Source organism: Aquarana catesbeiana, linkage group LG08 (genome assembly GCF_042186555.1).
Source record: "Aquarana catesbeiana isolate 2022-GZ linkage group LG08, ASM4218655v1, whole genome shotgun sequence".
Lineage (NCBI taxonomy): Eukaryota > Metazoa > Chordata > Amphibia > Anura > Ranidae > Aquarana > Aquarana catesbeiana.
The window spans coordinates 181,833,623-182,121,980 of NC_133331.1; the positions used below are offsets into that span (position 1 = coordinate 181,833,623).

Consider the following 288,358-nt stretch of genomic DNA (forward strand, 5'->3'; position numbering starts at 1 on the left):
TAACAAACCCCAACTTACATACAAGGGGGCAAAACTCCAGATTTTCAGTGACCTTTCCCCTATTACCCTTGCTAAACGTAAGAATTTGCATCCAATCACCTTGCATTTACAACACCACAAGATTCCGTATTACTGGGGTTTTCCATTTCACCTCACTGTTTCCAAAGATGGAGTACAACACACTCTGCGCAAACTATTGGAGGGTGAAGCATTCTTGAAAAGTCTCGGTCTACCTCCCCTCCTGGAAGAGGATTTGATTCCTCCAAACAATCAGGCCCGTCCACCTCCTAACACGCCCAGCCGTATCTGGACCCCCGTGAGAGACAGGTCCAAGAAATGTTTCTCCTCACCTCAATGCCTACGCACCTGCAAGCAACCTCCTTGATTGTCTTGCTCCTGTTTTTCTGGATCCATCCATAGAGTATTGATCAAATTATTTCCGACTTTTCCCGTTTTAAGAGTATTGCCCCGTACACACGGTCGGACTTTGTTCGGACATTCCGACAACAAAATCCTAGGATTTTTTTCGACGGATGTTGGCTCAAACTTGTCTTGCATACACACAGTCACACAAAGTTGTCGGAAAATCCGATCATTCTGAACGCGGTGACGTAAAACACGTACGTTGGGACTATAAACGGGGCAGTGGCCAATAGCTTTCATCTCTTTATTTATTCTGAGCATGCGTGGCACTTTGTCGGTCGGATTTGTGTACACACGATCGGAATTTCCGACAACGGATTTTGTTGTCGGAAAATTTTATATCCTGCTCTTAAACTTTGTGTGTCGGAAAATCCGATGGAAAATGTGTGATGGAGCCTAGACACGGTCGGAATTTCCGACAACAAGGTCCTATCACACATTTTCCGTCGGAAAATCCGACCGTGTGTACGGGACATAAAGGAAATTGCTGTTCTGACCTAATATAATTTTTGTATCTACCCTGTTCTTTTTGTTTTGTTTAGGGTAGAGACAATTTTTCCTCATCCCATGAGGTTTTGTTACTAATGGTCTGTTCCTCCCTCCCTGGCCATTGTGCCTCAGTTGACAGATTCTCTTGTTCATCCACTGATTATTTTCTCTGTACTGCTAACTGTTCTACTGGCAGATTTACCCCAATTGCTACCAAGCTCATAAGGCGAGTGGCCGGTGATTCCCAGCTCTCTACCTAGAGTTTCCTGATGGAAGTCCGTACACACCCCTACCTGGCCTTGACATTTGTTCAGGGCCTCCTGAGACGCAGCTGCCTCTCAGGTCTTCAAAAATTCTTTTTTGTTTTTTGTTTTTATTTTTTTCCCCAGTTGGTTTTTGTTTTCTACTATGTATCATGGATATCAATCAGCTCCTTAGGTTGAAAATATTTTACCCATACTTTTCTAACCAATTGCAGTTTTATTACAGGATATGCCTGCTAACATTTGGGTACCAAGGGAACACTGCTACAGGCAATGTTTATGATCATATTTGTATCTTTTTTGTCTCTTATGTTCTAGTACTCTTTGATGTCTCTGCCTTTACAAAAGCTTATCTGACGGGTCCACACACATGGCTTTAAAGATTATGTTGTACAATGTGAAGGGTCTTGGTTCCATCCGCAAGCGCTGGATGGCCCTGAAGGATTTCAGGGCCTCAGACGCAGATGTGGTGATGATCCAGGAGACCCACTTTAAGTCAGCGGGCTCACTTAAATTTGCCTCAAGGCATTTCTCCACCTCCTTCCTTGCCTCGTACCCTTCAGGAAGGGCGGGAGTGGCGATTCTGAATAGAAAATTGCGCCCTATTAAGGTTAATTATGCCGATCCTCTTGGTAGATTTCTTATATTGGATTGCGAATATATGACTACCTCTTTTACACTCATCAATCTCTATGCCCCTAATACAGGCCAAGTTGATTTTCTCAATAAACTGTTTGACTCCCCTCGCTACCCCTCACAACCTTTTATGATCATTGGCGGGGACTTCAATCTGGTTATGTCACCCAATAGAGGTAGGCAAACCCTCTTTAATTCTATGCCTTCAAAAAAAATTATATCCCAAGCTAATTCCTTTCGCAAGTGTATAAGGTCTCATCAACTATTTGACTCATGGAGTATTAGACACCCCTCCTCTAAACAGTTCACTTTTTATTCCTCAGCTCATAAAATGTACTCACATCTTGACCATTTCTTTATATCAGCCCCACTCATATCCTATGTGGCTGAGGCTGACATATCACCTATTACATGGTGCGACCATGCTCCTATTACAATAAATATTGTGCTCTCCCAGGCCTACACTAAGTCCTGTCACTGGCGCCTAAATGATCACCTCCTACAATCTGAGGTCTCACGTAACATCTTAGCAAAAAATCTAGAAGAATATTTAACATAGGGTCAGTCTCAGACTTTTCCACGCTTTGGGAGGCACACAAGATGTTTTTTTCGAGGTGCTTGCATAGCTGAAAGCTCTTGGTTAAAGAAAGATAGAAATAGTCCCTCACTTCCGCTTTGGTCACCGCGGAGCAGAGACTATTGGGTGCCCCCACAGTGTCGAAACTACGTAAGGTCACCTCTCTCAGAGAGCAAATCAAACTAATACAACTTGGTAGGGCAGCCAAGTCTTTATTATGGACAAAAAAAATTATGAATATTCAAATAAACCCCATAGAATGCTAGTCAACAAACTACATCCACGCCCATTTAACTCATTTCCTGATTTCCTTCACCAGGCGGATGGCTCTAGAGTATATTGCCCTCATGCAATGTCAAACACCTTTGGCAAATTCTGTCATAAATTATACAACTGTTTGACTCCAGAGAACCATTTTAATTTCACTCAGGAGAAGTTTAACACTTTCCTTTCCAACATAAAACTCCCGAAACTGTCTTCAGAGGACCTAGCCAGTTTGAATATAGACATTATGACCGAGGAACTCCTGACCATAGTTAAGAAACTCCCACTACATAAATCACCTGGCCCCAATGGGCTGCCCTACTTTTACTATAAATCCTTCTTTGATATCCTGTCCCCACACATGCTGACTCTCTATGAATCCCTGCTTAAGGGTAAGTCTCCTCTTCCACAATTTTCTCACTCATATATATCCGTCATCCCAAAACCAGGCAAAGATCCCTCTATTCCAAATAATTACAGGCCTATAGCCCTTTTAAATTCAGATTATAAAATTCTTGCATCAAGATTATCTAGACTTATCTCCAAATTGATTCATAGGGATCAGGTGGGCTTTGTCCCTGGTAGACATGAGGGGGACAATACCCGTCGTACGATAGATCTGATAAATCTTTTGGATAGAACTTCACGACAGGTATTGAGCTTAAGTTTAGATGCACAAAAAGCCTTTGATAGACTGAGTTGGCCTTATATGATTAGTGTTTTAAAGACATATGGTTTTAGGGGCCCTTTTCTAAAAGCTTTAGAAGCTCTTTATTTGACAGTTACAGCTCAAGTACAGATGTCATCCTTCTTGTCGCCTGGCTTCCCCATGACTAACGGTACTCGGCAGGGTTGTCCTTTATCACCATTAGGGATGAGCTTTGAGTTCGAGCCAAACTCATGTTCTACTCGAACATCGGCTGTTCGCCAGTTCGCCGAACAGTGAACAATTTGGGGTGTTCACGGCAAATTTGAAAGCCGCGGAACGCCCTTTAAAAGTCTATGGGAGAAATCAAAAGTGCTAATTTTAAAGGCTTATATGCAAGTTATTGTCATAAAAAGTGTTTGGGGACCTGGGTCCTGCCCCAGGGGACATGGATCAATGCAAAAAAAAAGTTTTAAAAATGGCCAATTTTCAGGAGCAGTGATTTTAATAATGCTTAAAGTGAAACAATAAAAGTGTAATATTCCTTTAAATTTCGTACCTGGGGGGTGTCTATAGTATGCCTGTAAAGGGGCGCATGTTTCCCGTGTTTAGAACAGTCTGACAGCAAAATTACATTTCTAAGGAAAAAAAGTCATTTAAAACTTGCGGCTATTAATGAATTGCCGGTCCGACAATACACATAAAAGTTCATTGATAAAAATGGCATGGAAATTCCCCACAGGGGAACCCTGAACAAAAGTTTAAAAAAAAATTACGTGGGGGTCCCCCTAAATTCTATACCAGGCCCTTCAGGTCTGGTATGGATATTAAGGGGAACCCCGGACAAAATTAAAAAAAAAATGGCGTGGGGTCCCCCTCAAAACCTATACCAGACTCTTCAGGTCTGGTATGGATTTTAAGGGGAACCCCGCGCCAAAATTAAAAAAAAAAGGCGTGGGGTCCCCCCAAAAATCCACACCAGACCCTTATCTGAGCACGCAACCTGGCAGGCCACAGGAAAAGAGGGGGGGTGAGAGAGCACCCCCCCTCCTAAACCGTACCAGGCCACATGCCCTCAACATTAGGAGGGTGCTTTGGGGTAGCCCCCAAAACACCTTGTCCCCATGTTGATGGGGACAAGGGCCTCATCCCCACAACCCTTGCCCGGTGGTTGTGGGGGTCTGCGGGCGGGGGGCTTATCGGAATCTGGAAGCCCCCTTTAACAAGGGGACCCCCAGATCCCGGCCCTCCCCCTGTGTGAAATGGTAAGGGGGTACTAAAGTACCCCTACCATTTCACAAAAAAGTGTCAAAAATGTTAAAAATGACAAGAGACAGTTTTTGACAATTCCTTTATTTGAATGCTTCTTCTTTCTTCTATCTTCTGTCTTCTATCTTCCTTTGGTTTCTTCCTCCATCTTCTTCTTCTGGTTCTTCTGGTTCTTCCTCCGGTGTTCTCGTCCGGCATCTTCCTCCACGGCGCTGGTGTCTTCTTCCCTTTTTCTCGGGCCGCTCCGCATCCACCATGATGGGAGGCTCCCATTGTGTGATGCTTCTTCTCTTCTGACGGTTCTTAAATAATGGAGGGCGGGGCCACCCGGTGACCCCGCCCCCCTCTGACGCACGGTGACTTGACGGGACTTCCCAGTGGCATTCCCTGTGACGTCAGAGGGGGCGGACAGGGAAGTCACTGTGCGTCAGAGGGGGGCGGGGTCACCGGGTGGCCCCGCCCTCCATTATTTAAGAACCGTCAGAAGATGAGAAGCATCACACAGCGGGAGCCTCCCTCCATGGTGGATGTGGAGTGGCCCGAGATGAAGAAGAGAAGAAGATGCCAGCGCTGCGGAGGAAGATGCCGGACGAGAACACCGGAGGAAGAACCAGAAGAACCAGAAGAACCAGAAGAAGAAGAAGATGGAGGAAGAAACTGAAGGAAGAGAGAAGATAGAAGAGAGAAGATAGAAGAGAGAAGAAAGAAGAAGCATTTAAATAAAGGAATTGTCAAAAACTGTCTCTTGTCATTTTTAACATTTTTGACACTTTTTTTGTGAAATGGTAGGGGTACTTTTGTACCCCCTTACCATTTCACACAGGGGGGAGGGTCGGGATCTGGGGGTTTCCTTGTTAAAGGGGACTTCCAGGTTCCAATAAGCCCCCCGCCCGCAGACCCCCACAACCACCAGGCAAGGGTTGTGGGGATGAGGCCCTTGTCCCCATCAACATGGGGACAAGGTGTTTTGGGGGGCTACCCCAAAGCACCCTCCCAATGTTGAGGGCATGTGGCCTGGTACGGTTCAGGAGGGGGGGCGCTCTGGTGCGAACCGAACAGGGGGGTGTTCGGCTCATCCCTAATCACCATTGCTTTTTATTCTATGTCTAGAGCCCCTGGCTGAGTCCATCCGCTCTCATCCGGATGTTCGTGGAGTGGTAATGCGACAGGGAGAATATAAGCTATCAAACGTCAATGCACTGCTCCAATGATTTTCACTTTAACCATATGGCGTAAATGACTCAAAGACTATAGCCTTGCCTCACCTTTCTCCCCTCTTGTAAATGTATTGTTTAACCCACTTATACCAGATAGTATGTCCTTGAGCAGGATCTTCTCATGGCTCAATGCCCCCCTTTTTCAACTGCAATATCTAGTACATCCTATCACATGAAGACTACATACATTTGACACTTTATGTGAGAAATTTGATATCCCTCCCCAACTCTTTCACTTTTACCTGCAGGTTAGACATTTTTTTCACTCTAAATCCCCAACCTTAACTTTTGACAATCCAACTACCTTTGAATACATATGCGCTCAAGGACCCCATCAATCACATTTAATATCCTCCATTCATCGTATCCTCCATGAGTCAACACCTCTTACTGAGACCACACATCATTATATGGGAAAATGGTCCCAATTAATAGGCAGACCTATTTCACTCCAGGTGTGGGATAAGATTTGGTCTTCCGTTTCCAAGTCTTCCAAATGTGTGACCCAGAGAGAGACGTCCATGAAAATTCTCATGTTTTGGTATAAAACACCTGACATAATTCATAAATATGACCCCTCAGTCTCGCCGCGCTGTTGGCGTTGTGGGACTGACACGGATTCCCTACTCCATATATTTTGGCAATGTTCAATGATCCAATCCTTTTGGTGTGAGGTGGGGCTCCTGATACAGAAAGTGATGAATAAACTCTTCCCACTTGATCCCTTGAATTATTTGTTGGGCCTCCCTTTCCCTGGCATAACCAGAAGAGCTAACCGGCTTCTTTCTTATATTATGTTGGCTGTCCAACGCACCTCCTCCTTGGTTTAAATTTTTACAACTAGTGGCTGAAATTAGGAGGATGGAATATCTAACGGCCTCAGTACATGACACTATCCCCCAATTTGATAAAGTGTTGGAACTTTGGGATCAGTCAGAATATTGGCATTGTATTACTTGTGATCATGGTGCCTCCCCTCACTTTCTTTTTTTTTTTTTTTTTGTATGTCATTTGGAATCTCTTATCCTATACCATATACACTTTACAAACTCTTTGTCCTTCCTTTTATATGATTGACCTTTGGTTTTGAACCTATAATAACTAATTTTGGACAGCTTACTTTATATATCCTGGACATGCTGTGCAGAGCACTCCTGTGCTCTATACTTGTGGACTCTGTTCACCTGCATCTTATATTCCATTGTTTTTCTGTTTTGATGTCATTATGTTTTCAATATCTTTGTATTCTACATTATGCAACAATTCTGTATATGTTTGCTTTAAAACATAAAAGTCTAATAAAAATACAATTTTGAAAAAAAAAAAGGTTGCGACCAGGGCCTCATTGTTCCAGCTCAATTCAGCTGTGAGGATACGGAACTGAAACGCATATTGTCTTACTGAACAAGATTCTTCATGAAGGAGTAAAAGGGCACTAGCCACTGAAGAAACCCGAGCTGGCTCCTCGAAGATATTACGAAAGAGGTTCAAGAAGTTGGACAGGCTGGAAACCACCGGGTCATTCTTCTCCCACAGGGGAGCAGCCCAGGCTAAAGCTTCACTGGAGAGGAGAGAAATGATATAGGCTACCTTAGCCTGATCAGACAGAAAGTTTTGAGGCTGGAGCTCAAAATGAATGGTGCATTGGCTGAGGAAGCCCATGCAGGCCTTGGAGTCCCCAGAGAAACAACACGGAGCTGGCAGTAATATTAAATGCGTGGCTGCGACTGGTGCGATAGGTGCAGCTGCTGATTGTACTTGAGGCTGCAGGTTCGGATTTCCCAAGGAGGCCTGGACCTGCTCAAAGTGGGAAGCCAACTCTTGAAGGAATCGCATGACCTGAGTCTGATTAGATTCCTGGGTCTTGAGTCTGCAAACTATGCCCTGCAATGGATCGGCTGCAGGAAGCGGCATGTCAGCCGTGTCCATGGCTGATCAAACTGTCAGGTCACCTTGAGGCTAGGTGACAGATGCACACCGTTGGGATCAGGAGTGCACCGCAAGGTAGTGGACCCTACGGCTGACTGCTGCAGATGGGAGTCAGGGTTTTAAGGAAGGCAGGGCTGCTGGAACATCAACACGGATCCCACCGGGGTTAGAGCATAAGATTCCCTAGGGCGCGGAGTCTAAGAGCCAGCAGGTGTTCACCAGAGCCTCTAGTGATGAGGATGGACTGGGCTGCAACTGGCTCCAGGTCGCAACCCCCATGGTCCCCCAGCTCACACCCACAGTAGGCAACAGGAGGATAGGGATAGTAAGGGAATATGCCAAAGGTTCAGGGTCACAGGCAAACAGGGATAGTCGGGGACATGCCAAAGGTCAGGGTCAGGAGCAGACAGGAATAGTTGAGAACACGCCAAGGTTGATAACAGAAACAAATGGAGAGCACACGGCAGGCAGGAAACAGGAAGCCAAACACACAAAGGTTGATCAGCAGGGCTGGCCTGCAGTGCAGAGGTTAATATAGAGTTCTCTGATAGGAGCTGGGGTGGAGCCATGCTAGAGGAGAGATTATAAAAACAGTCAGCTGAGAGTCAGCTGGTCTCTAGAGATGAACACATAGACACAGGTAAGCTGACAGACAAAACTCTATTGCATAACCATGACACAGGTTTCACCTCACTTTCTGTCCCACTGACAATTGGATTTTGAAAATTTGGGGTTATTAGGGAAACAAGGATTGGTGATAAAGCATCAGTGGAGACACCTTTTTCCCATATTAACTCTTACAGGAGAGAATTTTAGTTCCTATGGGTAGATTTCCTCTCACTTCCTGCTGTCTCCCTCCGTATGTAGGAGTCGTTTGTAAGTCAGATGTTTGAAAGTAGGGGACCGCCTGTATATACTATACAGCCTGCCCTATATACTCTGCAGAAAATTGGGCCTTAGGTGTTTGTGGTACCAGAACACTGTAAACCCTCAGTTACTCTTGGTGGGCGCTGGAACGGGCCCTGCTGTGAAATATTATATAAAGAATTGTAATTACATGCCCCTGTTGAACAGGGGCAAAAAAATTGGGCCTTTGGGGGTGGTGTGGTGGTAGTGCCACAACACTGTAAGCCCTCACAGTTACTCTTGGTGGGTGCAGGAATGGGCCCTGCTGTGAAATATTAGATCAAAAATTGTAAGTACACACCCCTGTTAAACAGGGTAAGAAAAATTTGGTCTTAAGCAGTGTTGGTGGTGCCACAACACTGCAACCCCTCACAGATTCTGTTGTTGAGTGCAGGAATGAGCCCTGCTATGAAATATTAGAGCAAATTTTGTAATTACACGCCCCTGTTAAACAGGAGCAGAAAAATTGCGCTATAGGCACTGGTGGTGGTGCCACAACACTGCAACCCCTCACGAATACTCTAGTTGTTCACAGGAACGAGCCCTGCTGCAAAATATTACAGAAAAAATTGTAATTACATGCCCCTGTTAAACAGGGGCAGAAAAATTGGGCCTTAGGCACTGGTGGAGGTGCCCTGAAACTAAAATGTTCTTAGAAGTATCAACATGAACATTGTGGAGGAATAGGATAGTCACTCAGCATAACAGGACAGTCACTCAGCATAGGCAGTCTTCAAGGGATCTCACATAATAATCGGTTATAATAATCGGTTACATCAGCATCAGGTGCTTGGTAGCTGGTAACCCAAGACTGATTCATTTTTATGAAGGTGAGCCGATCAACTGAGTCTGTGGACAGGTGCACTCTGTGATCGGTTACAAAGCCTCCAGCAGCACTGAATGTGCGTTCAGAAAGAACGCTGGATGCAGGACAGGCCAGTAACTCAATTGAATATTGTGCAAGCTCTGGCCAGTTATCCATCCTCAAGACCCAGTAACCCAGTGGATTTTCGGTTGGAAAGGTCTCCAAGTCTGATCTTGCCCTTAGGTATTCCTGCACCATGTAAATCAGACGCTGGCAATGGTTGCTGGAACCGATCAGACCTTGGGGCTACGGACTAAAGAATTGTCTGATTGCATCAGTCAGACGGCCACCTTCTCCACTGCTCCTTCTGTGACTGACTGAAACCTCAGCAACACGTTATCCAGGAGGACCAGGAAATTGTAACCTCCCAGGCTCTGGAAACGCATTGCACAAACCTTTCTGCAAGGCCTCCTGAAAACGTTTCATCCTCTGCTCCCTCTGCAAAGGCTGGATAAATTCTGCAACCTTACTCTTGTAATGTGGATCAAGAAGGGTTGCCAGCCAGTAATGATCTCTCTCCTTGATACCACAAATCCAAGGGTCCTTTGACAGGCTTTGCAGGATCAGGGAGGCCATGCAGCGAAGGTTTGCTGAGGCATTTGATTCGGAGTCCTCTGGGTCACTAAGGATGACATGATCCACAGCCACCTCCTCCCAGCCACGTACAATTCCATGGGTTTCTGGGGTCTGAAAACGATCCCTTGAAGACTGCTGCTGAGTGCCAGGCTCCACCTCCATGCTGACACAATCCTCATCCTCTTCCTCCTCTTCCTCCTCTTCCTCTTCCTGTGTGATCGGCAGGCCTGCAGGAATACTGTCTGGATAAAGGGGGCCTTAAGAGGTAAGGAAATCCTCCTCTTCCTCCCTCTGTTTGCCTCAAGTGCCCTGTCCATTATTCCATGAAGTGTGTGCTCCAACAGGAAGACAAGAGGGATAGTATCACTGATGCATGCACTGTCACTGCTCACCATCCTCATGGCCTCCTCAAATGGTGACAGGACAGTGCATGCATCCTTGATCAGTAGCCACTGGCGTGGTGAAAAAAAGCCAAGGCTCCCCTGACCCTGCCCTGGTGCCATACTCACACAGGTACTCATTGATGGCCCTCTGTGTGTGCAGCCACTGCAGCATTGCCAACGTTGAGTTCCACCTGGTGGGCATGTCACAAATGAGGTGGTTCTTGGGCAGGTGGCATTCCTTTTGAAGGTCAGCCAGCCAAGCACTGGCATTATATGACCGGTGGAAATGCCCACAGACTTTCCTGGCCTGCCTCAGGAGATCCTGTAAGCATGGGTACCTGCACAAGAACCGCTGTACCACCAAATTAAGGACGTGAGCCAAACAGGGAACATGGGTCAAGTGTCCCTGTCGGAGGGTGGAGAGGAGGTTGGTGTCATTGTCGCAAACCACCATTCCTGGCTTAAGCTGGCGTGGTGTCAACCACCTCTGGGTCTGCCCCTGCAGAGCTGAAAGAATCTCTGCCCCAGTATGGCTCCCTGAGTGCTTGTGTAGCCCCTTGAACGCCTACAGAGTACCGCTGGTTCTGAGGAGAAATCTGCAGAGGAAGAGGCCATAGAGAGGAGGGGGTGGAGGAGAGAGGTGTGGCAGAATCACCACTACTAGCATTTTGAAGGCGTGGTGGTGGAACAAGCTCCAAGTCCTGCATCCTTCTCAGCTGCCAGCAGAGTTACCCAGTGCACCGTGAAAGAAAGGTAACATCCCTGTCCATGCCTGCTGGACCATGAGTCAGTGGTAATGTGTACCTTACCACTGACCGTCCTGTCCAATGAGGCCAAGACCTTGCCTTCCACATGCCGGTAGAGAGCCGGAATGGCCTTCCATGAAAATAAATGGCTTTGGGAACCTGCCACTGAGGTACCGCACATTCCACAAATTCATGAAAGGGGGCAGAGTCTACCAGCTGAAAAGGTAGCACTTGGAGTGCTAGCAATTTAGCCAAGCTAGCATTCAGCTGCTGAGCATGTGGATGGCTGGGACTGATTTTTTTTTGACAGTTTAGCAACTGGGGTAGGGAAATTTGCCTGCTACAATCAGATGTTAGTGTAGCGACAGCAGATTGCCCGCAAGTACTTGGCACACCTAATTCTACACCTTCATTCCTCTCAGTGCAGGTTTCTGAGAGGACTGAAGGTATAGTGGGGTTGGAGATCCCAGCTGATGAGGAGCAAGGAGAGGTACGCCTTGTTCTTTGGTGTGGGTCTTTTAAGTACTGTTGCCAATGGGCTGCACGGGAGGTCGATATATGTCTGGTCAAGCATGTGGTGCCCAAGCAGCTGCTGTTTTGGGCACGCTTGATACGCTTCAGACATATGTTGCAAACAGCAACGGTGCGATCTGCTACACACGTATCAAAAAAGGCCCACACCAAAGAACTTTTCAAAATATGCGGGGTATCAGCATTCGGGTGGTTGTCCTTAATCTGGCCCCTGGAGGGCATCCTGCCTCATTGGAGATGTGCCTCCTTCTCCTCCTCTCTTCTATCAGACACCTCAGTAGAGTCTGTGACCTCATCATCCCCTCCCTCCACATCACTGGAGCAAACCTGGCAGTATGCTGCAGCTGGGGGAACATTACTGCCAGTTTCTTGTCCTTCTTGGGCACCCCCTCTCTCTGGGCTCACGTTACTGCCTTCCTCAACCTGGGTACTATTATCGGAGCCTTCAAAACACTGCGCATCCTTCTGCAGCATGTACCCGACACTGTAGTGGAACAGTTTGGAACTCCTCCGTGCATGATGGTGGGGCTAAGGAAGGAGTGACTGATGACATTGAGCCAATGGAATAGGCTGCTTTGGTAGCTGCATTGGCAGGCAAACTACTCTGAGCCTGGTAGACAGAGGATGAGGAGGATGAGGACAGCTTATCCACTCTACCAACTCTTCTGCATGTTGTGGATCAACACAGCCAGCTGCTAAAAAAAAGGACAAGCGTGCCCCACGGCCATGTGCTGAGAATGCACCGTAAATTGTAAAATTTTATTAGCAGAACACCGCCTGAAGTTTACTAGAAAAAGTACACCAGGAACAACCTGCAGTCAGATATAGGCATGGCTAGACTAGAATGCAGTGGATTTATATATGTAGGAGACTGTGTATATATTTTATGCACTGCAGATCACTGAATCACCTGCCTGCCTGAAAGTATATTTGAAAACGTACACCAGGAATGGCCTGCAGTCAGATATAGCTTGGCTAGACTGGAATGCAGTGGATATATATATGTAGGAGACTGTATATATATTTAATGCACTGCAGATCACTGAATCGCCTGCCTGAAAATATATTTGAAAACGTACACCAGGAATGGCCTGCAGTCAGATATAGGCTTGGCTAGACAGAATGCAGTGGATATATATATATGTAGGAGACTGTACATATATTTTATGCACTGCAGCTCACTGAATCACCTGCCTGCCTGAAGTGTATTTAAAAACGTACACAAGGAATGGCCTGAAGTTAGATATAGGCTTGGCTAGACTAGAATGCAGTGGATACATATGTAGGAGACTGTATATATATTTAATGCACTGAAGATCACTGAATCACCTGCCTGCCTGCCTGAAAGTGTATTTAAAAACGTACACCAGGAATAGCCTGCAGTCAGATATAGGCTTGGCTAGACTAGAATGCAGTGAATTTATATGTAGGACACTGTATATATATTTTATGCACTGCAGATCACTGAATCACCTGCCTGCCTGAAAGTGTATTTGAAAACAAACACCAGGAATGGCCTGCAGTCAGATAAAGGCTTTGCTAGACTAGAATGCAGTGGATATATATATATGTAGGGGACTGTATATATATTTTATGCACTGCAGCTCACTGAATCACCTGCCTGCCTGAAAGTATATTTGAAAACGTACACCAGGAATGGCTTGCAGTCAGATATAGGCTTGGCTAGACTGGAATGCAGTGGATATATATATATATGTAGGAGACTGTATATATATTTAATGCAATGCGGATCACTGAATCACCTGCCTGCCTGAAAGTGTATTTAAAAACGTACACAAGGAATGGCCTGAAGTTAGATATAGGCTTGGATAGACTGGAATACAGTGGATACATATGTAGGAGACTGTATATATATTTAATGCACTGAAGATCACTGAATCACCTGCCTGCCTGCCTGAACGTGTATTTGAAAAAAAACGTACACCAGGAATGGCCTGCAGTCATATATATATATATATATATATATGAGACTGACTGTGTGTATGTATATATATATATATATATATATATATATATATATATATACAGTATATATATATATATATATATAATATTAAATACACTGCAGCTAACTGAATCGCCTGCCTGCTCAATCTAAATGAAATGACACTCTCTCTGTCAACGCCAGCAACACACTACACAGGGCCGACGTGCAGGCGGCCTTATATAGTGTGGGGCGTGGACTTAACCCCCTGAACACCCTGCCTTTGGCCAATTATGGCTTTTTTTGCTGACGGTGCTGTGATTGGCCAAAGCATGCAGGTCATAGTGCATGCTCGGCCAATCATCAGACAGCAATGCGCTGTGATGTCACAGTGCAATATGGGGCGTGACAAATTTGGCGCGAACACCCCATAATGTTCATACTTCAACGAACACTTGAACAGCCAATGTTCAAGTCGAACTTATGTTGGACCCGAACATAAAGCTCATCCCTATACAACACATGCTTAACAGCTCAGTACCTGTATATCTGTAGTTATATGCTTTGTATACACTATCTATTCCACAATCAAATATGAACTGACAGTCACTGAAACTTAAAAATATACATGTTCTATAAAATCACATACAGTTTTTTCCTTGTCAAAAGAAGTTTATTGAGTATACAATGTTATAAAGATACATAAAGTAAGTTTACAAGGATCTATAAAGTAAGCTCATTGTTTTACAGTAGGGTTTATATAGGTAAATATCATGAAATTTCAAATATTAAACATTGGGTTCACGTAAACCTAAATTAAAGATATATATCATTTCCTTAGTTACTTTTGTAGGTATTTAAATGATTTATACCTACTATACATATTGTTTACAAGTAGAGTGTATATAGGTCAAATAAATTCTGATAATGAGCTTTAATCGTAAGGTGGAGAAAAGGAAAGAGAAAGAAGAAAAAGGGTTGAAAGGTAGAGGTATGGTCCACAAGGTTGTCCCGCTCGTCAGTTTATTATTCTTTTTAGTTCTCTTTGAAGCCTTAGAATGGGTGTCTCTGTAAGTCATTTAATCTGTTACCATGGCAACAGGACAGAGTCATTGAAGTTTGACAGGAACTGTTGTTTTATCCAAGGATGCCAAAGTTTTTCAAATTTTGGAATTTGATTTTGATCGATGGCTACCATCTTAGCATGGGACATTGTATTATTCATTCTGTGAATTGTTTCTGCTAGTACCAATGTAGGAGATTTCCATGCCTTGGCCACTGTTTGTTTTGCAGCCGTTATTAGTTGGATCATAAGTTTGAATTGAGAGAGTGTTAACCATTCCGGTTTTAGATTAAGTAAAGTTAAATATAGATCTGGTTGTATTATTTTTTTAAATATTTTAGATGCAATCACGAAGACTTCCTTCCAGAAGGTTTGGATTACTGGGCACGTCCACCATATGTGTAAATATGTGCCTATTTCTGGGCATCCTCGAAAACAAAGAGCTGAGGTATTAGGTGAATATTTTGCCACTCTAGCGGGTACAAGGTACCAGTGAGTTAGGACTTTATAATTTGTCTCCAGTGCTAAGATGTTGGGTGAAGATGACTTAGATGTGAGCCATATGTTAGACCAGTCCGTGTCTTCTAAAGTTCGTCCCAGGTCCTCCTCCCACCTCTGAACGTAAGAGGGTCTATTAAGATTTGCTACTCCATATAATTGATTATAAAGTGATGAAATTGTACCTTTAGCAAATGGATCTTTTGTACAGATTGATTCAAAAATGGATAATTGGGATAATGGTGTATCCCCCTTTAGGAATGGTGTATAGAAATTTTTGATTTGGAGATAACTAAATATCTCAGAGTTTGGTAGATCATATTTTTCTCTAAGCGATGGGAATGAAAGGAATGATTTAGATGCTATGAAGTCATTTAGTGTCTGAATGCCTGATGTTGTCCAAGCTTTAAAAGAATTTGGGTAGATCCATGCCGGATAAAAGGCCGGATTTCTGATAAAAGAAAGTAGAGGATTGTGTGGAGATTGTAACTGATATTTGGTTTTCAGTTTATCCCAGAGAGATAAGAAGTGTTTAGTTATGGGATTATGAATTTTAAAGCGGTCTTTAGGATCAAGCCATAATAAATTTGATATTAATATAGGGTCATTTTCTGAAGCCTCTATAAATACCCATAATGGGATTTCCTGTTTTGCATGGTATTTGGACAGACTGGCCAAATGTGCTGCTCTGTAGTAGTTAGTAAAATTAGGGTATCCCAGGCCTCCTTTATTTTTGGGAAGATGTAGTGTGTGTATAGGTATACGTGGTTTAGAAGAGCCCCATATAAACGAAGTTGCTCTTTTTTGTACTATTCTCAAAAAATAGGAAGGAATTGGAATAGGGAGGACTCTGAATAGATAAAGCAATTTGGGTAGAATAGTCATTTTGATTGCATTAATCTTCCCTATCCAGGATAAAGGAAGTTGCGACCATTGTTTTATTAGATTTGTGATCTGTCTTAATACAGGAGGATAATTGGTTGAGAATAAGTCAGAATGAGATGCTGTTAAATGAATTCCAAGATATGGGATTGATTTTTCTGCCCATGTGAATGGGAGTGCAGCCCTAGTCGGGATCAATTCCATGTTTGTGAGTGAAATATTAAGCACTAGGCATTTCTTAGGATTAATCATAAGGCCGGATAGGGCTGCAAATCCATCAAGAGCTGGTATTAAGTTAGGACCAGAGACCCGTGGTGATGATAGAAAAAGTAATATATCGTCTGCAAATATACATAATTTGTGTGTAATACCTCCTACTTCAATGCCAGTTATAGTTTGGTTTGTTCTGATGTATTGGGCCATGGGTTCGATTATAAGGGCAAATAATAAGGGAGATAATGGGCAACCCTGTCTGGTACCTCTTTCGATATTAAAGGCTTCAGATTTGTATCCAGCATATTTTATATAGGCTTTGGGTTTATTATATAATGCTTTGATCCATGTTAAAAAGTGGGGTCCAAAACCCCATTTTTGTAATGAATATTGCATATATTGCCAGGATACTGTGTCAAATGCCCTCTTAATATCGAGAGATAGAAAACATAAAGGGATTTTCCGTTTTTTAGCAATATGTGCCAATAACACTGCCCTGCGTATATTATTGCCTGCCTGTCTATTTGGCATGAAGCCTACTTGATCTCTATGTATTAATTTTCCTATAATGCTATTGAGGTGTTTTGCTATTATTTTTGCTAATAATTTAATATCGAGGTTTAACAGAGAGATAGGCCGATAATTCACACAGGAAGTATCATCAGAAAGGGGTTTTGGGATCATACAAACAATTGCCATTAGTGTTTCTTGCCGAAAAGAATGTCCATCTAGAAGTTTGTTAAAAGTTTCAGTGAGAATGGGAGAGAGTATTTCTGAGAATGTTTTATAGTATAAAGCCGAGTAGCCGTCTGGGCCTGGTCTTTTGTTAAGTTTTAGGTCTTTTATGGCGTTAGCAACTTCATCTATAGTTATAGGCTCATCCAAACTGCTTTTTTGATTCAGAGATAACTCAGGTAAGGTTATTTTTGAGAAGAAGGATTCAGCCTCTGTAGGATTAAATTCATTGTTTGTCTTGTATAAAGTTGCGAGATGTGAGTGAAATTTATGGACTATTTTAACTGGATTACAAGTGTAAACATTTTTTGATAATTTCAAACGTATTGGTTTGAAAGATTTGTTAGTTGAATTTAATGCCCGAGCCAAATATGTACCTGGTTTGTTTGTATTCATGTAGAAATTGTGTTTGGAGCGTTTGAGGGATTTATCAACTGACTCAGTGAGAAATAGATCGTATTCCAATCTAGTTTTTTCCAGATGAGATTTTGTACTCTGAGATGGATTATCTTGAAATGATATGTAGGCTGCATTAAAATTGAGTTCTAGTTTTTTTGCTAGATTTTTGCGTTCCCGTTTAAATAGTGCCATTTGTCTTTGTATTGTACCACGCAAGACAGGCTTAGGAGCTTCCCACAGTGTTATTGGGGAGATGTCTGTTGTATTATTAATTGATATGTATTCCTTTAAAGCTTGTTCAATGGCCATCTGATGTAGTGGGTGTTTGAGCATTATGTCCGGTAAGTACCACGTTGGGTCATGCGCTTTTGGTATGGCTGAGGCTATAGTAGTGTATACTGCATTATGGTCAGACCACGGAATCGGAATTATATCTGATGCAATAATTTCTGGTATCATTCCTATTGTTAGAAAAATATGATCTATTCTGGTGAAGGTTTGATGAGGGTGCGAGAAATAAGTGAATTTCTTTTTCATTGGGTTACTTTCTCTCCACGAATCTACCAGATTGTATTTGGAAAGAAGTTGAGAAAAAGGTAATCTAGAGGTTATTTTGGATGGTGTAAAAGGTGATTTATCTAGAAATGGGAGGAGGACCTGGTTCGAATCCCCACACATTATCACTGTTCCTATTTTGTGTGTATTAATCACTTGTAATATATGTGAGAGGAATGGTGTAGGTTGTTTGTTAGGAGCGTAGTAGGAAATCACCGTGATTGCTGTATCCATTATATAACCCATGAGTATCAGGTATCTACCTTCTGGGTCTTTAATTTCTGATGATAAGGTGAATGGTGTGGATCGGTGAAATGCAATTAGAGTTCCCCTTTGCTTGGTACAGGCAGAAGCCGTGTAAATTTGTTGATAAAAAGGAGAAATATAATTTGGAGTAGAATCTTTGGTGAAGTGTGTTTCTTGGAGGCATACTATGTGAGCCTTCTTGTTATGGAAAGTACGGAAGGCTTTGGTCCTTTTTTGAGGGACATTTATTCCCTGAACATTCAGGGAAAGTATATTCAGTGGTGCCATGGCAATAGATCAAATAGTTTTGACTTACTTTTTGTTATGCAGAGCTGACTGCGCAGATCAACCTGTGTGGACTGAAGAGATGAATAGATAGAAAAGAAACCAGTGAATTCTGGAGTAAAGAGTAAACAAAAAACATATGAGATTAGATGATACATTGTATAAATTATTTTTTGCAAGTAATCACAATTTACCCGTGAAAGAGAATAAATATCTCTCTCAGGGGAATAAGTGCCTTCGTCACACTCCCACATAATATGGTTGGGAGAATGAGGAGGGCTAATGGGGGTACACGGATCTTCCGCTTACAGGAGAGAAGTGCTATGTCAAAAGACATCAAAATGATGTTTCATTAATTGGAGTGCAGAATATAGTTTTTGTTGAAATTATTTATTCCAGGGTGGTTGTATATGGTTAGTCTTGCCCTAGGCTAAATAATTCACTTAGAAAGGTACTGTTAATAACTTTGGTATTGATGAAGATAGTTTGAATTATTTTGGGATTTTAACTCTTTTAGAGTAAACAATTACATATTTTATTCATATGTAACTGTTTAGATATGTTAACTCATAAAATTGAGGTTGTATTGCTTCAGATTAGAATAAACAAAAACATAATTCTAGGAACTAGTTAGGTAATAATATATTTGTTTTAAGAAAAGAAAGAAAAAGCTTCCATTACTTCTGGGTTATTGAACATATTTGTCCTAAAAAGTAATAAATCTATTGTTATTACTTGATAATATATAACTGAACAAGAATTTCCTTATTTCACTTATATATTCTAAGGCTATATGAATCAGAAGTAATAAGAAATATAACTGGAATGTAACATGATCCCACACAGTGTGTGACTATCAGAATGCAGTTACATTCAGTTATAAATATAGGTTTTTTATAGAGAACCATCTCTTAGTATAATAAATGAAGAGATATCAGGAATTAGGATGTCAGTCCATTGAATCTTCTTGGTCCATGGATGATGTGGCATAACGGCCTCTTTTGTGAGAATGATGATTCCCATTTTGTTCAGAAATTTTCTGGGTGCTGCCTGAAGGTGAAGATGATGCCATTCTTCTGCGTGTGGGAGTGTTGCTGCTTGTGGGTTCTGTCAGATTTAATTTTAAAAGGGTTTGTTGTAGTTCATCTGCTGATCTGCTTCTGTAAATTGTACCTTGGTAGTTAAATCTGACTGAAAAGGGGAAGCCCCATTGATACATAATGTTGTGGCGTTGCAGTTCCATTAGTTGGGGTTTCATGGATCGTCTTTTAGTAATAGTAAGTTGGGATAGGTCAGCAAAAATTTGATAATTGTGTCCTTGAAAATTAAGTTCCTTTTTTTCTCTTGCAGCAATTAGTATTTGTTCTTTCGTTCTGTAATAATGAAATTTTGTGATTATATCACGTGGGGGTCCATCTTTCTTTTTGGCTGTGAGGGCTCTGTGTACTCTGTCCAGTTCTAAACGTTCAATAGGGATATCTGGCTTTAGTTCTTGTAATAGAGCAGTAATAGTAGATTGCAGGTCTGTCACAGTTTCAGGTATTCCCCTTATGCACAAGTTTGAATGTCTGGCTCTATTTTCGTAATCTTCTAGCTTAGTTTGAAGTATTACATTCTTTTTTTTTAATTGTTCCAATTCTGTTATATTTTCTTGGGTTGTAATTTCAATTTCATCCATTTTTATTTCTAAGGCTGCGGTGCGGTTTCCCAGCTCTCTTATTTCTTTGGTTAGGCTTTTTGTTATTTGGTCTGAGGTTTGTTTTAAAGCCTTATGAAGCATCTTTTCAAATTGTAATAATAATACTGGGGATGCTGAGGAGTCTTGTGGAGAAGTTTGTGAGAGGATTTGTTCTGTATCTGACTCAAATGGAGAGTCTTGCTGTGACATTTTCTGTCTGTGAGAGCGCCCTGATGCTGTGTATTGTGAGGTGACTGGAGCTGCTTCAGCTGCAGTGAGTGCCTGTGAGCTCTTTGTGAGGTGATTTCCCAGTACCATATTTCCTGCCCAAACTTTCACAGTTTGTTCCCTGGGGCAAAAAGGTTCAAATGGATACCTTTTGAGCCTGCAGGCTCCGCTTTGTCCTTCTCTTCTCTCCTCAGCGGTGTGGAGCTCTAACAATGCATGTCTGCTCCGCTAGGCTCCGCCAAATCACATACAGTTTTAAGGCAACCCCAAGTATGCGATTCAAAAGATGAGCAGCAGTGGTGTAGTGGTTATCACTTTCACCTAGCAGTATAAAGGGTTGTTGGTTCAAATCCCAACCACAACACCATCTGCCTGGATTTTGCATGTTCTCCTTGTGCCTGTGTGGGCTTCCTCCAGGTACTCTGTTTTCCTCCCACGCTCTAAAGACAAGCTGGTAGGTTAATTGGATTCTGTCTAAATTGGCCCTAGTATGTATGAATGTGTGTTAGGGACCTTAGGTTGTAAGCTCTCTTGAGGGTAGGGACTGGTGTGAATGTATAATGTATATGTAAAGTGCTGCAAAAATTTACAGCACTACAGGGGGTCCCCTAGTTACAAACAACCGACTTACAAATGACTCCTACTTACAAACAGAGGCAGACAACAGGAAGTGAGAGGAAATCTACCCCTAGGAAGGGAAATTCACTCCTGTAAATGCTATTATGGGGAAAAGGTACCTCCACTGATGCTTTATCACCAAGGCTTGTTTTCACAACAACCCAAAATTTTCAAAATCCAACTGTCATTGGGACAGAAAGTGAGGTGAAATCTTCTGAACAGGGGCACACACAGCAAAACAAATGTTACAGGGGTGTTAACCCTTCCCTATGCTATCCAAAAAGCTTAAAAATATTTTTTTTGGCTGGAGCTACACTTAAAAAATTTACCTGTTCCGACTTACAAACAGATTCAACTTAAGAACAAACCTACAGTCCCTAACTTGTTTGTAACCCGGGGACCCCCTGTATATAAGTACCTAAAATAAATGTGTATTTCCAAAGTGGCCCTTGATGCCACATTAGAAAAGACCTCCCCCTGTACAGTATATATTTCTTTTACATTAGTACATGTCCCCAGTTTACAGCTTCCCATGCTTTTTTTGCCTAATAGCTATAGAAATAGCCAGAGTTTAATCAAAATGTGCCCCCTCTGTAGACTTCAGTTGGATTTGACAAGTTTAAATTTAAATTTAAATTCAGTGGAACAAGATTATTTGAACCTTTGACGAATTGAACCTGGGCAGATTTTTCCATTCCCTTTGTTCACATTCCAAATATTTATTGATAAGACAGTCTATCTTGAGATCTCCCAATCATGCCTCATTATCTCTCTAGGAAAGCTGCTGATCAAAGAGACATTTGCTGTGCGTTGCTCACTGTGTACCTGAAGCAGCACCCTAAACTGTTGTTTAATTTCTTATACTTCCCAAACTTCATGCACAAATTGAAAGATTCCCCTCCCGAGCAAAGTGTATGGCTGCAGTATGTAATAAGCTCTATGGACTCCTAAAATTCTGTTCTAAATATAAACATGCACGGTCTATGATCCAGTTCAATTCTTACATTTATTACAGTTTAAATTCTGTTTATTCTATTTTTTACAGTATATGTTTCCATGTACAGTATCCACCACAAGATGCTAAAATGGTGTGTTTTAACTGTGGCTGTTCTTTGCTATGTTTAAATCATTTTACTTGTTCAGTTATTTATTGATTATATCATGGAGCAGAAGGGTAGTCAAACAAAGATTCAATTAACTGATAAGTGCTACATTGTCAGTCTACAGCAATATGATCATTGTGTGTTTGTGTTGTGTGTGTGTATACAAACACAAGCCTCTAAAAAGAACCTTATAAATATGGAATTGGTATTAAAAACATGGCTTTATTTATAAATGTCTTTAACATGCCCATTTACAAACATCATTAACCACTTGTATTGCACTTGTATTTTCTGTAGGTTCAGATGACAATGGGAATGAGGTATATTTGATGAAACCAAATGTCCTCTTGACACATAGGCAGCCCACACATTATGCTTTTGCTTTTTCTTTTTCGTTTAATCTGTGGGTTGAATAAAAGAAAATTCCTTGATTCCCATTCAATATGGATGGGTGAATCCCTCCTGCTGTGGCATTGTATTCTGTCAGTGGGGAACTTTCCCTATAGGGATGAGCCGAACACCCTCCTGTTCAGTTCACAGCAGAACATGCGAACAGGCAAAAAATTTGGCAGAACACACGAACACCGTTAAAGGCTATGGGACACAAACATGAATAATCAAAAGTGCTAATTTTAAAGGCTTATATGCAAATTATTGTCATAAAAAGTGTTTGGGGACCCGGGTCCTGCCCCAGGGGACATGTATCAATGCAAACATTTTTTTTTAAAACGGACGTTTTTTCGGGAGCAGTGATTTTTTTTTAATGCTTAAAGTGAAACAATAAAAATGAAATATTCCTTTAAATATTGTGCCTGGGGGGTGTCTATAGTATGCCTGTAAAGTGGCACATTTTTCCTGTGTTTAGAACAGTACCACGGCAAAATTACATTTCTAAAGGAAAAATTGTCATTTAAAACTGATCACGGCTGTAATGAATTGTCGGGTCTCGGCAATATAGATAAAACATCATTGAAAAAAAGAGCATGAGATCACCCCTCAGTCCATTACCAGGCCCTTTGGGTCTGGTATGAATATTAAGGGGAACTCCGAACCAGAATAAAAAAAAAATTGTGTGGGGGTCCCCCTAAAATCCATACCAGGCCCTTCAGGTCTGATATGGAAATTAAGGGGAACCCTGCACCAAATTTAAAAACAAATGGTGTAGGGGTCCCCCCAAAATCCATAACAGACCCTGGTATGGTTTTAAGGTGAACCCTGTGCCATAATTTAAAAAAAAGGCTTCCCCATGGCATCAGAGGGGGACGGGGTCACTCGTTTACATCATCGGGGGCCCCGCCCCTCTCTGACACCACGGGGAAGCCACGGGGAAGCCCCTGTGCATCAGAGGGGGGCGGGGTAACCAGTTAACATCTACAGGTGTCCCCACTCTCAGTTATATAAGAGCTGTCAAAGCGAAGATGCGTCAGACGGCGGGAGCCTCTGATGGAGGCTGGTCGGTTGCGGCCTTTTTTTTACTTTTTCAGTCCATCGGGTGGCGTGAACTTACACCTTACACTTATTTTTTTATTTTTTAATAAAGGACTTGTCCCAAGCTGTCTCTTGTCTTTTTCACCATTTTGACACTTTTTTGTGAAATGGTAGGGGTACACAGGATCTGGGGGTCCCCTTGTCCCCGCCCGCAGACCCCCACAACCACTGGGCAAGGGTTGTGGGAATGAGGCCCTTGTCCCCATCGACATGGGGACAAGGTGCTTTGGGGGCTACCCCAAAGCACCCTCCCCATGTTAAGGGCATGTGGCCTGGTATGGTTCAGGAGAGGGGCGCTCTCTCACACCCCCTCTTTTCCTGTGGCCTGCCAGGTTGCGTGCTCGAATAACGGTCTGGTATGGATTTCGGGGGACCCCTATGCCATTTTTTTTTTAATTTTGGCGCAGGGTTCCCCTTAAAATCCATACCAGACCTGAAGGGTCTGGTATGGATTTTGGGGGGAGCCCTATGGCATTTTTTTTTATTTGGTGAAGGGTTCCCCTTAATTTCCATACCAGACCCGAAGGGCCTGGTATGGATTTTAGTGGGATCCCATGCAATTTTTTTAAAAATTTTGATTCGGGGTACCCCTTAATATTCATACCAGACCCAAGGGGCCTGGTAATGGAGTGGGGGGATCTCATGCTATTTTTTTCAATTATCTGTATCTATATTGCCGAGACCCGACAATTCATTACAGCCGCGATCAGTTTTAGATGACAATTTTTCCTTTAGAAATGTAATTTTGCTATGGAATTGTTCTAAACACTGGAAAAATGCGCCACTTTACAGGCATACTATAGACACCCCCCAGGCACAATATTTAAAGGAATATTTCATATTTATTGTATCACTTTAAGCATTAAATAAATCACTGCTCCCGAAAAAACGTCCCCTGAGACAGGACCCAGGTCCCCAAACACATTTTATGACAATAACTTGCATATAAGCCTTTAAAATTAGCACTTTTGATTTTTCATGTTAGTGTCCCATAGACTTTAACGTTGTTCCGACAGCTTTCGAATTTGCCGCGAACACTGCATATTGTTCGCTGTTCACCGAATAGGCGAACACCCAATGTTCGAGTCAAACTTACATTTGACTTGAACATCGGGCTAATCCCTACTTCCCTGCTATCAAAATGCAATGGTTAGTGTTACCGACTATAGCTGGTGGCACTGATCAATTAGGAAAAACCTGGCAGGCTGGTGTACAACCAGCATGCTAATAAATGGTTTGAAATTTGGTCAGTCCCTTTTGAACCAGACACATTTCAATCCATGTATTGCTTGATTAAAATTGAGGCAACAGTTAGAAATGAGTGAACTGATTTGGCAGGGCAGAATTATTTTTTTGCAGCTAGCACCTTTCCTTCATTTTGGTATGGTCTAATAGGTTTTCCTTGCTGATTTCAAAGCAAAATAATCGAGATTCCATGCGTTCCAGCCAACATGGGAAAACAGAACAAGAAAAGAAGAAAGTAGCAGAATCTTCTGAGAAAAAGGTATCCAAAACAATGAGAAAGGAAAGAAGCACTGCTGTGCAAAGGTTGATTAACCACTTATGGACCAGCCTCGTTTTGGATTTTAGGTGTTTACATGTTTAAAACAGGTTTTTTGCTAGAAAATTACTTAGAACCCCAAACATTATATATTTTTTTTTCTAACACCCTAGAGAATAAAATGGCAGTCAATGCAATACTTTTTTTTGCACTGTATTTGTGCAGCGGTCTTATAAGCGCACTTTTTTTGGAAAAAATTCACTTTTTTTAATAAAAAAATAAGATAACAGTAAAGTTAGCCCAATTTTTTTTATATTGTGCAATATAATGTTACGCCAAGTAAATTGACACCCAACATGTCACGCTTCAAAATTGCGCCCACTCATGCAATGGCGTCAAACTTTTACCCTCAAAAATCTCCATAGGCGACATTTAAAAAAATTCTACAAGTTGCATGTTTTGCGTTACAGAGGAGGTCTAGGGCTAGAATTATTGCTCTCGCTCTACCGGTCACAGTGATACCTCACATCCTCACATGTGTGGTTTGACCACCGTTTTCATATGCGGGTGCTACTCACGTATGCGTTCACTTCTGCGTGCGAGCTCGTTGGGTCGGGGGTTTTTTTTTAAATTTATTTTTATTATTTATTTTACATGATTTTATTTATTTTTAAACTGTTTTGAAAAAAAAATTGTGTCACTTTTATTCCTATTACATCCCTTGTAATAGAGAAAAGCATGACAGGACCTCTTAAATATGAGATCTGGGGTCAAAAAGACCTCAGATCTCATATTTACACTAAAATGCAATAAAAAAAAAGTAATTTAAAAATATTACATTGAAAAAAAGTGCCTTTAAGAGGCGTGGGCGGAAGTGACATTTTGATGTCGCTTCCGCCCAGCAGTGTCATGGAGACGAGTGGGCACCATCTTAGCCTCACTCGTCTCCAGGCACAGAAAGGAGACGGACGCGATCGCCTCCGCCACTACTGATGGCTCCGGTAAGCGGCGGAGGGCATCGTATTGCAGCGGGGGGCCCTCTCCCGCCACCGATAAAAGTGATCTTGCGGCAAATCCGCCGCAGGGACCACTTTTATCCGAAAGCCGACAGCTAGCTTCTGCCATAACAACAATATCCACCGTCAAAGTTTGGACGTACATCGGCGTGCGGCGGTCGGCAAGTAGTTAAATGCATTTGAGTGAAATATATTTTAAGACTTTTTATTCAAATTCATTGGATAAATAATGGTATAACAGAAAAGTCTTTATTACAACAGAGGGTATTCAAAAACCTCAGTCCATCACATATCCCAAAAAGAAAGCCATGCAAATCATTTTTTTTTTGACTCAACAGCAGATTGATATCCGGACCACTGTTGTATAGTAGGGATGTCCCGATGTTCGAGTCGAACGTAAGTTCGACTCGAACATCGGGTGTTCATTTGCTCACAAATGAACCGAACATATGATGCGTTTGCAGCAAATTTGAGCGCCGCAGAGCACCCCATAATGCACTGCGAGATAGCAGTGCATTGACGGCTGCTGATTGGCCAAAACATGCACCTGACCTGCATGTTTTGGCCAATCACAGCATGCTCTGCTGTGAGAGCAATGATTGGCCAAAGGCAGGATGACTTTAGCCAACCATGGCTCAGGGAGCTAAGTCCACGCCCCACACAATATAAGGCTGCTTACACGGTGGCCGTATATGGTGTTATGATTGAGAGAACATTAGCTAGAGGCAGGTTAGTTAGTGGCATGCAGGCAGTTTAGTATATATATATATATATATATATATATATATATATATATATATATATACACAGTGTAGTCAGTGTAATCTAGAATATATATACAGTGCAGGCAGTGTATTAATATATATATATATATATATATATATATATATATATATATATATATATATATAATATATACAGTGCAGTCAGTGTACAGTATATAATACAGTGTATTGAAGTGGTTAAGGGGAACCCTATGACATAATTAAGAAAAAAAATGGAATAGGTCCCCCCCAGTCCATATCAGGCCCCTTGGGTCTGGTATAGATTTTAAGGGGAATTCCAAGCAAATTAAAAAAAAACAGAGTGGGTTCCCCCCCAAAATCCATAGTTACATAGTAGGTGAGGTTGAAAAAAGACACAAGTCCATCAAGTCCAACCTATGTGTGTGTTTATGTGTCAGTATTACATTACATATCCCTGTATATTGCGGTCATTCAGGTGATTATCTAATAGTTTCTTGAAGCTATCAATGCTCCCCGCTGAGACCACCGCCTGTGGAAGGGAATTCCACATCCTTGCCGCTCTTACAGTAAAGAACCCTCTACGTAGTTTAAGGTTAAACCTCTTTTCTTCTAATTGTAATGAGTGGCCACGAGTCTTATTAAACTCTCTTCTGCGAAAAAGTTTTATCCCTATTGTGGGGTCACCAGTACAGTATTTGTAAATTGAAATTATATCCCCTCTCAAGCGTCTCTTCTCCAGAGAGAATAAGTTCAGTGCTCGCAACCTTTCCTCATAACTAAGATCCTCCAGACCCTTTATTAGCTTTGTTGCCCTTCTTTGTACTCGCTCCATTTCCAGTACGTCCCTCCTGAGGACTGGTGCCCAGAACTGGACAGCATACTCCAGGTGCGGCCGGACCAGAGTCTTGTAGAGCGGGAGAATTATCGTTTTATCTCTGCAGTTGATCCCCCTTTTAATGCATGCCAATATTCTGTTTGCTTTATTAGCAGCAGCTTGGCATTGCATGCCATTGCTGAGCCTATCATCCACTAGGACCCCCAAGTCCTTTTCCATCCTAGATTCCCCCAGAGGTTCTGCCCCCAGTGTATAGATTGCATTCATATTTTTGCCACCCAAATGCATTATTTTAAATTTTTCTACATTGAACCTCATTTGCCATGTAGTTGCCCACCCCATTAATTTGTTCAGGTCTTTTTGCAAGATTTCCACATCCTGCGGAGAAGTTATTGCCCTGCTTAGCTTAGTATCGTCTGCAAATACAGAGATGGAACTGTTTATCCCATCCTCCAGGTCGTTTATGAACAAATTAAATAGGATTGGTCCCAGCACAGAACCCTGGGGGACCCCACTACCCACCCCTGACCATTTTGAGTACTCCCCATTTATCACCACCCTCTGAACACGCCCTTGTAGCCAGTTTTCAATCCATGTACTCACCCTATGGTCCATGCCAACGCACCTTATTTTGTACAGTAAACGTTTATGGGGAACTGTGTCAAATGCTTTTGCAAAATCCAGATGTTTTATTTCTAGTTGGTGCGTCTACCATCTGACCCATAAAATTGTCCTGCAAGACATTAAGGAACTGGCGAGCCTTAAATGAATGCGCGGTTCCCTCCGCCCAGTCTATGTCTGGATAATTAAAATCCCCCATTATGATAACACTTCCCATCCTTGCTGCTAATCCAATTTGTGATAGGAGATCCGTCTCCACTTCCTCCCTCAGGTTAGGGGGCCTATAGCATACTCCCAGTATTATTTTCCCCTTAGCTTCATCCCTTTGGAGCTCTACCCATAAAGATTCCACCTCCTCCCTAGCCCCCTCAGTGATGTCATCTCTCACATTCACTTGTACATTATTCTTGATATATAGGCATACCCCTCCCCCTTTTTTACCCTCTCTATCCTTGCGGTATAGGGTATACCCTTGAATGTTTGCCAGCCAATCATGAGAGCTGTTGAACCAGGTCTCTGAAATTCCCACAAAATCCAAATCCTCCTTGTACAACAGTATCTCTAGTTCACCCATCTTGTCCGCCAGGCTCCTGGCATTGGTGAACATGCCACATAGTTTAGACCGGTCGCATATTGTCCTCGTATTGGGTGTTTCAAGATTGCAACTTGGACTTGCTACTATACTCACCTTGTGTTTTTGTGCTTTGGTTAACGTACCACTAATGCCCCCAATACTACCCTCTGGAATATCTTCCGCGCTGGCTATCACTGTCTCTGGACCCTCCCCCCCATCGCATAGTTTAAAAACCCCTCTAACTTTTTGGCCATCTTCATTCCCAGCAGATCTGCACCCTCCTCATTTAGGTGCAGTCCGTCCCTTCTATAGTACCGGTTACCGACTGAGAAGTCGGCCCAGTCCTCCAGGAACCCAAACCCCTCCTTACTACACCAGCTCTTCAGCCACTTGTTTACTTCCCTAATCTCCCTCTGCCTCTCTGGTGTGGCTCGATGTACCGGTAGTATTCCTGAGAACACTACCTTGGAGGTCCTTTTCCTCAATTTAGCTCCTAAGTCCCTAAAATCGTTCTTTAGGACACTCCATCTGCCTCTGACTTTGTCATTGGTGCCAACGTGCTTCCCCAGCCCCTCCCAGTAATCTGTCTACAAGATCCGTGATGTGCCGAACCCGAGCGCCCGGTAGACAACATACTGTTCGGCGCTTCAGGTCTTGGCTACAGATTGCCCTCTCTGTCCTTCTAAGAATTGAGTCCCCTACCACCAGAATCTGTCTTTCCTTTCCCTTTGCTGCCCCCCCACTCTCACTGGAGGAGTTCTTCCCCTGGCAGCTAGGAGAGTCCCTCATCTCCAGCAGTGCTGGTCCCTGACTGATAACACCAATGTCACTCAATGGAGCGTACTTATTGGGATGCTCCAGTCCTGGATCGGCCTCCCTGGCACTTCCCCCTCTACCCCTCCTGACTGTCACCCATCTACTCTTTGCTAGTGCCTGCACCTCTTTGTCTCCACCCGCCTCTGTGCTGGCCCCTGCCGGCACCTGCCGTGTACATTCCTGGCTCACCTTTAGTATGGAGGGACTTCTCAGTGCTGACAGTTGCTTCCCCAGATTCAGAACCTGGGCTTCCAGGGAAACAATGTGCTTACATTTTGCACAGCAGTATTCGCCCTCGATCGGATGATCAAGGAACGCATACATGCGGCAAGATGTACAAAGAGTCGCCTCTCCACACCCGCCGGGCATCGTACCTATTCAATTTAGTGAGGATTTGGGGATTTTACCCTGTCCAAATTACCTAACAACTAGCTTCCTGGCACTAATACTCAAGACAATACACAGGTACACGACAAGACAATACACAGGTACACAATACACAAGTACTAACGATCCACACACATTACTCAGACAACACTCAGATACTCACACTACACAGGTACTATGACCCCTGTTATAACCTCCTGTTTTAAACTCTTGTTTTTAACTCCCACTTAATCCAGCTCCACTTACACCAAGCTCCACACCTTCAAACTGAGCACGCTCAGACTGAGTCCTACAACAAGTTAAATAGGCACCTGGGCACCTGTGAGCAATTAACTACACCCCTTAATTGATAGACTGATGAAACAGAAAAAAAAAAAAAAAAAAAAGCTATTTAAAAAGTGACAGCAAAAGGCAAATTAAAAACTAAAAAGGAAAAGTCCCCAAAATGCAACCCAGCAAACACCAACAGACAGCAGCAATACACACACCAACAGACAGCAGCAATACACACACCAACAGACAGCAGCAATACACACACCAACAGACAGCAACAATACACACATCAACAGACAGCAGCAAACACCAACAGACAGCAGCAAACACCAACAGACAGCAGCAAACACCAACAGACAGCAAGACTTGTATACTCTAACACTTGTTTTTAACTCCCACTTAATCCAGCTCCACTTACACCAAGCTCCACCGCTTCAAACTGAGCATCCATACCAGGCCCTTTGGGTTTGGCATAGATTTTAAGGGGAACTGCACGCCAATTTTTTTTTTTAATTGGGGTAGGGTCCCCCCAAAATCCATACCAGACCCTTATCTGAGCAAGCAGACTGGCAGGCCAGGAAAGGGGGAATGAGCGAACACTCCCCTCCTGAACCATACCAGGCCACTTGCCTCAATATGGGGAGGGTGCTTTGGGGTCTTTCCCAAAGCACCTTATCCCTATGTTGATGGGAACAAGGGCCTCATCCTTACAAGCCTGGCCATTGGTTGTCGGGGTCTGCGGGCAGGGGGCTTGTCAGAATCTGTAAGCCTCCTCTAACTAGGGGGCCCCCAGATCCTTCCCCCCCATGTGAATGGGTATCAGGTACATTGTACCCTTTCCCATTCACCAAAAAAAGTGTCAAAAAGTAAAAAACCACAAAAGAGGCATCCTGCTCACTGCTGTCTCTTGGCTGTGACAGCTGTTATATGGCAAGGGTGGGGCCACCCTGTGACATAACCAAGTGACCCTGCCCTTCTGATGTCATGTGACATCAGAGGGGGCGGTTCATCCATTACGTTAGTGGGTGGCCCCACCCTTGCCTATATAACGGCTGTCACAGTGAAAAGGCTGCATTCGGCGGGAGCCATCGCATGGAGACGGAGTATTTTCATTTTTTTTTCCTACTTTTCGGGTCCATTCACATGGGGGCAGAATCTAGGGGGCCCCTTGTTAAAGGGTGCTTCCAGATTCCGATAAGCCCCCCCACCTGCAGACCCTGACAACCAATGGCCAAGGTTGTCGGGACAAGACCCTTGTCCCCATCATCATGGGGACAAGGTGCTTTGGAGGGGACCCCAAAGCACCCTCCCTATGTTGAGGGCATGTTGCATGGTATGGTTCAGGAGGGGAGACACTCGTTCACCCCCCCATCCTGTCATTCAGGCTGCATGCTCGGATAAGGGTCTGGTATGAATCTTGGGGGGACCCCCACGCCAATTTCTTTTTAAATCTTGGTGTGGAGTTCCCCTTAAAATCCATACCAGACCCAAAGGGCCTGGTATGGTCTGGGGAGGACCCACGCCAATTTTTTTCTTGATTTTTATCTATATTGCTGGGAGTCAGCAATACATTACAGCAGTGAACAATTTTAAATGACATTTTTCCCTTTAGTAATGGCATTTTGCTGCGGCAATGTAATACACATCACACAGATGTGCCACTTTACAGGCAGACTAAGGGGACCCCCAGGCACAATATTTAAAAGAATATTTCATTTTTATTGTTTCACTTTAAGCATTAAAAAAATCACTGCTCCCGAAAAAAATGTCCGTTTTTAAAAAAAATGTTTGCTTTGATATATGTCCCCTGAGACAGGACCCGGGTCCCCAAACATATTTTATGACAATAACTTGCATATAAGCCTTTAAAATGAGCACTTTTGATTTTTCATGCTAGTGTCCCATAGACTTTAACGTTGTTCTGGCAGCTTTCGAATTTGCCGCGAACACCGCACAATATTTAAAAAAATATTTTATTTTTATTGTTTCACTTTAAGCATTATTAAAATCACTGCTCCTGAAAAAACGGTCATTTTGAAAACTTTTTTTGCATTGATACATGTCCCCTGGGGCAGTACCGGTTCCTTATACACTTTTTATGGCAATAATTTGCATACAAGCCTTTAAAATTAGCACTATTGGTTTTTCATGTTCGTGTCCCATAGACTTTAAATAGGGTTTGCATGTTCGCACAAATTTTTTGCCTGTTCGCATGTTCTGGTGCAAACCGAACTGGGGTTGTTTGGCCCATCCCTATTGTATAGTAAAAATAAAGGTTAATAATATTATACAGGTATATCAGGCTTTTTGGCCAGTGCAGTGCAGTGTATGGAAACCATGGGTTCTATGGAGAAAGTACTAAAGGAATCAAAAGGCCCACCAACCCACCAACCAAATCAATGTATAGCATGATAAAGCCTTAAACTAAAACACAAACATAGACGATAAAAATGGAGTCTACTACAGTCGACTACTCCGTAGAGCTTGACTGATTTCCTTCAAGGACAAGGGATCAATGTGATTCACAGCATATAACAAATTCAAATATAGGTTGGAAAAGTTATATATTCAGCTGGTATACTTTGTGTCAATACTCTGTATAAATGTTAAACAACCAAATGTTGTATCTGTGGGATATAGCTTGCCTGTCAAACTTCAAAGTTTGAATAATAAACTTCTACTGACAGGAGGTTATTAACTGTAGCAATAATGCTGTACAGAGGAAGGACCTGGAATCAGATCTCTGTGCATAGCAGGCTGGGGAGCAGCAATACCTCTGAGTGCAGGCATCAAGTTTTTTACTGCTTTTCTCTCCCCTTCATTGAGATCTGCTATACAGGGACTGTAAGAGGATGACATCAAATGCAGACGCCTACTGGAAAGTACCTGGCACTTTATCTTGCTGTGAGGAGGGTCTCCTAGGAGTTTCATCTGGTCCAGAGGAAGAGGAATGATTTGGGATTGTATGAGCAGAGGAACGCTTCTGATTCTAGGAAGATCATTTTCATCACTTGATTACAATTTATGTGTATAACCCATCAGAGGCAGCTCTAGGCTTTGTGAGGCCTTAGGCAAAACTTACACATGAGGCCCCACAGACTGGGATGCTCCGTGATGAGGCCACTATTCCTCAGGCTGCGGGCAGTATCTGATTTGTCCATCAGCTCCTAAGCCACAGAGTCCCAGTGGGGGTAGGTGGAGCCACCGGCGTCAACTTCAGTGATTGAGAACAGGCAAATTAGGAGGCAGCGAGGCCCCTGTGAGTGCGAGGCCTTAGGCGACCGCCTAATTTGCCTAATTAGAGAGCCGCCTCTGTAACCCATACACTGATGGTAAGGGTCAGTTAGTTTGGGTGATGGTGATGGTATTTCTATTCCCTTCTGAAGTTCCCTCCATGGTGGATCTCGTCCATTAGAAGCTTTTATTTCTCCTTGATGGTGATGGCTCTGATTGGCTATTTTTACTTATGCTTGGAACTTTCTCCTATTATGAACTTTGCATATGATTATAAGCGCTACACCCCTTTTTTTACATTATGCCAATTGTATCCAGCAATTTAGTGTTAGCTGCTTTCTTTTCATATATTTATATTTAGCGCAACAGATTTGTGTTTTTTAATTTAATCAAGATGCATTTTAGCAAAACCAACAGAACCGAGATGGTTCCTCTGTGCAGCCACTTCTGGTCAGGTATGGGCTTGGTATTCTGTCATGAACAGGTGTGACCAGAACCGTGTGGACTGCAACAGAGGGAACCAAACGCATGTAAAGTGAAATAATGTAGTTTATTAAGATAAATCGATATAGATATAAAAACACATCCAATACCAAACAGTGTACAACAATGCAACAACCAGACAGTGACCCACAAATAACAACAAACAAAACAGGTATGTACAATAGATGGGGAATACCAGAATCGTAAAAGTAGCCAGGCCACTGATTTCCTTCAAGGACAGAGGATCAATGTGATACATAGCATATAACAAATTCAGTTATAGGTTGGAAAAGTTATATATTCAGCTGGTATACTTTGTCAATACTCTGTATAAATGTCAAACTACCGAATGTTGTGTCTGTGGGATATAGCTTGCCTGTCAAACTTCAAAGTTTGAATAATAAACTTCTACTGACAGGAGGTTATTAACTGTAGTAATAATGCTGTACAGAGGAAGGATCCAAGGCAAAGAGTATATCACTTGTCTGATAATACAGCCCATCCTTCAACTTTATTTCCAGTTAAAAAAGATAGTGGTAAGAAGCAGTGTCCTTTATATTACCAGCAATTAGCTTCACTTTAATGCCCTGTACACGCAATCGCACATTCCGACAACAAAATCCATTGGATCTTTTCCGACGTATGTTGGCTCAAACTTGTCTTGCATACATACACGGTCACACAAAGTTGGATGGAAATTCCGAACGTCAAGAGCGCGGTGACATACAACACATACGACGAGCCGAGAAAAATGAAGTTCAATAGCCAGTGCTGCTCTTCTGCTTGATTCCGAGCACGTGTGGCACTTTGTGATCGGAATTTACGTGAACGGATTTTGTTGTCAAATGCTACTGAGAGCTTAACAGAGGAAACACCTGCACTGTCAATGAAATTCATAGGATGTTGCAAGTCAAAGCAGATACTGTGTCATGAACAGGTGTGACCAGAACCGTGTGGACTGCAACAGAGTGAACCAAACACATGCTAAGTGAAATAATGTAGTTTATTAACCACTTGGCGACCGCCTAATGCAGATATACTGCGGCAGAATGGCACGGGCAGGCAAAATCACATATCTGATACGTGATTTGCCTCCCGCGGGCGGGGGGTGCATCGCACCCCCCCGCTGCCTGAGGCGGTCGGCATTGTTAGGGGGACGATCCATGCTGAGGGGGGCCACTCATTCATGGCCACCTCCTTGCGATCGCTCCCAACGAATGACAATCTTCCTCTGCTGCTGTAATGTGAACAGCGGCAGAGGAAGTGATGTCATCTCTCCTCGTGTCGGTCTTTTCGTTCTGGCGCCGAGGAGAGAAGACATCCAAGTAAGTGCACCAACACTACACATTACAGTAGCACACTCTAGGCACACTTTTCACCCCCCAATCAAACCCTGATCACCCCCCGATAACCCCCCTGCACCCCCCAGTGACACCAATAGCAGTTTTTTTTTTTTTTTTTTTACTGATTACTGCATTGGTGTCATTTGTGACCGTTATAAGTGGTAGGGCAGTTAGTGGTAGGCCCCTTTAGGTCTAGAGTACCCCCCTAACCCCCCCTAATAAAAGTTTAATCCTGTGATCACCCCCTGTTGCCAGTGTCACTAAGCGATCGTTTTTCTGATCGCTGTATTGGTGTCACAGGTGATGCTAGTAAGGGAGGTAAGTATTTAGGTTCGCCATCAGCGTTTTGTAGCGTCAGGGACCCCCATATACTACCTAGTAAAGGTTTTAACCCCCTGATTGCCCCCTAGCTAACCCTTTCACCAGTGATCACCGTATAACTGTTACGGGTGACGCTGGTTAGTTAGTTTATTTTTTATAGTGTCAGGGCACCCGCCGTTTATTACCTAATAAAGGTTTAACCCCCTGATCACCCGGTGGGTCAAACAAGTTAGGTTTTAGGGTCAGATAGGGTCTGAGTCGCCCCGGGCAGCGTCAGGTTAGTGCCAGTACCACTAACACCCACGCACGTAGCGTACACCTCCCTTAGTGGTATAGTATCTGAACGGATCAATATCTGATCAGATCTATACTAGCGTCCCCAGCAGTTTAGGGTTCCCAAAAATGCAGTGTTAACAGGATCAGCCCAGATACCTGCTAGCACCTGCGTTTTGCCCCTCTGCCCAGCCCAGCCCACCCAAGTGCAGTATCGATCGATCACTGTCACTTACAAAACACTAAACACACATAACTGCAGCATTCGCAGAGTCAGGCCTGATCCTTGTGATTGCTAACAGTTTTTTTGGTAGCGTTTTGATACAGTTGCTAACAGTCAGGAGCTTTTTTACCTGTAAGTCTCACTAGTGTACCATTAAATTTAGAGCCCAAAATGGCAAATCGAAGGTACACTAGTGAAGAGGCCTACACGTTTCTGAGCATGACAGATAGTGAAGAGGAAGTCATTCTTCTGTCAGATTCAGGCTCAGAATACGATCCTGTAGAGGACAGCGGCTCCATGAGAGATAGCTCTGACGACGGAGTTGTGGTCCCTGCCAAGGTCAGGCATACCAGACCCCGAAATTCTTCTTCTGTCATTGATGTGCAAGAACCGCAGGTCCCTCGTATGAAGCAGAGCAGTACTAGCGCCGCTATTCCTTCTGGTGAACTGGCAAGCACTAGCGGCCTAGTACACCCTGGTCGTAGTCAATCCAGCACTGCAGTATCACTTGGTGATGTGGCGAGTCCCATAAGTGCAGTTCAAGCTGGTGAGGTGGCAAGCACAAGTAGTGTTCTGCTGCCTCCAAGAAGACAAACACAGGCCCGCCGTGCCAATAGTGCCCTTCCTGCTGCATTCGCCAGTCCGAATTGGGAACCCACCACTTCTGCAGCACCCGTATTTCCCCCATTCTCTGGCCAACCCGGCATTCAAGTGGAAACAATTGATTTTATGTCACTTGATTTTTATTCGCTGTTTTTCACCGAAGATCTCTGTAGATCTATTGTGGACCAAAGCAATTTGTATGCTGGTCAACACATCGCCACTATTCCCCAGTCCTCCCTTGCCAGAGATTGGAGACCAATTACGGTTTCCGAATTTAAGCTCTTTCTGGGCCTTTCCCTTAACATGGGCATAACTAAAAAGAGAGAGTTGCGGTCATATTGGTCCACTGACCCAATTCACCATATGCCCTTGTTCTCTGCTTCCATGACCAGGGCACGATATGAGCAGATCTTGCGGTTCATGCACTTCAATGACAATGAACTCTGTCATCCTCGTGGAGACCCTGGATATGATCGGCTCTATCAAATTCAGCCCCTCGTAAACCACTTCAATCAACGTTTTGCAGACTTGTTTACTCCCCATCAAGTTGTCTGCGTTGATGAGTCCCTGATTAAGTTTTCTGGCTGCTTGTCATTCAAACAGTACCTTCCCAGCAAGCGTGCCAGATACGGGGTCAAAATGTATAAGCTCTGTGACAGGGTCACAGGCTATACATGTAGTTTTATGGCTTATGAGGGAAAAGATAGCCATGTAGAGCCGACAAACTGCCCTGACTACATAGGAAGCGCTGGCAAGATTGTGTGGGACTTGGTGTCACCCTTATTCGGAAAGGGGTACCACTTATATGAGGACAATTATTACACGAGCGTGCCACTTTTTAGTCACTTGTTTGATCAGCAGATTGGAGAATGTGGCACCGTGCAACCTAATCGCTGGGGCTTTCCCCAGTGGCTTGTGGGGGAGAGAGCCTGCTTCAAGTGTAATAACTTGCTCGCTATTAAGTGGAGGGATAATAAGAATGTTTTCATTCTTACCTCCCTTCATGCAGACACGACAGTCCAAATTACTATGGAGACTGATGTTGTGGAGAAACCCCTCTGTGTCCACAAATATAACCAAAATATGGGAGAGGTGGATCTCAACGACCAGTTGTTGGTACCGTACCTAATTGCCCGTGTAGCGCCCACCGGTTTAGGTGAGTGCTACCATAGTAAGTTTAGTGTTAAAGTAGGCTAAATTTCCCAGAATCTCACTCTGCAGTGTATTCTGGTGGCGTCTGATTTCTGGGGAGGTTTAATAGTGCAGAGGAGGGTGTGACCCCCTGCACTCTGCTTGTACAGTTTCCTTTGTTTTCTGGAGGTTGGCCTGGAAGACAGAAGGAATATGAGTGTGAGTGACAGGTAGATCTTGGGAAGACGCCTCTGGACCAATGGTTAATTTGTTGAGACAGGGCCGGGACTTCTATTTAAGGCCTGGTCACATGCTCCCGGGGGTTCTTGTTCTGCATGGGAAGTAAGAGGAGCCTGGCGTAGGATGTAGAAACCAGGAGGCTTCCACGTGTGCTCTTCCCCCTCGGGGGGGGGGGGAGGGACATGTGCTCGGTGTGGATATGGATGGGTGGAGAAGAGACCCAGGAGACAGGATTCAGACACTGATATAGCACTGATGCTCTTCCCAAGTGAGAGGAGAGGAACTGCAAAGCCATGCGCATGGAGAGGAACTGAACTACTTCTTCCAAATTGCTGTCAATACTGACAACCAGGAATGGGTGAGGATCTTCCGTGTGCGACATGGATCATACCTCAGAAACACAAGTGAGTGTAACCCAAAGGGAAACAGTATCTATGATAGACTTTACAGGGATCAATGTGCGGGTTCAGGGTAATTGAGCTGGGCCTTAGAGAACTGATACCCTTGGGGAATCCAGAAGTCACCTTCTGAATGTGATTCAAGGAATCATTCATGAAGTGAAAATCATAGTGCCGCAGAAGTCAGGAAGTGCTGGTAAAGAGGAAGAAGGAAACATGCATCGCACAAGGGAATGTTATGCAATAGGAGGTCTACTTCTACTACTTGGGGATTATGTAATCCGAGGATAATATTGTGTTGCATATCATTCAAACCCGCTGAGAGTTATTCAGAGTGACTTTTCAGTATAGTGCTGCATTGTTCAAAGTGACTTTTCAACATGATGCTGCCTTTCATATGGAATCCACAATAAACTTGTATATAGTTCACTTTCATTTGACTGTCTGCATGTTCTATATGGTTGAGGAGTAGGGGGATGGCAAAAGCTCCAGGGTAGAACGAACTTTTAGCCGCTCCCACGGGAGTAGGGCGCTTCACCCGTAAGGCCAGACTCTGGTACAAGAAAGTGTCTGTTTATTTATTTAAATTGGCTTTTCTGAATGCTCATGTGCTATACAGAGCTTCAGGACGGACTGGATCCTTCCTTAAATTCCAGGAAGAGATCGTCAGAGCCCTTTTGTTTTCAGACGGTGCTCCACCTCACCTTCCCCAACCAAATGCAGTAAGCCGGCTGCATGAGAAGCATTTTCTTTATGTCCTCCTGAGTACCCCTACCCAATGAACCTTCCCAAAAATATGTCATGTCTGCAGCAAGCGTGGATATAGGCATGACACCGGCTATTATTGTCCCTCCTGTCCTGACATTCCTGGTCTTTGCATTGGTGAATGTTTTGAACGCTACCATACACTAGTTGAGTATTAGCGTAGGGTACAGCACTGCACAGACTAGGCACACTTTCACAGGGTCTCCCAAGATGCCATCGCATTTTGAGAGACCCCAACCTGGAACCGGTTACAGTTACAAAGGTTACAGTTACAAAAAAAGTTTAAAAAAAAAAAGTAAAAAAAAAAGCAAAAAAAAAAAATTAAAATTAAAATAAAAATACCAAAAATAGTTGTCGTTTTATTGTTCTCTGTCTATTCTCTCTCTATTGTTCTGCTCTTTTTTACTGTATTCTATTCTGCAATGTTTTATTGTTATTATGTTTTATCATGTTTGCTTTATAGGTATGCAATTTTTTTATACTTTACTGTATACTGTGTTTTATTGTTAATCATTTTTTTGTTTTCAGGTACACCATTCAACTGCAGAGCAGATTTACAGTATGTATCTTGACAGCAACAGCGTTTGCTCCCACGATACATAAAGCCGTGACTCCATCGCTGTCAGAGGTGATTTCACCAACACAGTTAAAAAAAAGAGCATATATGCCGAAGCATGGGGGCAGCAGGGGCGAAGGAGTGATTTGCTCCTACCTTTTGCAGGTGGATGCCCCCATGCTTCGGCATATATATATTTTAGGCACAGGTTGCGTTAAAAAATGTTTTATTTTTTACTATTTTTTTTTTTATTTGCTATGCAGGTATGGTAAGTCTTACTGTTATACTGTAATGTTACTTTGTTTTATTGCTAACAATCATTTGCTTAGCAGGTACGCCATTCAGTTGCAGCGCATATTTATTCATCTTGACAGCAACAGCATTTGCTCCCACGATACATAAAGCCGTTACTCCAGCGCTGTAGGAGGTGATTTCACTACCACATTCAAAAAAAAGAGCATATATGCTGAAGCATGGGGGCAGCAGGGGCGGAGGAGCGATTTGCTTCTACCTTTTGGGGCGGATGCCCCCATGCTTCGGCATATATAAACGGTGCATATATGCCCATCATTAGAAGTGGATGGATGAAGGGAGTCTAATGGTGGGCATACCCACTGATCAATCTCTTTTTTTCGTTCAGCCCACAGGCTGCATGAAAAAAAGTTTACAATATATGCACAACAAGGACCAGCAACGTACTGGTATGTTGCTGGACTTTGAGTGGTTATACCAGAATGATGCCTGCAGGTTTAGGTATCATCTTGGTATCATTCTTTTCAGCCAGCGGCCAGCTTTCATGTAAAAGCTAATTAGCCTCTAGACTGCTTTTACAAGCAGTGGGAGGGAATGCCCCCCCACCATCTTCCATGTTTTTCTCTGGCTCTCCTGTCCCAACAGGAAACCTGAGAATGCAGCCGGTGATTCAGCCAGCTGACCATAGAGCTGATCAGAGACCAGAATGGCTCCAACCATCTCTATGGCCTAAGAAACCGGAAGCTACGAGCATTTTATGACTTAGATTTCGCCGGATGTAAACAGCGCCATTGGGAAATTGGAAAAGCATTTTATCACACCGTTCTTGGTGTGGTCAGATGCTTTGAGGGCAGAGGAGAGATCTAGGGTCTAATAGACCCCAATTTTTTCAAAAAAGAGTACCTGTCACTACCTATTGCTAGCATAGGGGATATTTACATTCCCTGAGATAACAATAAAAATAATTTTAAAAAAATGAAAGGAACAGTTTAAAAATAAGATAAAAAAGCAAAAAAATAATAAAGAAAAAAAAAGCACCCCTGTTCCCCCCTGCTCTCGCGCAAAGGCGAACGCAAGCGTCGCTCTGGCATCAAATGTAAACAGCAATTGTACCATGCATATGAGGTATCCCCGAGAAGGTCAGATCGAGTGCAGTAATTTTAGCAGTAGACCTCCTCTGTAAATCTAAAGTGGTAACCTGTAAAGGATTTTAAAGGCTTTTTGTCTAGTTTGTCGCCACTGCACGTTTGTGCACAATTTTAAAGTCGTGTTTGGTATCCATGTACTCAGCCTAAGATCATCTTTTTTATTTCATCAAACATTTGGGCAATATAGTGTGTTTTAGTGCATTGAAATTTTAAAAAGTGTGTTTTTTCCCCAAAAAAATGCATTTGAAAAATTGCTGCGCAAATACTGTGTGAAAAAAAAATGAAACACCCATCATTTTAATCTGCAGGGCCTTTGCTTTAAAAAAATATATATAATGTTTGGGGGTTCAAAGTAATTTTCTTGCAAAAAATAATTATAATAATAATAAAATAATAATAATTAATTTTTTCATGTAAACAAAAAGTGTCAGAAAAGGCTTTGTCTTCAAGTGGTTAGAAGAGTGGGTGATGTGTCACATAAGCTTCTAAATGTTGTGCATAACAAGCCATAAGATCTAACCCCAATATACAGGGGATACAAACCCCCTCGTCCCACTGTAAGCTCTCCTTATATGCCGATGATCTCCTTCTCTACGTCACACAACCCCATATCAGCATACCCTCCATATTGGCTGAGATAGACAGATTTGGTAGTCTTAGTAATTATAAGCTAAACATCTCTAAAACAGAAGCCCTAAACCTTTCATTATCACACGCTACCCTCACCTCCCTCAAATCAAACTTTTCATTTCAATGGCGACCTACCTCCATCTCATATTTAGGCACAGCTATACCCAAACAAACCTCTGACATATACGCCCTGAACTTCAGCCCCTTAATACAAAAACTTAGGAAGTTGACCGAAGAACGGACAGACCTGCCTATATCCTGGATGGGACGTATCAACACATTAAAAATGGATATACTCCCCAAATTATTATACCTATTCCAAGCCCTACCCATAGCACTCCCCTCTACGTATTTCCGTGCCCTCCGCTCTATGGCTATCAAATTCATCTGGAAGGGCAATCACCCAAGATTGAAACACAAACTCTTATGCTCTCCTATCACAAAGGGAGGTTTGGGCCTACCTGACTTTGAAACATATCATACGTCAGCAGTCCTATCCCGTATCCTAGAGTGGTTCCCTCGCCCTATAGCCAAAGCCGCCACGACAGTTGAGCAGGATTTATCTACATACGACCTACGAGCGCTTCTTTGGGGCTATGACAGGATATACAAATCCCTATCGACGTTATCCCCCCTTACTAGGGACGCACTGACAATTTGGTACCGCAAAAGGGACACATACTCACTATCCTCGGAACCTAGTCCCCTTACTTCCTTGTTTGACAACCCAAACCTTCCTGAAGGACACTCAACCCACTCTTTAGACATATACAATAGGGACTTATGGCCCACTGCACGCCAATTTGTCGACCACACCCTAGGCACTTTTATTTCCACCCCAACAGTCGTCAATCCCAAGATAACATGGCTCACTCGAAGTCACCTAAACTCCTATTGCAAAACCCTACACGATTCCAGACAAACTCATAGACCCCTGACCGGGTTCGAACAACTGTGTACCCTCTCCGAGACTCCACGTCATACCTTATCACTGATATCTAAATCAATTATAGACCATACCCACGAAGCGTTACCTAACTACACTACTAAATGGTCAGTGGAGGTCGGGAAAGACATAACTGAGGCAGAATGGGGAAAAGCCTTCCTTTTCACGAACAAAACCTCCGTATCAAGCTATACACAAGAGAAAAGCTACAAATTGTTGTCGAGGTGGTATCGAGTCCCATCCACTCTCAGGATCATGTTCCCATCGAACTCAGACAGATGCTGGAGATGCAACACAATGGAAGGTACTTATATACACATCTGGTGGGAATGTGATGTTCTTCTCCAATTTTGGACTCAAATTTTCCAAATTTACTCTGACGTCTATAACAAACCACTATTACCATCACCCTCTATCGCCCTCCTATCCATTCTCCCAGGGACAATCAAATCACAAAAATGGCCTTCTGAAATTTTTTGTCAGCGCTGGTAGACAGCTCATACCTAGACACTGGAAAACCACTACGCCCCCCTCCCTGATTGAATGGGTGGGAGAGGTAAACAACTACATGCTAATGGAGGAAATGCAGGCCAAAGCCCTAGACAAGTATGCTAAATTCTCCTTCGTCTGGAGTATCTGGAGGACTTACTCTACCTCAGACAAGTTCAAACAAAGGCTTTCGACTAAGAACCCCACATAGGAAATGAAAAAATCATACCCATTATACCTATTATTTACAGTAAAGACCTTATACATAGACAGAAGCTCGCTGTCTCCCCTATCCCCCACCCCCCCTCCCTTTTTATCACTTTTCTATCCTACACCTATCTTGCCTTCTTCTATTCTGTCTTCCTTTTTTCTCCCTTTTTTCTTTTTTAGGTCTCCGATATAATCTCTCTAGATGCAATATAAACATAAGATCTCCCATGGAAATGGAGATCTGAATTTCTGTTACTAACCAAACTGTTGAAACTTTTGTACACATTGTTTATTCTAGACTGCCTATGTCCAGGGATGCAGCAGGCTCCCAAAGGGGCATCCCAGCATAGCGTAGTCAATACTGATATGTAAACAATCACTTGGTATACGAGTTTACTGTAATACTTCACTTATAATAACCTTGACGCCTGTAAACGTTTGCACTAATTTAATACTTAAAAGATATAACTGTTTATTAGGAGACTATATGTCAGGTTACTGACAATGTTTACACTACTTTATTCTGTTTTTTTTTGTATTTTTATATTTTTGTGAAACATCAATAAAAACTTATTGAACCATAAATGTTGTGCATAAAATGCCAGTACAGTTCAAAACCCCCCAAATGACCCCATTTTGGAAAGTAGACACCCCAAGCTATTAGCTGAGAGGCATGTTGAGTCCATGGAATATTTTATATTATGACACAAGTTGCAGGAAAAAGACACATTTTTTTTTCTTATTTTTCTTTTTGCACAAAGTTGTCACTAAATGATATATTGCTCAAACATGCCATGGGAATATGTGAAATTACACCCCAAAATACATTCTGTTGCTTCTACTGAGTATAGGGGTACCACATGTGTGAGATTTTTTGGGAGCCTAGCCACATACGGGACCCTGAAAACCAAGCACCGCCTTCAGGCTTTCTAAGGGTGTAAATTTTTGATTTCACTCTTCACTGCCTATCACAGTTTCGGAGGCCATAGAATGCCCAGATGGCACAAACCCCCCAAATGACCCCATTTTGGAAAGTAGACACCCCAAGCTATTTGTTGAGAGGTATGGTGAGTATTTTGCAGACCTCACTTTTTGTCACAAAGCTTTGAAAATTGAAACAAGAAAAAAAAAAAAAATTTTCTTGTTTTTCTTAATTTTCAAAAACAAATGAGAGCTGCAAAATACTCACCATGCCTCTCAGCAAATAGCTTGGGGTGTCTACTTTCCAAAATGGGGTCATTTGGGGGGAGTTGTGCTATCTTGGCATTTTATGGCCTTCGTGATAGGTAGTGAGGAGTGAAATCAAAAATTTACGCCCTTAGAAATCCTGAAGGTGGTGATTGGATTTTGGGGCCCCGTATGCAGCTAGGCTCCCAAAAATTCCCACACATGTGGTATCCCCATACTCAGGAGAAGCAGCAGAATCTATTATGGGGTGTAATTCCATATATGCCCATGGCATGTTTGAGCAATATATCATTTAGTGACAACTTTGTGCAAAAAAAAAGACAACTTTGTGCAAAAAAAGAGGAAAGGCACCTGGAGGTTTGCTGCCAGTAGGGACCTTGTGAGCTCATTCCACATCGTAGGTAGGAGGAACATCTTGCATGGATAGCAACCGTCTGAAGAAGTTCTCAGCGAATTGAGCAGGCTTGTCTCCTTCAGCCCCATCCGGGAGCCCTACCACCCGGATGTTGTTCCTCCTCTGGCAGGCTTCTGCATCTATGGCTTTGTGTTGCAGAGCCCTAACCTGATCTCTCAGGTCAGCTAGCTGGGCACCATGATCATGAGACGTGTCTTCTATGTCAGAGACCCGCATCTCCACTGTAGTCAGGCGGCCCCGGATCTTATCCAAGTCGTGCCTTATTAGGCTGAACTCAGATGAGAGGTGGTCTATGCGTCACATGAGCTCTGCTTTGCTAGCACTGATTGCCTCCAAGATCGGCCAGGTAATTGCCTCGGTGTCCACTGCAGGAGTCTGGTCAGGCGCCTGAGCACTCCCTTCTGTTTCCTTAGCCTGTGCCATCTTAGCAGCTGCTGTGTTAGCACGTTGTTCCTTCAGTGAGGAAGATAAGATGGCGGAGGTGGGGCCAGGAGCCGTATCCTTAATGGAGGGGGTCTGTCTCTGATCCGAGGGTAGCTTAGCCAGCTTTTTTGAGGTGGTTGCAGGCAACGCTGGGTTCAGTACACCCTCCCCTGTCCGGTGGTATAAATTTAAACTGGTACAAGCAGGTACAAAACACTCCAAAATCCCAGAGATTTATTAGGAGTAATGGAGTTGTGGAGGAAGGTATGCTGCCTCGATCACATCTGGCCGGAAGTCCGACTCTCTACTCTTCTCTTACCCCGGACGATGTCATGATGGCCTACCCTTAAGACACCACTTTTCACCAACCAGCATTACTAATTCTAATAATTCTACTTTCTGTACCTTTCTATGCTAGTCTGCTTCAACTGCCCCCTAGCTGGATATTATACGTTGTCATGATTGTGACTTGTGAACTACTAATGTTATGCTTTATTATTCTTGTGCCCCCTTTCAGGGCATTATGTTGTATATGTGAAAAATCCAATAAAACTTTGGTGGAAAAAAAAAATTAAAGCAATGTACCTTGTTGGTTATCTCATGGAAAGGGGATTTTGATACAATCCTTCTACCAAAAGAATGCTTGTATGCTTTTTATGAGAACAGTGTTGATTTTAGAATGATTCATTTTGAATTATAAGAGGTGGGTTTCCCTGGAGCAATTAACCCCTGTAAAAATAGATTAGGTGTATTTTTGAGTCATGAGGTAGTAAATAGTTAAAATTGTTGGAAATGATCTTCATAAGTAATGGCAGACATGGATAACTCACATTATGAGTAGGTTCTGTCTAAGAATGATACATTGTATGATTGCCAATTTAACTTTTGCTATATAGTATTTTTGTGGATGCTACAACCTTGGCAGTGTGTCAGGAAAGGTTTCACCTTCTGGTGGCACTGGCCCACAGTACTGATATCCATCAGCGGGTGTCTCCTAGCAGTCTGGAATTGTCAGGAAAGTTTTCACCTGCTGATCTTTGGGCCACAGCACTGGTGTCCACCAGTGGGTGTCTCTTGGCAGTGTGGAGCTGACATTATCGCCTGCGATCAGGCGTCACCTGAGGCTAATTGCAGGAGATGTGTACTTATACCCAGCAAGCACTCACACACTCGCCTTGGTATTGTCCTTGAGCCCTGACCTGTATCCTGTGATCCTGAGAACCTGTATTTGTAACTGTTCCTGTCCATCCTGTGATCCTGTATTTCTGTATCCCTGCCCTGCAGCCTGATCCCTTCCAACTTTTCCCTGTCCTGTCTTGCTCCTTGTCCCCATTTACTGATCTCCCGTTTATGACCCTGGCCTGCCTACGTTTACGATTCTGGTATTCCTCATCTATTGTACATACCTGTTTTGCCTGTTGTTATTTGTGGGTCACTGTCTGGTTGTTGGATTGTTGTACACTGTTTGGTATTGGAGGTGTTTTTATATCTATATTCACTTATCTTAACCATTTCGGCCTCAGAAGGATTTACCCCCTTCCTGACCAGAGCACTTTTTGCAATTTGGCACTGTGTTGCTTTAACTGCTAATTGCGCGGTCATGCAATTCTGTACCCAAATGAAATTTGTGTCCTTTTTTTTCCCACAAATAGAGCTTTCTTTTGATGGTATTTGATCACCTCTGCGGTTTTTATTTTTTGCACTATAAACCGAAAAAGACTGAAAATTTTGAAATAAAATCATATTTTCTACTTTTTGGTTATAAAAGAAATCCAATAAACTCAATTTTAGTCATACATTTAGGCCAAAATGTATTCAGCCACATGTCTTTGGTAAAAAAATGTCAATAAGCGTATATTTATTGGTTTGCGCAAAAGTTATAGCGTCTACAAACTAGGGTACATTTTCTGGAATTTACACAGCTTTTAGTTTATGACTGCCTATCTCATTTCTTGAGGTGCTAAAATAGCAGGGCAGTACAACCCCCCTCCCCCAAATGACCCCATTTTGGAAAGTAGACACCCCAAGGAAATTGCTGAGAGGCATGTTGAGCCCATTGAATATTACATTTTTTTGTCCCAAGTGATTGAATAATGATAAAAAAAAAAAAAATTACAAAAAGTTGACACTAAATGATATATTGCTAACACATGCCATGGTTATATGTGAAATTGCACCCCAAAATACATTTAGCTGCTTCTCCTGAGTATGGGGATACTACATGTGTGGGACTTTTTGGGAGCCTAGCCGCATACGGGGCCCCGAAAAACAAGCACCGCCTTCAGGATTTCTAAGGGTGTAAATTTTTGATTTCACTCCTCACTACCTATCACAGTTTTGAAGGCCATAAAATGCCAAGATGGCACAAACCCCCCCCAAAATGACCCCACTTTGGAAAGTAGACATCCCAAGCTATTTGCTGAATGGCATGTTGAGTCCATGGAATATTTTATATTTTGCCATAAGTTGCGGGAAAGTGACACATTTTTTTTTTATTTTTATTTTTGCACAAAAATACACCCCAAGCTATTTGCTGAGAGGCATGTTGAGTCCACAGAATATTTTATATTTTGACATAAGTTGCGGTAAAATTACAAAATTTTTTTTTTTGCACAAAGTTGTCACTAAATGATATATCATAAGAAAAAAGCGACCAACTCTCCTAGGACGAGAAAAAGGGGATCGTGCCACATCCAATAAACATAGACAACAGAAAAATAGGGTTCCCCTGAGTGGATTTTCCCGGCACTTGCACAAAAATTGTATACAGTAATAGAGTGTAAACTCATATAAAGTGTCAGGAGCCAGGGAGCGTCTCCACTCGCCGGGCTCCGGTGCGCATGCGCACGGGACGAGCGCTTCGCCGCACACCCGTCCGCGGCCTGATGGTGCGGCGCGCGCGGGTGCACGGCGGTCCCCGTGTGCGCGCCGTAGCCCGGTAGCGCGTCACACTGACGCGCTCGCCGGGCAGGGGGGCTATATCTGACGGCTCCAGCACCCAGTCGGGTTGCTGGTTTGTCGTCAGCTCTCCCCTGTTCTCTGAGCCTGTGTTCCCTAAGTACCTTGCCTGATCTGTGTACCAAACCTCTGCTGCCTGATTAACCACTACTCTCCCGGATTGTCCCTAAGTACCTTGCCTGATCTGTGTACCAAACCTCTGCTGCCTGATTAACCACTACTCTCCCGGATTGTCCCTAAGTACCTTGCCTGATCTGTGTACCAAACCTCTGCTGCCTGATTAACCACTACTCTCCCGGATTGTCCCTAAGTACCTTTGCCTGATCTGTGTACCAAACCTCTGCTGACTGTTAACCACTACTCTCCCGGATTGTCCCTTGTACTTCTGCCTGATCTGTGTACCGAACCCTGGCTTGTTTAACCACTACTCTGCTGGACAATCCTATCAATAACCTGCCTGATCTGTGTACCAAACCCCTGGCCTGTTTAACCACTACTCTGCTGGACTATCCTGATTATACCTGCCAGATCTGTGCACCGAATCCTGGTCTGCTTAACCACCGCGCTGCTGGGTCTTGTGACACCCTGATTATTACCTGCCTGTTCCCTAACCTCTGCTTGTGTTTTCAGCCCTGCTCCCTGCGGATCCCAGGACACCCGCTTCCAGCTTCTGAACCTACTATCCATCCGGAAGCCGCGTGCCCTCAGCCTCCTGTACCCATTTCGGGGGTCTGGGTGCGCGTGGTCGTAAGGGCGAGCCGCTCTCGGCATCTCAGCCTCGGTGAGTACGTGTTCGTGACAGTACAAACCAGCCAGATGTCTGAGGCCGACAGAGCGCGCTCTCCTCTGGAGATCCTGTGCCAACAAGTATCTACCCTCGCGGACTCCGTACAGAAGCTACAAGAAGGTTATACACAAATTGATAACCGTCTGCAGCAGATCACCGGGTTACTACCCTCCGCAGCCGCAGCTCCTGCACCCAGCAGTGGGGGTCCGCTTCCCCAAGCTCCGGCCAACCCCACTGTGGTCATGGCCCTTCCTGAGCCCAGGGTCCCTACACCTGAACGGTTCTCGGGAGACCGCAAGAAGTTTAGGGCTTTTAAAAACGCATGTTCCCTCTACTTCGCCCTACAGCCAAGAACCTTCTCTTCAGAAATCGTCAAGGTGGGGTTTGTCATTTCCCTGCTATCCGAAGAACCCCAGGCTTGGGCCCACAGCCTGATGGAACAGAGCAGCCCTGCCCTGAACACTATCGAGGCATTCTTTGAGAGCATGACCCAGCTCTATGATGATCCGCAACGCATGGCCACCGCCGAAGCTATCTTGCACCATTTGTCCCAAGGAAGAAGACCTATTGAGGACTATACAGTGGAGTTCCGTAAGTGGGCGGCCGACACCAACTGGAATGAGCCGGCCCTGCGTTACCAGTACCATCAAGGCTTGTCTGAATTACTCAAAGATGAGTTAGCTAGGATGGAGACCCCTGCTTCCCTAGAGGAACTCATTCAAGCAGCTACAAAGCTCGATCGGCGCCTTCGGGAGCGGCGCTCAGAACGGTTTCAGCAGCCTCGCCCTGCCTGGGCGTCGCCAAGACCTCACTCTACAGTACCCTCAACTTCATCTTCAGTTACCACTGCATCGGTCCCTGAGGTCGAACCAATGCAGCTCGGCTTGGTCCGAGGTCCATTGACCTCCGAGGAGAAGCAGCGCAGGCGGCAGTCTAACCTTTGCCTCTACTGCGGAGGAACCGGACACTTCCTGCGCAGCTGTCCGATCAGGCCTAGTAAGTTCCCTCAGTCAAACATATTGAACTTTCCTAACCATAACATTCCCAAGGCTTATGTGATGTTGTTTGTTTCTCTGCAGCTTCCGGAAAGGGAGACTCGCCTGCAGGCCATCGTTGATTCCGGGGCCTGCAGCTGCTTCATAGATTCCGCCTTGGCACACAGATTGAAGATCCCTCTAAAAAACCAAAGAGCAGGATCTACAAATACATCTGGCCGACGGATCCCTTCCTTGTTCTGGTCCCATCACCCAGGAGACCCAACCTATTTCAGTAGTCACAGACTCCGGCCACCGGGAGTTCTTACGGCTTGACCTAATTCGCTCACCAATCTTTCCCATCATACTTGGCCTACCATGGTTACAAGCCCACGATCCACTAATCAAATGGAGCACCAAGTCAGTATCCTTCTCTTCTCAGTATTGCTCTCAACACTGCCTGCTCCCGGATTCCAAAGTTTGCGCCACAATGGCGGTACCGCCAAACAACCTCCAACACGTCCCCTCCGAGTATCTCGAGTTTCAAGAGGTTTTCAGTAAACAAATGGCTGACCGCCTACCACCTCACAGGGCCTACGACTGTCCAATTGACCTTCTTCCTGGTTCCGAGATTCCATTTGGCCGGATATTTCCCCTTTCTGAAACCGAGCTGGAGGCTCTAAAGCAGTACATAGACGAAAATCTTGAGAAAGGTTTCATCCGCCCTTCATCCTCACCCGCCGGAGCGGGTATCTTTTTCGTTGGGAAGAAAGATGGTACCCTAAGACCCTGCGTAGACTATCGACAACTCAACAACATCACAATTAAGAACCGGTACCCGTTGCCGCTCATTCCTGAGTTATTCCAAAGGTTCCGATCGGCCAAGGTGTTCTCCAAACTCGACCTCCGAGGGGCCTACAATCTCGTCAGGATCAGGGCTGGAGACGAATGGAAGACGGCTTTTAGATCCAGATTCGGGCACTTTGAATATTTAGTGATGCCATTCGGCCTCTGCAATGCTCCAGCCACCTTCCAACACCTAGTGAATGACATATTTCGACAATATCTAGATGATTTCCTTGTGGTGTATCTGGACGACATCCTCATCTTTTCCCCTACGCTAGAGATGCACAGGAGGCACGTTAAAACGGTTCTTGCTATTCTTCTGCAACACAAGCTATACCTAAAAGCCGAAAAGTGTGAGTTTGAGAGATCAACCATACAATTCTTGGGATTCATTCTCTCCACCAATGGGGTTGCAATGGACCCCCAGAAGATTCAGGCAATTCAGGAGTGGCCAGCTCCATCAAATAAAAAAGCAGTACAGAGGTTTATAGGATTCGCCAATTTCTACCGGAAATTTATCGTGGGGTTCTCGGCCATTGTGGCACCTATTACCCAACTAACACGGCCAACATCTTTCTAAAGGAGGTTGTTAGGCTCCATGGAATACCAAGGAGCATCGTGTCGGACAGAGGCGTCCAGTTCACGTCCAAATTCTGGAGGGAACTATGCAAGGCTTTGGGTATCAACATTTGTCTTTCTTCAGCTTATCATCCCCAAAGCAATGGCCAGACAGAGAGGACCAACCAGACGCTAGAGCAGTACCTCCGATGCTTCTGCTCAGGTTCTCAGGATGATTGGGCGAGCCTCCTCTCCTATGCTGAATTTGCGTACAATAACTCTATCCATGCCTCCACCAACCAGACTCCTTTCTGGACCAATTGCGGGTTCCATCCCACATCCTTCGCTAACAACATTCCCGAAACGGCAGTTCCTGCAGTCCAGGATAGGATAATTTTGTTACAGTCCAATTTTCAAAGAATTCAAGATACATTACGCAAAACCCAGGAGGACTACAAGAAACAGTACGACCGGGGCAGAAAGGCGAACCCAAAATTTGACGTAGGAGACGAGGTCTGGCTGTCCACCGTTAATCTGAGATTACCACTGCCATCTCGAAAGCTCGGGCCTAAATTCATTGGGCCTTTTCAAGTCAGGAGGATTATCAACCCTGTGGCTGTGGAATTGACACTTCCCAAGACATACCGGATTCATCCCGTTTTCCATGTGTCACTATTGAAGCCTGTGGTGCCCACCCCTTTTCCAGGAAGAAAAGAACCTCCTCCTCCGCCAGTCAGAATCGATGGCGAGAATGAATTCGAAGTGGAATCCATTCTTGGTTGCAGGAAGAGGGGCAGACAGTTACAGTACCTGATTCAATGGAAGGGGTACCCCCCCGAAGATAATTCCTGGGAGCCCGCCAGGAATCTGCACGCTCCACAGTTAATTCGAGCGTTTCATCAAGATCATCCGGAACTAATGGCCAGCCTTGGCGTCCAGTGTCCGCCCTTAGGAGGGGGGCACTGTCAGGAGCCAGGGAGCGTCTCCGCTCGCCGGGCTCCGGTGCGCATGCGCACGGGACGAGCGCTTCGCCGCACACCCGTCCGCGGCCTGATGGTGCGGCGCGCGCGGGTGCACGGCGGTCTCCGTGTGCGCGCCGTAGCCCGTGCGGGTGCCCGGTAGCGCGTCACACTGACGCGCTCGCCGGGCAGGGGGGCTATATCTGACGGCTCCAGCACCCAGTCGGGTTGCTGGTTTGTCGTCAGCTCTCCCCTGTTCTCTGAGCCTGTGTTCCCTAAGTACCTTGCCTGATCTGTGTACCAAACCTCTGCTGCCTGATTAACCACTACTCTCCCGGATTGTCCCTAAGTACCTTGCCTGATCTGTGTACCAAACCTCTGCTGCCTGATTAACCACTACTCTCCCGGATTGTCCCTAAGTACCTTTGCCTGATCTGTGTACCAAACCTCTGCTGCCTGATTAACCACTACTCTCCCGGATTGTCCCTAAGTACCTTTGCCTGATCTGTGTACCAAACCTCTGCTGACTGTTAACCACTACTCTCCCGGATTGTCCCTTGTACTTCTGCCTGATCTGTGTACCGAACCCTGGCTTGTTTAACCACTACTCTGCTGGACAATCCTATCAATAACCTGCCTGATCTGTGTACCAAACCCCTGGCCTGTTTAACCACTACTCTGCTGGACTATCCTGATTATACCTGCCAGATCTGTGCACCGAATCCTGGTCTGCTTAACCACCGCGCTGCTGGGTCTTGTGACACCCTGATTATTACCTGCCTGTTCCCTAACCTCTGCTTGTGTTTTCAGCCCTGCTCCCTGCGGATCCCAGGACACCCGCTTCCAGCTTCTGAACCTACTATCCATCCGGAAGCCCGTGCCTCCGCGTGCCCTCAGCCTCCTGTACCCATTTCGGGGGTCTGGGTGCGCGTGGTCGTAAGGGCGAGCCGCTCTCGGCATCTCGGCATCTCGGCCTCGGTGAGTACGTGTTCGTGACATAAAGAATAAGAAAGTATTTTTATTTAATGAGGAAATTCATTCTTTAAAAACATTGTGGGCGTCATGAATAACAAACAGATTACATAATAAACAAGATTGGTGTCAATCCGTTAACAATTATATAGTGTACAGAAAAAAATCTCTTTTCAAACCCGACGCGTTTCGGGATACAAGTATATCAGTCCTTCTTCAGGGGCATAATTGAAAGGAGGGATTCATCTGGACATGTTATCATTGGTTACTCTGTCGGACGCTTGGATGTGGGGTCAGCTACATTTATACACTTTTAAATCAAGGGTTGCCTCCTTGGCCCCAGCATATCGTTCTGGCCTGCACGCATCCGGGAGGGACAGGGATAGATAAAACCATGTGGCTTTTTGTGGAAACTTATGGTCTATCAACATTCAATTGAATTTACTTCATTTAAGGAACAGCACCTGTATCTACATTTATATACTTGGCTACCATCCCTCTTGATATGCCTCACTTTTTCATGTGGTTTTTTTTAAAAAAATTCCCTCTCAGAGTAACCAATGATAACATGTCCAGATGAATCCCTCCTTTCAATTATGCCCCTGAAGAAGGACTGATATACTTGTATCCCGAAACGCGTCGGGTTTGAAAAGAGATTTTTTCTGTACACTATATTATTGTTAACAGATTGACACTAATCTTGTATATTATGTAATCTGTTTGTTATTCATGACGCCCACAATGTTTTTAAAGAATGAATTTCCTCATTAAATAAAAATACTTTCTTATTCTTTATATGAGTTTACACTCTATTACTGTATACAATTTTTGTGCAAGTGCCGGGAAAATCCACTCAGGGGAACCCTATTTCACTAAATGATATATTGCTCAAACATGCCATGGGCATATGTGGAATTACATCCTAAAATACATTCTGCTGCTTCTCCTGAGTACGGGGATATCAAGTGTGTGGGACTTTTTGGCGGCCTAGCCGTGTACGGGGCCCCGAAAACCAAGCACCGCCTTTAGGATTTCTAAGGGTGTAAATTTTTGATTTCACTCTTCACTGCCTATCACAGTTTCGAAGGCCATAAAATGCCAAGATGGCACAAACCCCTCCCCAAATGACCCCACTTTGGAAAGTAGACATCCCAAGCTATTTGCTGAGAGGCATGTTGAGTCCATGGAATATTTTATATTTTGCCACAAGTTGCGGGAAAGTGACACATTTTTTTTTTATTTTTATTTTTGCACAAAGTTGTCTTTTTTTTTGCACAAAGTTGTCACTAAATGCTATATTGCTCAAACATGCCATGGGCATATGTGGAATTACACCCCATAATAGATTCTGCTGCTTCTCCTGAGTATGGGGATACCACATGTGTGGGACTTTTTGGGAGCCTAGCTGAATTTCCGTAATCGTGACATGATCCTGACCCAGGCCAGAAAACAGCAGGAGCTACGACACGAAAACACGTGAGTAATGTTATTTCCAGACTTCTCGGCAGCTACGCAACAGAAACGACGATCGTTTAATGAAGTCCGAAGACGACTAAGGGAGAAGGAAGTCAAATATAGCATGCTATACCCTAGCAAGCTTAGGGTTCAGCATAAAGGGGTGGTAACATTTTTTGAGCACCCAGAAGAAGCCTGTGACTGGATGGATAAAGAATTCTGAGGCCCTGCACCCTACATACAGACCTGCACTGGAAGTTGGTATATTTTGTTTTTCTTTTTTCCGATATGGTTTTCTTGTACCCTAAACATGCTCTTAGAGTTCTAGGATCATCACCCTGGCAGTTTTTTTCCGTTAAGCATGTGTTGGGGAGAAGGTTAATTTAAACCTCTAAAAGGTACTTGGTCTGGAGGGCTATTGTCTCCTCACAAACTGCATTGTCCTTTGAGGGAGATGGAAGGGCCATGGAGGTGTATGGGGCTATACAGACTCTTGAATTTATGAGGAGATGGCCCTTCCTCCTGTATTACAAATGTATGGTTTTATTCGTTCATATCTGCTGTTTCTTTTTCCTGTTTTTTTTTTTTGTTAACACCTCCCCTGAGGTATCCAAATATGCAGCTCTTTTCTGTATAGTATATAGCGCCACTAATTCATACTGGAGCAGGTGGAGGTGAAAAGGAGATACAAAAGGAACTGCCAAACTTTCGATTCTAGCGGTGTGAACTCACCGCAATTTTTTTTGTTTTTTTGTTTTGGGATAAAGCTATATGCCGGACTGGGTTTGTTTGTTTCTGGTATAAAAGCAAGGGTGGGATGTTCTGGAGCCACAGCTCGATCTAGGGATATATGCACTAAATTTTGTTTTCTCAGAAGATATAATATGCATTGTATCTGGGGTTAACTCCCCTTTACAGATGGTACTCTGGTTTATGTTTGACAGTACAAATTGCAATGGTGGATGATATAAGGATTGTGTCTTGGAATGTTCGAGGCCTTAACCACAAACCTAAGAGGTCCTTCCTCAATATTTCAATATCTTAAACAAACCCGCCCACATATCATACTCCTGCAAGAGACACACTTAGATGGCAGTAGAATACTTTCTCTGTGTAAACTGTGGATCCAAAAGGCCATACATTCAACTTATTGCACCTTTGCTAGAGGTGTCTCTATCGTAATTAGTAGAACTATACACTGCACAATTCAGCAGGCGTTCTCTGATCCAGGAGGCACATATGTGGCGGTAGTTATGGATATATGTCATAAGATTATTATGGTGGTAAATATTTATGTGCCCCCTCCATTTCAAGCCAAGATATTATATGATCTCTTAGCTAAAATAGCGCCATATGCTCACCTCCCTGTGGTTCTGTTGGGGGATTTCAATGCTGTTCTTAATGCAGTGTTGGACACTTCCAACCCAGCTAGGGGAACCTCCAATGATCTGAATGGCTGGAAGTCGGTGGCGGATCTTACGGAGCTGTGAAGCATCCAACTGATAGTGGCTTCTCGCATGTGTCGACGGCCCACAGGTCCTCGGCCAGGATTGACTTAGCTTTTGGAAATAATCTATTGTTGCCCTTTGTTAAAGATGTAACATATTTGTCTGGAGGCCTGACTGACCACAACCCCCTTGCGGTTACTCTGACTTTTGTGTCGGGAGCAGGGGGGGGGTTGGTGACTCTCACCCGGATGGTTGCAAAATGAGCAGGTTTCTGTACAACTGGCAGAGGTCATGCAGTTATATTGGTCTTCCAATGCAGATTCAGTGGACCCTCCAATGGTATGGGATGCCTTTAAGGCAGTGACATGGGGGGAATGCATCTCAGCAATCAAAACGGCAGGAAACAGGACAGGGAAGAGACTGAGCTTCTACAGCACAGGGAACGGGAGAGTGCGAGGGCTCATGTGGAGACCCCTACAGGGACCTCGTATGATGCCTTGTTGGAGGCGTGATGTTCTTTATCCATACATTTTACAGGTCAAGCTCGTGCAGACATGGTAAAAAGGGCTCAGACAGTTTTTGCAGAGGGAGACAAGAACGGGAAACTTCTGGCTATGCTAGTTTCTGATTATCATCCGCTTACTAGCATCCCAATTATTAGAGATCAGAGGGGAGAATTGATTAGTGAACCCAGGCGTATTATGCAAGAGTTTGTCAAGTTTTATTCATCTCTCTACTCCCCAATCCCTGCTTATGACCCTGCAGATTTAGACTCCCTTTTATTTGACTTACCCATACCAAGACTTTCAGAGGACGACATGAACAATCTAGAAGCTAAAATTACGATCAAAGATATTTTCATTCCCCCAGAATAAAGCCCGTGGACCGGACGGCTTCGCTGATGATTTCTATAAAGCTAATGTTGAAGTATTGGCCCCTAGAATTAATTTACTCTTGGAATATTGTCATGAACATGACACCTTACCCGACTCTATGCTGGAGGCCTATATGGTTCTTCTTTTAAAAGCAGGGAAGGACCCGAAGGAATGTGCGTCATACTGACCTATACAGTACCTGACTGCGAGATTGTGTTTCCAGCGCGATACCATCGCGCTGGTTCTCGGCGACAGGGTACTGTGCATGTCGCGCTGGCTCACTCATCGGGAAAGGAAAACTTTGGTTTCCTTCCGCGATGAGTGACAGGCAGTGCTGACAGCTGTCTGACATGAATCCTGAGGCGGGAACAGCGCGTCAAATTTTAAATGAAAAAACCGGTGTGGGTTCCCCCCCAGGGGCATATCAGGCCCTTAGGTCTGGCATGGATTGTAAGGGGAACCCCCTACGCCGGAAAATCGGCATGGGGGTCCCCCCCAAATCCATACCAGACCCTTATCCGAGCATGCAGCCCGGCCGGCCAGGAAAGGGGGTGGGGACGAGCGAGCGCCCCCCCTCCTGAGCCGTACCAGGCCGCATGCCCTCAACATGGAGGGTGGGTGCCTTGGGAGAGGGGGGGTGCCCGACCGGGCCCCTCGCTGGCAATAGAGCTGGAAGAAGATAGCGGCGTGGCCCGGGAGAAGAGGACGAACACCGGGAGAAGTCGGAAGGAGACCCCCCGAAGTCGGAAGAAGATCCCGGAGCTGACTAATAAATTACTCTTAAAACCTGTGTACTGTGTTTTTTTTTTATATTGACACTTTTCCCTAGGTGAATGGGTAGGGGTACCATGTACCCCATACTCATTCACACAGGGTGGGGGGCCGGGATCTGGGGGCCCCCTTATTAAAGGGGGCTCCCGGATTCCGATAAGCCCCCCGCCCGCAGACCCCGACAACCAACGGCCAGGGTTGTCGGGAAGAGGCCCTTGTCCTCATCAACATGGGGACAAGGTGCTTTGCGGTGGGGGGGCCCCGCAGGGCGCCCCCCCTCCCCCAAGGCACCCACCCCCCCATGTTGAGGTCATGCGGCCTGGTACGGCTCAGGGGGGGCGCTCGCTCGTCCCCACCCCCTTTCCTGGCCGGCCGGGCTGCATGCTCGGATAAGGGTCTGGTATGGATTTGGGGGGGACCCCCACGCCGATTTTTTGGCGTAGGGGGTTCCCCTTACAATCCATGCCAGACCTAAGGGCCTAGTATGCCCCTGGGGGGGAACCCACGCCGTTTTTTTCATTTAAAATTTGACGCGGTGTTCCCGCCTCAGGATTCATACCAGACAGCTTGTCAGCACTGCCTGTCACTCATCGCGGAAGGAAAACAAAGTTTTCCTTTCCCGATGAGTGAGCCATCTCGGCGCTGGCTCCTGCGATGGGGCTCGCAGGTGTCAAATCTCGCCGAGAAATGCGGCGAGATTGACACAATATCGCGGTCACCTACTGTAGCTTTGATAAAAACACGGACTTAAAAATTTTGACCAAGATATTGGCCCTCAGACTGGCTACGGTATTCTCCTATATTGTCAACATAGACCAAACAGGTTTTATGCCAGGGAAGTCGACTGACACAAATTTAAGAAGACTATTCACCCACCTGCAATTTCAGTCAAGGGCTGTTAGCACTAGAGTAGTGGTTTCTATAGATTTTGAAAAGGCCTTTGATTCTGTAGACTGGCTGTTTATGTTTAAGGTCTTGGAGATTATGGGGTTTGGTCCAAGATTCAGAAAATGGGTAGCCATGCTATACAGATGTCCGAAAGTGGTCGTCCAATTGGGATCATCCATTTTGGACTTCTTCGAAGTGGGGTGGGGAACTCGACAGGGTTGTCCGCTATATCCTTTTTTGTTTGCCCTTGCCCTGGAGCCTCTGGTGGTCGCAATTAGGTCCTCAAAAAAATATAAGATCTATACGGGTGGGAACAATAGATGAGTCTCTGGCGTTATACGCAGACGATATGTTATTGTTTCTTGAGGACCCTGAAGATTCCCTGAGAGCGGCATTAGGAATCATTGATCATTTTGCCACCTTCTCTGGGCTAAAAGTAAACTGGGGTAAATCTTCCATTTTGCCAATAGACACAGAGGCCAGGACAAGGGCAGATCCTAGTCTGCCACTGCAGTGAGTCACGTCTATCAAGTACCTAGGAGTACAAATCACAGCAAATGTTCAGGACTACATGCCCCTTAATTTGCTGCCATTGATAACGTTGTTAAAACAAAAGGTTCAAACATGGATAAAACTCCTGCTGTCCCTCATAGGTCACATTAGTTTGTTAAAAATGAAATTTCTCCCTATCATTTTATACTTCCTGAGACATGCACCTGTCTGGATTCTGAGATCATACTTTCGGAAGCTGGACAGCATCATCTCATCTTTTATCTGGGCTCCCAAACCTCCAAGAATAGGCCTTAAGGTACTACAGGAACATGGAGATCAAGGGGGCTTGGCACTGCCTGATTGGCAAAAATATTATACAGCGGGGCAAATGGTCTTCACTCGTAGGTGGTTGATGGCTGAGGATGGAGATGCGACCACGGTGTTGGAGGCGGCCCACCTCGGATCATATGAAAGTCTTCGATTTGCCTTGTTTAGGGGTTTAAGGTCTGATCTGCCCTTGACATTGACAATGAAAGCCACCATCAAGGCATGGGTGACAGCGGTGAAATTGGCATGCCCTAGCTATGGAGGGGTATCACCTTCAACCCCTATTTGGATGAACCCGACATTGCCACAGTTTTACAACCTACCAGATCCTATGATTTGGGCGGTTAAAGGAATCAAGATGTTAAGAGATATAACATGTTTTGGAGAGCTATTGACCTTTTCTCAACTACAATCGAGACATGATCTTCCCAATTCGTATCTGTTTAGATTTCTACAGGTTAGACATGCCTTCCAGATGCAGTTTAGAAAGTTGAGGGTGGAGCCCCCGCCTTCGCCTCTTGAAACGTTATTGGCAGATGGAGACTTGGCCAAGCTGCTCTCGTTAACGTACAAGGAATTTTTTAAGGTAACCCCAATGGCAATCGCCAGATGCAGGGAGAGATGGGAGGTGGAGGTCCCGTATGTGCAAGGGGAGGACTGGGATGAATTATGGTCCCAACCATTTAAGCATTTGGTGTCCACAAGGGATAGGTTGATCCAGTTCAAATTTTTACATAGAAGCTATTATACTCCAGCTAGGCTGAGTAAGATCTTCCCTACGGCATCGGCAGAATGTTGGAGATGTTCTGATGACATTACGTCTTGTATTGCAGAATTAATATCAGTACCGATTCCGATGACTGTCAGGGTTTGCCTGTTGGGTCTAGTGGATGATGTAGTACCAACACGTGCCATGCGAACACTGCTAAATGTACTCCTCTTTTATGGAAGAAAGGTTATCTTGTTGGCCTGGAAAAAGCCAGAGGCACTGAGTATTTCATCCTGGAAGGGCCTAGTGAACTCCATGCTACCTTACTACAAGGCTACGTATGAGGCTAGAGGTTGTATGAAGAAATTTGATAGAGTGTGGCAAACGTGGTTTAAGTCTAGCAACATGGTGGGATAGTGGAGGAAGTTTTCTGACTAAGGTGATATATTTGGATGAATATGTCTTCTGGAGGTCTCATGAACTTCAATGCTTGCCTTTAGAGGCGTCTAAGACCGTAATATATGAATACTTACATAAGCTTCTCTTTTAGTTTATTGATGGGAAACTATAGATCCTGATATCTTGTTGAGCTGTGGTTCATGGGTGGTGAGAGGGGGGGATGGGGGGGGGAGAGTGGGGTGTTTTAGATAGTAGGTCTTTGTTATACAGGTATGAGGTCATGTTGACCTAATATGGACGTGGTCCTAGTTGGCATGTCCAAATGTTGTATGATATGCCTATAAAACCAATAAAAATAATTTGTCAAAAAAAAAAGAGTAGAGGGTCATTGTGGGACCCAATATGGTTGGTAATTTACATGTGAGTTAGGAGAGTAGGGGTGACATCTATGCAATGTCAGGAGGCCACACCCAGGGGGGCACCTTATAGGAAGGAGGCATGCACAAATAATATGACTGTTATCAACGATTTAGACTCAGTGTAAAACTGTGTAGCATCTGGTTCAGCTCCAGATTGGGAGGGTCATGTCCACAGGTATGATGAGGCCAGTTTATGGTAGAGGGTTACTTCTTTGATCTTGAAGCCAAGGTTCCCACTGGGTGAAGAATCTGGTAGATTCTTCAATAGATGTGCTTTGGCGAACATATATTCCATGTGGCATTGGTCGTTGAGCAAAGAAATTGCTAATTGGATGGTGGGTGGGTTAGGATTTTTCCAGTTACGGGCAATTGAGAGTCTTGCCGCTATCAAGATGTGGGTAAGTATTGACCGTAGTGTGGTTGGCCATCTGGTAACCCTATCCCTAGCATGGCCAACTGTGGTGTTAGGTGAGCCTTAGCGCCTGTGTCTAAGCATATGAGACTGTTTACATCTTTCCAGAATTTTTGGAGAGCAGAACAAGTCCACCATATGTGAACCAGGGATCCATCTGTGTTGCAGTTCCTCCAACAGTTAGGGGATGTTGAGGGGAAAATGGCTGCCAGTTTGGTTGGAGTAGAGTACCAGCGGTGGTAGAGCTTCATAACAGTTTCCCAATGGTAGACGTTCTTGGAATGGGCAAGGGTGCTGTTGAGAGAACTGTACCACACCTCCTCTTGTGTGGAAAAATGTAGTACTTGTTCCCATTGTTGCATAGCTGTGGATTTACCCTCAGAATGAGGAGTGGTGAGCAGTGAGTACATAAAGAACAGACCTTTGGTGCGGGGCTGTCGTGTTGCATAATATTGCAAAAGTACGTTGGTAGTTTGGTTGGAGGACCACTGAAGTGATGACAGGGTGGTGTGCCGGTTCCGCGGGAATCGGAAGAAGTCATGGTGTGGTATGTTGAAGATGGTAGAGAGACGTTGAAAGGTAGTAATTCCCTGAGGTGTGTATAGGTCACTTAAGTTGCAGATGCCCGCTCTGATCCAGTGGCGTAGGGATAAGTTGGGTGTTAAGATTTCCAGAGCAGTGAGTGGTAGGAGTTTCAGAGCGTGAGAGGAGATGCCTTTAAGCATTTGTGGAATTGATCGCCAGACTCTTCTTGTGGCATTGACAGTGTCTAAGAAGGACCTAGGTGGGTGCTGTTGAGCCATGATGCACATAAAAGTAGTTGAAGGTCTTTAGATATCACCATGTGTTCAATTTGTTTACATGTAGGTGACGAGGATGGGTTCCACCAATGTTTTGTTTGGTCGCCAATTGCCACTTTATATATATATATGTTTGGATCTCTCAGGCTCCCATTCTTATTCTCCATTTTTGGTTGCTAGGTACAATGTTGAGTGGTGTAGCCTGGGGCATTTGCACTCCCATATGAATGAGTTACATTGTAGTTTGAATGAGGATACATTGTAGTTTGTTGAGATAGCAAGGCGATATTGGAATTGGGAGAGTTCTAAAGAGTTCTAAAGAGGTATAAAATATGAGGAAAAAGAAACATCTTCACTAGGGCTATGCACCCTGCCCAGGAGGTTTTCACTGCCCATAATTCAGAGCTTATTTGTTGGAGTCTGTTAGTCAATAGCTTGATATTGTTGTGAAGGAGAGCCGATGAGGGAGTAATTAACGGAATCTCTAGATAGTGCAGCATTGAGTTTGGTGCCCTTGAGAAATGCGTTATCTGGGACAGTTCCTTCCTTTCAATAGAAGTAAGATGAATACCCATCATGGAGGATTTGGAATAGTTAATCTTATATAGGGATGCTTGTCCAAAATTATTAAGTACCGTATTTATCGGCGTATAACACACACCGGCGTATAACACGCACCCCAATTTAGGAGGGAATTTTAAGGAAAAAACTTTTACGAGGGAAGTTGAAGGGAAAAAAACTTACATTTAAATGCCCTTCATTGCAGCCTTGTCAGTGCAGCCATGTCAGTGCAGCCTTGTCAGTGCAGCCTTGTCAGTGCAGCCTTCCCCAGTGCAGCCTTGTCAGTGCAGCCTTGTCAGTGCAGCCTTCCCCAGTGCAGCCTTGTCAGTGCAGCCTTCCCCAGTGCAGCCTTCCCCAGTGCAGCCTTGTCAGTGCAGCCTTCCCCAGTGCAGCCTTCCCCAGTGCAGCCTTGTCAGTGCAGCCTTCCCCAGTGCAGCCTTGTCAGTGCAGCCTTCCCCAGTGCAGCCTTGCCCCAGTGCAGCCTTGCCACAGTGCAGCCTGGGATCCCCTGTCCCTGCTTCCAGGGCTTCAAAATCGCGGTCCGCGATTTGAAAATGGCGCCGCCGGCGCCGAAGTACACAGAGCCGGTCCTCGGCTCTTTCTGGCGGCTCTCGTTTACTTTCGGCTCCACTCGTAGTCCCGAGCGGAGCTATCCGAGTAGGTTCGGATAGCTCCGCTCGGGATTACGAGTGGAGCCGAAAGTAAACGAGAGCCGCCGGAAAGAGCCGAGGACCGGCTCTGTGTACTTTGGCTCCGGCGGCGCCATTTTCAAATCGCGGTCCGCGATTTTGAAATTTGGACAGCTCGGGATCGGCGGGGATTGGCGTATAACACGCACCTGCGACTTTCCCCTGATTTTAAGGGGAAAAAAGTGCGTGTTATACGCCGATAAATACGGTACTCATTGAAGAGTTTGCAGGGACTGTTTGGCATTAGAGAGTAAGACTATGATGTCATCCACGTAGAGCCCTATTTTGTGGGAAGACTTACCCACTGTGATACCCTCAACTTGTGGATTGGTACGAATGGCAGCTGCTAAGGGCTCGATAATCACGGCAAAAATTAGTGGGGATAATGGGCATCCTTGCCTGGTGCCATTAGTGATGGAGAACGGGTCTGACAAGTACCCTCCTGACCAGACTCTAGCTGTAGGATTGGTATAAAGGCTCGTAAGAAGGTGCTGGTCAAACCAAATTTAATGAGCATGCTTTCCAGGTACCTCCAATGCACTCTATTGAACGCCTTCTCTGCATCCAATGAGATGAACAGATAAGGCGTCCGATGATGTTCTGTCCATTGAATGAGATTGCATGTGCCATCTGAGGTTTGGCGGTGTGGAATAAACCCTACTTGATCAGGGTGTATTAGGGAAGGGATGAGAGTAGCTAGGCGAGTTGCTAACAGTTTGGCCTAGAGTTTTAAATCAGTGTTGAGTAGGGATATGGGTCAGTAGTTGGCCGGATCGTCAAAGGGTTTATCTTGTTTGGGAATGGTGACAATTAAGGCTTCTAGAGACTCCTTGGGATGTCTCCTGTCGCTGCAAATCTGTTTAGTGAGGTGCATAAGTCGGGGGTAAGTCAGAATATGTCTTATAGTATTCATTACAAAACCCATTAGACCCCGGGCTCTTGTGAAGGGGAAGGGAGTTAATGGCTGTCTTGAGTTCCAGTTCTGTGAATGGTTGTGAAAGGGCATTTAATTGGGAGGGAGTGATCAATGGGAGCTGGGCTGATGATAGGAAAGACTGGAAGGTAACGTCTGTGGGGGGTGCCTCTGAGGAAGATGTGGCGATGTCGTATAGTTTTGAATAGAAGGTTTTAAAACAGTTAGCTATGTCTAGTGGATTTGTGCATCTGTGACCTCGGTGGTCAGTTAGGTATGATATTTTGGATTGAGTTACTTTGCGTTTGTATTGGTTGGCTAAAACTTTGCCCGGCCTATTTCCTTGGGAATACCAAAATAGTCGGAGACGTTTAATGTAGAAATCAAAATTTTTGTGGAGGTGGGAGCTTAAGTCTAGTCGAAGTTGGTGGAGCTCGTTGCACTGTTGTGTGGTGGGAGAGGTTTTGTTACTACGCTCAAGATCCCTAATACGGTTTAAGTACTGGGTAGTAATTTCTGACCGTCTTCTTTTCTCATGGGCACCGAATTTGACAAACAACCCTCTAATTACCGATTTATGTGCATTCCATACTGTTGTGGGATCGGTTACTGAACCAGCATTAACAGAAAAGTATGATTCTATTCCAGCCTTGATTTGTGGTTTGTAGACCGAATGAGGGAGGTGTTAATAGGGAGGCATTCATTCTCCATATCTTGTTAGTTTTGGAGGTATGTGCTGTGTTTAGAGAGATGGTTACCGAGGCATGGTCAGACCATGCGATGAGCCCAATGTGGGCTGAGTTGTAGTAGGAGTTTAGATGTGAGGAATAAATTGATTCTGTTATATGATCCCTGAGTAGGTGAGAAATAGGTATAATCCCATTCCATACCATGAGAACACCTCCATACGTCATAAAGGTCCTCCCTGATGAGAAGTAAGGACAATGCTGATGAGCTTTTCCTGCGAGAATTAGAGGAGTCTAGAGAGTGGTCCACAATCTCATTAAAGTCTCCGCAAAGAATGATATGTTTTTTGGGGTAGGTAGAAAGCTTGTTTAGTATATTCTGGTAAAAGGATTTTTGTCCTACGTTAGGCGAGTATAGGTTGACTATGACAAGTGGGCAATTATTAAAGGACATAGAAAGGATGAGGAATCTGCCCAGAGGGTCTTGTTCAACTTGGTGAAGTTGGAATGCTACAGAGGAGCATATTGCTATCATTACACCTCTTGCTTTTTTATCTGTGTTGGCAAAGAAGCAGTGTGGGTACCGTTTATGAGTACAGGCTGAAGCTTTGTTTTTGGTGAAGTGTGTCTCTTGGACACAAAGAATATCAGCCTTTTGGGATATGGCTTCCTTCCAGAGTGGACGTAAGAATGATACATTTTTTGGGGTAGGTAGAAAGCTTGTTTAGTATATTCTGGCAAAAGGATTTTTGTCCTACGTTAGGCGAGTATAGGTTGACTATGACAAGTGGGCAATTATTAAAGGACGTAGAAAGGATGAGGAATCTGCCCAGAGGGTCTTGTTCAACTTGGTGAAGTTGGAATGCTACAGAGGAGCATATTGCTATCATTACACCTCTTGCTTTTTTATCTGTGTTGGCAAAGAAGCAGTGTGGTTACTGTTTATGAGTACAGGCTGAAGCTTTGTTTTTGGTGAAGTGTGTCTCTTGGACACAAAGAATATCAGCCTTTTGGGATATGGCTTCCTTCCAGAGTGGACGTAAGAATGATACGTTTTTTGGGGTAGGTAGAAAGCTTGTTTAGTATATTCTGGCAAAAGGATTTTTGTCCTACGTTAGGCGAGTATAGGTTGACTATGACAAGTGGGCAATTATTAAAGGACGTAGAAAGGATGAGGAATCTGCTCAGAGGGTCTTGTTCAACTTGGTGAAGTTGGAATGCTACAGAGGAGCATATTGCTATCATTACACCTCTTGCTTTTTTATCTGTGTTGGCAAAGAAGCAGTGTGGGTATTGTTTATGAGTACAGGCTGAAGCTTTGTTTTTGGTGAAGTGTGTCTCTTGGACACAAAGAATATCAGCCTTTTGGGATATGGCTTCCTTCCAAAGTGATCGCTTAAAGGGTTGGTTAAGACCCTTGGCATTAATGGTAGTAATTGACATCATTCTATAGGTGGGATGGGTGGAGTGCGTGTGTTGGTACGGAAGGGGATCAACACTGTTTGTTTTATCACACCAGGGAGTGGTCTGTGGTTAAGGGACAGATAGGAGCAAGAGAAAATGTTAACAATGCAATATTAATGACAAATAAACCAGATAATGCAACCAAATTATTGACTTAAGAAGTTGTATCACATACAACTAGGACTGCTTCTAGGAAATATGTGACAGCAAATCTCAGTGAACAAGTAATAAGAGAGAAAAAAAAAATTAAAAAAAAAAGTTAACAGGTAGATATGTATGTGCTTAGCGCACTAGAAGTATCGGGGGTGATCAGATCAACTCTAGAGAGCCCTTGTTCTCCTTCAGAAGGCACAGAGTAACTCTGATGGTATGAGCCATAAAGATATTAGAGTTCCTGGAGACGTCCCATCAGGTTCTGTCTTCCTGCGACCAGGGACCAGGGACCTTGGTTGATTGTTTGGATCGAGAAATGCTAGGAGGGATATGAGGAATGAGACCCCAATTGTGCAGTTGTTTTAGGCCATCTTTGGGCGTCAGAATTGGGACCAGTTGGTTTTGGAAGGTAACCAGAAGCGTTGTAGGGAAGCCCCAGCAATATGGAACCTGTTTGTCCTGCAGGACTGAGGTGACAGGAGCAAACCATTTATGTGCCTGGACTTTAAACAGTGTTAAACCTAAAACCAAAAATATAATATGTTGCAGCAGTTTACCAATCAGTAGATGTGGTGGCTGCATCAATTGTATTTTCTTATTTATTTCCATCTGTTTTTACCTGGTGATCTGGCTAGTAACACACCTCACACAACACAATTATTGAAACTAAATATACTAACAAACTGAAGCTAGAGTCCAGCCACCCACCAGACTAATGCCCCGTACACATGGTCGGATTTTCCGATGGAAAATGTCCGATCGGAGCGTGTCGTCGGACATTCCGACCGTGTGTGGGCTCCATCGGACATTTTCTATCGGATTTTCCAACACACAAAGTTTGAGAGCAGGCTATAAAATTTTCTGACAACAAAATCCGATCGCGTCAATTCCGACCGTGTGTGGCCTGTTCCAATGCACAAAGTGCCACGCATGCTCAGAAGAAATTCCGATACGGAACAGCCCGGTCCGGTAAAATTAGCGTTCAGAATGGATACAGCACTTTCGTCATGCTGCAATGTCAAAAATAGTTTAATACAGCGCACTCTCTTCTTCTTCATAATGTGAGAAGAATTAAGTAGTTTTGCTGCTCATATTCACACAGACTTCTCACAAACTTCTTTCTTTATTATTTATTGTGATTCCCTCAATATATTTGGATTTGTCACATCTGACCAAATTTGTTTTTGGTTTTTCAATTTTTTTGGTTTTCTTTCAGGCTGGTTTTGTATTTTTTGGGTTTTTTTTTTTTTTCAAGGCTGTGTTTTTATTGTTGTTTTTGTTGTGTTTTACTCCAGAATATTTTTGTGTGTGTTTTGTGTGTCAAGTTACCACAACACCATTGATATCTTATATTATTTAATCTGTAGGAGATTGTTTGGTGTTTGTGTCTCTTGTTAATTTCACATTGTATTTTGAAATGTACCTGTCTCCTCACAAACAAACTGTCCTTTTTGAAGGAAAACACACATAGGCGAGTATAATTGAACAAGAAAATTCCTTTATTAAGGGCTCGCAACTAAACAAAGAGGGAGGCAACTCTGGAGAAACAGCTGAAATGGGTGAAGCCTTTGGCCCCCAGGGCACACATCAACTATTTTCAAGCAAAATTGGTGGCCTGAGGAGTCCATATCTAAGGGAGTGCAGTCTGGTCCATAAGTCCCAGAGATCCTGAAAGCAGCAGATGACATCTGTGTCCCCAGGCTGTGGTCATACAAGAGACTGCATCTTTTGTCAGACCAGACTGAACCCAGGGCCATCACTCTCTGGTCTTCCTTCCACGCTTCCTTCCACGCTGTGGCTCTTGTGGTGGAGTTGTGGCAGCAGGAGGAGGAGGAGGAGGATGGTCTAACTCAATCAAGGGCGGATCCAGAGTCTAGTCTCGGGAGGGGCACTGCCAGAAAATAAGGTGTTGCTTACAGAACTCTATTTAACGTATCATACAGTCCTAACCTTGTTTAAAACAGTGACACTTTTATCATTCCAGATTAAATTATTACATTACAAACAGACAGGATAGGTTTAACCACAACTTTATTATTACAAAGATCGTAAGCAGTTTGTATACTTATAACAGAATATTCCCAGACAAAATATTCACAAACAATATAAAATTATGTGTAAAAAAACAAATAGCAGAACCCAAACATTATCACTCTCCACTGTCTCCAAACACACAACAACAGAAACATTTTATTTGTAAGTTACATAACATGAAAAATTCAGAGAATTAGCTCAATTCTTCGTTTTCCTTGTTTGGCAAACAGCTCGATAACTCGGTCAGTATTCACAGGAATATCTCTATGAATGTAAAGTAAACACAAGCCATTTAACCGGTCCTCCACCATTCGTGACCGAAGCCATGTTTTAACACGACGGAGGGTTGAGAAAGATCTCTCTGCTGTGGCCACACTTACAGGGAGAGTTGCTAAGATCAGAAGTAAACTTCTGATGGTTGGGAAGAGGTCCTGGTCACACAAGTCCAACACTTCAAGAACTGTTTTTGGAAGTTCCTTATGTTGTGATAACTCTCGTTTCCACTTTGTAAGCCATAGACTTAGTTCTCCCTGCAGCAATGTCTCCATTATATTCTGCTTACCATCAGCTAGAAGAGGGTGGAAACGCTTTGATAATGATTGCACAGCCACAGGAACCATGGTTTCCATTTTTTTTCCCAAAAAGTACTGCTGGCATCAAGATTTGAATCTGGAAACACTGCATCGAATTCTCTGGAAAACGAGTTTTTAAATCATTAATAATGTTGTCCAGCAAGGGAATATACAACAATTTCCTGTAGTATTCTTCAGTTGATTCTACATTGTAATTGAATCTGTGCACTTGCCTGCCTACAAGACGTGGCAATTTTAGTTCCACTCCAAGTTCTGAAGCCAATTCTGTAGCCTCCATATGCAAAGTGGAAAAAGTGCTATCAGCGTTACATCGCATATTCTCTATGGTTGCCATGGTATCAGTCAAACAGTCCTTTGCACTTGTTAAATCAATTGTTGGGGATTGAAGGAATCGACTCAGAGGAAGGGTTACTTTCAGAACACTGATGAGTGAAACCAAGGAAAATATGAATTCTGCACTGCACAGAGAATGGATGAGAGTAGATGCTGTTGAGCTAGTGCTTTAGCATTTCCATTGAGATATTGCAGATAGTGCACTCACCACTTTTACAAGTCCATCTTGAAATCTTTTGAGAGAATCATGGCGCTCTACCCATCTAGTTTCACAAAGACTGGTAAGCTGAGAGCCTAACTCCTGCTTTAAAATAAAATGACGCTTTGCTGATTGGTTAAAGAATGAAATGGTTGATTTGACCACTGCTACTGCATTGCGAACTGCTGACACTTGTGAGGACTTTGAAATTGAATTGTTCAGACAATGATTGTAGCAAGGACATCTGCAACTGTTGGGTGCTACACGGAGAATCTCTGACACAGCACCAGCCACCTCTGAAGACATAACACTGCAACTGTCTGTTCCAATGCCAACACAATGAGTGATGTCCAGGGAGAGGTCTTTAATTATTTGGATAACCATCTGGCCTAAAACTTTTCCTATAAGCCTTGGTTCTGAACCTGAACTATCAAGTCCCGACTCCTTCTGGGTTGCAAATTCATAGGCATCTACCAATTTTATAAAATCCTCACAAATTGATCCATTGTAGACATATCGAAAGTTGAGTGTAAGTTGTTCGGTATGGGAAATGTCTGTAGTTTCATCGAATATAATACTAAAATAGAAAGCCTCTTTAATTCTAGCTACAATGACATTGCTGATTTCATCACCACAACACCCGATTAAATCATTTTGTGTGGATTTTGAAATGTATGTAGCGCGAGAAGATGCAGTAAGGAGGTGGTTCTCTAATATTTTGTCTCCAGATGCAACACGGTACCTCAGCAATTCCCGAAAGTTGCCTTCATTCACCTCCGGGGTGGAGTCATCCATTAAAGCACCATCATCTCGGTGGCCACGCAGAGGTATATTTTGTTTACCCAAAAATATAATTGACTCAACGATAGGACGAATTCGCTCTCGGTTCTCTTTCACTTTCTGCAGACGATGCAAGTTTATTTGATTAACAATTTCATTTTCCGGTGCATGGTAGGTTTTTAAAAATGCATTTCCTTCAAATACACTCTCCTGATGATAAACAAGCCTTGCATGGACTTCCAAATCTCCATCCTTGCCCTTAAGCTTTTTAAAATTAGTAAGGGGCTCCATCACTAATTTTCCAAGGGCCATGCCTTTGTTATGACCACCTTTGCGATGTTGCGCAAACAATGCACAGTACTTGCAAAACAATCCCTTTTTGGCAGGTGAATACACGAGCCAAGGAAAACTGTCAATATGTTGTTTTGACAGGTATCTCTTTATTTCCCAAGTTTCTCCATTCTTGGAAGTCATGTTCTGAACAGAGAAAGGTAATTCATATCCAGGAGGAGGTTGCCATGGATTTTCCAATAGCAAGCATTTGGTGTAATCATCTATTTTTTTCCCAAGATGTGTGCCAATGTCATTAATTAGGATACTGCTGGTTTGAGGTGGGGTATCAACAGACAGTGGTGACACATTACGATCTGTTTTACCAGATATTGGCTCTACAATCGTACCAGAACAGGATGGTAGGGTAGTGTCAACTTCCATACTTGAAGTTGAAGTGCTTTCTACTATTGGCTTTTCTCCGGATGACTTTTTTGCACTGGTACTGAAGAAAGAATCTATAGTCCTGCAGTTCACTCTTTTCTGACTCATTTTGCTGTTTCTATAATTAAAGTACAAAAGTGGACACTAAATAAAGTAATTGGCTTTATAGAACAGCACAGCACACACATTGTTGACATGTACATGTACCATAACTGAACCGACCCCCTGTTTAAATATTGCAAGAATACATTGCAGACATGATGCAGGAGATGGTCAGAGACTGCAGACATGATACAGGAGATGGTCAGAGACTGCAGACATGATACAAGAGATGACCATAAACTGCAGACATGATACAAGAGATGACCATAGACTGCAGACATGATACAAGAGATGCCCATAGACTGCAGACATGATACAAGAGATGATCAGAGACTGCAGACATGATACAAGAGATGATCAGAGACTGTAGACATGATACAGGAGATGACCATAGACTGCAGACATGATACAAGAGATGACCATAGACTGCAGACATGATACAAGAGATGACCATAGACTGCAGACATGATACAAGAGATGATCAGAGACTGCAGACATGATACAAGAGATGACCATAGACTGCAGACATGATACAAGAGATGATCAGAGACTGCAGACATGATACATGAGCTGATCAGAACTGCGGACGTGATACATGAGATGATCATAGACTGCAGACATGATACATGAGCTGATCAGAACTGCAGACGTGATACAAGAGATGGTCAGAGACTGCAGACATGATACAAGAGATGACCATAGACTGCAGACATAATACAAGAGATCATCAGAGACTGCAGACGTGATACAAGAGATGATCAGAGACTGCAGACATGATACAGGAGATGACCATAGACTGCAGACATGATACGAAAGATGACCATAGACTGCAGACATGATACAAGAGATGACCATAGACTGCAGACATGATACAAGAGATGATCAGAGACTGCAGACATGAATAAAGAGAAGATCAGAGACTGCAGACATGATACAGGAGTTGATCAGGGACTGCAGACATGATACATGAGCTGATCAGAACTGCAGACGTGATACAGGAGATGATTAGAGACTGCAGACATGATACAAGAGATGATCAGAAACTGCAAACATGATACAAGAGATGACCATAGACTGCAGACATGATACAAGAGATGATCATAGACTGCAGACATGATACAAGAGATGACCATAGACTGCAGACATGATACAAGAGATGATCAGAGACTGCAAACATGATACAAGAGATGACCATAGACTGCAGACATGATACAAGAGATGATCATAGACTGCAGACATGATACAAGAGATGACCATAGACTGCAGACATGATACAAGAGATGACCATAGACTGCAGACATGATACAAGAGATGATCAGAGACTGCAAACATGATACAAGAGATGACCATAGACTGCAGACATGATACAAGAGATGATCATAGACTGCAGACATGATACAAGAGATGACCATAGACTGCAGACATGATACAAGAGATGATCAGAGACTGCAGACATGATACAAGAGATGATCAGAGACTGCAGACATGATACAGGAAATGGTCAGAGACTGCAGACATGATACAAGAGATGGCCATAGACTGCAGACATGATAAAAGAGATGGTCAGACACTGCAGAAATGATACAAGAAATCAATGCATTAATGCAGCCTCACCAGTGCCAATTAAATGCAGCCTTGTCAGTGCCCAACAGCAATAAAAAACAATTGTCAAGATGAATGATCAAGTCAGTTTTTCATCTAAGAATTACAGGCCTACAATATAAAACGCCCAATTTCTATGCAAAATTATTGTACCGCTTTGAGATGCAAAAATCTGAAATAATCATACCGCCAGGGAGGTTAACAAATGTTTCAAAAATGTAAATATAAAAATAAATTCAGGTGGCCAGATTAAAGCACTGTTTGCTCTTCTGCAGCTCCGCATTTAAATCAATATCCTGCATTATAATTTGATTACCCACTTGCTGACCAGCTGCAGTACATATACTGCAGCAGGTCGGCTCTATTGCACGCAACTACATACCTGTAGGCCATTTTGTGCAATAGCCAGCAAAGGCGCGCACGCTGATTGGCCAGAGGGAAGAATACGTATCGTTGAAGAATACGTATTGGCTTAAACTATGGAAGAAATTTTTTTATAGCAAAAAAATATATATATTTTTTTTTTTTTTGCAAAATTGTTGCTCTTTTCGGCTTATATCGCAAAAAACGCAGAGGTGATCAAATACCAGCAAAAGAAAGCTCTATTTGTGGGAAAAAAAGGACATCAATTTTATTTGGGTACAACGTCGCACGACCGCAGTATGACAAAAAATGGCCTGGTCATAAGGAGGGGTAAAACTTTTCGGAGTTGAAGGGGTTAAGATCAAGACTAAAAGGGCATTTTTTGTTTCATACATAATGCATGGCACAGTGGCACACATGTATTTTGCAATTTGAAACATGACATACATTCATACATTCTTTTACTCACGTTTATGCTCTGGTGAGGGTAGGGGTTCCCATGCAGGATTTCGAAGCAATGGAGTGGAGAATTATTTCTGTTTTTTAACAAAAAAAAAAAAGCCACCATCACAAAGATCTCCTATTTGTCATTTTAAAAGTTATTTTAATTTTATTTTTTTTATTATTTTTACAGTCTTTTTTTGTTGTATATGGAAAAAAAAACTAAAATCTCACCTTTTTTGTCATTTTCATTATTAAAAATGAAAGTAAATATCATTTTATATAATAAAACAAATGACTAAAATCTGATTTCTGTCTTTTAAAAAGCCATTTTCATGTTTTTAGGGTAAGAAAAAAAAAAAAAAAAATTGCTAAGATCTCCTATTTGTCATTTCATTATTAAAACACTAAACTCTTATATCTGTCGTTAACAATAAATAAATCAATAAAAACAACAATCATTAAAGTATCCTATGTGTCTCATTTCAAAAGTCATTTTCATTATTTGAAAAATAGCAAAAGAAAGCTCTATTTGTGGGAAAAAAAGGACATCAATTTTATTTGGGTACAACGTCGCACGACCGCACAATTGTCAGCCAGTCAACGTAACGCAGCGCAGTATCACAAAAAATGGCCTGGTCATAAGGAGGGGTAAAACTTTTCAGAGCTGAAGGGCTTAAGATCAAGACTAAAAGGGCATTTTTTGTTTCATACATAATGCATGGTACAGTGGCACACATGTATTTTGCGATTTCAAACATGACATACAGTCATACATTCTTTTACTCACGTTTATGCTCTGAGGGTACTGGTAGGGGTTCCCATGCAGGATTTCGGAGCAATTGAGTGGAGAATCAAATCTAGATGAATGATGATCAGATGGATCCAGTAATCTTCTCTCAATAAGTTGTCTTTTGTGTATTTTAATTTTCACTGCGCTCTGCTCTGCACTGCAGATTGCCCAAGGTGCCAGGTGGAAAAGATGGAGGAGGTGGGTGGAGCCAACAATAACTCATGGGCGGTGGTGGCCTGTGGACAACATGGAGGGAGCCAGGAGGAGGGTGCCGGTGGGTGGGGCCAACACAGTCAGGGGCGGACGGGCTGGCAGCCTGGCTGGAGTGGACATGTGCTGTGTGCTGTGTGCTGCAGTGCACTTTAGAGACTGTTACTGCTCAGCTCAGCTGTCTGCTCATGTATAGGACTCCTCGGAGGCGCCGATCCAGGCTGTGTCACAGTCACACTCACTGAGGTACTGTAACTGGCTGCTGACTACTTTCTCTGAGACCCACTCTGCTGTATGTAATGTAGGAGGCGCCGCTCCAGGCTGTGTCACAGTCACACTCACACCGGCCCGGTCGGCTCGGCTGAGAGTGTGACTGACACTGACCTGAGTGACGTCACTCGTTGCTAACGCCAGGGCCGCCTGGAGTCTAGCAACGAGTGCAGGGAAGAGGCTCCACCCACCTCCTTCCTTCAGTGTCAGTGACCGCCGCCGCCCATACCACACGCAAATGATACAAGAGATGATCAGAAACTGCAAACATGATACAAGAGATGACCATAGACTGCAGACATGATACAAGAGATGATCATAGACTGCAGACATGATACAAGAGATGACCATAGACTGCAGACATGATACAAGAGATGACCATAGACTGCAGACATGATACAAGAGATGATCAGAGACTGCAAACATGATACAAGAGATGACCATAGACTGCAGACATGATACAAGAGATGATCATAGACTGCAGACATGATACAAGAGATGACCATAAACTGCAGACATGATACAAGAGATGACCATAGACTGCAGACATGATACAAGAGATGCCCATAGACTGCAGACATGATACAAGAGATGATCAGAGACTGCAGACATGATACAAGAGATGATCAGAGACTGTAGACATGATACAGGAGATGACCATAGACTGCAGACATGATACAAGAGATGACCATAGACTGCAGACATGATACAAGAGATGACCATAGACTGCAGACATGATACAAGAGATGATCAGAGACTGCAGACATGATACAAGAGATGACCATAGACTGCAGACATGATACAAGAGATGATCAGAGACTGCAGACATGATACATGAGCTGATCAGAACTGCGGACGTGATACATGAGATGATCATAGACTGCAGACATGATACATGAGCTGATCAGAACTGCAGACGTGATACAAGAGATGGTCAGAGACTGCAGACATGATACAAGAGATGACCATAGACTGCAGACATAATACAAGAGATCATCAGAGACTGCAGACGTGATACAAGAGATGATCAGAGACTGCAGACATGATACAGGAGATGACCATAGACTGCAGACATGATACGAAAGATGACCATAGACTGCAGACATGATACAAGAGATGACCATAGACTGCAGACATGATACAAGAGATGATCATAGACTGCAGACATGATACAAGAGATGACCATAGACTGCAGACATGATACAAGAGATGACCATAGACTGCAGACATGATACAAGAGATGATCAGAGACTGCAAACATGATACAAGAGATGACCATAGACTGCAGACATGATACAAGAGATGATCATAGACTGCAGACATGATACAAGAGATGACCATAGACTGCAGACATGATACAAGAGATGATCAGAGACTGCAGACATGATACAAGAGATGATCAGAGACTGCAGACATGATACAGGAAATGGTCAGAGACTGCAGACATGATACAAGAGATGGCCATAGACTGCAGACATGATAAAAGAGATGGTCAGACACTGCAGAAATGATACAAGAAATCAATGCATTAATGCAGCCTCACCAGTGCCAATTAAATGCAGCCTTGTCAGTGCCCAACAGCAATAAAAAACAATTGTCAAGATGAATGATCAAGTCAGTTTTTCATCTAAGAATTACAGGCCTACAATATAAAACGCCCAATTTCTATGCAAAATTATTGTACCGCTTTGAGATGCAAAAATCTGAAATAATCATACCGCCAGGGAGGTTAACAAATGTTTCAAAAATGTAAATATAAAAATAAATTCAGGTGGCCAGATTAAAGCACTGTTTGCTCTTCTGCAGCTCCGCATTTAAATCAATATCCTGCATTATAATTTGATTACCCACTTGCTGACCAGCTGCAGTACATATACTGCAGCAGGTCGGCTCTATTGCACGCAACTACATACCTGTAGGCCATTTTGTGCAATAGCCAGCAAAGGCGCGCACGCTGATTGGCCAGAGGGAAGAATACGTATCGTTGAAGAATACGTATTGGCTTAAACTATGGAAGAAATTTTTTTATAGCAAAAAAATATATATATTTTTTTTTTTTTGCAAAATTGTTGCTCTTTTCGGCTTATATCGCAAAAAACGCAGAGGTGATCAAATACCAGCAAAAGAAAGCTCTATTTGTGGGAAAAAAAGGACATCAATTTTATTTGGGTACAACGTCGCACGACCGCAGTATGACAAAAAATGGCCTGGTCATAAGGAGGGGTAAAACTTTTCGGAGTTGAAGGGGTTAAGATCAAGACTAAAAGGGCATTTTTTGTTTCATACATAATGCATGGCACAGTGGCACACATGTATTTTGCAATTTGAAACATGACATACATTCATACATTCTTTTACTCACGTTTATGCTCTGGTGAGGGTAGGGGTTCCCATGCAGGATTTCGAAGCAATGGAGTGGAGAATTATTTCTGTTTTTTAACAAAAAAAAAAAAAGCCACCATCACAAAGATCTCCTATTTGTCATTTTAAAAGTTATTTTAATTTTATTTTTTTTATTATTTTTACAGTCTTTTTTTGTTGTATATGGAAAAAAAAACTAAAATCTCACCTTTTTTGTCATTTTCATTATTAAAAATGAAAGTAAATATCATTTTATATAATAAAACAAATGACTAAAATCTGATTTCTGTCTTTTAAAAAGCCATTTTCATGTTTTTAGGGTAAGAAAAAAAAAAAAAAATTGCTAAGATCTCCTATTTGTCATTTCATTATTAAAACACTAAACTCTTATATCTGTCGTTAACAATAAATAAATCAATAAAAACAACAATCATTAAAGTATCCTATGTGTCTCATTTCAAAAGTCATTTTCATTATTTGAAAAATAGCAAAAGAAAGCTCTATTTGTGGGAAAAAAAGGACATCAATTTTATTTGGGTACAACGTCGCACGACCGCACAATTGTCAGCCAGTCAACGTAACGCAGCGCAGTATCACAAAAAATGGCCTGGTCATAAGGAGGGGTAAAACTTTTCAGAGCTGAAGGGCTTAAGATCAAGACTAAAAGGGCATTTTTTGTTTCATACATAATGCATGGTACAGTGGCACACATGTATTTTGCGATTTCAAACATGACATACAGTCATACATTCTTTTACTCACGTTTATGCTCTGAGGGTACTGGTAGGGGTTCCCATGCAGGATTTCGGAGCAATTGAGTGGAGAATCAAATCTAGATGAATGATGATCAGATGGATCCAGTAATCTTCTCTCAATAAGTTGTCTTTTGTGTATTTTAATTTTCACTGCGCTCTGCTCTGCACTGCAGATTGCCCAAGGTGCCAGGTGGAAAAGATGGAGGAGGTGGGTGGAGCCAACAATAACTCATGGGCGGTGGTGGCCTGTGGACAACATGGAGGGAGCCAGGAGGAGGGTGCCGGTGGGTGGGGCCAACACAGTCAGGGGCGGACGGGCTGGCAGCCTGGCTGGAGTGGACATGTGCTGTGTGCTGCAGTGCACTTTAGAGACTGTTACTGCTCAGCTCAGCTGTCTGCTCATGTATAGGACTCCTCGGAGGCGCCGATCCAGGCTGTGTCACAGTCACACTCACTGAGGTACTGTAACTGGCTGCTGACTACTTTCTCTGAGACCCACTCTGCTGTATGTAATGTAGGAGGCGCCGCTCCAGGCTGTGTCACAGTCACACTCACACCGGCCCGGTCGGCTCGGCTGAGAGTGTGACTGACACTGACCTGAGTGACGTCACTCGTTGCTAACGCCAGGGCCGCCTGGAGTCTAGCAACGAGTGCAGGGAAGAGGCTCCACCCACCTCCTTCCTTCAGTGTCAGTGACCGCCGCCGCCCATACCACACGCAAGTCTCTCTCTCGCTGATCGGCACATGACATGAGAAAGAGAGAGACTCGGGCCGGCACAGCGGAGCGGCAGGATATATACAATAAGATTCAGAGTGTCAGTGTGCTTCCGGGGGGGCAATTGCCCTGTTGCCCCCCCCTGGATACGCCCCTGAACTCAATCACCTCGGTCTTGGGTGTGATTTCGCCACTCACCCCCTTAGTTAGGACTTTATAAATAAGTTGCTCACACATGAGGCGTTGACCCTCCTGCATGCACTTCAGTTTGGTGGCAGCCATGCAGGCAAAGGCCTATTCAGGAGTGGGCAAGGCTCTGAGGGATGCAGAAGCCTCCTGAATGAGCCTGAGCGCTGAATCCTGCATGTGAGTTACCTTCCTCGGTCCTTTGTATGGAAGGCGGAGGGGAGGAACCTGCGATTATCATTCTGAGCCCAGCATTTTTAATTCTTGTCCCAATTTATTGTGCCCACTACTGTCTATTGATATATAAAACACTTTTTTCAATCAGCAATTAGTGATCAATAATAACATCATTTATTTATTGACCAGAAATCTGTAGAAGAATGCTATACCTGACTCAAGCTGGGCTCCTCCACTTCTTCCTGGCTGGAAGGCCCAGGTTGGACATCAGAAGCCTCAGCTGGGGTGGAAGGAAGAGTGGAAGGAAGAGTAGAGAGGGATTCCCTGACTTCAGTGTGGTCTGACAGAAATCGCAGTCTCTCATAGTACCATAGCCCGGGGACATAAACGTCATCTGCTGCAGCTCCTGATCTCTGGGAATCCGTGACCTTCTTGCGCTCCCTAAGATAAGTGCTCCTCAGGCCACCAAATTTGTTTTTTAAATAGGGGATGGTTGCTGTGGGGACCACCGGCGTCACCAACTCCAGCAGTTTCTCCAGCGCTGACTGCCTCTTTTGTTTATTATTATAATGAGGATGTCTCACCTGCCACAGACAGGGCAGCTCCCTGTATTTGTCTATGAACAGGGGGAGGAAATTGTGGTCGTTGAAGCCATCCATTTTCTCTGCAAGACACAACACAAGACAAACCCTAATGTCAGACTAAACTCTACTAATCTTTTTACAATATAGGCCTCAATCTAGAAGCAGTATAGGCTCAAGTTTGGCTCTTACCTTCGTTATCACGATCGGCGCCTCCGATACTCCTTCCTCCGCACACAGATCGTACGTACTACGCACGTGTGTTACGCTTTATACACACGGCGCATGCGTGTAACTCCGCCCGCCCCTGACGTTCTTTCTAGTCTATTCCCTGCCCCTTTTCATTCGGCACAGTGGGGGAAGAGCACATGGCGGAGACACAGCAGGTGCATGCTAATTACAGCAACGAGGAGGAGGGGGAGGAAAGCCCAGAGCCTGAAACGTCTGGATCCAGAAGGAGACGATTTAAGGCCTCAAATATGTCCTTTGGGGAGATGTTGGAGATGGTCGACATCCTGAAGAGGGCCGACTATGATGGAAAGTATGGACCTTACCCCAACCCCAATGTCAGAAAGGCCAAGATAATGGCGAAAGCGGTCAAGAGTCTGCACCGGAATTTCGGGGTACGACGATCGAAAAGATCAGCTCAGGAAATGGTGTTCGGACCTAAAATTAAAAGAACATGAGCAGTACAGAAAGATCCGGAGAGTGCTGCAAAAAAGTAAGTAGTTGTCCAGTGTTCCTATTCTTTTTGTGTTTATTACGTTCGTGCTGCTCCATGTTCTTTTCTGAACTGTTGTTGAGTTTAAAATGGCAACTTTCATGTTCATGGGCACATTATTCGTTTGTATCAAACATTTTTCTTTCGGACTATAAAACACCATTGTTTTTGACATATGCATTTGACCACATTTTTTAGGGGCTACTTGTATGAAACTAATTTGGTTGTGTAGATGTGTTTGTTACTAGAATGAAATGCAAACTAGATTCTGTGTAAGGAGAGGACACTCAGCAGCAGTTTTCACATCTGGACACTGGAGCACTAGTGTGGGACACAAGAACACCCTTTTTATTGGGGGGCCCACACAGGTGCTCCACTGTATACTATAGGGGGGTCCTCATCTGTGAAGCTTGTACAAGACAGGTAAAGTATTGAAGCTTGACAAAGGACAATACAAATTATACATCTTGGAACTCTGCCAAAATAGACAATTGTACCCCACTTCCAAGCAATGTTTCATATTTATAGTTCTGCCATCAAATATCAGTGTGCTAAGTATACCTTTTTTGTTTCACATAGGGGAGAAAAGACACGGAGGACACCCCTCATCTGAGGAGACCAGAGACCCCCCACCTCTGGAAGAAGGGGAAATAACCCCAACACAAGAAGAGCAGGAGGAAGAAGACGTGGTGGAACTAGTCACCACAACAGGTGAGTGTCTGTGACCACAGGCTCAGGTAAGAGATGGATGCCGGCATATTTATAATACATGTTTTTTTTTGGTTTCCCTCTTTTTAGGTGATCGTGATGTTGTGGTCCTGATCCTTTCACCTCGGAAAGTGCCCAGATCCTGATTGGGGAGATCATGGGGTGTAATGTTGCCTTGGAAAATATCACTAAAAACATCAATGATGTTATTAATAAAAATAAGAACATCATTGATGTTTTGGGGAGAGTTTAAAACCCCTCCAAAGCCCTTTCTTTTATGGTGTACTACAATTTTAAATTTTTTGCGCAAATTGTAGAAAAGCCAAATTTTGAGGATGCACACAGTGTGCCAACATGTGCTATCTGCCATCACGGGAGATCAATGGACGCATTTTGGGGGTGCAACCCCTTCCTCAATAATAAAGGAGCTGTGAGGAAGGGGTTGCACCCCAAAACATGTCCCTTGATCCCCCATGATGGCAGCTAGCACATGTTGACATTCGTAAATTGGTGTGCATCTTCAAAATTTGGCTTTTCCGGGGGTGACTTCACCCCATCTGAACGCAATATCAAACACAGTTCCTAAATACTCATGTCTGATATTGCCATGTAGTTCTACTAAATGTGAACTTTGTAAGCTCAAGATTTGTGTTTTTCTTGTTGGTTTGAAACATGCCTGTTTTATCTTAAATGGACATTTGTACTTTTTCTAATGCCACCCCAAAAATTGTTATACAACAAACATGTTGGTTTGTTTTAAAAACCTTTTCTAAATGCACATGTGATTGTGCTGGTATTAAAAAGACTGTTAATCAAGAATGTGTGGATAATTGTCTCAACACTACAACACTTTTGTGTTGCTCCAATTGCTGCTTTATGTGACAATGGGGGTTATTTAATAAGGGCCAATCCACTTTGCACTACAAGTGCAGTTTCAGTGCAGTTTCAAGTGCACTTGTAGTACAAAGTGTCTTTGCCTTTAGTAAATAACACCCAACATTGCTTTGTAAGGTCACACAATCACGCCGTTTTCAGGACTCACCACATTTCTGTCAGGGTCAGCTAAAACAAACACAAGCAGTAAATGTCAACAAAGATTTGCTTAATTTGTTTTTTTATTTGATAAAGGTTTCACACATTGTCTGGCATATTGATGGCCCCCCTACCCGCAAAGAACTCAAGGTATCTTAGCCGGACATCACGGGCACTGAGGGAGGGCAAGCCAGGACGGCCACTTTCAAACACCGTCAGGGTTGTTCCATTTAGAATTCTGGCCTCAACTGAGCCAGCATAGTCGGCAGAATGTTAACGTAAAAAGTTATGTAGAACACAGCACGCCAGGATAATATGATTCAGTTTATACTCCACCATATGTATGGGTGTAAGAAATAGGCGGAACCGGCTGGCCATGATTCCAAATGTAATCTTCACCACTCTTCTGGCTCTGGCCAGGCGGTAATTAAGAACCCTCTGGTCCGGGGTGAGGGTCCTCATCGGGAATGGCCGCATAAGATGGTCCCCCAGCGCAAATGCTTCATCTGCAACTAAGATGAATGGGAGTCATTCCACATTGTCTTCTGGAGGTGGCAAGTCCAAGCTGCCATTCTGGAGACGCCTGTAAAACTCTGTCTGGACGATGACTCCACAATCGGACATCCGGCCATTCTTCCCCACGTCCACATACAGGAACTCGTAATTAACTGACACCACCGCCAACATCACAATACTATTGAACCCCTTATAATTATAATAGTACAACCCCGAGTTGGGTGGTGGGACGATGTGGATGTGTTTCCCATCAATTGCCCCTCCGCAGTTAGGAAAGTCCCACCGCTGGGCAAAGTGGGAGGCCACAGTTTGCCATTCCTGTGGCGTGGAAGGAAACTGTTGAGGAAAACAAAAAAAATTTGTCTTTTTGCACATAAACATGGAAAGCAGATTAGACACAAAACTTCTTGGCCAACATCAAGATAACATTTATTAATGGGAATTTTTTTTTAAGACCAAAGTATAAGGTACACCTATCAGATCTCCCCCCCCCTCTCATGGGCCATTTCTAACATTATAGGGGGGGGACTCTTGGACAGGTAACCCTCTCCACTTCATTGAGAGATGAATGCCTAAATAATGTGTATTACTTGGAACAGCCCCTCCTTAGTTACACTATTGGCAGCCCACTGGACAGGTAAGAAGTGTCATAATACAAAGATATAAATACACACTGTACACATTTGAGCACATTTGGACATTCTGCTATTACCTAGCAAGATAATAATAGGATACAAAAACTTTAAACAGTACCATTTGAAAGTATTCAGGCAGGCCCTTGCACTACATGCTTTTGGGAATTCATCCATAAATCTGACCACAAAAGAGATGGGTATAGTGTGTATGGGTTTGACAAAGTCAGCAGATAGATGATTGAGGATAGATAGAGGATTGGTATTAGCTGAGTTAGCAGTTGGGGGGGGGGGAGGGTTCCAAATGATTTGGGGACCTCCAAAAAAAGCCCAAAAAAGCACAAATCACATTTAAAAACATTTTAGGGGGTATTTAGAGTAAAGCACTACTATGGAGCTGATAAAATACATTGTTAAGTGATTACATGAGGTGAATATAGGGGCAGGAGACCATGCTGGGGAGGTAAGTGAAGGCAAATATGTATGAAGGACAAAAAAAAATAAGTACATAAAAATCCAGCATGCATGAGGACAAAGGGGGCATTCACAGCATATTCCAATCATGATAATTAGGGAATAAGGAAAGAAATACAACATATTATCAAACATTAAATACAATAAAATGTGATATTAAAGGATAAAAATCTTACCTTAATATACTCCTTCTGCAGGACCTGTATGATGGCAGAACAGGTCTCTGGGATAATGATCCCCAGAGCCTGGGGGGAGATGCCTGTCGAGAACTTCAAGTCCTGCAGACTTCTCCCCGTCGCCAAGTAATGCAGGGTGGCGACGAGCCTCTGCTCCGGAGTGATGGCTTGCCTCATGTAGGTATCCTGCCTGCTAATATAAGGGGTCAGCAAAGCCAACAAACGGTGAAATACAGGGTCCGTCATCCGGAGAAAGTTCCTGAAATCATCAGGATTATTCTCACGGATCTCACAGAGCAAAGGCATATGACAGAACTGGTCACGCTGGAGCAACCAATTCTTGGTCCATGAACTCCTCCCCACCCTGTTCATGGACTGGACTTGTGTAAAGGTCAGGACCCCAACACCAAGCCCCCACACAGCACGAACTCTACGACGAGTACGTATGCGCAACATGGCTAGAAAACGGTCGGCTGCTCAGAACGGAGTAACAGAACGCACTGAAGAACAGCAAGGCCTGTGAAGAGCGACCTGAAAAACAGTAATGAACGAACAAGAACACAATGACTAATCAAAGTCACGTGTAGCTTGCTGCACGCACTGAAGAGCAGATACAAACCCACAAGCACAAACTGAACAGCAGAAAATGATCTGAAAACCACGAGTCTGAAAAAGCGTGAATCGTCTCTCACCAAACTTCTACTAACACAAGTTTAGCAAAAGGAGCCCAAAGGGTGCCGCGCTTGGTTCTGAACTGGCCTTTTCTAGTCTCGTTGTACGTGGTTGACGTCACCGCATTCTTGGCGATCGGAAATTCCGACAACTTTGTGCGACCGTGTGTACGCAAATCAAGTTTGAGCCAACATCCGTCAGAAAAAATCCTAGGATTTTGTTGTCGGAATGTCCGATCAACGTCCGACCGTGTGTATGGGGCATAATTAAAGAGTGAGTATATGCATATGCCAGCGCAGACGATGCCCCCATGGCATCCCCCTCTTTTTGATGCTAAAAGTGACCCATAAACAAGATATAATTGTTTCATGAAATGTAATCCAATAAATTAACCACTTCAGCCCCGGAAAGATTTGCCCCTTTCCTGACCAGAGCACTTTTTGTGATTCGGCACTGCGTCGCTTTAACTGACAATTGCGCGGTCGTGCGAAGTGGCTCCCAAAAAAAATTGATGTCCTTTTTTCCCCACAAATAGAGCTTTCTTTTGGTGGTATTTTATCACCTCTGCAGTTTCTTTTTTTTGTGCTATAAACAAAAAAAGAGTGACAATTTTGAAAAAAAGCAATATTTTTTACTTTTTGCTATAATAAATATCCCCAAAAAATATATAAAAAAAGTTTTTTTTTCCTCAGTTTAGGCCGATACGTATTCTTCCACATATTTTTGGTAAAAAAAAAATGCAATAAGCGTTTATTGTTTGGTTTGCCCAAAAGTTAAAGCATCTACAAATTAGGGGATAGTTTTATGGCATTTTTATTAATTTTTTTTTTTTTTACTAGTAATGGCGGTGATCAGCGATTTTTATCATGACTGCGACATTATGGTGGACAGATCGGACACTTTTGGCGCCATTTTGGGACTATTCACATTTATACAGCGATCAGTTGCGATTAAAAATGTGTATATGTGACTGGCAGTGAATGGGGTTAAGCAGGAGGGGGCACTGCAGGGGTTAAGTGTGTCCTAGGGAGTGATTCTAACTGTGGGGGGATGGGCTATGTGTGACACGACACTGATCACCGCTCCCGATTACAGGGAGCGGTGATCAGTGTCCTGTCACTAGGCAGAACGGGAAAATGCTTGTTTACATTAGCATTTCCCCGTTCTTCCTCTCCGTGAGATGATCGCAGGTATCCCCGTGGACTTGGAGTCCACGGGACCCATGGTCGGACTCACGGAGCTCGCGCGCGCCCGCTATCCAGACTTCATGAGATCACGTATACGTGATTTTGTGCAGTGGAGCCAACCTGCCACAGTAAAACTGCAGCGGCTGGTCTACAAGCGGTTAAAAATGAGTTCAATATGATTATCATACCCCTCAAACCACCAATCCAAAAAGTTCTCATAGGCTACTAATCCTGTTAAATGTGGTATTGAGCTATACAATGCTTCTATATCTAGGCTTACTAGCCACAATAGGCCTGCATCTCTACGCCTTCCAATTTCTTTAACAAATCTCTTGTATCATTTGCATAAGGCTGGAGCTTCCTATCAAGGAACTTTCCCACCACATCTCTTAAATTGTCCCTGCTGGGCACAATAGGGCATGCAGATGGCTGCTGTTTCTTTTCATGTACCTTAGGTAAAGTATAAGAAATGGGAATCATATAGGTATTCATTTTAAAAAATCTGTATCTCCCGTTCAGAAAGTCCCATTCCAATTGTTCATTCAGTTTTATTTTCACAACAAAAAGGGATTATGTTTAACTATTTCGTAACAAACTTGATTACTCGATTCTCTTAGGATTCCTGCTATGTATTAATCCTTAGACTGCAGGACAACATTCCCCTTTTATCACTAGGTTTTATAAGTATGGCTTTCAACTTTTTACCTCCTCTAAAGCTTTCCTCTTACCCCTCACCAAGTTGTCCATACGCATGGGGTCCAATTTCTAAGAACAGCTACAGATGTTTATCAAAACCTATTGATGGCACCTTTTTAGATTTTTCCCATAACTCTGTATGATGGGAAATAACAGTATCTCCTTCCTGTTCAAATATGATACCTTTATCTATTAAAAAAGTATTCTATATCAAAGCCATCCAACTGTTTTTCCAAAGGCTTGACACCCCCTCTAATTGGGTTTTTGGTTTGCTATACCATTTCCTAAAAATAATAAGATGAAGGAAGGGATTCAAATCCTTATATACTGTACTTTAAGTTCATGCCCCTATCTACAGGTCAAAATGACAAATCCTTCTCAAAACTGCTATATGATGTTCATTTAAGGAAAATTCTGCTATATTTATAATCTCAAAATTTAGATTTGTCTTATCTGATTGATCTAGTTCATTCATTTCCATCTCTAAAAAAGATACAGGGGTTGATTTGCTAAAACTGGAGAGTGCAAAATCTGGTGCAGCTCTGCATAGAAACCAATCAGGTTCCATTTTTTTATCAAAGCTTAAGTGAACAAGCAGCAGTTAGAAGCCGATTGGCTAACATGCACATCTGCACCAGATTTTGCACTCTTCAGTTTTAGTAAATCATATAGACAGAGTTTTACTATTACCGTATATACTCGAGTATAAGTCGATCCGAGTATAAGTCGAGGCCCTAATTTACCACAAAAAAATGGGAAAAACTTATTGCCCCGAGTATAAGATGAGGGTGAGAAATGCAGCATCTACTGTAAGTGGAAAAAGAGGGTCAAAAATGCCCATCTGCAGCTGTATACCTCCCTGTGTCCTGTGCATGTGTCATGTGTCCTGTGCATATGTGCATGTGTCCTGTGTATGTGTATATGTGTATATGTGCATGTGTCATGTGTCCTGTGTATATGTGCATGTGTTATGTGCATGTGTCATGTGTCCTGTGTATATGTGCATGTGTCTTGTGTATATGTGCATGTGTCCTGTACCTGTGTCCTGTGTATATGTGCATGTGTCCTGTACCTGTGTCCTGTGTATATGTGCATGTGTCCTGTACCTGTGTCCTGTGTATATGTGCATGTGTCATGTACCTGTGTCCTGTGTATATGTGCATGTGTCATGTGTATATGTGCATGTGTCCTGTACCTGTGTCCTGTGTATATGTGCATGTGTCCTGTACCCGTGTCCTGTGTATGTGTCATGTGTATATGTACCTGTGTATGTGTCCTGTGTATGTGTGCATGTGTCTGTGTGCATGTGTCTGTGTGCATCCTACCTGTGTCCTGTGCATGCCTCCATGTGCTGCTCTGCACTGATCAGCGTGTGCTATTACTATTCGGCAGCCATTCACTGTTCAAAAGCCGCACCTCCTCCTCATCCATGATAGGTAGAAAACTCAATTTCCCAGCAGTCAGCGGTCAGCCTATCACGGACATTCTCTCATACTCATACCACGGAGGAGGATGAGAGAATGTCCGTGATAGGCTGTACACTGACTGCCTATCACAGACGAGGAGGAGGCGCTGCTTTGGAACAGTGAGAGGCTGCCGAGTGGTATGTCGCGCATGCTGGCCACCGTCTGCCTGCATGACACGCTGATCATGTAGGCAGACGGCGGTGACTTGAGTATAAGTTGAGGGGGGCACTTTCAGCCTCAAAAAAGGGGCTGAAAATTTCGACTTATACTCAAGTATATACAGTAGTTGTTTTTTTTTCAATAACCTTGGTTATATCTCCAGTGAACCCTCTATATCAGTTGTGTAAGAATCCTCACTGAGATCATTGGAGGTGCCTCCCAAGCTATTAACTTTCATTATTCTCTGATAGGAGGACCTTTGGAATTTAAAAATCTGTCATGTGTCTGATATATTTTTGGTCTTATTCAAACTTCTTTATACGTCCTGCTTTAACTGTTCATTTAATTCAGAAAATACCTCTGCTTCTTTAAACATTTCCAGAGACTGTATGATAATTCCTATTTTCCTAGTTAATTTTCATCACCTCCGCTACACATATCACTTATGAACCAAGATCAGAAAGATCAACATACATGGATTTATCCTCATAACTGAACTGTATGGTAGATGAAGGAATCATCAGTTGAATACAGCCCTGTTTATAATGTATAAGTCTACATGTATGCTCCAAATTAAGTCCCTTAATAAAACAAACCTTCAGGTAGAATCAAAAAGCTACTTTTGAAGGAAATCATCCACCTGCTCCATGTCAGAAGAGAGATTAATTCATTAACACCCACTTCATAAAGCTGGACTGATTTTCTTTCAGGACAGGGGATCAATGTGATTCATAGCATATAACACATTCAGATAGAGGTTGCAAAGTTATATATTCGGCTGATATACTTTGTGTCAATAGTCTGCATAAATGTCAAACAGCCGCACAGTGTAGCTGTTGGATATAGCTTTCTTGTCAAACTCCACCATTTAAGTAATAGGCTTCTACTGATAGAAGGTTATTAACTGTAGTAATAATGCTGTACATAAATCCCAGACACAGAGTATAAAAAATCCCAGACACAGAGTATATCATTGTTTCATAATAAAAGTAAAGCTTCCTTAGCGTAAAAGTCCCTGTACAGTAAAGCCTTGTACAGTTTTAGCATTTGTACTGCCTGAATGGACAAATGCAACAGGGGCTTTTAGAGCTGCTCATGACAGGATAGTCTCAAGACAGAATTGGGAGTAAACATGTATTTCTCTGTTTATCCCTTATTGGTTGTGTAAGCCTTGGAAGATTTTCAAAATAAGAATCTTTTTGCTTATTTAAAAATCTTTTTTATTCCAGTTAAAGTTTAAAAAATTATGGTGCAGTGTAAAGGCCAGCTGTACGAAAACACATGTTATTTTTTTTTTGCTATTTGATAGAAATATTTAAAGATAATGGTTTGACGGAAAAGGGCATAAATGATAAATATGTTTATTTAATATATATACTGGCTGGTTTCTAGAGAATATATGATGTAATTTTCAATTATCCTACTGTAATTTATCAATTTGGTGTCACACCTGTTGTCCTCAAAGCGCTGTCTGGTAATAAATGTATTATATATGTTCAAATTTGTCCAGAAAATTCAAAAGCAACAACAAATTAGAATAAATAACTATATGCAGGTGTATTTTGCCATTTGCAAAATTCCAGACCTTTATTCATTTTTTCAGTGCTTTAATTTATACTTTCATTTTAGTAATATTATTCTGTATACAATTTCCCCATATTCCTTGTTGTGAAAGCATTATAAAGTTTAAATATTACATTCTTTGTAAGAAAACAGATTCTGGCAAACAGGAGTGAACAGGGAATGACAAGAATGAAGAATAGATGATGCATAGAGAGAGGTTGAGCATAGGCTCAAAAAAAAACTACTACAAAAGACTTCTGCTGGGGCAGGAACAATTGCACATTGCCCCAAACCCTTCATAGCTGGGTCAATACAATACAGAGCTGGTGGATTTAAAGTTGTCTATCCATTAAGGTCCAACTAATTTTTTGGGATTAAATCAACTAATATATTTCAGGTCCATCAAAACAAGAGGTGTTCAAAGTCCTAAATATTTTTTAGAAAGCAGCTACAACCTAAGTAGAAAAGCCTGTCCCCAAAGAAGGATCACTGCTCTCTGTCTGGATGCAGCAGTCTTTATGCAGAGAGCGAATACACCCCTCACTGAGTCAAAGCTACAGCACTTCAATCTACAGGGAGCAAAAAAATTAACAGATTCATCACACAATACAGTTTTTTTTTTCATTTAAATTGATTGATTTGGCTTAGCATGTTGTTATTTAAAAAAAATATTATGTATGAAAATAAAGATTCTAGTGGAGAGTAAAATCCAGATTTGATTGCAGGTAGGGGTTTTAACCCATTGGCTTTCTATATATTATAGGGACTGCAATAGTGAGATCTTGGTGCTGTGATTCCCATCAGTATTTCAGACTTTGGTAGAACTAGCAAATTTCATATGTTCTATGAAAGAGAGGTAAGAGATAGGGGTGGGGGTGAATGATCTTTAACCCCAGAAAATTTGGCTGCAGAATGGGCCATTTTTTGCGATTCGGCACTGCATCAGATTAACTGACAATTGCGCGTTTGTGCAACGTTGCACCCAAACAAAATTGTCCTTTTTTTCCCACAAAAAAAGGTAAATATGAAAATGGGTTCCCCTAAGTGGACTTTTCAGTCACTTTTAAGAAGTTTACAAATATTTAGGGAGTATAGCAAAGTATTTAAAATTTAACAAATTTTATTTAAAGACAAATTGTATTAAAACATTGTATACATTACATTTAACAAAACATTAGCATCTTGAAAAACTCATTATTGTCACTACACAGTAAGTTCATGAAGAAACTCTTTTCATACCCAACGCGTTTCGGGATATATAGAATTTTAGTCCTCCTTCAGGGGTGTAGAAGAGAAGAAAAGAGAAGTTCATCTGAGGTTCATCTGTGACATGATAAGTAAATTATCACAACATGTAGATACATACAGTTATCCACTTAAAGTTAAATAATCGACAGATCACTTACATAGTATTTGGAGGTAGAGTAATTACTGGTATGTTTTGTTAAGTTGTATTAAGAATCTAAGGTTGAGATAGCATTGGACAATTAATGCTGGTGAGGTTGCTGTCCCTTTAACACCATGATTATGATAGGCTAGCCTGAGAGTATATCACTCAATGGTGACCTGATTCAGAGAGTGTTTTCCCCGCGTTCCACGGAACGCGGGGAAAACACCCAGAGTGGTATATTGAGTGGGAAAATACCCAGAGTGGTATACTGAGGCAAAAAATGGAATCCCTGAAAGTAAAGGAAAAATTTTTTAGGTAAGTCTAAGCAGGTTGTAATAAATATTAAAAAGTAAAAAATGGAATATAGGGTATGAAGAATAGAAAAAAGAAATTATTGTATAAATACCATATATCAGATATCATCGAATATGGTAAAAGATGATGGCCAGTAGTAGATAACTGAAAACAAACAATATATGGAGATTGTATAATACTGTATTGTAAAAATTAATTAAGAAATAGGTTTGAAAAATAAATAATTAAATAGAATGAAATATGAAAATGAATTTAGAAAGTGGTAAAGGTGAAATTCATGATGATACCAAAATAACCATCATTGCAATATAAGGGTATTGATAAATAGTAATGTAGTAGAGTATTCATCATAAAGGCATTTAAATAGCCAGTGTAGGTAAATATATAATCCACCATTGATTAACAGCTAGTCAAATCAGTATATATATGGTGTCCAGGCATATCATATAAATGACCTGTAGTTATAAGTCTCAGTAACATTTAAAATGAATTTAGAAAGTGCTAAAGGTGAGATTCATGATGATACCAAAGTAACTATCATTGCAATATAAGGGTATTGATAAATAGTAATGTAGTAGAGTATTCATCATAAAGACATTTAAATAGCCAGTGTAGGTAAATGTATAATCCACCACTGGTTAATCAGCTATTCAAATCAGTATATATATGGTGTGCAGGCATTTATAAAAGAGGCAAACATTCTACGGGATAGACTTCGGGCACGAGGGTATTCACATACCTCCTTGAAAAAATCCTTTAAACAAGTAATGTCGAAACCCAGAAACACTCTTTTCCAGGCCACCAAACGTAAAGACACAAACCAACTATGGATTATCACCACATTTAATTAGCAACAATACCAAGTTAAAAAAATTGTTGAAAAGTACTGGCACATGTTGACCCTAGATCCTTCTTTGGGCCACTTTGTTCCAGACAAACCGTGCTTTACATTCAGAAGAGCCACCTCTATCAGTGATAGAATTGTAAATAGTGAATTTAGAAGCGAATCAATGAGGACACACTGTAAATATAAAGGCACTTTTGCATGCGGCTCATGCCATTATTGCAAGTATATGCTCACACAACGAAACCCTATCCTTCCAAATGTGAAAATATTTCACCCTAAACATTTCGCCAATTGCAGAACCCCAGGAGTAGTTTATCTACTCCAATGCAACTGCAGCTGCTTTTATGTTGGAAAAACTAAACTAGAATTTTGGAGAAGAGCCTACAGGCACATACTGAATATGCAAACCTGTGATCCTGACCTCCCGCTAGGATGCCATGTCTCCTTAGTACATGGCGGAATTTTTCCTAGGGTTAAATTCCTAATACTAGATCGGATACACCCCAGCCCTAGAGGGGGCGACTGGAATAAGGTCCTCCTCCAAAGAGAACTGAGGTGGATCCATTTATTAAAGGCCACCCTACCTCCAGGCCTAAATGAAGCTGTTTGCTTTAAACCATTCCTCTAAGGATTCTGCTCCAGCGGGATGGAAAAATAAACTCTAACTATTCCCAATACATTTTTTGTATCGGGCCACACTAATCATGTTACTTTCCTTACCCTTCCCATTCCCTCTGTGTATTATCTATATGTGGGGCTATCCTCATTTTAGTACAATACCCTTAGACATACTATTAATATATTGACTTTGTGCCATATATTGCCTGCAGTTATATGAAACACCTTACCTGTTCTTAATCCATAACCTATACGTTTTCAATATTTCCATCGATGTGGGGTTACTTTTATTTCTGTACGTTATCTCAAGATATGTTATTAGTACATTGATTTAGTGCCATTTAGTGCCTACATATGTATGAAATATTTTACTTGTTCTTAATCTATAGCCTTTATGCCTTCAATATTCTTATTCCCACGAACATACTTCTATAGCGTGGACATACAGATCCACTGAAATTGTCCATATACCTTTGGACTTATGGGCAACATACAATATGCACATTTGACAATAAGAACAAATAAAATATGTGAATAGACATGCGAAAATGTATATGGTTGTGGATAGGCCTTCTTTTAAACACAATATGACCAATACCTTCCTATTGCTGTGATTTAATGTTTATCTTTATTATGCTATATACGGTGATGTCACATATTTTTGTGCCACTACATATTCTTGTTTATAAAACGAATAACTTGTGCCTTGATGTTTGTTTTTTATGTCTGTCATGATGAACCTGAGGGATCCAATGTTATTCTTCAGGTTTCCTATGTTACACATGGCTGCGCCACACATTGTGGCGCCTACTGTGCATTTTTGCTTATGAAATGAATAATTTGTGCCATAATGTATGTTCTTCCTGCTTATCATGTCATACATTGCTGCACTTGTAGTACACACTCGTTTGGAGAATGCACAATCTTTACCATTACTATTTATTTCTGCTTGTCCTCATATGATTGGCTACGGGATACATAATCTTATTATATTTTGTCTCCTATTATCAATTAGTCCTGCCCATCCCCAAGTCACCGCTCACTAAAGGTACAATTTTGCATATTCGTTCTTTACCAATAATTAATGATGCTGTTTTTATGTTAATACCCAAACTGACATTTTCAGTATACACATTTACTTTTATGTTCCCTTGGCTCTAATATACTTCGGCCATGGCCTTAATTACTTAACATAATTTTTCTTGTTCTCCCTACAGAGTTCCTCTGGTTGCGATTGACCAGAGTGGTTGCCCGGCATGGAAAGCCGCCCAGATCCACTATCTGGGCAGCACTCGGAGAGGCTGGCTGGACGTCTGACATCCCCACCCACAGCCTCCATCTTACTACTCCGGCGGACATGCGCGGTCCACCGATGTGGTAAATCGTGTCGGTGGGTCGGGTGTGCGTGACGCCGCTCCAACGTGCCTACGTCCGCGCGTGCGTGGTAGGGGTGGCGCCGCACACCCCCAACCCAGGAGGCAGCTTTCAGGTTTCCCTGGAAACGAACCGTGACACTCAGCTGAGCGCGATCAGCTGCGCCAGCTGATGTGGGTTCACCCTATATATACACCAGATCCTCTCATTCCCAGCTCGAGCATTGTATGCTGGATGCTGGGATGTGTGACTGGTGTATCTAACATTTGTTCTAAGAAAAAGGTAATATTCTACTCTATCATGCTGTTTATTTTTTACTCTATCCTTTTATCTACATGATCTCTGATCAGCTTTTCATGTTTAAATGCTATTGAGACTTATAACTACAGGTCATTTATATGATATGCCTGGACACCATATATATGAATAGCTGATTAACCAGTGGTGGATTATACATTTACCTACACTGGCTATTTAAATGTCTTTATGATGAATACTCTACTACATTACTATTTATCAATACCCTTATATTGCAATGATAGTTACTTTGGTATCATCATGAATCTCACCTTTAGCACTTTCTAAATTCATTTTAAATGTTACTGAGACTTATAACTACAGGTCATTTATATGATATGCCTGGACACCATATATACTGATTTGACTAGCTGTTAATAAATGGTGGATTATATATTTACCTACAGTGGCTATTTAAATGCCTTTTATGATGAATACTCTACTACATTACTATTTATCAATACCATTATAATGCAATGATGGTTATTTTGGTATCATCATAAATCTCACCTTTACCATATAATATTTCTGGCTATGCACTCTTTCGGAGAGACAGGGTAAAAAGGAAAGGTGGCGGGGTATGTCTCTATGTGAGAAGTGATCTCAAAGCAAGTGTGAAAGAGGACCTGGTTGAAGGAGAGTGTGATGAGTCTGAAGCATTATGGGTGGAACTGCATATAGATGTGCGTAGTTCAAAGTTAATCATTGGAGTTTGTTATAGACCACCCAATGTTAATGAGGAGGTGGAGACGCAGCTCCTTGCACAGATAGAAAGGGCTGCAAGGGCTGGGACAGTGATAATAATGGGGCATTTTAACTACCCAGAAATTGACTGGAGTAATGGCACTACTGGGACAGTTAAAGGGCAAAAATTTATAAATCTATTACAGGACAATTTTATGGTCCAGTTTATTGAGACCCCAACTAGGAATGAAGCTCTGTTGGACCTGGTAATCTCAAACCATGCAGAGCTTATTACTAATGTCCAGATTAAGGAACACCTGGGTAGCAGTGATCATAACATGATTTCATTTGATGTTAGCTGTAAACAAGAAATACATACGGGAAAGATTAAAACACAACTTCAAGAGAGCAAATTTTCCAAGGATGAGGGCTGCTCTCCAGGATTTAGACTGGTGATAAACACAGAACAGAAATGGGAATTCTTCAAAATGACTGTTTGGGACCTCACTGCAAAGTATATTCCCATGGGTAATAAGTTTAAAAGGCTAAAAACAAAACCAATGTGGCTCACGGCCAAAGTTAAAGAAGCTATAAACAATAAGAAAAGAGCTTTTAAAAAATATAAAAATGAAGGAACACTAGTGTCATTTAAATGTTACAAAGAATTTAACAGAACATAGGAAATCAAGGATGCAAAAATTCAAAACGAACGACAGATTGCAAAAGATAGTAGGACAAACCCCCAAAAATTCTTCAAATATATTAATAGTAAAAAGGCCAGGTCTGAGCATGTAGGCCCTTTACAAAATAATCTAGAGTGGGTGACTGGGGACAAAGAGAAGGCAAATTTATTAAATACTTTTTTCAGCTCTGTGTATACAAAGGAGCATGGGGGAGCTCATGTCCATAATGGGGGTGGTAGTGACACAGCCCCGAATGATCCACAATGGCTCAAAAGTGATATGGTCCAGAATTATTTAGACAGAAAAAAGGTGGATAAAGCACCTGGACCTGATGGCATCCACCCACGGATCCTAAAAGAATTGAGCTCTGTAGTTTCAAAGCCATTGTATCTAATTTTTAGGGACTCATTAATGACGGGAACAGTGCCACTGGATTGGCGCAGGGCAAACGTGGTGCCTATATTTAAAAAGGGATCAAAGTCGTTACTAAGTAACTATAGACCTGTTAGTTTAACTTCTATAGTCAAGAGGATACTGGAGCGTTTAATAAAAGACCACATAGACGAGTTCTTGCTGGAAAAAAACATTTTAAGCAACAGACAGCATGGATTCATGAAAGACAGAAGTTGTCAGACAAACATGATTTCTTTTTATGAAGAGGTAAGTAAAACCTTGGACAGAGGGGTGGCTGTGGATGTGGTATACTTGGATTTTGCAAAAGCGTTCGACACAGTTCCCCACACACGGCTCATGTGTAAAGTAAAGTCTACAGGCTTGGAAATATCAGTTTGTAAATGGATAGAAAACTGGCTAAAAGACAGAATTCAGAGAGTAGTGGTTAATGATTCTTACTCTGCATGGTCTAAGGTTATCAGTGGTGTACCCCAAGGTTCAGTGCTGGGACCCTTATATTTTAATATCTTTATAACTGATATAGTGACTGGGATCAAAAGTAACATTTCTGTCTTTGCAGATGACACCAAGCTATGCAGTGGAATAACGTCCTTACAGGATGTCTCCAATTTACAAGCCTACCTCAATGCACTGTCTGATTGGGCGACTATGTGCCAGATGAGGTTTAATGTTGATAAATGTAAAGTTATGCACTTGGGGGCTAAGAATATGCATGCATCATACATGCTAGAGGGAGTACAACTGGGGGAATCCGTGGTGAAGAAGGATCTGGGGGTTTTGGGAGATCATAAGCTCAATAACAGCATGCAATGCCAAGCTGCAGTTTCCAAAGCGAGCAAAGTCCTTTCTTGTATTAAGAGAGGTATGGACTCTAGAGAGAGAGATATAATTTTGCCCCTCTACAAATCATTAGTAAGACCTCATCTGGAATATGCAGTTCAGTTTTGGGCACCAGTTCTCAAAAAGGATATCGGGGAACTGGAAAAAGTGCAGAGAAGGGCAACCAAACTGATAAGAGGCATGGAGGAGCTCAGCTATGAGGAAAGATTAGAGGAACTGAATTTATTCACTCTTGAGAAAAGGAGAATAAGGGGGATATGATCAACATGTTAAATTATATAAGGGGTCCATATAGTGATCTTGGTGTTGAGTTATTCTCTTTACGGTCAACCCAGAGGACACGGGGGCACTCTTTACGTCTAGAGGAAAAGAGATTTCATCTCCAAATACGCAAAGGTTTCTTCACAGTAAGAGCTGTGAAAATGTGGAATAGACTCCCGACAGAGGTGGTTCTGGCCAGCTCAGTAGATTGCTTTAAGAAAGGCCTGGATACTTTCCTAAATGTACATAATATAACTGGGTACTAACATTTATAGGTAAAGTTGATCCAGGGAAAATCTGATTGCCTCTTGGGGGATCAGGAAGGAATTTTTTCCCCTGATGTAGCAAATTGGAGCATGCTTTGCTGGGGTTTTTTGCCTTCCTCTGGATCATCTGAGGGTATACAATTGGGTATATTGGATTGTACGATATTTTTTATTCTATTTATTTATTGTTTTTAAAGTTGAACTGGAGGGACTTGTGTCTTTTTTCAACCTGACTAACTATGTAACTATGTAACTATGTAACGATCTGTCATTCCTCTCACAAAACATGAATTTGTGTGTTTACACAGACTTCTGTGTTCTGTCACTCGTGCTCGCGATCGCTGGTGGTCGGCGGTCATCATGATCAGTGGTCATCGTGACCGTCGGCCATGAGCATCGGCACCCCCGCTGTGCATATGGTGCGTGCATGCCTGCTATCCCGATCCCGCGAGCCGACTTATAGCTACTACGGTTCGCCAGATCGTGCTGACCTGCCACAGTATAAGAACGGCAGCAGGTCAGCAAGCGGTTAAAGTGGTTGTAAGGTCAGAAAGTTTTTTTATCTTAATGCATTCTATGCATTAAGATAAAAAGAATTCTGTGTGCAGAAGCCCCCCTCAGCCCCCCTAATACTTATCTGAGGTCCCTCTCTGTCCAGCAATGTCCACGAGTGTCTCAGCCATCTGAGATTCTCCCTCCTGATTGGCTGAGGCACAGCAGCAGTGCAATTGGCTGTCAATCAAAGTCAGCTAGCCAATCAGGGATGGGGCGTGGCCGGGTCAGGCTCCCTGTCTGAATGGACACAGGGAGCTATGACTTGGCTCAGGTGCCCCATAGCAAGCTGCTTGCTGTGGGGGCACTGAACAGGAGGGAGGGGCCAGAAGCACAGAAGAGGGACCCAAGAAGAGGAGGATCCAGGCTGCTCTGTGCAAATCCACTGCAACAGAGGAGGTAAGTATAAGCTGTTTGTTATTTTTATAGGAAAAAAACAAGACTTTACAATCACTTTAAGTATTAATTTTCTTTATAGGAAAACATTGAGAACAGAAATATGGAAAGCTACCACTGTAGTCTTGTTTTATAATATACAGGCCTCTGAACTGTTGTTCTGTTATCTTGGAACAGGCATGCAAGAAAGGGGTTCACTACATATTTCTTCCAGGTCCTTGACTCACCAGTTCTTGTACCCAAAACTTTCAGAGTTTCAAACAACTGGTAAAACTAACAGTTATAGCTTCCATGTTTCTATCCTCCTAGGTTCACTTTTACAGCAATACATGCTGTCATAGAAACAGCATGACTCAAAAATTGTTAAATAAAAGAATAAAGGTTAGTCCACTGCCAGAAAATGCATTTTGATAAGTAGGTAATGTAGATAAAATAAACTTTACATTCCATTGTTGTGATAAATTTATCTTCACATTTTTGTAAAACAAGATACATTTAAAAAGGGTGGATCAACAAAGAACATTTTAACTTAACGCAACGCTGACACATTTTATACAAAGTTTACTTAATCAGATTTAGGCCATTACAATATTTTGTTCTACTTCATACATTGCATTCTGTTTTCAGAATGATTAGCTGAGAGTCTGTGCATACTTGCCCACTAGAATATTCATGAAGTACCTTGCCATATTTGTCATACTTAAAATAGTAAAATCTGAAAACACAGAACATTTCAATTCTTCCATTCCCAGAGATGAAACTTTGCTCCACAGTTTATAAAATTTAAGTAGATCCTTTCCCAAAACATCTGTCTATTGCAGTACGACAAGACTCTGACCAGCTGTTATCAAAAAGTTGCAAAATGAAGGTAAACTGCTTGGGGATAAATATATTTAATCTTTAAGTATTTTGGTTTATGTTGTTTGGAGATGCCATGCTAATGATTTTAGGCAAACACCAAATATGTATATAAATATTGATATTTAAAATCTACCAATTGTAAAGATTTAAAGAAAATACTGTATTCAAGTAAAAGTGTTACAGTATACATTAATGTATTGCAAAATGTCACAGCAAAGGGCAATGTTTCCTTTGAATTTTAAGAAGATATGTAAATTTGACCATGCATGGGATGATTAGGCTTAAAATTTCAAAATTGCTGGATAAATTACCTATTTAAGAGATGATGGCAGCTACCCAATCTTATCAAAATGACCAGTAATATAAAATAATCTAAACTAATCTAAATGATCTGCATAGCAACTGCATCTGCCTGCATATTCAATAACCTAAACAAACACATCTACTGTCACTCCATGGTCTGTAAGTGCTGGTATGCCACAAAAATATGACTGATCATGCCAAAAAACTGTCTTTTATTTAACCGCTTGCCAACCAGTCGCTGCAGTTTCACTGCAGCAGAATGGCGCGGCTGGGCAAAACGACGTTACTTTATGTCACCTCGCCTTTTGGCCACTAGGGGTGTGCACGTGCCACCGGAGTCACGCGCGTGCACCCGCACCATGCGCCTGACCCCGATGCGAGTGCGGCGGGCGCGATGACTGTGACAGAGCGAGAACCAGGAACTGTGTGTGTAAACACACAGATCCTGGTTCTTTCAGGGGAGAGGAGACAGATTGTGTGTTCATACAATGTATGAAAACACCAATTTCTCTCTCCTCCTAGACAGTCCCATCCCCCCACAGTTAGAAACACACATAGGGAACACAGTTAACCCCTTGATTGCCCCCTAGTGTTAACCCCTTTCCTGCCAGTGACATTTACACAGTAATCAGTGCATTTTTATAGCACTGATTGCTGTATAATTGTCAGTGGTTTCAAAAATGTATCAAAAGTGTCCGATGTGTCCGCCATAATGTTGCAGTCCCGATTAAAATCGCAGATTGCCGCCATTACTAGTAAAAAATAATAATAAAAATGCCATAAATCTATCCCCTATTTTGTAGACGCTATAACTTTTGTGCAAACCAATCAATATATGCTTATTGTGATTTTTTTTTACCAAAAATATGTAGAAGAATACATAGCAGCCTAAACAGATAAAAAAAATAGGTTTTTTTTATAAAAAATTGGAATATTTATTATAGCAAAAAGTAAAAGATATTGTGTTTTTTTCAAAATTGTCGCTCTTCTTTTGTTTATAGCGCAAAAAATAAAAACTGCAGAGGTGATCAAATACCACCAAAAGACAGATCTATTTGTGGGAAAAAAGGACATCAATTATGTTTGGGTACAGCATCACACAACCGTGCAATTGTCAGTTAAAGCAACGCAGTGCCGAATCGCAAAAAATGGCCTGGTCATTGAGCAGCCGAATCTTCCAGGGCTGAAGCGGTTAAGGATAGCAATCACATATCACATGAAGCTATTTATTATCACATAGTTTTTTGGATTCTTTTTAAATCATAATGATAACAGAAATCACCATGATCAAATGACCATGATCAAGTTTACATACCCTGAAATTTTGGCCTTGGTACAGACACAAAAGGTGGCACACACAGGTTAAAATGGAAATTAAATGTTAATTTCCCACATTTGTGGCTTTCTAAATCACAATTAGTGTCTGTGTATAAATAGTCAATGAGTTTGTTAGCTCTCACATGGATGCACTAAGCAGGCTAGACACTGAGCCACGAGGAGGTAGAAAATAACAGTCAAAAGACCTGTGTAACAAGGTAATGAAACTTTACAAAGATGGAAAAGGATATAAAAAGATATCCAAAGCCTTGAATATTCCAGTCAGTACTGTTCAATCACTTAATAAGAAGTGGAAAATTTGGGGATCTCTTGATACCAAGCCAAGGTCAGGTAGATCAAGAAGATTTCAGCCACAACTGCCACAGGAACTGTTTGGGATACAGAGAAAAACCCACAGGTAACCTCAGGAGAAATACAGGCTGCTCTGGAAAAAGATGGTGTGGTTGTTTTTAAGGAGCACAATATAAAGATACTTGAACAAAAAAGAGCTGCATGGTCAAGTTGCCAAAAATAAGCCTTTACTGTCCAAGTTCTACAAAAAACCCTGGTTACAATATGCCAAACAACACCTTGACATGCCTCATTGGCTTTTTTGTGGCATTGGCACAGTAAAGACTTCCTTCTGGCAGCTCAACCATGCAGCTCTTTTTTGTTCAATTGTCGTTGAATTGTGCTCCTTAAAAACAACCACACCGTCTTTTTGGAGAGCAGCCTGTATTTCTCCTGCGGTTACCTGTGGGTTTTTCTTTCTATCCTGAGCAATTCTTCCACCAATTGTGGCTGCAATTTTTCTTGGTCTACCTGACCTTGACTTGGTATCAAAAGAGACCCTACTTTTCCACTGCTTAATAAGTGATTAAACAGTACTAACTGGCATATTCAAGGCTTTGGGTATCTTTTTATATCCTTTTCAATCTTTGTAAAGTTCCATTACCTTGTTATGCAGGTGTTTTGACTGTTCTTTTCTACCTCTTCATGGCTCAGTATCTAGCCTGCTTAGTGCATCCATGTGAGAGCTAACAAACGTATTGACTATTTATACTTATGCCCCGTACACACGGTCGGATTTTCTGATGGAAAATGTGTGATAGGACCTTGTTGTCGGAAATTCTGACCGTGTGTAGGCTCCATCACACATTTTCCATCGGATTTTCCGACACACAAAGTTTGAGAGCAGGATATAAAATTTTCCGACACCAAAATCCGTTGTCGGAAATTCCGATCGTGTATACACAAATCCGACGGACAAAGTGCCACGCATGCTCAGAATAAATAAATTGATGAAAGCTATTGGCTACTGCCCCGTTTATAGTCCCGACGTACGTGTTTTACGTCACCGCGTTCAGAACGATCGGATTTTCCAACAACTTTGTGTGACCGTGTGTATGCAAGACAAGTTTGAGCCAACATCCGTCGGAAAAAATCCTAGGATTTCGTTGTCGGAATGTCCGAACAAAGTCCGACCGTGTGTACGGGGCAACAGACACTAATTGTGGTTTAAAAAGCAACAAATGTGGGAAATTAATCTTTAATTGCCATTTTAGCCTGTGTGTGCCACCTTCTGTGTCTGTACCAAGGCCAAACATTCCAGGGTATGTAAACTTTTTATCAGGGCCATTTGAGTGATTTCTGTTATCATTATGATTTAAAAAGGATCCAAAAAAACTATGTGATAATAAATGGCTTAATGTGATTCCTATCCTTAAATAAAAGACTGTTTTTTGGCATGATCAGTCATATTTTCAATATTAATGCCAATAAATCACAATTTCTGCCAGGGTATGCAAACTTTTGAGCAAGACTGTACCTGTATGTTCAGCGTGATTGGTGTTATACCCTGTACACACGGTCAGATTTTTCGACAGAAAAGTGCGATCGGATTGTGTTGTTGGAAATTCTGATCGTGTGTGGGTTCCATCTGACTTTTTCCGTCTGAATTTCCGACACACAAAGTTTGAGAGCAGGCTATAAAATTTTCCGACAACAAAATCCGATTGGTTGAAATCCGACGCACAAAGTGCCACGCATGCTCAGAATAAATTAAGAGACGAAAGCTATTGGCTACTGCCCCGTTTATAGTACATGTTTTATGTCACTGCGTTCAGAACAATCGGATTTTCCAACAACTTTGTTCGACCGTGTGTATGCAAGACAAGTTTGAGCCAACATCCGTCGTAAAAAATCCATGGATTTTGTTGTCGGAATATCCGATCAATGTCCGATCATGTGTACAGGGCATTAGACTGGTAGGCATGATATCAAGCATGGTAGTGTGATGTCAGGAAATATAGGAAATATAGATAGTGTGATATAAAACTTAATTTCTGAAAGCTATTTAAAGAAATATGTGTAATAAAACCATTAATAGGGCTAAACATTAAGATTGCAACCCCATCTTTTGAGTGCTGGTTTTAATTTGATTGGTTAATATGTAACAATACTGATAGATGTTATTTCAGACAATTTATACAGATAATTCAATCATCTGACTTCATGATGTCTCTTCATAAACAGCAGCTGAGCCCCCAATGTTGTTTCCAAAGCTTAACAAGCAAAAGGAAGTTTTTACACATTTATACTTTTTCAAAACACTATATCAGCCTGCTTAGGGGCTGGGGCACTGTTTTAAATTAACATAGAAGAACATGTATCTTCCTGAAGGAAATAAAAATCTAGCACACATCCACTCCTCTACATCCTTATGAATGTACCTATGCCACCCTGAATTGTCAGATGATTTCTTGCAGCAAGTGCATTGCCTCCAGTAATTAAATTGTGTCTTTTATAATAATAATAATAATAATAATAACGTCACACTCATGGTCAAAAACCAGGTGTCATTATGTATTTTCTATTACTTCCTCCTCTATTACTCATTTTCCAGATCCAGGTATAGCTACCACTATACTCCTCCTTGTTCCCTCATTGTTCTTAATCAGCCCATGCTTTGCCCCCTTTTTTAGCAGTCAATTGGCTATCTCTTTGTTTGTTTCCTGTACCATCTTGACACTAAGTTTATACTCTTCTTCCATGTCCATCTCTATTAAGAAAACACACTTGACAAATAATATGTACCCAGCTAAAACTGTCCAATTGGTTAGTAATACATACTGCTTCAGCCACATAGTGAGTTCAGGCCACAGACAGGATTGTGATAATTTAATAGGCTGAGTCAGTGACAATCAGATGAAGAATTATCAATCTGGTAGGACAGGTTGGTTAAAGTCAGTGTATGGGAAAAATAAGAGATGAGAGGGCAACCAAGTATCAGAACAGCAGCTAAGGATCATAATTAGGAAACAAACAAGGTTTAGTAACATGAACATGCAAGCTAGTGAGAAAAAGCCAAAGAGGGTTCAAAGAGGTAGTTGGTGACAGGCAGAGATTCGGGTTGCAGATTATAGGTCACAGGTAAATTGCTAAAAACTTTTCAGCACTGGATCTTCACAGAACTTAGCCTTGTGATGTGCCTGTGCAGAAACACATAACTGTCCTTTTTTACCTGTACAGAATCCCCTACCTGCAGACATACACCAGTGCTTGACCCTATGCTTGATTATGCAGGCTACTAAGATCTTTCATTCAGAAGCCTATATGTTGTATATGTTGCATGTTAAGTATGGGTGCCACACTTTCTTTGAGGAAGTCACCTGATGAAAATACATCAGGTAACAAGATGTTGCCAGTAAAGGCTCAAATAGATTTTTCTGTTTTATTGGGTCACAGAGCGCTACTTCGTTAATTTAAAAATCTGCATTCTGATGCACTCTGCACTCTTATACAGGGTGATCTGAAATAAATAGTGTCAGATGGAACTTGGAATAGAGTAATACATAATAAGCTTGGCTGTAACATGAGGATGAAAGGAAAAACTGGGTTCTGGTACATGTACAGATGTATCATGCAAAACAGCTACTGTATTTGCAGCAACATGTTAAAAGGTAAATATATTACACATATTTGTACCACTTTGTTCATCTGCAGAAATGCTGAGAAATGCCCAATATTTCTGAGTATTGGAGGCATGCAGCATCTCCTTTCTCCCAGAATGCAGTACACAAGTAAGAGTGACTAATCACCAGACCTGAACAAAGCCACTGTCAGAAACCATAAAATCAGGCTGAGACAAAAGTACAGTTAAATCACACTTGTTTAATAATAAAGGTAAAAAGAACAAATGTAGTCAAAACATAGCCAAAGTGCAGTAACCGGAACAGATAGTCAGACAAGCCAGAACTCAGGGATCAATGTAGTGGAACAGCAAGCAGGATCTGGAGCCAGAAGGGATGTCAGCAAAGCAAGTCAGTGAACCGAGTGGCCAATCTGTAACAAAGACCTTAAGCGCCGAATAGTATGTTGTCTACCGGGCGCTCGGGTTCAGCACATCATGGATCTGGTGGACAGATTACTGGGAGGGGTTGGGGAACACACATCTGTCATGGTGCACGTTGGCACCAATGAAAAAGTCAGAGGCAGATGGAGTGTCCTAAAGAATGATTTTAGGGACTTAAATTGATTTTAGGGAGCTAAATTGATAGTCTTAACTGGTCTCAAATCCAGTTACCATGTGATGTAAGAGCATAAAAAATAATTGAGTAAACCAAATCTTCCTTCATTTGGGTACCACATGCTCTCCTTTCAAATCACTGCAGTTCACAGCGGATGGGTTTCTGGAGCACAGTAAGTTCTGCCAAACCAGAAAGCAGTCTGCAGGGCTAGGTGAGACCAGCTGATGATTGACAAGCTACAGTTTTATAATTCAGAAAAAAAAATGCTGATAGTCTTGCCCTTGCAACATTTTTTCACCCCACTGTAGCGCAAGTCGGCAAAATTCTGCTTTGAACTAAAGAGCAGTTGGGAGAGTTGGGACCTGCATTTTGTACCTCAGTCACTTATTTTCCCTCTGGAAGACGCTCTTTAAATAGTAAAAAGTTTCACTGTTAAAATATTATAGGTTAAGTAACCAATTATCTTTGGATTATTTTCTATTTTTTTTTCTTACAATTTAGCTACATGAAAATGTTAAAGATGAAAATAACAGTAACCAAGTCAGCAGAGTGAATTATCTGTCAGTGGTAGTAGAGGATATGAGTGTATTGTGTTGCCATAGCAGCCTATTGCAACGTTAGCAGAGGGGGGAAGCAGATGGTGAAAAGATGAAACAAAATGTGCAAATTCTTCAGATATAGACTTGTTTTGCATATGCATTTATAACTTAAGCAACTGAAGTATGTCTGGCCTGATACACACATTAGACAAGAGAAACTTGTGAGGGCTTATAGTGGTTGCTAATCCTCACATTTAAATAATCAAACATGGAATACATGTGCCACATTTACCCATTGGCTGCATCACAAGAAGCATTTTGTTTTGGTCCTGGAAGGTTTAGGGAGAGTGTGTTGCTGCCTGTAATTTTTGACAATCATAAAGGTGAAATGCAATTACTTTTTATTCTTATTTCTGGTATACCATTCCCATCATGTTTAGAAATAAAAAATTGCCAAGCTCTACTTTCCCTCTTTGTGCTCTAGCTGTGTCTCCAGTTTTCTCCTCTGTCCTGCATGCCAGTCCTCTTTGGACAGACTAACAGACATTATCATTTTGCCCATTTCATGTAAACTCAGCCTTTTATTTGCCTGTAAAAATCCCTGGCTTCTACTTGTAAACAAACCAGCCAGTGATCCTGGACATTGTCAATGACCAAATATGTTCATGATCATATTTGGTCAGTGATGTCACCCAAGACTGACTTGACATATGGAAGGTTGGAATCAGACTCTCATTCAGCAACGGTAATGCAGTGGGGCATTTTCAGGTGATTTTCAGGTGGTCATTGTGATTGATGTTAAATCTACATCACTGGGTGGCATGCTGGATTTACATTATGGTATATTATTTTTTTAAGTAAATTAATTTATCACAATGTGGGTGTCTTCTTTATTTTTAAACATTTTGGGGGGATGAATAACAAGGGTTACTAATGTTTCCTATATTCATTCCCCCTAGGGGGGCAGAAAATCTTGGGGCCCCCTTATTATAAAGTTCTCCCTGAAACCCCAATGTCTTCCTGGAGCCCAGATGTGAAAATAAGGCTCCTATTCCTCAAAAAAGTGCCTTGCAAGGATGGGACACTTGGTCTTCTTTCCACTTTGCAAGGTACACCCCAGTGTTGAAAGGCATTTGGTTTGATATAGTTAGGCAAGGGTAGACCACGTGCTCACTGCCCTCCTGTTTTTGGCAAACCAGGTTGGATAAGGTTCAAGTTTGAATTTAAATTGGAACCCTGGACTGTTTCATTTTCATGTCACCTTTAAAGGACTACATTGTACTTAACTTAATGTACAGCTTTAAGGAACCCCCAAGCCTGTTCTTTAAATGATTGGTGTATTTTTATATTGCTCGCTATGCCATATGAAAGGACCCTCTCCCTGCTGATTTTTTTTTTTTTCATTGGTACATGTCTTCTATGGCAGTGTCCAGACTCATGCTCTTTTTTAACAATAGATTGTAAATTTACCTTGAAAAAGAGAAATAAGTGTGCTTCCACCTCCATGCCAGTATAGACACCAGAGATGCCAGACTCAATAGATCAGGTTCCTGAAGACCCCATAAGCAGAAATTTAAATACAGAGCTGGAGTCTGATAATAGTCCTTCACAAAACTTTATATGGTAAAAGATAAGTGGTCTGGGACATCCAAACAAATCCAGCAGAATGCTAAGCCGATGCCTTTCTAAAGAATATAGAAAGCTGAAGACAGCAGACTGTACATGTAAAACTAATGTAAAACTTATGTAGGGAGATTTGTTTAATCTCTGTGTATTATCTGAGGTCATTCACTTCACTGGGTATACGTGAGGGTTTACATTCACTTTAAGCCTCGTACACACAATGAGAATTTCTGTTTCAATCATTTTTAATAAATTTTTCTATACATAAAATGTATGAAAAAAATATACAAAATATAGTGACAATATTAGTTTTGTGAATGTTACACATACAACATTGATACACATAGGGCAACAAGTGGCAGAGCTGGACTACCCAATATGTTAACTGAGAGAACAAGTACTGTAGTTTGTGTAGACTGGCTCTATAATGAGTGGGGCCCTGTTAGGAAGAATAACATTGCTTTTCCAATCAAGAATTATGAAATCCTCTTAAGCTGAGGGCACCGTTAATACTTACAGTAACACCTATGATAATATCTGTATAACAGCAATACCTCTGTTTTATAGCAAATAACATCCTAGGGCCAAGTCCAAACATCTGATCGTCCAGGTATCAGAGTCCAAGGACCCCTCAACTAGTACTAATAATACTTTATACGTTTAAGAGGAAATAAGAGAGTCAGTGAATGGAAAGAAATTACTATAGACATAAAAAGTAAAAGAAAAGTGAGAATGGAGAGAAAGAATAGTAGATCTAAGAAGAAAAAGAAAGAAAGTGGTTTCCGACCAGGGTTCAGACTATCTCAAGCCTGGGGGTCAACTCCGCGAGTCTGGCACATGCAAATAATTAAGTCAGGGGGACCAAATTTTTTCAAACCGTGATTACTTGTCCTGCAAGAAACTCACAATCTTTTCATTCTGCATGATTCCAGTGAGTTTGCGCTTCACCAAAGCAAAGTTGTTAACCAGACTTTTTCATGCAGATGCAATAGAGATTTTGGCTGCTAAAAACATAAAGTAAATTAAAGTTTGCATGTGTCTCTGGACATTCTGACAATGAGAATTTCAGACGAATGATCATTTGTTTTTTTTTTTTTTGCATGCTAGTCCCATATCGAAAACCAATAGGTTACTAAAGTTATGAAAAATCTCATATGACTGAATACAACTTCGGAAATGGTGAAATATGTTGTATTGTATTGTAATGTATTCTTTAGTTTCATGAGAATCTGTGGTCTTGGTCTTCCGATTTTTTTTTTCAGACGAATACTGTACTGATTAAGCAAAAATTGTTTGTTCTGGCATCATACGAGAAAAATCTTTCATACAAGAAACATCCTGCGCAGGTCTGGGTGTGGCAGAATAGAGAAATGCCGGCACATAAGGTAAATTAATTAAACAGTAATAAAGGTGATAGCTACTAATAAAATCAGGAGGACAGAGGGTCCTGCACATGCTATGGTTTTTTTTGGGTGTGTCATATCTTTTACCAAATAAAGTATTGTGAAGGACTTCTTCAATCGTAATCTTGAAAATGGCCATAAGGTAATGTAATTAGACAGTAATAAAGGTGATATCTAGAGTCAGGAGGGCAGAGGGTCCTTCACATTGGTGTCAGAAATTGTCAGGAAATGCTTCCCAGAAGAAAAAATGGTTCCTGCAGGCTAACTCCTGTTCCCTGAACTTGTCTTGGGAAAGGTGAGTTAGCGTGTGCTAACGTACGTCCACGCATGCGCATAAAGAATGCATACGGATATGCACATGCATGCATTAGAATATCTTTTACTTTTTGCTATAATAAATATCCCACATTTTTTTATCAAAAAAACACATTTTTTCCTCAGTTTAGGCCGATATGCATTCTTTTACATATTTTTGGTTACAAAATCGCAATAAGCGTATATTGATTGGTTTGCGCAAACGTTATAGTGTCTACAAAATAGGGGATAGATTTAAGGCATTTTTTAATTTTTTTTTACTAGTAATGGTGACGACCTGCGATTTTTATCGGGACTGCGATATTGCGACGGACACATAAGCTAAACACATTTAGCTAAAATACAAAAGCAAATAAGGAAAGTGATACAGAGTATAACAGACAGAATTGATAGGAAAATAACAGGGATCACATATTAGGAAAGTCCTTTACTTATAGTACCTCAGCCTCAACTCACAGCAGTGCATTTTAAAACAGGAATAGAAACAGGTATTTATATTCTTACTGATTCGCAAGAATAAAACAAGCAAACAGTTCATAAAGAGAATGAGCATTCAGGAAGTATTCGGGGTAACAGTATAATAATGCATAAAATAGGGAATCACTTGTGTGATAAGTTTGTGTTACATGCCTATACACACTCACCGCCCTTATAAAACACGAGTATAAAATATAAATGTACCCCATGTGGGTAAGTGTTTCCACGTAGTTGTATCTCAGGGATTATGTGGGGGACTTAGAGCCATACACATGGGGATAAAATAAGGGAACAATAATAATCAGGGATGGTCCATTTGACTCTAAAATTTGGGGCGTTTGCGGCAAATTCGAGCGTCGCGGAGCATTCCATAATGCACTGCACACCCACCACTATAATGTGTTAATGTGGAGAAATTGTGATAGATTAGGCAGGTTAGTTAGTGGCCTGCAAGCAGTGTAATATCTATATATGTATATATATATATATATATATATATATATATATATATATATATATATATTTATATACAGTGCAGTCTGTGTAGTGTATGTGTATATATATATATATACAGTGCAGGCAGTGTAGTATATATAATACAGTTCAGAGTATATAGTACAGTCCGTGTAGTATATATAATACAGTTCAGAGTATATAGTGCAGTTCGTACAGTATATATAATACAGTTCAGAGTAAATAGTGCAGTCCGTATAGTATAGTATATTATATATATGTACAGTTCAGAGTATATAGTGCAGTCCGTATAGTATATATAATACAATATATATATATATATATATATATATATATATATATATATATATATATATATATATTACAGTGGAGAGTCTATAGTGCAGTCAGTGTAGTATATATAATACAGTGGAGGGTATATATTGCAGCGCATAATATATAGTACAGTGTACTGAAGTGGTTAAGGCAGGGGTCTCAAACTGGCGGCACTCCAGCTGTGGCAAAACTACAAGTCCCATTATGCCTCTGCCTGTGCTTGTAACTGTCAGCCTTGCAATGCCTCATGGGACTTGTAGTTTTGCAACATCTGGAGGGCCACCAGTTTGAGTCTCCTGGGTTAAGGGGAACCCTATGACAGAATTAAGAAAAAAAACGGCATGGGGTCCCCTTAAAATCCATACCAGACCCAAAACTCAACACCAAAATTAAAAAAAAAAAACAGAGTGGGGTCCCCACATCAAAATCCATAACAGGCCCTTTGGGTCTGGCATAGATTTTATTGGGAACTTCACATCATTTAAAAAAAAAAAATTGGCATGGGGTCTCCCCCAATATCAATACCAGACCTTTATCCAAGCAAGCAGCCTGGCAGGCCAGGAAAGGGGGGGTGAGAGAGCGCCCCCCGGAACCTTATTGGAATCTGGATGCCCCCTTTAACCAGGGGACAACCAAGTTCAGGCCCCCCCTATATGAATGGGTATCGGGTACATTGTACCCCTACCCATTCACCAAAAAAGTGTCAAAAAGTAAAAACCACTACAGACAGTTTTTGACAATTTTTTTATTAAAAAAGAAAAAAAAAGTGTCCCGCGATGTCCATCCATCTTCAATCACGCCGCCCGTCTGACCCAAAAAAATAGAAAAAAATTAAAAAGCTCCGCCTCGATGGAATTATGGAAGTAAGATTGCTTCAGCCAGTCTCAAACCACACGTGAGAAGATGAGACATTTTGAAATATTTTTCAATATGTGGGCCGCACTATACGTGCAATGAACATTAGAGTTAACGAGCATATCACCAACATAAAAAAGGGCTTTCTGAAACACTGTGTTTCTCGACACTATTTAGAATACCATAAGAAAGACCCATTTGGAACAAGCTTCATTGCTATAGACAGATTTAATCCACACTGGAGAGGGAGTATGTCTAAAAGAGAGATATCAAGGCTAAAAACTTGCTGGATTTATGATCTCAAAAGTTACACTCCCTTTGGAATGAACGTCGATTGGGACGTGAATTGTTTTATTAATAATATCTAATGGGAACTTTTCCTTTTTTATTAGTTTTATTTTATTCACATTTTATATCAGACGTTGGATACATACCTTTTTATATACAGTGGGGACGGAAAGTATTCAGACCCCCTTCAATTTTTCACTCTTTGTTATATTGCAGCCATTTGCTAAAATCATTTAAGTTCATTTTTTCCTCATTAATGTACACACAGCACCCCATATTGACAGAAAAACACAGAATTGTTGACATTTTTGCAGATTTATTAAAAAAGAAAAACTGAAATATCACATGGTCCTAAGTATTCAGACCCTTTGCTGTGACACTCATATATTTAACTCAGGTGCTGTCCATTTCTTCTGATCATCCTTGAGATGGTACTACACCTTCATTTGAGTCCAACTGTGTTTGATTATACTGATTGGACTTGATTAGGAAAGCCACACACCTGTCTATATAAGACCTTACAGCTCACAGTGCATGTCAGAGCAAATGAGAATCATGAGGTCAAAGGAACTGCCTGAAGAGCTCAGAGACAGAATTGTGGCAAGGCACAGTATTTTATACATTTTTTATATGTATATATATTTTTTCTAGTTTTTCATCTTAACCTTAGGATTCATTAATTTGATATTTACATTTAATGTTTTAAGGTATCATCTATTATAGATTTATGGGAGCCTCCACGATATTTGTTCTATCCTCTTTCCTCTATACATATACATGATGCCTATATTTTGTTTTATTTTATTTTATTTTAATTTGCTTCAATTGTTTATGCATTCACATAATTTAGTTGTTTTTATCACTATGTGTGTGTGTAATGTCATGGTATCTTTGATTAGATTCCATTAGCAGTGCATGCCCATTTTTGGTTTATTGTATTTCCTCCATCATAGTGCTCTGGTGGTTGGGGTGCAAGCGATGATTGCTGCGTTCCAGTGACATCACTTCCGGGTTGGCGAAAGCCTTGAGTCAGCCTCCCTGATGTTGTCACTATATATCTTCTAGTGTTCGCACCTAGCGTGCGCACGCGTAGCCGCCTGTTCACCCATGGTGCTGGCGTGGCATCTGTCGTCACTTCCGGGCTGATTCCTGGATTTTGTCTTCAGTAGCTTGTTCCTATTATGGACGGACAGCTGTAGTGTGCATGTGCAGCTGCTCGTCCACAGGTTTACTGCTTATAGTTCCAGGTGCTTTATTCTTTTTTGAGCATCAGCACCTGGGGACTGTAAATTTGGGTTGCTATATAACAGGCATGCTTCATTTGGCCACGCCTCTGATGATATCCATTTGGATGAAACATGTCAGGCTGGCTGATGCAAGCACGCTGAGAACCGCGGAATTTGTCTTATATCATGATGACTGTACTTTCTACATAACTGTAAGTGAACTACAATAAATTCATTTCCTTTTACCTTACGGGCTTCACTATTTTTTGCCACTTTGATTTTCTTTGTATGTCTGTGGGTAATGCTGAACTGCTGCTGCTGCGAGGGGCTTGGGGTCTTTAGAAAGAAACATGAAGGACGATAGAAATCACTTTGGCTTTTAATATTAATTCCAGTTGTTTTGTGGAGTTTTATACCGTAATTCAGTTTTGGGTAGACAGTCAACATTCTGTGAGTAGACAGAAGGAGGCGTCCCATTGTTGCTGTAACATCTAGATACAGATAGAAAGAAGCCACATTTTAATTTTAAATAGCAGAGGATCTCATGGTGCTTTGTAGTTGTCTGGTGAACACATTTATAGGGCTGCCGATAACTGGTTGTATAGCATGTAAATGTGAGAAGTAGTTTCTAACAGCCCGGTCAGGCCGTGTATAATAATCAGAATTCTGGGAGCCGGTTATAGTGATAAAGGTGCAAATAATAACCGCTCAGAAGGTAAAGTGCAGGGTTCTCTGGACGCAAAGTCCACCAAAAAAGCAATTTGAATCATCATGGGTAATGTGGTCCATGGGTGGGAGGAAAAAAATGAGGCCCCCCACCAGTCAAACAGCTGCATTGCTGTCAGGGCTGGGCTCAGCCCTTCCTTCTCTGAGCTGGCCGCTCAGCTGTCGGCTAATTACCAGCTCCCATCTCTCTCCACAGTTACTCAGCTGTTGATGATATCCTGCTCATCAGTCCTGCCTACTTAAGCTGTCCAGTCCAGAGGAGATCTGCCTTCGCCTTGGTCAACATCACAGAAACAATCCTGAGATGCGATCCTGTTTAAGAGTTGCGATCCTGTTTAAGACCTACTTTTCTGAAATCCCTTCTGGCTCCAGATCCTGCTTGCTGTTCCACTACATTGATCCCTGACTTCTTGGCTGACTATCCATTCCGGTTACTGAGCTTTGGCTATGTTTTGACTACGGTTGTTCTTTTTTCTTTTATTATTAAACAAGTGTGATTTAACTGTACTTCTGTCTCGACCTGATTTCATGGTTTATGACAGTAGGCGAAGGCCATGAATTCAGAAGATGCAGTTAATCCACTTGTTGGTAATATTTTTTCTAGATTGGATGAACTGGATCACCGTATGGATCAGTTCGCCATGGCGTTACAAACGCTTCTGAGTCGCACAGCTAACCTGGAATCTCCCACTGTGGTCACCCCAATACAACCTATGTTGCAGGCTGACCCTGCTGCTGCTCCAGTTTCTGTGCAGGCACCCACCTTGAGTATTACCTCTATAAGAGGTATGTCTGGTTCCGCTCCTCTTCCCCAGCGATTTGAGGGCGATCGAGTCCAATGTAGAGGCTTTAAGATGCCACCACACCGGCCATATGATTGCGCAATTGACCTTCAACCTGGTGCCATACCCCCTCATGGCCGGGTTTATCCTTTGTCGGTCTTGGAGGATAAGGCCGTGGAGGAGTATGTTGCAGACGCACTTTCTCGAGCTTTCATCTGCAAATCCTCATCTCCTGCTGGTGCTGGTTTCTTCTTTGTGAAGAAGAAGAGTGGTGAACTGATACCTTGTATTGATTATAGGGGTCTCAATAATTTCACGATTAAGAATGCTTATCCAATTCCGTTGATTATGGAGTTATTTGACTGTCTCAAGGGAGCAACGGTTTTCACAAAGCTTGATTTGAGAGGGGCATACAATCTCGTGAGGATTAAAGTGGGAGAAGTGGAAAACTGTGTTTAATACCAGAACAGGCCATTATGAGTACCTCATAATGCCTTTTGGCCTTTGTAACACCCTGGCAGTTTTCCAGGAATTTATTAACGATGTCCTCGAAGATTTGTTACAGTTATGTGTGGTGATTTATCTCGATGATATCTTCATATTTTCCAAGTCCCTGGAGAGCCACCACACAGATGTCTGTCGTGTGCTTCAGAAACTAAGAGAGAACAATCTCTATTGTAAACTGGAGAAGTGCGAGTTCCATCGTGAACAGGTTAAATTCCTGGGCTGTCATTTCCACTGCTGGTTTTTCGATGGACCCAGAGAAACTTTCGGCAGTCCTACGGTGGCCCCGACCCATGGGTTTGCATCCTCTGCAGCGTTTCCTGGGCTTTGCCAACTATTATCAGTATTATTATTCAAAACTTCTCATCTCTGGTCAAGCTGACTGATATGACCAGAAAGGACGGTAACCCACAGAGTTGGTCTCTGGAGTCCATTAAGGCTTTTGAGAGTCTCAAGGCTGCCTTTGTTTCTGCTCCTGTGTTAGCACCTCCTGATCCTACATTACCTTTTATCCTTGAGGTTGATGCCTCTGAGAGTGGTGTTGGCACCCTTCTGTCTCAACGTACTACCTCTGAGAGCGCTATGCATTCTTATGGCTACTTTTCCAAGAAATTTTCACCTATGGCGTGCAATTACGAGATTGGTGACAGAGAGCTGTTGGCAATCATTTTAGCCCTGAAAGAATGGAGACATCTCCTCGAAGGTACCACTGTGCCGGTTCTCATTCTTACTGACCATAATGCCGTGTACACACGACCGGACTTTTCGACCGGACTGGTCTGACGGAACAAATCTGTCAGATAATCCGACCGTGTGTGGGCTTCATCGAACCTTCAGCGGACTTTTTCTGTTGAAAATCAGACGGACTTTAGATTTGGAACATGTTTCAAATCTTTTCGACGGACTTGAGTCCGGTCCAAAAATCCGTTTGTCTGTATGCTAGTCTGACGGACAAAAAAGGATGCAAGGGCAGCTATTGGCTACTGGCTATGACCTTCCTTATTCTAGTCCCTTCGTACGTCATAACGTTCAAACCAACGGACTTTTGAATGGACTTTAGTCCATTCGTGTGTGGGCAAGTCTGGTCCGTTGTAACTCCGTTGAAAGTCTGTCAGAAAGACCGTTGGACCTTTGATGCTGAAAAGTCTGCTCGCGTGTACATGGCATTAGAATCTCACATTCTTGTCCCAGGCTAAATGCCTCTCTCCCAGAAGGGCTTGATGGGCTCTTTTCTTGTCAAGTTTCAATTACATTATCTCATTCTTACCCGGTACTAAGAATGTAAGGGCTGATGCCTTGTCACGACAATTTTCCTCCACTTCCAAGTTGGAGTCGGTTACGGTTCCTGTGATTGATGTAACTGCCTTTGTCGCTGCCTGTTCCATGTGTGCTCAGAGTAAGACTCCACAACACCTTCCAGTGGGCCTCCTACAACCCATACCCAATGGAGAGAGGCCCTGGACCCACCTGTCTATGGATTTCATTGTGGAGTTACCCAGCTCCCAGGGCAACACAGTTATCTTTATGGTGGTTGACCGGTTCTCAAAGATGTGTAATTGTATTCCACTTAAGAAGTTGCCCACTTCTAAGGAACTGCCTTCGATTTTTGCTCGGGAGATCTTTCACTTACATGGGCTACCCAAGTGTCACGGGCATGGCCAGAGCGGAGGCTGTTGGAGAGGACTGTGTGCAAGCCTGTTGCCCACCGATTATGGGCCCTAGCATTTGAGGTGAATGAGAAATCCAGTCTGAACTGTATTAATCGGACTCAGTCATGTATATATTGTATGGTGACTCCTTACTGTATATTTGTGTCCCTGAAGAGGGAGGGGGGATTCCTCCAGCAGCCCCCTGCTGATAAGACTGATTCATTCTGCTGGGACACATCCTGTGAGGAGATGCTGGTGTTATCAACATGTGTTTATGTTAATTGAGAGAGCTGATCACATTAGCCACCAGCCCTGGCTAATAGACGAATGGTCTAGGCTGAGGAGGGGGGAGATTGTTGTTTGTATTGTTAATTGTATTAATGTGTGAAGCTCGGTGCCCACAAGACTGTCATCTGGTCTGGGTACATTTTGTAGTAAATTAGGTCATGTTAATTAGGTTAGCTTTGAGTCATCCCTGCTGTATAAAGGTCTGTGAGATCTCAAAATAAAGGTAGTTCTGATGTACTCCAAGACTGGTGTTGTCTAGTTCTTGGGGTTCCTATGGCCAGATCCATTGGACTCGTGTTCCAGAACTTAGGAAGCGGTATATGACGGAAGCACTCAAGCGGAGTGTGGGGCGTTCCGTGACATTGGTGGCAGCAGTGGGATAGCTTCCTGAAGTCTGGGACATCCAAACTTCCATCTGGATCCAAGGTCCAGATAGCAGAAGAGGAGAGGTACAGATACCAGCCGCCATGGATGAGGAATTCAGAAGGAGGTTGCGAGAGATGCAGATACAGCACAGAGGACCAGTATCGGAGCAGGTCCTGCTGGGATGGTGTGATTCTATTCGCTGCAAACTCTGGAAGGAAGCGCTAGCCCGTGAGCAGCGACACCAGGGAAAAGTTCTCCCCTCCATCGAGGAAAGGTACTGGTCGCAGTACTGACTGCGGGTGCGGTTTTTGGGAGAAAAACCACACAAGAAGCAGACAGCTGAATTAAGCAGGCTGGTCTGGGCAGAGATGAAGCTGGATGAGAGCTACAGAGCCCTCCGGTGGCATGTATCCCAAGCATGTCCCTGGATAGTGGATGACAGCCCAACGGAAGGCTTAAGCTACGGCGGCTTGGGACTGTTGTTTGTGAAGCTGACAGGGGACCCTAACTTTGGGAGTGATTTGGAGAGGCGGGTGGACGAAATCATGGATTTCAGAGAAGGGCTACTGAACATTTCGGAAGTGCACTGGGCACAGGAAGATTTGGAGTTTCTGGCCGTTCAGGAATGGGAGCTAGAGATCGCCTACAGACGGCTGCTAGACATTGCTCAGTGCCAGGGCTGGGCTCCCTTTGCCTGGGACTATCAGGAAATACCAGCTGACAACCCTGAAATCCTGGCTGAAGAGTCGGCAATGTGGCAGAGCGATAGTGTGCTTTGCCAACCTGCCCCCACAGCTATGGAGGCGGAGGTCTTATGGCGGATGCAGCAAGTGCTGACTGACCTTGATGATCCTGTTTCTGCATGGGATGATCTTGGATGGAGGAATGTGCCTGTCCAGCAGCATGCCAGAGAATCTGCAGTGGAAAATCTGGAGATTGCCATCCCCAAAACTGAAGTGCTGACAACAGGGCAGAGCTCTGCTAACCTCTGCCCAGCACTGATGGCATCTTCTGAGTTCCACGGACAGGAGATGGTGAACCTCTATCCACAGACACCAGTTATAGAGGTAGAGGATTTAATAGACTTTTCTGCTGAGGAAGAACAACCTGATGAGCCTCCAGCAGAAGAGCTGCTATCAGGGCCAAAGTTCACTGTGTTCTGCCCAGCACCAACAGTGGCTTCAGCCTTCCTGAGAGAAGAGGTAGTCAGCCTTTCTCCCACAACAATGACAGGGACATGTGATTTTCTGCCAGCAGCATCTATGGAGTTAAAACAAACTTCTCCAGCTGAAGATCTGGTAACTGAACAGAGGGTCCAAGACCCCTGTCCCACACTTTTACCAATTCCAGAGACTGGGGATTTAATAGACGTTTCTGTAGAGGAGGAACCACCTGGCAAACCCCCAGCAGAAGTGCTGGCAACCGGACAGAGGGTCCAAGACCTCTGCCCCACACCTGCAGCAATTGTGGAGGCCCAAGGTGAGGAGGTTGCAGTCTATCGCGAGCTGCAGATCAGGATCCAAGGAGAGAATGCAGTCATCACCTCACAACTGCAGCTTGATCTGGTGTCGGTTGATGGGGCTTCAGTCCCCACCTGTATACCCCAGGGATGCTGGGCAGTCGGCCCAGATCCCCAACAGCAGGATGGAGTGAGCCCAGTCCCCCTGTCTTCTCTCGAGCGGCAGAAAGGATTCCAGGGAGAAGGGCCAGTCCGGGCCTCTCCCCAGCGGCAGATATGTTCTCCGAGAGAGGCAGAGGATGGCTGGGTGAGTAATGCACTGTTTGGGATGATTTGTTTGGGGTACTGTGTGGGTACAGGCAGTAGAGGACTGGAGCTGTGGACTAACTTCGGAGTCAACCCGTCTGGGGTCTCCTCCTGTGTTAGTCTCCTGCCGAAAGGGGAGAAATGTCACGGGCATGGCCAGAGCGGAGGCTGTTGGAGAGGACTGTGTGCAAGCCTGTTGCCCACCGATTATGGGCCCTAGCATTTGAGGTGAATGAGAAATCCAGTCTGAACTGTATTAATCGGACTCAGTCATGTATATATTGTATGGGGACTCCTTACTGTATATTTGTGTCCCTGAAGAGGGAGGGGGGAATCCTCCAGCAGCCCCCTGCTGATAAGACTGATTCATTCTGCTGGGACACATCCTGTGAGGAGATGCTGGTGTTATCAACATGTGTTTATGTTAATTGAGAGAGCTGATCACATTAGCCACCAGCCCTGGCTAATAGACGAATGGTCTAGGCTGAGGAGGGGGGAGATTGTTGTTTGTATTGTTAATTGTATTAATGTGTGAAGCTCGGTGCCCACAAGACTGTCATCTGGTCTGGGTACATTTTGTAGTAAATTAGGTCATGTTAATTAGGTTAGCTTTGAGTCATCCCTGCTGTATAAAGGTCTGTGAGATCTCAAAATAAAGGTAGTTCTGATGTACTCCAAGACTGGTGTTGTCTAGTTCTTGGGGTTCCTATGGCCAGATCCATTGGACTCGTGTTCCAGAACTTAGGAAGCGGTATATGACGGAAGCACTCAAGCGGAGTGTGGGGCGTTCCGTGACATTAGCTCCCAGGGCAACACAGTTATCTTTATGGTGGTTGACCGGTTCTCAAAGATGTGTAATTGTATTCCACTTAAGAAGTTGCCCACTTCTAAGGAACTGCCTTCGATTTTTGCTCGGGAGATCTTTCACTTACATGGGCTACCCAAGGTGATTGTCTCGGACAGGGGTAGTCAGTTTGTGTCCCGGTTCTGCCTTTTGTGCACAGTTGGGAACTCAGCTTGCTTTTTTCTCTGCATATCACCCGTAGTCTAATGGGGCTTGCAAAACGAGCTAATGAGTCCTTGGAGCAATTCCTATGTTACTATACTTCTGACCATCATAACAACTGGTCAGACCTATTACCATGGGCCAAGTTTGCTCACAACAGTGCCTTGAATTCTGCTTCCCGATTGTCCCAGTTTATGGCAAATTGTTTGTTTCCAACCTTCCATGTTGCCTGACTCATTTGTTCCCCAGAGTAGTCCTGCATTAGAGGAGCATCTTCGTGGTCTTCGTTTCACTTGGGCACAAGTCCAGGAGGCTTTGCATCATGCTAATGATAGTTACAGACTCCATGCTGACCGCAGACGCCTGCCGGGTTGGGGACAGGGTCTGGTTGTCATCTCGCAACCTCTGATTTTATGTTCCCTCACTGAAGTTCGCACCTCGGTTTATTGAGCCTTTCCGTATTCTTCGCAGGATTAACCCAGTGGCTTACACATTAGACCTTCATTCTAATATGCGTATTGTATATCAAATGTATTTCACGCCTCCTTATTAAAACCTTTGTAACCCAAAATTGTCTCAAACAGAGGGGGACCAAAAGAAAAGTGGGGCTCAAGGAAAGGCAATCTAAATGAATGTGTATGATTAAGCAAATATTTATTGTGGTACAAAATTGAAAAACATGGGGATATATAAGAGCATCACCAATAAATTACAAAATGATAAAACTGATAAAATTGATCGATACCATGAATCGATCAAAACAAATACACAGACATGGGGGACATACAACATGTAAAGACTAACAAAACAAACGTCCGGACGTCTAGGCTATTGATGCCTGCGCAACCTGTAACAATGAGAAGTGTACAGCTATGCTGAATAAGGTTGCAGCGCAGACATCAATCCCCCCGGGGGAGGGGCGGCTCAAGACAGGGTGTGGGGGGGTAAGGAAAAAGGGGGGAAAAGGAAAAAATGGAGTGAGGAAGGAGTGGGGGGAGGAAGGGAGGGGACCAGGAAGAGGGTGGAAGGCCGTGGAGTGGGATGCTAATATGAGTCCTGTAATCAGACATCAATCATCCTATGGATGGAGGTGTATAGGCCATACATGTATTGACATTAGATTGCGGTTGCAAGAGTCCAAGATGGTATGCAGCAGAATACTCAAATATCCGGAGTAGTATGTGGGATATGACCAAGAGCGTGCTGTTATGAAATCAGGCAGTAACTAGCATGGGCAGAAATACATTAAACAGGTGGCCAAGTACGTTACCACTCCCGGGTCCTGTCTGGAGATCCACAGGTACCGCCGAGATGCGATGTCACCTGTATTGTAGACTGCGCCACTTGCCGCTGTAAACGATACACTGCCTAAAAAGTTCTCCGCAATCCAGAGGACGCTCCTCGTGTGAATAGATGGCCGGCCATCCAGGTACACCTGTTACCCTCCTAAGCGGAACCTAAGCGGAAAATCCGGAAAAGTGGAAAAAAGATTTTCCGCTTAGGTTCCCTGGTCCCTCTAGGCTTGAATACGGAATTGAATTTTCAGCCTTTTTTGGCAGCATAAAAATGCTGGGGGTCTACTATATAAGGAACTGACCTTGTAGCTATCCTTTCAGTTTTCTGGAGTGCCTTCCCTTGGCACATTGGGGTTATGTCTGAGCATTAATATCAATGTTCACCCCTCCTCTGCATACCATCTTGGACTCTTGCAACCACAATCTAACGTCAATACATGTATGGCCTATACACCTCCATCCATAGGATGATTGATGTCTGATTACAGGACTCATATTAGCATCCCACTCCACGGCCTTCCACCCTCTTCCTGGTCCCTTCCCTTCCTCCCCCCACTCCTTCCTCACCCCACTTTTTCCTTTTCTCCCCCTTTTTCCTTACCCCCCACACCCTGTCTTGAGCTGTTTGATGTATGTGCTGCAACCTTATTCAGCATAGCTGTACACTTCTCATTGTTACAGGTTGCGCAGACATCAATAGCCTAGACGTCCGGATGTTTGTTTTGTTAGTCTTTACATGTTGTATGTCCCCCATGTCTGTGTATTTGTTTTGATCGATTCATGGTATCGATCAATTTTATCAGGGCTATGTAATTTATTGGTGATGCTCTTATATATCCCCATGTTTTTCAATTTTGTACCACAATAAATATTTGCTTAATCATACACATTCATTTAGATTGCCTTTCCTTGAGCCCCACTTTTCTTTTGGTCCCCCTCTGTTTGGGACAATTTTGGGTTACAGATGCACGGGGGCTGAAGGGCAATCATAGCTTGAGGGTACAGAGTCTATATACATGGTTAAACAAGCCTCATTATCTTTCACTTGATTTTATTAAAACCTTTGGTCTGCAACCGTTTTACCACCTCGGTGCCATGTCCTCACCCTGTACAGGTTGAGAACCATGAGGAGTATAAAGTACACTCCATTGTTGACTCCCGTAGGTTCCGTGGGTACATACAGCACCTGGTGCATCGGAAGGAGTACTGTCGGCTAATTGCCAGCTCCCATCTCTCTCCACAGTTACTCAGCTGTTGTTCATATCCTGCTCGTCAGTCCTGCCTACTTAAGCCATCCAGTCCAGAGGAGCTCTGCCTTTGCCTTGGTCAACATCACAGAAACGATCTTCTGCGATCCTGTTCAAGCCTTGCTTTGCTGACATCCCTTCTGGCTCCAGATCCTGCTTGCTGTTCCGCTACATTGATCCCTGACTTCTGCTTTGGCTGACTATCCGTTCAGGTTGCTAAACTTTGGCTATGTTTTGACTACGTTTGTTCTTTTTACTTTTATAATTAAACAAGTGTGATTTAACTGTACTTCTGTCTCTGCCTGATTTCATGGTTTCTGACAGTAGCACGTGAGGTCTGGGTTTGGGGCTCCGGACATGAGACCCCTTAAAGATTGGCATATATGGTCAGAGGGTACAGAAATGTGTATTCCTTTGGAAGGTACTTTTGATGTCTGGAGGTATGAGACTCCAGAATAAAAATACCTTGGAAGTAGCTCAGCTGTGACTTCAGAAATCTGTAATGATGAGTGGGTTGGATCTGTAGTACATGCTTGTGTGGTTACAATTCTCCTGCCTGTTTTTGAACTTTGTATGGCTGGCCCATGCAAGGTTTGAAGCTGTTCTTGTGTTTTTCCCATTGTATTTTTTTCTATTGTAAAAGAGTGAAGGCGGCATTCCCTCTGTTTTTTTTTTGGAAACTATGAACTATTCCCTCACATTTGTATCTAAATGTTTGTCTCATGTTTTAGTCTTCTCATTGTTTGTATGTAGTAATATCTGACCCACTGCGGCGTCCCTCCTACGCGTGTATTTTTGTAGGAACGTGAAACTAAGAGTTACAGAGGGTTTAGTTGTTATTGGTTTTAAGGAATTTCAGTGACAATTTACCGATGTACAGGAATGTTGTATTGTTTGCCTTTCTTTGCAGGTTAAAGATGAAGGATAGAGTATTAACTCTTATTTATAAGTATCTTTTTCAGGTCATAGCTGTACACACGCATAAATACACATGCCTAGAGAGGGTAACAGTATAATGGGCTCCTGCTTCATTGTTTTTTCTGCACCATTCTAAACCCTGCGTCTCTTCCTCCTGTTTGTAATGAGGAAGAAAATGGGGGGGGGGGGGCGACAATGGTAAGAATGACAATTTTCAAACTAGCAATACTAACCTCTCTAATTTTAATCAAGTTTGTGACCTAGTAGGACGACATGTTCCACGACTGTCTTTCTTTAATGGAATTTGAATCAGCAACCAGCAGTTTGGTGAAGAAGGCTCCCACCCCAGATACTAAGAACCTTTTTGTCCCAGGTATTACACCCAGATGGTAAGCCACACACAGGTTATGCAGTGACCACAGTCAACCCACATGTCTGGGTTCTCTCTATATGAGGTTTGTTTGGGGGTCAACCAAAAGTAGGGTTGTACTTTCCTCAGCAGCCTGTCGCCTTTACATTCTCAGCTGATGAGGTGGGTACAGTCACTGTAACGTGAACTTCAAAAGGTCCACCACAGGGTTCATGAGTCCCTCCTGGACCCTGACACAATAACTGCTTTACATTCTTTCCAGCTAGGTGAAATGTAAAGACGAGACAACTGGATTCACGCCAGCCACTGCAAGAAGATGCTCAACCACACCAAAGAATGAGGAGTATCTTTGTTTATTTATATTTTTAGCTTAGTGTATTCTCCAACTAGCTAAGAAAATGAACAGGACCAATTGCTGGGTCTACTGTAAATCTCCACCAAGCTTTAGTACCCCAGCAATGACAGTGGTACATACTATATATGATGTTGATATTGGCAAGTAGGATCTTTGAAAAACTAGTAAAAAGTCCAGACACTTGTCAATAGAACTTAACAATACATTCCTAGAGGGTAAAATTAGTTATAGATTTAACAATAGCTCTGGTCCTTGCCAGTTGGGTATCGGGACAAATAGATAGCCCGCAAGTGTGCTTCAACATTAGTTTGGTAAAAGGCATAATTTTGTGGGAACCACCACCTGTAAGGAAAGTATAAAAGTTAATCTTACCAATAAAAAAACCCCGGCCTTTATAATAACACCTCTAGACCAGATTACAATGATCTGTCATTGGGGGGTATGGCCAGCCGTGGAGCAAGATGGATGCTTAATCACACAGCTCCGCTCAGCCTCGGGACATTAAGTGGCTCTTATCAATAACTTACAGCATCTCTTCCCTCCCTGACACACCGGAGGGGAGCCCTCATCCTCTGCGACTGACAGGCATGTCCAAAAAGAAATACAGCAGCCTCTACAAGCCACGCCACCTCATGGACTTCTTCTCCAAGAAGACAATGCAGGGACTCCAAGATGGTGCTGGAGCGGCGCCTCCTGCTTCCACACAGGACACCTGCGGCTCACAAGGACTCACTGAGCAGTTAGAGCCGATGGACCGCTTGCCACCAGACCCTGGATCTCCCCAGCAATCACCCTCTGACAGAGGTAAGAGGGCAGCACTGTCCCCAGCACTTTCCCCTACTAAAGAACCTCTGCTAAAAAAGCAACACTGGGAATCACAGGCAGACACAAGCCCTGAGGAGAATTGTTCAGATTCACTTGCAGCCCTCCCTGTTAGTGACCAGCCAGCATCAGAACACACTTTAAAGCTCATGCTGCTATCTCTACAAAGGGACATACGTAATGAACTGTGTGCCTCTATTTCCACCCTACAGTACAGAGTTGTTAAGGTAAAGGAATGCACAGCAGACCTAGAAAAAGTGGTAACAGAACACACTACAGTTTATAATGAAATGGCGGATGCCTATGATCACCACACTGAAGAAATCCATTTCCTTCAAGCCAAAGTGGCAGATTTAGAGGATCGTTCCAGGAAGAAAAACATCAAGTTCAGGGGCATACCAGAAATGGTAAAACCTCAAGATCTAATTTCCTACCTACAACAGTTATTTCTCCTGCTCCTTCCCCAACTGAGACAATCTGATATATCCATTGACCACACACACAGAATTGCCAAACCAAATCATCTACCTGCGTCAATCCCGCGCAATGTATTGGCTCACGTTCATTTTTTCCAAATTAAAGAGCACATAATGGCGACCACTCGCTCTGTCTCTCCACTACCAGATCCATACTCATCAGTCTCCCTGTACACTGATATCTCTGCCGCCACAGCCCAGAGACGCAGAGAATTCTCTCAAGTCACTGCAACTCTTCAAAACCACAATGTTCAATACAGATGGGGCTTTCCTGCCAAATTAATAATAACCTTCCAAAGTCAACCTACCACATTTTTCACACCTAAGGAAGGCATTAAACGGCTACTAAACTGGGTCCTGCTAAACACTCCTCCGCCTGCTTCTCAGATGCAGTGACCACCTGCACGACCTCCGGATCCACGGTGCACTAGACCTGCTCTGACTCCTCAGTAATTTTAACCACTCCACATGCCTGCCAGTTGCAGGATGAAACCTGTTATTCCTAACAAAGTGCAATTACACTTTCTTTATCTAATTTTCATGACTCAACGACTGTCCTGGAGGAGTGTGACACTATTATTACCTCACACTCTTTCCCCCTGAGAAGTAAACGGTGCTAGGCACCCTCTCCTCATTCACTGCCTTCTCTTGTTTATGTTTAAATTTTGAGCTATACTGTTTATTACAAGTTTCAGAAAAACTACTCTGGATTAATATTATCCTGTTCTTTATTATTATATATGTGACAGACTCTCCCGGGACAGAGGCTTTTGGAGGGGACTGAATGTGAGCCTCTTGCCTACAGATTATGGGCCCTGGCATTTGGGGTACCCTTGAGGTGTTGTTACTTTGGCTTCGGGTCCTTGTCCCCCAGGACACACAGACTCTGTATTTGCCATATTAGCAATAGTGACTGAGTCATACTGTTGGGACACATACTGTGAGGAGATGCTAATATCAACTCCACTCACCTGTCTGATGTCTGCTATAATGTGTTTAATGTAAATGAGTCTAGTCTGGCTTACCACAGGTTCTAAGGGTATTCCATACATTGTTGTTCATTCTAATTAACCCTGTGTTGAAGTTTATGGTAATGTGTATTGAATAGTTAATGAGCTAGGAGACTTAGTCACCTAGTCTGGGTAAATGATTTAGTAAACTAGCTCATGTTAATTAGATTACAGTTGTATTGTTAGAGTAATATGAGCAGGAGGGGGGAACCTCCTCTAACAGCATATAAAGTCTTGTAATTTTGATTCTAAATAAAACAGTCCATGTTAGCAGTGAAACAAGTCTCGCCTTGTTTTGTGCTTGGAAGCAGTTGGGATATCTGATATCTGTATCCAGACTGGGAGGAAGTGGTATACTGATGGAAGCACTCAAGCGGAGTGTGGGACTTTCCGTGACAATATACAACAAAATCCATGTTTTTTTCTGACGAATGTTGGCTCAAACTTGTCTTGCATACACACGGTCACACAAAGTTGTTGGAGAATCCAATCGTTCTGAACGCGGTGGGTGAGCATGCGTGGCACTTTGTGTATCGGATTTGTGTACACACGATCGGAATTTCCAACAACGGATTTTGTTGTCGGAAAATTTTATAGCAAGCTCTCAAACTTTGTGTGTCGGAAATTCCGATGGAAAATGTGTGATGGAGCCCACACACACAACAAGGTCCTATCACACATTTTCCGTCGGAAAATCCGCCGGAAGGCATTAGTATTTCTATTGTCTTTTTTTGTTTTTCATGTAAGTGTGCTAACCTAGAAGGTATACTTCTTTAACTTCAAGCTCCCTCTAGTAGAAATCACACACGATCATTTCCCATGTTTTTATAGCTGCTCGCCTAGCTATTGCTACAAAGTGGAAATCCCCACTCCCCCCATCTATTTCAGAAGTGATCACACTCCACAACAACAACTGCCTGATGGAATTTATGTATGCCAAAGCTCACCTACAACTCCCAAAATTTCATAATCACTGGGAACTTTGGCTGATACATCCAAAAAGCCTAAATCTCATGTGATCTACACCTGCTTTATGGCCTTAATATCCTATCCTCACCCATTCTGAACACCCCCATTTTATATAATACTTTACCTTAGTGTTAGCTGACTTCATATCCATCCCACTATATAAATGCAGCAGTTTATCACTTGTTAAACTTTTTACCATAACAGTTAAGTTCATCCTTTGTACACTGTACTAATATGAACTGTTCGCCTACCGTATCCAACCCCATTGGTTCTCCATTGACAACGTTTGTTGATGACGAAATGCGTCTGGAGGAAGGCACGTAGTGACGCTACCACGCAATTGGATGAGGAGGACGGGCTCCATTTGTTTTATGCTGGCCGGCTTTTTTATGCATGCGATATTACTACCTCTTAACTGTAAGTGCAATACTATATTTTATTAAAGCTATCTTGAATGTATTACACTATGGCCAGTTCTTTTCACTTCTGGGCTATATACTGAGAGAATGGATACCGTAGCCAGAATAAGTGAGTGATTTCTATCATCCGAGTCATCATCCCTATTGTGATCATCTGCAAGCTTAGAGGCCTGGCCTGGGTTAAAAGCCATCCGCCTTTAAAGCTTGCTGTCTGGTAAGCTTAATCTACAGCTACGGTGGTCGGGCACTTTACCTTGTTTGTGTGTGTACACTATGATGATTACAAGACTCTAAGTGCTTCCATTGGATATTCATAATTTTTGGATTTACTTCTATCTTTTTTTAGTGCAGCTTCTTTATTTATTTTTGGACTTTTTGTGTTATCGCACTGCATGCTGCTGCTTTTCCATCGGTGCATTCAAGGACACATTTTTTAAGCGCGGTTTTTTCTTTTATATGCACCTACTGTATCATTTGTTATTTTATTCTTTGCTACTTATCATTCACATTTCTATCCGTGTACTGCATACTCTTTTTGAAATTTCAATAAATGCCAAGTAAGAAAAAAAAATGGCCCTTGATTATCTGTTGGCATCCAAGGGGGGTTTCTGTGAATTCATAGGAAAAGATTGTTGTACCTGGATCGAAAATACGAGTGACAAAGTTCAGGCCCATATGGAAAAGGTTAGATCCCTGCAAGGCAAAGCCAGAGCTATAGCTAGTGAAGGTTGAAATCTTTTTAAGGGTCTGGGAAACTTTAGGGATTTTTTATTTTCCATCGGATCATGGTTGAAGAAAGTAGGGGTATATATACACATGTTGTTTTTTTTTCTATTCCTTCTATATGCTGTTTCTATTCCTTCTATGTGCTCCTGTTGCCTGATTGGACGAGTGAACAGAGCCCGAGCAGATGACCACATCTTCCTCGCTGAGATGGGATGCCCTGAAGCCCAGCCCACGTACCAGACACAGAGGATCCCAGACCGACTGGCGATTACTACAGCTCACCACATCATGTCCTCCCTTTAAGTCATCCCTCCTGAAGTCAAGCCGTGTTATGAACTCATATGGATCGTAAAGACAGACTAATTTCCAGGTGTAAGAAGAAGATCAAGATTTATCAGGGGACACATGGAAGCATGTGACAAAGAGGAGGGGCTGTTGTGGAAATTTGTATTATTGTATGTTGTCAGATGTCCCCGGTGTCAGTTTTTCTGCAATACACTCATACGATCATATTCGCACATACAGACGTCGGTGGAGGACTGTTGGTTGAGGAACACATCAGATCTGTTTGCCCTTTAAGAGATGTTCGCTCATGCCTCACCAAGAGTCTGGCCACCTCATGTCGACTGCATCTACGCTCCTAGCAAACAGATCTGCGTACATGGGAACAATAGCATAACCGTACAAGATTATGGCTCACTGAGCCATGGTAGAGTATAGGTCGCACCAGTGATAGCGGTGGGAATGTGCACACAGTCATGATCAGAGCCATGTTTGTAGTATACACAATGTGAGGCACATTGTGCCCTAGCAAAAACTGCCCACATGGCTCTGCACACGACCGCTTGCACACGTCACTACTGCATATCTATTTGAATATGTACATGTGTCTGATGGTTCTTTGAAGGTATACAAGTGTCTAATTGGCTGATTGTGAAGCCACCACCCTCTTTTGTTATCCCTGAGTTACACTATAAATAAACAAGACTTGCCATTGTAAGGCAGGATTTGGCTAAGCTCAACATGATATCAGTGTCTGTCTGTATTACTTGGAGATATAAAAGCATGCTTTCCCGGCATTATACAAGAGAGCTAACATTGTGCTTTTCAGCACAACGGAATTATTTACTTATAGGCGAAGCTTATAAAATCTATGACTAGCAAGTCACAGGCTTCTATTACTACATTTTTCTAGTGAAAAAGGCCTGGGGGGTGTTAAAGCCTGAAAAACTTTAACAAATTCATCAAGGTCAGCAACTTCTGCATGGGGATCTTGCACACTATAACTCCCTGCGTTTGGCAGCACATGTCTCCAGAGATGTTTTTTTATTCAATAGGACCATGTGTCAACAAATTACATTATTTTTTTTTATTCAGTTCCTTTGTTCCTTCAGCAGGATTGGGTGTGGTGGACATCTTGGGGCAATTTGACTCTGGACAGGTCTCTCAGTCCTAGAAACTGGATGACTGTTACTTTAACCACCAGTTTCATTGGACTCAAATTCATTAGAGGACTCCAATTCCATGTCAATTAAACATTCTCAAACTCATTACTGCATAGGAAATGCTGAAAGCTGTTGCTCATCTCATGCACCATGCATCTGTAATGATGTTAATGGACGCCCAGATAGCCGTGGGCTATATATTGTATCTAATCAGAGTGGCATGAGGAAATTGCCCTTTTTACAGCTGGTGAATGAGATTTTTCCATCAGTAGAGGAACATCTGGCTTTGACAGCATCTTGCCTGCCTGGCATGGAGGATGCCCTAACAGTCAGACCAAGCTGGGAGTTTGCAAATGGAAACAAATGATTCCTGAACAGTCGATATGTTCACCTGATATCCAAGAAGTGGGGTGCCTTGAAGATAGTTTTGATGGCCTCTCTACAAAATGTTCATCTGCCTAATTTTTTCAAATTTTTACTACCCTCAAATGATGGCCCCAGATATGTTCTCAGTCAAGTGGGCTAGTTTATAATAGGATGGAAAGAATGTGGGGTCCTAGTAGACCACAGACTCAGAAATAGCATACATTGCCAAGCTGCAGCAAGCAAGGCAAGAAGACTATTAGCATGGATTAAAAAGGGTTTTTACTTAAGAGATAAAACTATAGTTCTACCACTTTACAAATCTCTGCTGAAAGCCACATCTTGAATATGCAGTCCAATTTTGGCCATCAATCCTCAGGAAGAATGTACGTGAACTAGAGAAAATTTAGAGAAGGGCATCAAAGCTAATAAGACAGCTGGAGGACCTCAGTTTGTCAAAACCTGGACCTGAACCCAGGACCTCCGCTGTGGCTGACATTAGCTCTTCTTGCTGAGCCAATCGAGGTGCTGGACAGCTTCATGCCTTATCCCTTGGACAACCTTACTTTCTGTCTTGTTTCTGGTGAACCTTGAACTCCTTGCTCCTCCCATGAAATTTCTATTTAAACCATGCCTTTGAACTTTCTGTTTACCAGATTATTGCACTCTTCTCCAGCCAATATTGTGTTCCTTTAGCTTGTTGACTAAGCGTATGCTTGATCCCAACTTGCAACCAATTGTTACTGACTTTTGGTTTGTTTACCGACCATGCTCCTGCCTCCCTGCTACATTTGCTATCACACCCTGGCTTGCTCACTTCCTAGTGAGGAGATCCTGAGGACTGTGGCCTGGTAGTAGCATGCATGGAATCCCAACTCCACCATCAGGAGCTCTGGTGAAGCCTGGCTAGTGCTTAGATCCCGTACCCTGGGTGAGCCTCCCTCACCTGCCATGGGGACCTGCTCATGTATTTATCCTGCTGCTTTCTGTGAGTCTTTTTACTGCTATAGCTATTCGCCTCTGAACCTGAACCCTAACACATTTAGGAGGAATGACTGTAGACATTAAACGTATTCTCCCTGGAGAAGAGACAATTGCAGGAGTATATGATAGTCATATACAATTCTTTAAATTGTGACTCTGACGGGGGCACATGCACGGCTTTCAGACATGGCTGACATGTCGAGGCTGAGCTCCAGATCCAATCTGCTTTCTGGGCCCCCGCACTGCTTCTAACCTACTTCATTCACCACAGGGATAAGCAAAAACACTCCTTGTATGCTTGCAGAACCTCATTGGTAATATTGGTAAGCAAAAACACTGTTACAGGCTGCTGCTGGATCCACGCTATCAAACCGCGATGGTCAGATACCTCACTAGGCCTCAATCCCTGGCCTTGGCCTACACCTGCAGACACATTCGCCACTATGGTTCCCTTGCTGGGGAACAATGATGCGGACAAGGGCACATTCCTTACCCAAGACACCCCTGCAATGTCCCCCCAAGCTACTCAAGCTGTTTTAACCCCCACACTACTGGACAAGAAACTCCAGGCTCTTCTCCATCTGTTAACACTCAACATTGCTGCAGAGGTGGGTAAACTATCACAGGAAAATTGCCCAAATAGGGGAATGAGCAGAGCTTTAGAGACTAAGTTTGATAATCTTGTCCAATATGTCCAGGAACTGGATTAAGAATCCTCTTCATTGAAACACTCTGTGTCCCAGCTCCAACTACAACAGGAGGACCTGGAGAATAGGGAGAGATGTCAAAATCTACGCTTTCGTGGCATACCAGAGAATGTGGGTGATAATACCTCCTACCTGCTGGGCCTTTTCAATTCACTGGCCCCAAAAATTGCTGATTTTAATTGGAGACTGGATCGGGCTCATAGATCCCTGGGTCCCAAACCACCCTCTGGAGCTAGGCCTAAAGATGTCATAGCATGCTTCTATTTTTATCACAGCAATGGGGGCCCTGACCCTCCTTACACGCAATAAATCATCCACTGAGTATAAGGGGGGAAAAATCCAGATCTACAGTGATCTCTCTCCTATTACTCTTGCTAAATGGAGAAATCTCTATCCAATCACCTCCCACTTGCAAAACCATTACATCCCATATTTATGGGGCTTTCCGTTTCACCTGATTGTCCCCCGCAATGGTTCTCAGCACTGCCTTCGCAACTTACATGAAGGAGAAGCATTCATAAAAAGCTTGGGACTACCCCCTCTGCTGGAAGATTTTCTGCTCCCACCTGCTGCTTCGTCTGGTCGTCCAGCTCCCACTACGTCTAACTGGATCTGGACCCCTGTTCAAGGTAAACAGAAGAAATCCTTCTCCACTCCTAAACGCTCTCAAACATCCAGACGTCCTCCTTGAGATGATGACAGTTGCAGATGGCTTCAAGTTACAGGCAGGCCTGCCCTTACCTTTTTGATGGTTTGTTTTTGATCTGTTTTTGATCTGGACTAGGGATGAGCTGAACACCCCCCTGTTCAGTTCGCACCAGAACATGCGAACAGGCAAAAAATTTGTTCGAACACGCGAACACCGTTAAAGTCTATGGGACACGAACATGAATAATCAAGAGTGCTAATTTTAAAGGCTTATATGCAAGTTATTGTCATAAAAAGTGTTTGGGGACCTAGGTCCTGCCCCAGGGAACATGGATCAATGTTCTCATCCGGCATCTTCCTCCGTGGCACCAGCGTCTTCTTCCCTTCGTCTTCTGGGCCGCTCCGCATCCAGCATGGTGGGAGGCTCCCGCTGTGTGACGCTTCTCCTCTTCTGACTGTTCTTAAATAACGGAGGGTGGGGCCACCCGGTGACCCCGCCCCTCTGACGCGCGGTGACTTCCCTGTCCACCCCCCTCTGACATCACAGGGAATGCCACAGGGAAGTCCCCGTCAAATTCCTTGGCATGGAATTTGCCCACAGAGGAACCCCGAACAAAAATGAAAAAAAAAATGCATGGGGGTCCCCCTAATTTCCATACCAGACCTGAAGGGTCTGGTATGGAAATTAGGGGGACCCCCATGCATTTTTTTTTCATTTTTGTTCGTGGGTTCCTCTGTGGGGAAATTCCATGCCAAGGAATTTGTCCTTTTTCCTGCCCGTGACGCTCTCTGGACGTATATCGTCGTGCAGTGGTCGTCAAGTGGTTAAAGCTACTCATGGCTATTAATGAATTGGCACTCTGGTATGGATTTTAACCGGAAGCCCGTGCCAAAATTTAAAAAAAAATGGCATGGGGTCCCCCCAAAAATCCATACCAGACCCTTATCCAAGCATGCAACCTGGCAGGCGGCATGAAAAGAGGGGGGGACGAGAGAGCGCCCCCCCTTCTGAACCGTACCAGGCCACATGTCCTCAACATTGATGGGTGCTTTGGGATAGCCCCCCAAAGCACCTTGTTCCCATGTTGATGGGGAGGAGGGCCTCATCCCCACAACCCTTGCCCGGTGGTTGTGGGGGTCTGCAGGTGGGGGGCTTATCTGAATCTGGAAGCCCCCTTTAACAAGGGGACCCCCAGATACCTCCCCCCCGTGTGAATTGGTAATGGGTACAAGAGTACCCCTACCATTTCACAAAAAAAGTGTCAAAAAGGTTAAAAAACACAAGATATGGTTTTTGACAAGTCCTTTATTAATTTTTTCTTCTTCCATCTTCCTTCTTCTGGTCTTTCTTTGGTGTTCTTCTTCTTCCTCCATCTTCTTCTTCTCCATCCTCTTCTTCTCCGCTCCATCTGCACGATCCGCCTCAGTGGGAGTCTTCCGCCATGTGGCGCTTCGTTTCTTCTGACACTTCTTATATAACAGAGGGTGGGGCCACCCGGTGACCCCGCCCTCCTCTGACACATGGGGACTTCATGGGGACTTCCCTCTGGCTTTCCCTGTGTGTCAGAGAAGGGCGGGGTCACTGAGTGGCCCTGCCCTCCATTATATAAGAAGTGTCATAAGAACCGAAGCATCACATGGTGGAAGACTCCCACTGAGGCGGATCGTGCGGACGGAGCGGGACGAGAAGAGCGGAGGAAGAAGAAGATGGAGAAGAAGAAGATGGAGGAAGAAGAAGAACACTGAAGAAAGACCAGAAGAAATAAGATGGAAGAAGAAGCGGAAAGAAGAAGAAATTAATAAAGAACTTGTCAAAAACTGTCTCTTGTGTTTTTTTTTCTTTCAATATGTTTATTGAGAATTTTAAGAGAGAAGTACAAATGATCATTATACAATCGTTATCTTATAACCTGGGCCAACATGACCCTATCATATAGGACAAAGGCTTATATAGTACATCAACAATCAAAAAACTGTATAAAAGAGCACGGCTTGGGATTTTTAATACCTCTAAGTTGAACAGCTATTGAAGATGTTTCAGAGATCTATAGGGAACAACCTCACTAAAACAATGTAATAAAGAAATGTAGTTAGCTCGAGGATGCAAGTTAGGGTCAATGGGAGTTGCTTCTGGAGAGATCGGAAGAGTCAGTCTCATACCAAATCGGTACCAGAAAGCTTCACAGGTCACCCCCTTGGGATCTCACTGCGACCCATTTGGCTCTTGCTGGGCCCTTTGAGCATCTCCTAACCTCTCTCCCATATATATATGAAGGCGTACCCAGACCCTGTACTGTGAGGCATCCTTTCCGCCTGTCGAGGTTACCTCTGTTCCTGGGGACATCCTCATTCTACAGTCCCAGTGTATGTTTGTCTTGTACTAAATAACAGGTAACAGCCCTTAATGTCCCTTCACATCAGGGGCTTACCTAGTAGTGGGTAGGAAGGAGAGAAGAGAAGAAGAGAAAAGAAAGAGTGGGGGGAAGTTGGGGAGGACCGGGGAGGTCACCTCTAGTGGAGAGGCTGTTTAGGGCGAAATATGACCTGGATATAGTGGGACCCTGGTGTATATCGCCCAAGGTTCCCATATGGCCACAAACCTTTGGGTCCTGTCTAGGAGCATTGCTGTCATCTGTTCCTGGGTCATTATGCAGGAGATCTTGCGTTTTGTTGCTTGGATAGAGACCCTGGGTTTCTTCCAGGCCTTTGCCAGGGATATTTTGGCACCCAGTAACATAAAGAAGATTAAAGCTTGCGTGTGTTTGTGAGTGTTGTTGATTCCATGGTTCAGCAGCGCTATTTTAGGGTCTTGGGGAATCTGTGTCCCTGTGACTTTTCCTACTAGAGCAAAAAATGATTCCAGAAGCCGCGGACCCATGGACACGTCCACCAAATATGATGTATGGAACCCAAGTGACCGTAACCCCTGAAACATAGGGGTGAAGAATCTGGATAAATCCTTGCTAGTCTTGTGGGGACGTAATACCACCTGGTGAGTAACTTAATATTTGCTTCTACTAAGCCTGTGTTCAATATACCTTGATAGGAGCTGAAAGAGTAGAACCATTCCTCCAGATCCAGGTGAAGGTCCAGGTGAGACTCCCAAGCTCGGGCATAGGCAGGTATGGTCTTGTTCTGGGCTAGTGAGGCATAAATGCGTGAAATACCACCTCTCTGATCCACGAGGTTAGAGCACCATTGTTCATATATAGTGGGGATGGGGGGCTGATTTATCCATCCAGAGGGAGTGAAGAAAGTTCCTGATCTTGGATAGGTGAAACCTTTCCATGTCAGGCATCTCAAGCTTGCTAAGGAAAACCCCTAGGGTGATAGGGCCCGATGCGGTAAAAACGTGACCTATTCTGAATAAGCCCTTATTTAACCACCATCTAAAGGCTTGAATATTCATCCCCGGTTGCAATTTTGGGTTATGGAATAGGTGAGATAGAGGTTTTAGAGTTGAGATTAAGGAGGCTTGTTTATGCAGTGTGTCTGACAGGGACATTGAGTGGGAAAGGGTAGGGGCTAATATTGGGGGTCTTAATTTTGGTAGGCAGCACAGAAGGTAATCTATTGTGTGGTGAGGGACCGCTTGTCTCTCCAGTGCAATCCAGTCAGTCTTGGATCCCAAGAGTATACTGTAGATAGCTGGGTTAGTTGTGCCGCTTGATAATACCACCAGACATTTGGTAGGCCCAGACCCCCCTGGTTTTTATTTCTGAAAAGGATACTTCTAGAGAGACGGTGACCTTACTTCCCCCAGACAAAGTACACTATTTTGGACTGAAATTTGGTAATCTCCTTTTTTGAAATGGGAATTGGTAGGAATCGGAATAGGTAGAGAATCCGTGGCATTAGGGTCATCTTCACTGCATTTATCCTACCAAGTCAGGACAAATCACATCTAGCACAAGGTTTTGAGGTCATCCTCCAATTTCCGAAACATCGGAGGGTAGTCAGCTTTATAAAGTTTATTAATATCATCTGGGAGAGTAATCCCTAAGTACTGTATCGAAGTGGAAGCCCAGGTAAAGGGTAGATTGTGTTTTAGTTGATTTAGAAGAGGTGGAGGAATTGAAATGTTGAACGCTAGTGACTTTTTGGTATTAATGGAGAGACCTTGTTAAATTGTTGGAACGTTTTGAGAAGAACAGGGTTGGAGACCCTGCAAATAATGCGCATTTGTGTTCCTGAGAACCACAAGACCCCCTTGATGTCTGAGTTTGATCTGATAGCTATGACTAAAGATTCAATGGCTATTGCGAAGATCAGCAGTGAAAGGGGACAACCTTGCCTGGTGCCTTTTCTGATATTTACGCTTTTTGAGTAATGACCCCTAAATCGGACTCGCGCATTGGGGGTAGAATAGAGTGAGCGAATGGTACCCATGAAATGGGGGCCAAATCCCCATCTTTCCAGAATCTCAAACAGGTAAGGCCAAGCTACAGAATCAAAGGCCTTCTCCAGGTGTATTGAGAGTAGCATGGCAGTTTGCGGAGGGCCTCCATCCCAGTGGGAATTCAATAGAGAAATTATATCTATAGCTCTTCTCACCTGATCAGGGCCCTGCCTCCCCGGGATGAAGCCCACCTGGTCTTTGTGTATATACTGCGCTATAAGGCTAGACAATTTGGTAGCCAGAATTTTTGTCATGATTTTGATATCTTTTTTCATAAGGGAGATCGGGCAGTAGTTCCCGACCTCGCTGGAGTCCTTCCCTGGCTTTGGGATTACTGAGATAAAGGCTTTGTTGAGATCTCTGTCCAGGGGGGCTCCATCCCGTAGTGAGTTAAAAAATCATGTCATGTAGGGGGCTAGCAGGGGGCCAAGTTTTTTGTAATAACTGCTAGAGAAGCCGTCTGGGCCGGGGGCTGAGCCTTGTTTAAGCGATTTGATTACGTCCATAACCTCTGCTTCAGAAAAGGTCTTGTCTAGGAGCGCTCTATGGTTTTCAATAAGTTTAGGTATGGGGATGTCCTTCAGGAAGGCCTCTATTTTAGAAGGCGAGGGGGGGAGCTATTTGTATATAGATTTGGTAAAAGGTTTGAAAGGTGTTCATGATGTGAACGGGGTTCTGGGATAGATCCCCTGCCACTGTTCGGATTTTAGGGGTAGAGATGGTCCGTGTCTGAGAGCCCAATTTTGTCGCTAGTTTGGCCCCTATTTTGTTCGATTGATAGTAGAACCTGGCTCCAGTCCAATGGAGATGTTTTTCCGCAGAAGTGGTTAGGGCTAGGTTCAGTTGGACGTGGGCTAAATCTAATTTGGAGAGGGATTCCAACGTAGGGTTGCGTTTGTGCAATGGCGACCCTGGGGGGGGGGCCAGAGGGGGCCCTGACCCCCCCAATATTATGCTGTGCCCCACCATGTGCCCCCCAAAAAAAAAAAATTTTTTTTTTTTTTTTTTTTACAAAAAATCAATATCTAAGAGGGAGAGAGTCCCCAGTCAGCTCCTGCAGGTGATTCCTCCCCCCTCCCCTGCTCGCTGACACTGCATAATGCGAGCGTTCACACAACCATGGCCGCCTGATCTGCTCCTTCACCTGCATCCTCATTGGCAGGGAGAAGAGCGAGTTGCAGGAAGGACTCCACCAGGACTTTCAGTTACTGAAAAAACAGACTGATTTCTCCCGTCCTTAGGACAGGAGGACCAGCCTGTAAATTCCAAGAGATGCCAGACCAGAGCTGTCAATAGCAGGGGCAGGACAGCAAGAGGAAGCTGGGGAACCCCACAGTGGCAGAACACCAGGGCCCGGAGGCAAGACAACCTTTGCAACCCTGATAGTTCTCCCACTGCTTTGGATCCTTATATTTTCTTGATATGCTGGTGACATATATCTCTTGTTTTCTGCCACCCTGGGGGACCCCAATACAGTAGGAAGGGAGCTCACTGCAGAACATGTGAAAGGGCCCGTTGTGGGGTCGTAGTAAAGGGCCCCAGGATATATATATATATATATATATATATATATATATATATATATATATATATATGCATTTTATAGTTGCCCCCCTACTTTTGTCCCTGTCCCCCCCATGTGCCCCCCCTAAATTTGAAAGCTGGAGACACCACTGCGTTTGTGTGCCTTGCTTGCGGCTAGGAAATTGTCAGTGAGTTATTGGGTATCAGCCTTTCTCTCCCGCTTTAGTTTAGAGGCTAACTGGATCAGACTCCCCCTCAACACCGACTTGTGCGCCGCCCAAAGCGTCGAGGGTGAGATCATTCCCGTGTCATTGGTTTGAAAATATTCCTTAATCAATGTCTCTAGCAGAGTGCAGTGTACTGGGTTGCTCAATAAAGACTCGTTTAGTCTCTATTTGTAGGTCTGCTGTACTCCCTGTGTACACTCCATTGTCAAGGACATTATAGAGTGATCTGATAGTGACATGTCCTTAATTTGGGACTTCATAGCAAGGGGGATCAAGGTAGCTGGTAAGAAGATGTGATCTATCCTGGCATAGGTCTGGTACGGGGCCGAATAGTGGGTGTAATCTTTTGCCCATGGATTGAGTCCTCTCCAGATTAGGGATGAGCCGAACACCCCCCGGTTCGGTTCGCACCAGAACCTGTGAACGGACCAAAAATTTGCGCAAAGTTTAGAACCCCATTGAAGTCTATGGGACTCGAACGTTTGAAATCAAAAGTGCTACATTTAAAGGCTAATTTGTATGGTATTGTCCTAAAACGGGTTTGGGGACCCGGGTCCTGCCTCAGGGGACATGTATCAATGCAAAAAAAAGTTTTAAAAACAGCCGTTTTTTCCGGAGCGATTTTAATGATGCTTAAATTGAAAAAAAAAGTGAAATATTCCTTTAAATATCATACCTGGGGGTGTCTATAGTATGCCTGTAAATTGGCACGTGTTTCCCGTGCTTAGAACAGTCCCTGCACAAAATGACATTTTTAAAGGAATAGAAGTCATTTAAAACTGCTTGCGGCTTTAATGTAATGTTGGGTCCCGGAAATATGGATGAAAATCAGTAAGACAAACGGCATGGGTACCCCCTTTAGTCCATTACTTGGCCCTTTGGGTCTTGTATGGATATTAAAAAAAGGAAAGGCGTGGGGCCCCCAGACCCTATATACTCTGAACAGCAGTATACAGGAGGTGCAAACAAGACAGGGACTGTAGGTTTGTTGTTAAGTAGAATCTGTTTTTAATTTTGAACTGGTACATTTGTACAAGTGTAGCTCCAGCCAAAAAATCTATTTTTAAGCTTTTTGGAAAACATAGGGAAGGGTTATCAACCCTGTGAGATTTGTTTTGCTGTCTGTGCACCTCTTCAGGAGAATTCACCTAACTTTCTGTCCCAATGACAAATGTTTTTTGACAATTTGGGGTTTTTAGTGAAACAAGGATTGGTGATAAAGCATCAGTGGAGAGGAGACACGTTTTTCCCATATTAACTCTTACAGGAGAGAATTTCCCTTCCTAGGGGTAGATTTCATCTCACTTCCTGTTGTCTCCTTCTGTTTGCAAGTAGGAGTCGTTTGTAAGTTGGATGTTTGAAAGTAGGGGCCTGCCCTATATACTCTGCTACTCTGCAGAAATTGGGGCCTTAGGTGTTGGTGTTGCCACAACACTGTAAGCCCTCACAGTTACTCTTGGTGGGCGCAGGAAATGTGAAAATTGAAAAGAAATGTGAAATATTAGATCAAGAATTGTAATTACATGCCCCTGTTGAACAGGGTCAGAAAAATTGGGACTTTGGTGGTGGTGGTGGTGCTGGTGCCACAACACTGTAAGTCCTCACAGTTACTCTTGGTGGGCTCAGAAACGGGCCCTGCTGTGAAATATTAGATCAAGAATTGTAATTACATGCAACTGTTGAACAGGGGCAGAAAAATTGGGCCTTTGGTGGTGGTGTTGCCACAACACTGCAACCCCTCACAGATACTCTAGTTGGAGCACAGGAATGAGCCCTCCTGCAAAATATTGTATCAAAAATTGTAAGTACACGCCCCTGTTAAACAGGGGCTGAAAAATTGGACCTTAGGCACTGGTGCTGGTGCCACAACACTGCAACCCCTCACAAATACTCAAGTTGGAGCGCAGCAACAAACCCTCCTTGCAAAATATTGCATCAAAAATTGTAATTGTTAAACGGGGGCTGAAAAATTGGGCCTTAGCCACTAGTGGCGGCGCCCAGAACCAAAAATATTCTTACAAGCATAATCATTGAGTAGGAAGAGGATAGTCACTCAGCATAACAGGATAGTCACTCAGCATCAGCATAGGCAGTCTTGAAGGGATCTGACATTTCAAAAAAAATTATTCGGTTACATCAGCATCAGGTGCTTGGTAGCTGGTGGTGATCCAAGACTGATTCATTTTTATGAAGGTCAGTCGATCGACCGAGTCAGTGGACAGGCGCACCCTGTGATCAGTTACAAAGCTTCCAGCAACACTGAATGAGCGTTCTGAAAGAACGCTGGATGCAGGACAGGCCAGTAGCTCCATTGCATACTGTGCAAGCTCTGGCCAGTGATCCATCCTCAAGACCCAGTAACCCAGAGGATTTTCGGTGGGAAAGGTGTCCGAGTCAGATCTTGCCCCTAGGTATTCCTGCACCATGTAAAACAGACGCTGGCGATGGTTGCTGGAACCGATCATACCTTGGGGAAGCGGACTAAAAAATTGTCTGAATGCATCAGTCAGACGGCCACCTTCTTCACTGCTCCTTCTTTGACTGACCAAAGCCTCAGCAACACGTTGTCCAGAAACAGGAGTTTGTAACCTCCCAGTCTCTGGGAAAGCGTTGCACAGACCTTTCTGCAAGATGTTTCATCCTCTGCTCATCCTTACCCTTGTAATGTGGATCAAGGAGGGTTGCCAGCCAGTATTGATCCCTCTCCTTGATACCACGAATACGAGGATCCTTCCGCAGGCTTTGCAGGATCAGGGAGACCATGCAGCGTAGGTTTGCTGAGGCATTCGGTCCGGAGTCCTCTGGGTCATTAAGGACGACATGATCCACAGCTACCTCCTCCCAGCCACGTACAAGTCCATGGGTTTCTTGGGACTGTAAATGATCCCTTAAAGACTGCTGCTGATGCTGAGTGTCAGGCTCCACTTCCATGCTGACACAATCCTCCTCTTCCTCCTCCTCCTCGTCCTCTTCCTGTGTGATCAGCAGGCACGCAGGAACACTGTCTGGATAAAGGGGGCCTTGAGAGCTAAGGAAGTCCTCCTCTTCCTGCCTCTGTTCTGCCTCAAGTGCCCTTTCCATTATTCCATGCAGCGTGTGCTCCAACAGGTGGACAAGGGGGACAATGTCACTGATTCATGCACTGTCACTGCTCACCATCCTCGTGGCCTCCTCAAATGGTGACAGGACAGTGCATGCATCCCTGATCATGGCCCACTGGCGTGGGAAAAAAAAACAAGCTCCCCTGACCCTGTCCTGGTGTACACAGTCGCACAGGTACTCATTGATGGCCCTCTGCTGCATGTGCAGCCTCTGCAGCATGGCCAACGTTGAGTTCCACCTGGTGGGCATGTCACACATTAGGCGGTTCTTGGGCAGGTTAAATTCCTTTTGGAGGTCAGCCAGCCAAGCACTGGCCTTATATGACCTGCGGAAATGCACACAGACTGTCTCAGGACATCCTGTAAGCCCAGGTACCTGCCCAAGAACTGCTGCACCACCAAGTTAAGGACATGAGCCAAACAGGGCACTTGGGTCAGTTGTCCCTGTCGGAGGGTGAAGAGGAGATTGGTGCTATTGTCGCAAACCACCATACCTGCCTTAAGCTGGCGTGGCATCAACCACCTCTGAACCTGCCCCTGCAGAGCTGACAGAATCTTTGCCCCAGTGTGGCTCCTGTCCCCCAAGCACATCAGCTCAAGCACCACATGGCATTTTTTGGCCTGCATGCTTGCGTAGCCCCTTGAACGCCTACGGAGCACCGCTGGTTCTGAAGACAAATCAGCACAGGAAAAGGCCATGGAGGAAGGAGAAGAGGAGGGAGTGGAGGAGAAAGATGTGTCAGAATCACCACTAGTAGTATTTTGGAGGCGTGGTGGCGGAACAACCTCCAAAACTACTGCACCCTGTCCTGCATCCTTCCCAGCTGCCAGAGGAGTCACCCAGTGTGCGGTGAAAGATAGGTAACGTCCCCGTCAATGCCTGCTGGACCATGATTCAGCGATAATATGCACCTTACCGCTGACCGCCCTGTCCAGCAAGGCCAAGACCTTGCCTTCCACATGCCGATAGAGAGCCAGAATCGCCTTCCATGAGAAAAAGTTGCGTTTGGGAACCTGCCACTGAGGAACCGCACATTCCACAAACTCACGGAAGTGGGCAGAGTCTATCAACTGAAAAGGCAGCAGTTGAAGTGCTAGCAATTTAGCCAAGCTAGCATTCAACCACTGGGCATGTGGATGGCTGGGAGCAAAATTCTTTGGGTGGTGCAGCAGCTGGGACAGGGAAATTTGCCTGGTGCAATCTGACATCGGTGTACCGATAGCAGATTGCCTGCAAGTACTTGGCTGTGACACACCTAATTCTACACCTTCATTCCTCTCAGTGCAGGTTTCAGAGAGGACTGAAGGTATAGTGGGGTTTGAGGTCCCAGTTGATGAGGAGCAAGGAGAGGTCCGCTTTGTTCTTTGGAGTGGCTCTTTTAGGTATGCTTGCCAACGAACTGCATGGCAGGTTGACATATGTCTGGTCAAGCATGTGGTGCCCAAACGGGTGATGTTTTGGCCACGCGAAATACGCTTGAGACATATGTTGCAAATAGCAGCAGTGGGATCTGATGCACTCGTCTCAAAAAAGGCCCACCCTAAAGAACTTTTGGAATAACACGCAGAGACAGCAGCGTCCTGCACATGCGGAGCTCTGCGGTGTGATGCAGTCGGTGTGCTGCCCTTAAACTGGCCCCTGGAGGGCCTGCCTCATTGGAGATGTTCCTCCTCCTCCTCTCTCCTATAAGGCACCCACGTGGAGTCAGTGACCTCATCATCCCCTCCCTCCTCATCACTGGAGCAAAGCTGGCAGTATGCTGCAGCTGGGGGAACATGACTGCCAGATTGCTGTCCTTCTTGGGCACCCCCTCTCTCTGGGCTTACATTACTGCCTTCCTCTAGCTGGGTACCATCATCAGAGCCTTCAAAACGCTGGGCATCCTCCTGGAGCATGTACCCAGCACTGTGATCTAACAGTTCGGGGGACTCCTCAGGAGGACATGGTGGGGCTAGGGAAGGAGTGACTGATGCCATTGAGCCAAGGGAAGAGGCTACGTTGGCAGCTGCTTTGCCAGACAAAGTACCCTGAGCCTGGGTGAGAGAGGATGAGGAGGATGAGGATGGCTTGGTCATCCACTCTACCAAGTCTTCCACATGTTGCGGCTCAACACGGCCAGCTGCTGAAAAAAAGGACAAGTGTGTCCCGCGGCCACGTGCTGATGAGGATGCACTGTCTCCACGACCAGCACTGTTGCCTCTAGACACAGAGCCTGCTTGCCCTCTTTTATTGGCTTGTGACTGTCTGCCTCTCCTTGTTGGCCTTCCAGACATGCTAATGGCCTGCAGTGAGATGTAGCTGCACAAAGCTGGGATGTATATATATATATACTGATACTGTAGCTAACAGAATCAACTGCCTGCCTGTAGTATTATTAGTATGAGAACACCAGGAATTGTCTTCAGGTAGCTTTAGGTGCACACTGTGCAGAGGACGCAGTACACTAACTGTAAATACTGTAGCTGCCTGCCTGTGGTATTAATAGGAGCAGAACAACATCAATTGTCTTCAGGTAGCTTTAGGTGCACACTGTGCAGAGGACACAGTACACTAACTGTAAATACTGTAGCTGCCTGCCTGTGGTATTAATATAGGATCAGAAGAACACCACCAATTTTCTTCAGGTAGCTTTAGGTGCACACTGTGCAGAGGACACAGTACACTAACTGTAAATACTGTAGGTGCCTGCCTGTGGTATTAATAGGAGCAGAACAACAGCAATCGTCTCCAGGTAGCTTTGGGTGCACACTGTGCAGAGGACGCACTACACTAACTGTAAATACTGTAGCTGCCTGCCTGTGGTATTAATATAGGATCAAAAGAACACCACCAATTTAATTCATGTAGCTTTAGGTGCACACTGTGCAGAGGACGCACTACACTAATTTGTAAATACTGCAGCTGCCTGCGGTACTGCACTAATAGGATCAGAAGAACACCACCAATTTTCTTCAGGTAGCTTTAGGTGCACACTGTGCAGAGGAAGCACTACACTAACTTGTAAATACTGCAGCTGCCTGCGATACTAATAGGATCAGAAGAACACCACCAATTTTCTTCAGGTAGCTTTAGGTGCAACACTAATTTGTAAATACTGCAGCTGCCTGCGGTACTGTTCTAATAGGATCAGAAGAACACCACTAATTTTCTTCAGGTAGCTTTAGGTGCACACTGTGCAGAGTACGCACTACACTAACTTGTAAATACTACAGCTGCCTGCGATACTAACAGGATTGGAATAACACCACCAATTTTCTTCAGGTAGACTTAGGTGCACACTGTGCAGAGGACGCACTACACTAACTTGTAAATACTGCAGCTGCCTGCAGTACTGTACTAATAGGATCAGAAGAACACCACCAATTTTCTTCAGGTAGCTTTAGGTGCAACACTAATTTGTAAATACTGCAGCTGCCTGCGGTACTGTTCTAATAGGATCAGAAGAACACCACTAATTTTCTTCAGGTAGCTTTAGGTGCACACTGTGCAGAGTACGCACTACACTAACTTGTAAATACTACAGCTGCCTGCGATACTAATAGGATTGGAATAACACCACCAATTTTCTTCAGGTAGACTTAGGTGCACACTGTGCAGAGGACGCACTACACTAACTTGTAAATACTGCAGCTGCCTGCAGTACTGTACTAATAGGATCAGAAGAACACCACTAATTTTCTTCAGGTAGCTTTAGGTGCACACTGTGCTGAGGACGCACTACACTAACTTGTAAATACTACAGCTGCCTGCGATACTAATAGAATCAGAAGAACACCACCAATTTTCTTCAGGTAGCTTTAGGTGCACACTGTGCAGAGGACGCACTACACTGACTTGTAAATACTGCAGCTGCCTGTGGTACTGTACTAATAGGATCAGAAGAACACCACTAATTTTCTTCAGGTAGCTTTAGGTGCACACTGTGCAGAGGACGCACTACACTGACTTGTAAATACTTCAGCTGCCTGTGGTACTGTACTAATAGGATCAGAAAAACACCACTAATTTTCTTCAGGTAGCTTTAGGTGCTCACTGTGCAGAGGACACACTACACTAACTGTAAATACTGTAGCTAATAGGACTAATAGGATCAGAATAACACCAGCAATTTTCTTTTCAGGTAGCTGTAAATACTGTAAAAACACCTGCCTGCCTGTCAGTAGGAAGAGAATAACAGGAACGGATCTAGCTAAACTGAATACAGTGTATATATATATATATATATATATAAAATATATATATATATATATATATATATATATATATATATATATATATATATATACACACAGTACAATGTAAGTGCAGCTAACTGACTCGCCTGCCTACTCTATCTAACTTAGATCAAATGACACTGTCTCTCTGTCTATCTATCTCTCTCAACGCTGGAACACATTACACAGGGCCACCGTGCAGGCGGCCTTATATAGTGTGGGGCCTGTACTAAACCCCCTGAGCCATAATTGGCCAAAGCCACCATGGCCAATTATGGCTCTCTGTTCAGATGGCGCTGTGATTGGCCAACCATGCGGATCGTAGTGCATGCTTAGCAAATCATCAGCCAGCAATGCACTGCGAAGCCGCAGTGTATTAGGGGCCGTGACGAGGCACTTGAATTTGACGCGAACGGCCCATATCGTTCGTAATTCGGCAAACGGCCGAACACATGATGTTCGATTCGAACATGGGTTCGACTCGAACGGGAAGCTCATCCCTACTCCAGATATCTACCATCCCTACAACGTTTAATTGTTGAGCAATTTTGAGGCTTTGTCTGGGGGGGGTCTAGCCACGGATTTTTGTGCGCAGGATTTATCTAGGACTGAATCGAAAGAGATGTTCGAGTCCCCGCCCATAACCACCGTTCCCTTAAAGAGTGGACTCAATTTAAAAAGCAGAGAGGTGATAAGGGCGCTCTGGTGGAGGTGGGTAGCTGGTCAGAGGGATGATAGTGATGAGATGGCACTTCTGGCAGCACTTTGGTTATAGGAGAAGCAACACCGAAGATATAAAAAAGGAAAAGAAAGGCGCCTCTAAGTGCAGTATGTAAAATTTAATAGAGTGCACAAAGGGTTAAAAGCACTTACAAGATTGTTGAGTGTTAAAAGACATGATAAAATCAGGAGTCCTCATCTGTGGCATGTGTCCATCCTCAGCACGGTGGTAGAGAGCAGTGTAGAGCCGTCCAGCAGCTGTAAAGCGTTCTCATGCGTGTTGGAAAGAGGAGGCAGCAGGGAAGCCTGTATTCACTGCGGGACACACAAGGCTGATGGTGTCAGTGTAGAGAAGGGGGTGGTAACGCGTTTCGGAGCATGTGCGGCTCCTTCGAAACGCGTTACCGCCCCCTTCTCTACACTGACTCAGGGGGTTAGTACATTGAGTAAAACTTGGGGAGAAGGTGTTGCCGCCCTTTTCCCCTAAGTCCAGGGGGGAGAGACTTTTCCTGGAAAATTTACGACATCTCCGAAAGGCTTGCAGCTTCCTCTCGGAAACTTGGTGAAGCGTATGCCAGCCATTCCGATCCGCCCGCCCTACAAAGATATAATTCTTCCTTATCTAGCCCCTGACGGAGCACAGATCTTCTAGAACATAAACAGTGTAACCTGCGAAAGACAAAACAAAAAAGGAGGGAAGGAGGGGGAGAGGAGATAATACATTACAACATCTGTTATTGAAGGAACCCGCGGGACCACCGAGGAACAACGCTTCTCAAGGACCCCCGCTGCCCCCCCAGGACCCCCTCCCAAACCCCCCATCACCCATTAAACCACAGGGGTGTCCCCGGTATAGAGTAAACAAGTATATAAGTATTGTAGCTTATGCATAGTTTTCGTTCTACATGCCAAGGCCTCCGGGAAACTTTACTAAGTATCAGTCAGGAAGGAGGCAAAAGAAGGCCAACAGGGCAATATAACTAGTTAGTTGTAATAGAACTTGTAAAAAGGGAACTAGGGTCCCTAGTGGGGACCAGAGTAAACATGGCAAAAAGGCTCAGGTGGGATCCTTCAGGATCCAACGGTGCAGTTCCTGTGGGAGCTGGTCAAAGTAGAGTCTCAGGTTTCATCAGTCGGGCTGTTAAGGGGGGCGTCCATCCTTGGACCTCTTAAATTGTTGTTTCTGTCAGACTGGCGTAATTAGATTAGGAGGGGAAGGTCGCTTGATTGATGAGGATCCTTTTCCTGCGGACTGGGGTGGCATCTCTTGGGAAATAAGGCCCAGCTGAATCAGTAGCCTCTCACCTTCAGCGAAGGAGGAAAAACCATAGGGTTTATTCTGGTAGGAAAAGTTCAGGCGAAAGAGGAAGGCCCACCTTCCTATGTAATTTCTTGTCAGTATCAGTAGCAACGGTTTAAGGGACTGCTGTTTTTGGACAATGAAGGGGGAAAGATCCACGAAAATCTGTATTTGATGCTCCCGTATAGTAAGCTTTACAGATTCAGGGAGGCCCCGGATCCTAAAATTGTATCGGTGGCACCTATTCTTGAGGTCGTCAATTTTAAAAAGGGCCACTTCAAGTTGGTCTTGAATGTCCTGGATCCTGGCCGTGTTTTGGTTGATCCTGGCCGCTGACTGGTCTGTTTTCTGCTCAATGTGTTCAATTCTCAGGCCTAGGTGCTGGAGGTCAACCTGTATGGCAGTAGTAATTTGTGTAGCAATCTGAGCAAGGCCCCTGGCTAACATTGTGGGAAAAGCCTCCATTAACGCTGGCCGATCTGTGGGGGATGGATGAGGTGTATGTCTCTCAACCCCAGAGTGATCAGGGTGCTCAGCATGTCATTCAGGGGGGTGAGGTGGAAGTCCCTCATGGATCTCCCTATCAGGGATTCCGTGGAGGCCGGTGAAACCGGGGGCAAGTAGGGCGCACTCACTGTGTTCCTCCCTTGTATTGATATAGCATCTGGCCCCTCGTCCTGGTCTGCGATGGATTCCTCTGGCTCCTGGTGCAGTACCTGTGTGGTCATGGCCCCCATCTTGGACCAGCCTGACTGGAGAGATGTCTCCTCCAGCTGCTTCGTCAAGTCCCTCCTAGCGTGACACCCGGTCATTGGGGTATTCCCAGGGATGTTCCCGAGCGAACCGCTTTGTCGGCTGTGGCGGGTCTCAGGGGATCCGAATGGTGTGGAGCTCCATGGCTAAGCGACCATCTTAGGAGGCTCCACGCATGCGCTCGTCTCTTATGTTTTTTAACCTTTTTGACACTTTTTTTGTGCAATGTATTACCAATTCACATGGGGGAGGCCGGGATCTGGGGGTCCCCTTGTTAAAGGAGGCTTCCAGATTTCGATAAGCCCCCCGCCTGCAGACCCCCACAACCACTGGGCAAGGGTTGTGGGGATGAGGCCCTTCTCCCCATCAACATGGGGACACCCTCCCAATGTTGAGGGCATGTGGCCTGGTACAGTTCAGGAGAGGGGGCGGGCTGCTCTCTCATTCCCCTCTTTTCCTGTGGCCTGTCAGGTTGCGTGCTCAGATAAGGGTCTGGTATGGATTTTGAGGGGGACCCCGTGCCATTTTTTTATTTTGGCACAGGGTTCCCCTTAATATCCATACCAGACCTGAAGGGCCTGGTATGGAATTTAAGGGGACTCCCACACATTTTTTTTTTTTAATTTTGGTTTGGGGTTCCCCTGTGGGGAAATTCCATGCCATTTTTATCAATGAACTTTTATGTGTATTGCTGGACCGACAATTCATTATAGCTGGCTCTAGCGATAGTAGTTTTACATGACTCTTTTGCTTTAGAAATGTCATTTTGCTGTCAGACTGTTCTAAACACTAAAAACTACTTTACAGGCATACTATAGACACCCCCAGGTACGATATCTAAAGGAATATTATACTTTTATTGTTTCACTTTAAGCATTATTAAAATCACTGCTCCTGAAAAAATGTCAGTTTTTTAAACTTCTTTTTGCATTGATACATGTCCCCTGGGGCATGATCCAGATCCCCAAACACTTTTTATGACAATAACTTGCATATAAGCCTTTAAAATGAGTACTTTTGATTATTCATGTTCGTGTCCCATAGACTTTAAAGGTGTTCGCGTGTTCGAACAAATTATTTGCCTGTTCGCATGTTCTGGATGCGAACCGAACCGGGGGGTGTTCGGCTCATCCCTACTCTTCACTACTGTACCTTCGATTGGACAGTTTGGCCTCCAAATTTACTGGTACACTAGTGAGACTCACAGGAAAAAAGAGCACCTGACTGTCAGCGACTGCTTCAAACTCTACCAAAAAAACTGTTGTGCCCCGTACACAAGATTGGATTTTCTGCCAACAAATGTTATATGTGAGCTTGTTGGGGGAAAGTCCGGCCATGTGTATGCTCCATCGAACATTTGTTGTTGGACTTTCCGCCAAAAAAAGTTGACTAGCAGGTTCTCAAATTTTCCACCAATAAATGTTTGTTGTCGGACTTTCTGATCGTGTGTACACAAGTCCGTCGGACAAAAGTCCACCCATGCTCAGAATCAAGTACGAACCAGAGATATAACTAGCGTTCGTAATGGAGATATCACGTACGTCTTGTATGTCACTACGTTTGTAATTGTTGGCCAACATTTGTGTGACCTTGTGTATGCAAGACAAGTTGGAGCCAACATCTTTCGAACAAAAATCCACAGTTTTGTTGTTGGAAAGTCTGATCTTGTGTACGAGGCATCAGCATTCGCAGGGATCAGGCCTGACTCTGTGAATGTTGCAGTTATGTGTTTAGTGTTTTGTAAGTGACAGTGATCAATTGATACTGCAATTGGGTGGGCTGGGTTGGGCTGGGCGGAGGGGCTAAATGCAGGTGCTAGCAGGTATCTGGGTTGATCTCGCTAACGCTTCATGTTTGGGAACCCTAAACTATTGGAGACATTCAGACACTATACTACTAAGGGGGGTGTATGGTGCGTGCGTGGGTGTTAGCGCTACTGGCACTAATCTGACGCTGCCTGGGGTGACGCAGACCCTAACTGATGTTAAAACCTGACACCCACAGTATGATTAGGGGGGTTAAACTTTTTATTAGATAATATACAGCAGGTGCCCTGACGCTATAAAAAAATAACTAACTAACCAGCATCACCCGTGACACTAATACAGTGATCACCGGTGATAAGGCGTTATCAAGGGGTTAAACCTTTATTAGGGGGGTTAGGGGGGTCCCTAGACCTATCTGGGGCTACTGCTAAGTAGCCTAATGCTGATTAGTGTCACAAATGACACCAGTACAGTGATCAAAGAAAAATATGAACACTGCACTGGGTGACACAGTGACAGGGAGTGAAGAGGTTAACTGGGGGCAATTGGGGGTGATCGGGGGATGCAATGTGTGCCTATGTGTACCGTGTCAGCGTAGTGTTGGTGCAACTTACTCTGAGATGTCTTCTCTCCTATCTCTGGTTCTGAAGTGAATCTGATCGTTGCGGCCCCCCGTAAGGTAAGTTTGCTTTGCCCAGCCAAGCCAACCTGCAGCAGTAAATCTATATATATATATATATATCTATATATATATATTAGACTGACTATATATATATATATATATATATATATATATATATATATATATATATATAAAAATATATATCAAATACACTGCCACTAACTGAATAACCTGCCTGCTTAATCTAACTCAAGCTATCTCTCTGTCCATGCCAACAACACTACACATGGCCGCCGTGTAAGTAGACTTATATAGTGTGGGCCACGGACTTAGTCCCCCTGAGCCATGAGTGCTAAAGGCACCCTGCCTCTGGCCAATTATGGCTATCACAGCAAAATTCGCTGTGATTGGCCAAAGCATGCAGGTCAGGTACATGCTTTGGCCAATTATCATACAGCAATGCACTGCGATCTTGCAGTGCATTATGGGGCGCTCTGTGGCGCTCAAATTTCCCGCGAACGCCCCATAATGTTCGCTGTTCTGCGAATGGGAGAACACCCAATGTTCGAGTCAAACTGAGTTTTCTCCTGAAGATCTGAACCAATACACACCTGGAAGATAGTATTGTTGACAGCAATTACTGTATATACTTGAGAATAAGCCGACCTTTTCAGCACATTTTTTATGCTGAAAAAGCCCCCCTCGGCTTATACTCGAGTGAGGGTCTCCCACTGTGTCATGTCCCGCTGTATCATCCGCAACTGAAGTCTGTTCGGCGGCTGTCTACTGTAACAAAGCCCCGTCTCCTCCTTGTCCATGATATCACTGAATCAGTGTTCCCTCAATCACGGACGAGGATGAGGCGGGGCTTTGTTACAGTGGACAGCCGCCGAACAGACTGCAGTTGCATGATACATCGGAAGACACCCGCTGCGTGTAATCAAAGGTGAGGCTGCAGATGGGCAAAGTGAGGCTACAGATGGGCACAGTGAGCCTGCAGATGGGCAAAGTGAGGCTACAGATGGGCACAGTGAGCCTGCAGATGGGCAAAGTGAGGCTGCAAATGGGCACAGTGAGACTGCAAATGGGCACAGTGAGGCTGCAAATGGGCACAGTGAGGCTGCAGATGGGAACAGTGAGGCTGCAGATGGGAACAGTGAGGGTGCAGATGGGCACTGATGATACAGGTGGGCACAGTGAGGCTGTAGATGGGCATTGTTTACCAGAAGCTGCTACTTTTCCCACTCTAGGCTTATACTTGAGTCAATATGTTTTTACAGTTTTTTTTGGTAAAATTAGGTGCCTCAGCTTATATTCGGGTTGGCTTATACTCTAGTATATACAATACTTTGGCAAAGAAGTGAGCTCTACTTTCTGAGGAACCTTACTGCTTAATATAATCATACACCATGCCACATCTTTATCTGGATTTTTGGCCTAAGGTATCTTAATATATGAACTGGGATTCTGTACTCCCACTGCTGAATCATTCTGTGGCTGCAGAGGTACAAGACTCTGAGGATTTCTCTAAGATGGACATGGTCAGTCTTCTTGCAACATTTCTGCGTAAGTTTTAGCTACATAAGAATGTTTTTGCGTATCAAAATGAGCTGAGGAAATGAAAGACAGTTTCTCCAAGAGACTGTATGTAAAAGATCCAAAACCCTATCTGCTATGCTTATTCAATAAAGTGATTGCTGCCACCGGAAAAGGTTGGAGCTCATTCATGAGGGAAGAATCCAACTTCCTAGGTTTCAAATGCAAAAGTCCCCATGGAAATGATTCTGCTAGACAGACAGTTAGGTCTTGCTAACACAAGAAAAACATTTATAAAACATTATAGGCTTGACCTTTTCTCATCCTACTGTGCATTTTAAAGGCACGGTATATTAGTTTGTCTGCTTGTAAAAAAGTAAAACACATTTGCAGCACATAGGGGGTTATTTACGAAAGGCAAATCCACTTTGCATTACAAGTGCACTGCAAATGTTTCACTTTAAGCATTTAAAAAATCACTGCTCTCGAAAAAACAGTTGGGGTAAGGACCCTGGTCCCCAAAAACTTTTTATGACAATAACTATAAGCCTTTAAAATTACCACTTTTCATTTTTTGATGTTAGTGTCCCATAGACTTTAACGGTGTTCCAGCAGCTTTCGAATTTGCCACGAACACCGCATATTGTTCGCTGTTCGGTGAATAGGCGAACATCGGGCTCATCCTTACTCCTAAACTGTTTTTTGCCGAAGCCTTTTCCTAGAGTGGAAGTCCATGCAAAAACTAAAATCCTTACATCTATAGACACCACGGATCAAACATTAACCTCTCTATCCCTGTAAAAAAAAAAAAAATGAGTATACAGTACATACCTTTTTGTAAGCTGATCTGACCCGCTCCAAAAGTATCCCATGCTGAGCTGTCAGACACGGCTTCATTGTAGAGGTGGATGCAGAGGAGACAGGCGACAACAGACACCCCATAGTAACTCTATGGGTGACGTCCCTTCCCATTCATTTCACAGCCGTTGTCGGTCATGTCCTCTGCAGAGCTTCCACCACTTCAGATCAGCTTCCAAAAAGGTATGTATATATTTTTTTTCTTTACAGGGATAGAGAGGTTAGTGTTAGATCTGTGGTGTCTATAGATACAGGGATTTTAGATTTTGCATGGACTCCAACTTTAAGTTGAACACAACTTAATAAAAGCCTATGGGGTTGATTTACTAAAGGCAAATCCACTTTGCACTGCAAGTGCACTTGGAAGCGCATTTGGAAGTGCAGTCGCTGTAGATCTGAGGGGGACACATGCAAGGACAATAAAAACCAGCATTTTTGCTTGTACATGATTGGATGATAAAATCAGCAGAGCTTCCACTCATTTAAGATGTTCCCCTCAGATCTACAGCAACTGCACTTCCAAGTGCACTTGGATTGCACTTGTAGTGCAAAGTGGATTTGCCTTTAGTAAATCAACCCCTATTTGTCCATGCAAACATAAGCTTTTACCAGAGTTTTGGGGCAGCAGCGTTACAAGGCAGTAAATGCCCCTCTCCTGAATGCAGAAGAATACTGTTCAGGAGAGGAGAGTTTGGGCAGAAAGATGATTGATGCTGAAAAAATGTATGTAAACACTGGGCACATTTAGTGCTTGAGAGTTAATTAATTTTTTTGGCCATAATATATTATTATGTTGGCCAATGAAATGAACTATTGCACAAACACTTGACGGTGCTAAATTCAGCTAAATGCAGTACATGCATTTACCAACACCCAGCGTTTTTCTACTGCAAGCAGTCTAGGGAGCATCTGGTGTGCATAAACCCTTAAACACTTCAGCTCTCATGCCTGTATACCTATTATTGACCAGAGAAATAGACGCTGTGAGCCTGTTTATTAAATGATAACTTTGTCAGTACTTTAGTTAAAAATTAAAACATTTTAGGAAGCAAACAATGCTTTATTTCAGACATGATTAAAAAAAAATTAATCCATGGACAAAAAAGCATCAAAACTTAAAAAAAAAATCTACTTTAATCAGTGTTGGCTTAAAGAACTGTTACACCTAAAAATATTATTATTTGTTTTATTTCCTAGGGGACCCAGAGCATGTGCTGGCTGTAGCTACACCCTAGGCTGAAGCTTAATTTATAGATGTTCCTATAGGAGAGTTATAGCTAACAATGATTTCCCCACCCTCTTTCCTCTGTGTGCTGTGTTTATTTTCTTTTCTTTTTCTAAGAAATGTGCCTATGAACAAATAATGCAGAAAAGTTGAATTGTTCTGGATTACCCAATCACAGGCCTAGTGCCTGTAAACAGGTACTATACATGCAAGAAGTGCAGAGCAGATCGATGCACTTTACTTGTGTACTGTATTGACACTGATCCTGATTCTCCCCACCCATAGCTCTGACATCCTTTCCCCCTGCTCTTTTCTGTTGACACAGGTGAATGAGCAGCTCTGTAAGGAACTACATTTCAGCACTGACTATTCACTTTTACAGGCAGGCAGGTTGTGTAGTGCACATATATTGACACCCCTGCACAGGTTCCCCTCTCTCTGCTATAGTGAATGGCAGTGCTCAGCTCCAGAGCACCCCTGCTACCAAAGATAAACACTGTCACTAACAAAGTCCAGCTCCCTTTTAGCAGTGTGATCAGACAGCCATATGGGGAAGGGAGTCAAGCCAATTATCCTGTTTAGCAACCAGAGCATGGATTGGAATTAAGCCATGTGTTCCATGCATTAGGTTTCTCTAGAGAGGTTCAAAAATGATTTTTTTGTGGTGATACTTATTTAATAAAAAATACTGTGAAGAAATTATACATTCTATAGCTCATTCTTTTTATAATGACATTAGGGTTCTGGTGCAAAGCTTTGCTAGGTTATCTACACATGACATACTATACAGACTTCTTGTTTTCAATTGTACACATTTAAAAAAAATTAAAACTATTAATGTACGAAATGAATAAACAGTTTATAAATAAATGGTCAAAACAAAACAGATAAAAAACAACCCCTTACGTGCCTGCATGTTTTTCGTAACTACCTTGCTGATCTCTATTCAGAGAAAACCTCATTTGATTAATCCTGTGCCGAGGCCCTTTTCTCTAACCTTCATCTCTTATTCTTGTCATTAACACAGCTAAAATCCTTAGAACAACCAGGTTCAGATTCAGATTCAGAGGTTCTAAGCACAATTAAAGCCCTAAAGTCTAATAAGTGCCCTGGCCTTGATGACTTTATAGCCTCTTACTACAAATGCTTTGCAGGCCTCCTGGTACTATTCAGGGAGCTTTCAATTCTCTTTTACAGAGACACTCCTTCTGGTCTGATTCCCTAAAGGCAATTATTTCCATGCTGCCGAAACCTCATCCAGATGACACCTCCTGGACTAATTATTCATAGAGATTAGGTGCATTTCATTCCTTCTAGACAAGCTGAAGACAGTACCTGCCAGGCAGTCTTACTGGTCCATGCAGCTAGACATCGTCACATTCCCACTTGTTTTGTGTCATTGACATTAAAAAAGCCTTCGACACAGTTTCCTGGCCATACTTGCAGTATGCCCTTCACTGCTGGTGTTTTGGCCCTCACTTTCTAAAAAGGGTCGCCTCTTTATATGCTTATCTGAACATATACTTGAAATATGCAGGGTACAAGTCTGACCCCTTTCCCATCCAGTGAGGAACAAGGCTCTCCCTATCGAACCACTGGCCCAGCTGATACGCCCTAACCCTAACATTCAGGGTCCAGATCTGGGGGGCTACCATCATAAGTTGAGTCTGTTGGGGGACAACTTAGTCCTTTTTATGACCACTCCCTCTGTTTCCACTCCTAACTTACTGGTCACTTTGGACCAATTTGCAGCAGTCTCCAGTTTAATGGTTAACCCACAGTCCAAGGTGCTTAATGTCTCTTTGCCTCTGCCAATGCTAAATCCTGGTATCTAAAGCAAACTTGTTTTCCCCAAAACTTAAAGGCAGTTTAGGACTCCCACACTTTACCAAATACTACCACAGCAGCTCACCTTGCCCAACTCCTAAATATTATGCAGTACATGGGGTACCACTCTGGGTCGTATTACAATTAGTAGATTGTAATCATCTTTCAGTTGTGAATATGTTGTGGCTCCGCCCAGGGGACAACCAGGCGATTCAAAACCCTGTTACTAGATATTATTTTTCCTTATAGGATACTCTCAAACTATGCTCATAACCCTCTGTTATCCTATCTCTGTAACCAAGCCTTCTATCTGGCCTGGACATCTCCTTCATCTTTCTATCGATGGTCCTATGTTGACCTCATCCAAGCCTACAAATGTACTACTCTGGATGCCTTCAAATCTTTCCCAACCCTTTGTAAGGCTTACTTTATCCCTAGCTCTGAAGTTTTCATATTGCTTCAGACCAAACATTTCCTCTCTCCCTGCTTGCGGAGCAATCCCTCTCTTCCCGTTATGACTAGCTTCGAATGGACCTGTAAAAGTGATCTGCATGCCCGTGGTCTGATCTCTATATGTTCAATTGCTGGCTCCGGCACCCCACTTATTCTTGCCTTGCACAATAAGTTGGGAGAGGGATTTGGGACTGCAATTGGATGCCACGGACTGGAACAGCATCTGGTCTGCTACAAGATCGGCCTCACAAAATATATTTGCCCTAGAAACTGATTATAAAATGCTCATGATGTGATACCTGGTCCCTCTTCGAATAGCCAAATATCTCCCTTCCCACCATGCCTCCTGTTTTAGGGGGCTTCTCCAACCCTGGAATACATCACCATATACAGTCGTGTTCAAAAGTTTGCATACCCTGGCAGAAATTTTGAAATTTTGGCATTAATATTGAAAATATGACTGATCATGCCAAAAAACTGTCTTTTATTTAAGGATAGCAATCACATGAAACCATTTATTATCACATAGTTTTTGGATCCTTAATGATCCAAAATCATAATGATAACAGAAATCACCCAAAAGTCAAAAGACCTATGTAACAAGGTAATGGAACTTTACAAAGAAAAAGATATAAAAAGATATCAAAAGCCTTAAATATGCCAGTCAGTACTGTTTGCTCACTTATTAAGAAGTGGAAAATTAGGGGCTCTTTTAATACCAAGCCATGGTCAGATAGACAAAGAAAAATTGCAGCCACAACTGGTATAAGAATTGCTCAGGATACAAAGAAAAACCCACAGGTAACCGCAGGAGAAATACAGGCTGCTCTCCAAAAAGACGGTGTGGTTGTTTTTAAGGAGCACAATTCAACGATACTTGAACAAAAAAGAGCTGCATGGTCGAGCCGCCAGAAGGGAGCCTTTACTGCGCCAATGCCACCAAAAAGCCAATGAGACATGTCAAGGTGTTGTTGGGCATATTGTAAGCAGGCTTTTTATTTAGAACTTGTACAGTAAAGGCTTCTTTCTGGCAACTTGACCATGCAGCTCTTTTTTGTTCAAGTATCATCGTATTGTGCTTCTTAAAAAACAACCACACCATCTTTTTCCAGAGCAGCCTGTATTTCTCCTGAGGTTACCTTTGGATTTTTCTTTGTATCCCGAACAGTTCCTGAGGCAGTTGTGGCTGAAATCTTTCTTGATCTACCTGACCTTGGCTTATTATCAAGAGATTCCCAAATTTTCCATTTCTTATTAAGTGATTGAACAGTACTGACTGGCATATTCAAGGCTTTAGCTATCTATTTATATATTTTTCCATCTTTGTAAAGTTTCATTACCTTGTTACTCAGGTCTTTTGATTGTTCTTCTCTACCTCGTCATGGCTCAGTGTCTAGCCTGCTTAGAGCATCCATGTGAGAGCTAAAAAACTCATTGACTATTTATACAGAGAAACTATTTGTGATTTAAAAGCCACAAATGTGGGAAATAAACCTTTAATTGTCATTTTAACCTTTGTGTGCCACCTTCTGTGTCTGTACCAAGACCAAACATTACAGGGTATGTAAACTTTTGATTAGGGCCACTTGGGGGATTTCTGTTATCATTATGATTTAAAAAGGATCCAAAAAACTATGTGATAATAAATAACTTCATGTGATTTCTATCCTTAAATAAAAGACAGTTTTTTGGCATGATCAGTCACATTTTCAATATTATTGCCAAAATGTCACAATTTCTGCCAGGGTATGCAAACTTTTGAGCTAAACTGTATATAGTGGAGCTGTTCCATAGTCCAATAATTCTGGATCAAAGTTTTCCGTGTCCTCTCCACCATGTTTGCCTGCCTTCTGGCCACTGACCCAACCACAGCTCTCCTAAACAAGCAACCCCCATACTTGACTCAGCGTCAACTTAAACTCATTTTGCGGGTTACAATAGCAGCAAAGCAAACCATTGTCAAGGCTTGGAAAACCCCACTTCTCAGTATCGCAGAAACCAAAAATAGAATTTCCAGGGCCATGATACATGGCATGTCCTGCAGTAGGATACATGTCCTACTGGACAGGATACAAATCCTTACTCTCCCCCTGTTAGCACCCGATACATGTCACTGGGTTTGGTAAAGCATGTCAGTTAGCTCACCTCTCCCTCAGGGTCCCCTCTCCCCTTACTCTCCTTCTCCCCCACTCCCACTTTCTCCCTTTGCCCCACTTTCCCTTTCTTCTTTCAGGCGGGGCTCTCCCTTCTTTCCTACACCCAAGGTAACATTAGGTCCACACTATGTCCCACTACTGTAGTTTCCTGTAGCAAGTTGGTTGCCCCTCTATTTTACCCACATTGTAATGCCTATTCTACACCTCAAGGCCTATATAGAACTTTGTTTTTGGCACATTAAGGCAATTTCTTCATCGTTTAGAACCCATACATTGCTTAGATGTTACAACCTCAGTAGTGTTAATCCTTATTTATGTCATAGGGGCTGCATCCCCATAGCTCAAGAATGCTCCCAAGCATCTAATTTGTTATTATCTGTATCACCCATCACCCATCTCCCACCCTGCCCTGCCCCTAAATACGCCCTCGTAAATTATCTTATGGAATGACACTATTAAATGTTTTATGCAGAATTATGTTACAAAAATAAATATTAACAACAACAACTTTAACAATATTAACATAAAGCATATCAACACCAATTAGTGCAGCCTATCAGTGCTCATTAGTGCAGCCTCATCAGTGCCCATCAGTGCAGCCCCATCAGTGCAGCATATCAGTACTCATCAGTGCCCATCAGTGCAGCAGATCAGTGCTGCCTTATCAGTGCAGCTCCATCAGTGCCCATCAGTGCAGCTTATCAGTGCCCATCATTGCCACCCCATCAGTGCCATTTCATCAGTGGCCATCAGTGCAGCCTCACCAGTGGCCATCAGTGCAGTCTATTAATGCCCATCAGTGCAGCCTATTAGTGCATATCAGTGCAGCATATCAGTGCTGCCTTATCTGTGCAGCCTCATCAGTGCCCATCAGTGAAGCCTATCAGTGCCCATCAATGCAGCCCCATCAGTGACCCTCAGTGCAACATATCAGTACCCATCAGTGTAGCCTCATCAGTGCCCATCAGTGCAGCCTATCAGTGCCCATCAATTCAGCCTTATTAGTGCCAATCAGACAAACATATCAGTGATGCCTTATCAGTGTAGCCTCATCAGTGTCCATCAGTGCAGCTTATTGGTGTCCATCATTGCCACCTCATCAGTGGCCACCAGTACCACCTCATCAGTGGCCATCAGTGCCCGTCAGTGCAGCCTCATCAGTGCCCATCAATGTAGCCTATCAGTGCCCATCAGTGCAGCCTATTAGTGTCCATAAGTGCAGCCTCATCAGTTCCCATCAATGCAGCAGGGATCACAGAGAGGAATTAAGGGGATTCCTGGCTGGATCACACAGAGCTGGTCCAGGAGGTGAGACTTTGTTTGACAGCAGCCAGTGTTTCATATCCAAGCTGTGTCACAGCAGGAGATCCCCGCTCTGTGTCATCCAGCTGGATCTCCTCCTGAAAGTTTCCTGGCTGAATACTTCTGGCAGAAGTGGTGCTGCCTTTTTTACACAGCATCAGGGCAGCCCTGGGGGCAGGAAGGCAATTGCCCCCCGGGCCACTCTGATGCCCTGTAAAAAAGGCTGCACCGCTTTTACCAGAAGCGATCAGCCAGGAAAGTGAATGCCCAGGCCTCCCCTGTTCCAGACTCACCCTCAGCTAATTTCCACTCGCCAAATGCGAGCAGGTGAGTGAAAATTTTGGGGGTTGGGCTAGTTATTATCGTATCAATTCCATGCCAGTTCTTTTCCAAATTGTTATTTTGCAATGAAATATTTGAACAAAAACATTTGAAAAAAAAAACAGAAAATAATATCTAAGCATCTGGCTCCAAGATGGGGCTAGAGCAGGGCTCAACATTTTGAGTCCTGAGCTACTAGCCAGGCCTTAAGAGTTACTCACCACCAGTTGCCCCACCCATCACCCATCCCATACCCTGCCCTGCCCCGCCCCTAAACACACCCTCGTAAACTATCTTATGAAATGACACTGTTAAATGTTTTATGCAGAATTATGTTAAAAAAAAAATATTAACAACAACTTTAACAATATTAATATAAAGCATATCAACACCCATCAGTGCAGCCTATCAGTGCTCATTAGTGCAGCCTCATCAGTGCCTATCAGTGCAGCCTCATCAGTGCAGCATATCAGTACTCATCATGCCCATCAGTGCAGTAGATCAGTGCTGCCTTATCAGTGCAGCCCCATCAGTGCAGCTTATCAGTGCCCATCATTGCCGCATCATCTGTGGCCATCATTCCCATCTCATCAGTGGCCATCAGTGCAGCCTCATCAGTGGCCATAAGTGCAGCCTCATCAGTGGCCATCAGTGCAGCCTATTAGTGCCTATCAGTGCACCATATCAGTGCTGCCTTATCTGTTCAGCCTCATCAGTGCCAGTCAATGCAGCCTATCAGTGTCCATTAGTGCAGCCATCAGTGCCCATCAATGCAGCCCCATCAGTGACCATCAGTGCAGCATATCAGTACCCATTAGTGCAGCCTCATCAGTGCCCATTAGTGAAGCCTATCAGTGTCCACCAGTGCAGCCTTAATGGTGCCCATCAGTCCAACATATCAGTGATGCCTTATCAGTGTAGCCTCATCAGTGTCCATCAGTGCAGCTTATTAGTGTCCATCATTGCCACCTCATCAGTGGCCACCAGTACCACCTCATCAGTGGCCGTCAGTGCAGCCTCATCAGTGCCCATCAGTGCAGCCAATCAGTGCAGCCTATTAGTGCCCATAAGTGTAGCCTCATCAGTGCCCATCAATGTAGCCTATCAGAGCCCATCAGTGCAGTCTATTAGTGCCCATAAGTGCAGCCTCATCAGTGCCCATCAATGCAGCAGGGTTCACAGGGAGGAATTAGGGGGATTGCTGGCCGGATCACACAGAGTGGGGATCCCAAGTTGTTACACAGCTTGGATATGAAATGCCGTCTACTGTAAAACAAAGTCTCACCTCCTGGACCAGCATTGGACCAGTGTGCGATCTATCATAGGAGCTGTCCAGGAGGTAAGACTTTGTTTGACAGCAGCCAGCATTTAATATCCAAGCTGTGTCACAGTCCTGACAGTTTCATGGCTGGTTACTTCTGGCAGAAGTGGTGCTGCCTTTTTTACAGAGCATCAGGGCAGCCCAGGGGGCAGGAAGGCAATTGCCCCCTGGGCCACTCTGATGCCCTGTAAAAAAGGCTGTGCCGCTTTTGCCAGAAGCGATCAGCCAGGAAACTGTCCGCCCAGGGTGCCCCTGTTCCACACTCACCCTCAGCTAATTTCCACTCACCAAACACGAGCAGGCGAGTGGAAATTTTGAGTGCTGGGCTAGAGTATTGACAAAGCTTCATCACAATCCCGCTGTGAAGAGACTACCGCAAGCAAAGTCCTCTTATCAACTGGCAGAACCTGCCCCACTGCATGTTCCCTCTTCAAAATCACTCCTCCCATTTATGCTAGGTAAGTTTGGCTCCATGTCAGAGATCAGTCAAGTTGTAGTAAAATCTAGATCAAGCAATCAAACAAAATGGCTGTGTAATTAATGTTGGATTTAGAAATCAAATCACAATATTAGCGCAATAATGAAAAAGCAGTTAAATTGTTACTAAACCCACAACAGTAAAATCAGTCTGTTTATGCAGTAAAGCCTGCTTGTTATACTCACTATGGAACTTAAGGGGTTAATTCTCTGCATTGTGTAAAAAAGCTCTTTGATCCTATCTTCTCTGATCCTCCCCTTCTTCCCAATCCCCAATCCATCTCCCGATTAGACAGAGCCTTTGGAGTCACTCTGCACATGCCCAGTTTGATGTGTATTGCTAGACAGTTTTTTTGGGGGAGGGTGCAAGAGATCTGCACAGGGCCAATCAGCACTGTTCAGACAGAGTGTCAGGGGTCCTGTAGCCTCATAGGACAGTCAGAGTAGAATGATCCCTCCCCCCTTACAAGTTTTAACCAGACAGTGACAGAAGTCACAAGACTGTAATTAGCACTTTATATTTACTAAAATAATTGCATTCCATGTCCTGTGTACTGTCGGAGACCAGATATAGTGAATGCAGGGTCCTGGGTTTAGTAACACTTAAGCCTCTGTTGTTCTGTTGTAAACAATGTGCATCTGAGTATAGTGAAATATGTGGTCAAGTCCAGGATCAACTATCACGAAACATATGGCACCACCATCCCTTAAATATGAATACAAGGACTTTTTGGGGAGTCATTTAGTTGCATTCTGAGGTAAATGGTTGTGGCTGAGAGACCATCCTTATGTGTTATAAAAAAATAAATAAAAAAAAATGAGGTCTCTTTAAAAAAGTTGGTAATGCCATTTAAACATGGGAATTTTCTCTCAACCACAACCATGTACACTAGAATAACACTTATACACCATTGCAAATATATTTATTTATTTTTTATTTATTTCAGGTACTTATATAGCACCGTTAATTTACGCAGCGCTTTACATATATATTATACATTCACATCAGTCCCTATACCCTCAAGGAGCTTACAATCTAAGGTCCCTAACTCACATTCATACCAAATATACCTCGGATGCATATTGGGAATTTTTTGGAGTTATGGGACTTTATGGGTGCACTTACGAATCCATATAACACAATTTAATATAAAAATATAGTTTTATTAAATCACATGAAAATTTATAAAAGCATTTCATACAACAGATCTGCATCTATTTATATGAAAGGGACATGACTTTCAATGTTATATTGCTGTTTCCATGCTTTTATTTCTACATGTTTCGCATGAGGCTTCTTCAGGAAAAAGACATGGAATCTCATATACTAAATAAATAAACAAACATGTCAGGTGAAAATCATAAACATAATTTTAATATTTATGTACAAACTCTTTGTATATTCAAAAAGAACAAAATAAACAGATGCAGCCCCCTAAAACTGGCAAAAGTCCCCAAAAGATTGGTTCCTACCTGAAAAAGATGTGGAATTGAAGCAAAGTTATGCGAAAATCATGAAGGAGGAGTAAATTCTGATGGGCCTGCATGTCCAACCAACTGTAGTTGATCGCCCACATAAGCCGGATCTCCTGCAGGGAGGAGTATGAAGTCATAAAATGTATACAGACATAACACGATAAAACCTATAATTCACCTATAATTCAATAAAATATAACATATTCTATACATCTTCATATGTTAATTGTTAGACAGACGTTTGTCATGTTTAGCTTGTGCTTAGTTGAGAAAGATTTCTTAAATAAGGAGCTTTCATATACATGGATGCGGATGTATTGTGTGAAATGCTTTTATCTGTTTTCATGTGATTTAATAAAACTATATTTTTATATAAATTGTGTTATATGGATTCGCACGAAGTGCACCCATAAAGTCCCATAACTCAAAAAAATTCCCAATATGCATCTGAGGTATATTTGCAATGGTGTATAATGCTTGCCTACACACGATCACACCAAAGTCCGACCGCCTAGTACACGGTGACGTACACCAGGTCCGACGAGACTATAAAAAGGAAGTGTAATAGCTTGTGCTCCACCCGTTGGGCCCCTTCTGCTAATTTTGTGTTTATCTCGTGTTAGTAGAAGTTTGGTGAGAGACGATTCGTGCTTTTTCAGACTCGTTTAACTGCTGTTCAGTTTGTGCTTGTGAGGTTTGGATCTGCTTTTCAGTGCACGTCGTCAGTTCGTATTGATTTATCAGTGTGTTCTTGTCCACTCGTTGCTAATTTTCAGCTCGCACTTCACAGGCCTTGCTGTTCTTCTGTGCGTTCTGTTAAGTGCATTCTGACCAGCCGACTGTTTTGAAGCCATGTTGCATGTACGTACTTGTCATAGAGCTCGTGCATTGTATGTGCTTGGTGCTGTAGTTTATTCTTCAGCCCAAGCCCAATCCAAGAACAGGGCGAGGAGGAGTTCATGGACGAAGAATTGGTTGCTCCAGCGTGACCAATTCTCTCACGTCTTTGCTCGTGAGATCCGTGAGAATAATCCTGAGGATTTCAGGAACTTTCTCAGGATGACGGACCCCGTTTTTCACCGTTTGTTGGCTTTGCTGACCCCTTATATCAGCAGTAGGGATGAGCCGAACACCCCCCTGTTCGGTTCGCACCAGAACATGCGAACAGGCAAAAAATTTGTTTGAACACGCGAACACCGTTAAAGTCTATGGGACACGAACATGAATAATCAAAAGTGCTAATTTTAAAGGCATATATGCAAGTTATTGTCATAAAAAGTGTTTGGGGACCTGGGTCCTGCCCCAGGGGACATGGATCAATGCAAAAAAAAGTTTTAAAAACGGCCGTTTTTTCGGGAGCAGTGATTTTAATAATGCTTAAAGTGAAACAATAAAAGTGTAATATTCCTTTAAATTTCATACCTGGGGGGTGTCTATGGTATGCCTCTAAAGGGGCACATGTTTCCCATGTTTAGAACAGTCTGACAGCAAAATGACATTTCAAAGGAAAAAAAGTCATTTATAAACTACTTGCGGCTATTAATGAATTGCCGGTCTGACAATACACATAAAAGTTCACTGATAAAAATGGCATGGGAATTCCCCACAGGGGAACCCTGAACCAAAATTTAAAAAAAAAATGACGTGGGGGTCCCCCTAAATTCCATATCAGGCCCTTCAGGTCTGGTATGGATATTAAGGGGAACCCTGGCCAAAATTAAAAAAAAATGGCGTGGGGTCCCCCTCAAAATCTATACCAGACCCTTCAGGTCTGGTATGGATTTTAAGGGGAACCCCGCGCCAAAATTTAAAAAAATGGCGTGGGGTCCCCCCAAAAATCCATACCAGACACTTATCCGAGCACGCAACCTGGCAGGCCGCAGGAAAAGAGGGGGGACGAGAGAGCGCCCCCCCTCCTGAACTGTACCAGGCCACATGCCCTCAACATTGAGAGGGTGCTTTGGGGTAGCCCCCCAAAACACCTTGTCCCCATGTTGATGGGGACAAGGGTCTCATCCCCACAACCCTTGCCCGGTGGTTGTGGGGGTCTGTGGGCGGGGGGCTTATCAGAATCTGGAAGCCCCCTTTAACAAGGGGACCCCCAGATCCTGGCCCTCCCCCCTGTGTGAAATGATAAGGGGGTATAAATGTACCCCTACTATTTCACAAAAAAAGTGTCAAAATGTTAAAAATGACAAGAGATAGTTTTTGACAACTCCTTTATTTAAATGCTTCTTCTTTCTTCTATCTTCTATCTTCCTTCGGTTTCTTCCTCCATCTTCTTCTTCTTCTGGTTCTTCCTCCGATGTTCTTGCCCGACATCTTCCTCTGCGGCGTCTTCTTCCCTTCATCTTCTCGGGCAGCTCCACATCCACCATGAAGGGAGGCTCCCACTGTGTGACGCTTCTCCTTCTCTGATGGTTCTTAAATAATGGAGGGCAGGGTCACCAGGTCCCCTCTGACACACTATGACTTGACGGGGACTTCTCTGTGGCATTCCCTGTGACGCCAGAGGGGGCGGGGTCACCAGGTGGCCCGCCCTCCATTATTTAAGAACCGTCAGAAGAGGACAAGCGTCACACAGCGGGAGCCTCCCATCATGGTGGATGCGGAGCGGCCTGAGAAGACGAAGGAAAAAGACGCTGCAGAGGAAGATGCCGGATGAGAACACCGGAGGAAGAACCAGAAGAACCAGAAGAAGAAGAAGATGGAGGAATAAACTGAAGGAAGATAGAAGAAAGAAGATAGAAGAAAGAAGAAGCATTTAAATAAAGGAATTGTTAAAAACTGTCTTCAGTCACTTTTAACATTTTTACACTTTTTTGTGAAATGATAGGGGTACTCTTGTACCCCCATACCATTTCACACAGGGGGAGGGCCGGGATCTGGGGGTTCCCTTGTTAAAGGGGGCTTCCAGATTCCGATAAGCCCCCCATCTGCAGACCCCCACAACCACCGGGCAAGGGTTGTGGGGATGAGACCCTTGTCCCCATCAACATGGAGACAAGGTGTTTTGGGGGGCTACCCCAAAGCACCCTCCCAATGTTGAGGGCATGTGGCCTGGTACGGTTCAGGAGGGGTCTCGCTCTCTCATCCCCCCCTCTTTTCCTGCGGCCTGCCAGGTTGCGTGCTCGGATAAGGGTCTGGTATGTATTTTTGGGGGGACCCCACGCCATTTTTTTTTAGGGGGACCCCATGCCATTTTTTTTTAATTTTGGCTGGGGTTCCCCTTAATATCCATACCAGACCTGAAGGGCCTGGTATGGAATTTAGGAGGTCCCCCACGTCATTTTTTTTTAAATTTTGGTTCGGGGTTCCCCTGTGGGGAATTCCCATGCCATTTTTATCAATGAACTTTTATGTGTATTGTCGGACCTGCAATTCATTAATAGCCGCGAGTAGTTTATAAATGACTTTTTTTCCTTTGAAATGTCATTTTGCTGTCAGACTGTTCTAAACATGGGAAACATGCGCCCCTTTACAGGCATACTATAGACACCCCCCAGGTACGACCTGAAGGGTCTGGTATAGGTTTTGAGGGGGACCCCATGCCATTTTTTTTTTTTTTAATTTTGGCTGGGGTTCCCCTTAATATCCATACCACACCTGAAGGGCCTGGTATGGAATTTAGGGGGACCCCCCATGTCATTTTTTTAAAAAAATTTGGTTCGGGGTTCCCCTGTGGGGAATTCCCATGCCATTTTTATCAATGAACTTTTATGTGTATTGTCGGACCGGTAATTCATTAATAGCCGCGAGTAGTTTATAAATGACTTTTTTTCCTTTGAAATGTCATTTTGCTGTCAGACTGTTCTAAACACGGGAAACATGCGCCCCTTTACAGGCATACTATAGACACCCCCCAGGTATGACATTTAAAGGAATATTACACTTTTATTGTTTCACTTTAAGCATTATTAAAATCACTGCTCCTGAAAAAACGGCCATTTTTAAAACTTTTTTTGCATTGATCCATGTCCCCTAAGGACCCAGGTACCCAAACACTTTTTATGACAATACCATGCATATAAGCCTTAAAATTAGCACTTTTGATTTCTCCCATAGACTTTTAAAGGGTGTTCCGCGGCTTTCGAATTTGCCGCAAACACCCCAAATTGTTTGCTGTTCAGAGAACTGGTGAACAGCCGATGTTCGAGTCGAACATGAGTTCGACTTGAACTCAAAGCTCATCCCTAATCAGCAGGCAGGATACCTGCATGAGGTAAGCCATCACTCCGGAGCAGAGGCTAGCCGCCACGTTGCAGTACTTGGCGATGGGGAGAAGCCTGCAGGACCTCAAGTTCTCAACAGGCATCTCCTCCCAGGCTCTGGGAATCATTATCCCAGAGACCTGTTCTGCCATCATCCAGGTCCTGCAGAATGACTATATTAAGGTAAGATTTTTATCCTTGAACATCACATTTTATTGTATTTAATGTTTGCTAATGTAATGTATTTCTTTAAATAATACTTAAAATTATTATACTGATACTGGGCAAGAATGTTTTTTGTGCAATGTGCTTGCAATGTTATGTGCAAAAGTACTTATATTTTGTTTTTCTTGGTTGACTCCCCAGTTTCATTCAACGCCACAGGAATGCCAGACTGTGGCATCCCATTTTGCCACCCGTTGGGACTTTCAAACTGTAGAGGGGCTATAGATGGGAAACACATCCACATCGTGCCACCACCCCATTCGGGGTCATACTATTTTAATTATAAGGGGTTTCATAGTATTGTGTTAATGGCGGTGGTGTCGGCACAATATGAATTTCTGTATGTGGACGTGGGGAAGAATGGCTGGATGGAGGAGTCTTTGCCCAGACGGAGTTCTACCAACATCTCCACAGTGGTGGCCTGGGATTGCCATCTGATGCAGATAATGTGAAAGGACTCCCCTTTGTCTTCATTAGTGGGAATGCTTCAGCAGTCCCACTATTGTTATTCTTTTTTATCTATTTAGTGGGAATGCTTCAGCGGTCCCACTATTGTTATTCGTTTTTATTTATTTTTAATTAGACCCCTTTCACACCAAGGCGTTTTTGCAGCGTTTTAGCGCTAAAAATAACGCTCATAAAACGCTTCCCATGCATCTCAATGGACCTTTCACACTGAGGCATTGCGCTGGCGGGGCGTTGAGAAAAGTCCTGCAAGCAGCATCTTTGGAGCAGCTTTTGGGCGTTGAAAAAAGCGCTTTAAAAACGCCCCTCTCCATTGAAATGAATTGAAAACGCTGTAAAAACGCCCGAATAACGCCTATAATCTGCCCTGAGCTGTAGAAAATTCACATGATCTCACAAAAAGGTAAACATGCAAGCAGAAAAGAGAGCATATACAACAACAGGACAGGACTGTGGGAAGGTCAGAATGATTAAACAGATCATCAAAGTGCCAAAAAAACTAAATTAAAGTGCCAAAAAAGGAATTAATCCCAGAAAAATTAAGATTTGAAGTAAAACAAGACAATGCTTATTTTACATGATATCACAAAGGATAAACATGCAAGCAGAAAGATAGCATCAATAACACATGCTTCAATAATGCTTGAAAAACGCTGTTAAAACACCTGCAGCATTGCGTTAATTTTAATGCTAACGCCCCTAAAACTCTGTAAAAACGCAGTAATAACGCTAAGGCGTTTTAGGGCGTTTTTGAAGCACCTTGGTGTGAAAGGGGTCTTAGTGGGAATGCTTTAGCAGTCCGACTATTGTTATTCGATTTTATTTATTTTTATTATTTATTAGTGGGAATGCTTTAGCAGTCCCATTATTGTTATTCGATTTTATTAGTGGGAATGCTTTAGCAGTCCCACTATTGTTACTCGATTTTATTTATTTTTATTTCTTTATTCCGTACGTTTTTTGGCTCTGCGTAACTTCTGCATACTTTCAGCTATTAAAACCATTCAACTATTAAAATGTTTGTCTCTTTCAGCTGATGATGGGACTTTTTCAACTTTTTTTTCTACCATTTATAATTTTTAAAATATTAAGCTTTTTATCACTTTTTTTAACATTGAAGTCAATGGGAGCATGCTTCAGATCCTTAAAATCTTCTTCCGCTCCCAAAAGTTTCAGCTCCTTCATACTTTCACCTACAGACGCCAAACAAACTTTAAAATGTTCACAAAATATTCAGCTATCTGGCAATATCTTTTCAGTTTGATATCTTTTACAGTTTTTGTGAAAAAGCTTTTTGTTTAGAGGTCATTTCAGGAAATTTTAGCCATTAATCAGAGTGTACTGTGTTGCTTTTGTTGCCATGGTTACCAAAGCTTCTGTTATACAGAGGGGGGGTGGCTGGAGCATCTCAGCTCTGATTACAGAGCCCGGGGGAGGGGACAGACATACCATGTACTGATTTATAATAGAGGAATATGATGGGGCAGTTTTGATGGGGCAATTATTATGGGGCAGTTTTGATGGTGGCAATATGATGGGGCAGTTTTGATGGGACAATTCTGATGGGACAGTTTTGATGGTGGCAATATGATGGGGGCAGTTTTAATAGGGCAATTCTGATGGGGCAGTTTTGATGGGGCAATTCTGATGGGGCAGTTTTGATGGGGGCAGTTTTGATGGGGGCAATATGATGGGGCAGTTTTGATGGGCAATTCTGATGGGGCAGTTTTGATGGCAATATGATGGGGGGCAGTTTTGATGGTGGCACTATGATGGGGCAGTTTTGATGGTGGCAATATGATGGGGCAGTTTTGATGCGGCAGTTTTGATGGGGCAATTCTGATGGGGCAGTTTTGATGGTGGCAATATGATGGGGCAGTTTTCATGGGGACAATTTTGATGGGGCAATTCTGATGGGGCAGTTTTGATGGCAGTATGATGGGGCAGTTTTGATGGCGGCTGTTTTAGCAATTCAGCTATTCAGCATTCCCACGCATTTTCCCCAGGAAATGCATTTTCTAGTTATTTAGTGGGACTGCTTTAGCAGTCCCACTATTGTTATTCGAATTTATTTATTTTTAATTTTATTATTTAATTTTATTCCGGTGGATTTTTGTCTCTGCGTAAATTCTGCATACTTTCAGCTATTAAAACCATTCAACTATTAAAATGTTCGTCTCTTTCAGCTGATGATGGGACTTTTTCAACTTTTTTCTACCATTTATACTTTTTAAAATGTTAAGCTTTTTATCACTTTTTTAACATTGAAGTCAATGTTAGCATGCTTCAGATCCTTAAAATCTTCTTCCGCTCCCAAAAGTTTCAGTTCCTTCATACTTTCACCTACAGACGCCAAACAAACTTTAAAATGTTCACAAAATATTCAGCTATCTGGCTATATCTTTTCAGTTTGATATCTTTTACAGTTTTTGTGAAAAAGCTTTTTGTTTAGTGGTCATTTCAGGAAATGTTTGCCATTAAACAGAGTGTACTGTGTTGCTTTTGTTGCCATGGTTACCAAAGCTTCTGTTATACACAGGGGGGGAGGTGGCTGGAGCATCTCAGCTCTGATTACAGAGCCCGGGGGAGGGGACAGACACACCATGTACTGATTTATAATAGAGGAATATGATGGGGCAGTTTTGATGGGGCAGTTTTGATGGTGGCAATATGATGGGGCAGTTTTGATGGTGGCAATATGATGGGGCAGTTTTGATGGGGCAATTCTGATGGGGCAGTTTTGATGGTGGCAATATGATGGGGCAGTTTTGATTGGGCAATTCTGCTGGTGGCAATATGATGGGGCAGTTTTGATGGAGCAATTCTGATGGGGCAGTTTTGATGGTGGCAATATGATGGGGCAGTTTTCATGGGGACAATTTTGATGGGGCAATTCTGATGGGGCAGTTTTGATGGCAGTATGATGGGGGCAGTTTTGATGGGGGCCGTTTTAGCAATTCAGCTGTTCAGCATTCCCACGCATTTTCCCCAGGAAATGCATTTTCTAGTTTTTATTATTTCTTTATTAGTGGGACTGCTTTAGCAGTCCCACTATTGTTATTCATTTTTTTGTGGGACTGCTTTAGCAGTCCCACTATTGTTATTTGATTTTTATTTATTTTTATTTCTTTATTTATTATTCCGTACGTTTTTTGGCCCTGCGTAACTTCTGCATACTTTTAGCTATTAAAACCATTCAACTATTAAAATGTCCCTCTCTTTCAGCTGATGATGGGACTTTTTCAACTTTTTTTCTACCATTTATACTTTTTAAAATATTAAGCTTTTTATCACTTTTTTTAACATTGAAGTCAATGGGAGCATGCTTCAGATCCTTAAAATCTTCTTCCGCTCCCAAAAGTTTCAGCTCCTTCATACTTTCACCTACAGATGCCAAACAAACTTTAAAATGTTCACAACATATTCAGCTATCTGGCTTTATCTTTTCAGTTTGATATCTTTTACAGTTTTTGTGAAAAAGTTTTTTGTTTAGAGGTCATTTCAGGAAATTTTAGCCATTAATCAGAGTGTACTGTGTTGCTTTTGTTGCTATGGTTACCAAAGCTTCTGTTATACGGGGGGGGTGGCTGGAGCATCTCAGCTCTGATTACAGAGCCCGGGGAGGGGACAGACACACTATGTACTGATTTATAATAGAGGAATATGATGGGGAAGTTTTGATGGGGCAGTTTTGATGGTGGCAATATGATGGGGCAGTTTTGATAGGGCAATTCTGATATAGCAGTTTTGATGGGGCAATTCTGATGGGGCAGTTTTGATGGGGGCAGTTTTGATGGGGGCAATATGATGGGGCAGTTTTGATAGGGCAATTCTGATGGGGCAGTTTTGATGGGGCTATTCTGATGGGGCAGTTTTGATGGGGGCAGTTTTGATGGGGGCAGTTTTGATGGTGGCAATATGATGGGGCAGTTTTGATGGGGCAATTCTGATGGGGCAGTTTTGATGGTGGCAATATGATGGGGCAGTTTTGATGGGGCAATTCTGATGGGGCAGCTTTTATGGTGGCAATATGATGAGGCAGTTTTGATGGGGGCAGTTTTGATGGTGGCAATATGATGGGGCAGTTTTGATGGGGCAATTCTGATGGGGCAGTTTTGATGGTGGCAATATGATGGGGCAGTTTTGATGGGGACAATTTTTATGGGGCAATTCTGATGGGGCAGTCTGATGGCAATATGATGGGGGCAGTTTTGCTGGGGGCCGTTTTAGCAATTCAGCTATTCAGCATTCCCACGCATTTTCCCCAGGAAATGCATTTTCTAGTTATTATTTATTATTTAATTTTATTCCGTACGTTTTTTGGCTCTGCGTAACTTCTGCATACTTTTAGATATTAAATTTATTTAACTATTAAAATGTTCGTCTTTTTCAGCTGATGATGGGACTTTTTCAACTTTTTTTCTACCATTTATCCTTTGTAAAATATTAAGCTTTTTATCACTTTTTTTTTTTTTTAAATACTTTATTTATTTGAGATTTTTCACATACAAAACCAAACCTCTCAATGCACAGGTAAATACAAATTCCATTAACAATTACCTCATGCTACCCACCATCCCCCCCTCCCCGGCCCCCCCCCTGTTCCCGCAGAAGGATCTCATGGAAACTATTAATGCCTCCATGTGTATCTAACAATTTCCGTCCCGTCCACCCTTTATGTGGTGTTTATTACCTCCTCCACGAAACTCCAAGTCTTTTTGTATTTTTGCCAACCTTCCCATTTGCCCTCCCGTACCACCCCCTCCTCTGGTGAGATGCCCTTGCTATCCAGACTTTCTATATTGTATGTCTCATTTATGCAAAGGAGCCAATCCCGTATACTTGGGCTGGCTGGGTCTAACCATCTTATAGCTATCTGCTTCTTAGCTGCCTCCAGCAATATGGGGACAATAGAGGATAAGTAGCTCTTCTTCGTCTTAACTGTACCGTGGAAGAGACACACCCATGGATCTTCGGCGATATCTTCTCCTGATATTTCCCTGGACAATAGTATGATTTTTCCCCAGAAGGGTTTAATACCGGGGCACTCCCACCACATGTGGGCCATGGTACCCAAGCTACCACACCCCCTCCAGCATAGATTGGATTTGGTTTTATCTATTTTGCTTAATTTGTCTGGGGTGGCGTACCATCTAGATAGGCATTTAAAGTGACATTCGACTCTCCTGGTATCAAGTGCTACCGAGTGTACCAAATTCAATATCTTCTCCAACGTGGATTTACTACACTGTGACCCCAGCTCCTCTTCCCACTTTTTAACATATGGGGGCACCTCCAGCTCCAGACTCTCTCCCAAAATACTATATATCTGTGATATAACACCTTTTGATTGTTCCTTCACACATAGTCGCTCGAGTGGTCTATATTCCTAGTCACTTCTGAGTGGTCTTGGTAATTTGTCTATAAAGTGCGAGAGCTGGAGATACCTCCACTCATCTATAAACCCCAACCCCGGTTCTGACCTTAAATCTGATAATGTGCGTAATCTCCCCTTGTGTAGAAAATTTTTTAATTGGATTCCCTCCCCTTTTACCCAATTCCCTCCCACCTCCCTCCTCCTCGGCTCAAAAAACAGATTATCTTTCATGTAAATCAAAGGTGAATTGTGTGTCCACTTATTCTGAATGTGTATCAAATCCCAGTGTTTTAAGGTGTTAAATGTCAATACCGCTGTGTTTGTACCCAGTGCTCTATACTTGGGGAGGTTCCAAATAATCCTTCCCAAGTCAGTGTTGCTCATATAGTGTTCTACGCTCACCCACCTCTTCTCCGAGTCCCTTCTGGACCATTCAATAACCCTAGATAATATAACTGCTAGATAATACCTCCTAAGGTCGGGTAAGGCTAATCCCCCTGTTTTTTTCCCCCTACTCAAGACTGCGTAGGAGATACGTGGTTTTTTGCCACCCCAGACAAATTTTACTATCAAACTCCTTAGAGCTCTAAGGTAGTATTGAGGGAGTGGTATAGGCAGCATCTGAAATATAAATAATATTTTTGGGGTCAGTATCATCTTGACCGCATTCACCCGACCAATCCATGAAAGCGGTCTCGAGGATAATCTTCTAGTTTCTTGCCTGATCACGTCCAGCATCGGTATATAATTCTTAAGGTATAATTCTTTGAGTGTATTGGAAAGTTTTATCCCCAAGTATTTAATTTCGTTTCTCCAAGGAAATGGAAAAACCTGTGATAAATGGGCTACCTCTTGTTTTCCTACACTAATATTCAGGATCTCCGACTTCTTCAGATTTATTTTGAAGTTTGATATTTCACCGTATGTTCTAAGGATTCGGAGTAAATTCGGGAGGGTGATTCGAGGATTAGTAATAAAAAAAATTACATCATCAGCAAATGCTGCTAGCTTATGTTCGTCTATTCCTACCTTCACCCCATTGCAGTCTGGATTGTTGCGAATAGTGGCCAGCAGAGGTTCTAGGGACAGTACGAACAAAAGAGGAGATAAGGGGCACCCCTGCCTGGTGCCGTTTTCCATCTTAAAAGGTTTTGATAGGACCCCGTTGACCCTGACTGAGGCCATAGGGTTACTGTAAAGGGCCTTAACCCACTAAATATACCTGGGGCCCAACCCCATTACTTCTAACGTTTTCATCATGAACCCCCAGTCTACCCTGTCGAACGCTTTTTCAGCGTCTACCGACAGGAATAGCGCTGGGGGTCCCTCCCGTTTACTTAGTTCCAACAAGAGCGTTGCTCGTACCCCATTATCCCTAGTTTGTCTCCCAGGCACAAACCCTGCCTGGTCTGCATGTACAAGGGATGTCATTTTGTCCTTTAACCTGCTCGCCAACACCTTTGAGTATAGTTTGACATCTGCATTCAGCAGCGAGATGGGCCTATAACTGGAGCATAGCTTGTCATTTTTCCCTTCTTTTAATATTAAGGTGATTGACGCTGTCAACGCCTCTTTACCTATTTCACAGTTAGGGCCCAGCTCGTTCCAAAAATGACAGAGTCTAGGCACTAGGATATGTTTCAATTTATCCAGGTAAAGTGTAGTGAACCCATCAGGTCCAGGGCTCTTGCCCTTAGGAGACGCTTTTAGAGCTGTCAGAATTTCTTCCTCTCCTATCGGTCTCTCAAGGGCCGTTCTCTCTTCCTCTGTAAGCACTGGAACCCCTGCCCCTCTCAGAAATTCCTCGACCATCTCCAAATGCGATATGTTACCCCTTCCATTTTGCCCAATAGAGTACAGCACCTCGTAAAACTTTTTAAACTCGTTTGCTATCCCTTTACTAGTCCCAATTACCTCCCCTTTTTTGTTATGTATTTTCTCAATATAATTCCTATCTCTTTTCTTTCTTAATATTCTGGCCAGATGTTTACTTGACTTATTTGCCCACACGTAATTGTCCTTTGTTATCCTATTTAAAGTTCGCTTACAGTCCTGTTCCATAATGTCCTTTAACTCCTCTCTTTTTACTACTAGTTGATGGAATACCTCCTGACTTGCCCCCCTCTGCTTTTTATGGGTCTGTTCCAATACAAAGATTTCCTTTATCATCCTCTCCCTTACTTCCTTTCTCTTCTTTTTAATTCCCGCTCCTATTGAGATGAAAACCCCTCTAATGTACGCTTTGTGCGCTTCCCATAGCATGGAGGGGGGGACTTCTCCTGTGTCATTGACTTTGAAGTAAAAATCAACCTCCTCCTGTATCTTTTCCAATACTTTTGCATCCTTCAGAAGAAATTCATCCAACTTCCAAGAAATAGTCCTCTCCACCCTATCAGGGAGCCTCATCCTCATAGTAACCGGAGAGTGGTCTGAGATAGTAGCAATTTCTATTCCAGTCTCCTCCACCCATTCCAAGAGACTATGTTCTACAAAGATGTGGTCTAATCTCGAATACGTCCCGTGCACAGGGGAGAAGAAGGTAAAATCTCTGTCCTTGGCATGTTGCAGCCGCCATGCGTCAACCAGGCGGCAACTGAAGAGTCGCCGCCCGATTGCACCAGTTGAGACCCTCCCTGCCCCCCCTGCCCGGGACGTACTATCGAGTACAGGGTCAAAACAAAAATTAAGATCTCCTGCCAACACCACCTCCCCCTCCTTGAATTTCATCAGCTTACTCAGAACTTGCCCAAAAAAAGATGTTGGGTTTTTATTTGGGCAATACACATTCGCCAAAGTAAATGCTCTATTTCCAATATTACCCTTAAGAAATATATACCGTCCCTCTGGATCCGACATTCTGTCTATCAGGGAGAAGTTTAGATTCTTCGAAAAGCCTATTGCCACCCCCTTGGCTCTCCTAATCGGGGAGTCACCATAGTACCATTTCGGCAAACCTGGGGAAAAGAGTCTTATCCTGGACTCCAACACCAGGTGAGTCTCCTGTAAGAAGACAATATCAGCACCGTAGTGTTGGAGCTCCTTCAGTATTTTGTGTCTCTTGGTGGGTGAGTTGAGACCTTTTACATTATATGTTAGAAACTTAAGGTCGATCATTGCTTAAGATCTAACCCTTCTCACCTTCCCACTGCATTCCCCAGATCCACCCCGCAGGAACCCCCTCCCACACCCCCCCTCCCCCCCCACTCACCCCTCCCCTCCCCCACCCACCACCTCCCCTCCTCTGCCCCTCCCCCCACCCTCCCCCCCCGGCTGTATCCCAGCCCAAAGCCCGCATGTAGGGGATACTCCTGATCCCATACTGCGCGCTACCATTCCAGGGGTGGAGCTCCAATGGCAGCACTTAAAAGCCCTCTCCGAGGGGAGAGAGAAAAAAAAAAAAACCCTCGGAGGAGATATATGAGGGCTAGATACCAGCCGCACCTCGACCAAGGGGACCCCCCCACCCACCCGCAGCCTCCTCTTTATATAATGTTCCCAATGTCCAGCAGCCAGAGTCACGCTTTACTGTAAACCCCACATGTCCCCTGGGAGTGGGGAGGAGAGAGAGAGGGAGAAAGAAAGATAGAGAAGAAAAAAAAAAAAAACCCTCTCCCCCCCACCCCCCAGGAGACCATGGTTCGCCTCACACTCTGACAAACATATTTTAGAGTTCATTGCCAGTCCCTTCTCTATCCCTCAGGCATCGGAATCCCCAGACCAGCACAAAAGTCCCGCATCTCTTCAGGGAATCTCATCCTGTGAGATCTCCCCTCTTTAACGACTATCAGTGATGCTGGAAACCCCCAACTGTACTTCAGGTTGGCCCCCCGCAGTTGGTCTAACAGTGGTCTCAACCGTCTTCTCCTCGCCAGTGTACCCGCTGAAATGTCTGCGAATATCTGTAAGTTTTTATTTTCAAAACAAACTGGGGGTGCCCCTCTAAGATTCCTCCATATTTTTTCTTTATCCGTATAAGAATGAAACTTCATGATTACATCCCTGGGGGTATCATGGTTTAAATTAGGGGGTTTCCTCACCCTATGGACCCGATCTATTCTCAGCTCCTCCTCCTCCCTTCTGCCTAGAATAGGGTTGAATATCTTTCTCATTATGACCCCCAAGTCCTCGTTTAAATGTTCCGGAATGGATCTAATGCGCAAATTTTGTCGCCTACTCTGGTTCTCCTGCTCTTCTATTTTAAATTCCATCATGCGATTTTCAATTTGCATCTTGCTTATTTGCTCTTTAAGGTCCAAAATCTCTTTAGCATGTTTTTCTGACACTTCCTCCACCTCTTCTACTCTGTGCAGTAACTGGCCCATGTCTGTGCGCACGCTCATGATTTCCGATTTTATAACATTTTCGAGTTTTGCGAACATTTCCAGCATTTCCATTCTACTCAAGCCGGGCTCCATATTTCTTAGCTCTTCCGGGGGACAGCCCACTCCAGCTCCTTCCAGGTCTAATTCCTCATTGTTCCTATCCCCCTGTCCCCCCTTCTGTTTCTGCTGATCTTTTTTTTTTCCTTTGTTCCTGCTTGTTTCATTTCCAGGCCAGGACTTTTTAAATTTGCTTCTTTGAGATACCTTTGAATAGAGCTAGAATTGAGACTATCTCTTGAATTTTTGGTCTCTGTGGTTCTTTGGGACCGCCCTCTCATAGTTCAGCTGCTGCCAGCCGTACCTGCAGACAAGACTTTACGATTCTCAGCGCTTCACCTCCGCCTCTGACTATATTGCACGCCCCCACACTCCAATGCGTCCCCGCTGTATGAATAGTACAACAAAGTCCATACGCATAACCTCCTCACCCTCCTCGACTCTTAATGCCTTTATTGCCCACCTTTATTCTGTTTCGACTTTAAGCTCTTGTATCTTGTTGTTTTGCACATATACTGCCCAACAGCTAGGGTCACGCTTGTTATCTTAATAGTCTCTTGCAGTGCACCTCGTCCGTAGCAGGGGACCAGACCAAGGGGAGAAATAGTCTCGCTAATCCCCCTTTTTTTTTTTTTTTTTGAAGTCTATACACCGGGGCACAATGCCAGTCCTTATACGGCTTTATGTTTAGGAAAGGAAATTCTCATACCTTTGCTTCTGCTGACTTTCCATCCTACAGTACTGCACCTCTCCTGCTGCCTTGTTTTCCATCCTCAATCCATGTCCATGATACCAATGCTGGTGCAGAGAGAGGAGGGTAGAGGACAGACTGGTGGGACCGATGAAAGGAGCGACAAACCAGGACTGCTCAGCAAGATCAGGGCTGCTAGATGGAACCTTTTCACCGCTCTGGACTCCAACTTCTCACTCCTCACCTCCTCCGTTACTGCGGCTCCACTTTCCTTGGTTTGTCGTCTTGACAACTCTGTCACCTGGTCTGCTGGCGTACTGGCTCTACAGCTGACCGAGGGCGGGGCGGTACTTATCTCCGACTACCGCTTATGGCTGCTTGTGGCTGCGGGGCGCGGGAGGGGGATGCCGCCTCACGGGAGATACTATGTCTCGGCTCCAGATCCGACATGCTGCGGTCTCTCACCCCGCTCGTGTCGTTCACCTTCCCGTGGCGGCTCGCATCGTACCCTCACCTCAGCGCTGCCCTCAGGCCCCTCCCCCTATACGGACGTCCTGCGTCACGTCCTCATCACCTCTTTATCACTTTTTTTAACATTGCAGTCAATGGGAGCATGCTTCAGATTCTTAAAATCTTCTTCCGCTCCCAAAAGTTTCAGCTCCTTCATACTTTCACCTACAGACGCCAAACTAACTTTAACATGTTCACAAAATATTCAGCTATCTGGCTATATCTTTTCAGTTTGATATCTTTTACAGTTTTTGTGAAAAAGATTTTTGTTTAGAGGTCATTTCAGGAAATTTTAGCCATTAATCAGAGTGTACTGTGTTTCTTTTGTTGCCATGGTTACCAAAGCTTCCGTTATACACGGGGGAGGTGGCTGGAGCATCTCAGCTCTGATTACAGAGCCCGGGGGAGGGAACAGACACACCATGTACTGATTTATAATAGAGGAATATGATGGGGCAGTTTTGATGGGGCAATTCTGATGGGGCAGTTTTGATGGGGCAATTCTGATGGGGCAGTTTTGATGGTGGCAATATGATAGGGCAGTTTGGATGGTGGCAATATGATGGGGCAGCTTTGATGGGGCAATTCTGATGGGGCAGTTTTGATGGTGGCAATATGATGGGGCAGTTTTGATGGGGACAGTTTTGATGGGGCAGTTTTGATGGCAGTATGATGGGGGCAGTTTTGATTGGGGCCGTTTTAGCAATTGAGATATTCAGCATTCCCATGCATTTTCCCCAGGAAATGCATTTTCTAGTTATTTAGTGAGAATGCTTTAGCAGTCCCACTATTGTTATTCGAATATATTTATTAGTGGGACTGCTTTAGCAGTCCCACTATTGTTATTCGATTTTATTAATTTTTATTATTTATTATTCCGTACGTTTTTGGCTCTGCGTAACTTCTGCATATTTTCAGCTATTAAAACCATTCAACTATTAAAATGTTCGTCTCTTTCAGCGGATGATGGGACTTTTTCAACTTTTTTACTACTATTTATACTTTTTAAAATATTAAGCTTTTTAACACTTTTTTTTAACATTGAAGTCAATGGGAGCATGCTTCAGATCCTTAACCACTTGCCGCCCGCCATTTTTCTACTATTTATACTTTTTAAAATATTAACACTTTTTTTTACATTGAAGTCAATGGGAGCATGCTTCAGATCCTTAAAATCTTCTTCCGCTCCCAAAAGTTTCAGCTCCTTTCACCTACAGACGCCAAACAAACTTTAAAATGTTCACAAAATATTCAGCTATCTGGCTATATCTTTTCAGTTTGATATCTTTTACAGTTTTTGTGAAAAAGCTTTTTGTTTAGTGGTCATTTCAGGAAATGTTTGCCATTAAACAGAGTGTACTGTGTTGCTTTTGTTGCCATGGTTACCAAAGCTTCTGTTATACACAGGGGGGGAGGTGGCTGGAGCATCTCAGCTCTGATTACAGAGCCCGGGGGAGGGGACAGACACACCATGTACTGATTTATAATAGAGGAATATGATGGGGCAGTTTTGGTGGTGGCAATATGATGGGGCAGTTTTGATGGTGGCAATATGATGGGGCAGTTTTGATGGGGCAATTCTGATGGGGCAGTTTTGATGGTAGCAATATGATGGGGCAGTTTTGATGGGGCAATTCTTATGGTGGCAATATGATGGGGCAAATCTGATGGCGCAGTTTTGATGGTGGCAATATGATGGAGCAGTTTTCATGGGGACAATTTTGATGGGGCAATTCTGATGGGGCAGTTTTGATGGCAGTATGATGGGGGCAGTTTTGATGGGGGCCATTTTAGCAATTCAGCTGTTCAGCATTCCCACGCATTTTCCCCAGGAAATGCATTTTCTAGTTTTTATTATTTCTTTATTAGTGGGAATGCTTTAGCAGTCCCACTATTGTTATTCGATTTTTATTAGTGGGACTGCTTTAGCAGTCCCACTATTGTTATTTGATTTTATTTATATTTATTTCTTTATTATTCTGTACGTTTTTTGTCTCTGCGTAACTTCTGCATACTTTCAGCTATTAAAACCATTCAACTATTAAAATGTTTGTCTCTTTCAGCTGATGATGGGACTTTTTCAACTTTTTTTTCTACCATTTATACTTTTTAAAATATTAAGCTTTTTATCTTTTTTTTAACATTGAAGTCAATGGGAGCATGTTTCAGATCCTTAAAATCTTCTTCCGCTCCCAAAAGTTTCAGCTCCTTCATACTTTCACCTACAGATGCCAAACAAACTTTAAAATGTTCACAAAATATTCAGCTATCTGGCTATATCTTTTCAGTTTGATATCTTTTACAGTTTTTGTGAAAAAGCTTTTTGTTTAAAGGTCATTTCAGGAAATTTTAGCCATTAATCAGAGTGTACTGTGTTACTTTTGTTGCCATGGTTACCAAAGCTCCTGTTATACACGGGGGAGGTGGCTGGAGCATCTCAGCTCTGATTACAGAGCCCGGGGGAGGGGACAGACACACCATGTACTGATTTGTAATAGAGGAATATGATGGGGCAGTTTTGATGGTGGCAATATGATGGGGCAGTTTTAATAGGGCAATTCTGATGGGGCAGTTTTGATGGTGGCAATATGATGGGGCAGTTTTGATGGGGCAATTCTGATGGGGCAGTTTTGATGGTGGCAATATGATGGGGCAGTTTTGATGGGGACAATTTTAATGGAGCAGTTTTAAAGGTGGCAATATGATGGGGCAGTTTTGATGGGGGCAATTTTGATGGGGGCAATTTTGATGGGGATAATTTTTATGGGGCAATTCTGATGGGGCAGTTTTGATGGCAATATGATGGGGTCAGTTTTGCTGGGGGCCGTTTTAGCAATTCAGCTATTCAGCATTCCCATGCATTTTCCCCAGGAAATGCATTTTCTAGTTAGTGGGACTGCTTTAGCAGTCCCACTATTGTTATTCGATTTTATTTATTTTTATTTCTTTATTATTCCGTACGTTTTTTGGCTCTGCGTAACTTCTGCATACTTTTAGCTATTAAAACCATTCAACTATTAAAATGTTCGTCTCTTTCAGCTGATGATAGGACTTTTTCAACTTTTTTTCTACTATTTATACTTTTTAAAATATTAAGTTTTTTAGCACTTTTTTTAACATTGAAGTCAATGGGAGCATGCTTCAGATCCTTAAAATCTTCTTCCTCTCCCAAAAGTTTCAGCTCCTTCATACTTTCACCTACAGACGCCAAACAAACTTTAAAATGTTCACAAAATATTCAGCTATCTGGCTATATCTTTTCAGTTTGATATCTTTTACAGTTTTTGTGAAAAAGCTTTTTTTTTAGTGGTCATTTCAGGAAATTTTTGCCATTAAATAGAGTGTACTGTGTTGCTTTTGTTGCCATGGTTACCAAAGCTTCTGTTATACACAGGGGGGAGGTGGCTGGAGCATCTCAGCTCTGATTACAGAGCCCGGGGGAGGGGACAGACACACCATGTACTGATTTATAATAGAGGAATATGATGGGCAGTTTTGATGGGGCAATTCTGATGGGACAGTTTTGATGGTGGCAATATGATGGGGCAATTCTGATGGGACAGTTTTGATGGTGGCAATATGATGGGGCAATTCTGATGGAGCAATTTTGATGGCGACAATTTTGATGTCGCAATTCTGATGGGGCAGTTTTGATGGCAATATGATGGGGGCAGTTTTGATGGTGGCAATATGATGGAGCAGTTTTGATGGGGCAATTATGATGGGGAAGTTTTGATGGTGGCAATATGTTGGGCAGTTTTGATGGGGCAATTCTGATGGGGCAGTTTTGATGGTGGCAATATGATGGGGCAGTTTTGATGGGGACAATTTTGATGGGGCAAAATTTGATGGAACAGTTTTGATGACAGTATGATGGGGCAGTTTGGATGGTGGCAGTTTTGATGGGGGCTATTTTAGCAATTCAGCTATTCAGCATTCCCACGCATTTTCCCCAGGAAATGCATTTTCTAGTTTATTTTTATATCTTTATTTATTATTCCGTACGTTTTTTGGCTCTGCGTAACTTCTGCATACTTTTAGCTATTTAAACCATTCAACTATTAAAATGTTCAGCTCTTTCAGCTGATGATGGGACTTTTCCAACTTTTTTTCTACTATTTATACTTTTTAAAATATTAAGCTTTTTAACACTTTTTTTAACATTGAAATCAATGGGAGCATGCTTCAGATCCTTAAAATCTTCTTCCGCTCCCAAAAGTTTCAGCTCCTTCATACTTTCACCTACAGATGCCAAACAAACTTTAAAATGTTCACAAAATATTCAGCTATCTGGCTATATCTTTTCAGTTTGATATCTTTTAAAGTTTTTGTGAAAAAGCTGTTTGTTTAGTGGTCATTTCAGGAAATTTTAGCCATTAAGCAGAGTGTACTGTGCTGGTTTTGTTGCCGTGGTTACTAAAGCTTCTGTTATACACAGGGGGGGTGGCTGGATCATCTCAGCTCTGATTACAGAGCCCGGGGGAGGGGACAGACACACCATGTACTGATTTATAATAGAGGAATATGATGGGGCAGTTTTGATGGGGCAATTCTGATGTCGCAGTTTTGATGGTGGCAATATGATGGGGCAGTTTTGATAGGGCAATACTGATGGGGCAGTTTTGATGGTGGCAATATGATGGGGCAGTTTTGATGGGGAAATTCTGATGGGGCAGTTTTGATGGTGGCAATATGATGGGGCAGATTTGATGGGGACAATTTTAATGGAGCAGTTTTAAAGGTGGCAATATGATGGGGCAGTTTTGATGGTGGTAGTTTTGATGGGGGTAGTTTTGATGGGGCAGTTTTGATGGGGCAGTTTTAATGGCAATATGATGGGGCAGTTTTGATGGGGCAATTCTGATGGGGCAGTTTTGATGGTGGCAATATGATGGGGCAGTTTTGATGGGGCAATTCTGATGGGGCAGTTTTGATGGTGGCAATATGATGGGGCAGATTTGATGGGGACAATTTTAATTGAGCAGTTTTAAAGGTGGCAATATGATGGGGCAGTGTTGATGGTGGTAGTTTTGATGGGGGTAGTTTTGATGGGGCAGTTTTGATGGGGCAGTTTTGATAGCAATATGATGGGGCAGTTTTGATGGGGCAATTCTCATAGGGCAGTTTTGATGGTGGCAATATGATGGGGCAGTTTTGATGGTGGCAATATGATGGGGCAGATTTGATGGGGACAATTTTAATGGAGCAGTTTTAAAGGTGGCAATATGATGGGGCAGTTTTGATGGTGGTAGTTTTGATGGGGGTAGTTTTGATGGGGCAGTTTTGATGGCAATATGATGGGGCAGTTTTGATGGGGCAATTCTGATGGGGCAGTTTGATTGTGGCAATATGATGGGGCAGTTTTGATGGGGCAATTCTAATGGGGCAGTTTTGATGGTGGCAATATGATGGGGCATTTTTGATGGGGATAATTTTGATGGGGCAAAATTTGATGGAACAGTTTTGATGGCAGTATGATGGGGGCAGTTTTGATGGGGGCTGTTTTAGCAATTCAGCTATTCAGCATTCCCACGCATTTTCCATAGTAAATGCATTTTCTAGTTTATTTTTATTTCTTTATTTATTATTCCGTACGTTTTTTGGCTCTGCGTAACTTCTGCATACTTTTAGCTATTAAAACCATTCAACTAAAAATGTTCAGCTCTTTCAGTTGATGATGGGACTTTTCCAACTTTTTTTCTACCATTTATACTTTTTAAAATATTAAGCTTTTTAACACTTTTTTTTAACATTGAAATCAATGGGAGCATGCTTCAGATCCTTAAAATCTACTTCCACTCCCAAAAGTTTCAGCTTCTTCATACTTTCACCTACAGATGCCAAACAAACTTTAAAATGTTCACACAATATTCAGCTATCTGGCTATATCTTTTCAGTTTGATATCTTTTAGAGTTTTGATGGCAATATGATGGGGCAGTTTTGATGGGGCAATTCTGATGGGGCAGTTTTGATGGTGGCAATATGATGGGGCAGTTTTGATAGGGCAATTCTGATGGGGCAGTTTTGATGGTGGCAATATGATGGGGCAGTTTTGATGGGGCAATTCTGATGGGGCAGTTTTGATGGTGGCAATATGATGGGGCAGATTTGATGGGGACAATTTTAATTGAGCAGTTTTAAAGGTGACAATATGATGGGGCAGTGTTGATGGTGGTAGTTTTGATGGGGGTAGTTTTGATGGGGCAGTTTTGATGGGGCAGTTTTGATAGCAATATGATGGGGCAGTTTTGATGGGGCAATTCTCATAGGGCAGTTTTGATGGTGGCAATATGATGGGGCAGTTTTGATGGGGCAATTCTGATGGGGCAGTTTTGATTGTGGCAATATGATGGGGCAGTTTTGATGGGGCAATTCTGATGGGGCAGTTTTGATGGTGGCAATATGATGGGGCAGATTTGATGGGGACAATTTTAATGGAGCAGTTTTAAAGGTGGCAATATGATGGGGCAGTTTTGATGGTGGCAGTTTTGATGGGGGTAGTTTTGATGGGACAGTTTTGATGGGGCAGTTTTGATAGCAATATGATGGGGCAGTTTGATGGGGCAATTCTAATGGAGCAGTTTTGATGGTGGCAATATGATGGGGCAGTTTTGATAGGGCAATTCTGATGGGGCAGCTTTGATTGTGGCAATATGATAGGGCAGTTTGGATGGTGGCAATATGATGGGGCAGTTTTGATGGGGCAATTTTGATGGGGCAGTTTTGATGGTGGCAATATGATGGGGCAGTTTTGATGGGGACAGTTTTGATGGGGCAGTTTTGATGGCAGTGTAATGGGGCAGTTTTGATGGGGGCCATTTTAGCAATTCAGCTATTCAGCATTCCCACGCATTTACCCCAGGAAATGCATTTTCTAGTTATTTAGTGAGAATGCTTTAGCAGTCCCACTATTGTTATTCGATTATATTTATTAGTGGGAATTAGACATGTGCATTCGTTTTCGTCCGAATGCATTTTCGTCCGAATTTCAGGTATTTTCGTTATCGTTTTAACAAACGATAACGAAAGTGCAGAGTCCGAAAAACGAAAGATCCCACATAAACAAATGCTTTATTTTCGTTTTCGTTGCTACAACAGTTCGATATAGATAGGAGATTCGACATGATGATGACAATAACAATCTGTGTCCATCAAACCTGTGGTCGAATGTGCCTAACCTTAGCTCTATTAGTCCAAGATTATTCTACATAGAGAGAAAAGATTCAACGTAGAGAGAAAAGATTCGATGTAGGGGAGGAAAGATTCGACGTAGGGGAGGAAAGATTCGACGTAGGGGAGAAAAGATGAATAAAAATAATGTTGATGATGAATGTTATTGGCTGATTGTAACCAAAGAGGTGGAGCAGTAAAATAGCTAGAACTAAGTACACACGTACTTTGGCTTATGGTGTCTGTTGAAAGTTCTAAGAAGATTTGACGGAGCAGGTAAACTATACGGCATTGTACAGTTTAGCTGCTCCGTCGAATCTTCTTTGAACATTCGACAGACACCATAAGCCTTCAATGACAGATTCGACCTTAATTTGGATTTTCGGACGAATGCAATTTTTAACGAAAAACTAAATAAATAAAAACGAATTTCGGGAGTAACTAAATACATTTATTTTTCAGACGAAAACGAAATTCCGAAACAAAATATTTCAGTGTGCACATGTCTAGTGGGAATGCTTTAGCAGTCCCACTATTGTTATTCGATTTTATTGATTTTTATTATTTATTATTCTGTACGTTTTTGGCTCTGTGTAACTTCTGCATATTTTCAGCTATTAAAACCATTCAACTATTAAAATGTTCGTCTCTTTCAGCGGATGATGGGACTTTTTCAACTTTTTTACTACTATTTATACTTTTTAAAATATTAAGCTTTTTAACACTTTTTTTTAACATTGAAGTCAATGGGAGCATGCTTCAGATCCTTAACCACTTGCCGCCCGCCATATAGCAGAATGACGTCGGCAAAGTGGTTTCAATTACCTGACTGGACATCATATGACGTCCTCAGGATATTGAGCTGCTGCGCGCCCCCAGGGGCGCGCATCGTGGCGATCGTTGTTGCGGGGTGTCAGTCTGACATACCGCAATACCGATCTAGGTAAAGAGTCTCTGACGGAGACTCTTTACCACGTGATCAGCTGTGTCCAATCACGGCTGATCACGATGTCAATAGGAAGAGCCGTTGATCGGCTTTTCCTCACTCGCGTCTGACAGACGCGAGTAGAGGAGAGCCGATCGGCTGCTCTCCTGACAGGGGGGGTCTGTGCAAATTGTTTATCAGCACAGCCCCCCCTCGGATCCCGCCCAGGACCACCAGGGATGCTGCCCAGGACCACCAGGGAAGCTGCCAGGACCACCAGGGAAACCAGCCACACTAGACCACCAGGTATGCCCCCTAGACCCCCAGGCAAATACTGATCTGTGCAAAGGCAGCTGCCAATCAATGCCCAGGCAGCTGCCAATCAGTTCCCACTCCCATGCCTACCACTGCCAGTGCCACCAGGGATGCCCATCAGTGCCACGTATCAGTGCCCATCAGTGCCCATCAGTGCCACGTATCAGTGCCCATCAGTGCCCATCAGTGCCACTTATCAGTGCCCATCAGTGCCGCCTATCAGTGCCCAGCAGTGCCGCCTATAAGTGCCCAGCAGTGCCACCCATAAGAACCCATTGTGCAGCCTTTCAGTGCCCATAGGTGTTGCCTAACAGTGCCCATCAGTGCCACCCATAAGTGCCCATCAGTGCCGCCTATCAATGCCCATCAGTGCTGCATATCAGTGCCACCCATCAGTGCTGCCTACCAGTGCCCATCAGTGCCGCATATCAGTGCCCGTCAGTGCCCGCTTATTGGTGCCACCTCATCGCTGCCGCTTTATCAGTGCCCGTCAGTGCCGCCTTATCAGTGCCCATCAGTGAAGGAGAAAACTTACTTATTTACAACATTTTTAAACAAAAACAAAAGCAAAACTTTTATTTTTTTCAGAATTTTCGGTCTTTTTTTTATTTGTTTCGCAAAAAATAAAAACTGCAGAGTTGATCAAATACCACCAAAAGAAAGCTCTATTTGTGGGAACAAAATAATAAAAATTTAGTTTGGGTACAGTGTTGGATGACCGCGCAATTGTCATTCAAACTGCGACAGCACTGAAAGCTGAAAATTGGTCTGGGCAGGAAGGTGTCTAAGTGCCCTGTATTGAAGTGGTTAAAATCTTCTTCCACTCCCAAAAGTTTCAGCTCCTTTCACCTACAGACGCCAAACAAACTTTAAAATGTTCACAAAATATTCAGCTATATGGCTATATCTTTTCAGTTTGATATCTTTTACAGTTTTTGTGAAAAAGCTTTTTGTTTAGTGGTCATTTCAGGAAATGTTTGCCATTAAACAGAGTGTACTGTGTTGCTTTTGTTGCCATGGTTACCAAAGCTTCTGTTATACACAGGGGGGAGGTGGCTGGAGCATCTCAGCTCTGATTACAGAGCCCGGGGGAGGGGACAGACACACCATGTACTGATTTATAATAGAGGAATATGATGGGGCAGTTTTGATGGTGGCAATATGATGGGGCAGTTTTGATGGTGGCAATATGATGGGGCAGTTTTGATGGGACAATTCTGATGGGGCAGTTTTGATGGTGGCAATATGATGGGGCAGTTTGATGGGGCAATTCTGATGGTGGCAATCTGATGGGGCAAATCTGATGGGGCAGTTTTGATGGTGGCAATATGATGGGGCAGTTTTCATGGGGACAATTTTGAAGGGGCAATTCTGATGGGGCAGTTTTGATGGCAGTATGATGGGGGCAGGTTTGATGGGGGCCATTTTACCAATTCAGCTGTTCAGCATTCCCACGCATTTTCCCCAGGAAATGCATTTTCTAGTTTTTATGCTTTAGCAGTCCCACTATTGTTATTCGATTTTATTTATTTTTATTTCTTTATTATTCTGTACGTTTTTTGTCTCTGCGTAACTTCTGCATACTTTCAGCTATTAAAACCATTCAACTATTAAAATGTTTGTCTCTTTCAGCTGATGATGGGACTTTTTCAACTTTTTTTTCTACCATTTATACTTTTTAAAATATTAAGCTTTTTATCATTTTTTTTAACATTGAAGTCAATGGGAGCATGCTTCAGATCCTTAAAATCTTCTTCCGCTCCCAAAAGTTTCAGCTCCTTCATACTTTCACCTACAGATGCCAAACAAACTTTAAAATGTTCACAAAATATTCAGCTATATGGCTATATCTTTTCAGTTTGATATCTTTTACAGTTTTTGTGAAAAAGCTTTTTGTTTAAAGGTCATTTCAGGAAATTTTAGCCATTAATTAGAGTGTACTGTGTTGCTTTTGTTGCCATGGTTACCAAAGCTCCTGTTATACACGGGGGGAGGTGGCTGGAGCATCTCAGCTCTGATTACAGAGCCCGGGGGAGGGGACAGACACACCATGTACTGATTTATAATAGAGGAATATGATGGGGCAGTTTTGATAGTGGCAATATGATAGGGCAGTTTTGATGGGGCAATTTTGATGTTGCAGTTTTGATGGTGGCATCATGATGGGGCAGTTTTGATAGGGCAATTCTGATGGGGCAGTTTTGATGGTGGCAGTATGATGGGGCAGTTTTGATGGGGCAATTCTGATGGGGCAGTTTTGATGGTGGTAATATGATGGGGCAGATTTGATGGGGACAATTTTAATGGAGCAGTTTTAAAGGTGGCAATATGATGGGGCAGTTTTGATGGTGGCAGTTTTGATGGGGGTAGTTTTGATGGAACAGTTTTGATGGGGCAGTTTTGATAGCAATATGATGGGGCAGTTTTGATGGGGCAGTTTTGATGGGGCAATTCTGATGGAGCAGTTTTGATGGGGCAGTTTTGATGGGGCAATTCTGATGGGGCAGTTTTGATTGTGGCAATATGATAGGGCAGTTTGGATGGTGGCAATATGATGGGGCAGTTTTGATGGGGCAATTCTGATGGGGCAGTTTTGATGGTGGCAATATGATGGGCAGTTTTGATGAGGACAGTTTTGAGGGGGCAGTTTTGATGACAGTATGATGGGGCAGTTTTGATGGGGGCCGTTTTAGCAATTCATCTATTCAGCATTCCCACGCATTTTCCCCAGGAAATGCATTTTCTAGTTATTTAGTGAGAATGCTTTAGCAGTCCCACTATTGTTATTCGATTATATTTATTAGTGGGAATGCTTTAGCAGTCCCACTATTGTTATTCGATTTTATTAATTTTTATTATTTATTATTACGTACATTTTTGGCTCTGCGTAACTTCTGCATATTTTCAGCTATTAAAACCATTCAACTATTAAAATGTTCATCTCTTTCAGCGGATGATGGGACGTTTTCAACTTTTTTTCTACTATTCATACTTTTTAAAATATTAAGCTTTTTAACACTTTTTTTTTAACATTGACGTCAATGGGAGCATGCTTCAGATCCTTAAAATCTTCTTCCGTTCCCAAAAGTTTCAGCTCCTTTCACCTACAGACGCCAAACAAACTTTAAAATGTTCACAAAATATTCAGCTATCTGGCTATATCTTTTCAGTTTGATATCTTTTACAGTTTTTGTGAAAAAGCTTCTTGTTTAGTGGTCATTTCAGGAAATGTTTGCCATTAAACAGAGTGTACTGTGTTGCTTTTGTTGCCATGGTTACCAAAGTTTCTGTTATACACAGGGGGGGAGGTGGCTGGAGCATCTCAGCTCTGATTACAGAGCCCGGAGGAGGGGACAGACACACCATGTACTGATTTATAATAGAGGAATATGATGGGGCAGTTTTGATGGTGGCAATATGATGGGGCAGTTTTGACGGGGCAATTCTGATGGGGCAGTTTTGATGGTGGCAATATGATGGGGCAGTTTTGATGGGGCAATTCTGATGGTGGCAATATGATGGGGCAAATCTGATGGGGCAGTTTTGATGGTGGCAATATGATGGGGCAGTTTTCATGGGGACAATTTTGATGGGGCAATTTTGATGGGGCAGTTTTGATGGCAGTATGATGGGGGCAGTTTTGATAGGGGCCATTTTAGCAATTCAGCTGTTCAGCATTCCCACGCATTTTCCCAAGGAAATGCATTTTCTAGTTTTTATTATTTCTTTATTAGTGGGGATGCTTTAGCAGTCCCACTATTGTTATTCGATTTTTATTAGTGGGACTGCTTTAGCAGTCCCACTATTGTTATTCGATTTTATTTATTTTTATTTCTTTATTATTCTGTACATTTTTTGGCTCTGCGTAACTTCTGCATACTTTCAGCTATTAAAACCATTCAACTATTAAAATGTTCGTCTCTTCCACCTGATGATGGGACTTTTCCAACTTTTTTTCTACTATTTATACTTTTTAAAATATTAAGCTTTTTATCATTTTTTTTAACATTGAAGTCAATGGAAGCATGCTTCAGATCCTTAAAATCTTCTTCCGCTCCCAAAAGTTTCAGCTTCTTCATACTTTCACCTACAGATGCCAAACAAACTTTAAAATGTTCACAAAATATTCAGCTATCTGGCTATATCTTTTCAGTTTGATGTCTTTTACAGTTTTGGTGAAAAAGCTTTTTGTTTAAAGGTCATTTCAGGAAATTTTAGCCATTATTCAGAGTGTACTGTGTTGCTTTTGTTGCTATGGTTACTAAAGCTCCTGTTATACACGGGGGGGAGGTGGCTGGAGCATCTCAGCTCTGATTACAGAGCCCGGGGGAGGGGACAGACACACCATGTACTAATTTATAATAGAGGAATATGATGGGGCAGTTTTGATGGTGGCAATATGATAGGGCAGTTTTGATGGGGCAATTCTGATGTCGCAGTTTTGATGGTGGCAATATAACGGGGCAGTTTTGATAGGGCAATTCTGATGGGGAAGTTTTGATGGTGGCAATATGATGGGGCAGTTTTGATGGGGCAATTCTGATGGGGCAGTTTTGATGGTGGCAATATGACGGGACAGATTTGATGGGGACAATTTTGATGGGGCAAAATTTGATGGAACAGTTTTGATGGCAGTTTGATGGGGGCAGTTTTGATGGGGGCTGTTTTAGCAATTCAGCTATTCAGCATTCCCACGCATTTTCCCCAGGAAATGCATTTTCTAGTTTATTTTTATTTCTTTATTTATTATTCTGTACGTTTTTTGGCTCTGCGTAACTTCTGCATACTTTCAGCTATTAAAACCATTCAACTATTAAAATGTTCGTCTCTTTCAGCTGATGATGGGACTTTTTCAATTTTTTTCTACCATTTATACTTTTTAAAATATTAAGCTTTTTATCACTTTTTTTAACAATGAAGTCAATGGGAGCATGCTTCAGATCCTTAAAATCTTCTTCTGCTCCCAAAAGTTTCAGCTCCTTCATACTTTCACCTACAGACACCAAACAAACTTTAAAATGTTCACAAAATATTCAGCTATCTGGCTATATCTTTTCAGTTTGATATCTTTTACAGTTTTGTGAAAAAGCTTTTTGTTTAGAGGTCATTTCAGGAAATTTTAGCCATTAATCAGAGTGTACTGTGTTGCTTTTGTTGCCATGGTTACCAAAGCTTCTGTTATACACAGGGGGAGGTGGCTGGAGCATCTTAGCTCTGATTACAGAGCTCGGGGGAGGGGAAAGACACACCATGTACTGATTTATAATAGAGGAATATGATGGGGCAGTTTTGATGGGGCAATTATGATGGGGCAGTTTTGATGGTGGCAATATGATGGGGCAGTTTTGATGGGACAGTTCTGATGGGGCAGTTTTGATGGTGGCAATATGATGGGGCAGTTTTGATAGGGCAATTATGATGGGGTAGTTTTGATGGGGCAATTCTGATGGGGCAGTTTTGATGGTGGCAATATGATGGGGCAGTTTTGATGGGGACAGTTTTGATGGGGCAATTCTGATGGAGCAGTTTTGAGGGCAATATGATGGGGGCAGTTTTTAACACTTTTTTTAACATTGAAGTCAATGGGAGCATGCTTGAAATCCTTAAAATCTTCTTCCGCTCCCAAAAGTTTCAGCTCCTTCATACTTTCACCAACAGATGCCAAACAAACTTTAAAATGTTCACAAAATATTCAGCTAGCTGGCTATATCTTTAAGTTTGATATCTTTTACAGTTTTTGTGATAATGCTGTTTGTTTAGTGGTCATTTCAGGAAATTTTAGCCATTAAATATAGTGTACTGTGTTGATTTTGTTGCCATGGTTACCAAAGCTTCTGTTATACACAGGGGGGGGAGGTGGCTGGAGCATCTCAGCTCTGATTACAGAGCCCGGGGGAGGGGACAGACACACCATGTACTGATTTATAATAGAGGAATATGATGGGGCAGTTTTGATGGTGGCAATATGATGGGGCAGTTTTGATGGGGACAATTTTGATGGAGAGGTTTTGATGGGGACAATTTTGATGGAGCAGTTTTGATGGGGACAATTTTGATGGAGCAGTTTTGATGGGGACAATTCTGATGGAGCAGTTTTGATGGTGGCAATATGATGGGACAGTTTTGATGGGGCAATTCTGATGGGGCAGTTTTGATGGTGGCAATATAATGGGGCAGTTTTGATGGGGCAATTCTGATGGGGCAGTTTTGATGGCAAAATTATGGGGGCAGTTTTGATAGGTGCCCTTTTAGCAATCCAGCTATTCAGCATTCCCATGCATTTTCCCCAGGAAATGCATTTTCTAGTTTTATTTCTTTATTTCTTTAATATTCCGTATGTTTTTTGGCTCTGCGTAACTTCTGCATACTTTTAGCTATTAAAACCATTCAACTATTAAAATGTTTGTCTCTTTCAGCTGATGATGGGACTTTTTCAACTTTTTTTTTCTACCATTTATACTTTTTAAAATATTAAGCTTTTTATCACTTTTTTTTAACATTGAAGTCGATGGGAGCATGCTTCAGATCCTTAAAATCTTCTTCCGCTCCCAAAAGTTTCAGCTCCTTCATACTTTCACCTACAGATGCCAAACAAACTTTAAAATGTTCACAAAATATTCAGCTATCTGGCTATATCTTTTCAGATTGATATCTTTTACAGTTTTTGTGAAAAAGCTTTTTGTTTAGAGTTAATTTCAGGAAATTTTAGCCATTAATCAGAGTGTACTGTGTTGCATTTGTTGCCATGGTTACCAAAGCTTCTGTTATAAACAGGGGGGAAGGTGGCTGGAGCATCTCAGCTCTGATTACAGAGCCCAGGGGAGGGGACAGACACACCATGTACTGATTTATAATAGAGGAAAATGATGGGACAGTTTTGATGGTGGCAATATGATGGGGCAGTTTTGATGGGACAATTCTGATGGGGCAGTTTTGATGGTGGCAATATGATGGGGCAATTCTGATGGGGCAGTTTTGATGGCAATATGATGGAGGCAGTTTTGATGGTGGCAACATGATGGGGCAGTTTTGATGGTGGCAATATGATGGGGCAGTTTTGATGGGGCAATTCTAATGGGGCAGTTTTGATGGGGCAATTCTGATGGGGCAGTTTTGATGGTGTCAATATGAAGGGGCAGTTTTGATGGGGCAATTCTGAAGGAGCAGTTTTGATGGTGGCAATATGATGGGGACAATTTTGATGGGGACAATTTTGATGGGGCAATTCTGATGAGGCAGTTTTGATGGTGGCAATATGATGGGGCAGTTTTGATGGGGACAATTTTGATGGGGCAATTCTGATGGGGCAGTTTTGATGGCTGACGTTTTAGCAATTCAGCTACTCAGCATTCCCACGCATTTTCCCCAGGAAATGCATTTTCTAGTTATTCCGTACGTTTTTTGGCTCTGCATAACTTCTGCATACTTTTAGCTATTAAAACCATTCAACTATTAAAATGTTTGTCTCTTTCAGCTGATGATGGGACTTTTTCAACTTTTTTCTACTATTTATACTTTTTAAAATATTAAGCTTTTTATCATTTTTTTAACATTGAAGTCAATGGGAGCATGCTTCAGATCCTTAAAATCTTTCACCTACAGACGCCAAACAAACTTTAAAATGTTCACAAAATATTCAGCTATCTGGCTATATCTTTTCAGATTGATATCTTTTACAGTTTTTGTGAAAAAAAAACACTAATCGCATAACTGCAGCGTTCGCAGAGTCAGGCCTGATCCCTGCGATCGTTAACAGTTTTTTTGGTAGCGTTTTGGTGAACTGGCAAGCACCAGTGGCCTAGTACACCCCGGTCATAGTCAAACCAGCACTGCAGTAACACTTGGTGACGTGGCGAGTCCCATAAGTGCAGTTCAAGCTGGTGAGGTGGCAAGCACAAATAGTGTCCCGCTGCCACCAAGAAGACAAACACAGGCCCGTCGTGCCCATAGTGCCCTTCCTGCTGCATTCGCCAATCCTAATTGGGAACCCACCGCTTCTGCAGCGCCCGTACTTCCCCCATTCACATCCCCAACCAAATGCAGTCGGCTGCATGAGAGGCATTTTTATGTCCTCCTGAGTACCCCTACCCAACGAACCCCCCCAAAAAAGATGTTGTGTCTGCAGCAAACGCGGATATAGGCGTGACACCCGCTATTATTGTCCCTCCTGTCCTGACAATCCTGGTCTTTGCATTGGTGAATGTTTTGAACGCTACCATTCACTAGTTGAGTATTAGCGTAGGGTACAGCATTGCACAGACTAGGACACACTTTCACAGGGTCTCCCAAGATGCCATCGCATTTTGAGAGACCCTAACCTGGAACCGGTTACAGTTATAAAAGTTACAGTTACAAAAAAAGTGTAAAAAAAAAAAAAAAAACACAAACAAAAATATAAAATAAAAAATAATAGTTGTCGTTTTATTGTTCTCTCCCTATTCTCTCTCTCTCTATTCTCTCTATTGTTCTGCTCTTTTTTACTGTATTCTATTCTGCAATGTTTTATTGTTATTATGTTTTATCATGTTTGCTTTTCAGGTATGCAATTTTTTATACTTTACCGTTTACTGTGCTTTATTGTTAACCATTTTTTTGTCTTTAGGTACAGCATTCACGACTTTGAGTGGTTATACCAGAATGATGCTTGCAGGTTTAGGTATCATCTTGGTATCATTCTTTTCAGCCAGCGGTCGGCTTTCATGTAAAAGCAATCCTAGCGGCTAATTAGCCTCTAGGCTGCTTTTACAAGCAGTGGGAGAGAATGCCCCCCCCACCTTCTTCCGTGTTTTTCTCTGGCTCTCCTGTCTCAACAGGGAACCTGAGAATGCAGCCGGTGATTCAGCCAGCTGACCATAGAGCTGATCAGTGACCAGAGTGGCTCCAAACATCTCTATGGCCTAAGAAACCGGAAGCTACGAGCATTTTATGACTTAGATTTCGCCGGATGTAAATAGCGCCATTGGGAAATTGGGGAAGCATTTTATCACACCGATCTTGGTGTGGTCAGATGCTTTGAGGGCAGAGGAGAAATCTAGGGTCTAATAGACCCCAATTTTTTCAAAAAAGAGTACCTGTCACTACCTATTGCTATCATAGGGGATATTTACATTCCCTGAGATAACAATAAAAATGATTAAAAAAAAAAAAAAATGAAAGGAACAGTTTTAAAATAAGATAAAAAAGCAAAAAAATAATAAAGAAAAAAAAAAAAAAAAGCACCCCTGTCCCCCCTGCTCTCGCGCTAAGGCGAACGCAAGCGTCGGTCTGGCGTCAAATGTAAACAGCAATTGCACCATGCATGTGAGGTATCACCGCGACGGTCAGATCGAGCGCAGTAATTTTAGCAGTAGACCTCCTCTGTAAATCTAAAGTGGTAACCTGTAAATTTTTTAAAGGCTTTTAAAAATGTATTTATTTTGTTGCCACTGCATGTTTGTGCGCAATTGTAAAGCATGTCATGTTTGGTATCCATGTACTCGGCCTAAGATCATCTTTTTTATTTCATCAAACATTTGGGCAATATAGTGTGTTTTAGTGCATTAAAATGTAAAAAAGTGTGTTTTTTCCCCAAAAAATGCGTTTGAAAAATCGCTGCGCAAATACTGTGTGAAAAAAAAAAATTAAACACCCACCATTTTAATCTGTAGGGCATTTGCTTTAAAAAAAATATATAATGTGTGGGGGTTCAAAGTAATTTTCTTGCAAAAAAAAATAATTTTTTCATGTAATCAAAAAGTGTCAGAAAGGGCTTTGTCTTCAAGTGGTTAGAAGAGTGGGTGATGTGTGACATAAGCTTCTAAATGTTGTGCATAAAATGCCAGGACAGTTCAAACCCCCCCCAAATGACCCCATTTTGGAAAGTAGACACCCCAAGCTATTTGCTGAGAGGCATGTCGAGTCCATGGAATATTTTATATTGTGACACAAGTTGCGGGAAAGAGACAAATTTTTTTTTTTTTTTTTTTTTTTTGCACAAAGTTGTCACTATATATTGCTCAAACATGCCATGGGAATATGTGAAATTACACCCCAAAATACATTCTGTTGCTTCTCCTGAGTACGGGGATACCACATGTGTGAGACTTTTTGGGAGCCTAGCCACGTATGGGACCCCGAAAACCAAGCACCGCCTTCAGGCTTTCTAAGGGCGTAAATTTTTGATTTCACTCTTCACTGCCTATCACAGTCTCGGAGGCCATGGAATGCCCAGGTGGCACAAAACCCCCCCAAATGACCCCATTTTGGAAAGTAGACACCCAAAGCTATTTGCTGAGCGGTATAGTGAGTATTTTGCAGACCTCACTTTTTGTCACAAAGTTTTGAAAATTAAAAAAAGAAAAAAAAAATTTTTTTTTTGTCTTTCTTCATTTTCAAAAACAAATGAGAGCTGAAAAATACTCACCATGCCTCTCAGCAAATAGCTTGGGGTGTCTACTTTCCAAAATGGGGTCATTTGGGGGGGGTTTGTGCCACCTGGGCATTCCATGACCTCCGAAACTGTGATAGGCAGTGAAGAGTGAAATCAAAAATGTACACCCTTAGAAATCCTGAAGGCGGTGATTGGTTTTCGGGGTCCCGTACGCGGCTAGGCTCCTAAAAAGTCCCACACATGTGGTATCCCCGTACTCAAGAGAAGCAGCAGAATGTATTTTGGGGTGTAATTCCACATATGCCCATGACCTGTGTGAGCAATATATCATTTAGTGACAACTTTGTGCAAAAAAAAAAAAAAATAAATAAATTGTCACTTTCCCGCGACTTGTGTCAAAATATAAAATATTCCATGGACTCAACATGCCTCTCAGCAAATAGCTTGGGGTGTCTACTTTCCAAAATGGGGTCATTTGGGGGGGGGTTGTGCCATCTGGGCATTTTATGGCCTTCAAAACTGTGATAGGTAGTGAGGAGTAAAATCAAAAATGTACGCCCTTAGAAATCCTGAAGGCAGTGATTGGTTTTCGGGGCCCCGTATGCGGCTAGGCTCCCAAAAAGTCCCACACATGTGGTATCCCCATACTCAGGAGAAGCAGCTAAATGTATTTTGGGGTGCAATTCCACATATGCCCATGGCCTGTGTGAGCAATATATCATTTAGTGACAACTTTTTGTAATTTTTTTTTTTTTTTTGTCATTATTCAATCACTTGGGACAAAAAAATGAATATTCAATGGGCTCAACATGCCTCTCAGCAATTTCCTTGGGGTGTCTACTTTCCAAAATGGGGTCATTTGTGGGGGTTTTGTACTGCCCTGCCATTTTAGCACCTCAAGAAACGACATAGGCAGTCATAAATTAAAGGCTGTGTAAATTCCAGAAAATGTACCCTAGTTTGTAGGCGCTATAACTTTTGCGCAAACCAATAAATATACACTTATTGACATTTTTTTTACCAAAGACATGTGGCCAAATACATTTTGGCCTAAATGTATGACTAAAATTGAGTTTATTGGATTTTTTTTAGAACAAAAAGTAGAAAATATCATTTTTTTTCAAAATTTTCGGTCTTTTTCTGTGTATAGCGCAAAAAATAAAAATGGCAGAGGCGATCAAATACCATCAAAAGAAAGCTCTATTTGTGGGAAGAAAAGGACGCAAATTTCGTTTGGTTACAGCATTGCATGACCGCGCAATTAGCAGTTAAAGCAACGCAGTGCCAAATTGTAAAAAGTGCTCTGGTCAGGAAGGGGGTAAATCCTTCCGGGGCTGAAGTGGTTAAAATATTAAGCTTTTTAACACTTTTTTTTAACATTGAAGTCAATGGGAGCATGCTTGAAATCCTTAAAATCTTCTTCCACTCCCAAAAGTTTCAGCTCCTTCATACTTTCACCTACAGATGCCAAACAAACTTTAAAATGTTCACAAAATATTCAGCTATCTGGCTATATCTTTTAAATTTGATATCTTTTACAGTTTTTGTGAAAATGCTGTTTGTTTAGTGGTCATTTCAGGAAATTTTAGCCATTAAATATAGTATACTGTGTTGATTTTGTTGCCATGGTTACCAAAGCTTCTGTTATACACAGGGGGGGAGTTGGCTGGAGCATCTCAGCTCTGATTACAGAGCCTGGGGGAGGGGACAGACACACCATGTACTGATTTATAATAGAGGAATATGATGGGGCAGTTTTGATGGTGGCAATATGATGGGGCAGTTTTGATGCGGACAATTTTGATGGAGCAGTTTTGATGGGGACAATTTTGATGGAGCAGTTTTGATGGGGACAATTCTGATGGAGCAGTTTTGATGGTGGCAATATGATGGGACAGTTTTAATGGGGCAATTCTGATGGGGCAGTTTTGATGGTGGCAATATTATGGGGCAGTTTTGATGGGGCAATTCTGATGGGGCAGTTTTGATGGCAAAATTATGGGGGCAGTTTTGATAGGGGCCCTTTTAGCAATCCAGCTATTCAGCATTCCCACGCATTTTCCCCAGGAAATGCATTTTCTAGTTTTATTTCTTTATTTCTTTAATATTCCATATGTTTTTTGGCTCTGCGTAACTTCTGCATACTTTTTGCTATTAAAACCATTCAACTATTAAAATGTTTGTCTCTTTCAGCTGATGGTGGGACTTTTTCAACTTTTTTTCTACTATTTATACTTTTTAAAATATTAAGCTTTTTAACACTTTTTTTAACATTGAAGTCAGTGGGAGCATGCTTCAGATCCTTAAAATCTACTTCCGCTCCCAAAAGTTTCAGCTCCTTCATACTTTATTCTACAGACGCCAAACAAACTTTAAAATGTTCACAAAATATTCAGCTATCTGGCTATATCTTTTCAGATTGATATCTTTTACAGTTTTTGTGAAAAAGCTTTTTGTTTAGTGGTCATTTCAGGAAATTTTAGCCATTAAATAGAGTGTACTGTGTTGCTTTTGTTGCCATGGTTACCAAAGCTTCTGTTATACACAGGGGGGAGGTGGCTGGAGCATCTCAGCTCTGATTACAGAGCCCGGGGGAGGGGACAGACACACCATGTACTGATTTATAATAGAGGAATATGATGGGGCAGTTTTGATGGGGCAATTCTGATGGGGCAGTTTTGATGGTGGCAATATGATGGGGCAGTTTTGATGGGACAATTCTGATGGGGCAGTTTTGATGGTGGCAATATGATGGGGCAGTTTTGATAGGGTAATTCTGATGGGGCAGTTTTGATGGGGCAATTCTGATGGGGCAGTTTTGATGGTGGCAATATGATGGGGCAGTTTTGATGGGGACAGTTTTGATGAGGCAATTCTGATGGAGCAGTTTTGAGGGCAATATGATGGGGGCAGTTTTGATGGTGGCCGTTTTTGCAATTCAGCTATTCAGCATTCCCACGCATTTTCCCCAGGAAATGCATTTTTTATTTTTAATTTTATTATTATTCTGTACATTTTTTGGCTCTGCGTAACTTCTGCATACTTTCAGCTATTAAAACCATTCAACTTTTAAAATGTTCAGCTCTTTCAGCTAATGATGTGTCTTCTTCAACTTTTTGTCTACTATTTATACTTTTAAAATATCAAGCTTTTTAACACTTATTTTAACATTGAAGTGAATGAGAGCATGCTTCAAATCCTTAAAATCTTCTTCCGCTCCAAAAAGTTTCAGCTCCTTCATACTTTTACCTACAGACGCCAAACAAACTTTAACATGTTCACAAAATATTCCGCCATCAGGCTATATCTTTTCAGTTTGATATCTTTTACAGTTTTTGTGAAAAAGCTGTTTAAGTTTAGTGATCATTTCAGGAAATTTTATTGATTAGAGTGTGTATTGGGCTGCTTAGAGTGGATGATGTCATAGCTAGAGCACAGAGCCTTAAAAAAATTATATTAGTTCCTTCTCTATAAATTGCTCTCACGCCCAGAAGATCTACTTGTCATACACAATTTATACATCAAAACGTAGGTATTTTTGTCTAGTTTCAGGCAATGTGCTCAGTTTTGTGATACACCTTTTACTTTTGGCTGGTTGAGTTTCCACATGACAAGAGTTCTACACTTTCTTCCATTGACTGTCCTATAAAATTCTTCACATTTCCCAGCAAAACGCACAGCCAACCTCTTTTATAAATCACTGACATGCCCACATTTTTAAGTTTATCAGCATAAATTTTATACTGATACGTTCACAAAGGCCCTGTGTCTCTAACGGTGAAGTTGGTGTTTCCATAGCATGTACTGTTGTGGATTTATTAAGGCTTGTTTGAAAGGTTCTCTCACACTGTCTCTCACTCATTAGGTGTGGGGATTAATAATCAAAACGTTTTTCAAAAAACCTTAAAATATTCCACATCTTTCATACATTAGTGGTGTTGTTAAACTTTTTAAATGGAATTCATGTTTATTTTAAAACCATTCCCACTTTTCCAACTAATCTCACTTCTTCAACTTTTTCTTATGGATTTAAGCTATTCATCTAGTTAGCTTTAGCAATTCAGCTATTCAGCATTCCCACTCATTTACTCCATGAAATTATTTTTCTAGTTTAGATGAAGCCTTTGGTCTGGGCTAGCACCTGATGAGGCCATTCCACCCCGGAGAGGAGGATTTTTAACTACCGGCTGGCCAGAGTGAGAAGAGTTGTGGAGAATGCCTTCAGGATAATGGCCAGCCGGTTCCGTCTGTTTCAGACAGCCATCCACATGGCGGACTACAAACTTAATCACATTGTCCTAGCGTGCTGCATCCTGCACAATTATTTACACAAACATTCAAGCAATTATCTTTCATATGTTGTGCCTGAGGCCGGACTTACAGAGAATCCTCTGACGGGCCTGGATACTGGCTGTACTGTTTTGGCCCCCCAAAGCGCCCGTCAAGTTTGGGATAAATATGTTAATTTATTTACGGGTGGGGGGCCATTGCAATGCCAGACAATCTCTAATTTTTCATAATAAAAAATAATGATCAGATAAAATCTAGAAATGTATTTATTGCTTGCCTTTCTTTTTGGCTGTCTCCTAGGTTCTCCTAGTGTACTTGTAGTGCCAAGTGTATTTTCCTTTAGTAAATAGCATTAAAAGAAGAAGCCACACATTTTGTTGATTAAAACATAATTTTTAATCTGTGCACATTCACATGTGCGTTTAGGAATTTTTTTATTTTTAAAATATATATATATTTTTTAAAACAATATTTTTTTTGTTTTTAAATTTATTTTTTTTTGTTTTTTTTTTTACAAACAGACATCATTGGTTTTTATTTATTTATATTATTATGTTTTTTACAAACAGGCCTCTATTTTTTTTTAAATTATAAACAGGCCTAATTTTTTCTTATTATAAACAGGCCTCATTTTTTTTTTATTATAAACAGACCTTTTTTTATTATAAACAGAGGCCTGTATTTACCTGTATTACAAACAGGCCTCTGTTTTTTTTTTGTTTGTTTTAACAAACAGGCCTAAATTGTTAAAAGTCAAAGCACAGAATGGGGTCAGCAAAAAAGGAAATGAACAACATGATCAATTTTTTTTGGGAAAAAGGGATTAGATTCTTCCCAAAACATTGATCATGTTCTTCATTTCCCGCTGCATATTGTCCAGCCGATTACGCATTATGTTGAGGCTAGTGCGCATGGCATCAATATCCCCATTCCAGGCCATGATCTGCCCAATTAATCTTTGGGCACTGTCTGTGGTAAATGGTTGCCCTTCTTCCACAACCAGCACATCACCTAAAAATGAGGAAAAAAATGTCTTTAGAAATATGCAGGCATACACAGATTAGCAGAAGCTGGGGTGTCAGACACTCACCTGGTGGGGTGCACATGTCACCTACTTCCTCCACCTCTCCTTCTTCAATATCCTCGGGGGGGCGCTGGTGCTTGGAACTGGTTCCACCGCTTCCCCTTCCACAACAAGAACATCACCTAAAATTGATGAAAAAAGATGTTTTTAGAAATATGCAGGCATATGTAGATTACCAGAAGCTGGAGTGTCAGACACTCACCTGGTGGGGTGCCTATGCCACACACTTCCTCCACCGCTCCTTCCTCCACATCCTCGGTGGGGCTTAGGCTGATTTCCCAATCCGGCGGGCGAGGTCGGGGGTCCCTGGGATTAGGTTGTCTGAGTCTTTTCTCCCCTATTAGAATGAAACAAAAGGTATACTTAGCTCACAGATATTTGAGTCCAGGAATAGGAATATGAAACATTGTATTGAAGTGGTGTATAATTGTCTGTTTGGGCAGAGATCCAAGTTGAAAACATGATTAAAATTCCCTTTGAAACAAGCCAGAATACTTACCTTTTTTGTCCACATTTCACAGATAGAGACACCACAACAAGAATCCACTGGAGCACCTGTGTGGGTTACCCTAAAAAATGTATTCTGGTGTCCCACACTAGTGCTCCTGAGTCCAGATGTGTAAACAGCTGCTGAGTGTCCTCTCCTTACATTCCACTGAATGAAATTTGCTATTCATTCTAGTTTCAAAGACATCTAGACAACAATGTCCTAAACTTATTTTAATAAGACAAATTTCCAAGACCAAAATGTTGTTTAAATCCTGTATCAACTAAATACATCATATATACTTGCTAACGATGTTTCCTATGAACAATGTTTCCAGCGAACGAATAAGGATTAAAACTGTACAGTAAAGAAAAGCACATGTAAGTTAATAATCAGAATAGGAAATACTAGGCAAAAAAGTACTTACTTTTTTTAAGAACTTTCTTAATTCGTCTGTGCTGATCCGGCTCCCTCAATTTAAGGTCGGACCATAATTTCCTCAGCTGGTCTTTAGAGTGTCGTACCCCAAAATTATGATGCAGGGTCTTCACCACTTTGGACATTATTTTTGCCTTTCGTAAATTAGGCTGGGCGTACGGTCCATGCTTCCCATCGTAATCTTTTCTCTGCAAAATTGCTACCATCTCCACCATCTCTTCAAAGGCCATATTGGAGGCCTTAAATCTCCCTTCCCGGATCGGGACATTTCGGGCTCCCGGCTTTCCCCGTTACTGGAGTAATTGGTACACACCTGCTGTGTCTCCGCCATTGTTAATCCAACTGCGCACAGTAGAGAGAAGGGGCGGAGAATATTTGTCAAAAAGAACGTCAGGGGCGGGTGATGCGGGCTGAGTTTCACCCATGCGCAGTGTATATAAAGCTAACCCACATGTGCCGTACGTACGTTCTGTGCGCAGAGCAAAGTGAAGTTTGCGGAGTGAAGTTACATTTTCTTTACTTTGTAGCGGCCTATACTGCTTTTAAAGAGTGATACTTATGTTTGGGATAAGATTATGTGAGTTTAGGCTGACATTAGTGTTTTTGTCTTGTGTATTGTCTTACAGCTAAAATGAATACCAAGTTTAAGGACCCTGAATTTCTGATACCATTTATTGAGAAGTACAGGGAGATGAGGAATCTGTGGGAGGTCAAACACCCTCAATTTTACATTAAACCAGTAAGGAAATCAACACTAGAGAGACTTCTGGCATTTGTGCAGACTTTCATCCCAAAAGCAACCATGGAGATTTTGAAAAAGAAAATTGGGATCTTGCAAAATATGTATAGGAGGGAGCATAACAAGATCCAGACTTCCCTGAGATCAGGAGCATCAGCAGATGATGTGTATGTACCCAGGCTGTGGTACTTCGATAAACTACATTTTCTTGATGACCAGACTGAAGCCAGGGAATCACTTTCGACCCTTCCCTCCACCCTTCCCTGCACCCTTCCCTCCACCCCAGCGGAGGCTGATGAGGACCAACCTGGGACTTCCATCCTGGAAGAACCGGATGCGACCATCTGGAGCCAGGTATATTATTTTTAGACATATTTAGTGTCCTAATATTAATGATGTTAACTAGATGTTCTAATTGATTACCTATTAAGGATTTTATCCAAATGATGTCTACATATCAATTGACAGTATTGGCCAAAAATGTTTGTCACCAGCTTGAAAAAATGCTGGTGTCAGAATGATACTCTTTTATATGTAAATTGTGTGTGATTGATGAACCAAAAACTAAACCTATGTCCCTTTTTTATACACAGGATGAGCTCAGCCAGGAGGAAGGTGTGGAAAGTGGCAGGCAGGAGGTGGCCTGGCCCAGTGACAGCCAGGAGGAGGCAGGGGTTAGTGTCAGCCAGAGGGTGGCCGGGCCCAGTAGGAGCCTCACACAATCGCAGGTGCCTACCTTCTGCCTTCATACTAAAAGGCCCAGAAAGGGGACGGTGACAGAGGAGGCATCAATGCGCCTCATGAGAGAAGCTACAAATTTCCTCAACAGTCCTTCCGAAGCTGAAGAGGCCTATGGCTCCTATATAGCCAGCAGGTTGCTCGAAATAGAGAAGGGTCAACGCCTCCTGTGTGAAAAACTTTTTTCTGATGTCCTTCACAAGGGGCTTAAGTGCGAGTTAACTGTTAACACCCAAACAAATAAGCAAGCCCCTCCTCCTCCTCCTCCTGCCACAAGTCAACCACCAGAGCCACAGCCTCCAAGGAAGGCTGCAGGGCAGCGTGGAGGGAAGGCTGCAGGGAAGGGTGCAGGGAAGGGTGGAGGGAAGGCTGCAATGAAGAGAAGAAAGTGATGACCTGGCTTCAGTCTGGTCTGACAGGAGACGCAGGCTGGTGTAATACCACAGCCTGGGGACATATATGTCATCTGCTGCTGGTCTTGATCTCTGGGATTCCTGGACCAGATTGTACTCCCTATTTAGGGATGAGCCGAACACCCCCTTGTTCGGTTCGCACCAGAACATGCGAACAGGCAAAAAATGTGTTTGAACACGCGAACACCGTTAAAGTCTATGGGATTCGAACATGAATAATCAAAAGTGGTAATTTTAAAGCCTTATAAGCATGGTATTGTCATAAAAAGTGTTTGGGGACCTGGGTCCTGCCCCAGGGGACATGTATCAATGCAAAAAAAGTTTTAAAAACGGCCGTTTTTTCGGGAGCAGTGATTTTAATAATGCTTAAAGTGAAACAATAAAAGTGTAATATTCCTTTAAATGTTGTAGTGGCGCATGTTTCCCATGTTTAGAACTGTCTGACAGCAAAATGACATTTCTAAAGGAATAAAAGTTATTTAAAACTACTCGCGGCTATAATGAATTGTTGGTCCGGCAATACACATAAGAGTTAATTGATAAAAACGGCATGGGATTCCCCCACAGGGGAACCCTGAACCAAAATTAAGAAAAAAAAATGCACGGGGGTCCCCCGAAATTCCATATCAGGCCCTTCAGGTCTGGTATGGATATTAAGGGGAACCCTGCACCAAAATTTAAAAAAAAAATGGCGTGGTGGTCCCCCTCAAAATCTATAGCAGACCCTTCAGGTCTGCTATGAATTTTAAGGGGAACCCCGCACCAAAAAAAAAAAAAAAATGGCGTTGAGGTCACCTTAAAAATCCATACCAGACCCTTATCCGAGCACGCAACCTTGCAGGCCACAGGAAATGAGGGGGGGATAGAGCGCCCCCCATGAACCATACCAGGCCACATACCCTCAACATTGGGAGGGTGCTTTGGGGTAGCCCCCCAAAGCACCTTATCGGAATCTGGAAGCCACCTTTAACAAGGGGATCCCCAGATCCCGCCCCCCGTGTGAAATGGTAATGGGGTACAAAAGTACCCCTACATTTCACAAAAAAGTGTCAAGAATGTTAAAAATGGCAAAAGACAGTTTTTGACAATTCTTTTATTTAAAGTCTTCTTCTTTCCATCTTCTTCAGGTCTTCTTCCTTCTTCCTTCCTTCTTCCTCGGATAAGGGCCTGGTATGGATTTTTTGGGGGACCCCCCGCCATTTTTAAAAAAATTTTGGCGCGGGGTTCCCCTTAATGTCTGGTATGGATTTTTGACCTGAAGGGCCTGGTATGGAATTTAGGGGGAACCCCACGCCATTTTTTTAAATTTTGGTTCTTGGTTCCCCTGTGGGGAAATTCCATGCCGTTTTTATCAATGAACTTTTATGTGTATTGTCGGACCGACAATTCATTAATAGCCGCAAGTAGTTTTAATTGACTTTTTTTCCTTTGAAATGTCATTTTGCTGTCAGACTTTCTAAACAGGGGAAACATACGCACCTTTAAAGACATACTATAGATACCCCCAGGTACGACATTTAAAGGTATATTGCACTTTTATTGCTTCACTTTAAGCATTATTAAAATCACTGCTCCCGAACAAACGGCAATTTTTAAAACTTCTTTTTGCATTGATACATGTCCCCTGGGGCAGGACCCAGGTCCCCAAATACTTTTTATGACAATACCATGCATATAAGCCTTTAAAATTAGCACTTTTGATTTTTCCCATAGACTTTTAAAGGGTGTTCCGCGGCTTTCGAATTTGCCGTGAACACCCCAAATTGTTCGTTGTTCGGCAAACTGGCGAACAGCCGATGACCGACTCGAACTCGAAGCTCATCCCTATCCCTATTATATGGACTCCTCAAGATCCCAATTTTATTTTCCACAGACTTGATGTGTGCCCTGGGGCCAAAAGGCTTCACAAATGCCAAAAGTATCTCAAGCGTTGACTTCATCTTTATTTTGTTAACCAGGATAAATGGATATTTTGCCATATGTGTTTTTATTAAAATACATTTTTAAAAGACAATGTCAAATTAACAAAGGACAACAACCTCCTTGAGGTTCCAAAAAAAGAAATATCTAATGTTCTTGTGGTAACTTTACACCAAAAAAAAAGAAAGGTTCTTGTGGTAACTTTACAACAATATATATATGGAGATCACTATAAAATAATTTTGTAACAATCCTAAAGAAAGATCTTGATGAAATAAAAAATAATAAAAGATAACTCCAAAAAACAAATGTGTAAACATTAGTATGGAGATCGGGCTTTTAAAAAAATACAATATCATTTATGAGATCAAAGAGAAATAATCCAGAAATCAGTTTGTGAGAACTCTGTGTGAATATGAGCAGCAAAACAACTTCGTTCTTCTAGCATTATAAAGAAGACAATTAATGCGCTGCATTCAAGGATCACATAATTTGCAGTGTGAGGAATGTGCTAGCTACAATACGAACACTAGTTTTACCAGACCGAGTGCTTCCGTGTTGTACTTGCTTCTGAGCATGCGTCATTTTTTTGTCCGTCGGACTAGCATACAGACGAGCAGATTTCTTGATAGGAACTGGGTCCGGCAGAGTTACGGCAGAAAGATTTGAAGCATGTTCCAAATCTAAAGTCCATCAGACTTTTGACAGAAAAAGTCTGCTGAAGGTCCAATGAAGCCCACACACGGTCAGATTGTCCGCCGGATTCGGTCCGTCAGACCAGTCCGGTCGAAATGTCCGCTCGTGTGTACACGGCATAAGTGTTATTTTGGTGTACATGGCTGTGGCTGAGAGAAAATTACCATGTTTAAATGGCATTACCAACTTTTTTAAGGAGTCCTGGGTTTTTGTTTATTTTTTTAATAACACATAAGGATTGTCTCTCAGCCACAGCCATTTACCTCAGAATGTAACTAAATGACTTGTAAGCAATATTGCTAAGGTGATCACCATCCACACCATATGAAGGATACATCTCAAACAATATTAAGTAGATATGAAATTTTGGTGGACATATAGAGACAAACAGTAAAACTAGCCTGAAATTGAAAAAAAAATTATTTAAACATAGGTAAAAGACAAAAAAGCAAGAAATGCTGCAGAGGCATAAAATATGTCTATTTTTAAGTTCACATAGATGTAATGATCTAAAAAAAATCTACATGTAAATGCTGCTGGACATGTTATTGATTTTGATGTGACTCCATGATCAACTCACCATTTTGCTCTAAATGAGATGGATGAGTGAGAGGCTCCTTTTGTAGGTGTGGGGACACTGGATGTGCTTAAATACATTGAATTGCTCCCGTAAAGACTTGTTCATGTATTGCCGATCCCTTGCATCACAGGGCCTTTGATATTGCAACAAGTGCCTATATATGCCCTTTGATCTTTTGGAAATTGCACAAGATTGAAAAAGGTGGCCCTCCATTTCTCCATGTTGATACTCCCCCAATGGGATGGAGACATTTCACTTGATATGGATTCTAGTTATTATTGTCCTTTAGTGATTTTAAAAATAAGCGATTTAGATTTCATTGGATTTGGATTACAAGTACATGTACTCCTGAGGCAGATCATTCAAAACGAGTCCAGTTTACATGTGGATTTTTCTTGAATCGTTACAGCTGTGTGAACTGAAAAAATACATACTTTATGCCTCTGCAGCACTTCTCGCTTTTTCTTTTACCTATATTTAGATAAAATGTTTCAATTTTATGCTAGTGTTACTGTTTGTCTCCATATGCCCACGAAAAGTCCATGGCTACCTAATATTGTATGAGATGTATACTGTTGTACACAGATGTAGACATAAAGCACAAAGTTCCTGGCTACTATATAAAGGGTCCAATATAATTTGTGACAGTGCTAGGCCATGCCACTGTGTAAGGATAGGCAGAAAACACACAGGATTCACACCAAGGAAGGGTGCAAAGCTCCAGAGTATTGCGTCTGAGTGGAGAAGATAGATTTTCAATCTTCTCTGGGTTTGGTAATCCTGGATCGGGATCTGGAGCTTTAAGGCTTCTTATGCCCTGTACACACGATCGGTTTTCCCGTCAGAATAAACTCTAAAGGTTTTTCCGAAGGAGTTCCAACGGAATTCCACTCAAGCTGTCTTGCATACACACGGTCATGCCAAATTCCGACCGTCCAGAACACGGTGACGTACAACATGTATGAAGGGTCTAGAAAATGGAATTTCGGGGGCGCATGCGCGAAGCTTTACATGGCGGACGTCTCTCTGTGAAGCTCCGCACTCCCCGCCGCATATTCGGGACCGTAAAGCACCGCTGAACCAGCGATCCAGCTCCCGTTTTCCAGGGATCACCTCCCCGCACACCAGTGCCTCCTCCGGTATGGTACTTACGGGTCATCATGGCAAGACAAAGCCAAAACCCATAAAAGAAGCGCTGGCCCGCGCTTCTTCCAAGATGGCGGCGAAGGTCCGAGCCCTAGCTGAACAAGCAGCGTCCTCTCTAGCACACTCAGAAGCGCTTGACAGTGAAGATGAGACGGACATACAATCTAACCCAGGCGGCTCTCCCTCCTTACCGCAAGCAGGTATGTCTCAGACTGCTTTCATAAGGCTGATGGAAACCATGCTCCATAAGGCACTAAAGACAACCTCAGACCAGATTACTAACAGCCTGACACGAGAGATTCGTGAAATAGGCCAACGCACAGCAGACCTTGAAACCAGGGTTGATGATATGGAACTCACATTACAGGAACAGGCCCAGGAACAAATTGCCCTTCGTGAAGAAAACGCTATGCTGTTATCACGTCTGGAAGATGCTGAAAATCGCTCTCGCGGGTCCAATTTGCGCCTCCGGGGCATACCGGAGGCGATAGACGATTTACAATCATTTACCACAGCTTTATTTCAAGAGCTCGCCCCCTCTATACCCATCGAACGCCTTGAGTTTGACAGAATACACAGGGCACTAACCCGCCGTCAAACAGATGGACCACCACGGGATATTATTGTTAAGCTGCACTTTTTCCGCACGAAGGAACAACTAGTAGCAGCAGCGCGGAACAAGAACTCCCTTCAGTTCCAGAATCACGATTACCAACTGTTCACTGACCTGGCGCCTCTTACTATTGCTAAACAGCGTGCTATGAAGCCACAGCTGCAAATATTACAACAACACCAACTTAAATACACATGGAGATTCCCATTTGCCTTACAGTTTTCCTACCAAGGGCAGCAACATACCTGCACCACCCCTGAGTCGCTGCAACGCCTACTTGAATCTCTTCACCTGTCGCCCCAGACACACCAATCTGAAACGTCTCTGCCTCGCACACCAGCCAGAGCTGCCTCCCAACCATACCACATGACCCCGAAGAGGAGTAATCCAGATCCGCAGTCTATCCGGAGAGGAACCCCAGCACGATCATCTGGAAACTATCACCCCAGCCCGAAATCTCAAGCCCTCCGCTGACAGCCAGGAAGATAACTCTCTTCCCCCCCCTTTTTTTTTTTCTCACCCTTTGTCTCTTCCAGCGTATAGTTCCCTCGGTTGCACATATCATGACTGTCTCTGCACAGAATACACTCGCGACCGGGAGCTCCTAGACGACATCGGTGGGCTCAGGAACTAACACAGCGCCCTGCAAGCCTTCTTTACAGGGCGCTCAGGCTCTTTAAGGCCTGCTCAGGTTCAGTCACTTCACTGTTTTCAAAAGTTTTCCTTATTTTTTTTTTCTTTCCTTTTTATGTTAAGTTGAATTGTATACCTTTAATGCTGCATTATTAATAGCCTTTATAAATAATTCACATGCTGTATGGGTACCCATATGATTAAACTAGCCTACACACTGTATGCCAGATTAATCCCACTATCTCACCATTCCCACTCCAATAGTAGTCATAATCCCACGAGACTATACTCTGAAAGCAACTTATGTTAGATTCAAACCTCTGGATTATGTTCTATATCCCTATTCCTTATCTTCTCCCACCCCCCTCCCCCCTTCCTTCCCTCCCCCCTTCCCCCTTCCTCCATCCCCACCTTCCTCTCCCCGCTCCTCCCCGGTTCTCACCCTTACCCACATCTCATTTCCCTCTCCTCCCCTCCCACTACCCCTTCCCCTGTTCCTGCATAAATCTTCTTATGGCTGTATAATCTTGTCTCCTGGGAATGGCGCTTTAGTAACATAAGTATATATACCATTCAATTACTTATCGCCACTCCCCCCCCCTTTTTTTTTTTGTTTTTTGTCCTTTATACATTTTCTGTGTTGGATTAATACTATAGTGTAAGATGCAGTATTGAAGATTTTGACGCTAAACCGATCTTATTATCCCTGAGTGCGGCGGGGAGCAGTCACTGAGCTCCCCCTCTATGGTACACCCTCTCTCTGATTGGCTTTCTGATTGCAGAGTTGGTGCACTTACTGGTCGGGCGTCACTGACCTATTGCCTCCCCATTGGGAGGAGACTTCAGTGGCATGCCCTACACCCTATACACTCCTTTCTCTTTCCCTCTCTCTTTCTTATTTCACACTTTTCCCTTTCTCTTTTGTCGGCCGGCCCGCATGGGCTCTGTATCCCAGGCTAATAGTCCCTCACACACCTAACCATGGCACCGCTTAATATACTTACCCTAAATGTTAAAGTGCTGAACTCTCCACATAAGCGTGTCAAAGCCTTTCAAACTTTCACTTCCCTAAAAGCCAACATAGTAGCTCTTCAAGAAACCCACTTTTCTAAGCGCCACACCCCCAACTTTTTTAGCTCTAAATATCCGCAAGTCTTTATCGCCTCAGCAGATACGAAACATCGAGGGGTCCTGTTAGCCATTCACCACACCACGCCATTTACACCCTTAACTGAGATAAGAGACCCTGAGGGCCGTTACTTGCTTCTTGTCGGTCTGTTACAGCATGTTACAACGACCCTTGTTTCCTATTATGCCCCTAATTCAAACCCAAACCCCTTTTTTTCACATTTATTACAGGTTGTGAAAACCCATTGTAAGGGAACTCTGTTTCTATGTGGTGATTCCAACTCTGTACTACAGCCACACATGGATAAATCTCCCTATGCTCCCGAACATCATACCCCCTCTATTCAATTCCGTAAACAAATACTTAAGACCTCTCTCTTAGACACCTGGAGAGAATCCAACCCCACTAAAAGAAATTTCACATTTTACTCACACCCCCATAAATCCTTCTCCAGAATCGACCACATTTTTATTTCCATAGCATCCGCTCCACTCCTCCTCCATTCACATATCCACCCAATCACATGGACAGACCATTGTGCTGTTATCACAACTGTATCCTCCTTAATACCACAGGCTACTCACAGGTCGTGGTCCATGAATGACTCTCTTCTAACCAACCAATCATATTGTCTAGATATCCAGATAGCCCTTAAAGATTACCTAACACATAATTCCACTCCCGATATATCCCCTATACTGCTCTGGGAAGCTCATAAGCCCGTTATACGAGGCACATGCATTTCAGTTGCGTCACATCTAAATAGAGACAGAATTCTCCGATTACACCAACTTGAAACAGAATACCACAATCACTTCCTACAATTCCAAACTAGCCCGACCGAAGCTCATAAAATAATACTAGAAAAGACTAAACTTGAACTAGACCTACTCCTGGCTGAAGCGGCTGATAAGGCTATCCGCAGATCTAATCATACGATTTATACTAAAGCAAACAAACCAGACACATTCCTGGCCTTATGCCTTCGTAGACCAGACCGTGTCCGTGTCCCTATCAGACTCAGACTGACTAAAGATAACGTAACTAGTAACCCGGTTAAAATTCTCTCCGAGTTTCGTAAACAATTAGCAAATTTGTACGAGCCCAAATCAGCGTTTTCGCTGAATCAGGCAGAAAAACTCTTCTGTAATCTTCCAATTCCTTCTTTATCCAATGCTAGTCGTGAACTGATGGAGAACACGATCACTATGGAGGAAGTCTTGTCAGCCATCAAGTCACTTAAACCCCATAAACGCCCAGGCCCGGACGGCCTTCCGAGCCTTTATTATAAAAAATTTGCAACTGAATTAGCCCCCCTTCTTACCAACACTTTTAACGCTATACTTAAACAGCACTCCTTCGGCAGAGACACATTGACAGCACTTATATCGATGATCCCGAAACCGAACATGGATGCCACCTTATGGTCCAACTATAGGCCAATTTCATTATTAGATGTGGACATCAAGATCCTAGCCAAAATTTTAGCCCTACGCCTTAATCCCATCATAGGGGGACTGATCCATAAAGACCAAGTAGGTTTCATACCTAAACGGCAAGCTAGTGATAACATTCGACGAGTAATCCTCCTACAACACTTAGCCCGCTCCCGTAAAATCCCGATGCATCTCCTATCCCTAGATATCCGGAAAGCTTTTGACACAGTCTCTTGGCCCTATTTATTTTTTATTCTTCAACGTTGGGGCTTCGGCCCACATTTCCTGGGGTGGATTAACGCACTATACAATCAACCACAGGCGTATGTACATTATTCAGGTTTCCGTTCAGACCCCTTTCCAATTCTGCGAGGAACCAGGCAGGGCTGTCCTTTATCCCCCATATTGTTTGCACTCGCAATCGAACCCTTAGCTGCCCTGATAAGGAATAACCCTGATATCTGAGGCCTGGAGATTGCTTCAACCTCACACAAGCTGTGTCTCTTTGCTGATGATGCTCTCATGTTCATCACATCTCCCCATACTACCCTCCCAATTCTACTGCACACCCTGGATAGGTTTGCTCGGGTCTCGGGACTAGAAATCAACCAAACCAAATCAAGGGCTCGCAATGTGTCTTTGCCTCAAGCGGATTTAGACACGCTACGCCAAAATTTCCCTTTCCACTGGTCCACCACATCTATTCCCTACTTAGGGATTAAACTGACGAGCGATCCATCCCACTTATTCCAAAACAATTATCTCCCACTGCTAACCCAATTAACGTCACTTCTTAATCTTTGGGTTCCCTTATGTGTCTCCTGGATCGGTCGCATTGCAGCTGTTAAAATGTCTTTACTACCGAAACTTTTATATTTATATAGAGTACTCCCAGTCACGATCCCTCCTTATTATCATAGGGTCATACAAAATAAAGTCTTTAAACACATCTGGGGTCCCACAAGGCCCAGAGTGGCAAGATCCGTTCTTCTCCGCAACAAGCTCAATGGAGGCCTTGGTATTCCAAATTTTTTACATTATTATCATGCTGCAAGGCTGGCTCAGACTACTCTCTATCACTCAAAACATGAAATACCACTCTGGGTAAGCCTTGAAGCCATTGACTCATTTCCGATTACTATAACAAATTTGCTATGGCTTTCCCCAACATCACGAGGCCCCATAACCAACCCACTCACACTACACACACTCAAACTCTGGGATAAATTGAAGATACCCTTCAAACTGATCTATCAACACACCCCTCTCTTGTCTTTCCTAGGTCACCCTCAATTCTATCCAGCCTACACTGAACCAACATCATTTCAGTCCTGGGTGCAGGCGGGCCTGACTCGCATATGTGACCTAGTCAACAGTGATACCATTAAATCATTCGCCAGTATCCAAGCACAAACGCAACTTCCCAGTAGAGAATGTTTCCGTTATCTCCAAATTGCTCACTTTGTCCAAACAACAACAAAATCTCTCTCTGGGCTTGATACTTTGACAGAGTATGAGACCGTGTGCGATTCGGACCTGCACGCCCCAGGAATTATCTCCCGACTCTACACTCATCTCACTACACCACCCTCGAGCCCCCCCACTTATGCGCAGCGATGGTTAAAAGACCTAGACATTAATATTGAAGCGGAGGACTATCTGGACCAACACAAAAAACTCATCCCAAAACGTTATTGCCTCAGAGGCAAACTATAAAGTGTTGATGCGGTGGTATCTAGTCCCGGCCAGAATTGCTAAATTTTCACCTGAATCTTCCCCAAACTGTTATAGGGGATGCGGTGACAGAGGCACACACTTGCACATCTGGTGGATATGCCCACTGGTGCAGCGCTTTTGGGAAACTGTATTCCAAATGGCATCTACTCTCCACCAAGTCACCCTAAAACCCAACCCAGCGATAGCTCTGCTCAACCTCATTCCACAAGATTACACGAGAGCTCAACTTCGCCTCCTTCTCCAACTATTCACTGCAGCTAAGCAAACGATAGCTAAGGCGTGGAAAACACCCACGCTCAGTATAGCTGAAATGAAAAATAGGATCACCCAAGCAATAGTGCATAGCAAGACTGAAGCGAAAATTCTAGATAAAGTCCCTCAGCACGCCAAAATCTGGCAACCATGGATTGAGCACTTCCTGCCAGCTGGTGTTGACGAACACCTATTGGGATTCTGAATCGGTTCCTACTTAAACCTGGGATTCCGACACCACACCTCTGCCCATGCGGCCTGGCCGACCCACGTCCCCTCATACTCCTCTTCTTCCAATCTGGTCTTACCCCCCCTTTCTTCTTTCTCTCTTCTTTCTTCTTTTATTAATACCTATTGGTAGTGTACTCTGTCTTATATAAAGGTCCCGGCGGCCCTCATGTTGGTCTTCTTGGGAGATGGCCGGTACCTCCGTATGCTTATTTAAGGGACCCTGCTCCCTCTTACTTTTTGCAATCTTACCTAAATGGTTCCCTCCTGTTATCTGACTGAGTATTCATTTATTTGTATAATTCCCTATTATACACTTTGTTAATGATATACTGTATGACTGTGTTAAGCACTGTCTTATGCTAACTTGCTACCTTTACTGTAATGTGTGGAACAGTTGCTTGTTAATTACCAATAAAATATTTGAAAAGAAAATGGAATTTCAATAGCCAGTAGCCAATAGCTTCTGTCTCGTACTTGCTTCAGAGCATACGTCATTTTTGGTACGTCAGAACAGCATACAGACGATCGGTTTTCCCGATAGGAATTGGTTCCATCGGAAAAATTTAGAACATGTTCTCTTTCTAGGTCCGTCAGAATGTTTGACGTAAAAAGTTTGATGGGGCATACACACGATCGGAATATACAATGAAAGGCTCCTGTTGGACTTTTTCTGTCGGACATTCCGCTCATGTGTACACGGCAAAAGAGTCTTGGGTGGGATGAAGCCTTCAATCCTGTGTGCAGGTCTTGCTGGTGACAGTGTATGTGAAATTGCAGTGGTGCTTACTCATTATGAACAAGGAGCTGGCCATAGTTCAGGGCCCCATCAGAATTGAGTTGTATGCTTCAGTCAGGATGAAGGTGCGCTCCCATACGGAGAGAGGAGAGGTGCACCACTCAAGAGACTGCACTCCATGTTAGAAGGATTTTATGTTTATCAAACTGAGAAAATAGAGACGCTTATGCAAGTCTGAGAGACAGAGAAAGTCTGGGAGATTGTTAAAGCTTGGACAACATGGCAAGTCCAGGAGACTGAGGGAATCTGTAAGTCTCAGGGGAGTGAGAGTGCCCGAACTGTAAGGAGTATATACAGCAGGGAGCTGTAGCTAAATGTTGGGTGAGCCATAAGTAAGTTCAGCGAGTCAGGAGAGCTGGTGAGACAGTCTGAGGGACCAGTAACAAGAGCAGTGGTGCTGCTGAAGTAAAAGCCAGGTGGCTCAGTATTTTTGTCAACCTGTTTGGCCATGTTAAAATTAAATCCCTGTGTGGGCAACTGTGTTTGTAGACTTTTTTTTAGTTTATTAAAAAAAAGGGCTGTCAAGCCCTTAAACCACAAGTTTGGATTGGCATGACTCACTAAAAATATATCTGCCACTGATCTAAACATCCCCCATATCACAAATTGAATAATGCATTATTATTATTATATTTATTTCGACAAGTTGGATCATTCCCGCGAATCGATGTATGGGTACGTCAGCTCTTTTAAGAGCCATAGCAGGCACACGCATGGCACCGGAGGTGCATGCCGCTGCACGGCGGGGGAACCAATGTGCGTGGCCGGCAGCCACAATGTCTACCAGCCATTTGCGATTGCAGGCACAAGAGCCAGAATGGGGATCTGTGTATGTAAACACACAAATCCCAGTTCTGACAAGGGAGGAGAGACAGATCTGCTGTTCCTAGTGATTAGAAACAGTGATATGTCTCCTCCTGCAGTCAGTCTCATCCCCCACAGTTAGAAACACTCATGAGGGAACACATTTAACCCTGTGATCGCCCCCTAGTGTTAACCCCTTCCCTGCCAGTGACATTTATACAGTAATCAGTGGCTATTTTTAGCTCTGATCACTGTATAAATATCAGTGGTCCCAAAGAAAGGTCAAAAGTGTCCGATCTGTCCGACGCATTGTTGTAGTCCCACTAAAAATCACTGATCACCGCCAATACTAGTAAAAATAAATAAATAAATAAATAAAAATTCCATAAATCTATCCACTATTTGTAGACACTATAACTTTTGTGCAAACTGCGAAGATATAGGAAATATAGGAACCATATCTTTTTATGTATCCAGAGTTCCTCTTTTAAATATAAAACTGTATTTTTGATATTATACTTGTTTTTCAGTAAAATGTTTCTGAATTCTTTTGGTATTGCAACACATGTGGCTGACCAGTTGACATTAAATGTTCTGCCAATGACCTGACACAATTATCGGAATATGAGATAGGGAAAGATGTTGACATAGAAAGTCCCTGTCCAAAAGTCAACTTAACTTCTTTCCAAGTAATTATTCCTACAATTATTTCTCCCTTTCTGTCAAAACAACTTGTCATTTTGAAATATTTTGGGTTATGATGACCCCTAAAATTTAGTCTTTCTAGCCAAACTGTTAGCCAAGCCTGTGTTGAAATACTTAGTAAAATGCGTACTTGTGATGTGTAACTTTGGGCTTGTGCCCGCCATAAGATTACTGTATAACCATTCTCTATAAATATTGTAGCCGTATTATAATCACCACTCTCTCCTGACTTTAAGGAGAAGAGTCCTTCATATGTATGAAGCATATTCTGAAGTAAACATACCTGAGACGATTGCAGCTGGCGTTGATGTCTTTCATTTCAAAGCTATACTTAACATCTGGTGACCCTCGATTCGTGTGTTTTTGTCTGCATCTTCACCACCGGCTCTCCACTCTCTCCAGGACAGACAGCAACAAAGAGGCCTCAGGTGAGAAAACTTTTATTTTCTCATGATAAATACTGTCTTTCCTGTGCAGTGTGGAGGGGTCGGTTGGGGGGGTGCAGCCACAGAAGGTAACATGTTTCCTATTTTGATTTTGCCTGCATATTGTCTCTGTGTGGTTACTAAGAATGTTAAAGGTACCTATTATAATTTAAAGCATGCTAAGGAATGATCATTTTAAGCGCTTGTCTTTTTCTCCTTGTCTCCAGAAATTACAATATATATATATATTTTGTGAAGGGATGTATAAGTGCAGGTACCACAATATCTGAATAGTGAGTAGAAGTTGGTGGTGGTGTTGAATTTTTTTTTGTATAAACATTTGTGGTCCTAAGGCATATAGGTATTGCCTTCAGCGGATATCCACAAATGGGTGAATGATGTTTTTTGAACGTTTGTGGTCCTAAGGCGGATAGGTATTGCCTTCAGCGGATATCCACAAATGGGTGAATGACCTGCTGTGTGTTCTCTGGAATAGGGAGTCTAGATAGGGACTAGCCTATTGCCACTCAGAAAGGAGACGTCCTTCTGAGAGTAGAACGAGCGAGATATCTCAACTTATGTACTGGGCTGCTGGTACACAGCCATAAAGATAAGCGGTGGAGCTCTCGATCCTGGAGTTCCAAATTATTGTCATTTCTGAAGAGATTAATGAGAGATTGTGATAAATAATGGAAACTTGCTTGAAAAATAATCGTTTGCCTGTCATGAATACATTTGGGTTAACAAAAGATAGGGCAAAAAAGTTATTGAAAATAGCAAAAGCAACAGGGCTAAGTATTGCTAAATTACAACCAAGTGCTCCTATCATCAGAATGATGGTGAGTGGAGACCCAGATGCCCTGAAAAATCATGTGAAATGGTGTAAACTAACAAAAAAGGAGTATAAGAAGGACCCATCTAAATGGCCGCCAGAGGGGTCCCTTAATACACCTACAATTGATGCATTGTTTAATCTGCTTTTTAAAATGTTTTATTGTGGGGGGATTGAATGTTTAGCAGCCTGGGAAGAATTATCTAGGAAAGATATAAAACCACCCCCATTTAAAATTTGCTCAGAGAAAGCTGCTTTACAGGTAGAAGATGAGGATGAGATACCCAATGCTTGGGCTTCCCCTTATGATACGATAAGAAGGGAATTGTTAGAAGCGTCTGCACCAAGTTTACAGCAAGTGCAGACTGTAGGAGGGGAACCAGCTGATGGGGATAGAGGAGAGGCGTCTGGTTATCAGCAGACCACTCCAGCAATTATGATAGAAACTCCACAGTATAAACACATAGGTAAACTTGTTAATAAACAGTATTCCCCGCATTACCGTAGAGAACAATCATTCTATGATGTAGATAATACAATGACATTTGAAAAAGATGGGGAATTATGGCAGTATACTCCAGCAAGTGCAGATGCCTTAGCAAGATTTAATAGATTGAGTAAAACTGATACTAGTACTCCTCCTGCAAGGAGTTCTAGAGATCATGCCTCACCAGTATTAACTAGGCAACAGGTGAAGCGGATGGGATTACTACCCCAGCATACCCCAGAAGATAGACAAAGGGCAAAAGAGTATTTTAAAACCAAACTAGAACCGTTTGGACAAATGCCCTTAAGAGAGGTGGCTTTACCGGGGGAGGAAGATGACCAGGGTAATTACACCGCAAGAATAGCAAAAGTTTATGTCCCCTGGAAACCTAATGAAATTAGGGCAATTATTGCAGATTTGCCCAACTTAGAGAGCTGTCCATAAAAAGTTGATGTGGATAGAGAAAACACAACAGGCTACGTATATGGATATGTGGATCTTGATTGATTGTGCTGTGCCAGAAAAGTATGTGGATGTATGGAATGTGTTTGCAAGGAAAAAAGGTGCATGTGATCAAGGGATTATTAAAGTAGAAGATCCACCATGAGATCCAGTTGTGTATGAAGAAATAATTGATAGATTAAATGAGATTTTGAAAGATTGGGTAACAACCACTTTTGATAAAGCACAAGATATGCGTGCATTGATGGATGTTGTGCAAAAGAAAGGTGAGGATGTGTTAGATTACTGGAATAGATTCAAAGATTCTATTTAGAAGCATACTGATTGGATTCCAGATGATGAGAGTGATATGAAGCGAACAGAGTTGGTGAATGTATTGGTGGGTGGAATGTTGCCTGAAATTAGGGAAGAAATAAAGCTTCGTACGGTGGGATGGAGAAAGAAACCTGCCCCTGAATTAGTTGAGATTGCTCAAATAGCTTACGAAGTGATACAAAAAAGGAAAGATAAGGTAGAAAAGAAGGAGAAAACAAAGATGATGAATATACAACTGGCAGAGGTTAAAGAAAAATCCCCTGAACCTAAGGGGGTACCAGTATCTACAGTACAGGTAACACCTCAGGGTGTACCGGTAGCGCCCCCCCCCTTACACACCTTCGAGAGTAGTATATATCTCTAATTATGGGGCGCCACGGCAAAGACGTGGTAATTGGAGACAAAATGAGGGACAACGCATAAACCCTAGAATTCAGTCCCGATACCAACAAATCATCCCAAATAGAGTAAGATTTCCGACCCTACAGCCTCGTGCCTCCTCCACTTGCTACAAGTGTGGATTGAGTAGGCATATAGTCAGCGACTGTAGGGGGCGCTAGGATAAGGTTGAATGTGGTGACAATATAAATGACACATTTTATCAAGCTTTAGCTGTAATTGAAGTTGATTCTGTTGATGAGCCAATAGTTGAAATAAATGTAAACGGTATTGATTTGTGTTGTCTCATAGACACAGGGCTTCACGGTTCCTTTTAAATGTCTTTGACCCTAACTTACCACTTTCCAATGAAAGAATTTCTTCGGTTGGAGTAAGTAATAATATAATTTCAGCAAGGGTTATACAATCTGTACCGGTGACATTGGAAGGGCATCCAACAGAACACTCAATTGTATTGTCTCCGCATTCCCCCTGTAATTTATTAGGACGAGATTTACTTTCTAAGATGGGGTAACTATTGCTTTATCCCCAGATAAAACTGTTATTGACATACCGCATAGGTTAAAAGAGGAAGCAACTGATCTGTTGTTCATGCCTTTATTAGTAGCTGATATGGAGGGAAGAATTCCAGAAGAGGCCAAACAAAAAATTAACTCCTCCATATGGGTAACAGGAGTAAACACTCCTGGCCTTATGAAAGTTGCCCCTGTGCGGTTAAATAGAGACCCTACATTGCCACTACCTAGACTACCTCAATACCCCTTATCTCCTGAATCAGTTGAAGGTATTAAACCAGTAATAGAGGAGTTCCTACAGGAGGGTGTTCTTACTCCTTGTAGGAGTTCAGCTAACACTCCTATTTATCCAGTTCCCAAACCTATAAAAGCAGGAGAGGATAACCGTCGATGGAGATTGGTGCATGATTTGCGTGCAGTCAACAAGGTAATTATACCATCAGTACCTGCAGTACCCAACCCCTCTACTATACTGGCAACAATACCTCCTTCAGCAACTCACTTTACTGTAATTAATCTTGCCTCAGCCTTCTTTAGCGTTCCTGTTTATCCAGATGATCAATGGTTGCTAGCCTTCACGTTTGAGAAAAAGCAACTTACCTGAACCAGATTGCCATGGGGTATCATGATTCCCCCAGTTGTTTTTCTCAGGCGCTCAAGGATAAATTAGATGAGTGGCAGCCACCCATGGGATCAATATTAGTGCAATATGTGGGTGATCTCTTGCTAGCATCCTCTGATGAACAGGCTTGTACTGAGGATTCTATCTCTTTAATGAATTCACTGGCCAGTATAGGACAAAAAGTAGATGCTGCAAAAGTGCAATGGGTTAAATTAAAAGTACAATACCTGGGCCACTATGTCTCCCAAGGTATCAAACATTTGACAGATAAAAGGAAAAAGGTAATTGCAAAGCAACGAATGCCCACAGCTCTAAAACAGTTGAGAGCATTCCTTGGATTAGTGGGATATTGTAGACAGTTTTTACCTCGATATTCTACAATTATAGGTCTTACCTGTTCAAAGTAGAAGGGAAAGATGAGCTAAGTCTAGCAGAACTAAGATATATGTTAGAAATGCCCCAAGAGTGGGGGCTCAGGTTCAGCAGATAGTGGAGTATGGTGATTTGATTATAATGAAAATTTCATTCCTTCCCTGAACTTGCTGTCTTGAATTTGGGACAAAATACAGAACCAATGATTGATGTGTCAGTTAATGGTTTGTCTATTCTGTGTTTAATAGATAAAGGCGATTCAAAGAGTTTGTTAAATATATGTGATGCCAATTTTTCCACTTCGAATCAGCAGGTAATTTTGGTCGGGGTAAGTAATGATGTAATTACTGCCAAAGTTACTGAACCTCTATAAGTAAGAATGAGAGGTCAGTGTCATAAATGTTTTTTTGTTTTATCGCCATACTCCCCTGACAGTCTACTAGACAGAGGTATAGTAATAAATATAGGAGTAACTATAGTTTTAACCACTGAAGGAATGGGAGTAAAACATACTTGAAGTAAAGGGAGACTTTAGATTTGCTCCTTATGCCAGCAATTTATTAACCCCAAGCAGAAGGGGCTATTGTAAATATTTATAGTGACTCAACCTATGCTGTAGGCATAATGCATAGTTTTGCACAACTCTGGCAAGAGAGGGGTTATCTGACAGCAGCAGGAACCCCTATACAACATAAAGAATTAATTGCTAGATTATTGGCAGCGATCTAACTGCTTCTTAAAGTTGCAGTAATTAAATGTAAAGCACATACCAGGGCAGATGATAGCATATCACTTGGAAATGCTTTGGCTGATAGGTATGCTAAAGATGCTATACATTCTTATGAGCCAATTACAGCACTTCCAACATTCCTGCTCACAGATCTTCAAGTGGATCTGGATATTTTATCAGCCCTGCAGGCAAGCTCGCCTCATACGTCCTTTTGGACCACAAATGGAGCTGTTTGTGGGACAAATGATATATGGAGATTAAAAAACAGACTGGTTGCTCCTCTGACTTTGTTTCCTTCTTTGTTTGCTTTGAGCCATGGGCCTTGCCATGTCTCAACAGGAGGGATGAGTCGGGTGGTAGCCAGAGATTGGTGGGCTCCAGGTTTTTCTGCATATGCTGCTAAAAAGGTTACTGAATTTTCTATATGTCAAATGCATAACATTGGAAAGTCAGTGCCCACTCCCATGAAGCATATTCCACATACTGAGGAGCCATTTCAAATTGTGCAAATTGACTTCTCGGATATGCCCCCTTGTGGTCGATTTAAGTATCTTTTGGTTTGCATTGATCCATTTTTGAACTGGCCAGAGGCTTGGCCCACGTCCAAAAATGATGCCAGAACTGTGGTAAAATGTCTGACGAGGGAATTGATCCCAAGATTTGGTATAGGGTCAATAATTTCCTCAGATAGAGGTACACATTTTGATAATAAACTCATGGCAGAAGTAGTGAGTATTTTGGGTATGAAACAGCATTTGCATACTCCTTACAGAGCTCAGGCTAGTGGGATGGTGGAACGCAGCAATCAAACCCTGAAGAGGTATTTGGCCAAAATAACTGCTAATGGACAAAGAACATGGGTAGAAGCGTTACCTATAGCCTTGGCAACCATTAGGACTACCCCTAAAGAGAAACATGGACTGTCACCTTTTGACATATTGTTTGGGCGACTGCCCAGGAGACTACATTCATCTCTTGTGCAGCCAGAGACAGTGACTTTAATGAATGGACATTGCAAATTGGCAAATGTGTTTTCTGATACTTTTTCCAGAGCCATAGCAGGACAACCTGTGGACACGAGTGAAGGAACTCATGGACTAAAGTCATGAGATTGGGTGTATATCAAGAATCACACATCCCGGACTACTTTGTCTCCTAAGTGGAAAAGGCCATTTCAGGTCATTCTTGTGTCTCCTACTGCAGTGAAGCTGAAAGACTATAAGTATTAGGTGCATGGTTCACACTGCAAAAAGTCTGTGACTCCAAAAGAAAATATAAGCCGGTCTGCTACTGGCAAGAATTGTTCTGTACCTTTACCTTCCAGGTCATCTCCTCCACTGACTCGTGCACGAGCAAGAAAACTGCAGAATGAATCTCCTAGGGCCTAGGATGAATGTGAAGCTCTGGAGTGTTATCCTCTGCGGTGGTGTGGTGGTATGGATTACAGTCATGGCATATGAATGGACATACAAGGAAGAAAAGGGTAAGATGCAAGACACTTTTCTTTTTAATGCTATTGTAATGGAAGAAATGTCACAACGTGAACCGGTTTCAGATGCTGATCTGAGAGCATGGAAGGAAGTCGCACATGAATATCATGCCAAGCTGGCAGATCCTTTCCATAACTCTTTTGTATCTATGCACCTGCAAGCTGCCAAGAAACTGAATATCACTAATTGCTGGATATGCACACATGCACCTATTTCTCATAAGACTTTCTCCTCTTTGTTAGGAATACCTAGCACTCCAACTGAAATAGAGGATAGTGCACACTTTGGTGAAGTCAGTAGAACAATGATTGACAGAGCTATTTCACTTCTACTGTTCACAAATGCTCCATTGAGAAAACCAGCTATCTGCATTAAATTTACACCTCCTATAGTTGCTTTCCCAGGGTTACCAGAGTACTACCCGACTGATTGGGAACTCCAACTGCATGGATAATGGCGATATCAAGTATTGGTTTGATGGTAAGGATGTTGCATGGAGTACTGACAGATATCAGGAGTTACATGATTACACACATCGTCAACATTCCCGGCAGAATAATATGAAGCTATTGATGTGCCTACAAGGATATAATTTCAATAAAGCTTGTGCTGCCCCACCAGTTTGTTTCCCAAAAGGATATAATTTCAATAAAGCTTGTGCTGCCCCACCAGGTTATTACTTCATATGTGGAAAGAAAGCATATACTTGGGTTCCTTTGAATTCTAATGGGGTTTGTTACTTTGGTAGAGTCATACCTGCTACTTGGTATATGGAGGACAATGACTTTCAAGAAACACAGCTCCATAAAATACTTATACACTTTCTTAAAAAAGACTTAGTGCACCTTATTAAAAGGAACCTCACTGATCAGTTAGCTCCAGGAGGAGATGAAACCCCAGGAGGAAAAGAGGAAGAAGAAGACTCCGAGATTAATGAGAAAGATGATGATTCTCCTGTTAGGCCTACATTTTACCCTAAGTCAGATGATAATTTCATAAATATTGAATCACATGAGAGAGAGATTAAACCATTGTTTTCTATTCCTTGGGTAAATAGGTGTTGTATTAAAAAGGCTTTCAGTTTCATCATTGATTTGGCAGACCTGATGGATAACATTACTGCCTTGTATGATAGAAACTTTATAGCCCTTGCTATAGAATTAAAGATCATCAAAAAAGAGGTTTTGCAGCCCCGGCTGGTGCTGGATTATCTCACGGCCAGTAAGGGAGGAATATGCGCCATAGTGGGAACTACTTGTAACTACATTGGAAATGATACGAAGACTGAAGATGCCATCATTTCGCATGTAGAAAAGGTACAACAAATGAAGGTTAAATTTCACAAAGAACATACCGAAACTACTTGGGTTGAAGGTAACTGGGAAAGCTGGCTTTCCTGGCTCAATCCTCTCAACTGGTTTTCTGGTATTGCAGGATGGTTTTCTGGAATTTTACATGGTATTTTATACATTGTAGGAATTATAGTCCTCATAATCCTAATAGTTAAATGTGAACCTATGTTATAGAAATGTTGTTTGAAAATCACACGTGCTGGTACTAATATTGGTTCTCCTGAGTCCTTAAGGTCTCGAGTCAGAACTGCACATGAGATGGTGATCCGCATACCTGAAGATCAACCTAAAGATACAGAAGAAGCATAAAAGGGATACCGAAAGAATTCTAAACACAGGAGGGGCTGTGAAGATATAGGAAATATAGGAACCATATCTTTTTATGTATCCAGAGTTCCTCTTTTAAATATAAAACTGTATTTTTGATATTATACTTGTTTTTCAGTAAAATGTTTCTGAATTCTTTTGGTATTGCAACACATGTGACTGACCAGTTGACATTAAATGTTCCGCCAATGACCTGGCACAATTCTCGGAATATGAGATAGGGAAAGATGTTGACATAGAAAGTCCCTGTCCAAAAGTCAACTTAACTTCTTTCCAAGTAATTATTCCTACAATTATTTCTCCCTTTCTGTCAAAACAACTTGTCATTTTGAAATATTTTGGGTTATGATGACCCCTAAAAGTTAGTCTTTCTAGCCAAACCGTTAGCCAAGCCTGTGTTGAAATACTTAGTAAAATGCGTACTTGTGATGTGTAACTTTGGGCTTGTGCCCGCCATAAGATTACTGTATAACCATTCTCTATAAATATTGTAGCCGTATTATAATCACCATTCTCTCCTGACTTTAAGGAGAAGAGTCCTTCATATGTATGAAGCATATTCTGAAGTAAACATACCTGAGACGATTGCAGCTGGCGTTGATGTCTTTTATTTCAAAGCTATACTTAACAAAACCAATCACTATACGCTTATTGCGATTTTTTTTTTACCAAAAATATGTAGAAGAATATATATCGGCCTAAACTGATGCAGAAATTTGTTTTTTAAAATTCTTTTTTTTTGGATATTTATTATAGCAAAAAGTAAAAAATATTGTTTTTTTTTTGAAAATTGTCGGTCTTTTTTTGTTTATAGCGCAAAAAATAAAAACCGCAGAGGTGATCAAATACCACCAAAAGAAAGCTCTATTTGTGGGGGAAAAAGGGCATCAATTTTATTTGGGAAGAGCGTTGCATGACTGCGCAATTGTCAGTTAAAGCAACACAGTGCCATATCGCAAAAAATGTCCTGGTCATTAAGGGGGAAAATCTCCTGGGGCTAAAGTGGTTAAACATGAATGAACAATGGTCCTATATCCCAATTAGCAAAAAAACGGTACCACATCCCAACACTGAGTATAATCAAAAGAAGGGGACAGAGAGTGAGGATCTGGAACTTTACGGTATCAAACAGTACAAACATTAATAAATATAAAAATTATTACACAACTTTATTAAAGCGGTTGTAAACCGCTGGGCGTTTTTTTTTTTTTGTACCCTGCAAGGTAATGTCATAATGTGCTATTGTGCATTGCAAATTAGCACATTATGTTAAACTTAAAACAAAGTCCTTCCAGTGCCGAGATGTTAAAGCTGCGGGCACTCCCAGCCGCAATGTCGTCACTCCCACGCATGCATGCAGGAGCCACCGTTTATGGCACTGGGCTCTGAAGGAATGGCCCGGGTGGCAGTTCCTTCAGAGCGCATGCGCCCATGATGTCACTGCCTGCATGTACAGTAGATATCTCCTAAATGGTGCACTACCTATAGGTAAGTCTTATTATAAACTTACCTATAGGTAAAATTCAGAGATGGAAGTTTACTTGCACTTTAACTATTAACTATTAACATTAGTTGTAAAAAGCATAGAATGTTTTTTTTTTTTTTTTTTTTTTCATACAAAACATCTCCATAAAACATGTCATTAAACAAGAAGAAAAGAGAAGAGGTTTATAGGGCTTTTAGAAAATGTGGGTATGTTTTTAGTATGTATTATTGTGTGTAATAAAAGTATGCCTTGTATTAAATATGGCTTGTAGTGAATAAATAACAAGTAGTTACTGTTATATTTGAATATATGCTGTGATGTAGCCATTGCTAAAAATGTAGCAGAGTATATTCTATGGTGATTCATTAGTTATAAAACACCTTAAGGGCTCATGTACACTACAGCTTCTAAACTTGAGTTTAGGAGCTTTTGGCATTTTTTTGCCAAAGCTCCTGCGCAACTCCATAAAAGCCTATGTTTCCATGTACACATGGATTTTTACAAAAGTTTGGAGCTGCTGCAGTTAGGGGAGATTCAACCTCCCTCAACATCCACATGGAAGAATCACGTTCAAGATAGGAACATTTTGACCGCCGGCTGCAAAACGCAGAACAATTGCGGTAAAATTGCGGCCTGATTTTGCCACAATTTTGCCACGTTTTGCATTTTCCCATGGCCGGTACCTAGTCTGTGTGTACATGAGCCCTAATGCTCACAGCAAACATTATTTAGTTTTTTTTTGTAAGCAGTAAAGTATACAAAATGTCATATAATTTTTAAGAGTACAAGTTTCTTGGTGCAGGTTAGTTCTCAAAAAATGTGAAATTTGAACTTGTACGTGCCACAAAGGTAGTGGCTGGTTCACTCACTGGGTTTTTATTAAAGTGAGGTGCTTTAAAAAAAATTGGCTTATGAAACTAATACAACCTGAAAAAGTATGTGCTTTTTTATAGCGGAAACAAGAGCTTCTATGCAAACCAAGAATATACACTGTTCAGCGTGGAAGTTCAGTAGTTATCGATTTTGCCTTATACTGCTGACATCTGCGTAAAAATAAAAAGTAAAAATGAAGGACCTAATGGTTTAATTCACCCATCCTTACAAAAATGAATGTCCAGAAAAATTGTCCACTTATCATCTAAGTTACTTTATATAATCTGGACTTGACTGTTATTACACTAAGGGCAACTTCAGAACCCTTTCAAGTTTCCAAATGCCTTTATTGCAAGGACACTAGTGGGCATGGATTGATATCCCTCCATATGGCTGTAGGACATTTAGTGGCTCTCAGACACACAAAAGGAAGTAGCAACCTCTAGTGGTGGATTTCATGCAGGAACTTTAGAGTGGGAAAAGTTATAACATATATTATGTAATTTTAAGGCATTTATTTATTCTTTCTGATCTAGCCATATACATTATATAGGCAGTTGGTACTGAAAGCTCCCATAGTTTGGAATAACAAGATGTACCAGATATACAGATGCCCATATATAAAGCCATAAGTGGATAATATAAATTAAATCATTGCCCTAGATCAGTTGATTTGACTGTCCAGAATATTTGGAGTTTTTGTTGGAAAGTGTGACAGACCTAGCCGGGACAGAGGCTGTTGGAGAGGACTGAATGCAAGCCTCTTGCCTTTTGATTATGGGCCCTGGATTTTCAATGGAACAATACTCTTTGTGAGGTGAATTAGAAATGCAGTCTGAACTGTACTAATCGGACTCAGTCATGTATATATGTATATATTGTATGTTGTTTGATTCTGTTGTGGACTCCTTGCTGTGGTCATTTGGGATTTGTGTCCCTGAAGAGGGAGGGGGGATTCCTCCAGCAGCCCCCTGCTGATAAGACTGATTCATACTGTTGGGACACATCCTGTGAGGAGATGCTGGTGTCATCAACTCCAATTACCTGTGTTTATGTTAATTGAATGAGCTGATCACATTATCCTCTATACAATGTAGGAGACGGGACGACTCCTATTGGAGCTGCTGCTATTGTGAGAAAATGTCCTGTGATAATTAACTCAGTCTGGGCAAAAGGTCATGTCTCAGTCACCTAGGCTGTATAAAGGATTAGTTAATTAGCTCATGTTAATTAGATTAATTAGGTTACGTTTGTATTGTTAGAGTAATCTTCTCCTGTATATAAGACTGTATTCTGGTTCTGAATAAAGTGAGTTCATGTTAGCAACAAGCAAGTGTCGCCTTGTTTTGTGCTCAGAGAGGTTGGAATATCTGATATCTGTATACAGACTGGGAGGAAGTGGTATATGACGGAAGCACTCAAGCGGAGTGTGGGACGTTCCGTGACATAGGTGGCAAGCAGAGGGAAAGCTTCCTGCAGTCTGGGACATCCAAACTTCCACCTGGATCCAAGGTCCGGATAGAAGGAGAGGAGAGGTACAGATACCAGCCGCCATGGAAGAGGAATTCAGAAGGAGGTTGCGAGAGATGCAGATACAGCACAGAGGACCAGTATCAGAGCAGGTCCTGCTAGGATGGTGTGATTCTATTCGCTGCAAACTCTGGAAAGAAGCACTAGCCCGTGAGCAGCGACACCAGGGAAAAGTTCTCCCCTCCATCCAGGAAAGGTACTGGTCGCAGTACGGATTGCGGGTGCGGTTTTTGGGAGAAAAAACGCACAAGAAGCAGACAGCTGAATTAAGCAGGCTGGTCTGGGCATAGATAAAGCTGGATGAGAGCTACAGAGCCCTCCGGTGGCATGTATCCCAAGCATGTCCCTGGATAGCGGGTGACAGCCCAACGGAAGGCTTAAGCTACGGCGGCTTGGGACTGTTGTATGTGAAGCTGACAGGGGACTCTAACTTTGGGAGTGATTTGGAGTGGCGGTTGGATGAAATCATGGATTTCAGAGAAGGGCTACTGAACATTCCGGAAGTGCACTGGGCACAGGAAGATTTGGAGTTTCTGGCCGTTCAGGAATGGGAGCTGGAGAATGCCTACAGACGGCTGCTAGACATTGCTGAGTGCCAGGGCTGGGCTCCCTTTGCCTGAGACTATCAGGAAATACCAGCTGACAACCCTGAAATCCTGGCTGAAGAGTCGGCAATGTGGCAGAGCAATAGTGTGCTTTGCCAACTTGCCCCCACAGCTAGGGAGGCGGAGGTCTTATGGCGGATGCAGCAAGTGCTGACTGACCTTGATGATCCTGTTTCTGCATAGGATGATCTTGGATGGAGGAATGTGCCTGTCCAGCAGCATGCCAGAGAATCTGCAGTGGAAAATCTGGAGATTGCCATCCCCAAACCTGAAGTGCTGACAACAGGGCAGAGCTCTGCTAACCTCTGCCCAGCACTGATAGCATCTTCTGGATTCCATGAATAGGAGATGGTGAACCTCCATCCCCAGACACCAGTTGCAGAGACAAGTCGATTTGATAGACTTTTCTGCTGAGGAAGAACCATCGGGTGAGCCCCCAGCAGAAGAATGGGATTAGGGCCAAACTTCATTGTGCTCTGCTCAGCACCGATGGCATCTTCTGGGTTCCATGGACAGGAGATGGTGAACCTATATCCCCAGACATCCATTGCAGAGACATGGGATTTGATAGACTTTTCTGCTGAGGAAGAACAACCTGATGAGCCTCCAGCAGAAGAGCTGCTATCAGGGCCAAAGTTCACTGTGCTCTGCCCAGCACCAACAGTGGCTTTGGCCTTCTTGAGAGAAGAGGTAGTCGGCCTTTCTCCCACAACACTGACAGGGACATGTGATTTTCTACCAGCAGCATCTATAGAGTTAAAACAAACTTCTCCAGCTAAAGATCTTGTAACTGAACAGAGGGTCCAAGACCTCTGTCCTACACTTTTACCAATTCCAGAGACTGGGGATTTAATAGATGTTTCTGTAGAGGAGGAACCACCTGGCAAACCCCCAGCAGAAGTGTTGGCAACCGGACAGAGGGTCCAAGACCTCTGCCCCACACCTGCAGCAATTGTGGAGGCCCAAGTTGAGGAGGTGGCAGTCTATCACGATCTGCAGATCAGGATCCAAGGAGAGAATGCAGTCATCACCTCACAACTGCAGCTTGATCTGGTGTCGGTGGATGGGGCTTCATTCCCCACCTGTATACCCCAGGGATGCTGGGCAGTCGGCCCAGATCCCCAACAGCAGAATGGAGTGAGCTCAGTCCCCCTGTCTTCTCTCCAGAGGCAGAAAGGATTCCAGGGAGAAGGGCTAGTGTAGGCCTCTCCCCAGCGGTGGGCATGTTCTCTGAGAGAGGCAGAGGATGGCTGGGTGAGTAATACTCTGTTTGGAACAATTTGTTTGGGGTACTGTGTGGGTACAGGCAGTAGAGGACTGGAACTATGGACTAACTTCGGAGTCAACCCATCTGGGGTCTCCTCCTGTGTTAGTCTCCTGCCAAAAGGGGAGAAATGTGACAGACCTAGCCAGGACAGAGGCTCTTGGAGAGGACTGAATGCAAGCCTCTTGCCTTTTGATTATGGGCCCTGGATTTTCAATGGAACAATACTCTTTGTGAGGTGAATTAGAAATGCAGTCTGAACTGTACTAATCGGACTCAGTCGGGTATATATGTATATATTGTATGTTGTTTGATTCTGTTGTGGACTCCTTGCTGTGGTCATTTGGGATTTGTGTCCCTGAAGAGGGAGGGGGGATTCCTCCAGCAGCCCCCTGCTGATAAGACTGATTCATACTGTTGGGACACATCCTGTGAGGAGATGCTGGTGTCATCAACTACCTGTGTTTATGTTAATTGAATGAGCTGATCACATTGTCCTCTATACAATATAGGAGACGGGAAGACTCCTATTGGAGTTGCTGCTATTGTGAGAAAATGTCATGTGATAATTAACTCAGTCTGGGCAAAAGGTCATGTCTCAGTCACCTAGGCTGTATAAAGGATTAGTTAATTAGCTCATGTTAATTAGGTTACGTTTGTATTGTTAGAGTAATCTTCTCCTGTATATAAGACTGTATTCTGGTTCTGAATAAAGTGAGTTCATGTTAGCAACAAGCAAGTGTCGCCTTGTTTTGTGCTCAGAGAGGTTGGAATATCTGATATCTGTATACAGACTGGGAGGAAGTGGTATATGACGGAAGCACTCAAGCGGAGTGTGGGACGTTCCATGACAGAAAGACATTGTCCATCTGGTCTTTTTATGGCCCCTGCTATAGGGAAGAGCTTAAGATTCAGTCAGAACAGAAATTCAGACAAAACTTTGGTTGTTAAGACATTTTAAAGTATATCATACGTTTTTGTTTTATTTTTGCATGGTTTATTGTGCTGCATGATTAAAATCTATACCAGATGCAAAGGAATCAAAGATTTAAAGCACCTGGTATAAATTGGGGGTGACCTCATACCATTTTTGTTCTTCATGTGTGAGGGTCCCCCATTAGTATCTATATTAGACCCTCATTTAGGTTAAGGGTCTGGTATAGATGAAAGAAATTTTGAATACAAACAGAATGAAGCAGCTGGGAGCTGTCATTTTGATGAAAATTTAAATATTTTTTTTCTTTTTAAATGTCAGTTTTGCTGAGGTAGGTTATATATATCGCACAGATGTGCCCCTTCACAGGCAGGGTCAGGGCACCCCCCCCCCCCCCCGGCAATTTTTAGTTCAATCTGATTTTATTGACATGTAAAATAGAACAAAACAAGTTTGCATAGTAACAGATTATATTGGTGTTGTCATATACACTTTATATATGAAAAATATGGTTTAAAAAGTTTGTAATAGTCTCTGTGATTGGGTCTTAAAAAAAGGCACCTGTGTAGAACATTAAGAGGACATATACAAAATATAAAGGTAAAGTATCTTAACATCAGTTTCATGATAAGTGTATGAGCACAAGGAGAATCATTAAGGCATCATATAGTATGCTGATAATAACTTTCTCTTAGAGAGTGGTATGATGCAGAGATCACATACCGTCTTTATGTCTTTACGTAACTAGTGCTCCAAATGCAGCTAAAGGTACATGGACAGACAATAGAGTAAGAAAAAGGGAAGGAAAGATTTGGAATAAAGGGACACTTCATCTAGGCTATGGGGTATTTGTATCTGATTCCCATTTAGCCAAGAAGATAAACTCAGCTGAGTAACGGAACATGGACCATGAAGTCTAGGTGATGGAAAATTGCAACTCTTTTCCATTTCCTGGGCCAACAGACATTTCAGGTCTCTAATAGGGTCCAATTCAGTAACCCAATCCCCCAGGGAAGGCACCTCTGTTGATCTCCAGTGACGGGGAATCACTGCCCTTGCCGTGGCTAGAAAGTACATTGCAGTACATCATTTTTGTTGATTTAAGGGGACCTGGAATCATAGACAAAAGGGCTACCTCTGGTGAGGTTTGGACAGAGGTCACCATCAGCTTGCAGTAAAGGACAAAGATTATGTATATAAATAATAGAGCGCTAAACCCAAATATAAATGTGTATAGTACAATATATGATGCAATATAAATGCAAAAAATGTGTATAATAGTCCACATGCAGACAATTCATTAAATATATTCTTCAGTGATGAGAAAACATGAATTCAATTGTCTCCAGTCTCCACAATACGAGACACACTCTGGTACAAACAGGTAATAAAGAAGATAGTAGTCACCACCACCTCTGTGTGCAATGCCTGCTCACCTCAAAGGAAGACTCCCTTGGGTCTAATCACGCTTTAGTACTAATCCAGAAAATCAGCCATAAAAGGAATGAAAAACACCAGCTGTTTGATCCAGGATCCTGCACACTTCTCCCCATATATTTGGAACCAAGTTCTCCAAGTTTGTGTTCTTAGTCTGATTTTAAAACTCTCAAGGGCTACCTTGAGGAAATTGGTGAGTCCCTAACTGCAAGGAGAGGCAAACATGTATCCAATATAGACTTAAGAGGCCCATGCAGGCATTAAGAAATTGCCCTGGAAGATTTGAGTCAATTTGCGGGTCAAGAGGCCCATGGCAAGGTGAGAATCAATGCTATCAGGGAAGACCCCACCTATCAATGTCTTTGTGTCAGAGAAATAGCAGAAGCTGGACTTGCCAGTATCGGCACTTTCCCATGAGAATGTGCGGTAGAATTGCGCTCCGGCACATGCAGGTGTGAGATACAGTGGGACGGCGCATACGGGTGCGCGATACACCCTGATAGTACAAACCAGCTGACTCTTCCTAAACCAAGGGTCCCCATACCAGAGTGGTTCTTGGGAAACCGAAAGAAGTTAAGGGCTTTTAAAAACACCTATTTGTTATTTCTGGCCCTCCAGCCTAAGACTTATTCTACTGAAACAGTAAAAGTGGGGTTCATTGTCTCTTTGCTGTCTGAAGAACCCCAAGCATGGGCCCATAATCTCCTGGAACAGAAAATCCCCCTACTAAACTCTGTGGAGTCTATGGCGCAACTTTACGACAATCCCCAGTGCACAGCCACTGCCGAAACCATCCTGCACTCCCTGTCTCAGGAGAAAATACCAGCGGAAGACTACACTGTCAAGTTCTAAAAGTGGTCTGCGAATACAGGATAGAATGAGGCCGCTCTTAAATATCAGTACCGTCAGGGCCTTTCAGAAACACTTAAAGATGAGCTGGCATGGGTTGAAACTCCTACCTCCCTGGAAGATTTGATTCAACTGGCCATAAAATTGGACAGATGTCTGTGGAGGAGCAGGCCACATCTTAAGCAACTGTCCTGTGAGACCCAGTAAGTCACATCCACTGTATGCCATGAACTTTCAAGTCGCTGGTTCAGCTCAATCTCATCTTGTCCTCCCTGTCTCCTTACAGTTGGCAGAAGAGGAGATCCAGCTATTGGTCATCATTGACTCTGGGGCATGCATTTGCTTCTTGGATGCATCTCTGGCCTGAAGACTGCTTATCCCTCTTCAAGACAAGAAGCAAAGTCTCCAGATATACTTGGCTGATGGGTCCCTACCCTGCTCAGAAACTGCCACCCAAGAAACTAGACCCATTCTTACCACCACAGACTCCAGCCATCAGGAGTTTCTTTGCTTTGACATCATATGCTCACCCATGTTCCCCATCATCTCAGGACTCCCGTTGTTACAAGCTCAAGACCCTCATATTAATTGGAGCAAGAAAGAAGTCTCCTTCTCTTTTGCCTACTGCTCTCAACATTGCTTTGTTCCAGTTTCCAATAACACAGCCTCCTGCCTGACTATACAGCCTGTATCTGACAACCTCCAGCATGTTCCCCTGGTTTACTATGAATTCATGGACATCTTTGATAAAAAGAAAGCAGACAGATTACCACCTCATCGGCCTTATGACTGTCCTATTGACCTTTTACCAGGTTCTGAGATTCCTTTTGGCCATATATTTCCAGTATCTGAAACCAAATTGGAAGCAATCTGGTCTTACATTGATGAAAATCTTGAAAAGGGCTTCATTTGCCTATCCTCTTCCCCGGCTGGAGTGGGTATTTTCTTTGTTGAAAAAAAAGATGGCACCTTAAGACCTTGTGTGGACTATAGAGAACTCAACAAAATTACCATTAAAAACCGCTACCGGCTCCCTCTCATCCCAGAACTGTTTCAACAATTCCAAACTGCCCAAATCTTTACCAAACTAGACCCACGAGGCGCTTACAAGGAAGACAGCCTTGCATGGAAGACAGCCTTCAGGTCCAGGTATCAGGAACCATGAATCAGACCGAGACAGAAGTATAGTTAAATCACACTTGTTTATTATTATTAATAATAATAATAATAATAATAATAAGAAGAAGAAGGTAAACAGAGTAAGCGTAGTCAAAATAAGCCAGAATTCAGTAACCGGATTGGGTAGTCAGACAAAATGTCAGAGAGCCAGAGGTAAACGTGGTAGTACAGCAAGCAGGATCAGGAGCCAGAAGGAATGTCAGTCGAGCAAGTCTTCAACAGGAACATATGAGAAAGTCTCTGTGATGTTGGCAAAGGTGAAGACAGAGATCAAGTGAGCTGGACAACTTTAAGTAGGCAGGACTGACGAGCAGAATCAACAGCAGCTGGGTAACTGGAGAGAGATGGGAGCTGGCAATTAGTCGACAGCTGAGCGGCCAGCTCAGAGAAGGAAGGGCTGAGCCCAGCCCTGACAGTACTCCCTCCTCAATGACCCCTCCCCCTCAGAGGACCACCGGGCTTGAGGTGAAAACGTCTATGGAAATGACGGAGGAGGACAGGGGCATGTACGTCTGAGGATGAGACCCAAGAGTGTTCCTCCGGACCATACCCCTTCCAATGCACCAGGTACTGTATGCGCCCACGGAACCTACGGGAGTCAACAATGGATTGTACTTCATATTCCTCATGGTTCTCAACCTGTATAGCGTGAGGACGTGGCACTGAGGTGGTCAAGCGATTGCAGACCAAAGGTTTCAATAAGGAGACATGAAACACATTTGAGATGCGCATACTAGGGGGAAGGTCCAAGGTGAAAGCCACTGGGTTAATCCTGCACAGGATACGGAAAGGCCCAATAAAATGAGGTGCAAACTTCAAAGAAGGAACATGAAGTCGGAGGTTGCGAGATGACAGCCAGACTCTGTCTCCAACCTGGTAGGAAGGTGCAGGCAGGCGTCTGCGGTCATCATGGAGTCTGTACCTATCGTTAGCATGTTGCAAAGCCTCCTGAACTTGTGCCCAAGTGGAACAAAGATCACAGAGATGCTCCTTTAACGCAGGAATACTCTGCAGAACAAACAAGTCAGGCAACATGGAAGGTTGGAAACCATAATTTGCCATAAACGGGGACAATCGGGAAACAGAATTCAAGGCACTGTTGTGAGCAAACTCTGCCCATGGTAATAGGTCTGATCAGTTGTTATGACGATCAGAAATATAGCAATGTAAGAATTGCTCCAAAGACTGACTGGCTCGTTCTGCAGCCCCATTACACTGCGGGTGATACATAGAGGAGAAAGCAAGCTGAATTCCCAACTGTGCACAAAAGGCTCGCCAGAACCGGGAGACAAACTGACTACCCCTATCCAAGACAATCACCTTGGGTAGCCCATGTAAGCGAAAGATCTCCCGAACAAAAATGGAAGCCAGTTCCTTAGAAGTGGGCGGCTTCTTAAGAGGAATACAATGACACATCTTTGAGAATCGGTCAACCACCATAAGGATAACAGGGTTGCCTTTGGAGTTGGGTAACTCCACAATGAAATCCATAGACAGATGGGTTCAGGACCTCTCTCTATTGGGCATGGGTTGTAGGAGGCCCACTGGAAGGTGTCGTGGAGTCTTACTCTGAGCACACACGGAACAGGCAGCTATGAAGGCAGTTACATCAGCCTGTAGACTAGGCCACCAGAATTGTTGGGAAATGGCCCAAATGAGTTGATTCTTCACAGGGTGGCCAGCTGCCTTGGTAAGGCTGCAATAGGGGAAGATTCGAGAGTCTCTGGGACAAAGCAGCGGTCACAAGGTTTCTCAGGAGGAGCATGGACCTGAGCAGCAAGAATTTTTTCACCCAAAGGAGAAGTAAGACTGGTGCGAACCGTAGCCAGAATACTATCAGGAGGAATCACAGGAACCGGAACCGACTCCAATTTGGAAGTGGAGGAAAATTGTCGTGACAAGGTGTCAGCCCTTACATTCTTAGTACCATGCAAGAGTGAGACAATGTAATTAAAATTCAACAAGAAAAGAGCCCCTTGCACCCTTCTGGGAGAGAGACGCTTAGCCTCAGACAAGAATGTGAGATTCTTATGGTCAGTAAGAATGAAAACCAGCAAAGTAGTACCTTCAAGGAGATGTCTCCATTCTTTCCAGGCTAAAATGATCGCCAACAGCTCCCTGTCACCAATCTCGTAATTGCACTCTGCAGGTGACAATTTCTTGGAAAAGGATGCATAGCGCTCTCAGAGTTAGGACGTTGAGACAAAAGGACACCAACTCCAGTCTCAGAAGCATCAACTTCTAGGATAAAGGGCAACGTAGGATCAGGATGTGCCAACACAGAAGCAGAAACAAAGGCAGCCTTGAGACTCTCAAAGGCCTTAATGGTCTCCGGAGACTAACTCTGTGGGTTACCGTCCTTTCTGGTCATATGAGTCAGGGGCTTGACCAGAGACGAGAAGTTACGCATAAACTTCCGATAATAGTTGGAGGGGCCACCGTAGGACTGCCAAAAATTTCTCTAGGTCCACCAAAAACCAGCAGTGGAAATGACATAGCTCAGGAATTTAACCTGTTCACGATGGAACTCGAACTTCTCTAGTTTACAATAGAGATTGTTTTCTCTTAGTTTCTGAAGCACACGACAGACATCTGTGTGGTGGCTCTCCAGGGACTTGTAAAATATGAGGATATCATTGAGATAACCCACCACATATAACTGCAACAAATCTCGGAGGACATTGTTAATAAATTCCTGGAAAACTGCCTGGGTGTTACAAAGGCCAAAAGGCATTACGAGGTACTTATAATGGCCTGTTGTGGTATTAAACGCAGTTTTCCACTCGTCGCCCTCCTTAATCTGCACAAGATTGTATGCCCCTTTCAAATCAAGATTTGTGAAAATCATTGCTCCCTTGAGGCAGTCAAATAACTCTGTAATCAACAGAATAGGCATTCTTAATCGTGAAACGAATGAGACCCCTATAATCAATACAAGGTCTCAGTTCACCGCTCTTCTTCTTCAGAAAGAAGAAACCAGCACCAGCAGGAGACGAGGATTTGCGGATGAAACCTTCAGAAAGTGCGTCTGCAACATATTCCATGGCCTTATCCTCCAAGACCGACAAAGGGTAAACCCGGCCTCGAGGTGGTATGGCACCAGATTGAAGGTCAATTGCACAATCATAAGGCCGGTGTGGAGACAAATTACCGGCTTGACCCTTGTCAAAGACATTGCTAAAATCGCGGTACTCCTCCGGCAGGGAGGAGAGTGAAGAGGTGCATGGGACCTTGGCTACCTTCTGGAAGCATGTCTCACTGCATTGTGGTGACCAGGAGAGAACCTCAGCATGGAGCCAATCAAAAGAGGGGTTGTGCCTCTGTAACCAAGGATAACCAATAACCAGCGGAAACCTAGGTGAGGAAATAACTTGGAATTGGATTATCTCATGGTGAAGAGCCCCTACGGTCATGGAAAATGGAACTGTCTCATGAGTCACATGGGCAGGCTGTAGAGGTCTCCCGTCAAGAGCCTCAATGGCAAGTGGAGTGTCACGCAGCTGCAGCGAGATCGAGTGCTGCGATACAAAGGCAGCATGAATGAACAGAGTCGATTAGAGCCTGTATCTCGATGGACAACTCAGCCCAAGAAAAGGTGACCGAAACCAGGGGCTTATCCTTCTGGATAATTGGGGACGAAACAACGCTACCTAAGGTCTGTCCATGACAGGACCTCAAGGTTCGGGCGTTCCCTGGACGGCTAGGACAAGACTTCAAAAAGGCACAATCTCCCCCTCCTCCTAAAGGCTCTCTCATCCGCAGAGAGACGCGTGAAGCCCAAGTGCATGGGTTCATCTTCACTGACCGACTCGGTACCGGGAGGCATGGGAGTTGAGGGAGGCATGGGTGGGACTGCAAAGCTGGGAGGCAAACGTACATGAGGCTTTCACAAGCGATCCTTAAAAGAAAGTCTTTCTCTGAGTCTGGAGTCAATGAGGATGGCAAACGTGATCAACCTCTTCAGCTCAGTGGGTACATCTCTGGCTGCTATCTCATCCTTGATGGAATCCGAGAGACCATGAGAAAAAGCAGCCATGAGGGCCTCATTGTTCCAAGCAACCTCTGCTGCCAGAGTACAGAATTCAATGGCGTAGTCAGCAACAGTTCTCGTACTCTGTTTGATGGACATGAGGAACTTGGCAGCAGAAGCGGAGGGTGTGGGAATGTCAAATACCCTTTTAAAGGAGGCTACAAAATCAGGGTAACTCAAGACAACAGAGGGTTTGCCCAGGCCAAGGCTCTCTCAGAAAGCAAAGATATCATGAAACCTACTTTGCTTCTGTCCGTGGGAAATGCCTGGGGCAGCATCTCAAAGTAAATCTCAACCTGGTTGAGAAACCCTCTGCTTTGAACTGGATCGACCCTCAAGTCGATGGGGAAGCAGAGCGGAACCAGACATACCTCCTAATACTCAAGGCGGATGCCTGCACAGAGACTGGCGCAGCAGCGGGGACGGCCTGCAACTCAGGTTGTAACGGAGCTCCCACAGTGGGAGATTCCAGGTGAGCTGTGCGACTCAGGAGCGTTTGTAACGCAATGGCAAACTGATCCATGCGGTGATCTTGCTCATCCAATTTGGGAAAAAATATTACCAACAAGTGGATTGACTGTATCTTCCGAATTCATGGCCTTCGCCTACTGTCAGAAACCATGAACCAGGCCGAGGCAGAAGTACAGTTAAATCACACTTGTTTATTAATAAAAATAAAAAGGTAAATAGAGTAAGCATAGTCAAAGCATAGCCAGAGTCCAGTAACTGGATTGGGTAGTCAGCCAAGCCAGAGTTCAGTAACCAGATTGGGTAATTAGCCAGGCCAGAAGTCAGGGATCCAAGTGGAGGAACAGCAAGCAGGATAAGGAGCCAGAAGGGATGTCAGAAAGCCAGTCTTTAAACAGGAATGCAGGAGATGGTTTCTTGTGATGTGACCAAGGCGAAGGCAGGAAAGAAGTGAGCTTGATGTCTTTAAGTAGGCGGGACTGACAAGCAGATCCACAACAGCTGGTTAACTGTGGAGAGAGAAGAGAGCTGGCAATTAGCCGACAGCTGAGTGGCCAGCTCAGAGAAGGAAGGGCTGAGCCAGCCTGACACGCTGTCGGAGAAATAACAGAAACCGGACTTGCCAGTATCAGCACTTTCCCGTGCGCATGCATGGTAGAATGGCGATCCAATGCATGTGGGTGCATGATACAGCGGGGCGGCGCATACAGATGCGTGATACAGCGTGACGGCGTGGGCGCGTGCACATTGAAGCGCGCATAATGTGAAACCCTTGCTGGCCTATAAAAGGCTGCCCAACCCCTTGCCTAATTGCTGGTTTGTCTCTCAGCTTCCTGTGTTCCTTTCTCAAGTTCTGCTATCCTGTGTTTACCTGTTGTGACCCGGATTGACCCTGACCTGCTCTGATCTTCTCCGGTACTTTGACCCCAGCTTGCCTAAGGACTCCTCTACTCCACCTGCTTCCTGTGTTTGATCTCGGCTTATTTAAGGGACGTCTCTATTCTACCTGCTTCCTATGTATGACCCTGACTTGTATTAAGGACTTGCTTCTGCTGGACTTCCTGTGTATGACCCCGGCTTGTATTAAGGACTTTCTTCTGCTGGACTTCCTGTGTTTGACCCTCGGCCTTCTCCAAAGACTTATCCCCAGTCTCTACTTCCGGATCTGTTGGGTTAGATTCCCAGCCAGGCTGTTTACTCCAGTTTGGGGCCAAGTCATCCCCTGCATGGTGTACCAGCTCTACGGAAGATCTTCACTCAAGTTCCACCTACCTGCTGGTGACCCGTGCTTCTCTGTGCCCTATACCCTCTGTACCATTTCCAGGGGTAAAGTGCACTCAGCTGAAAGGGGAGCCACTCTCAGCATCTCGGCCTTGGTGAGTACCCTGACACTTCGCACAGATCCATATCTCTCTCTCCTAGGAGGATCAACAGCTATATATATGATCAGATGAGGGGGGAAGTTATCCATACCTACCAATTATATCATCAACATTGGTGCAAATATGGGAGAGAAGGTGCAATGTTGTTCAGCACAATCTGGTATCAAACACAGTCCAAAACAGTATGTAAAAACATTAGGTTCCTACTGTACCTCTCAAACCGCAGCTAGACAAGTCTTACTAGCAAAGGGCAGAAAAAGGACCTGTAATTCCATTTTTTTGTATCACTGCCATAATTCCATTAAACCTGTTATCCAGTTAATGCCTTATTAAATGTTCTGGTGGACTTGCATCAATAAGTGGAGACCACAGGTGAGAAACCATAATCAACGCAAACCTGGCAGAAGTCCAAGGCAATAGGTGCGATCCCCTTGCAATGTATTAGGTAAACAAAGCAGGGTCCCTTCAGGGCTTATCAGGAGAGAGCCAGATCAATCTTCTGATGAGGTAGGTCAACATGTTCCAAGATCATATGAGACCGATCGTCTGTGACATTGTGGCAGAGGGCCAAGTCCCGACAGCCTTGCATGGTCATCTGGAGAATCCAACCAGTTTGGAATGTTGACCAGGTCTTGCTCAAGGAAGAGGTCAGGGAGTTGGTCTGGATCCGATAAAACAAATTTGTTGTCATCATGGGTAACCTTGATGCTGAAGGGGTGGCTCCAGGTATAAATAGCTCCGGGTTGTCGTATAAAATCCAGTAGGGGTGGACCACTGGCCGCATGTATAATGGGTTGTGAGAAAGGTCTGGGTATATATGAATAGAAGGTCTGTCAAAGTCTACTGGGCCCAAATGCCATGCCTTAAGCATTAATTCTTCTTTCGGGTGTAATAGTGAACCCGACAAAGGACATCTCGAGAGTGTCCACCTCAGTCCCCACCCAGCCCCCCACTCTATGTACTCGGTCTAGTTCAATGGGTGATGAAGCCTTCCTACCCAGGACCTGGTTGAGAATAGATATGACAGTGGGCCTTAGATCAGTACCAGATGTTGCCTCAGGTATACCTTGTAGCCTGACGTTATTTCTGCAACTTCTGTTCTTGCTGTCCTCTATATGGAGCTGGTGTTGTTGCAGACGGTGAAGGTGCACCTAGGGTGTGGATTCGAGTGCCATTATATGACCTGCATGGTCTTCTTGAGTGGTAGCCAGAGCTGACACAGCTACCTCTGATGCTTAGACCTTTTGCTTTAGGGCATTTAGTTAAACATGCAGCAATGATTCCATTTTAACTGCCCAAAGTTAGCCCGGAAGACAGAAAGAAAAGTGGTGGCTTAAGATCTGGAAGGCCCCCTGATGCTGAAGGGTGCAGTTCTACCAGGTCATCTCCTGCATTTGTGTCAGGAGACATTACTAACCTGATTATAGAGGCCGGAGGGTCTGATTGGGGAGCTGGAGCTTTTCTGCATTTTCCTTGCAGATGTGGGCTGTCACTGGGGTGGAAGGAGGAGGCTTGTTCTTCTCCTTCTGGCCAGGTGCCATCTTGTCCTTGGAAGTCTAGGAATCAGGCGGAGCTGTGCGGAACAGGCAATGCTGCTGTAGCTCAACAGGCTCAGCAGAGTGAGAGCTTGATGCTGACATGCAGATCACGGGTGTGAGAAGTCGGGAAAGTAGCCTGCTAGCATCGGGAGGGCACAAAGCTCAGCAATGCATGTCCTCAGCCACCCATCGTCCTCAGCCACCCATGCAGCTTTGTATTTTTATTATTTCATTACTAAACGTGCTGATCCCTGCCAAATTTAATTTATAATTTTTTAATTTTTTTTTTGCTTTAGTATATGTTCCCCAGGTTAGTGCCAAGACCAATGACTTTTGTTTGACAATAGATATTATATTCCCCTACAAATTTGGCTCCCACTGATTTCAAATGGGGCTCAGATTAGGCACCTAAACTTAAGTTACGTTCACCTATGCCTCAAACAAACCCAGGTACAGTACATTCAGCTCATCACTACCCTGAAGTCCCCTCTGAGTGGTTTGGGATATTATAGAGTACCGCACTTACACACTGTATGACTCAAAGCCTATATTTCCATATGATCTGAGGAAGAAGAAGCATGAAACGTGTAACATATAGCCAGTCACCATCTTATATTAAATTGTGAATGATAAATGCATGGGAATATCATGTTACTTATATGTTTGCGGTACTACTAGTAAAAACATTAACCCATTCTTTTTTGTATGTATTATGGATTTTTTTGTATATTTTTGGAATTATAATTAAAATGTATGTTATGTATTACAGTTAGGTAAACAAATTTTCTGTGGTGAATGGTGTGATTTCATGCAATTATTGTCATAGTCTTTATTGCATTGTAGTTAGACTGTACACTATACTCTGTACTCTAAATGAGCTCTGGTAAAGACTGTGTTTACTTCACTTACTCAAATTTGCTTCCAAAACAATCCAGGAAGAAGAAAAGGACAATAGTGAGCTAAATCACCAGCTGATTGTGTTATTTCTCTGCAGTTTCTCAGTTTTTTTTACAAGGCCATAAGAAAGATGTCATCTGCCTGAAACTTGATTCAGTGTATTATCCATTCATAATGTATTTCACTTTACAGAAAAAAATAATTGAAAGATATTGACTATGTAATATGACTTTGTAAGGGACAAAGCAGTTTCATAGGGAATAGGAATTTCATTTTCTTGCCACTGGATTCTGAGAATAATAAGAGGCAACTGATATATTTTACACTTCAGCAATCATACAAAACAAAATATGTTGAGTATTTTGGAGTTTTTCTCTATGTGTTATCAAAGTATTTGTATTATGTATTGCATAGAACACAGATGTTTGCTAAAAAAAAAAGGCAACAAAAGATTTATTTAAAAGAATAACATAAATGTGGCTCATGAAAGATCAGCTTCACATTTCCCTGGTGCGGTGCTTTGGGCAAAGCAAAGCTAACATGCAGGTTTCGGGGACGTGTCCTGACTATGGAGGGGTGAAGACGTGTGACTCCACAGCTCCGTCTCACCGCCGCTCTTAAGCACCACTAAGGGAGAGAATCTGGCCCCATCCATGGCTCAAAATGTCACAGAGGAGCCGCACATCTTCACAACCGCCGTGGACCGATCGCACAAGACAGGGACAGCTGGAATCTTTCTTCCCTGGGACCGGCGGGTGGGACCGCGAGGCTCCAAAGATGGCACCAGCTGCAAAGGCCCAGAAAACATCCAAGGCCTCACAGAGCGCCGCTGCACCTCCTAATCGGCCGGCTTGTTCGCCCATACCATCACCAGGGTCGGTAAGTGAATCGCCCCCGGCCTCCCCGGGCGCTCCTTTATCCCCTGATGGCGATTCTGAAGTTCCAGACCCCCTGGATGAGGCAGACATTAGGCGCCATATTTGGTCTCTGCCCACAAAAGCTGACCTGGAGAGCTTCGCTGACAGGGTAGAGAAGGCTCTCAAAGAGGACATAGCACAGCTTAAAGCTGATACATCACATCTAGGTGGCAGAATGAAGTCTCTGGAGCAGAGGTTTGAGGAAGCACTCCCAGTCATCTCTATGCTGCAGGAAAAGTGTACCACTCAGAACCACCAGATTGAGGCCCTGCTCTGTCAGTTAGATGATATGGAGAATCTCAGCCGCAGGGCCAACATCAGAATCCGGGGGCTACCTGAAGCAACTGGTGCTAGGGACATTATTCCCACCCTGGAAGGGATCTTTAGGGAAATTTTGGAACTGCCTGCCACAGCTACAATAGAAATTGATCACGCCCACAGGGCCCTGAAACCCCCCTCTCAGGATGTCAATAACCCAATTATCACATTATCTTCAAGCTGCATAGATACACTCTCAAGAACCGCATAATGCAGAAAATGCGCGGTAAGCCCTATTTCGACTTTGATGGCGCACATTTGGCCTTTTACCAGGACATCTCCAGATACACTCTAATGTAGCGCAGATCTCTTTGCCCCCTCCTGGTAGCCATCCAAGACGCAGGCCTGCAATACAGATGGGGCTTTCCCTTCTTTCTACAAGTCACAAAGGAAAATAAGACTGTAACTCTCCGTACAAAAGATGATCTACCAAACTTTCTTTCCTCCCTGGACCTGGATCTGGTAGACTTCCCCGACTGGAGAGGAATACCTGACTTTTCTGTCACCAAGCTCCCACCGCCCCAACCATGGCAGTCCACCAAACGCAGGAATCGCAGACGGGACTACAGATGGCACCCATCCGACTCCTCGGCTGACCCTACCTCCGCTAGGGACTAGTGGAGTAATCCTCTAGGCTGGAGAGATTTCCTCTTTTTGATTGTTAAACCCGAGACTTTTCTATGTAACCGCCTTAGAGCAAAGCTAATCTCTAAATACTCACCCTGCTATGATAATTTCAATTTTTAAATATTAACGTGATTGTCAGGAAAGGGTGTTGACCCATATGCACCATTGCTGCCCTAATCATATATAAGTAACTTAATTGTCCCCTGGTCCCCTAAATTTCCCCAGTCAGGGGTAACATTCTTGATTCCCACCTACACCACACACTGTTAGATGTAGTGGGCGGGGCTGAGGACCCCTTCGCCCTTCTCCTATGTTGGTCAACATATCCCCTCGTAGGACACCCTATTTTAGGGTATTGATCCCCACTGGGATCTTGAGCCAGGGTTCGAGACCCCCCCATATAGGGATGGAGTCCCGAATATGGCCTGTAGTTGTTCCTCAGGTTTTGATGGCTTTTGCCATGCTGTTTCGTTTGTTATATTTTCCATTTTTGTCTTATATGTCCTTTTTTCTTTCCTTTTTTCTCTCCCTTCCCTCTGCCCTCCCCTCCATTTACAGGAGTGACGTAACACTTTGTCGTCCTCATCGAGTGTACCACCAACCTGAACTTCTTATCCACCTTTGTTTCCTCCTATGGCTACGTTACAGGTAAGCTCATATAATGTCAGAGGGCTTTGCTCCCCACATAAACGCAGTAAACTCTAGAGAGAGTTAAAAAAATTAAAAACGCAGGTGGTCTTCCTTCAGGAGACCCATTTCACACCCCAGTCGCTTCCTAAATTACCCACACACCTTTTCAACCAATGATTTATCAGCACCTCCCCGACGTCAAAATCTAAGGGGACAGCTATCGCAATATACAAGACTTGTCCCTTTCAACCCTTAGAAAACAAAATAGATCCCCAGGGCAGATATGTTTTCTTGAAAGGTAGTATTGCAGGGCTGACGTATACGCTTGCGACACTCTAAGGCCCGAACACTGACCAACTCACTTTCATTGACTCTACTTCTACTTCTATAGTGGAAGGTAAAGACATCCCCTCGGAGGCCCTGTTGGCCCACATCACTTTGATCCTGAAAGAGGGCAAGGATCCCGCCGTCCCCCAGAGCTATCGCCCCATTTCACTCCTTAATTTAGACATAAAACTATTGGCAAAAATTTTAGCTAACAGACTTAAACAACTCCTACCAGGAATTATCCACCCAGACCAGACAGGATTCATAACAGGCAGAGAGGCCAGAGACAATTCCCTTAGAGCGGTCCAACTTATCCACTGGGCCCGTTCCCGTCCTGACCCACAACCTTACTTGATCCTATCAACAAACGCGGAAAAAGCATTCGACCGCATTGACTGGTCATATCTGAAAGCAGTACTTGACTCAATAGGTTAACATCGGTGCTGGCACTATATTCTACGCCATGTGCACAGGTTAAGGTTAATGGGACACTTTCTTCCCACTTTCCCATTAGAAACAGCACGAGGCAGGGGTGTCCCCTGTTACCCCTGTTGTTCGCTCTAGTGCTGGAGCCACTACTCCGCACTGTGAGAACCAACCAGAACATCACGAGACTTCAGGTGGGAAAAATAGAACACAAACTCTCAGCATATGCCGATGACATTTTGTTCCACCTCTCAAACACCCTACTTTCATTGCCCAATCTAGTGAACGAACTGAAGCTTTTTGGGTCAATTTCCAACTTCAAAATTAATTTCACAAAATCTGAAATTCTCCCCATTTGTCTGCCTCCCCACTTGACCGCGAGCCTTAAAGCTGCCTTTCCCTATGCCTGGACCACTTCATCCTTATGATACCTAGGTGTGCGACTCACGGATCGTTTTGATACCTTATATGCGGCTAATTATCCCCAGCTATTGACCACGGTCAAAGAAGACCTTTCGCTTTGGACACGGACTGCCTTTACGTGGCTTTTACGTGGCTGGGCCACGTGAACATTATAAAAATGAATGTATTGCCCCGGATTCTTTTTTACTTGCAAATGTTACCGATCCCCCTTCCCAGAGTCTTCTTTGATCATCTGTCCAGAATGTTATCTGACTTTATTTGGAACGCACACAAACCTAGAATAGCTTTACCTAGAATAGCTTTACGAAGTGGGAGGGAGGCCTGGGTATCCCCGACATAAAACAATACTATCGAGCCATAGTCCCTCAGAGGATACTTAACTGGCATTTACACACACTCAAAACTTTGGGTCACCCTGGAGAAATCCCTGGCAGGTAGGAACTTGGCTTATACACCGTGGTTGCCCCGAGGGCATAGGGGGCTGTCCGAGACGACCTCCCCACTGACGACACAGGTGTTGTCGGTTTGGGATAGAATTAATCCTTTGCTGAACTTGGCCCCCCCTGTGTCCCTGCTGGCGCCACTAGGTGGATACCAGTGGTTCCCTCTGGGTGAACAGATGGCTTTTTTGAGCCATGGGTAGATGATGGGAACGTTAGTTGTGGTAAAATCATGAGAGACGGCAAACTAATGCGATACGAAGACTTACCAGTGGGACATAAAGGCCCACAACTCAACTTTTGGAGATACAGACAGCTACATCATTTTTTCGAGAAACATAGCCACGCGATTAGGGATCCCTCCACCTCCACCCCATAGGAACGCCTCTTCACCAGAGAGGAGCCTGTCCCTTATATGGTGTCAGAACTATACCGACTCCTAGGTTCTGCCGCCCCTCAACCTAAACCCGCTAATATCAGATGGTGGGAAAACGACTTAGGGCAGGAATTCACGGAAATGCAACTGAACCATTTATTTTACCTAACCCATTCATCTTCTATAGACTCCCAAACTCAAGAAACAAACTTTAAGATAATGTCTCGCTAGTATCGTGTAGCGGAAGACTTAGCCCGTATATACCCAGCTGTGTCAGAACATTGCTGGCGAGGCTGTGGTCACCGAGGAACACTTATTCACATATGGTGGGAATGCCCCTTAATCAAATCCTTTTGGGAGGATGTACGAGACCAAATAAAAATTGTAACAGAGATAGAGGTTCCTTTCTCTCCAAAGCATTTTCTACTGCATGTACCTCCAACTTCACTTCACCAATATAAAAAAAAATGTGCTGCCTCACCTGCTAAATGCAGAAAGGCGCCTACTCCCAATTCAGTGGAAAAAATCCAGTATTCCTACCCGAGAACAGTGGATTGCTAAGCTAAATGCAGTGAGAGAGGCTGAGGACTGGATAGCAACCTGCCGAGGTTCCCGAGAAAAACCCTCCATGATCTGGGCACCTTGGAATGAATTTGTTTCCGATCCTAACCAGGTTCCCTCCAGCTTAGATACTGCTCTACAAGAGCTGGCAGACCCCTCTCACAACCCGTAGAACAAACAGATCCTAGAAGATGGGGACCTGGCCTCCTGATATGCCACGAAAATAGAATTCGGACATGTGGAGGAGGTGGAACTGGTGTGGTGCACTCGATGTGGACATAGACAAACCTTCCTTCTGGATTACAGGTACACTTGGGTTGCTCTATGACCTAACCCCCCCTCCTCCCCGTTTTCCTTTTCTTTTGTCTCTCATTTGTACCCTCCAAAAGTTGACTTTTTTGTTGCCATTTATCTACCGGTTGGGAAAATGAGTGATTTGTTGGTGATAGACATAGACCCTGCAAAACCTCTATACTCATGAGACTGGCCCCTGATGTTACAGGGACACTGGTATTCCCATTAGGTAAACACGTCATTTCTTATCCGGTTCACCTGGCATGTGGGGGATAGAGGGTGGTTTTATGGAGACCACGGAGTCCCCCCTCTCTGCCCCGACTGCATGCTGGAGAGCCGCATACTCAAACTCTTTGGTAGGTGACCAACCTTCAGACTCATTGCTCGTGACTGTACCTTACATGGCACAACGGGCTAACACCTCATTTATACTTAAAGTCTTCACAACGATTTTAGACTCGATTATTCCTGTACTACCATAATAACCCCCAACTGGTACGTGTCATTCAGTTACTATATATGAGACCAAATATATCTAATATTGTGATAAGTACTTCTGTTCAACCAGTTTAACTGAATTAGTAAAACGTAAGAGACCCTGCGAGGTCAGAATTCATATCTTACCAAAGACTGTTGGACATGTCTAGTTATGTGCGTTCTTTTATAAAATAAAATATTGATTATTAAAAAAAAAAACATGCAGGTTTCATGCAGGTTAGTTGCACTTTTTCATTAACTTCTAAGATGTCCAGTGGTTTTGGTTCAGTTTCAGAAAGCACACCAAAGATGCAGCATGCAGGAGTTTTGGTGCAGGAGTTTTGAAACCACACCAATACCACAGGACCTCATAGAAGTCTAAGGGAAAGCTCAGCTAACCCTCATGAAAACCTTGGGTTAGCTGCACTTTAGCAAAAGTGCAGCGTAACAGTGTAAAGCTGCCCAAAAATAATTGGTGAAATACATATAATAGAAGTATAAATAGAAGAGTTTAGGAAGTAATAATAATAGTATGATAATCCATGACATATATAGGAAGTATCTGGTCACCAAGAATTTTTAGGCTCCCAATGCAGAGAGGGATCACTGAATATAACAGTGAAAGCATAGTTAGTGTCAATGAAAGCACAGATTGCAAAATTTGCTATTTAGAATTACTAGGGAATTATTGACAAGAAAAGCACTGAAAAGATAGGAGGTCCCTACACATCGTGTGACTGACCAGAAGACATCTGGAAAAGGTAAGTATAAAAAAAGCATATGCTACAGTTGGATGGGGACATCCAAAGGTTGAAGGGGACATTGGGGAGGTGGGGGGCAGAGCCTAGAGTTGAGCTTTAACAAGAGACTCCCTTCAGAGCTAAATAGTTGTGTTATCTTAGAGGTGGATAGTAGGGATGAGTAAATCAGACTGGATTCAGTGCATGTGTCATACATTGCGTATTTAATTTTTTTAACACATACTTTTAGATTTTTGCAACTTATTTTTTCACAGATAAAAGGCAGAAGTATTGTACCAACTCCATGCACACTACGTAAGCAGCTTAACACAAATCAGAAGTGAAGCTTCTGCTAATCTGTTACTTATAGTTCCATAGACCACCAGGCAAGCTGCTACTTCCAGCAGCTACTGTATATCATGGAAAGTTGTTCTGTTTCTTGAAGCTCCATAAACATGTGCTCTGTTCTTACCTTGTTTCTGCCCAAGAATGAGAACTATAAGACTGTTTTCCCTGTATTGACTCTATAATGTTGAAACCAATCAGAGCAGCACTCCCCTTGCTTTGCCAATTTAAACTTGGTGCATTTCCCCGCAAAAGTTTGACAAACTGCCAAGCCCCATGAGATCATTACTGCTATCCAGGCTGTTTTCCTCTATTTCTTTGTAATGACCCTTAGCTTTGCTTGTTCTGTATCTGTGTCTGCTGTCCCCTGGACTGTTTTTGTCCTCTGTACCCATAGTGCATATACCAGCTCCAGACATACTTTCTTGTGCCTTCCTGTCTTCTGGTCTATGCTGTTGAGTAAATAAACTTGGGGCCATGTCCTGTGGGATATCACACAGTGAAGCCCAACACTCCATTGAGAATGTCCTTAGTGAATACTAGCTGGCTCTTAGACTCCACTGCATGGGGAATACCCTATCACACACTTTCATGCGGGGCAACTCTCATACTTGATGAGTCCTGTTCCAGTTTTACACTCTCATCTGTTCTAGTGTGGTTCCAGTGTGGTTCCTCTTCCTAGGTAGTTTTAGCTCCCAGCTCTAACATTTCATGAGTCAGTGAGTTATCATCTTAGCCAATGACCATTGTTGGGCAGTGGGTCATCATGATCGATGTGGATCTACAATGTTGTACAGCGTTATTGACATTGGATTTACTTTGGTGGACATTTTTACTTTTTTTTTAACAAAGGATTTTTTCTCAATGTGGGTGTTTGTATTTACAGCTCGATAAATACCCTTAGCCAAGTATATAGCCTAGTTTGCCAGGAGGCAGTTATAGTGACCACATCACCAAATAAAGACCTTTGTTAAAATAAAATAAAAATGTCCCCTGATGGAAATCCAACATTAATCGCATAATCCAGCAATGTAGATTCACATCAATCACAGTGCTGCCCGCTAATGTTAAACACAAGACATGATGGTAGCGATGAGCAAATCTGCCCAGGCTGATTATTAGAAGCTATTTGTGAACTCATCATAAAGTCTGCAAATTGAAAACGTTAATATAAACTTCATTGGAATCAATAGGAAGTACATTTTTAAAATCAGATTTGTCATCCGGAAGGCCAGACTCCCCCAATAGAGAGATGGGGAATAGGTGTTTCCAAGTGGGTGGGACGTATTCCGAGGCCTATGATATAGAGCATGCACAAGGCCGCAGTAAAAGAGGTAATGTTTATGGTTGAGGAATCTTTGTAGGATATGGTATATACGCCATAATACTAGAATAAACAAGGTACAGTTTATACAGGGATATTATAATTGGCCTCGAAAACACAAAAGGAGGATTCCTTACCTATATTATATTGTATGTATAATGTATTGAGGATACTGTACAATGCTCAATGTGATGCCGAGATTTTCGTTACTTGTTTTGTAAAAACTTCAATAAAATTCATTGAAACATAAAATCAGATTTGTCCTTATTCAAGACCAAGAGCTCAGAGATTGACAAACAAAAGGCAAAGGGAGCTGAGCACCAAGAGGGGGGACATAAACCAAAGCATAAAAGTAAATATAATAAATACCATTTAACAGAGAGAGAGCCATCCATTTTATGTGACTTTGAGGATTATTTGAGAAAAATACAGGATCAGGGGTCTCCAGATAACATTATTGACCATATATTGACATGACCATATTTCTGGTCAATTTACAAAAAAACTGTGATAGAAAAAAAAGTTTACCTGCAGCACTGTACTTTTCAACAGGAGAGATATCAGACAGCTTGAAATAAAAACATTGACATTAAAATGCTGTAATTAAGCAGAAGCAAGTTAGCAAAATATGTCCCAAAATCCATGCATAGTATGTACGTAAGCATTATGAGCAGTCTGCAATCTATTGTGGAGATGGCAAGCAAGTTTTAAGATAAAGATCACTTTTAAACAATATACAATTTCAGATAGATAATAGCCGCAACAATTCTGGATTAGCATAGCACATAAATTAGCATCATTAGGATGAAGGGGAGGGGGGGGGGTAGTGATGATTTAGTCTGTATCTAGCACCATAAATGTCACAACTGAAAAGCAACTCTGTAAACGTTAGGTGTGGCATCTTGGTATTGCACAATGACAATGCATAAAAAATCTTCCAAATTTGTCAGCTAAGGTCTCAAAAGTTTTGAATTACCCACTCATAGGCACATTAAAGTCGCAAGGTCCTGGAGGTCTCATATCTGAAGTGAAAAGAAAAAACTGTACCTCTAAGTGCAGAAGTAAAACTTTATATTTCCCAAAAGGGTTAAAAACACTTACAAAAGGGTAGATGGGTAGGAACACATCATATCAGTAATATGGCAGGTGGTCTGGCATTCTAGTAGTCCCAAGGGGTCTCAGGGATATCTGGAGGTGTAATTCTATGGTAGCATATTCTGAATCGGCTGGCAGATGGAAGCCACGACTCTCCTGGATACTGGGAAGACAGCTAGGCTGTCTAAGACAGCATGGAAGTCGAATCCAGGAAGTGACCTCAGTGGGAAGGGACCAACAACCAGCGCGGGCAGCAAACCGGAAGTGATGTCATCAACATGCAATGCATTTTGGAACAGCTAATTGGTTCCTTCTTCAAGCAATGACTAAAAGTTACTAAAAGCAGAGCTTCTTATGGTCTGTGGGTGGGCTTTGGGCGAGACTATGGGCGGACATGAACAGGACAAAGAGAAGCACTGAGCTTATAAATTGACATAATGAATATAAAAACAGCGTACTGGGGACACAAAAAGGAAAAACAGAAGCTCCATCTGCAAGCAGTGATATTAGCTAATTGCATTGCACATCACTATTGCTGTTTTTGCATCATGACTTTGCATTAGTTTGCCCTGTATGTCAGTCTTCTGTTTTTCCTTTTTGTGCCCCCAAAAACTGAGGTTCACCACAGGAAGGAGCCTGCATAAAAAAATTCTCAAATTTAATCACACTTCCCTTCCCTCTCATGCTCTTAAATTGACTGGTGCTGCCTCACAGGGATGGAATCAGGGTAAACAGTGATGGTTATATTTCTGTGGCTAAAAATAGGAATTTAAACTACTCATAATGACTTCTACCAAACACCTTGGTGTGTCTACTTTAACCGGTTCAATACAGGGCATTTTCACCCCCTTCCTTCCCAGACCAATTTTTAGTTTTCAGTGCTATCGCATTTTAAACGACAATTGTGCTGTCGTGCGACGTTGTACCCAAACAAAATTGATGTCCTTTTTTCCCCACAAATAGAGCTTTATTTTGGTGGTATTTGATCACCTCTGCGGTTTTTATTTTTTGCGCTATAAACAAAAGAAGAGCGACAATTTTGAAAAAACACAATATTTTATACTTTTTGCTATAATAAATATCCCAATTTTTTTTTAAAAAACATTTTTTCCTCAGTTTAGGCTGATACGTATTCTTCTACATATGTTTGGTAAAAAAAATCGCAATAAGCGTATATTGATTGGTTTGCGCAAAAGTTATAGCGTCTACAAAATACGGGATAGATTTATGGCATTTTTAAAAAAATTTTATTTATTTATTTTTTTACTAGTAATGGCAGCTATCTGCGATTTTTTTTTATGACTGCGACATTATGGCGGACACATCGGACACTTTTGACACATTTTTGGGACCATTCACATTTATACAGCGATCAATGCTATAAAATTGCATTGATTACTGTGTAAATGTGACAGGCAGGGAAGGGGTTAACTACTAGGGGGACACAAGGGGTTAATTATGTTTCCTATGGGAGTGATTCTAACTGTAGGGGGAGGGGACGTACAAGGGGAGGAGACCGATCAGTGTTCCGCTGTACTGGGAACACAGATCGGTCTCCTCTCAACTGACAGGACGTGGATCTGTGTGTTTACACACACAGATCCACGGTCCTGCCCGGTTAACGGGCAATCGCGGGTGCCCGGCGGACATCGCGGCCACCGGGCACACGCAACGGGTCCCAAGCAACGCGGCGCGCGCCCCCGAGACGGCCGGGAAGCCCAGGACGTCATATGACGGCCACCCAGGATGGGAGATCCCATCTCAGGCCGTCATATGACTATACGTGGGTAATGAAGTGGTTAAAAAGCAAGGTCATTTGGGGGTTGTTTTTACTGTTGTGGCATATTTAAGGCATCAAGAAATGTGATAGATCAGAAAACATATACTGTACACCATAGTTTGTAGATGCTAACTCTTTCACATAGTGTAAATAATGTATACTTATTATTTTTTTTTAATGGTTTTTATTAAGATTTTCGACTAAATACATTGAACATTCAATGAACTTGAAATGAGTACATGGAAAATAGGCAGTCAAAAATTGAGTTATACCGGGTAACGTAAGGGAATGTAGGTCTCTGCCCCATCTCTCTCGGCACCTCGAATGCGAACAAGCTGTGCCGGGAGAGGAAAATACTGGTGGCTTGAGCCTGAAATTTGAATTTAAAGGCAAGTCCTTCAGATTCTCTACGCTTGCGGAGGGAGAACTTTTGCTGCAGAAGCTTAGCCTCCTACCCACGGATCCTTCATCTCCGATGCAGTCGTCTCCATCCACCCTGACCAAAAGACCTCCTCCATCTAGTCTTCTCACCTCGACGCGGCAACAACCTAAGTACAAGAAGACCAAAGACGGCATTGCTACCTGAACTAAAGAACCACATCATTATTTTTTCTTTTTTTTTTTTTTTTTTTTATCCCTTTCTGGGATAGGGGCATGCTCACTCCCCTAGGCACTAGTGCCCACCTACTTTCATCTGTTGACTTCTCCACCGACATTCCCATCTGCCCTGTAGTCCATACCTCTCTGGATGGATTCAGGACATTGCTATGGTTACCCTCCATGGTGGGACTTTATTTTCTCTGACTTGATTACTTCAGCATCCCCTAAATTACCGCCTTTTACATCCCACAGGTTCTTTGATCCCCGATTCCTCCTCGGGAGGACCCATCGATGGCCTCAGAGGTCACTAACCCTTTCTGATTTTACCCTTTATGACCTTTTCAGCTTTTGCTCCTCCCTGAGTTCACCTTTACATGACTAGTTACAAGTTATGTTTGGGGGAGGAAGCAGGGGCGTAACTAGAAATAGCAGGGCCCCATAGCAAAATGTTGTATGGGCCCCCCTGCAAACAGCCCCCCCCCCCACAGCTGCCCTAGTGTAAATGCAGCGTGACCTGTGCCCCATACAGCCCCACTTATGCAGAGGAAGAGGCAAGCCACCTGGATCAGCAGAGAGCGGGATTGCCCGCTGTAATAGCTTTCATTTGAATTTCCTGTCTTCCCGGGGCTCATCGTCACATAGCCCCACCTCTTGGCCCAACGCCTTTGATGACGTCACATGTCCCGCATTGGATCAGCGTTCTCTCTATCAAAGGCGCCGGGCCAAGAGGTGGAGCTATGTGACGTGAGCCCTGGGAACACTGGAAGTTCTAATGAAAGCTCTTACATCGGGCAATTCAGCTCTCTGCTGATACAGACAGCTCACCTCTTCCTTTCCTCTCTCTTCCCCTGGCTGGGAGACTGTGCCTTATCCTCACTGGGCCCCACTCGGCTGTGGGCCCCATAGCATCTGCATGGGTCGCTATGGTGGTAGTTACGCCCCTGGGAGGAAGGTACCCTAACACGTTATGTCTTGTGGTTAGCATTGTTTTCAAGGGTGCTGTACACGGGACGGCACCTATGCATCTCATCCTACACTCGGAGCCGGAGTTTTTTTTTTTCCTTTTCCCGCTCCTAGTTGGGATTTCCTCCACTAGTTGGAGGAACCATTTTTTGTCTCAGGACATGGCAAAAAAAATTTTCCCATGTCCCTGGCTTCTTCTTTGTTCTCTCATTCCTCTTTTTCTTCCTTTTTCTCTTTCACCCTTTTCTAAATATTTGCTCCTTTCAGGGACGGGTGCAGTCTCGCTCGCCTGCAGGATCCGGGATCGTGCTCTATTGGTGCTTACGGACTACCTTTGAGATGGAAGGTAAGTGGTTGGGTCTTACTAGAATGTCAGCCTACACTGCTCCATGACTGATTATGCCACTTCCACACAGGCCCTACGCTTTGCTTCACACAACGTACAGGGGATTAACTCCCCTATTAAGCGTCGGAAAGTCTTTCAGTTCTATCATGACCAAAAAATAGATATACTATTCCTCCAGGAAACACACTTCCCAAAAACCTATACCCCATCTTTCATACATGCCAAATTCCCTACATTCTACCTTGCCAATTCCGACAAAAAAAATAAAGGGGAGGGTATTTTTTTCTCCCGCAAAACCCAATTCTCACTGATCTCAGAACTTAAGGATCCTGATGGCAGGTTCATTCTAGTGAAGGGGCTCATAGATAACCAGCTTTACTCTCTAATCTCATACTATGCACCTAATCGAGGACAACCACAATTTTTTCAATCCCTCTTTCTCTCCCTGACTCCACTGCTGGAAGGCATGGTTCTGTATGGCGGTGAACATTGCATTTGACATAGATAAGGTTAAGTCCCGGCCCCCAGGAAAGGATGGTGTATGTCCCACCAGACAGAGTCTCAACGTAGCCAGACAAATTTTCCAACAGGGCTTGGTGGATGCCTGGAGAAAATTAAATCCTAGGATTCGGGACTATACACACTATTCCAGTCCCCACAATACTTTTGCCAGAATAGATCACTTTTTCATTCTGCAAAAACATATCCCGTTGGTACAAAAAGCAATCATTAAGGACTCTGTCTAGTCGGACCACTTTTTCCTCTTCTTGATAATACACACACCAATGACTCATCAACGTGGGTTTCATTGGAGATTAAATGCCTCATTACTTAGCAATCCCTCTCACGTCTGTGAGATTGAACAGGATATCCGGGAATATTTCTTGCTTAATGACCTCGATAACAACTCTCCCACCACATTATGGGCGGCTCACAAAACCTATGTACGTGGTAAACTGATCCAAATGTCCGCTAGAATAAACAAAGCCCGCAAACTTGATATAGACAGACTAGAAACAGAATTCTCACATTTAAGCATGCAACATAAACATAACCCTACCTCGGACTCAGCAGCTAGACTTGAAACAGCACGCATGGCTCTTAATTTATCCCTCACAGCCGTAGCTGAGAAATGCTTGCGATGGGATGGAGGGAGGTTTTATCATCAAAAGGATAAGCTGGGAACCATGTTGGCTCACAGGCTAACTCCTAAGTTGAGGGCTCGCACTTTACCTAAATTACGATTGAGCAATGGCACACTTTCCCAGAATCCCCAGAAAATTATGGAAACATTTCATGATTTCTACCGCTCCCTGTACAGTGAACCTGGGAATGAACCTTCCCCTAGCCCAATTCCTACCTCGGTTTACTGAACATCCCTAAGCTTCGGGATCACCATGGGGACAGCCTGGAGAACCCTATTTTGGCGGAGGAAGTCTCTCAGGTCATTCAGAACCTTAAAAAAGACTCTGCTCCCAGCCCGGATGGCTTTTCAGCCCCGTACTACAAACATTTTGCCCCACTGCTGTCTCCCTACCTGGCCCGATTCTTTAACCAGCTTCGAGCTGGTTCACGACTAGACAAGATGCTCAACTCAGCCTTCATCACTGTACTACCAAAACCAGGCAAGGACACTAGCGGCACCGCTAATTATTGACCCATATCATTGATCAACAATGATCTAAAAATCTTAATGAAAATCCTGGCAAATAGAATATCTACCTTTATTAGCCTATATATTCATGGGGATCAGGTGGGTTTTATTCCTGGGAGACAGGGCCCAGATCAGATCAGGAGAGCTATAGACATAGTTTCACGTCTAGGCTCTGGCTGGGACAAGGGACCTCCACAGCAGGGATTCCTGCTTTCACTGGACCTCTTGAAAGCTTTCGACTCTGTCTCCTGGGCCTTCCTGATCCAGATACTACAAAAAATGGGGATTTGGTCAATCCTTTATGAATATCTTAGGAGCGCTCTACTCAACTCCGGTAGCACAAGTTAAAATGCAGGGTTATTATTCGAATTCCTTCCCGATTCTGAAAGGTACAAGACTGGGTTGCCCTTTGTCCCCATTGCTTTGTGCCGTGGTCATCGAGACGCTAGCTATCGCTATTCAGGACAATCCGAATATACATGGAGTGTGTTGCGGCCCACAAACCCACAAGTGCAGACTTTTTGCTGATGATGTATTGCTTTTCATCACCTCACCACTTACCTCATTATCAAATCTTTACAGGGTGCTTGATGACTTCTGCAAGGTATCTGGCCTTAGGGTTAACTACTCTAAATCTTTGGCACTAAATGTTAATCTACCAATACCCATAATAGCTCTGCTCAAAGATAGCTTCCGGTTTGGGTGGGGCAAGGCAATGATCCCTTATCTGGATATCAACCTTACAGCGTCTTTTGACAATCTCTATAAAGCAAATTTTCCCCCACTATATAGCAAACTGGGTGAGGACTTGTCACAATGGCATGAACTGGGGCTGTCCTGGTTAGGCAGAATCAATTTGGTAAAAATGACTTTACTCCTTTATCTGTTTAGATCACTACCCATACCCGTCCCCAAGGCTCCCCTTAGGAAATTTCAATCTAAAATCATTAAATTTATATGGGGCAGGAAGGGCCACATGATTGCCAAGGGGAACCTGTTTAGAAGCAGAGATCAGGGTGGTGTGGGTCTACCTAACCTCCTCTGGTACCACCAGGCAGCACAACTTTCCCAACTTTCCACTATCTACTCTAAGATTGCACACCCAGATTGGGTACACATGGAATGACAAGCTATTCCTCAATATACTCTTGATTATATCCTCTGGTCCTCATCTAAATCCAGACCTGCCATCATGGTCCCTACACTTTCCCACTCCCTTGTACTATGGGACTCTCTCAAAACCAATCCTCGGCTGGTTTCACCTTGGCATCCCCTGTTGCACATTTTCCGAAATCCACTCTTTCCTCCTGGCATGGACATAAAAGCATTCTAGTGGTGGCTAGATAAGGGGATGTATAGGATAGGACATTTTGCTAACCCTGCGGGTCCCCTCTCTAGGGCCCATTGCATTAACAAACTCAACATGCCCAGCACGGAAAGTTTACGACACAGACGGATACCAGTATTTCACTTTCTCAGGTCCCTTGGGCCCCCTAATTCCATCCCACTTTCGATCACGGACTATGAGGGGTGGTGTGGTCAGGCTGTGGAGCAGAGGGGCGGGATTACGGTAATTTACCAATCACTTGCTAAGGCTGAAACCAAATCGCTCTTTATGAGAGAGTGGGAAAATGACCTACAACACACGTGGAGTATTGAAGAATGGCATAGAGCCTCTACTGCAGCATCTAAGCGCATTTTGAATATAGCATTAATTGAAGCGAATCTTAAAGTTCTCATGAGATGGTATATGGTCTCCCTAAAACTCTCCAGAATCTCCCCAAATGCCTCCCCCATGTGCTTTCGCAACTGCGGGCATGTTGGGTCCATGCTGCACATTTGGTGGGACTGTCCCAGGATCAGGGGCCTATGGAATAAGATATTTAATATCATTAGGAAAATAACGGAACTTCCAATCCAAAAGTCCCCTCAACTGGCTCTCCTAAACTTTCCTTGCCCCAATACCCCCAAATTAGTCCAACAACTTATTAGGTTCATTTTCATTGGGACCAAGCTTACAATTGCACGGGCTTGGAAACAACCTACTGTTTCCTTTCTTTTATTTAAGAGGAAGATATCTTGGATCATGGCCCAGGAGAAAACGGTTAGCATCCTTCTGGACACTACCTCTAAACGCGATGCTATCTGGAATCCCTGGAATAGATATATATCTCTACCGTCCACTGCCTCTACAGCTCCCGGATCTCTGTAGATGAGCGAGCACTGCACCATCTTATGATGCCCTCTCTCTTTCCTCTCTTCCCTCTTTTTTCTTTTCTTTCCTCTGTCCTTTCCTCTTTCTATACTTCCTGTTATCTTCGTACAGGTTATTCTACTTTGCTAACACTAGGAGAAGCCACTTCAGCTCTTTTCTTAACTATAGGCAGAAGGCTTCCTCTGCTTGTTATCAAAGCTCATTTGTTGAAGATTGGACCGCAGGTTTTACTACCTTCATCTATTGGACCTCCACATACAACTATAGCCCTAATAGCAATCTGCCCTCTCCACTGTACAGGTTTTAGCCTTCATACTAGACACTAGACTTCTGTTTCGCTATACTTCCTCTCCGTCTTAAGTGTTCTGCTTCACTTTCGTTCCACCATATTCCATAATACTGGATGTTCGGCCCCGCCTGGAGGGCGGGCCTCCCCTCCTGCAACAGCGGGTTCCCCTGAGGGGTGCTGGGGTGGAGGAGCAGCCCCTCTCTCTCGGCCTTCATGAACTTAGCTTACTGCTGATACCATACATGTCTCCATCTTTATTGTATTGTATACTTGGTCTAGTAATATGTCGATAATAGATGTACAATGGCTTTACCTGTATTTTTGTTTAACTCCTCTGTTACATTCTTTTGTTGATAACTCAATAAAAACTATTGAAAGTAAAAGGTTAACTTGTGCTAGGACTTCTGAGGGGTTAGGAGAATAGGTGTTTCTCTAGTGTCTGGCTATAACTAGTTTTGCAGTGTTTAGAATATGGATAACCACAGTTCGAAATGACATTGGGTATTTGTCTATGCCCAGATGTAGGATTGCCAATGCTGGCTCAGGTGTTTTCAGAACTCCAGTGATATCCGCTATAATACAGACATTTTTTCCAGTAACTAGACAGGTTCTTGCAATGCCATGTGAAGGATTGTGTCTGGTTGCCACAATCTCTCCAACATAATGTGGATTGGGAGGAAAACATTTTGGCTAGTTGGTATGGAGTTCTATACCACCTCGTCAAAACCTTTTGTGTAAGTTACCAATAATTAATGCAGTAAGAAGCAGTGTAGTTGTAACGTAGCACTGTGGACCATTGTTCGGAATGGAAGACTTTATTTAGATCTTTTTCCCAGGCCACCATGGGCGGTGATTTAATGAACTTTTGTTTGAGTTGGAGTGTGTTGTAAAGAAGAGAGGTACCTTTACATTTGTCCTTTATAGATATGTAGAACTGCCACGTTTGTGAGTTTAGGTTGATTGAAGGGGGGGGGTTAGTTAGAAACAAGACAATCCTTCTATAAAGAAAAATACTTGAATTAGATATATTGTGTTTTGTCTGTAAGGATTCAAATGACCTAGCTCCATAAGTTCATCGACCCACTCTGTACCTTTTTCTTTCCATTGGGTGATCGAACAGTATGGAAGAAGTATTTCTAGCGTTTCAATTGGAATTCTAAGCGTGGAAATTGAATTATCCTGTTGTGCTTAGGAAAGTAAGTGTCTCCATGCCAAGACTGAAGCTTGGGTAGTAAGAGGGAGGGTGGATAAAGAAGTTGGTTTCCATGTGTCTGCTAGCAGTAGATATTTCAAATTGGATACTTTGGAAGGGTTGTTTTGATACTTACCCAAAGAAGTTCAGAGGGGGACTTAAACCAGTGTTTGATTCAAGCTAACATAGTGGCCCAGTAGTAGTCTTTTAGATCTGGTAGTCCCATTCTACCTGCTTTGCGATGTTGAATAAGGTGTGTGTGAGAACATTGTGCCCTTTTACCCTGCCATAGGAAGTGTTTGAGCATTTTATGGAGTTTGGAGAAGTGGGAATTTTTAAGCGGGATTGGGAGTGTACAAAATATGTATAGGATTTTTGGCAAGACTAGCATTTTGAAGGCGGCGATTCTCCGTGCGCATGATAACTCAGTTTTTGCTATGCGTGATAGGGTCTTACAGATGTCTGAAAGAAGAGGTTTGATATTGGTCTCTGCTAATAGGGAGATTTTTGCCGTGAGTAAAATGCCTAGGTATGGGATGGACTTCTCTGCCCAAGCGTAAGAAAGCTGTTGTCTTAGGTGCATGCGAGCATGGTGGTTAATGCCCAGATCTAGTTTTAAGGATTTATTGAAACTGACTTTGTAGTACGAAAGTGTGCTAAAATGATGGTGTTGTGAGCAAATGGTAGCGAAATTATAGGGTTGGAGAGAAGCAGAATAACATAGTCTGCAAGAAGGTTAATTACATGAGATTTCTGTTGAAACTTAAAACCTGATATATGGGGGTAAGCACGTATAGCCACCGCCAAAGTTTCCATCATCGGGTTAAAGATGGAGGGTGAGAGAGGACATCCTTGGCCGGTGCCATTCGTGATTGTGAAGTTTTTAGATAGCATACCGGCAGTAAGGACCTGCGCAGAAGGGTTTGACTAAATGGCAAGTATGGCGGAGAGAAATGGACCTTGAAAGCCAAATTTTTAGAGGACTGCTTTCATATAACCCCAGTGGACTCTGTCAAACGCCTTCTCTGCATCAATAGAAAGAAGCAGAGAAGGCATTTTTTGAGACTCGGCAAAGTGGATAATATTTAGTAGTCGTCTAGTGGCGTCCGATGCTTGGAGTTCCTTAGTAAAATCGGTTTGGTTCTGTTTTATCAGCACTGGTAAGATGTCAAACAATCTATTGGCTAACAATTTGGCATATAATTTGATGACTACATTTAATAGAGATATCGGGCAAAAATTGGATGGCACGTCAGGGGATTTACCAGGTTTGGGTAGGGTGATGACTAAAGCTTTGAGCATCTCTGCAGGGAATGTACCTTTAGACATGGCCTCATTGAATAAGGGTAGTAAGTTGGAAATCGGGATGTGTCTGAATGTTTTATAATATGAATTTGAAAGTCCATCAGGACCTGGGGCTTTATCTAAAGGGAGAGAAGTTATAGTGCGTTCTATTTTTTCTGGTGAGATTGAGGCTCTTCAGTGAATGCAGGTGAGAGATATAGAGGGAAATTTTCTATGTCCACACTTGAAGGTTAGGGGGTTGTGGGGTCATCTTTAAGGTTATAAAGTGAAGAATAATAATCGGCAAATGCATCCACTATTGCTTATGGGTTTTCTACTTTGGAGGATGTTGTGGGGTGAAAGACGTGGGAAATTCTGGTATTGGTTCTCTATATTTTGAGTCAATTGGCTAAGAGCTTGCCTGCCTTGTTATTGTTTGCGTAGCAATTTAATTTAAGTTTCTGCATATAATACTCATGTTGGGTGCATAATGATTCTCTGAGAGTGTAGCCAAGGTCAGACAATTTTGAGGCGAGATATGCAGAAGGGTTTGACTGGTTTTGTGTTTCTAGTGTGCGGATTTCGGTGAGGAGAGCTGTTATTTTCGATGACCGTGAGCGTAGAAGCCTGGAGTTTAACTTAATAAGTACGCCCCGCACAAATGCTTTGTGGGAATTCCAGTTTATAAATAAACTAGTGGCATTGGGATCGTTAAATCTAAAGAATTCTTCTAGTTGCTGGGATATCTCTTTATGTGACTCTGGATCTTGAATTACTGACTTGTTACATCTCCAAATATGTGTTGCTGCAACGCTGTTCCCCTCCTCTATTTGAATCAAGACTGGAGCGTGGTCAGACTATGTAATGTCCTGGATAGAGGAGTTGGAAATTCTCTGCAACAGCAGCTTGTCTGCTAGAAATAAATCAATCCTAGAGTATCAATTGTGTCTAGGGGAGTAGTATGTAAAAGATTTTTCACTGGTATTCTGACACCCGCCAAACATCGTATAACTCCTCTTTGATGAGGAGATCCCGGAAGAAAGAGGAGTGACTCCTGAACGAAGCGGTAGTGTCTAGATTACTATCAACTATGGTATTGAAATCTCCACAAATTAGTATGCTTCCCGCTCACACCTGGGATATTTTTTGATACGTTTTTTGATGTGGTGCGAGTTGGGAGCATACACAGTCGTCAAGGTAAAAGGCAGATTGTTAATAATACAAACCAAGATTATATAGGGTCCTCCTGGATCAATGAAAGAATTTTTAAGTTCAAAAGAAACCGTGTCTCTTATGGCCAACATTACGCCCCTTTTCTTCGATGTGATAGAAGACGTGTAAACATGAAGGAAGCTTAAGTAGGAGCATTTTGGGGAGGCCTCCTTGTGGAAGTGGGTTTCTTGTACTGCTAAAATGTCATCTTTGTGAAGAATTGCTTCTTTTCATAAAGATCTACGCTTGGTTGGGTGGTTGAGGCCTCTTGCATTTATAGAGAAGTTTAAGACCCATGGTCAAAATTCCTAATGATGTGGTAATCCGTGGAGGCGGTTTGCATGAGTTTATTCAACGAAGGTGGAAAACCAATGTGGTAGATGCTGGGAGCTGAAAGATGAAAAAAGCTGATTTCCAGGTGGAAATGGAGGACAGGCATGAAGGAGTTGGAAAGGATAGTCAGATATCTGTTAGATGGATACATGCTGTACCAGAGCATAGGCTTAGAGAAGTGAACAATGTAAAGAACGGGTGCTTCTGTGTTCCCAAATGGGAACAGGGTTTCTGGGATAACAAACAACTAAACAAAGTTAAGAAAGAACAAGGGTCCAATAGGACATGGTATCGAAAAACTGCCAATAACAATGGGGTTTTTGAGGTACGATGACAGGTACCATGGACACTGGGGGAATCCTACTGTGTTGAAGAGAACGTGTCTTAAGAGGCCTCAGGTGTGCTTTGTGGGTGTTTTGCGTTGAGGCATAATTTGCCAATCTTGCTGAACTTTGCCAAGAAAAGAGTGGTGTTGTGATGGTGGGCCATGACTCGGCTCATGTGGTAGAATTTTCCAGTTTTTCGAGAGGTGAAGGCCTTCCTTTAAAGAGTTGACAATATTATTGGAGCCTTTATGAGTGATGTTGAGTTTGGCTGGGTATTTCCAACGGTATATTATCTTGTGGTTTCTCAAGGCTTTGGTGAGTGTCGCCAGGTTGTGACGCTGTTGCAGTGTGTGTTGCGAGAGGTCTGGTAAAACTTGCAAATTGTTGGCTTGTTCTGGTAGGTTGCCTGCTTTGCAGAATGAGTCAAGAATTGTTTCTTTAACCTGAAAAAAATTAACTCTTAGCAACATGTCCCTTGGTACCTCAGAGGGCAGGAAGGATGGTTTCAATACCCTGTGGATTGTGTCAATGGTGAGGTCATTTGGGGACAATGAGGAAATAAGAGCTTGAAAGAGGTCACGAGCAAAGTGTGGGAGTTGCTATGCAGAGATGGATTCGGGAATCCCTCTGATTTTTAAATTGTTTCTGCTGGAACGATCTTCAAGATCAGCTAATTTCAGTTGGATTTTTGTGATGGCGTCCTGTTGTGATGAGTGAAAATCCACCAATGCGTTAAAGGATGCCGTAACATCGCACATCCTTGTCTCCACTTGATGAACCCTATCACCTAGGTTGCGGAATTCTGCTCTGCATTGTTATATACATGAAACCATATCTGATTGTATGGAAGATCTTACTGACATCAGCATCTCTTTTAATGTGGTATCAGAAATGGGTTGTTCCATAGTGGGGAAGTGGGCTATGGGATCAGTGTAGGGCATGTTGGGAGATTCAGTGCCATGGGGGTCACTCACCTCCATACTCAGGGTGGAATATTTGTTGTTGGAGATTATCTCTGCATCCAGCCTTGGTTTTGATTTTACTGGGCTCCTTGAGGATGGAGAGCCACAGGGTGAGTTAGATCCACTGGAGCTGATGTCCTCCTCCTCCTCCGCAGTGTCTGTATTTTGCTGTGATGAGCCTGTGTAATCTGGCGGTATGGGCGCAAGAGGACCAGCATTCAGTGGCGCTGGATGACTCCCGCCGCCATTTTGTTGAAGCCCTCAGTTCACCGCCGGGAAGAAATCTGGGAGTTTTAGCATCTGTGGATGGTCTTGCAGGCGTCTCCTCATTGCGGGTGGTGTCCGCGGTACAAAGGGTCGGTGGCAGCTCGTGTATCTGGTTCTCAGCGGCCGTAGCACTGATGATTTCCCCAGTGGAGAGTGGAGCTCTTCTCCTAAGCAGCCATCGTGGTGAACGGTCGTCACGCCCCCTTACTTATTCATTTTTTATTTTACTAAAAAAAAAAATGGAACAGAGTGCATTTTGGCCTAAATTTATGAGAAGAAAATATTTGTATTTAACAAAAGTAAAGGAAATACATTTTTTGAAAATATATATTTTTTTATAGTAAAAAATAAAAAAATATATAAAAAACACTGGTATTTAAATGCCACCAGAGAAAACTTTGTCTTTTTTAAAAAATGTTAAAAAATAATTAATGGAAAGTGCTGGATAACTGAGTAATTATTTATGAAAACTTCCTCTCCAGGTAATTTTTTCAGTAAAAACTGAAAAATTATCTGGAGAGGAAGGGGGTGCAACATGTCTGTCTGCAAATGGATAATTAAGGAAACTGTATTTGCAGTAAAATACATATAGCCATATTATACATTACAAGCCATAAAAAAATGAAAAAGAAAATCTATGTTGCATTAAAAATCATTCTATGGTAAATTTTACAATAGTTACTCAAGAATGCAGAAATACATTTAGTTAGGAGCTTACCTTCTTCTCTGACATTTATAATATTTACAGCAGATGCGCCTTTCTCTTTCTTAACTTATCAGGACCACCAGTAATATACAATTGGACAGCCTTTCCCCCATTGTAAACTCTGTATGCAAGAGTAAGGTTATATATATACACTGTATATATATATATATATATATATATATATATATATATATATATATATATATATATATATATATACATATACACACATATTATATATATATATATATACACACATATTATATATATATATATATATATATACATATATGCATATATATATATATATATATGCAATGTGTTCATTGAACAGCTTGCCAGCTTATCGTTACTTATTTATTATGGTAGCTTATTTATTTAGTTTTCTTTCATTTTATCATGACTACCACAAGGGATCAGCTGGGCTGCATGTTTCTTATCAACTCTGCAAGGCTTCTATGCATCCAATGTCTTCATTAATATTTGATTAGCTTTATTGTATCTGTAGTTACTCATCATTTTAAAGTCTTCCTTAAATAAATAATTTTAAGTTGGGGTTTGTGGGAGTGTGTGATCTACTTTGCTTCTAAATATGCATAAATAATGATTAAAATCTATTTTGTTTTGAAAAAAAACAATGCAACAAATCTTTTTACCAACAATGTACTTAAAAAAAATGTGAGGTTTTTTTTAAAGGATACTTGCACTTGACTACAATATTGTTGTGTTAGGGATCAGTGTTGGCACGCCCAGTCATTGGCTGAAGTATTCAGTCCTCAGATCTGTATTAGCATATGCACACCATGGACTCTACTTACCTTAATGGAAATCAATTCTCTCAGCCAGTCAAACTGAAGACAGGCATACATATATATATATGTACATATATATATGTACCTTTGCATTGCACCTTTTTTACTTGTTCAACAAAATTAATTTGGGACAACAAACCACCCAGATGCGCTCACCATATATTAGTTAGGCACCACAACCAATACTGGGTAGGGCTTCCCAACACTCGTACCTATTATTATGCCTCTATCTTGAATCAACTATATTACTGGTGGCACCCACCTGGTAGGATCGTTGATTAAATTCAGCTTCACCTACTTGCTGCTATTGGGTTAGAGGCTTAGCCCCCACAGGGAACGAGATTGCGGTCTTCCCTCCTCCCCCACTCCGCATTACTACCTCCGGGCAGTAGATGCTAAAGCCTTTTTAAAGGCTACGAAAAAGAGCGAAGACGTCGAGGAACCAGAAGGAAGCCGCCTAAGAAACATCTGAAGCGACATCCAAATCCTTGACGATGGGGAAGAGCGAAAAGAAGACCGGAAAAGAGAAGAAGAACCCCGTTCCAGCCACTTCCTCCAAGCCCGGGAATGCCGCTGCCTCAACCCCCGCCCCTACCCCGGCCAGCACCAGCCGACCAGGACCAGCCAAGCCAGACCAGCCTGCAGACGGGCTCCCAGCTTTGGAGCCATGGATGAAGCAGACGGTCGTGCTGCAGCTGAAGGAGGTGGACGGAAGAGTCCCCGACATGACCCCGGAGATCTTTGGAAAGAAGATGATCCTGGAACAGGGGTTCAGCAAAGCGGAGACGCTTTCGGTGCAGGCCTTCACAAGAGGTATATTCTTTATAACTTTTGTGTCGTTCCAGGTCTGCAGAAGGTACTGGGAGATGGTGAAGACCAGTGGCCCTGAATCCCCTTTCCGGAAGTTCACTGCGAACTGCCCCATAACTCGGGACGAAAAGCGGGTGACAGTGGCCATGAGGAACCCCCATACCAGTGGAAAGGACATAGCCACCTACCTCCAGAGGTTCTGCACCGTGGTGAAGGACCCGATCCAAATCTTCGATGCGAACGGCTTCTGGATAGGTAAGTGGTCTGTGCTCTGCAAACTGAGGAAAGACCCTTCGGGGGACATCCAGCACCTGCAGCCTTTCTTCTCCCTGGGATCCTCCGCAGGAATCCTCTTCTACCCCGGCATACCCTACAACTGTAACAAGTGTGGGCAGCCGGGACACATAGGGAAGGATTGTACAGAACTTGCTTGCAAGTTCTGTAGGGTGACAGGCCACGAGACCAAGGACTGTCCAAGGTCTAAAGCCTGCAACCTTTGCGGATTGGCAGAGCATGTCTTCAGACACTGCCCCCAGAGGACCCGGACCTACGCTGGAGCCGTAAGCCAGGGTAAGCCATCCGGGAGAAAGCTGCCAGAAAAACCAAAAGAACCTCGAAAGGCCAAAGGTAAGTCCACTCCCGCCCCACCTGCCCCTGCCCCCCCTGCCCCATCCCCTACCTCCAGCACACCCCCACCCACCCCCTCTGTGCCGGAGGAGCCCCTCCCCACCCCTTCCCCCCCCAACCTGTCCTCCCTGGAGGACTTCCCCACCCTCCCACCCCCCTCCACCCCCACCAGTGGCCCAAGAGGAAGCCGGAAACGTAAGCCAGAGAGCCCATCAGCAGAGGAACCTGCCACCTCCACCAAACGGCCCAACGGGGTCCAACGCGACAGCGATGGACCCGAGCAAGTAGTGGAGGACCTAGAGTCTGCAGGCGAGGAGGGGGAAGGGGAGGAGGTCGTGGTCAACCCGGAGCATGACCTCCCCCCCGACGTCCACATCAGCCAGCAGATGATGGAGTCTGTCCTTGAGGAGCTGGGCCTGGCCCAGAACACAGGACAGGCAGAAGATGCAACGGAAGAGCCACCCCCCCCTCCGGGGAGGTAAGTTCAGACCCTTGTTAACTAGACCCTCATACCCTTTTTCATTATGGCTGAGATCTCAATCTTTTCCATCAATGTGAGGAGTATCAAGGATACATCTAGAAGGCAAGCGGTCCTGACCTTTCTTTCAAGTCAGCAGAGTGATGTCTACATGCTTCAGGAGTGCGCCCTTCCCCCCTTGAGGAGGTACACTCATCTGTCCTCCCAGTGGACCCTTGGTCCCTCCTACTGGTCCGGGGGTGGCGATTGCAAGTCTGCAGGAGTAGCCATTCTGGTCAGGGGTGGGCGTTTCACGGTTGACTCTATCCATGAGCTAGTCTGTGGCCGTCTTTTGGTCATAGACGGCTCGTGGGTGGAAGAGCCAGTTAGGCTCATCAACGTGTACGCCCCCCCAGACAAGAATGCGCGGCTGGAACTCTTCCAGACCCTGCGGACCCAACTCGTCACCACCAGAACAGTAGTGATCGGCGGTGACTTTAACTGTCCGATCGAGGAGGATGGGCGCAGCTCCAGCATGTACGCAAAACTTGATGCTACTTCTAGGCTGCTCAGGGAGATGATCTCGGAGGCCTCCTTACAGGACGCCGTGGGATCCATAGGGAAAGGGACCGTGAACTATTCGTGGTGCCGACCCGATGGATCTGTGCGTTCCAGGATCGACTTCGTGCTCACTTCAAGAACAGTCAAGCATCGTGAGTTCTCCATGGTCCCCTGCTTTTTCTCTGACCACAGGGCTATCCACTTTCGGGGTGACCTGGGCGAGGGCATCGCCCGCGGACCGGGTTCCTGGAAGCTGAATAGCACCCTTCTGGAAAATGAGGAATTGATGGGGGAACTCCGTGAGGCCTATGCCACCTGGACGGAGGAAAAGAGATTCTTCGGAAGGGTAAGCGACTGGTGGGAGTTTGTGAAGGTTAAGCTGCGTAGCTTCTTTCAGGCAAGGGGACGCCAGCGTGTGTGTGCCAGGAGGAGGGAACTCAGGAGACTGCAGCGTCAGTTGCAGTCCCTGCAGGACCTTCAGCACTGTGGCTGGGACGTTAGGCAGGACCTGGAGGACACCAAGAGGAGCCTGAAAGGACACTTCGAGGAAGAATCCAGGCACATTGTCTTCCGTGCCAAGGTGGAGAATCTTGAGAAAGGTGAGAAGTGTAATTCTTTCTTTTTCAGGAAACTCCACTCAGGACACACACCCTTGTCAGAGTTGCGCGACGAGACCGGAACACTCCAGAAGGGGAAGAAGGCTGTGATGAAAGTGGTCAGCGACTACTACACCAACCTCTACTCCCCGAAAGAAACGGACACACAGGCGGCCGACAGGTTCCTGTCAGGTATCACTAACCAAATTGATCCTGCAGGTTCATCAACCGTCAACTCCCCCTTGGTGCTGGAGGAGCTGCACTCTGCCGCTAAATCCTTTAGGCGAGGCAAGACCCCGGGCTGCGATGGTCTCCCAGTTGAGCTCTATGTAGCACTGTGGGATCTCGTGGGCCCGGACCTGCTCGAGCTGTACGAGGAGATGGTGGTGGAGGGCAGAATGCCTCCGTCACTGAGGGAGGGGATGATCACGATTTTGTATAAGCGGAAGGGGGAGAGATCGGATCTTAAAAATTGGCGTCCGATCTCTCTGCTGAACGTGGACTACAAAATCCTCGCCAAGGTCCTGGCCAACAGGTTGAAGTCTGTCATCGGACAGATCACCCACCCGGATCAGACTTGCGGCATTCCTGGTCGCAGGATTGCGGACAGCCTTGCGCTTGTCCGGGACACGGTCCAGTACATTCATGGCCGCCGTGTGCACGCGGCCCTGGTCAGTCTTGACCAGGAGAAGGCCTTTGACCGTGTCTCCCACGAGTTTATGTGCAGAGCTCTGCGCAGGTTTGGTCTTGGGGAAATGTTTTGTTCGTATGTGAATGTAATGTACACTGACATTTCTAGTTTGGTGCTGGTAAATGGCTGGAAAACTGACCCCTTTCCAATTCTGTCTGGGGTCAGACAAGGCTGCCCTCTCTCACCTCTGCTTTTTGTTTGTTGTATAGAGCTCTTCGCCCGAAGCATCAGACGGAACCCAGAGATCAGAGGGATCACCGCACCAGGACCGGACAGACGGGAGGTCAAGTGCTCACTCTACATGGACGACGTGACGGTGTTCTGTGCTGACCGGCGCTCCATCGACACACTCGCCCAGACCTGTGAGGACTTCGGCCAAGCTTCAGGGGCAAAAGTCAACTGCGGGAAGTCAGAGGTCATGCTCTTCGGAAAGTGGTTCCTGCCTTCTTCTGCACCAATTCCTTTCAGCGTCAAGACGGACTTCATCAAAATCCTTGGGGTCTGGTTTGGAGCTGAGGGCGCAGCCCTGAAGTCCTGGGAGGAAAGACTGTCAAAGATGCGACAGAAGTTTGGACTTTGGAGCCTCAGAGAACTCACCATCGAAGGCAAAACACTGGTACTCCGCAGCGAGATTCTCCCTGTGTTGCAGTACCTCGCCCAGGCCTGGCCCCCTCGGGTCAACACCTGTAAGGCCATCACCAGGGCGGTGTTTCACTTCATCTGGAGCTCCAAAATGGACAGAGTGAAGCAGGCGGTTATGTTCAAGGAACCCCTCAAGGGCGGTAAGGGCGTGCCCGACATCGCTACACTATTGAGGGTGTGCTTTGCTTGTAACTGCATCCGCAGGACATTGGTGGACAGAACTGTGGACTCTGGTGGTAACTCTATGTCCCGTTTTTTCCTCCTGCCTCTTTGGAGGACCCTTGGATGGGACAAATGGGACAGCTCCATCCCCTACAACTGGGACACGCCTTGGTACTACTTGGACACCTTCAAGTTTATTAAGGAGCTGGGGCTACATGGAGTGAAGCCCGACTTGTGGAAGCCAAAAACTATCCACAAGTTGATCAGAGCATCGGACATTGTTGAGACTGTTCCAGGCCTCCCTTCAGCCACTTGTAAAGTGGTCTGGAGGAATGTTTCTTCAAAGAGACTCACCAACAGGCACAAAGATCTGGCATGGATGGCAATCCAAGGGGGGCTGCCACTCAGGACATTTATGCATGCCAGAAACCTGTGTAGATACAGGCACTGCCCCTTTTGCATCATCCAGGAGGAAACTGCTCTGCATGTTTTCTGGGAGTGCCCCTTTGCACAGGACCTGTTGAGGGCCCTGGAACCTGAACTCAAAGACTTTGTACCACAGACTGCAATCACACACTTTGGTGTGTTGAACGGACTCTTCTGTGGAACTCATTCACAGGAGGACATTGACGGTGCCTGGCGGGTGCTGTGTTGCTTTAAGGACGCTTTATGGTGCGCCAGAAAGCGCCTCATCCACCAGCGGGAGAGGATGTCCATCGAGGACTGTCGCAGACTGGTTCACAGTCTGCTCAGAGACTATCACCTGATGGACTTCAAGGAGGAAGAGGAGGTCTGAAGATTTCCCCATTCCCCCCCCCTCTCCCCCGTGTATCCTTTGGCAGTTCAAATAAAGCTTCGGGCCTGTGAACTCTTTACTCCCTCCCCTGCCCCACCTTCTCCACCCCCCCATCACACCCGTTGCCCATTTGAATGTTATTTGACTATATGACCGGACTTTTTGTGAAATGTTTTTAAGTACTGCTTTCAGGGTAATGCGGCGTCATGCATGATGTGATGTTTCGGGGTATTACTACTCTGCACAACACATTAGGCATCATACCGCAGGATGAATGTAATTTATTGGTATGTTTGGTGATGTATTGTAATGTAGTGTATTTATGCGCTGCGTCGCAGTACAGATTGGATGTACCCTGTTTAAAGTATTTGTTTTTTTGTATATTTTCTTGCAAAATAAAGTATACATTTTTCAATCAAAACTGGTGGCACCCATCGCGCAGTGGCAGTATCATAGCCAATGAGGTTCAACTGAGGTGTGATTATTGCTAATTGCTTCTCGGTCTTTTGGCGAAGATCAAGTGTAGTATCTGTTCTTATCAGTTTCCAGGAGGTGGCGCTTGCTTCCGTCCCTGATCTATGGCGAAATAGAGACGGGATTGCGGTTGCTATGCAAAGCCTGCTGGAGTGAAGGTGACCTGGAGCGGTTTGTAGCCGAAAGGGAAGCCTTCTGATGGGGATGGAGAACCACGAGGTCTGAACCGGAGGGTTGGGATCCTGGCCTTCTGGCCTGGATTGGGGCAGATCTAGCTCTGGACAGTTATTCGGGAGAGAACGCTTATTTCCCTCTTACGGGGGGAGGGGAGTGGTTAGTACTTCCCGAATGTAATTAGGAGGGAGTGATGGGAGCGACGGCAGAGCCTGATAAAGGACTCTTTCTGGCTTCCTGATCTCCATATCCTTTCTGCCTGTGGTGGGGTCTGCTGTGGTCTGGGCTGGGGGGTTGGGGCTTTTTCGAAAAGCCAGTGGTGAATGTGCCCCTGAAGTGGCAGTTCAGGGGTGCCGTATAGTCACGGTGTGAAAGCACTTGATTTTATGGCACCATGGTCACTTCACCACAACACACGTTTTTCGCACCTGCCTCTTGGGCCGGGCCTTTTGGCCAGGACCAGGGGAAATTTTTATGCCTGGCCGGAGGGCCGGCCATTGTATAGCACAATGGCCACTTTCACTCTCCCATCTCACTATCTTCCCCACTCTTTCTTTTACCCCTGTTTGTCACCTTTTTGTCTTTTTTTTGGTTGTCTTTGTATACACGTTTTGTCACTGTGTGGCGAGTAGGGTGTGGGTCCTCGGGCCTACTCTGAAAGTCTTGGGAGGGGGTGGACATAGGCCTTTTGGCTTGGTTCGCCCTCTCCTTTGAGGGGTCTCTCTTCGGGAGAGCCCCACTGTACTTGGGTTGGTCTACTTCGGCAGTCCTTCCAGTTGTGGGGGTCCGCCTGGTTTCGGCCGGATGGACCCTTTGTCTGAGTACCTCAGTCCCTGTCTGGAGCCTAACGCCCCGGGGGATCAGGGTAAGGTCCTTCCCTAGTGGAGGACTCTGTACACCCGTTGCACGTTTTTGTGTTTCACTCTCTATGTGTGGGCACTTTTTTTTGGCACCGGGTGGAAGTTTTTGAGGTGTGTTTTGCACGCCACTGGCTTTTCGATAGAAAAAAAAAAACTGGTGGCACCCATCGCTTCTCGGCCTTTTGGCTAAGATCAAGTGTAGTATCTGTTCTTATCAGTTTCCAGAGGAGGCGATGTTGTACCGACCATAGAGGGAAGGGCACATGCAAATCCGATGGTGTAATTGGACCTGGACAGACGGTTGAGGGAAAGTCATCACCTGTTGCCCATGGGGGCTTCAGTGGGCCTACCCAACCAGTCTAGAAAGGACCTCCTGGTGAGGATGGGTGCTGCACATGGGTCTGGCCGGAGGGTCGGGTCCCTGGCCTTCTGGCCTGGATTGTGGTAGCTCTAGCTACGGACAGTTATTCGGGAGAGAACGCTTACTTCCCCTTTGAGGGGGGGGAGTGGCTAGTACTTCCTGAATGTAATTAGGTAGGAGTGATGGGAGCGACGGTGGAGCCTGATGGTAAAGGGCTCTCACCAAGCTTCTGGATCTCCATGCCTTTCTGCCTGTGGTGGGGGCTGCTGTGGTCTGGGCTGTGGGTCGGGGTTGAACTTGAAAGCCTATGGAGTAGTGCCCCTGGAGTGGCAGTCCAGGGGTGCCATAAAATCACTGTGTGTGGCAGACACTTTGATTTGAGGCACCATGGCCACTGCACCATAACACGCTTTTTAAGCAACTGCCTCTTGGGCCGGGCCTTTTGGCTAGGACCAGAGGAATTTTTTATTCCCGGCCGGAGGGCCTGGTCATTGTTTCACACAATGGCCACTTCTTTCACTCTCCTCTCCACTATCCCTTCCCCCACTTTTTTATTTATTTTGAAAACCTATGTTTGTCACGTCTTGTCTTTCACGTTTTTTGCACGTTTGATTAGTAAGGATGCGGGTCCTCGGGCCACCCCTGAACGTCTTGGGAGGGGGTGGACATGGCCTTTTGGCTTAGTTCACCCTCTCTCATGGGGTCTCCCTTCGGGGGAGCCCCACCTAGTACTTGGGTGGGTCCTGTCTCGGCAGGCCCTCCAGAGAACGGGGTCTGTCTGGTTTCGGCCGGATAGACCATTGTAAGTACCTTTGTCCCCGCAGGAGCCTAACGCCCCGGGGGATCAGGGAATTGGCACGTCTTGTGTACCCGTGGCACTTTTTTGTGAGCACTCTTTATGTGTGTGCACATTTTTTATGCACCGGGTGAAGTTTTTGGGGTGTGTTTTGCACGCCATAGGCTTTCAAAAAAAAAAAAAAAAAAAAAACTGGTGGCACCCATCCTCCAATAAAACTTGGTCAACTATGGAACACTCGGCTTACACAACTACTAATTTACTGGATACCCTTTTACTCACTACTGCAGGCTCCCCTCTCCCTACAACACCCCTCTCTCCATCAGTCAGAGCATCACTTCTAGCCTGGGGGAAGCTTACTCATGACACACCACCTAACGACCCTTTCAACTCACCCTATCCCTCTTAGAGTACCATCAAGTCAAATATCAAACCTTAAAATTCTACACTGGCATACATATGGTATTAACACTCTACTAAATCCCACCTCCAACCAGTCTTTGAAAAACTTCAGGGACCTCCAAGACGAATTCTATCTTCCAGACACAGATGGCTACACTTATTTGAGGATCAGTCACTTCCTTAAAGCCTCTAAACTCCCCTCTGTAATCACAATCCCTGAAACATTACATAAATTCTATTCCCAACCCGCACACTCTAAACATGGGATATCCCGTAATATACGTAACCATAAATGACCATCAACCCTACTCCCAAATCACTACCCACTTAAAATGGATAGAAGAATTGAATATTAAAGTAATCCCTTTTATGTGGCAATGGGCCTTCAAAACTGCATCCTATTGCTACAATCATTGGGAAGCCTATCAAAAAACCATACACAGGTGGTACCTGAAACCCTATAGGTTGTCAAAAATGTACCTGGGCTGTCCTTGCGGCTTGTTTTGTAGATCTCTTAGCTCCTTTTGGAGACAAATTTTCTCCCTGATCTCCTCTATATCGCACTTCCTTACAGACCTTAAACATTTAATGTGAGATGGAGAGACTAGTAGCTAGAAAAAAACGTATGCATGGATAAGTTCTCTTTTCAGTGGTCTTCATGGTTTTCACATCCTAGCTGCACTGTACAAAAATAATGTTACTTGTTGAACACTAATTTGTTTGATTGGTTTGCTGGTGCTCCCTTCCCTCTTCCCTCCCTTAGCTTCCCATTCCTACCCTCCCTTTCCTCCCAAACCCTGTCCCCCCCTCTTCCCCTATCCCCTCATCTGGAGCCATCTCTACCAATATCTCTGGATGTAGACATGTGTTTAATGATCTGCATTGAATTTAACAATGTATTGAATGTTATGAGTATTTTCCATAATTTGTTATCTGTGCTCCAGTTGGAACATCTGACAAAACTTCACATGTAAATGCTAACTCTCTATGTGAAAATTTAATAAAGAATATTTAAATAAATGCTCCTTGGGTGGACTGGAGAGGAGGGCTAGTGGGGATTGGCACAGTGCACTGTGGGGGTAAGCTCAGACTCGTTCAGGCAGAAGCCCAAACCCACCTGAGCTATCCCAACTAAAAGGGTGAAGGGCCTTAAACACTGACACTTGTTTGAAATGTAGCACATAGTTTATGAAGGAGTGCTACTTTCAATTTATTGTTGTTTTTCGTGTTTTGGAAGCACCTGTGTGGCAGTGGAGCACATCTTTTATACGGGTGAAGAGCCCTCAACACTTGCATCTTTTTTTTCTTTATGCTTTTGAAAGCCTTTTAAGTGAAGCACAGTTTTTAAGGGTGAAGGCCCCTAAACACTGACACATGTTTGAATTGTAGCACATAGCTTAAGAGGGAGTACTAAATTCACTTTATTGCTGTTTTCATGGTTTGGATTTTTTTATGTCATTAAGTGTATAAGGGTTTGATGTTATATGAATATGATTTTGATATGAGAGATTTTCTTATTATGTTTAAGCACCTATGATTATGTTCACTTAAGACCAGAAGTTGGTCATTAATTAGACAATCTGTTTTAAGCAGTGCAAATACACACCTTTTTTTAATCAGCACTTGCCATTGTGGGAACACAATTTGTATTTGCAGCAGCTTAGAGGTCAATTTAAATAAGGTCTCTGTATTTTATATATCACTTTGGAAGCACGCAACACCATTTTTCATTATTTTATCCTGACTGAAAGCCGTCAAACATAACAACAACGTAGGCGGCAGAAGTCGCCCCCCCCCCCCACAGCTGCTAAAAAAAAACAAGGGTCATGCTGTGGGGCGGGGATTCGATTTGACAGATTCCCAGCCTTGGAGCTCAGGCCTCTATGCCAGAGCCCATCACTTCCCTGCACAGCTCTAAAACTGTTAGGGAGAAAAACGTGCGGGTCGGCAAGGCAGTGACTCAGTTGCGCTCTACCTGTTACCTGCTCACGGTCAATGCTGGTAGAACGCGATCAACGGTTTGCTGACCCCCAAGCTAAACCATGCAGCTTAGCTCATGTCTACTCCCCAATGAGGACGAATCCAGCAATAAAAGCATGATTGAGATTCTATCCCCTCTCTAATGTATCCAAAATTGGAGTGCCCATTCACATTTAAATGTTCTGTTTTGGTGCATTAATGCACACACAAGTTAACTTGCATTGTGTTAAGACTATTAATTTATTATGAATAAATATATAAAAAGTATATGACCCATTCTTGGAAACACAGTGTACCACAACACTATGCTGCAGTGCATTGTGCTCTACTTTACAATGCACTGGGGGGCCATTTACAAAGAATGGCACTGAAATGCACTGCACACAGAGCAGGTACATTGCCATGCATTGCTGCTAGTGTGAATGGGCCCTCAAACAAAGTTTTGGCTAGCGATACACTTTCATTTTTTTCTTCTCTGTTACAGAGAAATATATGCTAAATAATATCCTCTATACTTGTGTTTGCTAAAAAAACTCTACACTAGTGAAAGGCAGATATTTAATTTTAAGCTTCATTCACACTTGACCCTATTTCTTAATGGCACCCCAAAGGCATTGCGATTTTGCCACATCTGTCACATAAATATCACTGCCAAATGCAGCTGGCTCTGTGCCATGTTTGTTGCGCATAAGCTGCAAGTGAATGGGCTGTCCTATGCATGACAAGTAAAAATGTGCAAACAAATATGTGTTCCTGCAATGCGAAGTGTGAATGGTGCATTATATTTGCTAATTATACCAAATAGTGTTAAGGTTTTGAGAGATTTGCAAAACTGTTTAGAGACAACCATATCTGTCCCAGGGACAAGTAAACTGTGTATACCAAACAAATATTTGCACAAAATAGGATTTTGAAATAACTGCAAGTCCAATAAATAGCATATTATGATACTATTGTATTCTGGTATGCTGACTCATCAGTTGTCTAATCTATATAAAAAAAAATAAATGGCTTATACAAGGAACCAATATTTTTTCTCTTCTTTCAAACTCATATTGTTTATATGTCTTTATTATTATTGTTTCAAATTTTGATTAAGCTTTGGCTGTCTGTAGTGCATTACTATAAAAGCAAGTCAGTTATAAAATTATATATGAAGTTGTAAGGCTTAAAAGCCAGAAAATAGCTGAGCATGAAAATTTCTATACACTAAAATTATTAGTATCTTCCCACACACAGACAGCTTGTCTGCATGAAGATTAAAATGTATAAATTCTGTTATATAAGGGACATTAGATAAAAGAAAAAAAAAGCATAATTGAAATACTACTTTGTGCAAAATGGATGGACTGTAATGTTTTTTGTATATCCTATAACACAATTCTTATTTCTGAGACATGGTATTATTTTTTTGATCTAAAATGTATGTGTCATATATACATTATCTCACAAAAGTGAGTAAACCCCTCACATTTTTGTAAATATTTTATTATATCTTTTCATGTGAGAACACAGAAGAGATGACACTTTGCTACAATGTAAAGTAGTGAGTGTACAGCTTGTATAACAGTGTAAATTTGCTTTCCCCTCAAAATAACTCAACAGACACACATTAATGTCTAAACCGCTGGCAACAAAAGTTAGTACACCCCTAAGTGAAAATGTCCAAATTGGGCCCAAAGTGTCAATATTTTATGTGGCCACCATTATTTTCCAGCACTATCTTAACCCTCTTCGGTTCACCAGAGCTTGACAGGTTGCCACTGGAGTCCTTTTCCACTCCTCCATGATGACATCACGGAGCTGGGGGATGTTAGAGACCTTGCATTCCTCCACCTTCCATTTGAGGATGCTCCACAGATGCTCAATAGGGTTTTTAGCTTTTTTAGCAAGGCAGTGGTCATCTTGGAGGTTTGTTTAGTGTCGTTATTATGTTGGAATACTGCCTGGGGCCCAGTCTCCGAAGGGAAGGGATCATGCTCAGCTTCAGTATGTCACAGTACATGTTGGCATTCATGGTTCCCTCAATGAACTGTACAGTATATATATATATATATATATATATACACATATACATACATACACACATATATATATATATATATAATAGATAAACAGTGGGGATGAAAGTATTCAGACCCCCTTAAATTTTTCACTCTTTATTGCAGCCATTTGCTAAAATCATTTAAGTTCATTTGTTTACTCATTAATGTACACACAGCACCCAATATTGACAGAAAAACACAGAATTGTTGACATTTTGCAGATTTATTAAAAAAGAAAAACTGAAATATCACATGGTCCTAAGTATTCAGACCCTTTGCTCTGGCACTCATATATTTAACTCAGGTGCTGTCCATTTCTTCTGATCACCCTTGAGATGGTTCTACACCTTCATTTGAGTCCAGCTGTGTTTGATTATACTGATTGGACTTGATTAGGAAAGCCACACACCTGTCTATATAAGACCTTACAGCTCACAGTGCATGTCAGAGCAAATGAGAATCATGAGGTCAAAAGGAACTGCCTGAAGAGCTCAGAGACATAAATGTGGCAAGGCACAGATCTGGCCAAGGTTACAAAAAAAAAAATTCTGCTGCACTTAAGGTTCCTAAGAGCACAGTGGCCTCCATAATCCTTAAATGGAAGACATTTGGGTTGACCAGAACCCTTCCTAGAGCTGGCCGTCCGGCCAAACTGAGCTATCGGGGGAGAAGAGCCTTGGTGAGAGAGGTAAAGAAGAACCCAAAGATCACTGTGTCTGACCTCAGATGCAGTCAGGAGATGGGAGAAAGTTGTAGAAAGTCAACCATCACTGCAGCCCTCTACCAGTTGGGGCTTTATGGCAGAGTGGCCTGACAGAAGCCTCTCCTCAGTGCAAGACACATGAAAGCCTGCATGGAGTTTGCTAAAAAAACACCTGAAGGACTCCAAGAAGGTGAGAAATAAGATTCTCTGGTCTGATGAGACCAAGATAGAACTTTTTGGCCTTAATTCTAAGTGGTATCTGTGGAGAAAACCAGGCCCTGCTCATCACCTGTCCAATACAATCCCAACAGTGAAGCATGGTGGCGGCAGCATCATGCGATGGGGGTGTTTTTCAGCTGCAGGGACAGGAAGACTGGTTGCAATCAAGGGAAAGATGAATGCGGCTAAGTACAGGGATATCCTGGATGAAAACCTTCTCCAGAGGTCTCAGGACCTCAGACTGGGCTGAAGGTTTACCTTCCAACAAGACAATGACCCTAAGCACACAGCAAAATAACGAAGGAGTGGCTTCACAACAACTCTGTGACTGTTCTTGAATGGCCCAGCCAGAGCCCTGACTTAAACCCAATTGAGCATCTCTGGAGAGACCTAAAAATGGCATGTCCACCAACATTTACCATCCAACCTGACAAAACTGGAGAGGATCTGCAAGGAGGAATGGTAGAGGATCCCCAAATCCAGGTGTGAAAAACTTGTTGCATCTTTCCCAAAAAGACTCATGGCTGTATTAGATCAATAGGGTGCTTCTACTAAATACTGAGCAAAGGGTCTGAATACTTAGGACCATGTGATATTTCAGTTTTTCTTTTTTAATAAATCTGCAAGAATGTCAAAAATTCTGTGTTTTTCTGTGAATATGGGGTGCTGTGTATACATTAATGAGGAAATAAAATTAACTTAAATGATTTTAGCAAATGGCTGCAATATAACAAAGAGTGAAACATTTAAGGGGGTCTGAATACTTTCCATCCCCACTGTGTGTGTATATATATATATATATATATATATATATATATATATATATATATATATATATATATACACACACACACACACACACACACACACACACACACACACACACACACACACACACACACATATATATATATATATACACACATATACACAGTTGCAATAAAAAGAATGTGAACCCTTTTAGAATGATATGGATTTCTGCACAAATTGGTCATAAAATGTGATCTGATCTTCATCTAAGACACAACAATAGACACTCACAGTCTGCTTAAACTAATAACATACAAAGAATTAAATGTTACCATGTTTTTATTGAACACACCATGTAAACATTCACAGTGCAGGTGTAAAAAGTATGTGAACCCCTAGTCTAATGAGATCTCCAAGAGCTAATTGGAGTGAGGTGTCAGCCAACTGGAGTCCAATCAATGAGATGAGATTGGAGGTGTTGGTTACAGCTGCCCTGCCCTATAAAAAACACACACCAGTTCTGGGTTTGCTTTTCACAAGAAGCATTGCCTGATGTGAATGATGCCTTGCACAAAAGAGCTCTCAGAAGACCTACGATTAAGAATTGTTGACTTGCATAAAGCTGGAAAGGGTTATAAAAGTATCTCCAAAAGCTTTGCTGTTCATCAGTCCATGGTAAGACAAATTGTCTATAAATGGGGAAAGTTCAGCACTGCTGCTACTCTCCCTAGGAGTGGGTGTCCTGTAAAGATGACTGCAAGAGCACAGCGCAGACTGCTCAATGAGGTGAAGAAGAATCTTAGCGTGTCAGCTAAAGACTTACAAAAGTCTCTGGCATATGCTAACATCCCTGTTAGTGAAGCTACGATACGTAAAACACTAAACAAGAATGGATTTCATGGGAGGATACCACTGAGGAAGCCACTGCTGTCCAAAAAAAACATTGCTGCACGTTTACAGTTTGCACAAGAGCACCTGGATGTTCCACAGCAGTACTGGCAAAATATTCTGTGGACAGATGAAACTAAAGTTGAGTTGTTTGGAAGAAACACACAACACTATGGGGCTGATTTACGAACATGTTGGCGCATTTGCGTGAGCAGGAATAGAAACCAGCTGGTGACTTGCGCCGGATGCACAGAATCGTTGTGCGTGTGGGCACAGACACATTCTTAAATACAGAACAGACATCGGGCACTTGCTCATTGTAATGCTGATCATGTTAATGAGCTTTTCCTTATCACATGGAGAATATTGCTTCCAGTTTTATTCCATTCATTAATTTCTTTTTGAAACAACTCAATAATTATTCTAGAGATCTTCCTCCTATCAACAACTGTGTGGATATTCCCTGGACTTGGATGTGAAATGTCATAATTGTCAAAATGTAATTGTGTGCATTGTATGGTGATAATCTATAATCATTGGTGGACCTGAAACTTCCATGAAAACATCTTAATACATGTCTGTGTATTATGCATTCTGGACAATTCATTTCCCCATACACTGTGCAATGTGATTGGATGACATATACATTTTCTCATCTATCTGAGCAATTCTTTCCCCATACACTGTGCAATGTGTAAAGGGTTAATACCCAAAAAGAGAACGCAGCTTGTGTCTGGTGACGTAGCTGATCAGTAACTCCTATTCAGAATGTGTCAGCACAAAACCAGATGCAGTTCCGTGCATTTTTTTTCTGCCCTGAGGCTGGATTCACACCTATGCATTTTTAGTGCTTTTTGCATTTTGCAGATTTGCACTACAGAACATGTTCCATAGGAATCAATGTTAAATGGACTGTAGTGCAAATCTGCAAAATGCACTAAAACTGCATAGGTGTGATTCAGCCTCAGGGCCAGTTCACACCAGATGCAGTCCTGCTTTTTTTTTGCATTAATGCAGTCAGTTCCGGTCAGTTTCTGCACCAGAAACTGACTGCATGGTGTGAACTAGAGCCATTGGAATACATGGAAAACACTGTGCATGCATTTTTAGTGCAGAAAAAAAAGCACACTGAACTGCGTCTGGTGTGAACTAGCACTAAAAATGCATGCAGTGTTTTCCAATGGCTCTAGTTCACACCATGCAGTCAGTTTCTAGTCAGTTCCGGTGAAAAAAAAAAAAAAAGCGCTCGGAACTGCATCTGGTGTGATTTGGCCCTCAGAACTTTAGTTCTTAAAGAAACCAAAGGTAGTAATGTTGTAACCCCTTTTTTTGAACAAGCATGAAAAATATATTGCTCACAAAGAGGGGAGTATTTCCAGCATATTAGCTGTGTGATCATGGGTAGCCGCCCCCCCCCCCCCCCCCCCTCTCTCCCTATGTATATTATCTGTGTGAATGAAATTATATATATATATATATATATATATATATATAT

At 43.2% G+C, this 288,358-nt stretch overlaps 2 pseudogenes; both read left to right on the forward strand.

Moving 5' to 3' along the window:
• Nucleotides 1-277,641: 277,641 nt before the first annotated feature.
• On the forward strand, nt 277,642-277,706 carry LOC141106982 (U4 spliceosomal RNA; annotated as a pseudogene).
• A 1,179-nt stretch (nt 277,707-278,885) lies between these two features.
• Nucleotides 278,886-278,970, forward strand: LOC141106934 (U2 spliceosomal RNA; annotated as a pseudogene).
• The last annotated feature ends 9,388 nt before the right edge of the window (nt 278,971-288,358 follow it).